We start from the raw sequence: 273162 nt of genomic DNA, 5'->3' as shown, positions 1-273162 counted from the left end.
TGACGTGGTTGAAGCAATGCTGCACGTGTGTCCTGTTGACGGATAAGGCCCTGTGCATACGCTCCGGTCAGATCAATGAAGATAACCTGCACAAGGCAGCAGAAAGGATTCTGTAGCAACATGATGCCGCTGGGTCGGTAGAAACCATTGAAGAGGAACTTGCTGGCCGGTCTTCTAAATCCAGCTCTTACGAGTCAAGTGTCCCAAAGGTGGCGCTGCAGGTGTGACGTCACAAGGCACGTAGTAGGGATGTCCATGTGTCGATGACGTTGTTGAAGCAATGCTGCACGTGCGTGCTGAAGATGGATAAGGTTTGCATACACTCCGGTCAGATCGAGGAAGATAGCCTACACAAGGCAGCAGAAAGGATTCTGTGGCAACATGCTGCCGCTGGGTCCGCCAAGCCCACTGAAGCAGCAACTTGCTGGCATCTTCTTTAAAGGCAACTCTGAAGAATTCACGTGTCCCAAAGGTGGCGCTGCAGATGTGTTCTCAAACTGACAAGATGTGGCGTTGCAGTTGTGTCGGGAAAATTGAAAAGCAAATATCTGGACAGCAGTGTGGGGGCATATCAGCAATTATCGGTGAAGAAAAACTTTAAAGAAACCGAGAGAGCTCTGGGGAAAACAGGGGTGCTGACGAAATCAGCACTGGGAACATACAGGATTTTTAAGCAGGAAATTGCCAAAGAAAATATCTATGATAATTGTAGGGGAAGCTTTTTGTTGTTTGAGGCCAGGACGGGAGTTTTGCGGAATAAAACATATAGAGTCAGGTACCACGAGATTGACACGTCCGTGGCGTGCGGAGAGGAGAAGGAAATGGCTGAACACCTGATACTTCTCTGTAAACGGCATCAGCCTACAGTGGAAAGCAGCGGGGTTGCTTTATCCAAGGCATTGGGGTGTAAAGGCAGTGAAGTGAAAGTAGATTTTAAGCGGGTAGAAATAACCAAGCGAAGGTTATCTGATTGGTGGTGAAAATCAAGAGCAGAGTAAAATTTCATAAATCATTACTAGGTGGCTTTATCCATTGCCCGATTTAAAGGGTTCAGCCATATCCATGCATTCATCCATCCACAGGGTACGTAGTAGGGATGTCCAATTGGCGATGACATGGTTGAAGCAATGCTGCACGTGCGTCCTGTTGACGGATAAGGCTGTGAGTAAGCTCCTGCCAGAAAAAGGAAGATAACCTGCACAAGGTAGCAGGAAGCACTCAGTAGCAGCATGAATGGCGCTGGGTCCTTCGAGCCCACTGAATCAGGAACTTATTGGCCGGTCTTATAAAGACAGCTATGACGAAGTCACGTGTCCCACAGGAGATGCTGCAGATGTGTCGTCACCGGGTACGTAGTAGGGATGTCCATGTGCCGATGACGTGGCTGAAGCGATGCTTCATGTGTGTCCTGTTGACGGATCAGGCTGCACGTACGCTTCTGACAGACCAAGGAAGATAACCTGCACAAAGCAGTAGAAAGGATTCTGACGCTCGGTCCGCCGAGCCCACTGAAGCAGGAACTTGCCGGCCGGTCTTTTAAAGGCAGCTATGACGAAGTCAAGTGACCCAAAGGTGGCGCTGCAGATGTGTCGTCACCGGGTACGTAAAGGGATGTCCGTGTGCCGATAACATGGCTGAAGCAATGCTTCACGTGTGTCCTGTTGACGGATAATGCTGTGCGTATGCTCCTGACACACGAAGGAAGATAACGTGCACAAAGCAGCAGAAACGATTCTGGAGCAATATGCAGACGCTGGGTCCTCTGAGCCCATTGAAACAGGAACTTGCTGGCCGGTCTTTTAAAGACAGCTATGACGATGTCACGTGTCCCTCAGGAGACGCTGCAGATGTGTCCCATAGGAGACGCTGCAGGTGGTTGAAACAATGCTGCATGTGTGCCCTGATGATGGATAAGGCTGTGCATACGCTCCGGTCAGACCAAGGAAGATAACCTGTACAAAGCAAACAAGGCAGCAGAAAGGATACTGTAGCCATATGCTGATGCTTGGTCAGCCGAGCCCACTGAAGCAGGAACTTGCTGGCCCGTCTTTTAAATTCAGCTCTGACGAAGTCACGTGTCCCATAGGAGACGCTGCAGATGTGTCGTCACAGGGTACGTAGTAGATGTGCCAATGACGTGGTTGAAGCAATGCTACATGTGTGCCCTGATGATGGATAAGGCTGTGCATACGCTCCGGTCAGACCAAGGAAGATAACCTGTACAAGTCAAGCAATGTAAACTCTACCGCATGTGAGTGGAATTTTGCACACGGGGCCCGAATCACACTTTGGGAACTTTTTTTTAATGTTTCGTATTCCATTTGAGCCTGGCTCTCTTCTCTGCCAACAGCTAAGGGCAAACGCTGCTCAGCTTTCATTTCATTTCATTTATTTACCCTCAGGGCCGTTAGGAGTTACAGAGGGGAGTGGGAATAACATACAAGTACAAAAACAAAACAGCAGCTAAAAAATTTGAATATAGTTACAGCACACACTGGTTTAATATCAATAACAGCACTAGCACAAGGCAGCATTACACAAAATAAACCACAAAAGAAAACAGCAGCTAATAAAATAAAAAATAGATATAGACAGAGACCTAAATAAAATTAGTAACAGTGTTACGAAATGCAACAGTATCAGTAATTTCAGCAATATCGTGGGGAAGGTGATTCCTGCTGACACAAGTTCTGGGTACGAATGAATCGTGAAAACATCTCGTGCGACAAGGGATGGTCTTTTTAACAACCTCTCTTTAAGGTAAGGATTATGATAAATTTTGTGAAAAGTACATCATGAAGCTATTGACCTGCGATGAGAAAGAAGCTGGAGGGAAAGGTTAGCTTTCATGGCAGTTACACTACTAGTACGATGATAGTTGGAAATTATGAAACGACAACCCCGGTTTTGAACTGATTCTAAGTCAGAAATGAGAGATTTGACCCCAGGGTTCCACACCGATGAAGCATATTCAAATTTAGAGCGGACCAAAGTTTTGTAAAGTAGTAGTTTTAATGAACTTGGTGCACATGAAAAATTTCTGCGAATGTATCCAAGGATGCGGTTAGCGTTATTTATAATGTAGTCAACATGAGGTTTCCAAGACAGGTTAGAAGAGACATGAACACCCAGATATTCATAAGACGACACAGTTTCAAGAGTGGTGCCATTAATGGAGTAGGTAGAGTGTGTAGTAGAAAGACAAGAAATGGGCAAACGCTTGCATTTAGTAATGTTTAGCTTCATATTCCACAGGTTACACCAATCCAGTACCTTGTTAATATCTGACTGAAGAACAGATGTATCATTATCGTCATTAATTTCGCGGTAAATAACAGAGTAATCGGCAAAAAGACAAACGGAACACGATATAGTAGTTGGTAAGCCGTTTATATAAATGAGAAAGAGGAGGGGCCCAAGAATGGACCCCTGAGGCACACCTGAGCCAAGAGGCGAGGAATCTGAATTGACGTTATTTGCTGTTACGAGCTGACATCGGTTTGAAAGAAAACAATACAACCATGCAAGTAATGTGGAATCGATGTTAAGGCTGTTTAGTTTAAGAAAAAGAAGCTCATGTGAAACCTTGTCAAATGCTTTAGAAAAATCCATAAATATACAGTCAACATTGGGAGCTGCGATCGAGAATGCAATGCTAGTCAATTGTGAAGCATATGAGGTGCGTTTCGCATAAAAATTATTTACGGAAGCCGTGTTGGGCATTACTGAAAAAGCAATTGGATTCTAAAAAGGTAGCAAGATGAGAGTAGATGACATGTTCCATGATTTTACATGGAATGCTGGTGAGCGACACAATGCGAAAGTTATCAGGGCAATGTTTATCGCCAGACTTGTGCAGCGGAATCACCCTCCCAACCTTCCAGTCATTGCGAATACAGCCTGTTTCCAGAGACTGGTCAAACAGTTTGGTAAGGATCATTAAACTGTACATCTTTGTATTAACCAGAAAATTCGAATTAATTTTATCGACGCCACAGGAGGAAGAAATTTTAAGGTTTCCAATTATTCTCAGGATGCCAGTTGTGTCAAAAAGAATTGGATCCATGGGAAAAGCATCCAAACAGGACACTCCTGATTGGTAAGGCAAACATTGCCAGAAAAAGCAGCAACAAAAACACTGTTAAGAAAATTAGCGCATTCATTAGGTGAATATGCAACGCCGTCAGAAGATGTAAGTAGTATTGACGAACTATATTTCTGGATCACAGTGTTCCAAAACTGTCTAGGGTTATTAATCAGCACAGCAGGCAAAGTACTGTTAAAGAAGGAGTCGTTAGCATTTCTCAGAGCTAATTTGTACTCAGCGGCCGCAGAAAGGTAACAGTCCCATCGTTGTTGCGAATTCCATGATTTGGCCGAGCGAAACAACCGCTTTTTCTTATTGGATAGCCTTTTTAAAATGTCATTAAACCATTGTGATTGTCTATTACACCGAAAACGTCTTAGTGGCACAAATGTATTAGTGAGACGTTCAACAGTGCCCCCAAACAATTCCCAGTTAGTGTGGACAGAAAGCTGTGAACATTCTGGTAAATAACTGTTTAAAAAAGAGCCAATACTCGATTAATGGCATCATAGTCCGTCCGTTTGTAATCTCTAATCGGAGACGAAAATACCATCCTGACACGGTATCGGTTCGCCACTTTTTTGATGTTGTGGGATACCCGTTGTATGTAAAGCGTCAGCTGCAGTGGCTTTTCTTTTCTTTTTCATTCTTTTTACGGCCTTTCAGCTTCTGTAACCGGCTTTCACACGCTGCTGTGATGAGGTGGGGCGGATAACCAGCTGCGCGAAAACGTTGAACTTGCTGTCTAAAGCTTTGTTCTAATTTGTGGCTGCATGATATGCTGCGAACGTGCTGGCTGGTCTTTTAAAGGCAGCTCTGACGAAGTCAGGTGTACCAAAGGTGGCGCTGCTGATGTGTCGTCACAGGGTACATAGTAGGGATGTCCATGTGCCGATGACGAGGTTGAAGCAATGCTGCACGTGTGTCCTGTTGACGGATAAGGCTGTGAGTATGCTCCTACCAGACCAAGGAAGATAACATGCACAAGGCAGCAGAAAGGATTCTGTAGCCACATGCTGATGCTGGGTCCGCCGAGCCCACTGAAGCAGTAACTTGCTGGCCGGTCTTTTAAAGGCAGCTCTGACGAAGTCACGTGTCCGAAAGATGGCGTTGCAGATGTGACGTCACAGGGTACGTAGTATGGATGTCCATGTGCCGATGACGTGGTTGAAGCAATGCTGAATTTGCGCCCTGACAAAAGATAAGGCTGTGCATACGCTCCGGTAAGATCAAGGAAGATAACTTGTACAGGGCAGCAGAAAGCATGCTGTAGCAACATGCTGCCGCTGGGTCCGCAGAGCCCTCTGAAGCAGGAACTCGCTGGCCGGTTTTTTAAAGCCATCTCTGACAAAGTCACGTGTCCCAAAGGTGGCGCAGCTGATGTGTCGTCACAGGGCACGTAGTAGGGATGTCCATGTGCCGATGGCTTTGTTGAAGCAAAGCTGCACGTGTTTCCTGAAGTTTTATAAGACTGCGCATACGCTCCGGTCAGACCAAGGAAGGTAACCTGCACAAGGCAGCAGAAAGTATTCTGTAGCAACATGCTGCCGCAGGGTCCGCCGAGGCCCCAAAAGCAGGAACGTGCTGGCCGGTCTTTTAAAGGGAGCTTTGACGAGGTCACTTGTCAGAAAGGTGGCGCTGCTGATGTGTCGTCACAGGGTACGTAGTACAGATGTCCATGTGCCGATGACGTGGTTGAAGCAATGCTGCACGTGTGCCCTGTTGGCGGATAAGGCTGTGAGTACGCTCTTCCAAGACCAAGGAAGTTAACCTGCACAAGGCCGCAGAAAGGATTCTGTAGCAACATGCTGACGCTGGGTCCGCCGAGCCCACTGAAGCAGGAACTTGCTGGCCGGTCTTTTAAAGGCAGCTCTGAAGAAGTCAAGTGTCCCAAAGGTGGCGCTGCAGATGTGTCGTCAAATTTACAAGATGTGGCGCTGCAGATGCGTCGTGATATTTGACAAGCACATATATGGACAGCAGTAGGGGGGGGGGAAATCAGCAATTATCGGTCAAGAAAAAGTTTAAAGAAACAGAGAGAGCTCTGTGGAAAACAGGGATGCTGACGAAAACAGCACTGAGAACATACAGGATTTTAAGCAGGAAATTGCCAACGAAAATATCCATGATAATTGTAGGTGAAGCTTTTTGTTGTTTGAGGCCAGGACGGAAGTTTAGCGGACTAAGAGATATAGAGTCAGGTACCACGAGATAGACACGTTGTGCGTTGCGTGCAGAGAGGAGGTAGAAACGGCTGAACACTTGATAATTTTCAGTAAAGGGCTATACCGTACAGTGGATAGCAGCCGGGCTGCTTTATCAAAGACATTGGGGTTTAAGGAAAGTGAAGGGAAAGTAGATTTTAAACGGGTAGAAATAACCAAGCGAAGGTTATCTGATTGGTGGCTAAAATCAAGACAAGAGTAAAATTTCATGTCATAGCTAGGTGGCTTGTTCCACCGCCCGATTTAAAGGGTTCAGCCGTATACATCTATCCATCCACCCGCCCCCCACCCACCCACCCACCCGCCCATCCATCCATCCATCCATCCATCCATCCATCCATCCATCCATCCATCCATCCATCCATCCATCCATCCATCCATCCATCCATCCATCCATCCATCCATCCATCCAACCATCCGTCCGTCCGTCCGTCCGTCCGTCCGTCCGTACGTCCGTCCGTCCATCCATCCATCCATCCATCCATCCATCCATCCATCCATCCATCCATCCATCCATCCATCCATCCATCCATCCATCCATCCATCCATCCATCCATCCATCCATCCATCCATCCATCCATCCATCCATCCATCCATCCATCCATCGATCCATCCATCCATCCATCCATCCATCCCTCCCCAGGGTACGCAGTAGGTATGTATCCATGATTTGGGCCAGCATGAACTTTGGGACACAAACGAAGAGAGACACATGGAACACGGAACACACTGCTGACCGAACAGCTGCCTGACGTCATGTGTCCACAGCTTCTTTATGCTGCGCGATAGCAGTCTTGCCCTGTAGGTCATGTCCGCAATCAAGAGCGTCAAAGTAGAAGGTGGGGCTATAAGAAGAGAGAAGAAAAGAGGGGCGCCCAGCGAACAAGATACTGCAAAATGGCATTTTTCTGGGCCAGTTGGTATGAATCCATGATTTGGGCCAGCATGAACTTTGGGACACAAACGAAGAGAGACACATGGAACACGGAACACACTGCTGACCGAACAGCTGCCTGACGTCCTGTGTCCACAGCTTCTTCTTTATGCTGCGTGATAGCAGACTTGCCCTGCAGGTGATGTCCGCAATCAAGAGCGTCAAAGTTGAAGGTGGGGCTTTAAGAAGAGAGAAGAAAAGAGGGGCGCCCAGCGAACAAGAAAGATACTGCAAAATGGAATTTTTCTGGGCCAGTTGGTATGAATCCATGATTTGGGCCAGCATGAACTTTGGGACACAAACGAAGAGAGACACATGGAACACGGAAAACACTGCTGACCGAACAGCTGCCTGACGTCCTGTGTCCCCAGCTTCTTCTTTATGCTGCGCGATAGCAGTCTTGTCCTGCAGGTGATGTCCGCAATCAAGAGCGTCAAAGTTGAAGGTGGGGCTTTAAGAAGAGAGAAGAAAAGAGGGGCGCCCAGCGAACAAGAAAGATACTGCAAAATGGAATTTTTCTGGGCCAGTTGGTATGAATCCATGATTTGGGCCAGCATGAACTTTGGGACACAAACGAAGAGAGACACATGGAACACGGAAAACACTGCTGACCGAACAGCTGCCTGACGTCCTGTGTCCCCAGCTTCTTCTTTATGCTGCGCGATAGCAGTCTTGTCCTGCAGGTGATGTCCGCAATCAAGAGCGTCAAAGTAGAAGGTGGGGCTTTAAGAAGAGAGAAGAAAAGAGGGGCGCCCAGCGAACAAGAAAGATACTGCAAAATGGCATTTTTCTGGGCTAGTTGGTATGAATCCATGATTTGGACCAGCATGAACTTTGGGACACAAACGAAGAGAGACACATGGAACACGGAACACACTGCTGACCGAACAGCTGCCTGACGTCCTGCGTCCACAGCTTCTTCTTTATGCTGTGGACACAGGACGTCAGGCAGCTGTTCGGTCAGCAGTGTGTTCCATGTTCCATGTGTCTCTCTTCGTTTTTTGTCCCAAAGTTCATGCTGGCCCAAATCATGGATTCATACCAACTGGCCCAGAAAAATGCCATTTTGCAGTATCTTTCTTGTTCGCTGGGCGCCCCTCTTTTCTTCTCTCTTCTTAAAGCCCCACCTTCTACTTTGACGCTCTTGATTGCGGACATCACCTGCAGGGCAAGACTGCTATCGCGCAGCATAAAGAAGAAGCTGTGGACACAGGACGTCAGGCAGCTGTTCGGTCAGCAGTGTGTTCCGTGTTCCATGTGTCTCTCTTCGTTTTTTGTCCCAAAGTTCATGCTGGCCCAAATCATGGATTCTTACCAACTGGCCCAGAAAAATGCCATTTTGAAGTATCTTTCTTGTTCGCTGGGCGCCCCTCTTTTCTTCTCTCTTCTTAAAGCCCCACCTTCTACTTTGACGCTCTTGATTGCGGACATCACCTGCAGGGCAAGACTGCTATCGCGCAGCATAAAGATGCTGTGGACACAGGACGTCAGGCAGCTGTTCGGTCAGCAGTGTGTTCCGTGTTCCATGTGTCTCTCTTCGTTTGTGTCCCAAAGTTCATGCTGGCCCAAATCATGGATTCATACCAACTAGCCCAGAAAAATGCCATTTTGCAGTATCTTTCTTGTTCGCTGGGCGCCCCTCTTTTCTTCTCTCTTCTTAAAGCCCCACCTTCTACTTTGACGCTCTTGATTGCGGACATCACCTGCAGGGCAAGACTGCCATCGCGCAGCATAAAGAAGAAGCTGTGGACACAGGACGTCAGGCAGCTGTTCGGTCAGCAGTGTGTTCCGTGTTCCATGTGTCTCTCTTCGTTTTTTGTCCCAAAGTTCATGCTGGCCCAAATCATGGATTCTTACCAACTGGCCCAGAAAAATGCCATTTTGCAGTATCTTTCTTGTTCGCTGGGCGCCACTCTTTTCTTCTCTCTTCTTAAAGCCCCACCTTCTACTTTGACGCTCTTGATTGCGGACATCACCTGCAGGGCAAGACTGCTATCGCGCAGCATAAAGAAGCTGTGGACACAGGACGTCAGGCAGCTGTTCGGTCAGCAGTGTGTTCCGTGTTCCATGTGTCTCTCTTCGTTTGTGTCCCAAAGTTCATGCTGGCCCAAATCATGGATTCATACCAACTGGCCCAGAAAAATGCCATTTTGCAGTATCTTTCTTGTTCGCTGAGCGCCCTTATTTTCTTCTCTCTTCTTAAAGCCCCACCTTCTACTTTGACGCTCTTGATTGCGGACATCACCTGCAGGGCAAGACTGCCATCGCGCAGCATAAAGAAGAAGCTGGGGGCACAGGACGTCAGGCAGCTGTTCGGTCAGCAGTGTGTTCCGTGTTCCATGTGTCTCTCTTCGTTTGTGTCCCAAAGTTCATACTGGCCCAAATCACGGATTCATACCAAATGGCCCAGAAAAATGCCATTTTGCAGTATCTTTCTTGTTCTCTGGGCGCCCCTCTTTTCTTCTCTCTTCTTAAAGCCCCACCTTCAACTTTGACGCTCTTGATTGCGGACATCACCTGCAGGGCAAGACTGCTATCGCGCAGCATAAAGAAGAAGCTGGGGACACAGGACGTCAGGCAGCTGTTCGGTCAGCAGTGTGTTCCGTGTTCCATGTGTCTCTCTTCGTTTGTGTCCCAAAGTTCATGCTGGCCCAAATCATGGATTCATACCAACTGGCCCAGAAAAATTCCATTTTGCAGTATCTTTCTTGTTCGCTGGGCGCCCCTCTTTTCTTCTCTCTTCTTAAAGCCCCACCTTCAACTTTGACGCTCTTGATTGCGGACATCACCTGCAGGGCAAGTCTGCTATCACGCAGCATAAAGAAGAAGCTGTGGACACAGGACGTCAGGCAGCTGTTCTGTCAGCAGTGTGTTCCGTGTTCCATGTGTCTCTCTTCGTTTGTGTCCCAAAGTTCATGCTGGCCCAAATCATGGATTCATACCAACTGGCCCAGAAAAATGCCATTTTGCAGTATCTTTCTTGTTCGCTGGGCGCCCCTCTTTTCTTCTCTCTTCTTAAAGCCCCACCTTCTACTTTGACGCTCTTGATTGCGGACATCACCTGCAGGGCAAGACTGCTATCGCGCAGCATAAAGAAGAAGCTGTGGACACAGGACGTCAGGCAGCTGTTCGGTCAGCAGTGTGTTCCGTGTTCCATGTGTCTCTCTTCGTTTGTGTCCCAAAGTTCATGCTGGCCCAAATCATGGATTCATACCAACTGGCCCAGAAAAATGCCATTTTGCAGTATCTTTCTTGTTCGCTGAGCGCCCCTCTTTTCTTCTCTCTTCTTAAAGCCCGCCTTCTACTTTGACGCTCTTGATTGCGGACATCACCTGCAGGGCAAGACTGCCATCGCGCAGCATAAAGAAGAAGCTGGGGACACAGGACGTCAGGCAGCTGTTCGGTCAGCAGTGTGTTCCGTGTTCCATGGGTCTCTCTTCGTTTGTGTCCCAAAGTTCATGCTGGCCCAAATCATGGATTCATACCAACTGGCCCAGAAAAAGGCCATTTTGCAGTATCTTTCTTGTTCGCTGGGCGCCCCTCTTTTCTTCTCTCTTCTTAAAGCCCCACCTTCTACTTTGACGCTCTTGATTGCGGACATCACCTGCAGGGCAAGACTGCCATCGCGCAGCATAAAGAAGAAGCTGGGGACACAGGACGTCAGGCAACTGTTCTGTCAGCAGTGTGTTCCGTGTTCCATGTGTCTCTCTTCGTTTGTGTCCCAAAGTTCATGCTGGCCCAAATCATGGATTCATACCAACTGGCCCAGAAAAATGCCATTTTGCAGTATCTTTCTTGTTCGCTGAGCGCCCCTCTTTTCTTCTCTCTTCTTAAAGCCCGCCTTCTACTTTGACGCTCTTGATTGCGGACATCACCTGCAGGGCATGACTGCTATCGCGCAGCATGAAGAAGCTGTGGACACAGGACGTCAGGCAGCTGTTCGGTCAGCAGTGTGTTCCGTGTTCCATGTGTCTCTCTTCGTTTGTGTCCCAAACTTGATGCTGGCCCAAATCATGGATTCATACCAACTGGCCCAGAAAAATGCCATTTTGCAGTAGGTATGTCCATGTGCCGACGACGAGGTTAAAGCAATGATGCACGTGTGTCCTGTTGACGGATAAGGCTGTGCATACGCTCTGGTCAGACCAAGGAAGATAACCTGCACAAGGCAGCAGAAAGCATTTTGCAGCAACATGCTGCCGCTGGGTCCGCCGAGGCCAGTGAAGCAGCAACTTGCCGGTATGCCCTTTAAAGGCAGCTCTGATGAAGTCACGTGTCCCAAAGGTGGCGCTGCAGATGTGTCGTCCAACTGACAAGATGTGGTGCTGCAGGTGTGTCATGAAAATTGACAAGCAAGTATCAGGACAGCAGTAGGGGTGTATATCAGCAAAAATCGCTCAAGAAAAAGGTTACAGAAACAGAGAGGGCTCTGGGGTACACAGGGATGCTGACGAAATCCGAACTGGGAAATAACAGGGTTTTTAAGCAGGAAATTGCCAAAGAAGATGTATATGATAATTGTAGGGGAAGCTTTTTGTTGTTGGAGGCCAGGACGGAAGTTTTGTGGACTAATACATATAGAGTCAGGTACCACGTAGTGCGTTGCGTGCGGAGAGGAGGAGCAAACGGCTGAACACTTGATACTTTTCTGTAAAGGGCATCACCCTACAGTGGACAGCCGCGGGGCTGCTTTATCCAAGGCATTGGGGTTTAAAGACACTGATGGGAAAGTAGATTTTAAGCGGGTAGAAATAACCAAGCGAAGGTTATCTGATTGGTGGCTAAAATAAAGAGCAGAGTAAAATTTCATAAATCATGGCTAGGTGGCTTGAGCAATCGCCCGATTTAAAGGGGTCAGCCGTATCCACGCATCCATCCATCCACAGGGTACGTAGTAGGGATGTCCATGTGCCGATGACGTGGTTGAAGCAATGCTGCACGTGTGTCTTGTTGACGGATAAGGCTGTGCATACGCTCCGGTCAGGTCAAGTAATATAACCTCCACAAGGCAGCAGAAAGGATTCTGTAGAAACATGATGCCGCTGGGTCGGTAGAAACCACTGAAGAGGAACTTGCTGGCCGGTCTTCTAAATCCAGCTCTGATGATGTCAAGTGTCCCAAAGGTGGCGCTGCAGATGTGACTTCACAGGGCACGTAGTAGGGATGTCCATGTGCCGATGACGTGGCTGAAGCAATGCTTCACCTCTGTCCTGTTGACGGATAAGGCTGCGCGTACTCTCCGGTCAGACCAAGAAAGATAACCTGCACAATTCAGCAGAAAGTATTCTGTAGCCGCATGCTGCCGCTGGGTCCGCCGAACCTACTGAAACAAGAGCTTGCTGGCGAGTCTTTTAAACGCAGCTCTGACGAAGTCACGTGTCCCAAAGATGGCGCAGCAGATGTGACGTAACAGGGTACGTAGTAGGGATGTCCATGCGTCGATGACGTGGTGGAAACAATGCTGCATGTGTGTGCTGATGATGGATAAGGCTGTGCATACGCTCCAGTCAGACCAAACATAACCTTCGCGAGGCAGCAGAACGGATTCTGTAGCCGCATGCTGCCGATGGGTCCGCCGAGCCCACTGAAGCAGGAGCTTGCTCGCTGGTCTGTTAAAGTCAGCTCTGAAAAAGTCACGTGTATCAAAGGTGGCGCTGCAGAGGTGACGGCACAGGGTACGTCGTAGGGATGTTCTGGTGCCGATGACGTGGTTGAAGCAATGCTGCACGTGTGTCCTGTTGACGGACAAGGCCCTGTGCATACGCTCCGGTCAGATCAATGAAGATAACCTGCACAAGGCAGCAGAAAGGATTCTGTAGCAACATGATGCCGCTGGGTCGGTAGAAACCATTGAAGAGGAACTTGCTGGCCGGTCTTCTAAATCCAGCTCTTACGAGTCAAGTGTCCCAAAGGTGGCGCTGCAGGTGTGACGTCACAAGGCACGTAGTAGGGATGTCCATGTGTCGATGACGTTGTTGAAGCAATGCTGCACGTGCGTGCTGAAGATGGATAAGGTTTGCATACACTCCGGTCAGATCGAGGAAGATAGCCTACACAAGGCAGCAGAAAGGATTCTGTGGCAACATGCTGCCGCTGGGTCCGCCAAGCCCACTGAAGCAGCAACTTGCTGGCATCTTCTTTAAAGGCAACTCTGAAGAATTCACGTGTCCCAAAGGTGGCGCTGCAGATGTGTCCTCAAACTGACAAGATGTGGCGTTGCAGTTGTGTCGGGAAAATTGAAAAGCAAATATCTGGACAGCAGTGTGGGGGCATATCAGCAATTATCGGTGAAGAAAAACTTTAAAGAAACCGAGAGAGCTCTGGGGAAAACAGGGGTGCTGACGAAATCAGCACTGGGAACATACAGGATTTTTAAGCAGGAAATTGCCAAAGAAAATATCTATGATAATTGTAGGGGAAGCTTTTTGTTGTTTGAGGCCAGGACGGGAGTTTTGCGGAATAAAACATATAGAGTCAGGTACCACGAGATTGACACGTCCGTGGCGTGCGGAGAGGAGAAGGAAATGGCTGAACACCTGATACTTCTCTGTAAACGGCATCAGCCTACAGTGGAAAGCAGCGGGGTTGCTTTATCCAAGGCATTGGGGTGTAAAGGCAGTGAAGTGAAAGTAGATTTTAAGCGGGTAGAAATAACCAAGCGAAGGTTATCTGATTGGTGGTGAAAATCAAGAGCAGAGTAAAATTTCATAAATCATTACTAGGTGGCTTTATCCATTGCCCGATTTAAAGGGTTCAGCCATATCCATGCATTCATCCATCCACAGGGTACGTAGTAGGGATGTCCAATTGGCGATGACATGGTTGAAGCAATGCTGCACGTGCGTCCTGTTGACGGATAAGGCTGTGAGTAAGCTCCTGCCAGAAAAAGGAAGATAACCTGCACAAGGTAGCAGGAAGCATTCAGTAGCAGCATGAATGGCGCTGGGTCCTTCGAGCCCACTGAATCAGGAACTTATTGGCCGGTCTTATAAAGACAGCTATGACGAAGTCACGTGTCCCACAGGAGATGCTGCAGATGTGTCGTCACCGGGTACGTAGTAGGGATGTCCATGTGCCGATGACGTGGCTGAAGCGATGGTTCATGTGTGTCCTGTTGACGGATCAGGCTGCACGTACGCTTCTGACAGACCAAGGAAGATAACCTGCACAAAGCAGTAGAAAGGATTCTGACGCTCGGTCCGCCGAGCCCACTGAAGCAGGAACTTGCCGGCCGGTCTTTTAAAGGCAGCTATGACGAAGTCAAGTGACCCAAAGGTGGCGCTGCAGATGTGTCGTCACCGGGTACGTAAAGGGATGTCCATGTGCCGATAACATGGCTGAAGCAATGCTTCACGTGTGTCCTGTTGACGGATAATGCTGCGCGTATGCTCCTGACACACGAAGGAAGATAACGTGCACAAAGCAGCAGAAACGATTCTGGAGCAATATGCAGACGCTGGGTCCTCTGAGCCCATTGAAACAGGAACTTGCTGGCCGGTCTTTTAAAGACAGCTATGACGATGTCACGTGTCCCTCAGGAGACGCTGCAGATGTGTCCCATAGGAGACGCTGCAGGTGGTTGAAACAATGCTGCATGTGTGCCCTGATGATGGATAAGGCTGTGCATACGCTCCGGTCAGACCAAGGAAGATAACCTGTACAAAGCAAACAAGGCAGCAGAAAGGATACTGTAGCCATATGCTGATGCTTGGTCCGCCGAGCCCACTGAAGCAGGAACTTGCTGGCCGGTCTTTTAAATTCAGCTCTGACGAAGTCACGTGTCCCATAGGAGACGCTGCAGATGTGTCGTCACAGGGTACGTAGTAGATGTGCCAATGACGTGGTTGAAGCAATGCTACATGTGTGCCCTGATGATGGATAACGCTGTGCATACGCTCCGGTCAGACCAAGGAAGATAACCTGTACAAGTCAAGCAATGTAAACTCTACCGCATGTGAGTGGAATTTTGCACACGGGGCCCGAATCACACTTTGGGAACTTTTTTTTAATGTTTCGTATTCCATTTGAGCCTGGCTCTCTTCTCTGCCAACAGCTAAGGGCAAACGCTGCTCAGCTTTCATTTCATTTCATTTATTTACCCTCAGGGCCGTTAGGAGTTACAGAGGGGAGTGGGAATAACATACAAGTACAAAAACAAAACAGCAGCTAAAAAATTTGAATATAGTTACAGCACACACTGGTTTAATATCAATAACAGCACTAGCACAAGGCAGCATTACACAAAATAAACCACAAAAGAAAACAGCTAATAAAATAAAAAATAGATATAGACAGAGACCTAAATAAAATTAGTAACAGTGTTACGAAATGCAACAGTATCAGTAATTTCAGCAATATCGTGGGGAAGGTGATTCCTGCTGACACAAGTTCTGGGTACGAATGAATCGTGAAAACATCTCGTGCGACAAGGGATGGTCTTTTTAACAACCTCTCTTTAAGGTAAGGATTATGATAAATTTTGTGAAAAGTACATAATGAAGCTATTGACCTGCGATGAGAAAGAAGCTGGAGGGAAAGGTTAGCTTTCATGGCAGTTACACTACTAGTACGATGATAGTTGGAAATTATGAAACGACAACCCCGGTTTTGAACTGATTCTAAGTCAGAAATGAGAGATTTGACCCCAGGGTTCCACACCGATGAAGCATATTCAAATTTAGAGCGGACCAAAGTTTTGTAAAGTAGTAGTTTTAATGAACTTGGTGCACATGAAAAATTTCTGCGAATGTATCCAAGGATGCGGTTAGCGTTATTTATAATGTAGTCAACATGAGGTTTCCAAGACAGGTTAGAAGAGACATGAACACCCAGATATTCATAAGACGACACAGTTTCAAGAGTGGTGCCATTAATGGAGTAGGTAGAGTGTGTAGTAGAAAGACAAGAAATGGGCAAACGCTTGCATTTAGTAATGTTTAGCTTCATATTCCACAGGTTACACCAATCCAGTACCTTGTTAATATCTGACTGAAGAACAGATGTATCATTATCGTCATTAATTTCGCGGTAAATAACAGAGTAATCGGCAAAAAGACAAACGGAACACGATATAGTAGTTGGTAAGCCGTTTATATAAATGAGAAAGAGGAGGGGCCCAAGAATGGACCCCTGAGGCACACCTGAGCCAAGAGGCGAGGAATCTGAATTGACGTTATTTGCTGTTACGAGCTGACATCGGTTTGAAAGAAAACAATACAACCATGCAAGTAATGTGGAATCGATGTTAAGGCTGTTTAGTTTAAGAAAAAGAAGCTCATGTGAAACCTTGTCAAATGCTTTAGAAAAATCCACAAATATACAGTCAACATTGGGAGCTGCGGTCGAGAATGCAATGCTAGTCAATTGTGAAGCATATGAGGTGCGTTTCGCATAAAAATTATTTACGGAAGCCGTGTTGGGCATCACTGAAAAAGCAATTGGATTCTAAAAAGGTAGCAAGATGAGAGTAGATGACATGTTCCATGATTTTACATGGAATGCTGGTGAGCGACACAATGCGAAAGTTATCAGGGCAATGTTTATCGCCAGACTTGTGCAGCGGAATCACCCTCCCAACCTTCCAGTCATTGCGAATACAGCCTGTTTCCAGAGACTGGTCAAACAGTTTGGTAAGGATCATTAAACTGTACATCTTTGTATTAACCAGAAAATTCGAATTAATTTTATCGACGCCACAGGAGGAAGAAATTTTAAGGTTTCCAATTATTCTCAGGATGCCAGTTGTGTCAAAAAGAATTGGATCCATGGGAAAAGCATCCAAACAGGACACTCCTGATTGGTAAGGCAAACATTGCCAGAAAAAGCAGCAACAAAAACACTGTTAAGAAAATTAGCGCATTCATTAGGTGAATATGCAACGCCGTCAGAAGATGTAAGTAGTATTGACGAACTATATTTCTGGATCACAGTGTTCCAAAACTGTCTAGGGTTATTAATCAGCACAGCAGGCAAAGTACTGTTAAAGAAGGAGTCGTTAGCATTTTTCAGAGCTAATTTGTACTCAGCGGCCGCAGAAAGGTAACAGTCCCATCGTTGTTGCGAATTCCATGATTTGGCCGAGCGAAACAACCGCTTTTTCTTATTGGATAGCCTTTTTAAAATGTCATTAAACCATTGTGATTGTCTATTACACCGAAAACGTCTTAGTGGCACAAATGTATTAGTGAGACGTTCAACAGTGCCCCCAAACAATTCCCAGTTAGTGTGGACAGAAAGCTGTGAACATTCTGGTAAATAACTGTTTAAAAAAGAGCCAATACTCGATTAATGGCATCATAGTCCGTCCGTTTGTAATCTCTAATCGGAGACGAAAATACCATCCTGACACGGTATCGGTTCGCCACTTTTTTGATGTTGTGGGATACCCGTTGTATGTAAAGCGTCAGCTGCAGTGGCTTTTCTTTTCTTTTTCATTCTTTTTACGGCCTTTCAGCTTCTGTAACCGGCTTTCACACGCTGCTGTGATGAGGTGGGGCGGATAACCAGCTGCGCGAAAACGTTGAACTTGCTGTCTAAAGCTTTGTTCTAATTTGTGGCTGCATGATATGCTGCGAACGTGCTGGCTGGTCTTTTAAAGGCAGCTCTGACGAAGTCAGGTGTACCAAAGGTGGCGCTGCTGATGTGTCGTCACAGGGTACATAGTAGGGATGTCCATGTGCCGATGACGAGGTTGAAGCAATGCTGCACGTGTGTCCTGTTGACGGATAAGGCTGTGAGTATGCTCCTACCAGACCAAGGAAGATAACATGCACAAGGCAGCAGAAAGGATTCTGTAGCCACATGCTGATGCTGGGTCCGCCGAGCCCACTGAAGCAGTAACTTGCTGGGCGGTCTTTTAAAGGCAGCTCTGACGAAGTCACGTGTCCGAAAGATGGCGTTGCAGATGTGACGTCACAGGGTACGTAGTATGGATGTCCATGTGCCGATGACGTGGTTGAAGCAATGCTGAATTTGCGCCCTGACAAAAGATAAGGCTGTGCATACGCTCCGGTAAGATCAAGGAAGATAACTTGTACAGGGCAGCAGAAAGCATGCTGTAGCAACATGCTGCCGCTGGGTCCGCAGAGCCCTCTGAAGCAGGAACTCGCTGGCCGGTTTTTTAAAGCCATCTCTGACAAAGTCACGTGTCCCAAAGGTGGCGCAGCTGATGTGTCGTCACAGGGCACGTAGTAGGGATGTCCATGTGCCGATGGCTTTGTTGAAGCAAAGCTGCACGTGTTTCCTGAAGTTTTATAAGACTGCGCATACGCTCCGGTCAGACCAAGGAAGGTAACCTGCACAAGGCAGCAGAAAGTATTCTGTAGCAACATGCTGCCGCAGGGTCCGCCGAGGCCCCAAAAGCAGGAACGTGCTGGCCGGTCTTTTAAAGGGAGCTTTGACGAGGTCACTTGTCAGAAAGGTGGCGCTGCTGATGTGTCGTCACAGGGTACGTAGTACAGATGTCCATGTGCCGATGACGTGGTTGAAGCAATGCTGCACGTGTGCCCTGTTGGCGGATAAGGCTGTGAGTACGCTCTTCCAAGACCAAGGAAGTTAACCTGCACAAGGCCGCAGAAAGGATTCTGTAGCAACATGCTGACGCTGGGTCCGCCGAGCCCACTGAAGCAGGAACTTGCTGGCCGGTCTTTTAAAGGCAGCTCTGAAGAAGTCAAGTGTCCCAAAGGTGGCGCTGCAGATGTGTCGTCAAATTTACAAGATGTGGCGCTGCAGATGCGTCGTGATATTTGACAAGCACATATATGGACAGCAGTAGGGGGGGGGGGGGGAAATCAGCAATTATCGGTCAAGAAAAAGTTTAAAGAAACAGAGAGAGCTCTGTGGAAAACAGGGATGCTGACGAAAACAGCACTGAGAACATACAGGATTTTAAGCAGGAAATTGCCAACGAAAATATCCATGATAATTGTAGGTGAAGCTTTTTGTTGTTTGAGGCCAGGACGGAAGTTTAGCGGACTAAGAGATATAGAGTCAGGTACCACGAGATAGACACGTTGTGCGTTGCGTGCAGAGAGGAGGTGGAAACGGCTGAACACTTGATAATTTTCAGTAAAGGGCTATACCGTACAGTGGATAGCAGCCGGGCTGCTTTATCAAAGACATTGGGGTTTAAGGAAAGTGAAGGGAAAGTAGATTTTAAACGGGTAGAAATAACCAAGCGAAGGTTATCTGATTGGTGGCTAAAATCAAGACAAGAGTAAAATTTCATGTCATAGCTAGGTGGCTTGTTCCACCGCCCGATTTAAAGGGTTCAGCCGTATACATCTATCCATCCACCCGCCCCCCACCCAACCACCCACCCGCCCATCCATCCATCCATCCATCCATCCATCCATCCATCCATCCATCCATCCATCCATCCATCCATCCATCCATCCATCCATCCAACCATCCGTCCGTCCGTCCGTCCGTCCGTCCGTCCGTCCGTACGTCCGTCCGTCCATCCATCCATCCATCCATCCATCCATCCATCCATCCATCCATCCATCCATCCATCCATCCATCCATCCATCCATCCATCCATCCATCCATCTATCCATCCATCCATCCATCCATCCATCCATCCATCCATCCATCCATCCATCCATCCATCCATCCATCCATCCATCCATCCATCCATCCATCCATCCATCCATCCACATCCATCCATCCATCCATCCATCCATCCATCCATCCATCCATCCATCCATCCATCCATCCCTCCCCAGGGTACGCAGTAGGTATGTATCCATGATTTGGGCCAGCATGAACTTTGGGACACAAACGAAGAGAGACACATGGAACACGGAACACACTGCTGACCGAACAGCTGCCTGACGTCATGTGTCCACAGCTTCTTTATGCTGCGCGATAGCAGTCTTGCCCTGTAGGTCATGTCCGCAATCAAGAGCGTCAAAGTAGAAGGTGGGGCTATAAGAAGAGAGAAGAAAAGAGGGGCGCCCAGCGAACAAGATACTGCAAAATGGCATTTTTCTGGGCCAGTTGGTATGAATCCATGATTTGGGCCAGCATGAACTTTGGGACACAAACGAAGAGAGACACATGGAACACGGAACACACTGCTGACCGAACAGCTGCCTGACGTCCTGTGTCCACAGCTTCTTCTTTATGCTGCGTGATAGCAGACTTGCCCTGCAGGTGATGTCCGCAATCAAGAGCGTCAAAGTTGAAGGTGGGGCTTTAAGAAGAGAGAAGAAAAGAGGGGCGCCCAGCGAACAAGAAAGATACTGCAAAATGGAATTTTTCTGGGCCAGTTGGTATGAATCCATGATTTGGACCAGCATGAACTTTGGGACACAAACGAAGAGAGACACATGGAACACGGAACACACTGCTGACCGAACAGCTGCCTGACGTCCTGCGTCCACAGCTTCTTCTTTATGCTGTGGACACAGGACGTCAGGCAGCTGTTCGGTCAGCAGTGTGTTCCGTGTTCCATGTGTCTCTCTTCGTTTTTTGTCCCAAAGTTCATGCTGGCCCAAATCATGGATTCATACCAACTGGCCCAGAAAAATGCCATTTTGCAGTATCTTTCTTGTTCGCTGGGCGCCCCTCTTTTCTTCTCTCTTCTTAAAGCCCGCCTTCTACTTTGACGCTCTTGATTGCGGACATCACCTGCAGGGCATGACTGCTATCGCGCAGCATGAAGAAGCTGTGGACACAGGACGTCAGGCAGCTGTTCGGTCAGCAGTGTGTTCCGTGTTCCATGTGTCTCTCTTCGTTTGTGTCCCAAACTTGATGCTGGCCCAAATCATGGATTCATACCAACTGGCCCAGAAAAATGCCATTTTGCAGTAGGTATGTCCATGTGCCGACGACGAGGTTAAAGCAATGATGCACGTGTGTCCTGTTGACGGATAAGGCTGTGCATACGCTCTGGTCAGACCAAGGAAGATAACCTGCACAAGGCAGCAGAAAGCATTTTGCAGCAACATGCTGCCGCTGGGTCCGCCGAGGCCAGTGAAGCAGCAACTTGCCGGTATGCCCTTTAAAGGCAGCTCTGATGAAGTCACGTGTCCCAAAGGTGGCGCTGCAGATGTGTCGTCCAACTGACAAGATGTGGTGCTGCAGGTGTGTCATGAAAATTGACAAGCAAGTATCAGGACAGCAGTAGGGGTGTATATCAGCAAAAATCGCTCAAGAAAAAGGTTACAGAAACAGAGAGGGCTCTGGGGTACACAGGGATGCTGACGAAATCCGAACTGGGAAATAACAGGGTTTTTAAGCAGGAAATTGCCAAAGAAGATGTATATGATAATTGTAGGGGAAGCTTTTTGTTGTTGGAGGCCAGGACGGAAGTTTTGTGGACTAATACATATAGAGTCAGGTACCACGTAGTGCGTTGCGTGCGGAGAGGAGGAGCAAACGGCTGAACACTTGATACTTTTCTGTAAAGGGCATCACCCTACAGTGGACAGCCGCGGGGCTGCTTTATCCAAGGCATTGGGGTTTAAAGACACTGATGGGAAAGTAGATTTTAAGCGGGTAGAAATAACCAAGCGAAGGTTATCTGATTGGTGGCTAAAATAAAGAGCAGAGTAAAATTTCATAAATCATGGCTAGGTGGCTTGAGCAATCGCCCGATTTAAAGGGGTCAGCCGTATCCACGCATCCATCCATCCACAGGGTACGTAGTAGGGATGTCCATGTGCCGATGACGTGGTTGAAGCAATGCTGCACGTGTGTCTTGTTGACGGATAAGGCTGTGCATACGCTCCGGTCAGGTCAAGTAATATAACCTCCACAAGGCAGCAGAAAGGATTCTGTAGAAACATGATGCCGCTGGGTCGGTAGAAACCACTGAAGAGGAACTTGCTGGCCGGTCTTCTAAATCCAGCTCTGATGATGTCAAGTGTCCCAAAGGTGGCGCTGCAGATGTGACTTCACAGGGCACGTAGTAGGGATGTCCATGTGCCGATGACGTGGCTGAAGCAATGCTTCACCTCTGTCCTGTTGACGGATAAGGCTGCGCGTACTCTCCGGTCAGACCAAGAAAGATAACCTGCACAATTCAGCAGAAAGTATTCTGTAGCCGCATGCTGCCGCTGGGTCCGCCGAACCTACTGAAACAAGAGCTTGCTGGCGAGTCTTTTAAACGCAGCTCTGACGAAGTCACGTGTCCCAAAGATGGCGCAGCAGATGTGACGTAACAGGGTACGTAGTAGGGATGTCCATGCGTCGATGACGTGGTGGAAACAATGCTGCATGTGTGTGCTGATGATGGATAAGGCTGTGCATACGCTCCAGTCAGACCAAACATAACCTTCGCGAGGCAGCAGAACGGATTCTGTAGCCGCATGCTGCCGATGGGTCCGCCGAGCCCACTGAAGCAGGAGCTTGCTCGCTGGTCTGTTAAAGTCAGCTCTGAAAAAGTCACGTGTATCAAAGGTGGCGCTGCAGAGGTGACGGCACAGGGTACGTCGTAGGGATGTTCTGGTGCCGATGACGTGGTTGAAGCAATGCTGCACGTGTGTCCTGTTGACGGACAAGGCCCTGTGCATACGCTCCGGTCAGATCAATGAAGATAACCTGCACAAGGCAGCAGAAAGGATTCTGTAGCAACATGATGCCGCTGGGTCGGTAGAAACCATTGAAGAGGAACTTGCTGGCCGGTCTTCTAAATCCAGCTCTTACGAGTCAAGTGTCCCAAAGGTGGCGCTGCAGGTGTGACGTCACAAGGCACGTAGTAGGGATGTCCATGTGTCGATGACGTTGTTGAAGCAATGCTGCACGTGCGTGCTGAAGATGGATAAGGTTTGCATACACTCCGGTCAGATCGAGGAAGATAGCCTACACAAGGCAGCAGAAAGGATTCTGTGGCAACATGCTGCCGCTGGGTCCGCCAAGCCCACTGAAGCAGCAACTTGCTGGCATCTTCTTTAAAGGCAACTCTGAAGAATTCACGTGTCCCAAAGGTGGCGCTGCAGATGTGTCCTCAAACTGACAAGATGTGGCGTTGCAGTTGTGTCGGGAAAATTGAAAAGCAAATATCTGGACAGCAGTGTGGGGGCATATCAGCAATTATCGGTGAAGAAAAACTTTAAAGAAACCGAGAGAGCTCTGGGGAAAACAGGGGTGCTGACGAAATCAGCACTGGGAACATACAGGATTTTTAAGCAGGAAATTGCCAAAGAAAATATCTATGATAATTGTAGGGGAAGCTTTTTGTTGTTTGAGGCCAGGACGGGAGTTTTGCGGAATAAAACATATAGAGTCAGGTACCACGAGATTGACACGTCCGTGGCGTGCGGAGAGGAGAAGGAAATGGCTGAACACCTGATACTTCTCTGTAAACGGCATCAGCCTACAGTGGAAAGCAGCGGGGTTGCTTTATCCAAGGCATTGGGGTGTAAAGGCAGTGAAGTGAAAGTAGATTTTAAGCGGGTAGAAATAACCAAGCGAAGGTTATCTGATTGGTGGTGAAAATCAAGAGCAGAGTAAAATTTCATAAATCATTACTAGGTGGCTTTATCCATTGCCCGATTTAAAGGGTTCAGCCATATCCATGCATTCATCCATCCACAGGGTACGTAGTAGGGATGTCCAATTGGCGATGACATGGTTGAAGCAATGCTGCACGTGCGTCCTGTTGACGGATAAGGCTGTGAGTAAGCTCCTGCCAGAAAAAGGAAGATAACCTGCACAAGGTAGCAGGAAGCATTCAGTAGCAGCATGAATGGCGCTGGGTCCTTCGAGCCCACTGAATCAGGAACTTATTGGCCGGTCTTATAAAGACAGCTATGACGAAGTCACGTGTCCCACAGGAGATGCTGCAGATGTGTCGTCACCGGGTACGTAGTAGGGATGTCCATGTGCCGATGACGTGGCTGAAGCGATGGTTCATGTGTGTCCTGTTGACGGATCAGGCTGCACGTACGCTTCTGACAGACCAAGGAAGATAACCTGCACAAAGCAGTAGAAAGGATTCTGACGCTCGGTCCGCCGAGCCCACTGAAGCAGGAACTTGCCGGCCGGTCTTTTAAAGGCAGCTATGACGAAGTCAAGTGACCCAAAGGTGGCGCTGCAGATGTGTCGTCACCGGGTACGTAAAGGGATGTCCATGTGCCGATAACATGGCTGAAGCAATGCTTCACGTGTGTCCTGTTGACGGATAATGCTGCGCGTATGCTCCTGACACACGAAGGAAGATAACGTGCACAAAGCAGCAGAAACGATTCTGGAGCAATATGCAGACGCTGGGTCCTCTGAGCCCATTGAAACAGGAACTTGCTGGCCGGTCTTTTAAAGACAGCTATGACGATGTCACGTGTCCCTCAGGAGACGCTGCAGATGTGTCCCATAGGAGACGCTGCAGGTGGTTGAAACAATGCTGCATGTGTGCCCTGATGATGGATAAGGCTGTGCATACGCTCCGGTCAGACCAAGGAAGATAACCTGTACAAAGCAAACAAGGCAGCAGAAAGGATACTGTAGCCATATGCTGATGCTTGGTCCGCCGAGCCCACTGAAGCAGGAACTTGCTGGCCGGTCTTTTAAATTCAGCTCTGACGAAGTCACGTGTCCCATAGGAGACGCTGCAGATGTGTCGTCACAGGGTACGTAGTAGATGTGCCAATGACGTGGTTGAAGCAATGCTACATGTGTGCCCTGATGATGGATAAGGCTGTGCATACGCTCCGGTCAGACCAAGGAAGATAACCTGTACAAGTCAAGCAATGTAAACTCTACCGCATGTGAGTGGAATTTTGCACACGGGGCCCGAATCACACTTTGGGAACTTTTTTTTAATGTTTCGTATTCCATTTGAGCCTGGCTCTCTTCTCTGCCAACAGCTAAGGGCAAACGCTGCTCAGCTTTCATTTCATTTCATTTATTTACCCTCAGGGCCGTTAGGAGTTACAGAGGGGAGTGGGAATAACATACAAGTACAAAAACAAAACAGCAGCTAAAAAATTTGAATATAGTTACAGCACACACTGGTTTAATATCAATAACAGCACTAGCACAAGGCAGCATTACACAAAATAAACCACAAAAGAAAACAGCTAATAAAATAAAAAATAGATATAGACAGAGACCTAAATAAAATTAGTAACAGTGTTACGAAATGCAACAGTATCAGTAATTTCAGCAATATCGTGGGGAAGGTGATTCCTGCTGACACAAGTTCTGGGTACGAATGAATCGTGAAAACATCTCGTGCGACAAGGGATGGTCTTTTTAACAACCTCTCTTTAAGGTAAGGATTATGATAAATTTTGTGAAAAGTACATAATGAAGCTATTGACCTGCGATGAGAAAGAAGCTGGAGGGAAAGGTTAGCTTTCATGGCAGTTACACTACTAGTACGATGATAGTTGGAAATTATGAAACGACAACCCCGGTTTTGAACTGATTCTAAGTCAGAAATGAGAGATTTGACCCCAGGGTTCCACACCGATGAAGCATATTCAAATTTAGAGCGGACCAAAGTTTTGTAAAGTAGTAGTTTTAATGAACTTGGTGCACATGAAAAATTTCTGCGAATGTATCCAAGGATGCGGTTAGCGTTATTTATAATGTAGTCAACATGAGGTTTCCAAGACAGGTTAGAAGAGACATGAACACCCAGATATTCATAAGACGACACAGTTTCAAGAGTGGTGCCATTAATGGAGTAGGTAGAGTGTGTAGTAGAAAGACAAGAAATGGGCAAACGCTTGCATTTAGTAATGTTTAGCTTCATATTCCACAGGTTACACCAATCCAGTACCTTGTTAATATCTGACTGAAGAACAGATGTATCATTATCGTCATTAATTTCGCGGTAAATAACAGAGTAATCGGCAAAAAGACAAACGGAACACGATATAGTAGTTGGTAAGCCGTTTATATAAATGAGAAAGAGGAGGGGCCCAAGAATGGACCCCTGAGGCACACCTGAGCCAAGAGGCGAGGAATCTGAATTGACGTTATTTGCTGTTACGAGCTGACATCGGTTTGAAAGAAAACAATACAACCATGCAAGTAATGTGGAATCGATGTTAAGGCTGTTTAGTTTAAGAAAAAGAAGCTCATGTGAAACCTTGTCAAATGCTTTAGAAAAATCCACAAATATACAGTCAACATTGGGAGCTGCGGTCGAGAATGCAATGCTAGTCAATTGTGAAGCATATGAGGTGCGTTTCGCATAAAAATTATTTACGGAAGCCGTGTTGGGCATCACTGAAAAAGCAATTGGATTCTAAAAAGGTAGCAAGATGAGAGTAGATGACATGTTCCATGATTTTACATGGAATGCTGGTGAGCGACACAATGCGAAAGTTATCAGGGCAATGTTTATCGCCAGACTTGTGCAGCGGAATCACCCTCCCAACCTTCCAGTCATTGCGAATACAGCCTGTTTCCAGAGACTGGTCAAACAGTTTGGTAAGGATCATTAAACTGTACATCTTTGTATTAACCAGAAAATTCGAATTAATTTTATCGACGCCACAGGAGGAAGAAATTTTAAGGTTTCCAATTATTCTCAGGATGCCAGTTGTGTCAAAAAGAATTGGATCCATGGGAAAAGCATCCAAACAGGACACTCCTGATTGGTAAGGCAAACATTGCCAGAAAAAGCAGCAACAAAAACACTGTTAAGAAAATTAGCGCATTCATTAGGTGAATATGCAACGCCGTCAGAAGATGTAAGTAGTATTGACGAACTATATTTCTGGATCACAGTGTTCCAAAACTGTCTAGGGTTATTAATCAGCACAGCAGGCAAAGTACTGTTAAAGAAGGAGTCGTTAGCATTTTTCAGAGCTAATTTGTACTCAGCGGCCGCAGAAAGGTAACAGTCCCATCGTTGTTGCGAATTCCATGATTTGGCCGAGCGAAACAACCGCTTTTTCTTATTGGATAGCCTTTTTAAAATGTCATTAAACCATTGTGATTGTCTATTACACCGAAAACGTCTTAGTGGCACAAATGTATTAGTGAGACGTTCAACAGTGCCCCCAAACAATTCCCAGTTAGTGTGGACAGAAAGCTGTGAACATTCTGGTAAATAACTGTTTAAAAAAGAGCCAATACTCGATTAATGGCATCATAGTCCGTCCGTTTGTAATCTCTAATCGGAGACGAAAATACCATCCTGACACGGTATCGGTTCGCCACTTTTTTGATGTTGTGGGATACCCGTTGTATGTAAAGCGTCAGCTGCAGTGGCTTTTCTTTTCTTTTTCATTCTTTTTACGGCCTTTCAGCTTCTGTAACCGGCTTTCACACGCTGCTGTGATGAGGTGGGGCGGATAACCAGCTGCGCGAAAACGTTGAACTTGCTGTCTAAAGCTTTGTTCTAATTTGTGGCTGCATGATATGCTGCGAACGTGCTGGCTGGTCTTTTAAAGGCAGCTCTGACGAAGTCAGGTGTACCAAAGGTGGCGCTGCTGATGTGTCGTCACAGGGTACATAGTAGGGATGTCCATGTGCCGATGACGAGGTTGAAGCAATGCTGCACGTGTGTCCTGTTGACGGATAAGGCTGTGAGTATGCTCCTACCAGACCAAGGAAGATAACATGCACAAGGCAGCAGAAAGGATTCTGTAGCCACATGCTGATGCTGGGTCCGCCGAGCCCACTGAAGCAGTAACTTGCTGGGCGGTCTTTTAAAGGCAGCTCTGACGAAGTCACGTGTCCGAAAGATGGCGTTGCAGATGTGACGTCACAGGGTACGTAGTATGGATGTCCATGTGCCGATGACGTGGTTGAAGCAATGCTGAATTTGCGCCCTGACAAAAGATAAGGCTGTGCATACGCTCCGGTAAGATCAAGGAAGATAACTTGTACAGGGCAGCAGAAAGCATGCTGTAGCAACATGCTGCCGCTGGGTCCGCAGAGCCCTCTGAAGCAGGAACTCGCTGGCCGGTTTTTTAAAGCCATCTCTGACAAAGTCACGTGTCCCAAAGGTGGCGCAGCTGATGTGTCGTCACAGGGCACGTAGTAGGGATGTCCATGTGCCGATGGCTTTGTTGAAGCAAAGCTGCACGTGTTTCCTGAAGTTTTATAAGACTGCGCATACGCTCCGGTCAGACCAAGGAAGGTAACCTGCACAAGGCAGCAGAAAGTATTCTGTAGCAACATGCTGCCGCAGGGTCCGCCGAGGCCCCAAAAGCAGGAACGTGCTGGCCGGTCTTTTAAAGGGAGCTTTGACGAGGTCACTTGTCAGAAAGGTGGCGCTGCTGATGTGTCGTCACAGGGTACGTAGTACAGATGTCCATGTGCCGATGACGTGGTTGAAGCAATGCTGCACGTGTGCCCTGTTGGCGGATAAGGCTGTGAGTACGCTCTTCCAAGACCAAGGAAGTTAACCTGCACAAGGCCGCAGAAAGGATTCTGTAGCAACATGCTGACGCTGGGTCCGCCGAGCCCACTGAAGCAGGAACTTGCTGGCCGGTCTTTTAAAGGCAGCTCTGAAGAAGTCAAGTGTCCCAAAGGTGGCGCTGCAGATGTGTCGTCAAATTTACAAGATGTGGCGCTGCAGATGCGTCGTGATATTTGACAAGCACATATATGGACAGCAGTAGGGGGGGGGGAAATCAGCAATTATCGGTCAAGAAAAAGTTTAAAGAAACAGAGAGAGCTCTGTGGAAAACAGGGATGCTGACGAAAACAGCACTGAGAACATACAGGATTTTAAGCAGGAAATTGCCAACGAAAATATCCATGATAATTGTAGGTGAAGCTTTTTGTTGTTTGAGGCCAGGACGGAAGTTTAGCGGACTAAGAGATATAGAGTCAGGTACCACGAGATAGACACGTTGTGCGTTGCGTGCAGAGAGGAGGTGGAAACGGCTGAACACTTGATAATTTTCAGTAAAGGGCTATACCGTACAGTGGATAGCAGCCGGGCTGCTTTATCAAAGACATTGGGGTTTAAGGAAAGTGAAGGGAAAGTAGATTTTAAACGGGTAGAAATAACCAAGCGAAGGTTATCTGATTGGTGGCTAAAATCAAGACAAGAGTAAAATTTCATGTCATAGCTAGGTGGCTTGTTCCACCGCCCGATTTAAAGGGTTCAGCCGTATACATCTATCCATCCACCCGCCCCCCACCCAACCACCCACCCGCCCATCCATCCATCCATCCATCCATCCATCCATCCATCCATCCATCCATCCATCCATCCATCCATCCATCCATCCATCCATCCAACCATCCGTCCGTCCGTCCGTCCGTCCGTCCGTCCGTACGTCCGTCCGTCCATCCATCCATCCATCCATCCATCCACCCATCCATCCATCCATCCATCCATCCATCCATCCATCCATCCATCCATCCATCCATCCATCCATCCATCCATCCATCTATCCATCCATCCATCCATCCATCCATCCATCCATCCATCCACATCCATCCATCCATCCATCCATCCATCCATCCATCCATCCATCCATCCATCCATCCATCCATCCATCCATCCATCCATCCATCCATCCATCCATCCATCCATCCATCCATCCATCCATCCATCCATCCATCCATCCATCCATCCATCCATCCATCCATCCATCCATCCATCCCTCCCCAGGGTACGCAGTAGGTATGTATTCATGATTTGGGCCAGCATGAACTTTGGGACACAAACGAAGAGAGACACATGGAACACGGAACACACTGCTGACCGAACAGCTGCCTGACGTCATGTGTCCACAGCTTCTTTATGCTGCGCGATAGCAGTCTTGCCCTGTAGGTCATGTCCGCAATCAAGAGCGTCAAAGTAGAAGGTGGGGCTATAAGAAGAGAGAAGAAAAGAGGGGCGCCCAGCGAACAAGATACTGCAAAATGGCATTTTTCTGGGCCAGTTGGTATGAATCCATGATTTGGGCCAGCATGAACTTTGGGACACAAACGAAGAGAGACACATGGAACACGGAACACACTGCTGACCGAACAGCTGCCTGACGTCCTGTGTCCACAGCTTCTTCTTTATGCTGCGTGATAGCAGACTTGCCCTGCAGGTGATGTCCGCAATCAAGAGCGTCAAAGTTGAAGGTGGGGCTTTAAGAAGAGAGAAGAAAAGAGGGGCGCCCAGCGAACAAGAAAGATACTGCAAAATGGAATTTTTCTGGGCCAGTTGGTATGAATCCATGATTTGGACCAGCATGAACTTTGGGACACAAACGAAGAGAGACACATGGAACACGGAACACACTGCTGACCGAACAGCTGCCTGACGTCCTGCGTCCACAGCTTCTTCTTTATGCTGTGGACACAGGACGTCAGGCAGCTGTTCGGTCAGCAGTGTGTTCCGTGTTCCATGTGTCTCTCTTCGTTTTTTGTCCCAAAGTTCATGCTGGCCCAAATCATGGATTCATACCAACTGGCCCAGAAAAATGCCATTTTGCAGTATCTTTCTTGTTCGCTGGGCGCCCCTCTTTTCTTCTCTCTTCTTAAAGCCCCACCTTCTACTTTGACGCTCTTGATTGCGGACATCACCTGCAGGGCAAGACTGCTATCGCGCAGCATAAAGAAGAAGCTGTGGACACAGGACGTCAGGCAGCTGTTCGGTCAGCAGTGTGTTCCGTGTTCCATGTGTCTCTCTTCGTTTTTTGTCCCAAAGTTCATGCTGGCCCAAATCATGGATTCTTACCAACTGGCCCAGAAAAATGCCATTTTGAAGTATCTTTCTTGTTCGCTGGGCGCCCCTCTTTTCTTCTCTCTTCTTAAAGCCCCACCTTCTACTTTGACGCTCTTGATTGCGGACATCACCTGCAGGGCAAGACTGCTATCGCGCAGCATAAAGATGCTGTGGACACAGGACGTCAGGCAGCTGTTCGGTCAGCAGTGTGTTCCGTGTTCCATGTGTCTCTCTTCGTTTGTGTCCCAAAGTTCATGCTGGCCCAAATCATGGATTCATACCAACTAGCCCAGAAAAATGCCATTTTGCAGTATCTTTCTTGTTCGCTGGGCGCCCCTCTTTTCTTCTCTCTTCTTAAAGCCCCACCTTCTACTTTGACGCTCTTGATTGCGGACATCACCTGCAGGGCAAGACTGCCATCGCGCAGCATAAAGAAGAAGCTGTGGACACAGGACGTCAGGCAGCTGTTCGGTCAGCAGTGTGTTCCGTGTTCCATGTGTCTCTCTTCGTTTTTTGTCCCAAAGTTCATGCTGGCCCAAATCATGGATTCTTACCAACTGGCCCAGAAAAATGCCATTTTGCAGTATCTTTCTTGTTCGCTGGGCGCCACTCTTTTCTTCTCTCTTCTTAAAGCCCCACCTTCTACTTTGACGCTCTTGATTGCGGACATCACCTGCAGGGCAAGACTGCTATCGCGCAGCATAAAGAAGCTGTGGACACAGGACGTCAGGCAGCTGTTCGGTCAGCAGTGTGTTCCGTGTTCCATGTGTCTCTCTTCGTTTGTGTCCCAAAGTTCATGCTGGCCCAAATCATGGATTCATACCAACTGGCCCAGAAAAATGCCATTTTGCAGTATCTTTCTTGTTCGCTGAGCGCCCCTATTTTCTTCTCTCTTCTTAAAGCCCCACCTTCTACTTTGACGCTCTTGATTGCGGACATCACCTGCAGGGCAAGACTGCCATCGCGCAGCATAAAGAAGAAGCTGGGGGCACAGGACGTCAGGCAGCTGTTCGGTCAGCAGTGTGTTCCGTGTTCCATGTGTCTCTCTTCGTTTGTGTCCCAAAGTTCATGCTGGCCCAAATCATGGATTCATACCAACTGGCCCAGAAAAATGCCATTTTGCAGTATCTTTCTTGTTCGCTGGGCGCCCCTCTTTTCTTCTCTCTTCTTAAAGCCCCACCTTCAACTTTGACGCTCTTGATTGCGGACATCACCTGCAGGGCAAGACTGCTATCGCGCAGCATAAAGAAGAAGCTGTGGACACAGGACGTCAGGCAGCTGTTCTGTCAGCAGTGTGTTCCGTGTTCCATGTGTCTCTCTTCGTTTGTGTCCCAAAGTTCATGCTGGCCCAAATCATGGATTCATACCAACTGGCCCAGAAAAATGCCATTTTGCAGTATCTTTCTTGTTCGCTGGGCGCCCCTCTTTTCTTCTCTCTTCTTAAAGCCCCACCTTCAACTTTGACGCTCTTGATTGCGGACATCACCTGCAGGGCAAGACTGCTATCGCGCAGCATAAAGAAGAAGCTGGGGACACAGGACGTCAGGCAGCTGTTCGGTCAGCAGTGTGTTCCGTGTTCCATGTGTCTCTCTTCGTTTGTGTCCCAAAGTTCATGCTGGCCCAAATCATGGATTCATACCAACTGGCCCAGAAAAATTCCATTTTGCAGTATCTTTCTTGTTCGCTGGGCGCCCCTCTTTTCTTCTCTCTTCTTAAAGCCCCACCTTCTACTTTGACGCTCTTGATTGCGGACATCACCTGCAGGACAAGACTGCTATCGCGCAGCATAAAGAAGAAGCTGTGGACACAGGACGTCAGGCAGCTGTTCGGTCAGCAGTGTGTTCCGTGTTCCATGTGTCTCTCTTCGTTTTTTGTCCCAAAGTTCATGCTGGAGCAAATCATGGATTCATACCAACTGGCCCAGAAAAATGCCATTTTGCAGTGTCTTTCTTGTTCGCTGGGCGCCCCTCTTTTCTTCTCTCTTCTTAAAGCCCCACCTTCTACTTTGACGCTCTTGATTGCGGACATCACCTGCAGGGCAAGACTGCTATCGCGCAGCATAAAGAAGAAGCTGTGGACACAGGACGTCAGGCAGCTGTTCTGTCAGCAGTGTGTTCCGTGTTCCATGTGTCTCTCTTCGTTTGTGTCCCAAAGTTCATGCTGGCCCAAATCATGGATTCATACCAACTGGCCCAGAAAAATGCCATTTTGCAATATCTTTCTTGTTCGCTGGGCGCCCCTCTTTTCTTCTCTCTTCTTAAAGCCCCACCTTCAACTTTGACGCTCTTGATTGCGGACATCACCTGCAGGGCAAGACTGCTATCGCGCAGCATAAAGAAGAAGCTGGGGACACAGGACGTCAGGCAGCTGTTCGGTCAGCAGTGTGTTCCGTGTTCCATGTGTCTCTCTTCGTTTGTGTCCCAAAGTTCATGCTGGCCCAAATCATGGATTCATACCAACTGGCCCAGAAAAATTCCATTTTGCAGTATCTTTCTTGTTCGCTGGGCGCCCCTCTTTTCTTCTCTCTTCTTAAAGCCCCACCTTCAACTTTGACGCTCTTGATTGCGGACATCACCTGCAGGGCAAGTCTGCTATCACGCAGCATAAAGAAGAAGCTGTGGACACAGGACGTCAGGCAGCTGTTCTGTCAGCAGTGTGTTCCGTGTTCCATGTGTCTCTCTTCGTTTGTGTCCCAAAGTTCATGCTGGCCCAAATCATGGATTCATACCAACTGGCCCAGAAAAATGCCATTTTGCAGTATCTTTCTTGTTCGCTGGGCGCCCCTCTTTTCTTCTCTCTTCTTAAAGCCCCACCTTCTACTTTGACGCTCTTGATTGCGGACATCACCTGCAGGGCAAGACTGCTATCGCGCAGCATAAAGAAGAAGCTGTGGACACAGGACGTCAGGCAGCTGTTCGGTCAGCAGTGTGTTCCGTGTTCCATGTGTCTCTCTTCGTTTGTGTCCCAAAGTTCATGCTGGCCCAAATCATGGATTCATACCAACTGGCCCAGAAAAATGCCATTTTGCAGTATCTTTCTTGTTCGCTGAGCGCCCCTCTTTTCTTCTCTCTTCTTAAAGCCCGCCTTCTACTTTGACGCTCTTGATTGCGGACATCACTTGCAGGGCAAGACTGCCATCGCGCAGCATAAAGAAGAAGCTGGGGACACAGGACGTCAGGCAGCTGTTCGGTCAGCAGTGTGTTCCGTGTTCCATGTGTCTCTCTTCGTTTGTGTCCCAAAGTTCATGCTGGCCCAAATCATGGATTCATACCAACTGGCCCAGAAAAAGGCCATTTTGCAGTATCTTTCTTGTTCGCTGGGCGCCCCTCTTTTCTTCTCTCTTCTTAAAGCCCCACCTTCTACTTTGACGCTCTTGATTGCGGACATCACCTGCAGGGCAAGACTGCTATCGCGCAGCATAAAGAAGAAGCTGTGGACACAGGACGTCAGGCAGCTGTTCGGTCAGCAGTGTGTTCCGTGTTCCATGTGTCTCTCTTCGTTTTTTGTCCCAAAGTTCATGCTGGAGCAAATCATGGATGCATACCAACTGGCCTAGAAAAATGCCATTTTGCAGTATCTTTCTTGTTCGCTGGGCGCCCCTCCTTTCTTCTCTCTTCTTAAAGCCCCACCTTCTACTTTGACGCTCTTGATTGCGGACATCACCTGCAGGGCAAGACTGCTATCGCGCAGCATAAAGAAGAAGCTGTGGACACAGGACGTCAGGCAGCTGTTCGGTCAGCAGTGTGTTCAGTGTTCCATGTGTCTCTCTTCGTTTGTGTCCCAAAGTTCATGCTGGCCCAAATCATGGATTCATACCAACTGGCCCAGAAAAATGCCATTTTGCAGTATCTTTCTTGTTCGCTGAGCGCCCCTCTTTTCTTCTCTCTTCTTAAAGCCCGCCTTCTACTTTGACGCTCTTGATTGCGGACATCACCTGCAGGGCAAGACTGCCATCGCGCAGCATAAAGAAGAAGCTGGGGACACAGGACGTCAGGCAGCTGTTCGGTCAGCAGTGTGTTCCGTGTTCCATGTGTCTCTCTTCGTTTGTGTCCCAAAGTTCATGCTGGCCCAAATCATGGATTCATACCAACTGGCCCAGAAAAAGGCCATTTTGCAGTATCTTTCTTGTTCGCTGGGCGCCCCTCTTTTCTTCTCTCTTCTTAAAGCCCCACCTTCTACTTTGACGCTCTTGATTGCGGACATCACCTGCAGGGCAAGACTGCTATCGCGCAGCATAAAGAAGAAGCTGTGGACACAGGACGTCAGGCAGCTGTTCGGTCAGCAGTGTGTTCCTTGTTCCATGTGTCTCTCTTCGTTTGTGTCCCAAAGTTCATGCTGGCCCAAATCATGGATTCATACCAACTGGCCCAGAAAAATGCCATTTTGCAGTATCTTTCTTGTTCGCTGGGCTCCCCTCTTTTCTTCTCTCTTCTTAAAGCCGCACCTTCTACTTTGACGCTCTTGACTGCGGACATCACCTGCAGGGCAAGACTGCTATCGCGCAGCATAAAGAAGAAGCTGGGGACACAGGACGTCAGGCAGCTGTTCTGTCAGCAGTGTGTTCCGTGTTCCATGTGTCTCTCTTCGTTTGTGTCCCAAAGTTCATGCTGGCTCAAATCATGGATTCATATCAACTGGCCCAGAAAAATGCCATTTTGCAGTATCTTTCTTGTTCGCTGGGCGCCCCTCTTTTCTTCTCTCTTCTTAAAGCCCCACCTTCTACTTTGACGCTCTTGATTGCGGACATCACCTGCAGGACAAGACTGCTATCGCGCAGCATAAAGAAGAAGCTGTGGACACAGGACGTCAGGCAGCTGTTCGGTCAGCAGTGTGGTCCGTGTTCCATGTGTCTCTCTTCGTTTTTTGTCCCAAAGTTCATGCTGGAGCAAATCATGGATTCATACCAACTGGCACAGAAAAATGCCATTTTGCAGTGTCTTTCTTGTTCGCTGGGCGCCCCTCTTTTCTTCTCTCTTCTTAAAGCCCCACCTTCTACTTTGACGCTCTTGATTGCGGACATCACCTGCAGGGCAAGACTGCTATCGCGCAGCATAAAGAAGAAGCTGTGGACACAGGACGTCTGGCAGCTGTTCGGTCAGCAGTGTGTTCCGTGTTCCATGTGTCTCTCTTCGTTTGTGTCCCAAAGTTCATGCTGGCCCAAATCATGGATTCATACCAACTGGCCCAGAAAAATGCCATTTTGCAGTATCTTTCTTGTTAGCTGAGCGCCCCTCTTTTCTTCTCTCTTCTTAAAGCCCGCCTTCTACTTTGACGCTCTTGATTGCGGACATCACCTGCAGGGCAAGACTGCCATCGCGCAGCATAAAGAAGAAGCTGGGGACACAGGACGTCAGGCAGCTGTTCGGTCAGCAGTGTGTTCCGTGTTCCATGTGTCTCTCTTCGTTTGTGTCCCAAAGTTCATGCTGGCCCAAATCATGGATTCATACCAACTGGCCCAGAAAAATGCCATTTTGCAGTATCTTTCTTGTTCGCTGGGCTCCCCTCTTTTCTTCTCTCTTCTTAAAGCCCCACCTTCTACTTTGACGCTCTTGATTGCGGACATCACCTGCAGGGCAAGACTGCTATCGCGCAGCATAAAGAAGAAGCTGTGGACACAGGACGTCAGGCAGCTGTTCGGTCAGCAGTGTGTTCCGTGTTCCATGTGTCTCTCTTCGTTTGTGTCCCAAAGTTCATGCTGGCCCAAATCATGGATTCATACCAACTGGCCCAGAAAAATGCCATTTTGCAGTATCTTTCTTGTTCGCTGGGCGCCCCTCTTTTCTTCTCTCTTCTTAAAGCCCCACCTTCTACTTTGACGCTCTTGATTGCGGACATCACCTGCAGGGCAAGACTGCCATCGCGCAGCATAAAGAAGCTGGGGACACAGGACGTCAGGCAGCTGTTCGGTCAGCAGTGTGTTCCGTGTTCCATGTGTCTCTCTTCGTTTGTGTCCCAAAGTTCATGCTGGCCCAAATCATGGATTCATACCAACTGGCCCAGAAAAATGCCATTTTGCAGTATCTTTCTTGTTCGCTGGGCGCCCCTCTTTTCTTCTCTCTTCTTAAAGCCCCACCTTCTACTTTGACGCTCTTGATTGCGGACATCACCTGCAGGGCAAGACTGCTATCGCGCAGCATAAAGAAGATGCTGTGGACACAGGACGTCAGGCTGCTGTTCGGTCAGCAGTGTGTTCCGTGTTCCATGTGTCTCTCTTCGTTTTTTGTCCCAAAGTTCATGCTGACCCAAATCATGGATTCATACCAACTGGCCCAGAAAAATGCCATTTTGCAGTATCTTTCTTGTTCGCTGGGCGCCCCTCTTTTCTTCTCTCTTCTTAAAGCCCCACCTTCTACTTTGACGCTCTTGATTGCGGACATCACCTGCAGGGCAAGACTGCTATCGCGCAGCATGAAAGAAGCTGTGGACACAGGACGTCAGGCAGCTGTTCGGTCAGCAGTGTGTTCCGTGTTCCATGTGTCTCTCTTCGTTTGTGTCCCAAACTTGATGCTGGCCCAAATCATGGATTCATACCAACTGGCCCAGAAAAATGCCATTTTGCAGTAGGTATGTCCATGTGCCGACGACGAGGTTAAAGCAATGATGCACGTGTGTCCTGTTGACGGATAAGGCTGTGCATACGCTCTGGTCAGACCAAGGAAGATAACCTGCACAAGGCAGCAGAAAGCATTTTGCAGCAACATGCTGCCGCTGGGTCCGCCGAGGCCAGTGAAGCAGCAACTTGCCGGTATGCCCTTTAAAGGCAGCTCTGATGAAGTCACGTGTCCCAAAGGTGGCGCTGCAGATGTGTCGTCCAACTGACAAGATGTGGTGCTGCAGGTGTGTCATGAAAATTGACAAGCAAGTATCAGGACAGCAGTAGGGGTGTATATCAGCAATTATCGCTCAAGAAAAAGGTTACAGAAACAGAGAGGGCTCTGGGGTACACAGGGATGCTGACGAAATCCGAACTGGGAAATAACAGGGTTTTTAAGCAGGAAATTGCCAAAGAAGATGTATATGATAATTGTAGGGGAAGCTTTTTGTTGTTGGAGGCCAGGACGGAAGTTTTGTGGACTAATACATATAGAGTCAGGTACCACGTAGTGCGTTGCGTGCGGAGAGGAGGAGCAAACGGCTGAACACTTGATACTTTTCTGTAAAGGGCATCACCCTAGAGTGGACAGCCGCGGGGCTGCTTTATCCAAGGCATTGGGGTTTAAAGACACTGATGGGAAAGTAGATTTTAAGCGGGTAGAAATAACCAAGCGAAGGTTATCTGATTGGTGGCTAAAATAAAGAGCAGAGTAAAATTTCATAAATCATGGCTAGGTGGCTTGAGCAATCGCCCGATTTAAAGGGGTCAGCCGTATCCACGCATCCATCCATCCACAGGGTACGTAGTAGGGATGTCCATGTGCCGATGACGTGGTTGAAGCAATGCTGCACGTGTGTCTTGTTGACGGATAAGGCTGTGCATACGCTCCGGTCAGGTCAAGTAATATAACCTCCACAAGGCAGCAGAAAGGATTCTGTAGAAACATGATGCCGCTGGGTCGGTAGAAACCACTGAAGAGGAACTTGCTGGCCGGTCTTCTAAATCCAGCTCTGATGATGTCAAGTGTCCCAAAGGTGGCGCTGCAGATGTGACTTCACAGGGCACGTAGTAGGGATGTCCATGTGCCGATGACGTGGTTGAAGCAATGCTTCAGCTCTGTCCTGTTGACGGATAAGGCTGCGCGTACTCTCCGGTCAGACCAAGAAAGATAACCTGCACAATTCAGCAGAAAGTATTCTGTAGCCGCATGCTGCCGCTGGGTCCGCCGAACCTACTGAAACAAGAGCTTGCTGGCGAGTCTTTTAATGGCAGCTCTGACGAAGTCACGTGTCCCAAAGATGGCGCAGCAGATGTGACGTAACAGGGTACGTAGTAGGGATGTCCATGCGTCGATGACGTGGTGGAAACAATGCTGCATGTGTGTGCTGATGATGGATAAGGCTGTGCATACGCTCCAGTCAGACCAAACATAACCTTCGCGAGGCAGCAGAACGGATTCTGTAGCCGCATGCTGCCGATGGGTCCGCCGAGCCCACTGAAGCAGGAGCTTGCTCGCTGGTCTGTTAAAGTCAGCTCTGAAAAAGTCACGTGTATCAAAGGTGGCGCTGCAGAGGTGACGGCACAGGGTACGTCGTAGGGATGTTCTGGTGCCGATGACGTGGTTGAAGCAATGCTGCACGTGTGTCCTGTTGACGGACAAGGCCCTGTGCATACGCTCCGGTCAGATCAATGAAGATAACCTGCACAAGGCAGCAGAAAGGATTCTGTAGCAACATGATGCCGCTGGGTCGGTAGAAACCATTGAAGAGGAACTTGCTGGCCGGTCTTCTAAATCCAGCTCTTACGAGTCAAGTGTCCCAAAGGTGGCGCTGCAGGTGTGACGTCACAAGGCACGTAGTAGGGATGTCCATGTGTCGATGACGTTGTTGAAGCAATGCTGCACGTGCGTGCTGAAGATGGATAAGGTTTGCATACACTCCGGTCAGATCGAGGAAGATAGCCTACACAAGGCAGCAGAAAGGATTCTGTGGCAACATGCTGCCGCTGGGTCCGCCAAGCCCACTGAAGCAGCAACTTGCTGGCATCATCTTTAAAGGCAACTCTGAAGAATTCACGTGTCCCAAAGGTGGCGCTGCAGATGTGTCCTCAAACTGACAAGATGTGGCGTTGCAGTTGTGTCGGGAAAATTGAAAAGCAAATATCTGGACAGCAGTGTGGGGGCATATCAGCAATTATCAGTGAAGAAAAAGGTTAAAGAAACAGAGAGAGCTCTGGGGAAAACAGGGATGCTGACGAAATCAGCACTGGGAACATACAAAATTTTTAAGCAGGAAATTGCCAAAGAAAATATCTATCATAATTATAGGGGAAGCTTTTTGTTGTTTGAGGCCAGGACGGGAGTTTTGCGGACTAAAACATATAGAGTCAGGTACCACGAGATTGACACGTCCGTGGCGTGTGGAGAGGAGGAGGAAATGGCTGAAAACCTGATACCTTTCTGTAAAGGGCTTCAACCTACAGTGGAAAGCAGCGGGTTTGCTTTATCCAAGGCATTGGGGTGTAAAGACTGTGAAGGGAAAGTAGATTTTAAGCGGGTAGAAATAACCAAGCGAAGGTTATCTGATTGGTGGCTAAAATCAGGAGCAGAGTAAAATTTCAAAAATCATGGCTAGGTGGCTTGAGCCATCGCCCGATTTAAAGGGGTCAGCCGTATCCACGCATCCATCCATCCACAGGGTACGTAGCAGGGATGTCCATGTGCCGATGACATGGTTGAAGCAATGCTGCACGTGTGTCTTGTTGACGGGTAAGGCTGTGCATACGCTCCGGTCAGGTCAAGTAAGAAAACCTCCACAAGGCAGCAGAAAGGATTCTGTAGAAACATGATGCCGCTGAGTCGATAGAAACCACTGAAGAGGAACTTGCTGGCCGGTCTTCTAAATCCAGCTCTGATGATGTCAAGTGTCCTAAAGGTGGCGCTGTAGATGTGACTTCACAGGGCACGTAGTAGGGATGTCCATGTGCCGATGACGTGGCTGAAGCAATGCTTCACCTCTGTCCTGTTGACAGATAAGGCTGCGCGTACTCTCCGGTCAGACCAAGAAAGATAACCTGCACAATTCAGCAGAAGGTATACTGTAGCCGCATGGTGCCGCTGGGTCCGCCGAACCTACTGAAACCGGAGCTTGCTGGCGAGTCTTTTAAAGGCAGCTCTGACGAAGTCACGTGTCCCAAAGGTGGCGCAGCAGATGTGACGTCACAGGGTACGTAGAAGGGTTGTCCATGTGTCGATGACGTGGTGCAAACAATGCTGCATGTGTGCGCTGATGATGGATAAGGCTGTGCATACGCTCCAGTCAGACCAAACATAACCTGCGCAAGGCAGCAGAAAGGATTCTGTAGCCGCATGCTGCCGATGGGTCCGCCGAGCCTACTGAAGCAGGAGCTTGCTAGCCGGTCTGTTAAAGTCAGCTCTGAAAAAGTCACTTGTAACAAAGGTGGCGCTGCAGAGGTGACGGCACAGGGTACGTCGTTGGGATGTCCATGTGCCGATGACGTGGTTGAAGCAATATGCTGCACGTGTGTCCTGTTGACGGATAAGGCTGTGCATACGCTCCGGTCAGGGCAAGGAAGATAACCTCCACAAGGCAGCAGAAAGGATTCTGTAGCAACATGATGCCGCTGGGTCGGTAGAAACCACTGAAGACGAACTTGCTGGCCGGTCTTCTAAATCCAGCTCTTATGATGTCAAGTGTCCCAAAAGTGGCGCTGCAGATGTGACGTCACAGGGTACGTAGAAGGGATGTCCATGTGCCGATGACGTGGTTGAAGCAATGCTGCATGTGTGCGCTGATGATGGATAATGTCGTGCATACGCTCCATTCAAACCTAAGATAACCTCCACATGGCAGCACAAAGGATTCTAGCCGCATGCTGCCGCTGGGTCCACCGAGCCCACTGAAGCAGGAGCTTGCTGGCCGGCCATTTAAAGGTAGCTCTGACGAAGCCACGTGTCGCAAAGGTGTCGCTGCAAATGTGATGTCACAGGGTACGTATTAGGGATGTCCATGTGCCGATGACGTCGTTGAAACAATGCTGCATGTGTGCGCTGATGATGGATAAGGCTATGCATACGCTCCAGTCAGACCAAAGATAACCAGCACAAGACAGCAGAAAGGGTTCTGTAGCCGCATGCTGCCGCTGGGTCCGCCGGGCACACTGAAGCAGGAGCTTGCTGGCCGGTATGTTAAAGTCAGTTCTGAAAAAGTCACGTGTAACAAAGGTGGCGCTGCAGATGTGACGTCACAGGGTACGTAGAAGGTATCAGCCGCTGTGGCGAGCGGTTCACTAAATCTGCGCATTTTATACACAGGACACCACCGCTTTTCCCGGTGGCTTTGGGTCTGCATCTTCGACGGATCACCGTTGCATGTGCCTTATCTCCTCGACTATCGCAAATTTCGCCGCTCATCTATAAACTGCCGTGGCCTCCAGTGTGACGTCAGCGAGCCGTGGACCAGGATTGGCTGCTTGAAAGAGGCGCCGACTACAAAAGGAACTGTGCCTCACCGCTGATCCTCACTTGGCAGCAGCGGCTGTGGCGACCGGTTCACTAAATCTGCGCATTTTATACACAGGTTTGTGCAATCATTTGTAGCCAATTTTTATTACTTTATTTCTTTCCCCTGACCGCTGCTGCCAAGCTCCCAAGCTGCCAAGCTGCCAAGGAGCGGAACATACCACTCTGACTTTCGCACGAGCTCCGATCTTTTTGAGGTTGTGTGAAACGGCATGAAGATATGGTATCACAGCAACCTTGCTTTTCTTGAGCTTCTCCTTTTTCTTGGCCTTGAGTCGATTCTGAGAAGAATGAGAAGCGCGAGCTGAGAAGACTTGCATCAGCGCGGCATCAATCTGCCTAACGAAAAAAGAATTAACCTTTCTCTCCGAACGAGAGCACTCTGGAGGTGGCAGACCTATTTGAAGGGTTTTGATATTGTTTTCCTTTACTCGCCATACGGGGCCCCGGGGTCGAGTCAGCATGCTTAGTGTGTTTTTGCGTTTTTATACCAGGTTCGTTGTTATTCATTTTCATCGAATTTAGCCGTGTTTTTGTTGGCTTTGTAGTTTTGTTTTATGCGTCTTGTTTTGCACTGAGTCTTTGCGTGTTCTGTTGACGTTTCAGGTTTCATTCTCATGGTTTTAGCCCTTTTAGTCCTCCTTTGTCATTTCCCTGGCTTTGGGACGTGGCCTTCCATCATAATTTTTCTTCAGTGATATGTTCGTGATTAGTTTAGGTTTTTAGCTTGTGTCGTCCCATCTTTTACCTCTTGTTTTTATTTGCCAGTTAGTCATCTGAGACAGGGATGTTCTACGTGCTGCGGTAGAGCTTAGTGCATTCGTCATGTTGTTTGCCTCGTGCGGTATCATGATTTTCCGCTTCGCATATCTCGTCCATGTGCGTCACTGCTTGATTATTGTTCACTGTTAGGGCGTGTTGCTTTGTATAAATGCGGCATATTGGCAGCCAAACAATAAAGTTGTAAGTTGGCGCTTGTGTGTGTTTGTACTCTCCTGCTGTCCTCTCACTTGATCTGCGCCATTATTCCGTTAACCATAGAAGACGTTGCAGATGTGTCGTCACAGGGTACGTAGTAGATGTGCCAATGACGTGCTTGAAGCAATGCTGCATGTGTGCCCTGATGATGGATAGGGCTGTGCATACGCTCCGGTCAGACCAAGGAAGGTAACCTGTACAAGGCAAACGAGGCAACAGAAAGAATACTGTAGCCACATGCTGACGCTGGGTCCTCTGAGCCCACTGAAGCAGGAACTTGCTGGCCGGTCTTATAAAGGGAGCTATGACGAAGTCACGTGTCCCATAGGAGACGCTGCAGATGTGTCGTCACAGGGTACGTAGTAGATGTGCCAGTGACGTGGTTGAAGCAATGCTGCATGTGTGCCCTGATGATGGATAGGGCTGTGCATACGCTCCGGTCAGACCAAGGAAGGTAACCTGTACAAGGCAAACGAGGCAACAGAAAGAATACTGTAGCCACATGCTGACGCTGGGTCCTCTGAGCCCACTGAAGCAGGAACTTGCTGGCCGGTCTTATAAAGGGAGCTATGACGAAGTCACGTGTCCCATAGGAGACGCTGCAGATGTGTCGTCACAGGGTACGTAGTAGATGTGCCAGTGACGTGGTTGAAGCAATGCTGCATGTGTGCCCTGTTGATGGATAAGGTTGTGCATACGCTCCGGTCAGACCAAGGAAGGTAACCTGTACAAGGCAAACGAGGCAGCAGAAAGGATACTGTAGCCACATGCTGACGCTGGGTCCTCTGAGCCCACTGAAGCAGGAACTTACTGGCCGGTCTTATAAAGACAGCTATGACGAAGTCACGTGTACCATAGGAGACGCTGCAGATGTGTCGTAACAGTTTACATAGTAGATGTGCCAATGACGTGGTTGAAGCAATGCTGCATGTGTGCCCTGATGATGGATAAGGCTGTGCATACGCTCCGGTCAGACCAAGGAAGATAGCCTGTACAAGTCAAGAAAATGTAAACTCTACCGCATGTGAGGGCAATTTTGCACACAGGGTCCGAATCACACCTTGTGAGCTTTTTAATGTTTGATATTGCATTGCGGCCTGGCTCTCTTCTCTGTCGACAGCAAAGGGCAGATGCTGCTCAGCTTGATCGGAGCCGAAAATACCATCCTGACACCGTATCGGTTCGCCACTTTTTTGATGTTATGGGATACCCGTTGTATGTAACGCATCAGCTGCAGTGGCTTTTCCTTTTCTTTTTCATTCTTTTTACGGCCTTTCAGCTTCTGTAACAGGATTTCACACGCTGCTGTGATGAGGTGGGGCGGATAACCAGCTGCGCGAAAACATTGAACTTGCTGGCTAAAGCTTTGTTCTAATTTGTGGCTGCATGATATGCTGCGAACGTGCTGTCCGGTCTTTTAAAGCCAGCTCTGACGAAGTCACGTGTCCCAAAGGTGGCGCTGCTGATGTGTAGTCACAGGGTACATAGTAGGGATGTCCACGTGGCGATGACGAGGTTGAAGCAATGCTGCACGTGTGTCCTGTTGACGGATAAGTCTGTCAGTATGCTCCTGCCAGACCAAGGAAGATAACATGCACAAGGCAGCAGAAAGGATTCTGTAGCCACATGCTGACGCTGGGTCCGCCGAGCCCACTGAAGCAGGAACTTGCTGGCCGGTCTTTTAAAGGCAGCTCTGACGAAGTCACGTGTCCGAATGATGGCGCTGCAGATGTGACGTCACAGGGTACGTAGTATGGATGTCCATGTGCCGATGACGTGGTTGAAGCAATGCTGAATTTGCGCCCTGACGATGGATAAGGCTGTGCATACGCTCCGGTAAGATCAAGGAAGATAACCTGTACAAGGCAGCAGAAAGCATTCTGTAGCAACATGCTGCCGCTGGGTCCGCGGAGCCCACTGAAGCAGGAACTCGCTGGCCGGTTATTTAAAGCAATCTCTGACGATGTCGCGTGTAACAAGGGTGCCTTTGCTGATGTGACGTCACTGGGTACGTAGAAGGGATGTCCATGCGCCGATGACGTGTTACAACAATCCTGCATGTGTGCGCTGATGATGGATAAGGCTGTGCATGCGCTCCAGTCAGACAAAAATATTCTGCACAAGGTAGCAGAAAGGATTCCGTAGCCGCATGCTGCCGCTGGGTCCGCCGAGCCCACTTAAGCAGGAGCTTGCTGGCCGGTCTGTTAAAGTCAGCTCTGAAGAAGTCACGTGTAACAAAGGTGGCGCTGCAGATGTGACGTCACAGGGTACACAGAAGGGATGTACATGTGCCGATTATGTGGTTGAAGCAATGCTGCACGTTTGTCCTGTTGACGGATAAGGCTGGGCATATGCTCCGGTCAGATCAAGGAAGATAACCTGCCCAAGGAAGCAGAAAGGATTCTGTAGCAACATGCATCCGCTGAGTCCGCCGAGCACACTGAAGCAGCAACTTGCTGGTATGTCCTTTAAAGGCAGCTCTGATGAAGTCACGTGTCCCAAAGGTGGCGCTGCAGATGTGTCGTCAAACTGACAAGATGTGGTGCTGCAGGTGTGTCATGAAAATTGACAAGCAAATATCTGGACAGCAGTAGGGGGCATATAAGCAATTATGGGCCAAGAAAAAGGTTAAAGAAGAAGAGAGGGCTCTGGGGTAAACAGGGATGCTGATGAAATCAGCACTTAGAACTAACAGGATTTTAAGCAGGAAATTGCCAAAGATGTATATGATAATTGTAGGGGAAGCTTTTTGTTGTTTGAGGCCAGGACGGGAGTTTTGTGGACTAATACATATAGAGTCAATTACCACGTGATAGACACGTTTTGATTTGCAGGCGGAGAGGAGGAGGAAACGGCTGAACACTTGATACTTTTATGTAAAGGGCATCACCCTGCTGTGGAAAGCAGCTGGGCTGCTTTATACAAGGCATTGGGGTCTAAAGACAGTGATGGGAAGTAGATGTTAAGCGGGCAGAAATAACCAAGCGAAGGTTATCTGATTGGTGGCTAAAATAAAGAGCAGAGTGAAATTTCATAAATCATGGCGAGGTGGCTTGAGCCATCGCCCGATTTAAAGGGTTCAGCCGTATCCATGCATTCATCCATCCACAGGGTACGTAGTAGGGATGTGCAACTGCCGATGACATGGTTGAAGCAATGCTGCATGTGTGCCCTGTTGATGAATAAGGCTGTGAGTAAGCTCCTGCCAGAAAAAGGAAGATAACCTGCACAAGGTAGCAGTAAGCATTCAGTAGCAGCATGTTTACGCTGGGTCCTCCGAGCCCACTGAAGCAAGAACTTGCTGGCCGGTCTTTTAAAGGCAGCTCTGACGAAGTCACGTGTCCCATAGGAGACGCTGCAGATGTGTCGTCACAGGGTATATAGTAGATGTGCCAATGACGTGATTGAATCAATGCTGCATGTGTGCCCTGATGATGGATAAGGCTGTGCATACGCTTCGGTCAGACCAAGGAAGATAAGCTGTACTAGGCAGCAGAAAGGATACTGTAGCCACATGCTGACGCTGGATTCTCCGAGCCCACTGAAGCAGGAACTTGCTTCCGGTCTTTTAAAGACAGCTCTGACGAAGTCACGTGTCCCATAGGAGACAAAACCAGTTGTTGGGCGAGTTGGGGCTGACGATGATCCATAACAGCGCGACAGACGGGACAAAGGAGAGGAGACAACACACAGCGCTGACTCACAACTAAAACGTTTATTGGCTGCCAGCCAGTATAAATACTGGCCTGGTGGCCGGGGAAAAAATACAAGCACGCTTGACTTGCGTGATATCAAAACATCGCTAGTTCATCAGGCACGTGTCAACATACAAGAGTCCTCAGTGCAAAATATCACCGCTACAGCAGGCACGAGTTTTCATTCACAATCAAGGTAGCGGGTTTCCTTATCCGACAAGGCTACAGAGGGAGTGCTGATACACTGATCTGAAGTCCTAGCTATCAGGTGGGCTTCTATTATTTCCCTGGTTAGCGAGTCGCGGTTCTTACCTAATACAGAGCATTCCTTGTAAAGGGGAAAACAAGTCTTTGATTCGTCGTTGTCTTTCTCGTCATCGTCATCTTCGTTGTCTGCAGTTTCTGCAATGTTTTGCTACGTGGCCTGTGATAGAGACACGAGAGACATTATATTGGTGCTCCTTTAATCTTTCGTTAGCACATCGGCCAGTTTGGCCGATGTAACATTTGCCACATGACAGAGGTAGAGAGTAGATGACCCCTTCCCGGCAAGGCACGAATTGTTTCGCGTGCCTTATCAAGGAGCTGCGTGGTTCCCTTCCTACTGTGTTTACGTTTTTGACCATGCTAGACAGTCGCTTAGGCGCCGAGAAGACAACTTCGACACCAGCATGTTTCCCAATTCTTTCATTTCACTCCATCTCATGTTTGTTGGGCTTTTGAGCCCCGTGGTGCAAAGCCAATCTTGCCTTTTTCATCAGCTCATTCAAAGCTGGTGAAGAGAGCGATCGCTTTTTCTGTGCTTTACAACGCTGTAATGAAATCTTGTGCGCACAGGTTGGAGCGCAGCTTCTGCAACCAACTTAACCGCCTGTCAGTGGCTGGCTACCATGCAGACGTTTTGGGTTCTGTTGCAGAAAAACTGAAGAAAAAGGTCGGACTGGATAGGATAGGTGAAGCGAGACAGGAGGAAAAGAAAAGAAAGATTGCCGTAGTACCGTATCTGCACCAAGTCTCGCATAACTTGAAAAGAATTGGGAAACATGCTGGGGTAGAAGTTGTCTTCTCGGCGCCTAAGCGACTGTCTAGCATGGTCGAAAAAGTAAATACAGTATGAAGGGAACCACGCAGCTGCTTGATAAGGCACGCGAAACAATTCGTGCTTTGCCGGGAAGGGGTCATCTACTCTCTACCTCTGTCATGTGGCAAATGTTACATCGGCCAAACTGGCCGATGTGTTAACGAAAGATTAAAGGAGCACCAATATAATGTCTCTCGTGTCGCTATCACAGGCCACGTAGCAAAACATTGCAGAAACTGCAAAGACAACGAAGATGACGATGACGAGGAAGACAACGACGACTGAAAGACTTGTTTTCCCCTTTACAAGGAATGCTCTGTATTAGGTAAGAACCGCGACTCGCTAACCAGGGAAATAATAGAAGCCCACCTGATAGCTAGGACTTCAGATCAGTGTATCAGCACTCCCTCTGTAGCCTTGTCGGATAAGGAAACCCGCTACCTTGATTGTGAATGAAAACTCGTGCCTGCTGTAGGGGTGATATTTTGCACTGATGACTCTTGTATGTTGACACGTGCCTGATGAACTAGCGATGTTTTGATATCACGCAAGTCAAGCGTGCTTGTATTTTTTTCCCGGCCACCAGGCCAGTATTTATACTGGCTGGCAGCCAATAAACGTTTTAGTTGTGAGTAAGCGCTGTGTGTTGTGTCTCCTCTTCTTTGTCCCGTCTGTCGCGCTGTTATGGATCACCATAGGAGACGTTGCAGATGTGTCGTCACAGGGTACGTAGTAGATGTGCCAATGACGTGGCTGAAGCAATGCTGCATGTGTGCCCTGATGATGGATAGGGCTGTGTATACGCTCCGGTCAGACCAAGGAAGGTAACCTGTACAAGGCAAACGAGGCAGCAGAAAGGATACTGTAGCCACATGCTGACGCTGGGTCCTCTGAGCCCACTGAAGCAGGAACTTGCTGGCCGGTCTTATAAAGGGAGCTATGACGAAGTCACGTGTCCCATAGGAGACGCTGCAGATGTGTCGTCACAGGGTACGTAGTAGATGTGCCAATGACGTGGTTGAAGCAATGCTGCATGTGTGCCATGATTATGTATAAGGCTGTGCATACGCTCCGGTCAGACCAAGGAAGATAACCTGTACAAGTCAAGCAATGTAAACTCGACCGCATGTGAGGGGAATTTTGCACACAGGGTCCGAATCACACTTTGCGAACTTTTTTTTTAATGTTTGATATTGCATTGCGGCCTGGCTCTCTTCTCTGTCGACAGCAAAGGGCAGACGCTGCTCAGCTTGATCGGAGCCGAAAATACCATCCTGATACCGTATCGGTTCGCCACTTTTTTCATGTTGTGGGATACCCGTTGTATGTAAGGCATCAGCTGCAGTGGCTTTCCTTTTTCGTTTTGATTCTTTTTACGGCCTTTCAGTTTCTGTAACAGGCTTTCACACGCTGCTGTGATGAGGGGGGGATAACCAGCTGCGCGAAAACGTTGAACTTGCTGGCTAAAGCTTTGTTCTAATTTGTGGCTGCATGATATGCTACGAACTTGCTGGCCGGTCTTTTAAAGGCAGCTCTGACGAAGTCACGTGTCCCAAAGGTGGCGCTGCTGATGTGTCGTCACAGAGTACATAGTAGGGATGTCCATGTGCCGATGACGAGGTTGAAGCAATGCTGCACGTGTGTCCAGTTGACGGATAAGGCTTTGAGTATGCTCCTGCCAGACCAAGGAAGATAACATGGACAAGGCAGCAGAAAGGATTCTGTTGCTACATGCTGACGCTGGGTCCGCCGAGCCCACTGAAGCAGGAACTTGCTGGCCGGTCTTTTAAAGGCAGCTCTGACGAAGTGACGTGTCCGAAAGATGGCGCTGCAGATGTGACGTTACAGGGTACGTAGTATGGATGTCCATGTGCCGATGACGTGGTTGAAGCAATGCTGAATTTGCGCCCTGACGATGGATAAGACTGTGCACACGCTCCAGTCAGACCAAGGAAGGTAACCTGCACAGGGCAGCAGTAAGGAATCTGTAGCAACATGGTGCCGCTGGGTCCGCCGAGGCCAATGAAGCAGGAACGTGCTGGCCGGTCTTTTAAAGATAGCTCTGACGAAGTCACTTGTCCCAAAGGTGGCGCTGCTGATGTGTCGTCACAGGGTACGTAGTAGAGATGTCCATGGGCCGACGACGTGGTTGAAGCAATGCTGCACGTGTATCCTGTTGACGGATAAGGCTGTGAGTACGCTCTTCGCAGACCAAGGAAGTTAACCTGCACAAGGCCGCAGAAAGGTTTCTGTAGCAACATGCTGACACTGGGTTCGCCGAGCCCACTGAAGCAGCAACTTGCTGGCCTGCCTTTTAAGGGCAGCTATTACGATGTCACGTGTCCCAAAAGAGGCGCTGCAGATGTGTCGTCACAAGTTACGTAGTAGATGTGCCGATGACGTGGTTGAAGCAAAGCTGCATGTGTGCCCTGATGGCGGATAAGGCTGTGCATACGCTCCGGTCAGACCAAGGAAGATAACCTGCAGAAGGCAGCAGAAAGGATTCTGTAGCAACATGCTGACGCTGGGTCCACCGTGTCCCAATGGTGGTGCTGCAGATGTGACGCCACAGGGTACGTAGTAGGGATGTCTATGTGCCGATTACGTGGTTGAAGCAAAGCTGCAGGTGTATCCTGTTGACGGATGAGGCTGTGCGTACGTTCCCGTCAGATCAAGGAAGATAACCTGCACTAGGCAGCAGAAAGGATTCTGTAGCAACATGCTGCCGCTGTTTCCGCTGAGCCCACTCATGGTCTGGCTCTTTTCCCTTCGCCCTTTTCCATTGTAAAGCCGGCATCATCATATTGTCGTAAATTTTTAGACCTGTGTGCATGATTTCGGAACACTTCATTTCACCGATTAGACAAACAGTATCTTCGGCTAATCCACTAGATTTTATTGAACGACTCATGCGGAACGTTTATGGGCGATTTTAAATCTTCCAGGTTTAAGCAATCATTCATTGTTGCACGTCAAAGTGATTTTTTTTGCGCGCTGCAAAATCATTCGCGAGTGCGGTAAATCAGACTTCAATATTATAAACCAGAAACTAGCCAACTGTTTGCACATGTGTCTACAAGAGTTCTAACTACGAAGCGTACAAGAGAATTGAGAATTATTTATCTAAATTACAGAAACTTACCGAGGCACATGCGCCTGTTCGAAACATCTCATTTGATGCTAACAGTCTGGCTGAGCCAAACACTTAAACGTCGCCTGAACAAAACCAAACCCCTTTTTCGGTCCGAAGGGACCGCTGAAACGCGTATTTCGCAGATTAAGCATTTAAATGAAAGCAGTACATGACACAAAAATTTCCTTTTTCAATACCACCTTGCCTAACATACTATCAAGTAACCCAAAGAAATTCTGGAATATTGTCAACCCTAACAAAAAATAGGCAGTGGTTTAGCTCTGGTTAACCCTAGTTGAATTTCAAACTTTTTTCCTCGACACGTCTTGTACGTGGCGTCTGATTCCGACGCTCTAGAGAACTCAAACCGTTCTCTTCCGCAGTTGAAGAGTCACTCCGAGACGTGGCACTTCTCTTAGCCGCATCTTTGTTACGACGCTCCTCGAGTCGTGCAGCGCGTTCTTCTGGCGTCTCTAGAGCGCGTTGTCTCTTCCTCGCTTCGTTCTGTCGTTTTTGCGGCTCTTTCGAGCTCGCCATGACGACTACAACACACACACACACACACACACACACACACACACACACACACACACACACACACACACACACACACACACACACACACACACACACACACACACACACACACACACACACACACACACACACACACACACACACACACACACACACACACACACACACATATATATATATATATATATATATATATATATATATATATATATATATATATATATATATATATATATATATATATATATATATATATATACCCCCCACGAGGCGGCACCTCCTCTCCCTCTACCCCAGCGCAGCACATCTGGTGGAGAGTGCGGCGACGGCCGGGGCGTCGACTGCGGCGCCATCTGTTGGAGCGCGGCTGCGGCGTTGCTAGGCAACGGCGGCTGAAGATCGTTCGTCGGCCAACGCATACGGCTGCCTACAAACGGTAACGTCATACGGCGCGAAGAGCCGAAATGACTCGCTGGATAGCGTAGTAAAGCTTTCGCTTTTAAATAATGCGATTTGACTTCACGACGAATTTGGTGAACCCCTCCACACGGCTTAGTGTCTTGTAGTGTTGAATAACGTATTTACACTCAGTTTTTTTCCAGCAAATAAAGACACAACATGCACTGTGCCACGGAATAACTGACTTTGTGCTTGCTATTTTAATTGATCCCGGTGGTACTGAAAAAATAATTGATTCATTCAAAATTTCTTCATGGTGTGGCGTTGACAGTATTGTCAGGACTCGGTAGAACCCCGAGGAGAGCTGAAGGTAAAATGGTTGACTGGTTAACCAGAAAAAGTCCCTGCACACTTCAGCTTCTTCTTATTCTTGCCTCGCGCTCGTTGACCAAGTCTTCATCTTTGGCGTCTTCTTGCATGCGGCATTTTCCCCCCTCCTCAGGAAGCATCGTTTCGATAGTAACAAAAGGAAGTAGGAGGTCAAGATCGGTCCGAGTAGTACGGCTTCATACGTACAACATGGACGACGTCGACGTGTTGCTGGCGTCGCTTGGATGTCGATAACCCGTCCGGCACCACCTCATACGTGACGTCGGTTAAACGTCGCAGCACAACATAGGGCCCGAAGTACCGCCGTAATAATTTTTCGGAGAGTTCAGGACGGCAAATAGGCGTCCAGACCCACACTTTGTCGCCAGGTTCATACATGACATGTCTGTGGGGTAGATTGTAGCGTCGTGCGTCAGCCTCCTGCTGAGTTCTGATGCGCACACGCGCTAGTTGGCGAGCTTCCTCTGCGCGCTGTGCGAATTCCTCCGCGTCCTGATCGACATCGTCGCCGTCGGCATTCGGGAGCAGCATGGCATCTAGCATAGTTGTCACTGGTCGGCCATGAAGAAGGCTGAAAGGCGTCATGCGAGTGGTGTCTTGTTGTGCCGTATTCCATTCCATTCCAAAAACCTTTATTTCCACCAGAGAAGAGGCTCCCCTACTCCCCATCTCTGGCACGCAGGCCTAGGGGTGGGGGCCGGGAGCCTCGCATCTAAAGGCAGGCATAGAGTTCTTGGTCTCTTGCGGCCTCCAGTGCCAGGTGAATGACTTTTTTCTGCACGGTGGGGTCCGCGCTTTGCAGAAGGGTTTCCCAGGCTTCCTTGCTATTTATTCCTTCTTTAATCCCTGGGGTGTGTGTACATTCCCAAATGATGTGATCTAGGGTCCCCCTATTCTCTTATTTTTTGCATTTTTCCTCTATTTCCTTTTCCCTAAATACGTGTGATGCCCACACCGGGTTTATAAAGTTCCCAGCTTGTAGTCTACGCCATGTTGTAGCTTCTTTATTCCCTAGTGTTTTGTCCGGCGGAGGGAAAATCCTCCTTTGACTTCTATAGCTCTCTATTATTTCTGCATAGCTGATCAGTCTCTCATCCAGGTCCTTGCAGTCGGGCGGCTCTCCCCTGGCTCGGAAGTAGAGGTCTCGAGCCAGGGTGTTTGCCGCCTCGTTTCCAGGGATGGATGCGTGAGCTGGTACCCACACGATGCGTACGTCCCTCCCAATTTCCTTCTTTTTTAGAATTTGTGCTGCTTCTAAGGCAATCCTCCCTCTGCCATAATTGTAGACTGCAGTTTTGCTGTCACTAGCTATAATTTTGGCCTGCGTTCCTACGCATGCGAGCGCTATTGCGACTTCTTCCGCCGTTTCCGGGTTGCGGCTTCGAATGGATGCTGCTATCTCAGGTTCCCCCTTTCCGTTGACCACTGAGGCCACGGCTGCTCCTAGCTTCCCACTTGCTGCATCTGTGTATGCCACTGCTTTCTTATCTAGACTGTCCAGTCCTCTAGCCATGGCTTCTGCCCTCTTTTCCCTTCTTTCCTTGTTGAATTCTGGGTGCATATTTTTGGGCAATGGGTCTACTCTGATCTTTTCCCTAGCACATTTTGGAATGTCTTGTTTCTTTTGCATCCCCCTGTCGGTTTGCCTGTCGACCGCTTCTAGTATAGCTCTGCCGGTGCTCGTCCTGCTGAGCCTATCTAGCTGCGCTGATCTTACCGCTTCAGCTATCTCACTCCAGTTGTTGTGAAGCCCCATATTTAGTAGCCTTTCGTTTGAGGTGCTTATTGGCAAGCCCAGCGCCTTCTTATAGCTTTTCTTGATTATGGCATCAAGCTGCCTTTTTTCTGTTGCCCCTATCTTGAGGAAGGGGGTCGCGTAGCTGATCCTACTTATTATATATGCCTGTACTAGTTTCATTAGGCTCTTCTCTTTGAGGCCTCTACCTCTAAGCGATATCCTTCTGAAAATTCCCGTGACTTGCGTCGCAAACTTGTCCAATCTTTTGAGGGTTTCATCATTGTAGCCGTTACTTTGTATGAATAGGCCCAGAATCCTGATCATATCTACCTTAGGCACCAGTTTTCCTTCCACAGTGATTTTAAAGTCCTCACCCTGCTTGAGCCTGTTTCTTTTAGGGTTGTATACCAGAAGCTCAGATTTCTCTGGTGAACATGCCAGTCCTCTTTGTGCTGCATACTCTACCACAGTGTCTGCTGCCTTCTGGAGTTTCCTTTCTATTGGCCCGTCATCTCCTTTGTTTATCCAGACATTGATGTCGTCTGCATACATACTGAACTTTAGACCCTCTATTCCTTGAAGTAATTTAGGTAACCCTCTCATTGCTATGTTGAAGAGGAGTGGGGATAGTACCGACCCTTGGGGGGTGCCCCTGCTGCCCAGTTCTATGTTCCCTGATTCTATGTCCTGATATTTGATCCTCGCTGTTCTCCCAGTTAGGAAGTCCTTGACATAGTTATATGTTCTCGGACCTACCTCTAGACTATGTAGTTCCTCTAGTATAGCCTCGTGTTTGACGTTATCGAACGCCTTTTTGAGGTCGAGACCTCATTGTATTGTAGGCGAACGTGACGTAGGGAAGAATTTCATCCCAATTCTTGTGGTCTACGTCCACGTACATACAGAGGATGTCGGCGATTGTCTTATTGAGGCGTTCCGTCAGTCCATAGGTTTGGGGGTGATAGGCCGTCGCTTTACGATGACTGGTACCGTTGAGGCGGAGAACGGTTTCCAAAAGCTCGGCCGTAAAGGCAGTTCCTCGGTCAGTTATAATGAGTGCCGGAGCGCCATGCTTAGGACAATGTTCTCAACGAACAACCGAGCTGCTTCGGCGGCGGTACCACTGGGCAGAGCCTTTGTCTCCGCGTAGCGAGTTAGATAATCGGTGGCGACAATTATCCATTTATTACCGGCAGTAGACGTCGGAAATGGTTCCAGGAGATCCATGCCAATTTGCTTGAAAGGTGTCTTTGGCACTTGAAGAGGGTGGAGTAGACCGGCTGGTTTTTCAGGGGGTGATTTTCGACGTAGGCAGTCTACGCACGTCCATACATAGTGCTTCACTGTCACCGGTAGTTTCGGCCAGTAGTATCCGCGCTGTACTCTAGTCAACGTGCGGGTGTAGCCTAGGTGGCCGGCGGTTGGCTCGTCGTGACACGCTTGCAAGACTTCCGTGCGAAGAGCTGTTGGGACGACGAGTAGATAGATGACTGTTCCCCCCAGGACGGAAGTTCTTGTAAATTACGTCGTTGCGAAGAAAGAATGACGAGAAGCTGCGGGCGAAAATCTTAGGCACATCCGTAGTTCGCTTCTCCAAGAAACCAATAAGAGGGAGCAATTCCTGGTCCTCTCTCTGCTGTTGGGCAAGAGTTGCGTCATCTATGAGTCCTAAAATATCAGTGTCTTCATCGGGCATTGTGGAGGGTCCGACTGGTGCTCGCGAAAGGCAGTCAGCATCCGCATGGTTCTTTCCGGATTTGTAAATAACCGTCATGTCGAACTCTTGTAACCGAAGGCTCCAACGCGCGAGTCTCCCTGAAGGGTCCTTTAAGTTCGTCAGCCAACAGAGAGAGTGATGGTCGCTAACGACTTGAAAGGGGCGAGCGTACAAGTAACGGCGGAATTTCATAACCGCCCATACAACTGCAAGGCATTCCTTTTCTGTTGCCGAGTAGTTCGCTTCAGCTTTACACAGAGTTCTGCTGGCATAAGCAATCACTTTTTCCACACCACCCTGGCGCTGCACCAATACAGCACCTAAACCCACATTGCTTGCATCGGTATGAAGCAGGGTAGGGGCGTCGTCATCAAAATGCGCCAGGACAGGTGGCGTCTGTAGGCGTCTCCGGAGTTCATTAAAAGCTTGGTGCTCTTCTTCACCCCAGCGAAAGACAGCGTTGTCGCGGGTGAGTGAAGTTAATGGCCAGGCAACGCGTGAGAAGCCAGCAATAAATCGACGGTAATAGGCGCAGAGCCCCAGGAAGCGCCTAAGCGTCTTTTTGTCCGTAGGTGTTGGGAACTTGGCGACTGCGGAGAGCTTTTCGGGGTCAGGCCGGACACCTTCTTGGCTAACAACGTGTCCTAAGAATTGCAGCTCCTCGTAACAAAAGTGGCACTTCTTGGGTTTTAGTGTGAGGCCCGCAGATCGTATGGCCTGAAAAACAGCTACCAAACGGCGCATATGCTCCTCGAACGTTGCCGAAAACACGATCACGTCGTCAAGATACACCAGGCATGTTTGCCACTTGAGTCCTGAGAGCACAGTGTCCATCAGCCTCTGAAATGTTGCTGGTGCCGAGCATAAACCGAATGGAAGAACCTTAAACTCATACAATCCGTCAGGAGTGATGAATGCTGCCTTCTCCCGATCCCTCTCATCTACTTAAATTTGCCAATATCCACTTTTCAAATCCATTGAAGAGAAGTAACGTGCATTTCGTAGCCGATCAAGGGAATCATCGATGCGAGGGAGGGGGTACACGTCTTTTTTGGTCACTTGATTGAGCTTGCGGTAGTCAATGCAAAATCGTAAGCTCCGTCCTTTTTTTTAACAAGTACCACGGGGGAAGCCCAGGGACTCTGTGACGGCTGGATAACGTCGTCTCGAAGCATTTCGGCCACCTGACGCTGAATAGCCTCACGCTCTTTTGGAGCCACACGGTAAGGATTTTGTCGAATCGGGCGAATCGCGTCATCCGTGATAATGCGATGTTTGGTGAAAGGTGTTTGGCCGACCCGTGATTCTGAAGCAACACAGTCTCGAAAGTGATCTATGAGATCCAAACGACGTTCCCGTTCTGAAGACGACAGATTTTTGCTCACATCGACTATGGGTGCTGGCGCCTTGCTCACTGATCCTTCCAGTTGCAGCACGAAATAGTCTTGGTCACTTGGGACGCTATCGAAGAAGGCCACAGTTGTGCCTTTCGGAATTTGCCGACGTTCATCGCTGAAGTTTGTCAGCAGCACTTCGGCGTGCCCATTGGCCAAACTGACTAGTCCTCGAGCCATAGAAACACCTCGGCTGAGTATCAGGGTGACGGCCCGTTCGGCGACGCCATCGCCGGTATGCGCCACGTCGCACTTCACTTCAACAAGAGAGCACGATCCCGGAGGTAATGTCCCCCCCTCATTGGCAACTCGTAAGGGCATCAGTGGTACTTGCGCATAACCAAGGTCTCCATGATTTTTGGTGAAGGCAACGACGTTGTATGAAGGCGAAGAAAGTCCATGCCCAATATGAGGTCTTTGCAACAGTCTGAGAGGATAACCAAGCTGCCAACGAACACTGAGTTTCCAATTCCTATGCGGGTAGTGCACTTCCCAGTCGGTGCCAGTAGCTGACCCCCAGCACTTCTTATTACTGGCCCAGTCCATCCGGTTTTTACTTTGCCCAGCTTGTCAGCCAGTTTTTGACTAATGATTTAAAAATCCGGCCCGGTATCCACCAGAGCGTGTACCTCCAGCCCATCAATGCAAACGGCGAGGTCAGCGCTAACAACGTCGTCTGGGTTGCTCGTCTCTCTCGGCATTTGCGGCGGAAGTGCGGTAAGGTCGGCGCTGCTTATCTGGTTCGGCATGTTCGGCGCTAATGTAGGCGGCATTTTCGGTGGTAGTGCGGCAGCGTCAATGTGAACAGAGGCATCACAGTCATGGGTTGCGGTCGGCAGTTGCGGCGGTAGTGAAGGCTTTGAAACTTTTCGACTGGTTGCAACCTCCCCTCGCGAGGTTGCGGCGGTTAGTTTCCCCGGCGAGGGCTCGGGGTCCGCCGTCCGCTATTGTCAGCATCGCTACGACCCGTCGGTGAAGAATAGCGCCGTGGAGATGGGGAGCGGCGGCGGAAGCCAGATGAGTCGGCTTCCCTGCTGAGCGGCGGGTCCTCGAGTTGGGCACGGCCAGCGTCGAAATGGCGTCGAGTAGAACCAGGCGGAAAGGCCTGCCCCTCTTGGCGGTAGCGGCAGCACCGATACACATGGCCAGGTTGTCCGCAGAAGAAGCAGAGTGGTCGGCTGTCATAAGAGTGCCACAGGTCAGTTCGGCGCGGCTGAGGGCGGCCGGGACGTGCCCACTGAGGCTCCTGGAAGAACCGCGTCTGCTGACGGCTCGCTGAGCTCGGTGGGGCGTGGTCTGGCGGTGGACAACGAAGGACTTCCGCATAGCTCGCGGGTTGCGGCTCCGGCTCATAGTAAGGCGCCGTGTTGATGGCCGTGTTGCTGTTGGGTTGGGGCACGTGGTATGGTTCGCAAACGGCTGCCGCGCTGTCAACTGGATGAGACTCGTGGTATGGTGCAGACGGTGACAGAGCATGCCGGAGCTCTTTCCTAACGGCTGCTGCGACGGCCTCTGGTGACTGAACGCTCGTAGCAGTAATTCGCTGCAGCTCCTCAATGACAATTTCTCGAATGAGGTCTCGAAGAGTGTTCCCATCGGTTGCAGTGAGTGCCGCCGCAGTCGGTGGAACACCGGTGAAGGGTCGGTCGTACTGGCGGCACCGTTCTTGGAGGGCTCGCTCTATAGCTGTAGCGTCCTTGACGAACTCACTGACGGTTTGAGGTGGGTTGCGCACCAAGCCAGCAAACACCTGCTCCTTGACGCCATGCATGAGATGTTGTAGCTTCCTTTGCTCAGTCATATCGAGGTCGGCATGGCGCAAAAGTCGAGCCATGTCTTCCGCAAACATAGCTACGCTTTCATTTGGCTTCTGGACGCGCACTTCAAGCAGGCGCAGCGCATTCTCTCGTCGATCAGTAGTGGCAAAAGTGTCCACCAGCTGGCGGCGGAAGTCATTCCATGTGGACAAGCTGGCCTCATGGTTTTCATACCAAGTTCTAGCAGTATCCTGAAGTGCAAAATAAACATTGCAAAGCTTCTGGTCCACGCTCCACTGGTTGAAATTTGCCACTCGTTCAAACTGGTCGATCCTGTCTTCCACATCTTCAAACGCGTTCCCGCGGAAGCACTCCGGTACCTTGGTGTTATGAAGAGTCACCGACGTAGGGGTGGGAGGTGCCATGGCTTGGAAGACCCGGCGAACTTTGAGGTTTGAAGAGTCGCCCGGTAGATGGTTGAACTCCGGGGATAGGCCTAGACGTCGGCGGCTGGCGCGATGGACAGGCGTGTCGATGTCCGGGACTCGCTGTGGACTGCCGGAAGGAGTCCTGTGCATACCGAGCACCTCCACCAGTGTCAGGACTCTGAGGAACCCCGAGGAGAGCTGAAGGTAAAACGGTTTACTGGTTAACCAGAAAAAGTCCCTGCGCACTTCAGCTTCTTCTTCTTCTTCTTGCCTCGCGCTCGTAGACCAAGTCTTCATCTTTGGCGTCTTCTTGCATGCGGCAATATTAACTCAAAGTTCCTGAAGCAAACCAAGACATAGTCATAGTCATTCCTTTATTTAGCAAAAATTTTCCAACAGTCACTACAGAATGAAACGTTACCCTCAGACTGGAAAATTGGGAAGGCGGTTTCATTACATAAATCAGATAACATGTGCTCACCTTCGAACTATAGACCCATCTCATTAATAAGCATTCCTTGCAAACTAATGACACATATTGTATTCTATTTATTTCAGCTTCCTAGCATTAAACTCTTTCTTTACTTTTGCCCAGCATGGTTTTCGGCGAACTTTTTCTTCTGAAACACAGATACTTCTCTTTACACATTCCCTGCACGCTATTCTAAAAAAAATTCACAGGCCTATTGCATATTTCTAGAATTCGCTAAGGCTTTTGATAAGGTAAATCACAAACTGCTTAAGCTTAAACTTTCTGTCCTTAACCTAGATCATAATATTTAGGCCTGGCTGGAATGTTTTCTGACGTACCGTAAGCAACATGTAACGATCAATGACTGCGATTCCCCTTGAAGTGAAGTAACAACAGGAGTCCCGCAAGGTTAGGTGCTAGGCCCTCTTCTGTTTGTAATATACATTAATGATCTGCCTAACTGTGTTTTCTCTAGCATACACTTAAACGTGGCTGAGTGTGTTCTACATCGTGAAATAGACGCCGAAGGCGACAAACACTTTCTGCAATATGAGATATATAGCATCACTCGTTGGTGCAATAAATGGCAAATGCAAGTAAACCCTCGCAAGTGTGCTTTAATGAAGATTTCCAGACAAAATAACATTCCCTCCTTGTACACCATCGGTAATATCCCGATTGAACCCTTAACATCATACCGCTACTTGGGTGTACTTATATCTCCGTCACTAACATAGAAACCGCGCATGGAACCAATTATTAGTACTGCTAACCGCATGTTTGGATATTTACGTCAAAATTTTAGCATAGCTCTGGTCTCTTTAAAAATACAACTTTATAAAACACTTGTGCTTCCTATATTGTAATATGCCACCCTCACCAGGTCACACTTTGCGTTGCACTAGAAATGGTCCAAAATAACGCAGTTCCTTTTAGTATTTCTAATTTTAACCGGACCGCGAGTGTTACAGCTAAGAAATGTAACGTTGTCTCGTGCAGCGTAGAAAAGTTTTACGCCTATGCCTTGTTCATAAAATTTATCATCACCAGTCACTGCACGCGCCCGTCTTATCACTACACCCACCCATCGCTATTTCGTGTCGACCATCAGCACAAAACTGGGTCCATTTTTATCATAGGAACACTTTTTTATTTTCTTTCATTCCTCGCACATCGAAAGAGTGGAAGCACTTTCCCGCAGCCGTGGCTGGCATGCACGACTTTGTTGTTTATCGCCAGTTTCTGGTGAGGCTAATGGCTGACACCAGTAGTTAGTTATTTTTGCTACATCATTTCTTCGCATTTTTTTCCAGTGCTGTTGTTCAGTTTTATGCGTCACTTTTTTTGCTGATGTTGTTTCTGTGCTTTTTTCATGTGCTTTATTTTTCGCGTTCTTGGAATGGGGTAGCATCTTACATTCTACCTACTTAGTTTTGCCGCTTCTCAAATTTTTGTTGTTGTTCCGCCCCTCCATCTTTAATGCCTCGGCGATTAATGGTATTGAGAATAAATAAATAAATAAATAAATAAATTGTAAGACTGGACATGGGCTTTAGAATCCTCAGACGCTGGCGCTCAATGAAGAGAAGCGCCGAATACTGGGAAGCTCGAGCGCCGAGCACTCCAAAGCTCGAGCACCGAACGCTCGGTCGCTCGTGCGTGCTCTGGACTGAACGCGGTCTCTGATCTGTGCCTGGACGGTTCCGCTGGTTGTTCGTGACGCTGTGCTTATTACTGTGCTGTGCTGTGGTGTGCTGTGGTGTGCTGTGTGTGCTGTATTAGTAGTGTGCTGTGTTCTTATTACAAGTGGTGGAGGTGCCAACGATCCCTCGCCCTGGAGCTTCGCACCCGCGCATTGACTACCACCTCAGCAATGTCTGAGACCGTCACCCAAACCGCTTCACCGCTTCCGTCGGCTGTCTCCTGTTCCGGCGCCGCGCGGCAGCGTGACCCGACCATCTTCAGCGGCACAGATGACACGGATGTGGAGGATTGGTTGGCCTCCTATGAACGCGTAAGCGCATACAACAAGTGGGACGATAGCGTCAAGCTCACCAACGTTATCTTTTATCTGAGAGACGTAGCCAATCTCTGGTTTCGAAACCACGAGGCTGACATCTCAAGCTGAGCAGCTCTAAAAACCAGTCTGACAGAAGTCTTTGGCCGTCCCGCAGTGCGAAAGCTTCGCGCCGAGAAACGCTTGCGAAATCGGGCCCAGCAAACAGGTGAAAACTTCACCAGTTATATAGAAGATGTCGTCGACCTCTGCAAGCGTGTCAACCCGAGCGAGGCCGACAAGATCAGACACATTATGAAAGGCATTGAGGATGATGCCTTCCAGATGCTCGTCACCAAAGATCCCCAGACTGTCTCCGGTGTCATCGGTTACTGCCAAAGCTTCGATTAGCTGCGCAAACAGCGCCTTTCTACCCGGCGTGCAGGCTTTCAGGAGGCCGCACTTTGCAGCTTGGCTCTCCCAGGGGACGGTACTCTGGACCACCAGTCGCTCCTTTAGAGCATCCAGCAATTTGTACGTGAGGAAGTCGCACGCCAGCTATCTTTGTCTACCTGCCCGCCTACGCCTGCGCCGTCGCTCACTTCCAACCTACAGCGTGTTATCGAGGATCAGGTCGCTGAAGTCCTGCCACCTCCTTCTCAGCCACCCCTCATCGCGGCTTCTCTGACGTACGCCGATGCCGTGGTGCGGTCGCGGCCCTCACCTGCTGCCCCTGTCTACAGGCCACCTACCCGGCAGTTAGAACCCCAGCGAGAGGTACGGGGATCGAAACCCCGCACCTCCACCACTAGTAATAAGATCACAACACACTACTAATACAGCACACACAGCACACCACAGCGCAGCACAGTAATAAGAGCGCAGCACAGTAATAAGCGCAGCGTCACGAACAACCAGTGGAACCGTCCGGGCACAGATCAGAGACCGCGTTCAGTCCAGAGCACGCACGAGCGACCGAGCGTTCGGCGCTCGAGCTTCGCAGTGTTCGGCGCTTCTCTTCGTTGAGCGCCAGCGTCTGAAGATTCTAAAGCCCATGTCCAGTCTTACAAATAAATAAATAAATAAATAAATAAATAAATAAATAAATAAATAAATAAATAAATAAAGATAACCGCTAATAGAACCAAGGCAACCTTAAACTCAAATCACCCTAGTGATCAGGCCGGTTTTCCTAAAAAATACGCAATAGACCATATTCACACTATCAATCAGGTGGTAGATAAATGCAAATAATATAACCAGCTCTTATATATAGCCTTCATTGATATATGTAGCCTTCATCGGCACCTTTAGAGCAAGAATCCCGGCGACTGTCTTGTGTTCAATGTGGACGTCGAGGACTTATACTACTCGATCGATTCCGCATGAATGTTTTTGCGCTGTGCGGGGAACTGCATTACTGAAGGAAATGACAAGGTGCGCTTCCGCAACGTGTGTGGTGTGTTGGTGGACGCTTTTTTGTTTAAGTACTGTGCATCTGCCTCAGGACGACAATTTGTGCTTCGAATGACGGCCTGTTTGGGCAGCGCTCTGATGTATGTATTGGGCCCCGCGTGGCACCGCTGCTAAGTGATTTGTTCCTTAGCAGGATTGACAGAATGATTGCAGGAGAGTTACCGGCCCACGCACTTAAAATACATAGGTACGTGGACCATTACCTCGTCTTTGTAAAAAACGACAGCTATACGCAGCCGGTACTGGACACCTTTGTCAGGAATGGCCATGGGCTTACGTTTACAACGGACTCCAATGAAGAGGGGAGGATTCAGTTCCTGGATCTAGAACTGAGGCTTGAACCGGGCCTGTTTGCTGGTTGTATTTGCCACGTTCCGTCAAACTCCTACTGAGCTTCCAGTCTGGGCATTCGAAGTTGGCGGAAGGGCAGCGCCATATCATGTATTCGTGCCGCTCTAAGAAAGTCTTGCTTCCATCTGATTGAGGGAAGTGCGAAAGTGCAAATTGCCAGGCTTAGGGCAGCAGGTTTTCCAGACGTCACGATTGGAAGGTTATGTTAAATAACGGTTTCCGAAATGATATCTAACCCTCAGCGTGAAGCAGCCAGGCGCCAAAATATTGCGGTTATTCCATACACCCACTTAGTATCTTGCGCTGTTCAAATATGAATGAGTATGTCATCGTCTGAAGAAAGTGGGGCGCAAATTTCTAGTTGACGTTACGTTTTCTTCTCAAAGGAAATTAAGCAATATTTTCCCAGCGGTACAACAAAGGCGTGATGCCCAACTAGGAAGGAGGGCCGAAGCAGAGTGTAACGTTAACCATGGGGAAAGGAGGATGGACTGCATCAAAGGCGTTGTGTATAGAATTCCTCTCTATTGCGGCGGATGGTATGTTCGGCAGACAGGACGTTATTTAAGCGACTGCCTGAGGGAACACTAATTCTTTGCACCAAGCTGGCGGCTTGAATTTAGCTCTACATCGCTGGCAACGTGAACACACGTGCACCCCATTGATTCATCAGACGTCTGTGATATTCAAACTTACGGATCAGACAGCAAGAGAGTTAGTATCACATTGATAAGGGGATTCCGCGTGCGTCGCAAAGCCGTCGTTGTCACTGGTTAGCCGCGAATTCGCCCTTCTTGATAAGACGTTGTCTGAGGATTAAGATGGTATTCAGTGGGTTCATTGTGTATGTATTTTCGTTCTGCGGGAAAATCTGCAACTGTCGTGTCTAGTAATAAATATTCAGCGGAAAGTCGGCGCTGGTGCTGCTGTACTTGTTCCGTCCTCGTCGTCTTTGCGCTGTTCGATATAGATGATAACCAACATGCCCAACTTTATACTGTCGAACATTTTAAATGTCTTAGGGTGGTATTTTCATTCAATATGTCGTGGGATGGTCATGTCAATCATATATAACAAAATCTAGATCAGTTTATGGGAATTATAGGTCGCATGCGATCCCTACTCCCTGCACAGGTGAAACTGTTATTATACAACGCACTGTTTTGCTCTCATTTTAACTATACTGCCGTTTGGTCTGGGGAACGGCACCACGTTGCACTCTACAGACGATTCACCTGCTGCATAAGAAATACACACGTCATATATATATAACGCCCCTTATGCAGCGCACAGTGCGAACGTTTTCCGTGCTTCAAGAATAAATAAAATCTTCAACCTTTATAAATGACGGTTAAGCTTGAAACCTAAAAAAGAAACAGGAAACAGTATAGACAACTTGCTTAGGATCATGAAAATGCAAAAAAAAGACTGCGCTTATAAAACAAGGAATAAAGAGACCTGGCTCGTGTCCGCTCCTCGCCTAAATTTAAAAGAAGCTACGGCTCTGTTATCTACTTTCGTCTTTACCAAACGGGTATGAATTGAATGGCTTTGCTTTATTTTCGCGCACGTATAAGGAGCTTCGCACTCTCCACGAACACATTGTAGCGTAACTAATATTTTGAGCATTGCTACCGACGTGTGAACTCCTTGAGTGCTGTGACATATCCATGAATACATACAATTTTTTTCCATTTTATTTGTGACACTTGATCGTTTTCCTGTGTGAGCGTGTGTGTCCGTGTTTCTTTCCTTTTTTCCCCTCTTTTGGTTTGTTTGCAATATTATTTAAATATGTTTGCTCTCGCTTGAAGTTTTCAATCATGATTGACCTATTGTAATGATGTACTGTACATGAGTTATCTATCATTTTACATGTCTGGGTGCTGGTAACGGATGCTGCCGCTGTGCCAGGTGGGTGCTGCGGACAAGTCAAGCTGCCAATGGGCAGCTTTTTCTTGCAGCTGCCCGCCATCTGGAAACTTCTAGGTGGCAAAACAACCTCATGTGATTTGATCTGCATCTGTCCAATTTTTAAGCATTGTTATTTTTCATGAACGACCACTTATGTTAGCTTTTTCTCCCCAAGGTCCTAGAAACAGATATTAAACTATTCTTCTGTACACTGAAAAACTGTTAAGAATGCTATTGCTATGCCTCGCATTCGCTCGAGCCTAAAACTCGTGTCATCTTTGTATCCAAAATGGTGCACTGTTACAGCTGCGCAGGCTAAAAACTGCACGTTTTGCGGATTCAGTTATCTAGACAACTTCTGAAAAGTTATTGCGGCTGGTAAGGGCGGATTTCGTGAATTCAAAAAGAGACAAAGCACGCAAAAAATGGCGGTTATTACATACATACACAAAGTAGCACATAATCTGAAAAGTGTGGCGGGAAGGTTTGATGTTAACATCATTTTTCCGGCACCAAATAAACTGAGCGGGCTCTGCCGTGCCATTAGGAACCGCCATGAAAAGGTGATAGAAGTTAGTCCATTTAACTGCCAGATTTCACACAGTTCAAAATTGGTGGACTACGCCTGCTCAGCAGTTTATGGACTTCCACTATCATGCAATGAGGTCAAACCAGTCGCTGCATTAACATTCGCTTGCGTGAGCACTTCAATTCACATTGAGATTCCAGATCTTCTCACCTAAAAGAGCACTTTCGTGATTGCGGGAAAGAAGAAAAGAAAAAGAAAAGATGCTGCCCCTTGGTTACTAAAAACGAAGATTTCGTTTCGCCACCGTGATAAGACGACCAGAGAAATAATGGCAGCTTATTTGATCACAAAAAAGCAGGAACAGTGTGTCAGCCAGCCTTCCCAGTTGTTGGTTGATAAAGAGGTCGCATTTCAAGGTAATCCATGACTTTTTTTGGCTTGGGGTAACCAAGTAGGGTGGGAGGGGGGAAGGGGTAGGTTTTGATCGGACTTCGGCACATGTCAGATGAGTGGAGATAGTTGTACTTTCTTTAATTTGCTTGTCATAGCGCTCGATGCTCTGCCATGTCACGTGATTGTCATCTATAAATGTTTGATCTCAATAAAAAATTTTGTTGTGAGTCTGCGCTCGTCTGTTCTGTCTTCATGCTTATGTCCGTCGTCTAGTGCGCGCTGTACCAACCACAATGATGTAACGTTAAGAGACCGGAGGTGGGCAGAGTGGTTGCGGGAACAAACGCGGATTACTGACATCCTAATCGAAATCAAGCTGATGAAATGGGCTTGGGCAGGGTATGTAATACGGAGGTAAGATAACCGCTGGTCGTTAAGGGTAACGGAGTGAATTTCAAAAGAAAAGAAGCGTAGTAGAGGGCGGCAGAAAGTTAGGTGGACGGATGAGATAAAAGAACAGAGTTAATTGAAAGGTTATAGGAGAGGGATTTGCCCCGCGGTGGGCGTAGTCAGGTGATGATGATGATTATGAGTTTAAGAACTTTGCGGAGATACGGTGGCCGCAGCTGGGAAATGACAGTGTTAATTGGAGAAACATGGGTGAGACCTTTGCCCTGCAGTGGGCGCAGTCAGGCTGATGATGTTGATGACGATGATGATTCAAAAGAGCGATCAAAGATTTGCTGACGGAATTTTTTCCTCTAGTGCGGATCGTGTGGATGGTGAAGGCTTCGGACCACAATTTTCACACTGCTTGTGGTGGGTCGGGGAATTGCTTCCTGTGCTGGTCTTCACTGAATTAGCGTGCTCACGCAGCCGGTAATTAAGGCAACGAACTGTCTGAGTGACATACGTGCGACCACAATGAAATGGTATATCGTAAACTACACCGTTCAGACGAAGAACATAGCAAGATTCATGTTTCACAGTGCATGACGGCCGTTTTTGTTCTTTGCAATTCACTTTTTGGCAAAGACCGCCTAGCTTGCTGGGAAGCGAACAGACAACCCGGATGCCAGCGTGACTTCCAGCCTTCTTCAGGCGTGGGACATTATGGCAGCCTTGTCATTAGATTTCTGTACAATGTCGCGTTTCCTGTTGGCTAGGTACGCTTCCCTCAGGAGCACTTTAGCCGGGTCCTTGAGAAAGACCAGGAGAAAACGTGCCACTTCCAACCTCTTGCGTTAAAAATAAAGGTAATCAAAAGGGAGTACTGCGCACAAAAAGACACGGACGACAAGGGAACACAAACCATGCCTGCTTTTGCTGGCAGATACCAAAGTATTGAGGATGAGCCGCGGTGACCAGGTGGCACGTGAGTTGGCTGAGGCGTTCTGAGGTTGAGGCAAGAAGGGTAAATAATGTGTAAGTGACCCACCAATCAAACTCTATTGCACTGAAGGCAGGTTTATAGGACTACACATAGTCTGCGATATGAGAGTTTGAAGCCGTAAAAGATACGCCGTTTTTTGGATAAAGTCAGTGGCGAGCACTGCGCTTCTTGTGTTCTCTTCTCGTCCCTGGCTATTTGTGCGCAGTGCCCCCTTTTATTTGCCATGATTGACCAACTAGCTGAACAACGCACTCTCTAGAACTTGTAAATAAAAACTGAGGCTAACGTCCCTCATTGCAGCGATGACGTTGCTGCGTTTTACTACCTTTGTGTGCGCAGATTGGAAAAGTAGCGGACATCTTCTTGAGCCAGGGGCGTACTTCGAGCACATATGGTGGAGGTGAAATGTTCAAACTAAATTCAGGAACATTGCTGGTGGGACGTACTTTGGCCGAGGTTAAACAATAGAGGGTCATCTCAAAGATGTTAAAGATCAGGTGAATGCGGCCACTGCAATGTTCCGCTGGCTTGCATTTGAACAGGATGAGGTAGTCGTCAACGTACCGAAAAGTTCGGGTGGTCCTTAAAGTGTTAAGTTTGTCTTCCAAGTTCCTGTTCTGGTGGGCCAACAGCAGGTCACTGAGCACGGGCGCTATGCCAGAACCAATGCATACTCCTTTTTTGTGCGTGTAATTATTGCCTTGAAACTCAACGGAAGACGATTCCAAGTAACATTTTAGAGGGCCAAGATAAGCATTCTGGAAACAAACAACGCTATACTCTCCAAAGCCCACTGTGACTACTTGCGGCCGGGAATACTGTAAATCCTTGAGATATGTAAAAAACGAAACCGCGCACCGACGTAGGACTTCGGTCTCGCAGGTAACTGTAAACCTCGGAAGTCTTCCGTGCAAGTAATGGGTCATCAATCTTCAGCAATGTCAAGAATCTTTGCAGGAACTGCTCCGTGGAACGCTTTATGGTGCTCGTGGTGTCTCAGTCTCTTTCGTCGTGTGTTTGTGTTTTTTGTGCGCTTGTATGTGTTTGCTAAAAGGGATTCCGTCCTTATGAGTCTTCGCAGTAAAGAATACTTCAAAGCGGCCAGGCTCGTCAGGGTGATATTTTCGCACAATGTGACGGCTTCCTTGTCTTTCGCAGGTTTCAGCCGAGATTTCTGGAGGCTCTCGCTGGTGACAGTAGCGGCCTTCTCGTTGCAAATTCTTGTGGGAACCACAACAATGCCGCCCTCTTTTCTGACAAGATAATCTTTAATAATCACAAAGGGAACAAGGGAGGGAACGCCCCAGGGTGCTTGCCAACGTTTCGACAAGAGGACTTGTCTTCGTCTGACAAGATCCTCTGGATATCGGCGTCCGTGAGGCTGGAACTCACTTTTTTAGCACTAATCTGACCTCTTAAGCTCCATAAATTCTTTGTCCGAATCATTTTGTTTTTCAGTTCTTTCGTACACGTCTGTAATGATTTAATTTTCCCATCGGTATAGTTTGCTTAAGCAAACAAACCGCGCTTCTGTTGGTCAGCGCTTGGTTAGTTGGTCAGTTGGCTTCAGTTGGTCAGCGCTTGTTTTTGTCTGTCTTTCACGGCCGTCGTAGATTTGTTTTCGCTGCTTTGGTTGTCCGTGATGAATCAACTAGCCCAAATTGCCACTCTTCGTCAGTGCGACACTCCGCCCCCGCGCATACCAAGCCACTCGCCTTCACCTCAGGTCCGCCGCTCCCGTTCGCCGCAATCTCAGCGCCCGTCCTCTGCACCCTACCCTAGCTCTCACTCGGAAAACTAACCAATGCAGCTGCCCAGAGATGACGCTGCATTGGGGAGCCGGCCCGAAAATCGTCCCCTGACTCGCTTCTGGTCACAACCTATTCGATATCTGCGTGGATGGGCGCAACAGTTTCGGCTCTGATTGACACTGGCACCCAAGCTCCTGCTTTCGCCGCCGTCTGAAGAAGATTGTGACTCCTGCATTTTCCTCAGCCGGTCGTGTCACCGACGGAAGTGCTGGTGCCGTCGTTGGAATGTGCACTGCGCGCGTTTGCACTGCCGGTTATAGTCCTGTCCAGTTCACCGTCATTGACCACTGTCTCCACGATGTGATCCTCGGCACTGACGTTTTAACGACACACGCGGCGCATATTGATTGCTCCAACGGGGCCTTCTTCGCCTGGACCTGCCGCTCTGCTCTGAAAGCGCCGATACCAAGCCGGCCGCTTACGTTCCGCTGAATTTACTCGCCTTCCGCGCGAAGCTGTAGTCTATATTTCCATGTCTCCGTTTCTCCTCGTTCCTGATGGTGTCCACATCTCGTACCCAATAACAAATGTTCCGCTTCAGCGTGACGTCATCCTCCCATACACCATCCTAACCGCCTTCGGCAACTGTACCTACCTTCGGATTCTGATCTTCAGCCTCTCGACCGAAGTTTTACCCCGTGGCATCGCACTCGCTGGCCGAATGCACAGCTTCTGCTCTCTAAGATGAGCCTCAGTCTAGTCTCCATGACCTTCCCCGCTGGGCCTCTTCACGTACGGACAGTACTTCTGAAATGATCGCGGCGGATTTACCACCTGACCACGCCCGCGCCCTCTTCAACCATTCAGTTTCCTACAGTAAAATGAAAAAATGAAAATTGGTTTTTGAGGAAAGGAAATGGCGCAGTAACTGTCTCACATATCTCGGTGCACCAAGGAACCGCGCCGCGTGGACGGGATAAAGGAAGGAGTAAAAGAAGAAAGGAAGAAAGAGGCGCTGTAGTAGAGGTCTCTGGAATAATTTAGACCCCCTGTGGATCTTTAACGTGCACTGACATCGCACAGCACACGGGCGCCTTTTGCGTTTCGCCTGCATGGAAACGCCGCCGCGGCGACATCTTCGATTTCGGGAACCGCCCTCTGGGCCAAACTACTGTTGTGACCCATCGTATCAATATAGGCGATGCCATTTCCATAGACAGAAGACCCGTGTCTCCCTTTCTGATCGGCATGTCATCCAAACAGAGGTAAACGAGATGCTGGCGAGCAACATTCTCTAGTCTTGCATCAGTCTTAAGGTCCCTGTGGTGTTGGTCAAAAACAAAGATGGAAGTCGGCGCTTTTGTGTCGACTGTCGCCATCTTAATCAGATAACAAAGGAAGACGTTTATCCTCTCCCGAGAATTGATGCTGCCCTCTACTGCACGCATAGCACAATCCTTTAAGTTCTTCACTTCTCTTAAGCTATTTTTCTTTCATTGACCTGCGTTCCGTCAACTGGCAAATGGCTGCTGACGAACGGGATCGTGAGATGACTGCCTTTGTCACCCTCGATAGTCTGTGCCAATTCAGTCATGGCTTTCGGCCTCTGCAACGCTCCTGCAACCTTAGAACACGATGCACGCGCTCCTGCGTAGCTTTAAAAGGACGACGTGCTTGTGCTACTCAGATGACGTCATTTTTGCCTCCACGCTCGAAGGCCACCTACACCGTCTTTCTACTACCCATGCCGTCTTCAGCCGCGCCGGTCTCCAACCGAACTCCAAGAAGTGCAGCTTCGGCCAGCGGCAAATTGATGTCCTCGGCCACTTGGCTGATGCTTCTAGTGTCCGCCCCGACCCTGACAAAGTTCATGCCGTTCGCGAGTTCCCCACCCCCCTTTCTTCAAGCGATATGCGCATTTTCCTGGGGCTCTGCTCGCTTTTCATCCTGTTTATCCGAAACTTCGGCGACATGGCCCGTCCCGTTACCACCCTCCTGAAAAAGAATGCCTTTTTCTTGAGGTATTGACCCAGCTACTGCCTTCACAGCACTTGTTGCGGCTCTCACTGCTCCACTTGTGCTGGTCCATTTCAACCCTACGGCGCCTATGAAACTTCGCACAGGTGCTAGTGCTCATAGTACTGGCGCCATCTTTGCGCAGCGCCAGCACAGCACTAGTGTGACATTTCTTGTGTGCTACGAGGTACATTCCTTGTGTGTGCTGCGAGGTTCCGCGTTCCACGGCGCGGCGTGGACGGGGACCCAGATGACAGCGGCGTCATCAATTGCCCAGCCATGCACGTTGAGTGACGACCGGAACGAAGGGGTTTAAGCCCAACCGGACCCAACCGGACCCGCCGCCGCCGCCGCGGGGAAACAGGCTTTATCCTCCCTAATTGGCGTGGCGGTTCCAGGTGCGGCCCTCCCGGGCACATTCCAGGACAAGGGAACTGTCAGCGATCCAGAGCGCGCCGTACCACAGCCGACGCTATGCGCTACCGCGAAGACAACATTCTTTCCCTCGGACTCAACACGTGAGGGGGGCGAGACAATAAGTGCGGTGGTATGTTTGTGCGCCCAAGTGAAAGCCCTAGCCGCCCCTCCTTCCCCTCCGGCGTGGGCGTCCTCCCCCTAGGGAGTGTGGAGAAGAGGATATAAAAATCGAGAAGCAGTACGGAAGAAGCACGCTCAGGACGACATCGTTCGCCAAGAGGGCCTTCAGCGCCGAAGCCCGACGGCGTGCAGCTTCTGCCAGCAACCGCTCGAGCCCAACTCCGGAGCCACTCCATCGCCCCCATGAAGTCGTCGGCACGTAAGCTCGGACGCCCCAGCCTCTGATGTATAATCTTAATCATGTGTAATTATTGAATATACCTGTTTGTTTAAACTGAGCCATACGGTGTCTCTTTGCCTCTCCGTCCCGTGTGGACCTGCGCATTATGGGGGTCATCACACTGGTGTCAGAAGTGGGGTCTCAAAAGCAAATGTCCTCTGAATGCTGCGACATTCATGACTTCAAAATTGTAATCAAAAGGGAATCACGGGACTGATTGTGGGACTTTTACCCCCATTTGAGAGGCTTGAGGCACCGGAGGGCTTGAAAAAAAAAATGTCTTTATCTGAGGGAGCTCCCACTCCACAGCCGTCGCTCGGAGCAAGCATGCTGGCATTAGGAAGCGTCATTCCGACGTTTACGGGAGATAAGACAGGGGTTCCAATCTGCGATTTCTTTTCCATGCTAGAAGAGATTGGGAAAATGGGGGGATGGTCCGATGCTCAAATGCTGGGAATGACGAGGTGTAAGATGGCAGGAGCTGCTCATGATTTTGCATGGCGAGACGAAAAAGTAAAATCCACAAAATCATTTGCGGAATTTAAGAAGCTCGCGTTTGAGCATTTCGACACTGAACCACGTCACGTGCGGGTACAGAGGTTCCGTGACGCCGGACAGATGGTAGGGGAGGACGTGCGAACATTTGCGTCGCGGCTTCAGCGCCTAGCGCACGATACGTTAAGCAGGGAGGAGGAAGGAGACCAGCTTAAGAAGAAATACGCGGAGGATATACTTAAAGAGGAAATGACCGCTTTGTTCGTGGCTGGTCTGCAAGACCCCGTGCGCCGGTTCGTGCTCTCGCGCAAGCCGAGCAATTTCGACCAAGCCGTGGAGGCCGCATTGGATGAGGAACAAAATGAGGCGTTAACGACAGCCGCTGCGAGAGTACGCGTCATAGAGAGAGCGGTGCTCAACCCTGAGGTTGTTCTCTTGACAGAGCGGTCAGATCGCTTAGAACAGCTGCTATCTCAGCAGGTAGAACGCCAGGTTGAAGCGCGCGCTCAACAGCGCCCATTCGCGGGAAACCGGAGACCGCCACAAAGCTACAGGCGCGGTATGCGAGATTTTGAAGAAATCGTATGCTTCGCTTGCCAGGGTCGCGGACACATCGCCAGGTTCTGCCAAAACGTGCGCCGTGGGGAGCCACAAAGAGAAGCAGGCGAGACACGCCCTAAGCAAGCCTACATCGGGGCTCCAGATACCGAGACAAAAAACTAGTTAGTCCTCCCCAGCCTGAGGAGCGTGGGGAGGGAGCAGTAGATGATGAGGTAGTGGTAGTTTGTGTGGCCGACGAGGCATGCCCTGTTGTGCGTTGCAAGTTAAATGGTTGTTGTATGGAATTGTTGATAGATACGGGGTCATAGGTGACATTGCTTAAGGAGAGCAGTTTTAACACGCTTCGAAGGAAGGGGGACCGCGAGGTGTTGGAAGCGTCTGGTGGTATGGCAACCAAATTTGTAGGCATAACGGGGGATCCTCTTGGCATAAGTGGACTCTACCGGTTACACTTCTCTCTCGGCGGAATTGCATTGGAGCACCCCTGCTACGTATGCCCGGACACGGTGTCTCTGCCAAACGGAGTGTCAGGTATATTAGGGCAGGATTTTTTGAGAAAAGGGAAGGTAGTAGTCTCATTCTCTGAGGAAGAGGTTAATGCGGGCGGCTCAAAAGTTCCGTTTTTGAACAGGAGAGGGGCTGAGATTCGCATTACTGATATTGACACCCGTCAAACAGTGGGATCATTGGAGAAGGTATATTCGCGGGTTGCCGTCAGGCTGGTCGAGGAGGCGGTCGTCCTTCCTTGGTCGGAGCACATTCTGTACGCGTTTGTGCCTTCAGATGTAGAGAGCGGCGCCTTGGGAGTGCTTGAGCCGGTCGACTCTCTCAGCAATGGCCTGAAGGTAGCCGCGTGCCTCGTGGCAGTTAATGACGCCCACAGAGTGCCCCTACGGGTGGTTAACTGTAGCCAGCAGCCACTGAGCCTTCCCAAGAACAAAACATTGGCTTTCTTCACCTCTGCGATAGAGAAACGTGAGCCCACCGATACGGTACTCGCAACTGTAGAGCATGCTAGTCCTCCGGCTGCTCCAAAGGTGTCATTCGATCTTTCTCACGTAAAATCCCGGGAGAGGGAGGCTCTGGCTGGTTTGCTGAACGACTACTCGGAGGTATTCGCCGCGTCCAACCTGGATTTGGGCTGCTGTGGCGTTATAAAGCACAGGATAGAAACCGGCACTTCATCGCCCGTTTACTAGCGTGCGTACAGGATTCCTTACTCCCAACGTGAGGAGATGGAGCGGCAGGTGCAGGACCTGATTGATCGCGGCATTGTCGAACACTCAAAGTCACCCTGGGGAGCACCAGCACTATTGGTGGAAAAGCCAGATGGCTCGTATCGATTGGTAGTGGACTACCGCAAACTAAATGCCGTAACTCGCATCGATCCATACCCCATCCCCAATATACAGGAGACGCTTTCTCAGCTGGGCTCTGCCAGGTACTTCACGGTAGTGGACATGGCGGGGGGATTCTGGCAGATAGCAATGGATACGGCAGATGCCGAGAAAACGGCATTCAACACGCCCTCAGGGCACTATGAATGGAAAAGAATGCCGATGGGTCTGGCCAACAGCCCTGCTGTCTGGCAGAGAACCGCTGATGTTATCCTGGCAGGTCTTCTGGGGAGGCTGTGCTTCGTGTATATGGATGACATTATCATATACAGTGACAGTTTTGAGAACCATTTGCGCGATATTGAGCAGGTTTTGGTGCGACTAAGAGGAGCGGGTCTCAAGCTGAAGCCCTCTAAGTGCCAATTCCTCAAAAACGAGGTGAAATACCTCGGGCACGTTGTTTCAGCTGACGGCGTGCGACCGGACCCTGAGAAACTAAGGTGTGTCTCAGATTTTCCATCCCCGACTAGCGTCCGCCAGGTCCGGCAGTTTCTCGGCCTGATCGGTTACTACCGAAGGCACATAGAGGAGTTCGCCAAGCTCGCTAAGCCGCTCACCGCCTTAACAGCCAAAAATGTCGCCTTTCGCTGGGACGAAAACGCGGAGAATGCTTTTGGGGCCCTGAAAAGGAAGCTAATGAGTGCACCGCTGTTGCGCCACCCGGATTTTAATTTGCCCTTCGTTATGGCCACAGATGCGTGAAAGTTCGCAGTTGGTGCCGTGCTCTCTCAGGTTATCGAGGGCAAAGAATATCCCGTTGCTTTTGCTAGCCGACAGCTGAGCCCCACAGAGCAAAAGTACGGAGCTACGGAAAGGGAGTGCCTCGCCGTTGTCTGGGCAGTAAAGCACTTCAGATGCTACCTTTACGGCCGCAAATTCAAGCTAGTCACAGACTGCCATCCTCTGAAATGGGTGATGAGTGTCAGGGACCCTAGCTCGCGACTCGCTAGATGGAATCTACACCTGCAGGAATACAGCTTTGAAGTTGAGCACAAGTCAGAAAAGACGCATCTGAATGCTGATGCACTCAGCCGCACAGCTGCCGTGGCAGCTATAGATGAGTTTGTCCCCGTAGTCGACCCCGCCGAATTACGCACAGAGCAGTGCAAAGATCCTGACCTGAAGCGAATAATCGAAAGCTTAGAGGGCGCACCGTCTCACCCCGAACAGCTAGGTTATTTCATTGGCAAAAACGGCACCCTGTGTCGGCGCACGAGGCCAACCAGGAAAGGGAGACCAGAGAAAACCGCTTGGGAGAGAGTCGTCATACCTCGGTCGTGGACAGAAAGGGTTCTTCGCGCGTTTCACGATGCGCCATGCGCCGGTCATTTTGGCGTAGCGAAGACACGCAGGCGTGTGGAGCGTTTGTACTTTTGGAGTGGCATGCGACAGGATGTTAGAGACTACTGTGCGAAGTGTCATTCCTGTCTCGAAAGAAAAACACCCAAGGGACGAAGGCCAGCTCCAATTCAGCCGTTCCCTGAGGTTTCGGCTCCCTTCGAGCGGACAGGTATGGACATAATGGGCCCATTGCCCACGACCACTTCCGGAAACAAGTACATTTTAGTATTTGTCGATCACCTTTCAAAATACGCGGAAGCGGTAGCACTCCCAGATCAGAAGGCAGACACGGTTGCAAGAGCATTTGTCGAACAGATCGTGCTCCGACATGGACCCCCGAGGCAACTCTTGACAGATCGGGGAACGAACTTCGTGTCGCAGCTAATGAGGAGAGTTTGCGAGCTGCTTAAGATCGCTAAGAAGCCGACAACACCGTACCATTCGGCTTGCAACGGCGCGGTGGAGCGACTGAACCAAACCGTGGCCGGGTTCCTGTCGCATTTTGTTTCGCGCGACCAGCGGGACTGGGACTTGTGGCTCCCGTATGCAATGTTTGCCTACAATTCCGCAGCACACGAGAGCACGGGCGAATCGCCATTCTTTCTTCTCTACGGCCGAGACCCGGACCAGCCTAGTGAAGTGCCAGAGGGCCCCCGTCGTGTCTCATACGCTTCACTGGACGACTATAAGGTTGAGCTAGAATCGCGCTTGCAAGTGGCGAGGGACATCGCAAAGGAGTACTTAAAGAAAGCGGCGAAGCGCAGGAAGGAGGTGCACGATCGCAGTGCTAGAGACGCGCCGTTTGATGTGGGGGACAGCGTGTACATTGAAAACTGCCAAAGGCAGATTGGGCTAGCTCGTAAGTTCCAGACGAAGTGGAGAGGACCGTGCGAGGTTGTCGAGAAGCTTTCTCCGGTAAACTTCAGAGTCCGAGACGTGAACCGGCGTTTGATAAGGATACACGCAAATCGCCTCAAGTCGGCACCGGTTCAGTATTCACGAAATGAGGAAAGGGAAAGCGCGGATTTTGATGGGGACAGAAGTGAAGCGGAGCGCGCAGATAGTTCGCAAGAAACGCCCTCTCCTGCATTTGTTCGGCAGGCGCCCGAGGTGACGGCCGGAATGCCACCGGATTTACTTCATGCATTGCTAGAAGAAGAAGCGCGCGAGGTTGCCGCGCAGATAACGCCAGGAGAGGCTCCTGCCACGAGCCCTCGCGAGTCCCAAAGCAGACAAAGGGGCACAGACTTACTTAGTATGACTCATGAAGGCCGATATCCGCTGCGAAATCGGAATGCTAAGTCGGACTGATGGCATAAACAGAGCGGAGTTGTGAACTGGTTAGAATTGTGTAATGCCGCAGCTCATAACATTGCTATGTGCTTGTGTGTTAAGTTATCGGAGTTGGTAGTTAAACCTTTCTGTCATTAAGTAACACCTTCACAGGAGAGCATGCGGAGCGCATGCAGAACCTGCCCAACTTCCTTTCGTTATCTATATTTTTGTCTGTGCCGTGATCGTGCTAGAAGTGGGAGCTCCTTTGTAACTGTGGTAAATTTATTTCGTCCAGTTTGGACTAGAAAGGAGAGGCTTGGGTGCTGAGTTTCATGTTTATCTGTAAAAGAAGATCAGTGCTGCCCCTGGAGACGCCAGTTATGACAGCGGAGGCATATGGTGTTGTGCAGTGGTGTTGAGTGCAGCGAAAAGTGTTTTGTCGGACGCACTGTGCGAGGCGATTCAGAAAGACAAGGGGAGCTGCGTGGACTCAAATGTTCGGAGAACATTCTTCTGGAGGGTGAGCGAGTGTGACATTCCTTGTGTGCTACGAGGTACATTCCTTGTGTGTGCTGCGAGGTTCCGCGTTCCACGGCGCGGCGTGGACGGGGACCCAGATGACAGCGGCGTCATCAATTGCCCAGCCATGCACTTTGAGTGACGACCGGAACGAAGGGGTTTAAGCCCAACCGGACCCGCCGCCGCCGCCGCGGGGAAACAGGCTTTATCCTCCCTAATTGGCGTGGCGGTTCCAGGTGCGGCCCTCCCGGGCACATTCCAGGACAAGGGAACTGTCAGCGATCCAGAGCGCGCCGTACCACAGCCGACGCTATGCGCTACCGCGAAGACAACATTCTTTCCCTCGGACTCAACACGTGAGGGGGGCGAGACAATAAGTGCGGTGGTATGTTTGTGCGCCCAAGTGAAAGCCCTAGCCCCCCCTCCTTCCCCTCCGGCGTGGGCGTCCTCCCCCTAGGGAGTGTGGAGAAGAGGATATAAAAATCGAGAAGCAGTACGGAAGAAGCACGCTCAGGACGACATCGTTCGCCAAGAGGGCCTTCAGCGCCGAAGCCCGACGGCGTGCAGCTTCTGCCAGCAACCGCTCGAGCCCAACTCCGGAGCCACTCCATCGCCCCCATGAAGTCGTCGGCACGTAAGCTCGGACGCCCCAGCCTCTGATGTATAATCTTAATCATGTGTAATTATTGAATATACCTGTTTGTTTAAACTGAGCCATACGGTGTCTCTTTGCCTCTCCGTCCCGTGTGGACCTGCGCATTATGGGGGTCATCACACTATCGTGCGCTTGCCTACGCCAACCGCCGGCTCTATCATTCCGGACGTAGCTAGTCCATTATGAACCAGGAGTGCCTTGCACGTGCTCTGTCCTGTTGGTTGCTTCCTCGTCCCTTGTCTTTTGTGCGAAGTTTCAAGATGCATTCTACTAGCAGTCACAAACTAGCCCGCCTCTCTCTATTATACTTATTTGGGCGTTGAGGAAATTTCGCCGTTATTTGTTTGGGCGCCGCTTCTGCGTCGTTACAGACCACCATGCATTGTGTTGGCTTTCCTGTCTTAAAGACCCTACAGGCCGTTTGGATCGCTGAGCCTTGCACTTGCAATTATACACATTTACTGTACACATTACGTCCGGCCGACCGCACCAAGACGATGACTGTTTGTTGCGCCATCCCGTTGATCATCCCGATTTCCACAATTGCGATGCCGACGAATAAGTCTTGTCCGTGTCGGACGCTCTGCACATCGTCCATGAGCAGCGCCGTGATCCATCTCAGCGCCCCACAATCGATCGCCTCTGCAACGACCATTCCGATCCTTCTCTCAACCTATTCGTGCTGCATCACGATGGTCCACCGATGAAATATGCACTCGGATGACGCCGACCTCTTGCTCGTCGTTCCGACTCATCCACAGTCCTGGCCCAACGATCCTACTGCAGGGCATCTCGGCGTGCCCCGCACGTACGCCAGCGAGCGCTGGCAGTTCCTCTAGCCTGGCCTTTACCGCTCTGTCTCCGGTTACGTTGCTACTTGCGAGCAATGTCAGTGACGGAAAAAAACCCTCTTCCGCCTAGTGGCCAGCTTCAGCAAATCGACATTACAACTGTTCCATTTTTTCGTCGTAGCCTCCACCTGCTTGGGCCTTTCCGATATAAACCTCAGGGTGCAAGTGGATTGCCGTCGCGACCTATTACACTACCTGGTATGCTATAACATGCGCTGTCCCGACCAGCTGCGCCTCCAATCTCGCCGTCTTTCTTCTTCATGACATCGTCCTGCTTCATGGCGCACCTCGCCACCTGCTTACGGATCGAATGGTTCACGATCTGCTGCGCTCGTGCTCCACCCCTCACAAGTTCACGACGGTTCATCATCCCCAAACAAACGGCCTTACTGAGCGCCTTAACCGCATTGAGAGGACATAGTAGCACTAAACAACAGGGACAAAAGGAGAGAAGAAGACAACACAATCGCTAGACATCAACCGACTTTATTCTCGGAAATGCACGCATTCATAGGCGACCATCAAGTGCCAAAAAAGAACCGAAAATCAAACCGCATGCGCGACAGCACCTCCCAATACAAGAACTTCAGTTCCTTGGCAGCAAGATGACCATTTTCTTTGCTCACGCAGGATTGCCTTGCCACGTGTATAAGAAAGGCATCCAATACCTCTCGCAAGGTCTTGTTCGCATTTACACATATGACACGTGTCTGCACAAAAAATGGAGTACAATTTTTTTCATCTTCTTCACAACGTTCAAAATGTGCCTCCAGATGTCCTGGGCCTGATATAGCCGCTGCAAGGTTCATATGCTCCATGAGGCGAACGTTGATACAACGGCCAGTTTGGCCGATGTAACATTTTCCGCATGAAGGCGGAATTCGATAGACCACTTTGGTACTGCAGACCAAAAATGGCTTTCCATGGCAGGTATGGCAGTTTTCTGATCGAGACATCATAACAACTCTGCAGAGTTTGTCGAGTTTGTTCGCTGCATTAAGGACAGCTCTGAAATTGCCTGTCATCGCCACCTTTGTATAAGCTGGTGAAAATAGGTCAGTGCCATGCATCTAGCCTGTTCATGAGCTTAGTCGTCTGCGTATGGTCCCCAGATTTTTTCTTGTATATCACGCTCTCAGCGACCTATGCCACCAGTTTCATAGGAAAACCCGCTTTGTCATGCGACCAGGCTGCTTTAGTACACCTTCAAGCATCTTGTGCAAGCAGGACTTTTCAAGAGCAGCAAGAAGGGATGCCTTAGCAATGTTACCAATTCTGAGTAGGCCGAATCAAAATATGAATTCTTTTTTTGGGCCTTGACTGGTACATGGGGTAAACGTGTGATTCACCAAAGAAAAGCTAAACATCCAGAAAGTATAGGCTAACGTTATTGTGAAGTTTTGTTATAGCGAGATTAGCTTTTCAATGATTTGTAAAAATACGGGTAAGACTGAAACCGACTGGTAGTTAAGATAATTGCGATCATGTTTTTTGTTGATATGTTTGGTTTTTGACTAATTGCATATCTTTAGGAAATGTACCAGAGGGGACAAAGAAAACTTAAAAAAAAACACGTTGTGAGGCCAGTTGGTGAAGCATGGTTTCTAGAATCTACCGTAAATTTCCCACCTGCATGCGCTTGGGTGCTTCATTGTGTATAAATATAGAATGTGTCTGCTTCATTAAAGATGACTGGAGTGAGCGCCCGTCCCGTGTACTTCTTTCTGTGTCGTTCTCGTTTATATCACGCTGAAAAGCTTCTTAAAAAAAAAGGAGACAAAGAGTAAATCGAATGTAAGTCAGAATCGGCGGTATTTTTACAAGGCGGCGAGCCGAAGAATGAGACATGATGAGATTATTTTACTGCTAGCACGAGTGCTCTGTCTCGAACCACTGCTAGCTGCGTCTTCGTGACACTTCCCGGGGCCACGTTGTCCCGATTGTGAATAGGCGGCACTGACGGGCGAAATAGTGATAGCGTTGAGGCGACAGTAGAAGCGAAAGGACGGAGTAGTGAAGTGCTGAAAGAGAGGGGCAGATGATCACTGATCCACGAAGCTTCCAGGCCACAGGTCGCCAGGGGCCAGTGGTCGAGGTCCCTGGACGCACCGAACGGCACGTGTGATGTCCTCACAAGTGGCCAGCGTCCCGGGTCGGTGGTGCCTGAAGATCGTGTCGTTGCGTCGGCTTGCAAATCGTCGTGTCGGGTGGTCAGGGCGGGCGACAGGGCGGGGGGACGGAGGAGAGCCACGGCAAGGTCGGTTCGAATCTTGCAGGCTGCGGCACAGCCGGGCAGTGCGGACTAGGAGCGCTCGGCCGACGACTACGGCTGACGCTTGATGCCGAAGCTCCGGGACCAGGATGCCGATGATTCCCCAGTACCTCACACCAAATATTACGCGGCGGCCAGGCGAAGAATGAGACGTGATGACCGATTGCAATGAGATGGTTTTGGTGGCTGTCGGCCCAGCGCGAGCGCTCCCTCCCGCGCTACTCTCAGCTGCGTCTTCTTCGTGACAATATGTTGTCGAGAACAACCTTAATAGGTTTTATACAACTTGTTGTATGTATCCCCTGTGGGTCGCTCTTGCCTGAATTTTTGAGTTGCATAAATATGCCGTTTACTGCTAAACTGTTAGATGACTGCACTTTAACTGCATGGTCACCATCATTCAAAATGTTAAACATCGGTAAATCAGTCTGCTAGCTACCATGTCCTAGCTCTTTTCTCATGCACACGACTGCTGACAATGCCATGCCCAAGAGAGCCGTCTTCTAACTCAAGACACCTGAAGTTCAGTTCAGTTAAGTTTCTTACATTAAAGTTACCCGTAGATGACATTATATAAGGGGTGGGTTTTTATACAAAGACAAACATCTCATTACAAGTAATCATTTAACAAAATCGTCATTTAAAAGCTGTAAAAACGAAGTTGGGCACGTGGTAGTAGCAATGGCTGGGGTAAGACCGTTCCAGTCTGTGGCGGTTCGGCAGAAAAAGGAAGCAGTGAATGTAGGGGTTCCAGCTCGTGGGCGCGCAACTTGAAACTGATGGCTGGTAATGCGGCGTCGACTACAGAGCGTTGACAAGCCGGATTCAGATTTTAAAGAAGACACGCTGACGTTATAAGAATATAGGGAGTGAATGAATCTAGCAGCGAGATTTTGAACAGATTCTAATGAGTCGATGAGATATGATTGATGCGGGTTCTAAATGGGCGAGACGTATTCGAGTTTCGGCCTAACAAGTGCCTTGTACGCGAGTAGCTGAACATGTGGCGAGACGTTTTGTAAGTGACCTTTCAAAGAGCCTAAAGTGTTATTAGACGCCGAGATGACATTGGTAACATGTTCGCGCCAAGACATAGTGAAAGAGGGTTACACCTAGGTACTTATAAGATTGGACTAGCTCTAGTGGCGTGTTAGCGATAGTGTGAGGGGAGAGAAAAGGGCTGTGACGGCGAGAGAAGGACATGCATTTACATTTAGTGGCGTTTAGGATCATTATAAAGTTGCTTCACCATTCTAACACGCTGTTAAGATTAGACTGAAGAGCTGCTTGGTCAGAGGCGTTACTGATAGTACGGTAGAGGACGCAGTCGTCTGCAAACATGCGTATATTAGAGGAGACGCTCTGGGGTAAGTCGTTGATACATATTAAGCGGACCAAGGACGGACCCTTGAGAGACGCCAGAACTTACCGGAAGGGGGCCAGACAAGTGATTATTAACAACGACCATTTGCGAACGATTAGTCAAAAATTATTTATTCCATCTAGAATGTTAGGGTCCAGGTTTAACAGTTGAAGTCTTAAAAGCAAGAGAAGGTGAGATACTTTATCGAAAGCTTTAACAAAATCTAAAAATATCGCGTCAGTTTGTATGTTCGAGTCAAGATTGACATGCAAGTCATGAATGAAAAGCGTCAGTTGCGTTTCTCAAGAAAAACCCTTCCTAAAACCATGTTTTGAGGGGTTAAAAAAGTGATTCGCGTCTAGGAAGGTCATGATTTGAGAGAAGACATGTTCCATGAACTTGCAAGGTACGCTTGTTAATGAGATAAGGGTGGTAATTTAGCGAGTTTTCATTACCCGATTTGTAGACTGGAACGACCTTTCCCACTTTCCAATCATCCGGCATGGTTCCTGAAGAAAGTGACTGGGAGAACAGTAAATACAAATAAGTTGAAGTCATGTGCTTTGTGTTTTTTAGCATTTTAGAGTTGATTTTTCAGGTCCAGCTGATGATGACAGCTTAATTTTCTCTATTATGGATGAAATTCTAACTGCAAAAAATGTGATATATGGCATGGTAACTTCAATGTTGGTTACGGCAAAGAAAGAGCCGTGTCAAGTTCTTTTGCTAAAACTGTCGAAAATGCAGAGTTAAACGTGTTGGCACATTCTTTATCAGTGATCGTTTCATATGATTCATTGGTGTGGGTGATAGAGCGCTCTGGGCGAGGGTTTAGCCCCTGCCAAAACTTTAACGGGCTAATGGATAGCAAACTTTGAAGTTTAGAACAATAGAAAGAACTATTTGTGTTGTGGATTGCAGTAAGATACGCCTTTTTAGCTTCGTAATATGTTTTTCAACGGTCTGAGCCTCCGTTATTTTTAGGAGCTCGATAAAGACGCTTTTTATAGTTTTCTATTCTTTTTAGGGTGTCGGTAAACCACGGCTTTTGGCGACTGGCGCGAAGATTGATTGTTGGGATAAATTTATTGCTTAAATCAGTAATCTTTCTTTTTTTTGAACCACGACAAGTCAACATGAATGCAGCGGCTCTGAAATGATGCTTCGAATGTGGGAAAGAAGGTGCTAAGCTCATGGTTTATCGCGTCATATTTGCCTTTATCGTAGAGCTTATTGTTTTCTTGTGTGTTCTATTTGTTTCTAGTGCAAAAGAGAAGGTACCGTGAATGACATTGTGGTCACAGATTCTTCGAAACTGTGTAATTAGTGTCGGAGTATCAGGGTTACTGGACAGGGTTAGGTGTAAAATGTTTGCAGATGCCGGTGTGACGCGCGTACTCTGCTGCCTGCCGGGTGAGGTCCGGAATGTGCGCTTTGAGCTGACTCCAACAGGGTGGACCGCTGCAACACAGAGGCGAGGCAAATAGCGAGTCCCAACATGTGGCGGCTCTTCCGAGCCCTCATCAATCCAACACAGACCCGCACAGAAACGCAGAAGCAACTACACAAAGCCATGCACTCATTCCAAGGAAATACAACGCGGTTGGCACAGGCGCTCCGGGATCGCTACCTGTGCACAAATCAGGACGCCCGCAGATCGACCTACTCCTGCGCAGGCAAGGAAAACTCGGAGTTAGAAAAGCCTTTCCAGCTTCACGATCTGCGGGCCAGTCTCGCCAAAATGAAGAGGGGCACCGCGCCGGGCCGGGACAAGATCACCGTCAAACTTTTGGCGAACCTTTCTGATTCAGCGTATCAGTGCCTTCTAGAATACATCAATGCGAGCTGGACGGGGGAAACCCCCCCTCCCCATTGACTGGAAGACGGCCCTTGTCACCTTCATCCTGAAGATCGCGAAAACGATCGACACGGACAACCTCCGCTCCATCTCTCTCACCTCGTGTGTGGGCAAATTGATGGAGACGATGGTGCGGGATCGGCTGTCCGAATACCTCGAACAACACAACACCTTCGCGGACACCATGTTCGGATTTCGCCCACAAAGATTAGCACAGGATGTCCTGCTCCAACTCGACCGTGAAATCTTGAACCCCATCACACACCTCCAAAACGACATAATTGTCCTCGCGCTCGACAACGTGACTCACGAGGTCATACTCTCACACTTGAGTCAAACTCACTGCGGCACCAATACCTTCAATTACGTGAAGCAATTTCTCACGGACAGACTGTCCTACATCCGAATATAAGATCAAGAGCATGGAACTTTTCTGCTGGACATGGAGACCAGCCTGCAAACGGCCGCCAGCATAGTGGACCGCTATGCCCGAGACTGTGGTCTGCAATGCTCCCCCCCCCCCAGAAATCAGAATTCGTGCATCTGCGCGGTAGCTCAGTGATTAGGGCGCTCGGCTACTGATCCGGAGCTCCCGGGATCAAACCCGACCGCGGCGGTTGCGTTTTTATGGAGGAAAAATGCCAAGGGGCCCGTGTGCTGTGCGATGTCAGTGCACGTTAAAGATACCTAGGTGGTCGAAATTATTCCGAAGCCCTCCATTAAGGCACCTCTTTCTTCCTTTCTTCTTTCACTTCCTCCTTTATCCCTTCCCTTACGGTGCAGTTGAGGTGCCCACGATATATGAGACAGATACTGCGCCATTTCTTTTCCCCTCAAAAAAACAGTTATTATTATTATGCACCTGCGCCCCTCGCGCACATGCTCGACGCAAATCCATCTCTCCTTGCAAAGCGGTCCTATTCACGAATGTAAGGAAATCAGAGTCCTCTGACTCTTCATACACAACCAGCGACGCTGCGACACAACACTCGACAAGCTCCGGCAGGTGGGCGACCAGATGGGCAGCATGATCCGCCGGGTTCCCAACAAGCGCGGTGGGTTACGATGCAGAGACGCCTTGCGGCTGGCGAACGCATTCGTGACCAGTCGAATCTTGTATTCGACTCCCTACCTCCACCCGCGGAAGCAGGAGGATGATGCCCTCGAGGTCGTCCTCCGCAAAATCATAAATCAAAAATAAAAAATCAAAACCTGGACCTCCTGGTCTCTACCTCACCAGCCACCTCATGGCACTGGGGATGGTGAACACTTTCAGGGAGCTTCGGGTGGCCCACCTCAATAACCAATACACTCGTCTCACAAAGACAGGGTCGAGTCGCCGCCTTCTAGCCCGTGTTCACATCCAGCACACCCAATTCACTGAGGAGAGATGCCGCCATCCCGTACACTGGAGACGCGCCCTCCACGTGCGGCCTCTCCCCAACATGTCCAAAGAGGACCATAATGTCAGGCGCCTGGCGTGGGCGGAAGCCTTGCACCGCCATTTTGGGAGCAAACCAGGAGTCCTCTACGTGGACGCCTCCGGCCCGGACCCCAGGGGATGGTACACGGCCGCGGTCGTCCATGAGGGCAAAACAGTAGACGGCCTTACTTTAAAGGCCCAGTCAGCAATTCACGCAGAAGAGGATGCCATCGCCCAGGCAGCCTCCGACTCCTCCTCCAAATACATAATCACCGACTCGCTAGGGGCTTGTCGAAACGTCGAGCAAGGGTGGGCTACTTCCCTGGCTTATCGCATCTACCAAAATTGAAGCCGAAACTCGGATACTGTGCACCGATATCTAGTTTGGGCTCCAGGTCACCAAGGCCTCCGCGAAAACGATGCAGCCGACGCCGCCGCCCGCGCACTCTCTCTCCAGGCATTTCCTACGGGACCCGACGCTGGCCAGGACTCCGATTTCAATCCGGTTTACACTTTTAAGGAAATATGTGATTATTACAAATCCACGCACCAAATTCTTCCCACCCCGTGCAAAGGGCTGGGGAGGCCAACGAGCGGGTACTCCTGCGCCTGCTCACTAACACAATGCTGTGCCCGGCAACTCTAAAGCATTTCAATCCTCAATTCGACGGGCGGTGCTCCCACTGTGGGGAGGTGCCTGACACCTACCACATGGTGTGGGCCTGCCAGCAGAACCCAGCCCTATTCCAAACCCCACCCGAGAGAACTGGGAGGCGACCCTGTCCGGCTTCTGCACCCTCGAGGCCCAAAGGGCCTTAACGCAGCGCGCCCAGGCTGCGGCAACCACCAGTGGGGTGCCTGACTAGGCATCCCACCTAGTGGTTGTAAGGGCGTGACCCTTCAGGTCACGACCCCGAACAACTCTCTCTATGATTAACAAATATTTTACCACCACCACACGCGTTGGTTCTGAGATTAACTAGGTTTAATTAAGGTTCAAGCATATGTCAACGAATTTTCTAGTCTCTGCTGGGCCTGCTATTGCGCTTCTTTCCTCTGTCTCCAAGTTTCCTGCCTACGTCCTGTTAGCGCACGCTATTTATTACAGATGTACTAACTAGCCCGTCAGAAAGTTCTACTACTGCTATTGAAGAAGACGACACGTTACACCAGTCCATGTTGCGAAAGTTAAAATCCCCGAAAAGAAGAACAGCAGCATATGGGTATGTTGTTGTAGGTTGTATTAAATTGTTATTAAGCTCTTAACAGAATTGTGCACTTGCATGTGGGGGCCTGTAACAGACGCCTAGTAGTATTGTTACTGGTGATGCACAACATAATGCGCACAAAATTTTGAGCTTTGATTTAATGTTCAGAAAAGAGCATAAAATCTGTTGATGAACTGCTATAAGAACCCCGACCCCTCTTGAGTGTTTGCGGTCATTTCAGTAAACGCGGAAATTGGGTAAATCTGCCAGAACTTCGGTGCCAGAAACGTCACAATTTAGCCACGTTTCTGTCATAATGAGTATGGTGCTGTCTGTTCACGATATAATGTTAGATACGAGATTGTGCTTTGGAAGAAAAATGGGTATAGTAGTGAAGATTACGGAAAACGAAAGGCCACATCTGGTTGAAGGCCGTGGTTGATGCTTGCTTTGCGGACGATGGGATGTTTGCTACGCGATTTCTTTTACGGAATTTGATGCTTCGTCAAAGGGGTGTCGTTTTGGACCCATGAAAAGGGTTTAACGTAAAGCATATGGGCCTGTTACAAATTTAGCGAAGGTAAGTAAGTCCTTTCGTGCCTTCTGAACTCGGCGAGAGAAATCCTCGCCAATACTGTATTCAGTGCCTTTCAGCTTTCGGCCTTGCGACAGAACGGCTTCCCTCGTCTTCCAATTAGCCAATTTCACAAATACTGGCCGGTTACCGGATTCTGAGTGTCGTCCCAAGAGATGGGGCCGTTCTATTTCAATAGGTTCAATATTTGTAGATGATCGCTGCAGATTTTCAGCAGTAGTTTTTCAGATTCGGCAAAGGTTTTATTATCACTGGGGTCAGGAATTCCATAGAAGATGGAGATTATTACGGCGCGATCGGTTTCCAGCGTCATCGATGCGAGCTTCCAATTCGGAGACGAGCCGAGTTGTTTGAGTTGATGCCGTTCGTCTTGTGTCCAGGTCCTCACGAGGGCTTGATAATGGCTTTCTAAGTCAGGCAAGCGCGTGTTTAGATCATTTAACTTTTTTTTCTGTTATGAGCTGAGCCTTGAGTCCCTGTATTTCTTCAACAAGTCTAGATTGGCCTGCAGTAAGCTTCTGCAACTCGGTCAATACAGTATCCAGGTTGGCAGGACCTGGGTTAGTATCAACGTCGCCAGATAGGATAAGCAGCAAGTCTATGACGAGAATATAGTCAGCGGCAACCGCGACGCAGCACCACGGGCTCGGCAGCTGTACCAGAAATTAATTGTTTGATTTTTTAGCAAAAAGAGAGTAAGTTTGACTGACGTGCATAACGAGAATGAACTGGTTAGTGGACTGTACCGTGGCACAGTGACCGAGCCCACAGAGCTGCGTCGACGACGGTTGTTCTTTTAAAGCTGGCGGATATGTTGCTGTTGATTTCGATGATGGCTTCCAAGATGTCCTCAGGAACGGCAGTTCGCATTCCAAGGGTGATAGTGACAAGAATGACGGTGATTTGTTCTGGTATGGGAAAGGGTGGCACGTGTCCGCCCCATCTTGGTAGAGGGAAACTGGGCCCGGCGATGCATCCGACGACGCACACGCAAGGGCAGGAAGCAGGAGGCTTGCGAAAAAGCTGGAGAGTATCCACAACGAGAGCGAACTGGTTAGCGGACTGTACCGTGGAACAGTCTCCGAGCCCACAGAGCCAGTTGCAAAACTCCTGGCTAATAATAGCCTGGGGTTGGGCTAGTTGGTGAATATTAAACAAGCCGGAAAAGGGACGCGTGTGTCGTCTCTTTCTCGTCCGTCCATGTTATTTAGGCGCCCTCGCAGAGGCAGCACGTCGGCGATGCTGTTGGCGTCACCGCACGCCCATTGCCCTCGTATGCAAAGGTGTGCAAGGGTATGCAAAGGTGTGGAAATGAAAGCACTAGTTAAAGAAGACCTGGCATACCAAAGGAATTTATTTGCTGCTATTGCTTAGCAGGGACACGGGGGAATGTACAGAAAGAAGAGACCTTCTGGCGTGTCCTGCTGGCATATAGGAGCTGCGAGAAACATTTAGCGAAGCAAACTTACGGGTCTGAGCAAACCAGTTACGTTTCTACATCCGCGCAGTAACATGGGAGGAACAGCAGAGGCTTCCAAAGCATCATGTGACAGCGTCTAAAAAGCAGTGCAGTTCGCCCTGTCGAGCAAGGCCCACATTGTGGTCAAGTGCCGTCGTCCGGGAAGCCTGTTGCTGAGGCTGCGTGGAGCGTGCGCGGGGCCCGGCACTCCTGGAAACGCGGACCCTTGTCGGGGCCGGGCAGACTGCGGAACGAGTCGGCCGGGAACAGCTCGGAACGCCGGGAGCGCTGCACCGGCCACGAAACATCGCTGGGCTGCACGGAGGAAGCTCACTGAAAGAGGTGCTTAGTTCTTGGAACTCTTGTCTTATTTTTTAACGCGTGAGAAAGAGTCAAAATAGTGGTTAGCACTAGTTAAAAGGAAGCCGCTGGTGCGTCAAACGCGGCATGCTGGTGGACCGCTAAGTGAGTGTTATGTTTCGAGATTTTGTGGCACGCACACAGCCCGGTGAATGGTGCTGCGATGCGCGCAGTGCTTTACATGTTTTAGCCGCGCTCACCTTCCTGCGTTGCCAAACGGGCGCTGGGCTTGGGCAACTGTCGCTGGCGATGCCGCTGTCCGCCTCGTGCGTCCACCTGCGCCCCAGAGAAAGTTCGGCTGAAGGCCTCCCGCAGCGCTCATGACTTGCGCCAGCATAAATCAGGTTAGGCTCCTAAACAAAAATAAAAGCACCCTGCCTTGACAGCACGCAATGATGAGGAACTTGTATTCATAGGCCAGTAAATGAACTGGAGCCCTCGATCGCACCACTATGACCGCACTGACATTTGCTGAATGAAAGCAAAAGTGGTGCACTATCGGCAACAAATGAAATGCGAACAGCGGGGCGTTTACGCTGTCTGTCTATCGTCGACGTTCGTTCTCTCGCTTTGCCGATGGAATGCCACATTTCTGGCGCAGTACGGCGATAAAGTTTTGGTCACCGCCAGGAGGAAGCGATTCAACAACGGCTATGTTGGACACCGATTGCAATCTGATGGGTCTTCTTCACTGTCAGCCTGGCAACCAGACGCCGATAACTGTGCGATGATAGAAGTGAAATCAAAGCGCTGCAAACCAAGAGAGCTAAGAGTGCTCGTTTCACCCACGCGAGCTACACCCGCTGCCTCCAGCTAATCCGCGCTGCGAAAGTTAAGATTGATAGAAAGTACGAATGTCACAGACGTAAAAATACTCAGTACCGTTAGGCTAATAGTGTAGCGTAGTGAAAGTTCCGGCGGCATCGAAGACGGGGATCAAGTCAGACTCTTGTTTTCGATAGTTGGTTCATGGTGAAAGTAACAGCACGACCGACAGAAAAGACACAAAAACAACAGGACCAGTACCACTGGCAGCTCAGTTTATTTGGCAACGAGTCTGCCTTTTTGTACGCCAAATGAGCCGCATCACAGATACATCAAAACTTCAAACGGAAATCTATCGCCACCTGTTAGAATCACTGCTGACGCGGTACATCAGATTAGGAAACAAATTACCACAGGAAGGCACTGGGAGCAATTTATTGAGAAATTTTCATGTGACCATCGGGGAGCAACAAAAACAATGCATAAAAAGGAGCTAACTATGCTAGACCGGCAGAAAAATCCAACACGCAGGAGCAAGGCGAAAGCACCCTTAATAATCAGTAAGGATAAAAGGCAACCACGTGAAAAGTGCGATGCTGGTTCAGACAAAGGGAAGCAAAGAAACAAGTTTGCAGATCTCGCCTACATACACGCCTTTTCACACAATCTAAAAAATGTGTCGAATTGGTATGACATAGCAGTGGTGTTTTCAGCACGTAAGAAACTTCAAAACGTTTGTGCAATAGTAGGGAAAAAAGGCTGAAAAACCAAAGGAATCCCAAAAGACCTGCGGGATGAAGCATGTAACAAACTTTGTTCCATGGTCCGAAGGGGTTGTGCACGAAATACCTCTCTCCTGCGGACAAGTATACAATGGAGAGACGGGCCGTTGCATTAACACGCGTCTAAAAGAACATGTAAATGGAGTGGACGCAAATAAATCTACTAATCTAGTTGAACACTGCACAGACTGCAGTTATTGCTTCCGACCATTGAACTGTAGTGATGTATTGTTCAGACACCCAACTCGGTTAACACGAGAAATTATGGAAGCATTTCATATGAGGAAAAAGCAAGGTTGTCTGTCAGCAAGTAGTCTGTATTCCTGAATGACAGGGAAGTTATACACCTTGACACCACGTAGCAACACGGGCTTAAGAAAACTTCTTTTGTGCTAGTTGGTAATTGATCATTGTAAATTAAAGGAGCCAAAAACCACACAAACACAAGCACACACGAACGCACACGCACGCACGCACACACACACGCACACGCGCGCACGCACGCACGCACGTACGCACGCGAGAGAGGAGAACGGGACAGAGAGCGTCATCCACAAACCAGTTGCGGGTGGCGCTCTGTCCCGTTCCCTTCTCTCTCGTGTGTGTATGTGTGGTTTTTGGCGCATTAAACTACAATCAGTAACATGTGCGTTTTCTTGTTGTTTTCTTGTTCGAGTGATGGCCGTGCTTTCCTTATAGTCTTGGTTCCCGTGATTAAACCTTCAGTTGTGAGCCAGCGCTTGTCCTGTGCTTCCTGTACCTTCCGTTTACGTCTTCGCGCTGTTTTTTCTTAAGAAATATTTCACCAAGTTACTCGTTTGGCCACAATGAAAAGTGGCTTCCGAAGACCAACGAAAACATGGAAAAAAGTAATTAATGTCTGAAGAACAGCGCCTTGCCTCATAGTGCTTACAAGGCGGAAAAAAGGAAACCACGTGAAAAGTGATTCTGAAAACCTAGAATAAAATCTAGAGGACTGGCTTATAGGGATTTAACGTCCCAATGTGATTCAGGCTATGAGGGATGCACCCATTGTGACGGGCCCGAGAAATTCCGACCACCTGGGGTTCTTTAACATATACTGACATCGCACAATACACAGGGCTCAAGAATTTCGCCTTTCATCGAAATTCGACCACCGCGGCCGGGATCGAACCTGCGTCTTTCAGGTCAGCAGCCAAGCGCCATAACCATTAAGCCACCACGGCGGCTTAAGATCTAGAAGAGTGCGGTGGGGGGCTAGTTGGTACGATATTATAAGAAGAATAATTAACTGCGCAAGCAGGACAGGACAAGAGAGGAGAAGCACACGAGACGAGCGTCGAGCTGTCAGTCTGCGCTCATCCGGTGTGCTTCTTCTCTACTGTCCTCTATTTCTTTCGCAGTTGTTCGTATAATGACCCATAGTAACCTGGACAAGTAAAGAAATGAAGCTTGAAGAGCAGCGCTTAGAGTCAATGGGCATTAAAACACAGAGAAAAAATCTGTGACAACCACCGCCAGAGCGTGTAAAGTTAAAGAAACTGATCCAAAACAACCAAAAGGCACGGACGGAAAAACTAGAAAAAACCAAGTCCTACCGGATCCTAATCATATCAAGAAGGCGGGGAGCAAATCCGCTGCCATGCCATCTATTATGCTTAATGAGGTGGAGAGTGCTCTTTAAGAAGGATTCCTGTAGATCTTGCTTTTGTCTCAATTTTCTGTGTTTTTTTCCTCGTTGCGTTTAAGTGCACGTTGGCAACCATGGCGAATGTCCAGCAGTTATCGTTGCAACGCTGAACGTCTGTGGGCTCCGGTCTAAGCAGAAACACGTCGAGTTGCGTCGATTGCTTTTCGCAGTCGGCTAGACATTGTTGCTATTTAAGATACTAAGATGTAAACTTAATTGGGAAAAGAGGTGGCCCTGCGGCCCTTCTTAACAGATTAAAATGTCTGTGTGCTGCACTCCGTAGGCCGTTTGGCGGATTTTTATCTCTTCTTTTCAAAACGTATCTCTGTTTCTGAATTTATGCATCATGTTGACACAAAAGGGCGCCTGATATGCTGTGACTTGGGCTGCATGACGAATCGTGGAGGTTCATCAACGTGTATACTTCAAATATTCGGGTGCAGCGACCAGTTTTACTTCTTTGTATGGCAAATCTTCTAGACTGCGGCCGTTATGTGGTACTCATGGGGATTTTAACTGCGCGTGAGACCCACGCGACCGCACAGGTCCAAGCGAAAACTCTGATAAGAGCCCTGGTATTATATCAGCTACAACAAAAGACGCAGGCTTAAATGATGCCGGATCGTCATCCGCCTTCACGTTTATTAGAGGAGCCTCGCATTCACGTCTAGATCGGATTTACTTTCTTGAAATTTTCTTAAAAGGTGTACTTCGTGCGATGTCAGGCCTGCTTCTTTCTCTGATCATGTTACGGTCATTTCGCAGATTGGAGGCTGTGCTCGTCCCAAATTTCAGCCCCAGTGGGCACTGGGCAAGCTTAATTGCAAAAGGGTATTAGTCTGGGCTAGTCGGTACATTTCGCAGGAAAACGTATGGCGCAAAAAGACGCGACTAAACGAGCGGACAGGCACAGGCGCTGACTTACGACTGATGATTTTATTGCTGTGATAGCGCAATAAATATGAGAAGCTAAGCACAATCAACATGTGGCATTGCATCGCAGATTGAGTACGTCAACAGAACAGAAGAAAAAGGAGGAAAGAGGTAAAACAAACACGTCACTCAGCCGCTAAGATAATCAATTTTTTTTGAGTGAGTGCAACAGACGGCTTGTTCCCGCACTTTTCTTGGTTTTCATGAATCAAGAACTCTGGTGATTTTTAATAAGGTTGACTACAACGATGCAAATAAAGCCAACAATATTTTCTCCCTCTTCAAGTCCGGTCTGCATCCACTTCGACTGACGATGGAAGTTCCTGATCAAGACGGGATTCGTTTTCTGGATCCACAGATACTAACGAGCAACGAAGAGCTGTGCTTGCGTTACGCACCTCGAGCGCAAAAAGGTTTTTACCCTGCTCATCCTCGCACTCAAAGCTAGTTAAACGAGGCGTCGGGACAGCCGCCTTCAAATATGCTATATCTAGATCATGCTGCCATCAAATGCAAGCCAGCTTCAAAAGCCAGATAATGAGGCTGGGAATGGCTACTTTACCGGAACACATCATGCACGCAGTTGCGGAAAAGATGCTTGCAGACTTCCAACCAAGAAGAAAAAGTGCCTCCCGTAAAGATGTGCACAGCCGTGTTTTTGCGGTAATATCTTATCTACATAAGGTACCGCACAACTTGAAAAGGATAGCCAGGAAAGCCGGCGTGCGAGTTGTCTTTTCCGCTCCTAGCAAATTGCAGCGTCTTTTCAAGAAAGTCAACTGTGAAAGACCGCCACCTGCCTATTGTGAGAACCATGACTTCGGTTATGTGCCGTGCCGAAGAAATGTAGTGTACAAAATTGAGCTATCTTGTGAACTATGCTACATCGGACAAACCGGCAGATGCGCGAATGGACGCTTAAGAGAACATGAACGCTCCTTGGCACCACCCCCCGAAACTAATCTTGCCTTACATTGGCTTGAGTGCAAATGCAACCCAGCTTTCAGTACGACAACAATTTTGTACAGGCATAGAGACCAGCGCACGCCGGAAATAGTTGAAGCGTTCCTGGTTCATGAAAAGCAAGAAAAGTGCGTGAGCAAGCCATCTCTCGAACACACTCAAAATAAATTGATTATCTTAGGGGCTGAGTGACTAGGGTTAGTTTTACCTCTTTCCTCCTTTTCCTTCGGTTTTGTTGACGTACTCAATCAGCGATGCAATGCCACACGTTGATTGTGCTCAAGCCCAGCTTTCAGGGACATGGCCGTTTAGTTCGGCAAACTGCCACCACGGGCCGCTTCACCCTGAACTCCTTCTTTCTCTTTGCTTTTCCCGTTTCCTGCCTCGCATAGCCGCACGCAGGCAGACGGGAGGGCGCCCAGCTGCGGGGTTGGGTTGGGCGGTTAACCATTGTTCGGATTCCACACTGTAGGAGGAGGAAGGATGTTAGATGCGGGCCCCTGGTTCGCCTGTGCCGTCTCTCGCCAAGGTCGGTGTCCCCGGGTTCCGGATCGGGAGACTGCTGTAGTGGGGTTGACGAAGAGATGAGAGGGTCTTCGAGGTGAAGAAGAGACTGAAGGGTTTATTTACATTTATACAAAGATTGAAAGAGTGAATCGGGAGCTGGCGAACACACGCCAGACCGCTGCTTAAATAGGGTCCGCTGTCCCCAGGTCCCTAGTTGGGGAATCTAGTTCATTAAAAATGCGTCGAATCACTGTGATGTAGATCACGTGTCCAGTCTTCCGGGTCCGCCCCCAGCCACACACTCTTGCCACTTCTGGCAGATTAGTGTCCGCGCTGTCCAGGCTTCAGTGATGAATAGCCCGAAGGGGGTCCCATTGAGAGCGTCGAAGGTCATTCACCTGCACTTCACAGCGGGAGCGTGGGGGCGAATGGATCCCACCGCAGTTCGCAGAAGCTTTCACGTATGGGTGTGGGAAAGCACAGTCTAAGTCGAAGTTGTTTTCGAAGCACGAAGATTCCGGAGACGTTGGCTTAGTCAAACCCGGCCGCATTTGTCACGGCTGATTTGCAGTTCCGCCGCTCGCCGGCTCCCCCGTCGTCCCCTCCGGGAGAAAAGTGTCCCGGGTGGGTCCGGCGTTGAGAACAAAAGACAGGTTCACTAAAGCCGTTCTCAGACAGCGGGGAGCCGTTTCACCCCGTAAACAGCAGGGGGGGGGGGGAAGTACCCTTGTAGACGCCACCACCTGCACTCGTAGCGCTGCAACCACATCGACGGCCCTTTGAAGCCTCGGTAGATTGATGATTCCCAGTGGCTTTAATATTCTTGGCATGTTGGCGTCTCCAAACGTAACAAGGAGCAGGTAGGGCTTTGTGGGCGAAAAAAAAAAACTATCAATGCGGCGTGAAGCCTTCGCTGCGCCTGAGGAACGCATGTTCAGTAGCAGGATATTGAGAAAGGCGCCCAGTTAAAAGAAAAAGAGGGGACGGAAAAGGCAAGATGGCTGAAGGGCTTGTTGAGGCCGTTCGATAGGGACGCTGTGTGGAGTGAAAACGCGTGGTTCTTTTTGACGAGTTGTAAGGTAGAGAAGAAATACATCCCAGCAGAAGCAGGTCGCAGTGATACAGTGTGTCATGTCTCACCGGCGCCGTATCTTTTCGCTGCATTACAACTAGCCCAAAGTGCCACCTTAGTGAACTCCTGGATTTAGGGTCGTGATTAGAAGCCAAATTAATATGTATAAAAATATAAAAAAATCAAGGACGCCGAATGCAGGGATGTCAGATGCTTGTAGAAGAATTTCTTGGGCGAACACAATGGAAGCGTCCAAAAGGCCAATCTCAACAATCATTTGGGGAGTTAGTTGCAAGATGCCGTCTTGGTTGTGTAATTGCTGTCGCCTATCTTTGTGGCGGATCAGTGAACCAGCTCTTTTGTCGGCGTAATGCCATGTACAGTTTTCAGAAACACATCGAACTCCTCATCAGCACGACTATAGTTCAGCGCTATATTTCGCGAAAAGTAACGGTTATAAATTTTCTTTCTTTTTTTCCGAAGACGGTTACTGACTGCAATGCTATCCCTGAGTGAGTGATATCCGCTGTTGACTTTCTGAAGGCCTTTGATGATGTATTTTAGCCACTGTATAGAGATATTCTTCAGTTTTATTTGTCGTGCATGCTTTTATTACTGACTTATTGCCCTTGTATGTTATATCATTGTGCCCTTCCTGCTTGCACCCAAGCAAGAGGTCTGCAGTATTGGGTAAATAAGTAAATAAATAAATAAATAAATAAATACAGGACTTCGTGTCCAGAACTTAGCGTATCTAACATCAACTGGTGAAACCACGAATAGCGGCGCACTCCAGGTTTTTTTTTTTTTTTGTGACCGTAGTGAGACACTCCTTTGCAATCTGAGGAGACTGAACGTTCTCTTGGACACCGTCTCTCTCATCGTGTACCCTCAGCGTTCATGAACTGAGCGGCCAACAATGGCTTTGCGGGACAGTGGTAGAAACACATTGTTTAAATTAAGGGGCTCAGATAGAGCAATTGCCGACAGACCACAGTAAGGGTAATCCCGCATGTACATTGAAACCACCACCACTGCTCTCCCAACAAGCTGCACAGAGCATGAGTAGGATTGTTTCTTGGTTCTGTTACGTAGTTATCAAACAAATCCATGTACCATTGTTTGCGCTTGTTTGTTAAATTATCCTAGCCCGAAGAGTCGCCGCGGTGGCTAAGTGGTTATGGCGCTCGGCTGCTGGCCCGAAAGACGCGGGTTCGATCCCGGCCGCGGCGGTCGAATTTCGATGGAGGCGAAATTCTAGAGGCCCGTGTACTGTGCGACGTCAGTGCACGTTCAAGAACCCCAGGTGGTCTAAATTTCCGGAGTCCTTCACTACGGCGTCCCTCATAGCCTGAGTCGCTTTTGGACGTTAATACCCAATAAACCAAACCAGACTAGCCCGAAGCAAAAGAAAAAAATTAACCGTCCTCACCATGTTTTGTGTACTACAGCTCTTGTACATCGTAATCGGGCCGGACAGTTATTCAGAACACTGACTTCAGTGTTGCGACAATATTAGAAGCGCTGCAACGCCATGCGTCGGGTTCCGACTTTATATCCCTCTATAGTTGCCTGTCTCGGTCTCCCACTGCATGCAGTTTGTGCATTTGCAGCATAGTTTCAGAAGGGAATCTGTGGATAAAATTGGGACATGCAGCAACGTAACCTCCCGAAAATGGACACAACGTTGCTATACAGACCACGCGGAGTGTAATACGCTTCTTACCTGCGCAAATGTAACATTTGCATCGCAGTCTCAGGCTGCAAAGAATTATTACGTTAGAACCAGAAAAAAAAAATTCGGGGGGCACTTTGTTGAACTAAAGTGCGGTGAGGCGAAAGCCTTTAGCGCGGTGTTGCTGCTTGTCTCACTGATGTGGGATTAAGATGTTAAGTACACTATTGCTTGAGAATCTTAAAGGCTGGAGACACTGCAGGGCATTTGGGAGGCATCCATCTGATTCGACGCCCTTCTGCAAACACTCTCCAGCGTCCTAGACAAGCATAACTACATATGCGTTGGCAGGAAGTAGCGTAGTCGTTAGTACGCTTGGTTGCGGAACGGAAGGATGGTAGAACTACTCTCTGAGTATTTGCATGCTTGCATTCATACTATTATGCTCCTGCAAAAGTGATGAAACCGTTTGCTGTATTAGTTGCCGGCGGCGACACCATAACAATAAAGACTTCGAACGGTGATTCCTTGTCAATGCACTGCTATAAGTGAGTGTTTGCGACCCGATTTTAGGATAGTGTCTCGCTTGTGAGAAGAATTCGTTCTTAACTCACTTTTGAAATCTTTTAACAAAAAAATAACTAAACAGATAGCTTCACTAGAGAGAATACATGGGTAAGCATTTACCTTTCATCTCGTTATGAGAAGCTGAATTCGCGTTCTTGCTTGTATCATACTCTTTTCAAAATTTTTTGCGTGTATAGTGAATTTTTTTATTTTGTGCCTTGTTATGAACGCTGCCAAGCTGCAGACGTGACGGACGTTCATTAATATCGTGTTGGCTGCAGCAAATAGCGCATGCTTTTTTTTTCTAATGTATACAGATTTTTCTTTTAAAAGCCGTAAAAGATGCATCGTCGTGGTCCGTGCAGGTGGAATGTGCGCCAAGGCGGACATTATGTCCGTGATAAAGTTCATTTAAAAGACTATTAATCAACCATAAATTGAAGGCTGTAAACATCGAAAGTTAACCAAGTCTTCAAAATTCTTTAATAGATAGAAAATCTTTAAAAGGATCCAATTCCCAAAGTCACTCGCGAAACGCGCCGGTAGTAGCACATCTCCACTTTATGCCATGGGGATGAGTTTATCGCCGCAATAACTAAACAGCGATATTTAATCGTCGGGCCGATAGCTGCCTTCTTCTGTGCGCCGCGAGAGATTTGGGGAGGCAAAGCCGCTTGGATAGTGAGAATTACTCGCCCACATTCGACAGTACTAGTATAGGACTGAAGCGCTTGACAGAGTTCCTGACAGATACGCACCAAAATAAAAAAAAAGAGAAAAACAGGGAGCACGGCAATAAAGTAGAAAAAAATGGCGAATAATAAATGGCGTCGGCAACCAGCTGAAGGAACATGGGCTGGGAATGAAGGGGACACATAGGTATTTGGCTTTTCCCGTAGATTCAGCTCATCGGGCCTTTCCCCTTTGACGTCACGCTGCTTACCCCAGGGATAGGTCTCTACTCGCTGTAAAGAAAGTGACAATGCTTTGGTTTACACAACCGGTTTCGTCGAAAGGTAAAGCAAAATTCCAAAAAAAGGAATTCTTTCGCGATGTTTAGTTTCCGGGAGGCGTCTTGGGACAAAAGGGAAAGCACGTGAGCCTTGCACGTGATCCCGAATCCTTGACGCTGTTTTTATGCTACGTTGTTCGCTGGCGTAATTAAATACAGTACCATCGAGATGCTAAACACCATTCGTCCACAACCAGCAACTGCAGCGTCACCTTTCTGCCAGAAGCAACTGATGTACTACTCCGTCTAGAGAGTCATGGCGAAAACGGTAAGTTTTTAACTTTTTTGTTTGAATATTGTAACATTAAAACCTTTTTTTATATTTGTAACGCACTGCTGGGTACATTTAGTCATTACCTGTGGCTTGATTTTGGTATGTGCAGGCATATACTTCATCAGAAAAATAAAGTGCATTTATTCCATCTGCAGCACTAAGTTTGAAACCTAAGTAATGGTCTTTCAGAGATTGTTAAAAAGGTACCCTGGAAAACTCGCTCCGTTTAAAATAACGACAACGCAAGAACAAAAAATAATTACGCATTGAATTATATTATCTGCTTTAAGTGTGGATGATTCATCTATCACCGAACACACAGACTTGTTAAGGACAGTATGCATATGGTAGGAAATAAAACAACATTGAGGGTCACTTATATTTTCTCCGCTCACGCATCATTTAGTCTATTAGTTGTGACTGTTTTCACCCGGTTTAGGAACGAGGTGCAAACTGCATTCCCATATTCAAATGCACTTTCTCCACTTTGCACCGGACTAGTCCCGAGCAAGACAACATCGTATCATTCATAAAAATGTACAAGTTCATGTACAATCGTTTTCTGTAATGTTGTTATAAAAATGTTTGTTGCGCTTCTGTTATGGGTCACAACAATTTCGCGTAGTATTGCGTGCCGGCAAATAGTTGTTCAATTTAGTATTTGATATTAGTAAGTCGCACCGACCTTAGTATACCGAATTTAGTATTATACCCCTGCTCCACGGGCGCTTCGAATGCCTTCCAACCTAATGTCATTCGACTGGACTGCCGAACTTACGCTGCTACATGAAGTTTCTCAACGGCACTCGGTTCGGATGACATTCGAGTCGACGGAGCTTGGCAGAGACATTCCAGATTTTGGAATGCCGTCGTAACGCGAACGCAGCCCGAACCGACCAATAGGCGTTGCCGCTGCCATCGCTTCGCCCCGCCCACAGCCGCGCGAGTGCTTTCGACTCTGTGGTTGCTCATTTTGATACCTGCTGCTCGCTTTTTTCCTGCTCTTTGCTTAGCAAATAGCTCGTGTTCTGTCTACGCAAGGGCTTGAAGGTAAGAGTACACCAAAGAACATTTACCGCGTGAGCATGAAATTTCTCCAGCAGTGTGCCGATGAGGACGCCTGCGCGCATACACTATTGTTTACATCGCTACGTACGAACAGCTAGCGCTCGTTTGCATGACTTAAAACACACTCTGCGCTTTAGTTCTATTAAATAATCTCATCTTTTTTGTACTGGTTGTACCCGCGGCTTGTTAAGGCAGTGCGACAATCTGTGGGAGGAAGCGCCGATACGATCGCTCGCCTGAGAAACACTTGACAGCTGGGCTACTGACATCGTGTACGATCGGCGCTTGTCGCTAATTGTCCCGACTTCGTCCGACGCGATCAGTAGTTTATTTTAAACTGCTTTATTCAGAAGTATGATTGGGGACCGTTCGCGGTAATTGAAAAGGCATAACTTGTTATGCACAAAATAGCAACGTCGACGACTGCTGCTGGTCGTAAAGCAGTGCTCGGCGGTTTGGGTCACACCAGCGCTTCCCGTTCATCGTATGCGCGCCCTGCGATGTGAGCAATAGTTGATTTGAGATCACTGTTGTTGAAACTACACTCGTAAATCATTTGCGTTCGCTCAAACTTGTGAATTCGCTCTTCACAACCGCCGAATTCGAAGACGTAACCCTGCGGACTCGCTAGGCCTAGTCGTCGTGGAAGGGAAGGGAGTCGCCGTCGATTAAAATTAATTTGGCAAGCGCTTATAGCTGGTGAGTGTTCTAGTGTGCACATGTGAAATATACCCGTTCCTCTCGCTTATTAACAATATGGATAAGGTAGAAGGGCGAATATATTCACACCGTCGCCTCATCAGCGTGTTTTCGCTCAGCCGCCGCGGCCTGCCGAGGACATGAAGGCTGACAGTCCGCCGGTCGGATTCGTCGGTGTCGTTGGCCTCAAAAACTTGTCCCACTACTGTCATATATGCTGCTGTTGACCGTGATAGTGTCGTTGTCGCACTAGTGTGACCACCGCCGCCGTCGTCATCGTACACTGAAAACGAGCTGAGGAAATTTGAAATGCGTTTGGAAAGTGTCGTGTAGCGCCGCAGAAGTCCGTCGAGTCCGAATGCCATTCCAAGTTGCGAATGTCATTCGACTCAGGTGTCATTCGAACGTGCCCGTGTAGCACAGGTATTAGCCTTTCTCGCGATTGCCAAGGACGATTTCTATTAGCGTTTGTCGTGATGACGCTCTGCCGCCTTCATATTAGCAGCAACATTTTTTGTTTCATAGAGATCACATGCCAATTTTCCTCGTAATAAGTTGCACGTGCGCTTGCAGATCTTGTAAACCTAATAAGTACCACAACAAATAAAATCCCGAGACTCAGTTTCAGTTTCCCTACTTTTGGTTTCACCCCCCCCCCCCCCCTCCCGCTATCTTCGGATAAATGAAATCGTTTCCTAAAGTATTGACAAAATGTCTCCATTTGTCTTTCATTTAGCGCGAAGGATACCTGATCCATTGGAAAGGGTACTCCAAAAGGCATTATACCCTGGAGCCTAAGAGGAATCACAACGAGGCCTGTTTGCGCGAGTTCACATCCTCAAGGAAACCATCGAATCGACGCCTCCAGTCTGCCTCTGAAGAGACCGTGTCCGAAATTCAAAAAAAGCAGTTCAACTGCCGTCGATCAAGCGGTCTCCTGAAGGTGAAACTTGACCAGGACATTTATCGATGGGCTTTTCACGGGAAAGGCCAACCATTACAAAAAAAAATGGCTACTCTGTGAGGAACAAGACTTCTCCAGGCTCCAACTTCCGCCGGCATGGTCGATACGGGAAACGAAACTTGGGAACACGGTGGCGATTGAGTTTCCAATCAGAATTAAGGGTGGGGTAACACTTCAGAAGTCCAGCAAGGGGTTTCCTTGCGGATTTCCTCGTGAGACCTTGCAGGTTTTTATCGTGACAAAGATCATTGCTGGCGCATCGTAATACAGTGATAAGTGTTTATTCCCATGGAGCTCTACTTTTGTTCTATTTGTTTTGTTTTCGCGTTATTTTGGCTTGTTTTGTACAACGTGTCACCTGTTTAGCTCACTGAGTGTTACTGTCTCTATTCCACTGCTATGACTTCTTGTTCGTCAAATTTTCTAGTTTTTATTTAGTTTGTTGTTTATAGCTCGACGAAATGGCCACGCCAGATAACCATATAATCTTGTCTGCTACCTTTGACAGTTGCAGTGTCACATTCACGCTGACCACTGAGACAGCTATAAAGACAAGACACGAGAAGGACCTTCTTCGAAAGACATACTTTGAAACTGTGCAATCATTTTTGCCCCCGAATGTAAGACTTCCCATTATGGGTAAATATTTTGAAGACCAACTTACGCCACTGTGCAATATTGCGGATAGGCACTACAGGAATTTGGCAGGCCGTGCGAAAGCGTCCTTCTTAAAAAATAAAAGGTTAATAAAGATTCACTTCGAGTCTCAATCTAGCCCACCAGAAACGAATATCGGAGAATTCACAGAGAACATCATAATTTCTGCTATGCAAAAAGAACTCGAAAGAGTAGGAACAGTTTCAGAAAAGGCCATAAATGAGCTCAGAGACACCGTCTCTGCCTATAAGGCTAAGCTTCTTAACCTAGAGCAGGAGAATGAAAAGCTGAAATCCAGAAAAACTACAATGCTACTGAACAAAGGAATAATGGTCGGCGAGGGGTGCAAAAAAACAGACCGAAGGAAGCTTAATGCCGCTGGATATTCCATCGCCCAAGCACTTGACGCTGTACTGGAGAGCTACGGCTTAGATGTATGCCAGCTTCTCGTAACTGACTTAAAAGGCCTGCTGCATAAAGTAACATTCAAGGAAAATGGCGAAATTATTTGTAATTGCGGTGTAAAAAGAGGTTTCTGCAGCAATGGTCAAGTTAACTATAATGCCCTTTCTTCTCCAAACAAACAAAGCTTGCGAGAAGTTGCAGCCCTCTTGGACGTACATTTTGTCAGTAACGTTTTCTTGGAGCACCTCTCCGCGAGCGTCCCTAATCTGCCTACCATAAGGCTAATAAATTCTTACAGAGAGCCCCTAGACAGCAGGACAACTGTCTTCAAGACACAAGGTACCTCACCTGGCGCTCAGGTTTCATTTGAGGAAGACTTGGCGTTAGCTGCGCAAGAGCTAGCTAAAGATGTAGGCATAAGTGTGACAGAGATCTCCACCGAGGCACTCCTTGTAAAAATAGAGGGTGATGGCTGCGTTGTGAGTAGACGCACGACCTGGACAACATTATCATTCGTCATCATTTGCAAAACGCGGCAGCTACAAAGCCATAACCTTCATCGCCTTCTCGGTGTGGCGGAGATCTCGGAGGGTTATTTAGAAATAAGAGAGGCTTTTCGGGATTTGATAAAAGAAATTAATGTTGTCGCACGAAGGGGTAGCATATCTGTAGGGGACCACGAGATTCCGATTCGCATCTGTCTAGGGTCAGATTTGAAATTTTTGCTTGTTGTTCAGTGTCTGCAGTCTGCTGCATCACACTATCCTTGTCCATTTTGTCGAGCAAACCCACAGACAAGGTGCTCAGTTCTGACAAGTAACAGGAGCTTTAATGAGCCTCCTTTGATCCGCACTCTTGAGAACATGAAAGCTGATTGCTGCGCAGAGGCGAATGGGATGAAAAACGTGCCATTGTTTATCTTCGACTCTGATTTAATAATTCCTGATGTATTGCACATGAAGTTAAGAATAGTTAACCGCCTTGTAGATGGATTGCTTTCAGAAGCAGAAGACAGAGTTTACCGTGAAAAAGTCCGCAACCCACGTTGTATGACCATACACGTTCAGGACATCGTTGAGGCCATAAATAACTGCGGGATTAAATTTCACGTCTGGGAAGCCAATGAAGGAAACAAGGGAAAAACATTCACGTCGGTATCGGGGGGCGATTGTGAGCGCCTGCTGAAGGCTTTGCCTGAAAAACTGGCCGGGAAATTGCACCCTCAAACAGAGGAAAAACTTTGCTCCTTTGGAAGCTTATGCGGAAAATTTTGTACCACCTGGAAAATGATGTTGAAGGTCGCAGCATAGAAAGAGAAACCTCAGAATTCTTTCACACGTTCTTAGAATTAGGAGCCCAAGGTTACAAAGGCTATGGTGGCGATAGAGTTACGCCGTACATTCATATTCTCGCGCACCACGCTTCCGCAAAGCACGAAAGGTTCAAGTGCCTTGGTTGGTTTTCAAGCCAAGGGTTAGAGAAAAAAAACGACGTGCTAAAGCATCTACACCATGGGAAGTCTAACAAGTGGAATGCAGCCGCTGACGCTCTCAAGCTCGCGAAAAGGCTTGAAGTGAGTGAGAATATCAGACTAAGCCGTGCATATAAAAAGCGGGAGCAAGAGTATTGGTTTGAGGGACTTATTCAAGAGACACGGGCGAAGAGGCTACGCTGTGCAGAAGAAAAAGTGAGCGAAGGAAACTGTCTGCAAAATGTGGACGCAGGAGATGTGGACGCAGGACGCATAGATGCAGGAGAATTGCGCATGGAGCTTCGGGCTATGGGAATGTCGACGAAAGTCAAATCAATAGAAAAACTTCGCAACCTTGTAAGGAAAGAAAGAGAAAAGCAATGATTGTAGCCATAGGAGGAGATAACAGTTTTGTGGTGAGATGTGCCTTTTAGTTTTGCATGTTTCCTCCTATATTTATAGTGCTGTGTTGTACCCTTAGTTTAGAAAGTGCATCACTGATTGAAGATGAAGAGTACTGTTCCTGATTCCTTATGTAACCTGCCTGTCACGACGCAGCTGGCGTACGTCGTCGTGGTAAGCCTTGAGGAGGGCCGCTGAAGGGGAACAGGGGAACGCGCCGACAAAAGGGAGAGGCCCTCAGGGCGGCGTCGCGCGCGAGTGTCGGGAGCCTCGGCCTAAGCGAGGGGGGAATGGTCCGATCAGACGCATGTGTCGTAAAGGGTTTCTCTCCGCTCGTTGTGGCATGTTTCTAGTTAGCCACGGCAGCTTGCTCGATGGGCCAGCGCCGGAGGCGAGCGGGCATCCGGGCACCCTAGGCCAGAGCGGCTAACAGGACGCATGTGTCGTAAATGGCTTCTCTCCGCTCGTTGTGGCATGTTTCTAGTTAGCCACGGCAGCTTGCTCGATGGGCCAGCGCCGGAGGCGAGCGGGCATCCGGGCACCCTAGGCCAGAGCGGCTAACAGGACGCATGTGTCGTAAATGGCTTCTCTCCGCTCGTTGTGGCATGTTTCTAGTTAGCCACGGCAGCTTGCTCGATGGGCCAGCGCCGGAGGCGAGCGGGCATCCGGGCACCCTAGGCCAGAGCGGCTAACAGGACGCATGTGTCATAAATGGTTTCTCCCCCTTCGTTGTGGCATTTTTCTAGTTAGCCACGGCAGCTTGCAGAGAGCCGTGTGTTCGATATTTTGTGCTTTTCTTTTGTGTTGCAAGGCGTGTGTTTTATATTGTGTGCTTTTCTTTTGTGTTGTGATATGTTGCGTCCGAAATGTGGCGGGAAAGTCACCTATTGGCTGAAGGTGTAATTTTGGCGGGAAGACATGGAGATGGGTGCGCGCTAAGGAGAGCGCGGGAGGTTGGTTGGTGGCAGCCGGACAGATCGGTCGTGCGCGGCCGGTGGTGGTCCCGGGGTCGCAGAGTTAATAATAATAATAATTGGTATTGGGGGGGAAAGGAAAATGGCGCAGTATCTGTCTCATATATCGTTGGACACCTGAACCGCGCCGTAAGGGAAGGGATAAAGGAGGGAGTGAAAGAAGAAAGGAAGAGAGAGGTGCCGTAGTGGAGGGCTCCGGAATAATTTCGACCACCTGGGGATCTTTAACGTGCACTGACATCGCACAGCACACGGGCGCCTTACCGTTTTTCCTCCATAAAAACGCAGCCGCCGCGGTCGGGTTCGAACCCGGGAACTCCGGATCAGTAGGGTCGCAGAGTTGGAGAAGCGAGTTGCTTGAGCGGCGGCCGGGTGGGTTGGCCGTGTGGTGGCCGACGGTGGTCCGGAGTCGCGAGAGTGTTGGAGTTTTGCCTTTTTTTAGTTAAAGTGGAGAGGCCGAAACCTGTCGGCATATGTGAATAAGTTTTGTAACTATTGTAATAAATAATTTTTTGAGGGAAGCCTTTCCAAGTGCCAACGTCAGAAGACCTGCACGCCTGTCTCAAACTCGCCAGTCGCGAAGTACGTCCCCCGGGTCACTCACGAGACCCGCGCTCTACCACTCCACGTTAACATCTGGATGCAACAACATCGCACCACAAGAGAGAGAGAGAGAGAGAGGGAGAAACAATATCGTGACTCTGTCCCTAAAGGAGTGCTCGGTGTGTACTAAAAATAGTGTATTTGTATTATGTGACTGTTTACCTGCCATATATGCCCTGAGCAATTTTTTGGTGTAATATAAATGTGATATGTGTGTTTTGTAAGTATTGCCGTTGTCACATTTAAAATGATCTTTTGGCTTGTCTTTTGCGTAAGAAAATTTTTTTATGTAAACAAACCATGGATTACCGATTTATAACGCAATCAGTACAGCTAGAAAAAGTACTTGGGGGGGGGGGGGGGGTTGCGTTGAAAATGAACATGCACACACGCCTTTAAGTTCTGCGGGGCAGCAGGAAAAAATTTTGCAGCGAATTTAAGAAGACTGATTGGGCGTATCGGGCGTAGATCATATGATACTGGCATCAAGTGCACAATGCGCACAAACAGGCTCGAGAAAAGTGACGACAGCAGTACTACGCACATTCAATGCCATCATTTATGTTCATTTGTATGTCCTTCTTTGCTGACTCATTTTGTTTGGTAACCGATTAAATGTTTGCCTTGTTCTTTATTCTTTTCACAAAGTATTGCTTCTTTTATATGCCATGTTGCTGTGAAGTGTGTTTAGTTATATTCATATTCGTTACGTTTGGAGTGCATCGTTCTGGTTGTACATGTAACATGAACACAAGGTAATGACGCTATGTGATTCTGACTGTACACATATTGTTTCCAAATGTTGTATAAAAAGTGTATAATAAAATATTTTATGTCGGCACTATAGCCCTTGTCCTTGCCTTTTTGCGGGGAAGTTATAACCCCTTCCGCACCAGCTATCAGATAGTGTGACAAGTGCAAGTTTATTGACAGCGACGCCATGAAAATAGACCTATTACATTTGCTCGATTTCCTCCCCAAAAGTGCAAAGGAGAAAAGAAATATAACCTCCAGTGCTTCGAATATTGCTGTAAACGTAACAGATCACTTCCCATGAGTGTTATCGTTACGAAGGCTTCCCCTTCATTCATGGTAATTTGCTGACATTGTGCTTTCCGCTACATGCTATAATGACATCCCCGCCTGCTATAATGACATCCCCGCCTATTTGATATTCTCATTAACTTTGTAACATAGAATGCAATTCGTGACTTATTTTATTGGTATACATTCCTTTTTAGCGTCTGGTTATTTTTGTTGCGCTCTACCTCTCTATTACAATTGTATTTGGTTTGATTTACCAAACGCTGCTGCTTCCAAACTAAGCGATAGTATTGTTCAGTGCAGTATAATTAGTTTTTCACGTGACCACGGAAATCAAAGCTGCTGCAGGCAGAGCAACCTGGGAACTGGGGAAAGGTACAATGAAATAATACAAATTCGTTTCATTACGGGCTATGAGGGACAGCGCACTGGAGGGCTTCGAACTAATTCGACCCCCCGGGGGTAAACAGCCGGAGCGTTGTTGCATTTCGCGTACGCTGAAATGTGGGCATAGCGGCTGGGTCCTGAGCCGGCCTTACATCACCCGGCACCCTGTGCAAGACTTTTACACCGCCCCCCCCCCCCGCCCGCCTCTCTCTCTCTCTTTGAATGTATTTGTGGGGGTGTTTCTCTTGATTTTTATTGGCCGTCCTAACAGGGGGCACTTCTAGTTTTCATTCTTTTAACAGTCTCAATGTAGTATTTGTACTGGCGTGGGCAGGACACTTAGTAGTTTTTTATTTTTCTTCCCCCTCTAATTTATACCCCTTGACATCCTTTGATCTTGCTATTGGCAGTCAATTTTTTACACGTTTTCATAGCATTTTGAAGAAGATGAATCTTAAAAGCAAGGTGCTTGCGATAACGCAACTCATCTATTATACTGGTGAAAAAGAAAAAAATAATTGCTTGAAATGATTACAGCCCAGCCTCAAAGGACAGATGCAAACGTTCTTCAAAGGAGACTCTCAAGACAGTCGCTTCACACGATTGATATGACATCGCGACTAACCCTGTTAATCCGTGGTTAACCCTCTTGCACCTGGCGGCCCCTTGCGATGTCACTCTGGGAGGTGCGGGAGGATTAACTGCGATATCATGACAATCGGCCGACGAAGCAGCGTAGCGCCTGGCAGCGTCGCAAATTGCGACAGCCACCATATTTACCATTTATATATACCGTTATGAACTGCTTACTTGATGACGTCCATGTAAAAGCGCTTTTTCGTAGCACAGAAGTGGACACAATTAAATTCACCAATTTGTTTGCAAAAACGGAAAAAAGTTGGCGGTACCTTGCGGTATCTTTAAAAGCGAAGTTTCGTACCTCAAAAGTGAAGCCTCATTTTTTCAGTTGTGTTATACAGGATGGATCCCGGCAATACATCATGCATGCATATTAGAGAAGTCAGAATGAAAGAACAGCAAAAAGAAGTCGCCAATAGCTGCAGCAATAAAAGTATGAATAGTGATCATGCGCGAAATTTTTCATTCATACATTCATACTAATATATTTTCTATAGAAACGAGCACATTTATTAAAATTAGTTGACCAAAACAATAGGTTCTGAACCCAGGTTAGAACTCTAAGTGCAAACTCGAGTCACCATATTCGGACAACGCTAGAGTCACTAATTTGAAAGCATTACAGGTGAACGTGACAGTAACAACCTGAACGTCTATCTAGACGCTATTTGCTTCTAGACTCCAAATTCTGTGTTCTGCCCGACAACAGCTGAACAGCTTCAGAATGTTTCTGAGTAAAGCTATATCAAATTTTCTGAAATAAGTATTAAAAGAATAAACTTAAACATTTATATCCGCGAATACTTTTTGATGTCGGCCGTTTGAATGCCGCTACGCTCTTTAAAAGTAACAAGAATAGCCAAAATTCAGGCGAGCTAGCTCTCATACCCTAATATATCATGATCACACGCCCCAATAAACTTTTTAGATAATAGGAAAGGGCTGACAATTTGCAAAGTTGCTCCACGACAAGCATATATTAACAGCCGCGAATACTTTATGTAGCTGCGTTAATGCATGGTCATCGTGACAACCTTCTTTATTTAAAGCTCCGGTCGAGACACTGGGTTCGAGTTCTGACATGTGTTCTTGTCTGCAAGGCAAAAGTCACCCGATTAAAAGGTAAGCGTCGAAATGGACGCAACTTCAGCAGTCCGAACCATTTCTGCTGCGTAGCTCGCTACCGGGCGCCATCTTTCATATTTTAGGCAATATCAGGTTTCAATTAAAAGGCCTCAGGAAGGTTCTTGATCAAAGCTATGCCAGAACGTTGCACACCATTTTAAAGACCATATATTTGGGTACCTAAAACCGGGAAGCATTTTTGATATCTATCCGTGTTACGGTGCTATACGGTTTCAAAGTCTGGAAAAATGCCAAAACTTTGGCCCCCTCCCGTAGGCAGCATCGTATAATATTCAAACGCGCTGGGAAGCTCGTGTATTAATAGCACAGGACTGAAACTTCGGCACATTCCTCAGCTAAGTGTGTGTTACACAAATCCCCGAAGCATTTTTTGTAGGTGCTTTTGTTCACGTTTTACGATTTTTTTTGTACCCCTTCCCTTTCAGTTACTCTCCCTGTCGCCGCCACTGCCGGTAGATGGCGCAAGTAGTAGATGTCCTAGAAAGCTGGGCATGTAGCTTCTCGTATATATTGCGCTATCACAGCAATAAAATCATCAGTCGTAAGTCAGCGCCTGTGTCTGCCCGCTCCGTTTGTCCTGTCTTTTTGCGCTGTGCCTTTTCCTGCAAGCTTAATTCTCTGCTGATAAAGGAGGAGGACTTTAAGCATCGAGTGAGGGCTGCTTTGTAGTCTTGCATGACCATGAGTTGAAGATGTAATAAAAACGACGCGACGAACGAGGAGAAAAGTAGGACACACAGCAGCCAGCACCCCTCGTAACAGGTATTATTTTCGCACCAAGCCTGCCTCTTGTAGGGGAACCAAGACGATTACCAAAAGCATCAGAATCAAAATACAACAATCTGTCACCAGCTCAAGGAATCATTGCTGGCGTAGTAAATCAAATCAGCACACAAGATACCACGCACGAACCAAAGTAAGGAATCCAATGAGCGAATTTTTACCGCGCCAACTGGAGCAAGAAATTAATAGCCAAACAAAGTGTCTATCAACGCCACACAGACAAATCAAACACATTAAACTAATCAGACGCTTAAGACTTAGTCAGGGGTACAAAGGACAGTGAGATTATCAGGCCAATGACCAACAAATAACACGGAAAAACACATGAAAAGCAAGAGTGAAGGCCAGCGCCTGCGTCAAAGCGAAACCATTCTGTTCACGTGGTCTCTTTTTCATCTTTGTTTGACTCTAGAGGTTTTCGCTTAGGCGCAGGCGCTGCCCATCAGTCTTGCTTTTCATTTGTTTTTCGGTGTTTTTTGTTGGTCATTCATCTCATCCTTGGAAGTACCGCTGACTGACCCTTATGTTTTTGATTAGCCGTGTGGGATGTCATTGCTGGTGAAGGACGAATCCGAATATAAAAAAATTGATGATGGCCTAGCTCTGTTAGGATTTGAGGGGTTTTGGAAGGAGGGGTCATGCAGCGGTAAGGTGGCCTGGTGTTTAGCGGCCTCAGCGTGCTTAGACTTTTCTTTTCGGCACTATTTTCATGCAATAAATAAAAAAAAAGCCGTCGTGGCGGAGTGGTAGCGTCTCCGCCGCCTCATACGCCAAAGGAACTCGACACAGGGTTTTTTTTTATTCAGTGAGTCTGCCGGAGGTTGACCACGTAACCACGTGGTCGTTCACGTGGTTCGGAGCAGCTGCCGGCGGCGCGGCGCCGTGGCTGGTCACGTGGTTCGTCACGCGGTTGGTCACGTGACCAGTCACTGTTTTCAGAGGATGCGCAAACCGGCGCTGCGGCTCCAGCGCGCCAGCTCTGCGCTGTGTGACGTCACTGCTCCTCGCGCATGCGCAGCACGGCTCTCCAGGAGCCAGGCGAAACTGCTCAACCCTGGCCATTGTGGCTTACGCTACAAAACGTCAATGTTTATTCGATTAGCGATGGCATCGGACGAGCATACCGACGCTACGCTCGTCTCGGTAGCGGAAGGAAGGAAGCCACTCTTCCCAGCCGGGCAGCCTGTTTTTGTAGCCACCGTCGGTGACGCATGCCTCGGGTGACGTAGCAGCGGAGCTGTGCTTTATCGGGAACGCAGTCCAGCGTGTGGCCGTGTTACGCTGGGCCGGATGATCACAACGCGGAGGCTGCGCGGAAATATGCGCAGTGTGTGTCGCCACATGACACCCCACCCCCACCCGCGGAGTGGAGAGCCATGGTAAATGGGGAGCGCAAAAACGGCACAAGGGACAAAGAAAGACGGACAACACAGGCGCTAACTAGAAACGTAATTCACAAGGGTGGAAACTTGGGCGAGTCGGTAACGATGATCCATGGTAAATGGGGAGTGCAAAAACGGCACAAGGGACAAAGAAAGACGGACAACACAGGCGCTAACTAGAAACGTAATTCACAAGGGTGGAAACTTGGGCTAGTCGGTAACGATGATCCATGGTAAATGGGGAGCGCAAAAACGGCACAAGGGACAAAGAAAGACGGGCAACACAGGCGCTAACTAGAAACGTAATTCACAAGCGTGGAAACTTGGGCGAGTCGGTAACGATGATCCATGGTAAATGGGGAGCGCAAAAACGGCACAAGGGACAAAGAAAGACGGACAACACAGGCGCTAACTAGAAACGTAATTCACAAGGGTGGAAAATTGGGCGAGTCGGTAACGATGATCCATGGCAAATGGGGAGCGCAAAAACGGCACAAGGGACAAAGAAAGACGGACAACACAGGCGCTAACTAGAAACGTAATTCACAAGGGTGGAAACTTGGGCGAGTCGGTAACGATGATCCATGGTAAATGGGGAGCGCAAAAACGGCACAAGGGACAAAGAAAGACGGACAACACAGGCGCTAACTAGAAACGTAATTCACAAGGGTGGAAACTTGGGCGAGTCGGTAACGATGATCCATGGTAAATGGGGAGCGCAAAAACGGCACAAGGGACAAAGAAAGACGGACAACACAGGCGCTAACTAGAAACGTAATTCACAAGGGTGGAAAATTGGGCGAGTCGGTAACGATGATCCATGGCAAATGGGGAGCGCAAAAACGGCACAAGGGACAAAGAAAGACGGACAACACAGGCGCTAACTAGAAACGTAATTCACAAGGGTGGAAACTTGGGCGAGTCGGTAACGATGATCCATGGTAAATGGGGAGCGCAAAAACGGCACAAGGGACAAAGAAAGACGGACAACACAGGCGCTGACTAGAAACGTAATTCACAAGGGTGGAAACTTGGGCGAGTCGGTAACGATGATCCATGGTAAATGGGGAGCGCAAAAACGGCACAAGGGACAAAGAAAGACGGACAACACAGGCGCTAACTAGAAACGTAATTCACAAGGGTGGAAACTTGGGCGAGTCGGTAACGATGATCCATGGTAAATGGGGAGCGCAAAAACGGCACAAGGGACCAAGAAAGACGGACAACAGAGGCGCTAACTAGAAACGTAATTCACAAGGGTGGAAACTTGGGCGAGTCGGTAACGATGATCCATGGTAAATGGGGAGCCCTCAGGGCTTGTAAAAGTCTGTGCAGCGTACCCGACGTCCATAGCGCGTAGTGACAGAACGAGGCTGCGATGTCGGGGGTCACGAATGGACGCTTGTGGGTGCACTGGTATTTCCTGATTCGGCGGAAACGACGTAGGCTGGCTTCAGCCGGTCGATAGAGACGCGGACGTCGTTCCCGTTAACGCGCAGGGTGAAGGTTTTGTCGTCGCGACGGAGAACTGGGTAGCGTCCGCTGTAAGGTAGCTGGAAAGGCCTGCGGACGGTGTCGTCGCGGAGAAAAGTGAACGTGCACGTTGCCAGATCCTTGAAGACGAATGGGGCAGTCTCACAGTGGTGAGCTGCAGGTGATGGGCGGAGAGCAGCGATGGTGTGTAGGAGTCGGGCGACGAAATCGGTGGGATCTGACGTCGCAGTGGTGATGGCGGTGCGGCAAGCAATTCGCCTGGGAGACGGAGTGGCTCCCCGTAAACGAGCTCTGCGGGTGTAACCTGAATGTCCAGCTTGAAGGTTGCGCGAAGACATTGGGCGACGGCTGGGATGGCTTCGAGCCAGGTTTAGTCCAGGTGGCCCATGATGGCTGCTTTGAACTGTTGGCGGAAACGCTCGATGATCCCGTTGGAGCAGGGGTGGTAGCTGATGGTCCTCGAGCGCTCGAACCCTAGGGTCAGCCCGAGGAGCCTGAAAAGGTGCAATTTGAATTGCCGTCGGCGAGGGTGCCCGAAGCGAGCAATCCAGCCGGCGAAGAAGGCCGAGGCGACGTCTTCCGCGGTGATTCCCTCGAGTGGTCATTCCTCAGGCAATCGAGTATACCGATCGATGGCAGTGAGGCAGTAGCGATAGGGTACAGCTGAGGGCAAGGGCCCTATGATATCAAGGTGGGCGTGCTTAAACTGACCAAAGGGATGGGTGAATGTTACCGAGCGGTGAAGTGACATGCCTGGTGACTTTATCACGCTTGCATTGAAAGCAGGAGCGCGCCCAGGTGCGGCAATCGCGCTGCATGGAGGGCCAGGCATAGAGGTCGGCCACGAGGCGTGTAGAGGCCCGCATGCCGGGATGGCTGAGATTACGCAGCTGGTTGAAGGGGCCACGGTGATGGGAAAGGAGCACCTAAGACTTGCTTCGCGCTGTTGACGTGTCGCAGCAGATAGTCGTTGACGATCCAGGTATGGGGACTTGTTGTAGCTGTAGTGAGGACCCGCCCTTAAGAAGTTTTTGCAGTGCGACGTCCGTAGTCTGAGCCTCGGCGAGGATGTCAGCTGGTATCTACGAAGAGTTGATAGCTGCCACACGTGAAAGCGCGTCGGCGACCACGTTGTCCTTGCCGCTGACATGTTGGATTTCGGTGGTAAACTGGGCAACGAACGAGAGCTGATTATGCTGGACCGGCGGGAGTTTGTCGCGGCGTTGAGAGAAGGCGTAGGTCAGAGGTTTATGGTCGGTGCAGATAGTGCAGTGCTGTGCTTCGAGGATGTGGCGAAATTAGAACTGCTTCGTGTATCGCCAGAAGTTCTCTGTAGTAAGCTGGCGAACTCGACGGGGCGGGGGTCGTGGTTTCGTTGGTGGGACTGCCCGCAGAAGGGGCCGTTTTCCGAGCTGAGAGTTTCTTGGAGAAGTACGCCAAGGGATGCCAGGTGTTGCCTACACATTGCATAAGGGCGGTGCCGACGGCGAAGTTAGAGGCGTCCGCGAAGAGCCTCAAAGGAGCGTCTGGCACGGGATTAGAGAGAAGTGTGGTGGTGCAGAGAGCAGCTTTACATTCTTCGAAAAGTTGCGTTAAAGCCGGTGTCCACGTGACGGATTGGTTTCCTTGTACACCAGCCAAGGCATCATGGAGGGGGGCCTGGTAGACGGCCGCGTGTGTCAAGAAACGCCTGTAAAAGTGCAGCATGCTGAGGAAACGGCGAAGGTCTTTAGCGGTAGTGGGTTGGGGTAATTTTGCAGGTCTGAGATGCGTTGAGGCAAAAGTCGAGTTCCCTCTGATGAAACTTCATGGCTGAGGAATTTGACGGTTGAAGTGGCGAGCGTGCTCTTTGGGAGATTGACCCGTAGGCCGTGGTCATCGAGGCGTTGGAAAAGTAGACGAAGGTGCGTGTGGTGTTCGTCGGCGTTACGGGAAAAGACCAATATGTCGTCAAGATATTCCATGACTGCAGAGCAAGAAGGACACAGACAGGGTGCTCTTCTTCTACGTCCCGTTCATTGCGCTGTAGTCATGGAATAGTGAAACCAACTCGCCCAGAAACTTACCTTGTCGATCGTCAAGATAGACGAAGCATAAGTCGAGGCCGCAGGCGACTTCGTCGAAGCGTTCAAAGGTTTGTCCAGTGTTCCTCAGCCCAAAGCTCATGAAGGAAAACTAGAACAAGCCGAAGGGGGTAATGATTGCAGTTTTCGGGACGTCGTCTGGATTGACGGGTATTTGCGTGCAGGTCTTCAACAAGCCTAGCACGGAGAAAACGTGGCAGCCATAAATGCGATGGGCGAAGTCCTGTGTGCGGTAATCGGGGTACCTGTCCGGAATGGCACTGACGTTAAGGGCACGGGAGTCCCCACAGGGCCGCCAGCCTTCGGTCTTCTTCGGGACAAGGTGAAGTGACGAGGTCCATGGGCCATCTGAGCTGCGGGTGATTCCCTCACGGAGCATGGCTTCGAGTTCTGGCTATGCACATGTGGTCCGGGGCAAGGCGACGGGCGCGGCAGAAAACCGGGGGCCTGGGGTGGTCCGGATGCAGTGCAAGGTGGTGTGCTGCCAATCATGCACATCAGCAACATGCTCGGGCGCGTCAAACCGGGAAATTAGGCGAGAATGGCGTAGTGCGGTGAATGATTTTCAACACCGAGTACTTTGATGCTTAGCTGATGGGTAGTCGTTCGCTGTCCTGGCGTAGAATGTCCCATTGTCGCGTTGATGAGACGGTCATGCGGCAGTCCGGAAGGAGGTTGCAGTGCGCCAAAAATCTGAGCCGACGATTAGCTTGATGACGTCGGCGATGAAAAAATTCCAATGAAGGCCACGGCGTAGGTTTTTAAACTGGACGTGCAGGCGGAGCGAGCCATACGTCTTGGTTGTGGACCGGTTTGCTGCGCTGAGCTGGAAAAACGTAGGAGGACGGGTACTTTGAAGATGGGCTCGTGGATAGCAGCAGATGTAGGAACCGCTGTCGGCAAGGAACCGTTGCTTTTTATTTTCGTCGGTGACGAAGATGCGACGGCCTCGAAGTTGGCAGCTCGCAACCGTGTCTACGAGCTGCCGTTGGCGTTTCCCTTATGTCCAGCGGAGCAGGGTGGTCGACATTGTCGTGGTCTGTCCCCGAAGCATCGATGGTAGTAGCAACGGTGGTCGTCCCCAGGCTGCTGCGACGGGGTGGTGTTATGGTCAAATGTTTTGCGGGTGGCCCGTCGGCAAGGGTTGATCCAGGCGTCGTTGAAAGAGCTGAGCTGTCGATTGATATCGTCGATACGGCGCGCAAGCTCTGTGGTGTTCAGCGCTGCGGCGACAGTCTGGACGGTGGGCGACAACTGCGGCAAAGAGACCTCGATGATGAGATCAGCGATCCCGGCAAGTTGGTTGGTCGAGAGGTAGCGTAAGCTGAGCCTGCAGAATTGCCTGGACGTGCGGTGGAAGTCGTTGAAGCCAAAGTGCTCGAAGTAAGGAATCCTGGACTTCCATGTTGCCTGCGAGAGCACGCATGTGGCGGAGGAGTTGCGAAGGCTTGCGCTCGGCAAGTTTTGCGGACTGTAGTTGTCGCACCTTCTTCCCAGAGTGACCGGGGGCAGATGAGTTCAGTGACGCGGTATTCGTAAAGGCTGGCGGTTGTTGGGTTGGCAAGGGTATCCCGGAACTCATTGGCGTAGCGGGCATCGAGGTGGGCGACGGAACAATCGTAGCGGGTCCGGTCTTGCGTGATGTGCGCGAGAGAGAACTGGGAAAACGGCGGAAGCTTGACAGCGACACGCCAGACGTCGTGCAGGATGCCGTCTGCCGGGGTTCTGACGTCCTAGGCGGAGCCGGCAGGATGCTGCGGCACGGAAGCATTGAGTTGGCCTTGCATTTCCTGAAGCTGTTGCTGTTGCTCGTCCAAGACTATGCGTTATTGTTCGTTGTCCGGATCGCCAGATGTGGGATGTCGTTGCTGCTGAAAGACGAATGCCAACATAAAAAGTAAAAGAAGAGGAAAATATGCCGCGCAAAAAACGCATGGACGACAGAAGACAAACACAAGCGCTGACGTTTGTGTCAGCGCTTGCCTTTCTTCTGCCGTCCATGCGTTTTTTGCGCGGCATAATTTCCTCTTTTGTGATGAACCAACACCCTTCATCAATTCGCATAAAAACGCAACTGTTAATACCATTAGCGATGGCAGCGGACGAGCATACCAACGCAACGCACGTCTCGGTAGCGGAAGGAAGAAAGCCGCTCTTCCCAGCCGGGCAGCCTGTTTTTGTAGCAACCGTCGGTAACGCATGCCGCGGGCGACGCAGTAGTGGCGCTGTGCTCTATCGGTAACGCAGTCCTGCGTGTGGCCGTGTTAGGCTGGGCAGGATGATAACAAGGCGGAGGCTGTGCGGAAATATGCGCATAGTGCGCCGCCACAGTCTGATGTGTTTGTCGATTTGTCTGTATGGCGCAGATGGCCACTTTTTTTGGTTATGAATTTCTTGCTCCTGTTTAAGTGGTAAATTATTCGCTGCATGAATTGCTCCCTTTGGTTCGTGTGTGGTATCTTGTGGGTTGATTTGATTTACTACGGCAGCAGTGATTCCTTGAGCTCGCGATACATTGTTGTATTTTAATTCTGATGCTTTTGTTAATAGGTTTGGCTGTCGTACAAGAGGCAGCTTTGGTGCGAAAATAAAATCAATTACGAGTGGTGCTGGTCCTGTCCTGTGTGTTCTAATTTTGATGCTGTAGAATCTTGGGCAAGTTGGTGTGACATGGTCACATATTTTGTCCTCATTTTGTCCTCACACATTTTGTCTTCGTTCTTCACGCTTTTTCCATTACATCTTCTAGCATGAACCAACTAGCCCAAGCAAGAATTTTACATGACCATAAGTCTAATTATGTGACGTTTTATAGCTGTTTCAGCAAGAAGTTCGAGGCATATCTTTTGAGATCGGCTCCATGCTGTCCCATTTTAAGCGTGGGGAGGTGAAAGGGTTGTTTCACAAACTTTATAAGTTGCACGAGCTTGAATGCGAGGCTCAATGATTGTACACAGAGAAAATTGGCAACTATAAACTGTCCTCCTCAAAAGTTCGACACAGAACGCTGCCGGGCGGCCTGTGTACGATGCCGCAGCAGTCGTGGTTTGCATCCTGATTAGCCAAATGGACTGGCTTTGCGTGATGGGCGTCGCCACGTGAGTGCCAAGCGGTTATCTTGAGGTCTACTGTAGTGGCGCCCTGGTGACAAGTAGAGATTAAATAGTCACTGAGTTTGCAGATCACTACACCTCCCTATTTCCTGCCACTTCAAGCGTTAGTGATAATGTTCCTTGAGCATGCTGGGTGTCTATGATTACGGAGGTTTCTTAGAATTATTGCGTAGTAATAAGTGGTCCTTTAACCTTACGTGAACTGGAAGATGCAATTAATTTATTGTCCCTTTCGAAAACTCTGGGATCTGCCGGCCTTCTGAGGGAATTTTAGAAGCCATTTGTAGAAATTGCGTGGGCACGGCGTATCCACCACGAGCTTGTTGCCTAACAGGCCGCTGTCATGCCTCGTGCAGGTGGTAATTCTGAGCCTCTGTGGATTACCAAACATCTGCAAAGCGTCTGCTGCCCGCAAACGTTCACGCTGATGGCCCACCGTCATCTGCACAGAAACTTCAGTTAAGGAGCGCCACTTTTCAAACAACGCGTAACCTGAACAGATCCGACTCTTTTTAAAAGACATCCCGCAAAAATTCTGCTTCAGTGGACACGCCATATTGACCAAGAGCATGCTGCTGAACAGGGCGTTCTTATTCCTTGTGCAGGTGCTATTGTCGAGACTCCCCGTACCGTCAAGCATTTGCGATGTGCCTCCTGATGACACGTGTAATTGGAAAAAGTTGTCACTGGTGGCACATCGTCATCTGCACGGCAACTTCACGTCAGGAGATTCATCTTGCAACCAACACGCGCCCTTAGGAGATCCGGCTTGCTTTAAAATACGTCCCGCAAGAATTTTACTTCAGTGGAGACGGCCCATCTACCAAGAGCATGTTGCTTAACAGGCCGCTCTTCCACCTAGTGCAAGAGGGTTTGCTGAATCTCCGGATCGTCAAGCATCTGCGATTCGTCTGCTGCCGACACGTGTCATTGGAAAACGTTGTCGCTGGTGGCACATTGTCATCTGCATGGAAACTTCACGTAAGAAAATTTACCTCCCAACCAAAGCGCGAGCTTAAGAGATATAGCTTTGTTAAAAAGACGTAGCGCAAGAATTTTGCTTCACCATGTGGGCCGGCGCCTTTCAAACTTTCAATCAACATGCGAGCTTAACAGATGCGGCTTTCTTTAAAAGACTTATAGCAAGAAATCACTTCAGTGTAGCATGCGCATCTGCCAAGAGCATGTTGCCTAATAGGCCAGTCTTCTGCCTTGTGCAGGTTGTATTGTTCAGTCTCGCCGGTTTGTCAAGCATCTGCGATGTGTCTGCTGCCGTCACGTGTCAGCAGAAAACGTGCGTATCGGGTGGCACATTGTCATCTGCATGGCAACACCCGTCAGGAGGTTCACCTTTCAACAAACACGCGAGTCTAACAGATGCGGCTCTCTTTAAAAGACGTACCGCAAGAATTCTACTTCAGTGCGGCATGCGCATTGTGACGTTCCTTGTGTGTGCTACGAAGGGCCTCGTTTCGGCGGGCCTGGCCCCGTGACAAGACGGCGGGCATCATCAATTACCGAGCCATACTCGTTGAGAGTGAACGACCAAAACGAAGGGGTTTAAGCACAACCGGACCCCCTTTCCATAGTGTCGGCACGTGTCGAACGCCGCCGCCGCCGCCGCCGCTGGGAGACGGGCGTTATCTTCCCCAATTGCCGTAACCGTGCCGGGGACAAAGGGCCTCGTTTCGGCGGGCTTGGCCCCGTGACAAGACGGCGGGCATCATCAATTACCGAGCCATACTCGTTGAGAGTGAACGACCAAAACGAAGGGGTTTAAGCACAACCGGACCCCCTTTCCATAGTGTCGGCACGTGTCGAACGCCGCCGCCGCCGCCGCCGCGAGGAGACGGGCGTTATCTTCCTCAATTGCCGTAACCGTGCCGGGGACAAAGGGCCTCGTTTCAGCGGGCCTGGCCCCGTGACAAGACGGCGGGCATCATCACCAACACTCCCGTGCACATCCTAGGACAAGGAACCACTTTCCCGGCCTTTTAGTGACCTCGCGTTCCGGCCTTGAGTGTCGAGTGTCATTTGATGGAGAACGGAGGTTGGTGACCCGCGGGAACCGTCAGCGGGCCAGAGACAGTCTACCACAGCCGACGCTACCTCGACGACAACCTTCTTTCCCTCGGACTCAACACGTGATGGGGGCGAGACCATAAGTGCGGTGGTTGTTTGTGCGCCCAAGTGAAAGCCCTAGGCCCCTCCCACTCCGGCGTGGGCGTCCTCACCCTAGGGAATGTGGGGATAAGAGGATATAAAAATCGACAAGGAGTACGGAAGAAGAAACGCTCAGGACGACATCGTTCGCCAAGGGGGCCTTCAGCGCCGAAGTCCGACGGCGTGCAGCTTCTGCCAGCAACCGTTCGAGCCCAACTCCGGAGCCCCCCCCCCCCCCCCCCCATCGTCCCCATGAAGTCGTCGGCACGTAAGCTCGGACACCCCAGCCTCTGATGTATAATCATTGATTATAACTGTTTGTTTAAACTGAGCCATACGGTGTCTCTTTGCCTCTCCGTTCCGTGTGGACCTGCGCATTATGGGGGGTTGTTACACTGGTGTCAGAAGTGGGGTCTCAAAAGCAAATGTCCTCTGAATGCTGCGACATTCATGACTTCAAAATTGTAATCAAAAGGGAATCACGGGACTGATTGTGGGACTTTTACCCCCATTTGAGAGGCTTGAGGCACCGGAGGGCTTGAGCGAAAAAAAAATGTCTGTATCTGAGGGAGCTCCCACTCCACAGCCGTCGCTCGGAGCAAGCATGCTGGCATTAGGAAGCGTCATTCCGACGTTTACGGGAGATAAGACAGGGGTTCCAATCTGCGATTTCTTTTCCATGCTAGAAGAGATTGGGAAAATGGGGGGATGGTCGGATGCTCAAATGCTGGGAATGGCGAGGTGTAAGATGGCAGGAGCTGCTCATGATTTTGCATGGCGAGACGAAAAAGTAAAATCCACAAAATCATTTGCGGAATTTAAGAACCTCGCGTTTGAGCATTTCGACACTGAACCACGTCACGTACGGGTACAGAGGTTCCGTGACGCCGGACAGATGGTAGGGGAGGACGTGCGAACGTTTGCGTCACGGCTTCAGCGCCTAGCACGCGATACGTTAAGCAGGGAGGAGGAAGGAGACCAGCTAAAGAAGAAATACGCGGAGGATCTACTTAAAGAGGAAATTACCGCTTTGTTCGTGGCTGGTCTGCAAGACCCCGTGCGCCGGTTCGTGCTCTCGCGCAAGCCGAGCAATTTCGACCAAGCCGTGGCGGCCGCATTGGATGAGGAACGAAATGAGGCGTTAACGACAGCCGCAGCGAGAGTACGCGTCATAGATAGAGCGGTGCTCAACCCTGAGGTTGCTCTCTTGACAGAGTGGTTAGATCGCTTAGAACAGCTGCTATCTCAGCAGGTGGAACGCCAGGTTGAAGCGCGCTCAACAGCGCCCATTCGCTGGAAACCGGAGACCGCCACAAAGCTACAGGCGCGGTATGTGAGATTTTGAAGAAATCGTATGCTTCGCTTGCCAGGGTCGCGGACACATCGCCAGGTTCTGCCAAAACGTGCGCTGTGGGGAGCCGCAAAGAGAAGCAGGCGAGACACGCCCTAAGCAAGCCTACAGCGGGGCTCCAGATACCGAGACAAAAAACCAGATAGTCCTCCCCACCCTGAGGAGCGTGGGGAGGGAGCAGTGGATGATGAGGTGGTGGTGGTTTATGTGGCCGACGAGGCATGCCCTGTTGTGCGTTGCAAGTTAAATGGTTGTTGCAAGGAATTGTTGATAGATAAGGGGTCAAAGGTGACATTGCTTAAGGAGAGCAGTTTTAACACGCTTCGAAGGAAGGGGGACCGCGAGGTGTTGGAAGCGTCTGGTGGTATGGCAACCAAATTTGTAGGCATAACGGGGGATCCTCTTGGCATAAGTGAACTCTACCGGTTACACTTCTCTCTCGGCGGAATTGCATTGGAGCACCCCTGCTACGTATGCCCGGACACGGTGTCTCTGCCAAACGGAGTGTCAGGTATATTAGGGCAGGATTTTTTTAGAAAAGGGAAGGTAGTAGTCTCATTCTCTGAGGAAGAGGTTAATGCGGGCGGCTCAAAAGTTCCCTTTTTGAACAGGAGAGGGGCTGAGATTCGCATTACCGATATTGACACCCGTCAAACAGTGGGATCATTGGAGAAGGTATATTCGCGGGTTGCCGTCAGGCTGGTCGATGAGGCGGTCGTCCTTCCTTGGTCGGAGCACATTTTGTACGCGTGTGTGCCTTCAGATGTAGAGAGCGGCGCCATGGGAGTGCTTGAGCCGGTCGACTCTCTCAGCAATGGCCTGAAGGCAGCCGCGTGCCTCGCGACAGTTAATGACGCCCACAGAGTGCCCCTACGGGTGGTTAACTGTAGCCAGCAGCCACTGAGCCTTCCCAAGAACAAAACATTGGCTTTCTTCACCTCTGCGATAGAGAAACGTGAGCCCACCGATACGGTACTCAAAACTGTAGAGCATGCTAGTCCTTCGGCTGCTCCAAAGGCGTCGTTCGATCTTTCTCACGTAAATTCCAGGGAGAGGGAGGCTCTGGCTGGTTTTCTGAACGACTACTCGGAGGTATTCGCCGCGTCCAACCTGAATTTGGGCTGCTGTGGCGTTATAAAGCACAGGATAGAAACCGGCACTTCATCGCCCGTTTACCAGCGTGCGTACAGGATTCCTTACTCCCAACGTGAGGAGATGGAGCGGCAGCTGCAGGACCTGATTGATCGCGGCATTGTCGAACACTAAATGTCACCCTGGGGAGCACCAGCACTATTGGTGGAAAATCCAGATGGCTCGTATCGATTGGTAGTGGACTACCGCAAACTAAATGCCGTAACTCGCATCGATCCATACCCCATCCCCAATATACATGAGACGCTTTCTCAGCTGGGCTCTGCCAGGTACTTCACGGTAGTGGAAATGGCACCGGGATTCTGGCAGATAGCAATGGACCCGGCAGATGCCGAGAAAACGGCATTCAACACGCCCTCAGGGCACTATGAATGGAAAAGAATGCCGATGGGTCTGGCCAACAGCCCTGCTGTCTGGCAGAGAACCGCTGATGTTATCCTGGCAGGTCTTCTGGGGAGGCTGTGCTTCGTGTATATGGATGACATTATCATATACAGTGACAGTTTTGAGAACCATTTACGCGATATTGAGCAGGTTTTGGTGCGACTAAGAGGAGCGGGTCTCAAGCTGAAGCCCTCTAAGTGCCAATTCCTCAAAAACGAGGTGAAATACCTCGGGCACGTTGTTTCAGCTGACGACGTGCGACCGGACCCTGAGAAACTAAGGTGTGTCTCAGATTTTCCATCCCCGACTAGCGTCCGCCAGGTCCGGCAGTTTCTCGGCCTGATCGGTTACTACCGAAGGCACATAGAGGAGTTCGCCAAGCTCGCTAAGCCGCTCACCGCCTTAACAGCCAAAAATGTCGCCTTTCGCTGGGACGAAAACGCGGAGAATGCTTTTGGGGCCCTGGAAAGGAAGCTAATGAGTGCACCGCTGTTGCGCCACCCGGATTTTAATTTGCCCTTCGTTATGGCCACAGATGCGTCAAAGTTCGCAGTGGGTGCCGTGCTATCTCAGGTTATCGAGGGCAAAGAACATCCCGTTGCTTTTGCTAGCCGACAGCTGAGCCCCACAGAGCAAAAGTACGGAGCTACGGAAAGGGAGTGCCTCGCCGTTGTCTGGGCAGTAAAGCACTTCAGATGCTACCTTTACGGCCGCAAATTCAAGCTAGTCACAGACTGCTATCCTCTGAAATGGGTGATGAGTGTCAGGGACCCTAGCTCGCGACTCGCTAGATGGAATCTACACCTGCAGGAATACTACTTTGAAGTGGAGCACAAGTCAGGAAAGACACATCTGAATGCTGATGCACTCAGCCGCACAGCTGCCGTGGCAGCTATAGATGAGTTTGTCTCCGTAGTCGACCTCGCCGAATTACGCACAGACAAGTGCAAAGATCCTGACCTGAGGCGAATAATCGAAAGCTTAGAGGGCGCACCGTCTCACCCCGAACAGCTAGGTTATTTCATTGGCAAAGACGGCACCCTGTGTCGGCGCATGAGGCCAACCAGGAAAGGGAGACCAGAGAAAACCGCTTGGGAGAGAGTCGTCATACCTCGGTCGTGGACAGAAAGGGTTCTTCGCGCGTTTCACGATGCGCCATGCGCCGGTCATTTTGGCGTAGCGAAGACACGCAGGCGTGTGGAGCGTTTGTACTTTTGGAGTGGCATGCGACAGGATGTTAGAGACTACTGCGCGAAGTATCATTCCTGTCTCGAAAGAAAAACACCCAAGGGACGAAGACCAGCTCCAATTCAGCCGTTCCCTGAGGTTTCGGCTCCCTTCGAGCGGACAGGTATGGACATAATGGGCCCATTGCCCACGACCACTTCCGGAAACAGGTACATTTTAGTATTTGTCGATCACCTTTCAAAATACGCGGAAGCGGTAGCACTCCCAGATCAGAAGGCAGACACGGTTGCAAGAGCATTTGTCGAACAGATCGTGCTCCGACATATACCCCCGAGGCAACTCTTGACAGATCGGGGAACGAACTTCGTGTCGCAGCTAATGAGGGGAGTTTGCGAGCTGCTTAAGATCGCTAAGAAGCAGACAACACCGTACCATCCGGCTTGCAACGGCGCGGTGGAGCGACTGAACCAAACCGTGGCCGGGTTCCTGTCGCATTTTGTTTCGCGCGACCAGCGGGACTGGGACTTGTGGCTCCCGTATGCAATGTTTGCCTACAATTCCGCAGCACACGAGAGCACGGGCGAATCGCCATTCTTTCTTCTCTACGGCCGAGACCCGGACCAGCCTAGTGAAGTGCCAGAGGGCCCCCGTCGTGTCCCATACGCTTCACTGGACGACTATAAGGTTGAGCTAGAATCGCGCTTGCAAGTAGCGAGGGACATCGCAAAGGAGGCCTTAAAGAAAGCGGCGAAGCGCAGGAAGGAGGTGCACGATCGCAGTGCTAGAGACGCGCCGTTTGATGTGGGGGACAGCGTGTACATTGAAAACTGCCAAAGCAGATTGGGCTAGCTCGTAAGTTCCAGACGAAGTGGAGAAGACCGTGCGAGGTTGTCGAGAAGCTTTCTCCGGTAAACTTCAGAGTCCGAGACGTGAACCGGCGCTTGATAAGGATACACGCAAATCGCCTCAAGTCGGCACCGGTTCAGTATTCACGAAATGAGGAACGGGAAAGCGCGGATTTTGATGGGGACAGAAGTGAAGCGGAGCGCGCAGATAGTTCGCAAGAAACGCCCTCTCCTGCATTTGTTCGGCAGGCGCCAGAGGTGACGGCCTGAATGCACCCGGATTTACTTCATGCATTGCTAGAAGAAGAAGCGCGCGAGGTTGCCGCGCAGACAACGCCAGGAGAGGCTCCTGCCACGAGCCCTCGCGAGTCTCAAAGCAGACAAAGGGTCACAGACTTACTTGGTATGACTCATGAAGGCCGATATCCGCTGCGAAATCGGAAAGCTAAGTCGGACTAATGGAGTAAACAGAGCGGAGTTGTGAACTGGTTAGAATTGAGTAATGCCGCAGCTCATAACATTGCTATGTGCTTATGTGTTAAGATATCGGAGTTGGTAGTTAAACCTTTCTGTCATTAAGTAACACTTTCACAGGAGAGCATGCGGAGCGCATGCAGAACCCGCACTACTTCCTTTCGTTATCTATATTTTTGTCTGTGCCGTGATCGTGCTAGAAGTGGGAGCTCCTTTGTAACTGTGGTAAATATATTTCCTCCAGTTTGGACTAGAAAGGAGAGGCTTGGGTGCTGAGTTTCATGTTTATCTGTAAAAGAAGATCAGTGCTGCCCCTGGAGACGCCAGTTATGACAGCTGAGGCATATGGTGTTGTGCAGTGGTGTTGAGTGCAGCGAAAAGTGTTTTGTCGGACGCACTGTGCGAGGCGATTCAGAAAGCGAAGGGGAGCTGCATGGACTCAAATGTTCGGAGAACATTCTTCTGGAGGGTGAGCGAGTGTGACGTTCCTTGTGTGTGCTACGAAGGGCCTCGTTTCGGCGGGCCTGGCCCCGTGACAAGACGGCGGGCATCATCAATTACCGAGCCATACTCGTTGAGAGTGAACGACCAAAACGAAGGGGTTTAAGCACAACCGGACCCCCTTTCCATAGTGTCGACACGTGTCGAACGGCGCCGCCGCCGCCGCCGCGGGGAGACGGGCGTTATCTTCCCCAATTGCCGTAACCGTGCCGGGGACAAAGGGCCTCGTTTCGGCGGGCCTGGCCCCGTGACAAGACGGCGGGCATCATCACCAACACTCCCGAGCACATCCTAGGACAAGGGACCACTTTCCCGGCGTTTTAGTGACCTCGCGTTCCGGCCTTGAGTGGCGAGTGTCATTTGATGGAGAACGGAGGTCGGTGACCCGCGGGAACCGTCAGCGGGCCAGAGACCGTCTACCACAGCCGACGCTACCTCGACGACAACCTTCTTTCCCTCGGACTCATCACGTGACGAGGGCGAGACCATAAGTGCGGTGGTGTGTTTGTGCGCCCAAGTGAAAGCCCTAGGCCCCTCCCACTCCGGCGTGGGCGTCCTCACCCTAGGGAATGTGGGGATAAGAGGATATAAAAATCGACAAGGAGTACGGAAGAAGAAACGCTCAGGACGACATCGTTCGCCAAGGGGGCCTTCAGCGCCGAAGCCCGACGGCATGGAGCTTCTGCCAGCAACCGTTCGAGCTCAACTCCGGAGCCCCTCCATCGTCCCCATGAAGTCGTCGGCACGTAAGCTCGGACACCCCGGCCTCTGATGTATAATCATTGAATATATCTGTTTGTTTAAACTGAGCCATACGGTGTCTCTTTGCCTCTCCTTCCCGTGTGGACCTGCGCATTATGGGGGGTCGTCACAGCATCTACCAAGAGCATGTTGCTTAGCAGGCCAGAATTCTGCCTTGTGCAGGTTCGATTGTTCAGTCTCCCCGGATCGCCAAGCATCAGCGATGTGTCTGCTGCCGTCACGTGTCATTAAAAAACGTGCGTATCGGATGCAACATTGTCATCTGCACGGCAACTTCAGGTCAGGAAAATCACCTTTCAACCAACACACGATCTTAACAAAGACGGCTTTCTTTAAAAGACGTACAGCAAGAATTGTACTTCAGATTCTACTTCAGTGCGGCATGCGCATTTGCAAAGAGCATGTTGCTTAAAAGGCCAGTCTTCTGCCTTGTGCAGGTTCTATTGTTCAGCCTCTCTGGATCGTCAAGCATCAGCGATGTGTCTGCTGCCGTCACGTGTCATTAGAAAACGTGCGTATCGGATGCAACATTGTCATCTGCACGGCATCTTCAGATCAGGAAATTTAGCTATGAACCAAAACACGATCTTAACAGAGGCGGCTTTGTTTAAAAGACGTTCCAAAAAAATTTTACTTCAGTCGAGACTGCACATCTACCAAGAGCATGTTGCTTAACAGACCATTTTTCTACCTTATTGTCACAAAGTTCATGCCTGCCCTGTCCAGCTTTGACCTTTGTTTCCCAGAAACATGTCGCGGAGCGGCGTTGACGACTTTTTCCCCCTCCGCCGCGAGGGAACGGCATTCTCACCACAGCGCTGGAGGGGTCACTCAAAACTACTCCCCCCTCCCTCCTAGCATTGTTGCCATACAGGTGGCAAGCGCTTGCACGTGTTAGGAACAGCAGAAGCGGATTGAATGCCCCGGCACTGTTCGCGGCCCCCATTGACTCCTCGTGGTATTAAGGCATTGTGCATAATTCTTTCGACATTCCTTCACGTGTTCTTTTTTTTCTTTTTGGGAGCTGCATTCCTCTGTGCGTGGCTCCTGAAGAGTCTTTTTTTCCCCTGTGTTTTTTTTTTCATTCTTTGCCATGCGAAGGTGGCGACGGGAACGCCGCGCGCTGGCAGTTGGTCTGGAGATTTCGGTGCGTGCGGTCGTGAGTGAGGTCAGCCAGGGAAGTGGTCGGCAAGGAGCCCAGGCGAAGATCTGACGCGTAGAGCGCGGCGACGGTGGTCCCGAAGACGCGAGGCCCAAGTTCGCCCGTATCCGCAAGCCCCCATCAGCCCCGCGACGAGCAACCGCTGCCCGACGCTCCCTGCGACCGGACCTTGCCACTCCGCAGCTAAGCCATCGTTTCTCACCACTCATTTCAACTCTTTTATCTTTGTATTTTTGCTTTCTGTGTTTGTCGTTGTAATCCTTTGTACTGTATTTCCGTCTCGTAACATTTTTGTATAGCAATCGCCCTGATGTTTCTTTCTTTGTGTTAATTGTTGTGTTAACGTGTTCAATTGGTGCTTGTGTTATTTGCGTCACGTCAGTGTACGGCGCTACCTTGTCGAGCATATTGTAATACTTGGTTGTTGTTTGCCTAATTAAATTAATTCGCTACGGAACTTGCCTACGCCTCATGCCTCCGGTCAACGACTAATCAATTGTAATACTTGGTTGTTGTTTGCCTAATTAAATTAATTCGCTACGGAACTTGCCTACGCCTCATGCCTCCGGTCAACGACTAATCAGGCGTGGCCCCTATCGCCGGTCAACAGTCGAATCACAATCTCTCGCACGCGGGGTGGAGAAGTTTGTCGCTCCTCCCCTTCCGATCTTACGGAGAGTGCAGTGGTGGGCAGGTTGGCCCGATTAATTGTAACTTCGGCGCCAACCAACACCACAGCCGCCCACGATATCTTGACAAACTGGCGTCTGCGACAGGACTTGCTGACCACGATTGGCCGTGACCGCGAGGCATAGCGTGCAAGTAATATCTCACGTACTGTCAGAACTGAGAACAAGAAACTGTTGGTGCAATGGCAGAGTTAGAAAAAATAATTGCTCTCGGGAAGCAGCTAGGCTTCGAGGGGGTCACCCTCCAGGAATTCCTCAGAGATGAGCGCGCGAAACGCGCATGAAAGAAGTAGAGCAGCGGCTGCTCGAGGAGGAAGAAAGGGACAAGGCGCGCTCCGCTCGTCGAATGCTCGAACTGAACGCTGAACTACAAATTCTCCAAGCGAGGGGCGAGGGTGGCGGGAGCGCTGGTTCAGATTCCGCTTCGATTCAAAGCGAACCGACATCGCGTTTCACGGTCGTCAGTCCACATAAGCTAATGGCGCCGTTTAACGATAAAACGGACGACTTGGACGCCTACCTGACACGGTTCGAACGAGTCGCAGAGGCGCAGAAGTGGCCGCGAGACCAGTGGGCTACTGCCCTTAGCACGTGCCTTGCGGGAGAGGCGTTGAGCGTTTTTGTCCGCATGCCGGGAGCGGATGCGGTAGACTATGACAAGGTCAAGCGAGCTCTTCTGCTTCGTTTCCGCTTGAAGGAGGAGGGATTTCGACAGAAGTTCCGGACAGAAGCCCCCCACGAGCACGAAACCCCGTCCCAGTTCTTCTCCCGATTAGAGAATTACTGGGAGCGGTGGGTACAGCTCTCTTCGTGCGAGCAGACCTACGAGGGTATCAAGAGCCTCCTTTTGAGGGAGCAGTTTCTAGAGAACTGCACGCCGTCGATGGCTACCTTCCTGAAGGAGAAAACGGCGGGCGATCAGAATGAGCTGTTACAAAGGGCAGACAACTATGTCACTGCTAGGGGGTCCACATACTTTGGCCGGCGTGAACTGAAACGTGATGACTGGCCCGTAGACAAGTCCTCCGACGCTGGCCGCAAGGGCCACCAGGGAAAACCGCTACCCGCGGCAGTATCATCCACACCACGCTGCTACACTTGCGCGCGACCGGTGCACGTCGCGGCGCATTTCAAGGAGAGCCGGAGAAATCCTGAACAGGGTAACCGGGCACGCCCTGGAGCAAAGGACGTGTCGGCCTGCATTCAAAACGGCTATCTAGAGCTGAAAGATGGCCAGTTCCTGCCAGTGGTGAACCTCGGCAGGGCCCAAGAGTCCGGGGTCCTTCTCGTCGTTGAAGGCCTCATTGCTGGGCAGAGGATAAAGGTGTTGAGAGACACGGGGTGTAAAATTGTTATTGTCAACCGAGACCTTGTAACAAAGTCCCAACTTACTGGCCGACACCGAGCCGTTTACCTAGTGGACCGCTCGGTCAAAACGCTACCCGAGGAGCGAATTCAAGTTGACACACCTTACTATAGGGGAGAGGTGCTGGCCGGATGTGTGGAATCGCCACTATTCGACCTAATCAGCCTTTTTCACGACGCGACTGCGCATGCGCCCATCCCCTGGCGGCGGTGCCACGAAACATATTGGAAGGGTCGCGCGCTCCACTCGAGACCAGCCGTGGAAGTGGTAACAAACCGGCTTCCTAGGCAGGGTGCGTTGCTGCAGCCGTCGGGCGTTCAGCGCGACGCATTTCGCGATACCTGCGAAATGTGTTGCATACGGCTGCAATGCCCAATACGTAAAGGGAAGCAAACTCAGATTTTTTCGCTTTCCGAGCGCTTCCCGGGACAGCCTTCGACTTTTGTATCTTGGACTGATGTCCTTTTCCTTTTATGGTTTTGTTCCAAATTTTATTGTGGACAAGTATTCATTTGTTGCCAGACTTACTGGTGTTGAATTTCTGGACATTTTTCTTTTGTTTGTGTAGCCTTTTTACTTTGCATTCTTTGTAAAATGCCCCTCCTGCTAGGGCCAAAGCATTGGCCTGCAGTATGGTTAAATAAATAAATAAATAAATAAACAAAGCGTGAATAAAAGCTGTTCGCAGGCTCGACGATCGTGGCCGCCCTTGGGCACCTTCAAGCACGTCAAGACTGTGCGGAAATCACTTTTGTGACTGGTACGGACGAGGTACTGCGGTTAAATGCGTGTGCAGTCTATCACAAAAGGTTTTATTCATGGCCAGGAAGGCCTCGAATGTCACCGCGGCATTTAGACTTCGTTCCGATGCTTTTTGCTTTCTCAAGCAAGAAGGCCGAATGGGCAAGTGCTGTGAGCCGCTTTCAACGCGCGATGGAGCGGGCAATGAAAAAGTAGCTACGAGAGCATTCACGCATGGTGCTAAAATTTTGTCATAATCTCCTACGGAAATTTCCTTGTTTATGCCACTACACCCTGGCCAATCCCCCCGTGTGGGTATGTGCAATCTATTAAGAGGCATAAGAAGAAGAAGGTGCGTTATGCGTGTTTTCGAATCATATCCATGATGAAGACTTCTGCGTGGTATCGCCGGAATGGATCAATGTGCGCCTCTCGCGCTCGTCTTTATGGACGCGCATGCTTGTTTAACATATGCAGCGGTGTGCTGTGGGAAAATACAGTGAAATGCTAGCAGAGCTGCTTTGTTGCGAGTACGCTTGGGTTTTTATAGCTCGTGTAGCTTTTCTGCAGCGCTTGAACACAACGATTGCTTGTGAAAACTGTTGGCCTCAGTCGTTTTCAGTACTACGGCGTGCACGATGTAGTATCCACCTTTCATGAATGGCAGGCATATACAGCGGAAAACGAGAACTTTACTGATCGGGGATATTTCATTGAACATTATGTTCCGAATGTAGCCTTCATCTCTGAAGCGGCGGCCCTTGCTCAGCTGGTGTTCGCATCGCATGCCGGATGATCGGAGATACAGAAGAATTTGCTCTTCGGTGGGCACTGCAGCCTGCCTCGTACTTCGCGCCCAGCCATCAGTCAATCCTTTGACCGCAGCGGTGGCCAAGTGGTTGAGCATCCGCCTCGTATGCGGGAGGTGCGGGGTTCGATCCCAAGTGCCGCCGGGTACCCACCGGTGATACAATGGGTACAAGCTTTCCACTGGTCTGGTGCTCAGCTTATTTAGGGTGAAATGCTTGGGAAATGGGTCTCTGACCCCACCTTGAGAAAAAGAAAAAATACCTTGTGACATGGCGCTCTTTGGCCATAGCTGCCCTTGCGCCATAAAAATCCATAATCATCATCACCTAGAAGTCCTCCAGGTACCACGTGCTGCCCAGGACACGCCGTCGTCGACAGATTCCTACAAAACGTGCTCCGGAGCGGCACTCAGTCCGGCCGGGCTGGGCGCGCAGTACCTTACCAGTGAGCTTCCATCGTTGTACGCGAGGTGGCAGCACAGGAGAATGAAAAAGGCGGATTCTCGGGAATATCGACGGCGCCAGGCATCCGTCCGAGCCCGACGCGGCTTGGAGGGGAATAGCCGTGAGTATCGAAGGGGCCTAAGCGGGTGCATCGGATCCCGTACAGGGACAGCCAAGTACCCCGGACGAGCCCGCGTCCGCGGCGCCCGTGACCACCCGTCAACAGTCCAGGCAGCAATCGTCGGAGTCGGTCCGCAAGTTACGAGTACCAACTGCGATGGCAGAAGTCACCCCGACGCAGATTAGCCGAGACAAACAAGCGGACGAGACCCTCCGGCGTTGTTTTCAGATGCAGAGGGAAGAGGGAAAGGTCCGGTGCAAGGGAGGGGGCTCGTACACCTTTCTGCTAAGAGATGACATGCTCTATCGCCAGTTCCTACCAGAGTCAGGCTCGGGTACCTTACAGCTGGTTGTCCCCTTTTAGCACCGAAACAAGGTTCTCCGCCTCGCGCACTGCGGACTGATGGCAGGTCATTTGGGGCACAAAAAGACTTGTGACCGCATTCTGGCTGATTCTTCTGGCCAGGCTTGCATGGTGACGCTAGTCGGTTTGTAGCGTCGCGCGACAGCTGCCATAAGACAGCCCCACGGGGATCAGTCAGAAAGGTGCCCTTTGAAAAAATCCCTCTGGTTGACACGCCGTTTCGCCGGGTGGCTATCGATATTATTGGGCCCCTCAAGCCCTCAACTCGGAAGGGGAATCGCTACATCATGACGCTAGTCGACTATGCGACCCGGTTCCCAGAGGCCGTAGCCCTGCCCAGCATCGAGACCGAGCGGGTGGCCGAGGCTCTCTTACAAATTTTCGCCCGAGTGGTTGTTCCCGAGGAGATGTTGAGCAACCGAGGGTCGAATTTCACCTCGGAACTCATGGCAGAAGTGGGCCGTCTGCTGTCTCTTCGCCTGCAGACCACCTCGCCCTACCACCTGATGGCCAACGGCCTCGTGGAAAGGCTCAACGGGACGCTCAAGAAGATGCTCCGCCGCATGTGCACAGAACAGCCCAAGGAGTGGGATCGGTTTATCGAGCCGCTTTTGTTCGCCTACAGGGAGGTCCCCCAGGCAAGCACTGGGTTCTCCCCGTTCGAGCTTTTGTACGGGCGGAACGTGCGAGGCCCCCTCACTATACTGAAGGAATTGTGGACGGGGGACAAACTGGAAGAGGAGACCGAGACGGCCTACCAGTATCTGATTGACCTGCGAGAGAGGCTCGAAACGACCTGTCAGATAGCACATGAGGCTCTAGAAGAGGCAGGTGAGCGATACAAGCTGTATTAAGACCGCGGGTCTAAATCGAGGGCATTGCAGGTTGGAGACCAGGTGCTCTTATAGCTCCCCACCGAGCACAATAAGCTCACGATGAAATGGAAGGGCCCCTATGTATTTAAAGGGAAAAAGGGAGAAGTCGACTACGTGGTAGATGTTGAGGGCAACCCAAAAACATTCCATGTCAATATGCTGAAGAAATACTTCAGCCGGTCCCTGATACCGACTCTCACGTGCCGGGGGTTGCGGCGGTAGCCTCCAATATAGACGATGGGGCGCTGGTGTGGATTCTCGGGGAACGAGCCGACCACCGCGATGTCGCGGCGTCCGAGAAACTGACCCCACCACATGCACAGGATCTGCGGTCCCTCATTTCTCAACATAAGGAGCTGTTTTCCGATCGGCCCGGATACACCACGTGGGCCGTGTGCAACTTGACCACTACCACCAACAAGCCCATCCAGGTCAAGCAGTACCCGCTTCCCTTCGCAGTGCGTCAGGAAGTTGAGAGGGAGGTTGCCGCGATGCTGCGGATGGGCGTGATCGAGAAGTCACGCTCACCGTATAATGCCCCAACAGTCCTGATAAAGAAGCCCGACAGTTCGAACCGCTTTTGCGTAGATTTCACGAGATTAAATGAGGTACTGGTCGCCGACGCCGAACCGATCCCCCGCGCCGACTGCCTCATCGCGGAGGTGGGAGGCAAAAAGTTCTCTGAGATGGACCTCGCGAAGGGCTATTGGCAGGTTCCCCTGGACGATCACTCAAGGGAAAAGACGGCGTTTTCGGCTCCCAGTGGCCTTTACCAATTCAGGAACATGCCTCGCGGCATCAAGACCGCCCCAGCCGTCTTTGCTAAACTGAGGAGGAAGCTCCTAGACGGGATAGACAACGTCTATCATTACTACGACGACCTGCTCGTAGCGACCGAGTCGTGGGAGGACCATGTCAAGGCACTGGAGCAGGTTCTCACGCGAATCCGGGAAGCCGGGATGACCATACGCCCGAAGAAATGCGAGCTCGGCGTCGATCAACTGTGTTTTCTCGGTTACACGATTGGAAAGGGGACCCTTGGCCCGATGGAATCAACGCTGGACAGGATCCGCCAAGCCCCACGACCGATAACCAAACGCCAAGTACGAGCCTTTTTGGGCCTAGCGACCTGACCAAAAAACTCGCACCAAACAGCGTTAGGTGGGGGGATAACGAAGAACAAGCCTTTAACAGCCTGAAACAACTGCTCTCAGAGACCCCTATCCTACAGGTTGCGGATTTCAGCAAGCCATTTGTACTCCGTACCGACGCCTCAGATCAAGGGGTTGGGGCAGTACTGTTGCAGGAAACGGACGGACTTCTGCATCCCGTCGCGTACGCCAGTCGCAAGCTACTTCCCAGAGAGAAGGCATACGCAGCAGTTGAGAAGGAGTGCTTGGCCATTGTATGGGCTATCAAGCGCTTCAATTTCTACCTCTACGGCAAACGATTCACCGTCCAGCAGATCATCAGCTACTGAAATATCTGAACGAGGCTCAGTTTATGAATTCACGGCTGCTTCGCTGGGCGCTGCTCCTACAGGAGTACGACTTCGGGGTCGAGAGCATTAAGCGAAAAGATAACGTCGGCGCAGACTACCTCAGCCGGGTGTGAATAGCCATGGGGTGAACTAAACGCGTTGCGACGGCCCAGTTTCACCCTTAGCTAGAAATTTCTTTTTATTGGTATTTTGTGCATTGTTGGTAGTGTTTTGAAATGTTATGCAGCGCAAGATGTTTGCGTGTGGTCGTGTTTCAGTTTTGGACTGTTACGACCGAATGTGCAGTGTCGAACTGTTTTGACTAACTGGGACGTGACTGCGTGAGGTGTGGCAGTGCATGAGGCGTGTGTCGGTGCGCTATCCTGCGAGCCTTCGTGGAAAACTGGTGATACGACGAGGTGGTGCGCGCTGGTGACAGTGATGTGCGCGTCTTTCATCTGAGGTGGCTTGTCCGCCAGGAGCGTGTGTGCATGCACGAAATTTGTGTTTTGTTTGTGAATGTTATTCAGAATATCATTCTTTTCGGAAGGGTTGTGTCACAAATTTCATGCCTGCCCTGTCCAGCTTTGACCTTTGTTCCCCAGAAACATGTCGCGGAGCGGCGTCGACGACTTTTTCCCCCTCCCCCGCGGGGGAACGGCATTCTCACCATAGCGCTGGAGGGGTCACTCAAAACTACTCCCCCCACTCCTAGCATTGTTGCCATACAGGTGGCAAGCGCTTGCACGTGTTGGGAACAGCAGAAGCGGATTGAATGCCCCAGCACTGTTCGCGGCCCCCAATGACTCCTCGTGGGATTAAGGCATTGTGCCGAATTCTTTCGACATTCCTTCACGTGTTCTTTTTTTTCTTTTTGGGAGCTGCATTCCTGTGTGCGTGACTCCTGAAGAGTATTTTTCCCCTGTGTTTTTTTTCATTCTTTGCCATGCGAAGGGGGCGACGAGAACGCCGCGCGCTGGCAGTTGGTCTGGAGATTTCGGTGCGTGCGTCGTGAGTGAGGTCAGCCAGGGAAGTGGTCGGCAAGGAGCCCAGGCGAAGATCTGACGCGTAGAGCGCGGCGACGGTGGTCCCGAAGACGCGAGGCCCAAGTTCGCCCGTATCCGCAAGCCCCCATCAGCCCCGCGACGAGCAACCGCTGCCCGACGCTCCCTGCGACCGGACCTTGCCACTCCGCAGCTAAGCCATCGTTTCTCACCACTCATTTCAACTCTTTTATCTTTGTATTTTTGCTTTCTGTGTTTGTCGTTGTAATCCTTTGTACTGTATTTCCGTCTCGTAACATTTTTGTATAGCAATCGCCCTGATGTTTCTTTCTTTGTGTTAATTGCTGTGTTAACGTGTTCAATTGGTGCTTGTGTTATTTGCGTCACGTCAGTGTACGGCGCTACCTTGTCGGGCATATTGTAATACTTGGTTGTTGTTTGCCTAATTAAATTAATTCGCTACGCAACTTGCCTACGCCTCATGCCTCCGGTCAACGACTAATCAGGTGTGGCCCCTATCGCCGGTCAGCAGTCGAATCACAATCTTTCGCACGCGGGGTGGAGAAGTTTGTCGCTCCTCCCCCTCCGATCTTACGGAGAATGCAGTGGTGGGCAGGTTGGCCCGATTAATTGTAACTTCGGCGCCAACCAACACCACAGCCGCCCACGATATCTTGAATCTTGTGCAGGTTCTATTGTTCAAACTCCCCGTATCGCGAAGCATCTGCGATGTGTCTGCTACGGTAACGTGTGATCAGAAAACGTGCGTATGGGACGGCACATTGTCATCCGCAGGGCAACTTCACGTGAGGAGATTCACCTTTCAACCAACACGCGACATTAACAGATGCGGCTTTCTTTAAAAACGTCCCATAAAAATTCTACTTCAATGCGCCATGCGTATCTACCAAGAGCATGTTGAGGAACAGGCCATTCTTCTACCTTGTGCAGGTTCTATTGTTCAATCTCCTCAATTCGCCATGTATCTGACGCGGTCACGTGTCATTAAAAAGTTGCGTATTAGGTGGCACATTGTCATCTGCATGCCAACTTCACGTCAGCAGAATCACCCTAAAAACCAACACGCGAGCCTAACCTAATCCGTTTTCAAGCTTTCTGAAAACAGTTCACACCCGACCACGCACAAGCGATTACCCACCCATGCCTCCTTTTGTTCTTTGACATGAAGGAATGCTCCAGCTTCTTAATAACATAAACGAGTCCAAGGCTACAGGTCCAGGTGGTATATCGCCAAGGGTTCTAAAGCATTGCTGTATAGTAGTGTCCCAGTATCTTTATGTAATATATGGCAAATCTCTTGCACAGGGAAAGCTTCCAGATGAGTGGAAAGTAGGCAATGTAGTACCGGTGTTTAAAAGCGGGGTAAAATCTGACGTGTCTTACTACCGGCCTATTTCCCTCACACCGATATGTTTTAAAATACTTGAACACGTACTTATAATCGGCATTAATGCAGCACCGCCCTCGCACTGGGTTCCTAAACACTCGCCTACGTGGATACATACGACGATTTTCATGCACTACTCCAGTAAGAGAATTTTTCTATGGTATAGTTTCAGCGATTGATGGCAACGGTCAGTTCAATTGTTCGTTTTAAGATTTTCATAAGGCTTTCAACACAGTCTCGCACTCGGTCCTAATACAGAAACTAGAAAATCTTAACATTGATGACACTGTTACCGCATATACTGCAGTATATTTAACTTCATGGAAACGGAAGGTAGTATTAAATGGCACTAGTTCGAGCCTGGTGTCTGTTACATCTGGCGTCCTCCAGGGATCTGTTCTGGGACCGCTGTTTTTTGTTAATGGTACCTCAAATGAAACCTCTAAAAAGCGGCTGTGTGCCGATGATTGTGTTTTGTATTCTGTTGTGACAAATGAGGCGGGTTCCACACAACTACTGGACGATATCTTCTGTATAGAATAGGGTATAGAGAAAATTCTGTTTTTGAACAACACTAAGTGTCTTCAAGCTAGCTTCATAAAGAAAAGCAACAAAATTTCTAATCTATATATTCATAAAAACAAACTATGAAAAATGAAGCGAGCTACAAGTATCTGGGTGAAACGTTTTCTGAAGATGGAACGTGGGCTCCTCATGTACATAATGTAGTCCGTAAGGCGGGAAGATCTCTGAGCTTTTTGCAACAGAGATTAAAGATCGTTTCTATAGTAAAGCAGGCTGCGTGTCCGGTATATGTATGGCCGATATTGGAGTATGACTGCCCTGTGTGGGACCCCTTCCAGCGTGTACATTTTGTCGCAATTGAGCGTATACTATCTGTTGCTGCTCGATTTGTTACGGAGAAGTTTGATCGATTTCTCAGCGCTACCAATATGAAACGCGAACTCTGCCAGTACCTTTCAAATGAACGCCGCAAAAATTTGAGCCTTAAATTGTTATTTCGCATTTTTCACAATCAAACAGGAATCAATGCTTCAAATTACAGAAACCGCAATACGTTTCTTCTTGAAATGACCATAAATTGAAGATTAATCCATATCAATGCCGCGCTTATTTGTTTAAACAATAATTTTTTTCGGCGTACCATAAACGATTGGAACATATTGCCAGAAGATATAGTTTGCCGAAGTGCCCCCCGCTGTAATGCCCTAGTGGCGCTGCGGGTATTGTACGAATAAAGAAAAAATGTTGGCAATAAAGGTTAAATGAATTGGAATAAATAAAATAAAAGAAAATTAATATATAAATATTTCGGAAAATAAAGCTTCTATTCTATTCTAAATTGAATTGTCTGCGTATTAATCTGCAGAACTATGTGCGAAATTTGGTACCACATTCGTGATGTATACTGTTACGTCTTTTAACTCAGTAGCATGAATGTGATATCGCTCTTTGAGGATGTACATGTTCATTTTTTCTATAATTCTATGAACAAACCAATTCCTTTTATGAACCTTCTATGAACAAACCAATTAACCCTCGGCCCTCAGTCCCCAGCGGCTGCGGAGCAACTGACCACGGCGGCGGTCAGACCTAGCTGTGACGCAGCGGAGGGTGCTAAGAATTTCTGGCTCCGGACCACGGTGTAAGAATACCATACTGAGGTGTTGACACTCTTCCCCCGCCGCGCACGAGAGCGCCGCCCGCTCGCGGCCACAATATGTTCGGGTGGGGGGGCCTTGGAAACCGGTCCGACCGGTCACCAACTTAGAGGGCGCTGCGAAATGGGGTCCCACGCTAGGCGGCTCGGTCCGGCGTGGCCCGGCAGTGCGCACGTGTTTTTGCCTCGTTTTGTAGTATGCGGCTGCTTGCTGTGCTGTTTTAAACAAGTTCCTTTATTTTAGACCAAGACCTTGTGTTTGGCTATCGTCGGCAGAGTAGCCCACAGCTGGTGAGTGCTGCGCTGAGTGCTGCGCAATGGGACGAAAGTGCTTCGTGCCGAACTGCAATTCGGGCTACCGGACTTGTGCGGAGCGTGTGACATTGTTCAAAGCTCCGTCCGACAATGTTCGTTTGGATAAGTGGAGACTGTCTACTGGGACACAATTGATGGTGTTCTTGACACCTACACCATTACTTTTCCATGTGATGAGCACAAGGAAGAAACAGTGGCTCAGTTGCTGCACTGCTATGTTAGCATGCGGATGAGGCAGCACTGCAGGCACGTTAACATGAGCATGAAAAAGGAGACTCAAGAAAAAAAGAAACTGGCAAAGCTTTGTTCCTCTTAGCCGCAATTTTCATCATATGTTCCTCTATGCCAAAGTTTTTGCGACTTTTTCTGCTTACGTTAGACGGAAAACTGCTGTTACCGCGCAGTGACACTGTGTATATCTTGAATATTTCACCCAGTTACTGCATTTTTTGTTTGCACTGTGCATATGGTGTGCAATAAAGTTCTGAAATTTTTCAATTCGTTTTTTTATTGTGGGAGTACATGACAGTGTGACCTTCTGAGATGGTGATTTCCTTATATTTTTTCACCTCGTGAGTTTCGAAAGCGCACTTGGCTGAACGTTGACCCCTGCATACTTGAGTCCTTCAAGAGTCATTTAGCCTCCAGTGGAAAGGAGCTTATTGAAAATTATGTCCGTTCTATGATAATATGCATCGGAATAAAAATGCCGTTTTCTCAAGCTTTCGTGTTGGGTTATGGTCCATGATCCGACGCGCCCTTGCATCCCGTCTGGTACATTTCCGGCGTGAGAAAGTTTTTACCTAATACGCAGCCTCTTCACTACTTCAGTCGTAAATAGCCGCGCTATACTAGTGCGCTGCATCTTGAAAATTAGCGCACTCAGCGAAACAACGTTTGAACGATCTTCATACAGAGTGAAAAAGCAACGATAAGCGTGAAGCAAAAACTTTCTGGTGCCATAATAATCTGCCCTTGTGAACGGAAAAGGGCACGATCACCCCCACTTATATTTATTATGCTTAGATCTATGATTGGATCGAATGATTTATGAATTGAACGAGAAAGCGAAACGTGAATGAGCCATCGCGCAAGATAATCGAGTGCTGCTCGACCGAGTTCATATCATTAACTGCTTTGCACGAAATAATTTCACGCAAACAAAATTTTAAGACTGGCACACTACTAATTTTAATTCCAAGCTACGAACTTCTTTAGCGTTCTCAATTCAATTCACGCCCACAAAGCGAAAGTCGAGCTTTGGCAGCGGAATCTCAAGGCGCCAGCACCGCTCAACTGGATGGATGGATGGATGGATGGATACGGCTGAACCCATCTGTCGGCTTGCAGCCGAACTGCAAGGCGCGCTCCGCCGCGGCCGAGCATAATCGGGACGCTCCAGCGGGCGCAGTGTCAACACCTGAGTATTCTTGCACCGTGCTCCGGACAGGCCGCCATTGGAATCTGAACCTGGCAACGTTTAACGCTAGAACTTTATCTAGTGAGGCTAGCCTAGCAGTGCTGTTCGAGGAACTAGCGGGAATTAAATGGGATGTGATAGGGCTTAGCGAAGTTAGGAGGACAGGTGAGGCGTATACAGTACTAAAGCATGGACACATACTGCGCTATCGCGGATTAGAGGATAGACGAGAACTTGGTGTGGGATTCCTCATTAATCAGTATATAGCTAGCAACGTAGAGCAGTTCTATAGTATTAACGAAAGGGTGGAAGCTATCGTAATTAGTCTGAATAAGAGGTGCAAGCTGAAGGTGGTGCAGGCCTACGCTCCTACATCTAGTCTTGGTGACCAGACTCTTGAAATCTTCTGTGAAGACGTGGAATCGGCAATGAATAAAGTAAAATCGCACTACACTATGCTGATGGGCGACTTCAATGCGAAGGTGGGCAATAAGCAGGCTGACGACCACGCGGTAGGCGACTATGGGATAGGTTCTAAAAATAGCAGGGGAGAGTTATTAGTAGAATTCGCAGATAGAAATAATCTACGGATCATGAAAACCTTCTTGCGCAAACGAGAGAACAGGAAGTGGATCTGGAAGAGCCCCAATGGTGAGACTAAAAATGAAATCGATTTCATACTATGCGCTCAACCTGGCATCGTTCAGGATGTGGTCGTCCTCGGAAAGGTGCGCTGTAGCGACCACAGAATGGTAAGGTCTCGAATTAGCTTAGACTTGAAGAAGGAACGGAAGAAGCTAGTGAAGAAGAAGACCATTAACAAGTTAGCCGTAAGATGGAAAGTACAGGAATTCAGGATATCGCTGCAAAACAGATATTCGGCTTTAACTGAGGAAGACGATCTTGATGTTCATACAATGATCGATAATCTGACAGCCATCATTACGGAGTGCGCAGTAGTAGTAGGCGGTAGGAGAGTTCGAGAGGATACCGGAAAGCTATCTCAGGTAACGAAAGATCTGATTAAGAAACGCCAAAACATGAGGGCGTCTAACCCTAGCGACAGAATAGAACTGACAGAGCTATCGAAGTAAATAAATAAGCACAAGGTAGCAGACATGAAGAAGTTTAATATGGAGAGAATCGAGCATGCTCTAAAGAACGGAGGTAGCCTAAAAGCAGTGAAGAGGAAACTAGGCATAGGTAAAAACGAGATATATGCGCTAAGAGACAAGGAGGGAAATGCCATTAGCAATATGGATAAGATAGTTAAAGTAGCCGAAGAGTTCCACACAAATCTGTACAGTAGCCAATGTAATCAGAGGGTTAATGAGAGAGACAGTAGCGCACAGCAATGCGTCATCCCGCCAGTAACGAAAGATGAAGTAAAGAAACGTTTAGGAGGAATGGAAAGGAGAAAAGCAGCTGGGGAGGATCAGGAAAAAGCAGATCTATTGAAAGATGGTGGGGACATCGTGGACAACTAGCCACCCTGTATGCGCAATGCCCTATGAACTCGACCGTACCAGAAGCTTGGAAGAATGCAAACATTACCTTAATTCATAAGAAGAAAGACACCAAGGACTTGAAAAATTTCAGACCGATCAGCTTACTATCCGTTGCCTACACGGTACTTACTAAGGTAATCGCTAATAGAGTCAGGGCAACCTTATACTTTATTCAACCAAATGATCAGGCAGCCTTTTGTAAAGGATATTCCAGAATAAATCATATTCAGACTATCAATCAGGTGATAGATAAATGCGTAGAATATAACCATCCTCTATATTGCCTTCGCGCGCTCCTCGCGCCTCATCTTCTGCGCAGGGCTCTTGGTCGGATTACGCTGTGCCCCGTGTGTTTATTCCCGTAACAATATATAGCCTTCATTGATTACGAGAAAGCATTCGACTCAGTGGAAACCTCAGCAGTCCTGCAGGCATTGCGTAATTTTTCATTTCATTTCATTTCATTTTATTACCTTAAAGGCTCCAAAAGAGCGGTGTTACATAAGGGGTGGCAACGATTAAAAGCACGGATTCACAATAACAGGAAAGTTTTTACATTTTCAGCGAAAAGACTTGGGCAAGTGATGATGGCAACGTTGTTTGGAGGGCCTTTCCAGACTGCGGCTGCACAGGGAAAGAAGGAATTAGAAAAAATGACGGTACGTGAGCGTGGACGGGCAACTTGTAGGTGATGGCTGGTGCGATGAGATATGCGTGCTAGGGGAAGAATATAAGGTGCGATTTGCATAGGGCTGTGGAAGGATTTGTGAAATAAAGACAGGCTGGCAATGCGACGGCGGAGTGATAAGGGTGATAATCCGGATGCTGTTTTTAAGGAGGAAACACTGATGTCATAAGAGTACGATGAATGAATGAAGCGAGCAGCGCGATTTTGAACAGATTTGAGGGCATTGATGAGGTAAGCTTGATGAGGATTCCAAATGGGCGATGCAAATTATAGTTTGGACCTGACGATTGATTTGTAAGCTAATAACTTTACATGTTGGGGAGCATGGTGAAGATGGCGCTTGAGGAATCCTGGCGTCTTGTTTGCTGACGATATTATGTTAGTAACATGCAAGCTCCAAGAAATATCGCTAGAAATTGTTATGCCTAGGTACTTGTATGACTGAACTAGTTGTACGGGAACTTCTGATATTAGGTAAGAGAAGATTAGAGGATTACTTCGGCGGCTGATGGACAAAAGATTACATTTACGTGGGTTAAGTTCCATTAGACACTTATTACACCACTCCTGAACAGCACTGAGATCATTTTAAAGAGAAGGTTGTTCAGCGGTGGTGAGAATAGCACGATAAAGTACACAGTCGTCAGCGAACATGCGTATGTTAGATGTTACGTTTGAAGGCAGATCATTAATGCACACGAGAAACAGTAGTGGGCCAAGCACAGATCCCTGTGGAACGCCCGACGTTACTAGGAGTGAGTTAGAGTTCGTATTGTTAACGGAGACAAACTGCTAACGATTAGTTAAAAACTCTTCAATCCACTTCAAAATATGGGGGTGCAAATTTAATTGGGAAAGTTTTATCAGAAGGTGTTTATGGGGTACTTCATCAAAGGCTTTTGCAAAATCTAAAAATACGATGTCAGTCTGTAGATTACAATCAAGATTAGCATGCAGATCGTGAATGAACGTAGCAAGTTGGGTCTCGCAGGAATAATCCCGACGAAACCCGTGCTGAGCAGGTTGAAAAAAGTTGTGCGAATCAAGGAATGCCATGATATGGGTATAGATGACGTGTTCAATGATTTTGCAGGGAATACTAGTTAGAGAGATGGGACGGTAATTAAGTGACGAGTTCTTGTTACCTGATTTGTAGACTGGAACGACCTTCCCAATTTTCCAGTCTATGGGCAGTTGACCTGTGAAGAGTGACTGAGCGGATAACAAGCGTTCTGACTAGGAAGCAACTGGGCCGATCGAAAAAAAGACGCTTCTTTTTATTTTCAAGGCGTTTGAGTGTATTTGTGATACATGGGTTTTGAGGGTTAGTTCGTATATTCATGTTCGGAATAAACCTGTCGACCAAATCGTCGATTTTCCTCTTATACAAGGACCAGTTATCATGAATGGATCTTTGATGAAAAATCAGGGTGTAGAAGAGCTTTATGCCAAAATACTGGAAAATATATATAGCAACTGCAGAGCTACCATAGTCCTCCATAAAATGAGCAATAAAATTCCAATAAAGAAGGGCGTCAGGCAAGGAGACACGATCTCGCCAATGCTATTCACCGCCTGTTTACAGGAGGTATTCCGAGGCCTGAATTGGGAACACTTAAGAATAAGAGTAAATAGAGAATACCTAAATAATCCGCGATTCACTGATGACATTGCCTTTCTGAGTCACTCAGGAGGTGAACTGCAAATCATGATCATTGAGTTAGGCAGACAAAGCAGAACGGTGGGTCTAAAAGTTAACATGCAGAGAACCAAAGTAATGTTCATCAGTCTAGCAAGGGAACAGCAGTTCACAATTGGCAGCGAGGGCCTGGAAGTGGTAAAGGAATACGTCTACTTAGGCAGGTAGTGACAGCTGATCCGGGTCATGAGAGGGAAATAACTAGAAGGATACGAATGGGGTGAAGCGCATATGGGAGGTTTTCTCAGATCATGAAAGAAGGTTACCAATATCCCTCAAGAGAAAGGTGTACAACAGTTGTATCTTACCGGAATCCACCTGTGGGGCAGAAACGTTGAGGCTAACGGAAAGAGTTCAGCTTAAGTTAACGACAACGCAGCGAGCCATGGAAAGAAAAATGATAGGTGTAACGTTAAGAGACCGGAAGCGGGCAGAGTGGGTGAGGGAAAAAACGCGGGTTAATGACACCCTAGTCGAAATCAAGAGGAAGAAACGGGCTTGGGCAGGGCATGTACTGCGAAGGCAAGATAACCGTTCGTCCTTAAGGGCAATGGAGTGGATTCCAAGAGAAGGCAAGCATTGCAGTGGACGGCAGAAGGTTCTAGTTGTGGGTGGATGAGATTAAGAAGTTTGCAGGCAAGGTGTGGATGCAGCTGGCAAAAGACAGGGTTAATTTGAGAGACCTGGGAGAGGCCTTTGCTCTGCAGTGGGTGTAATAAGGCTGATGATGATGATGATGATGATGTTCATTTATTTTTTGTCGTTTCTCTCTTTCGTGTTTACTCGATAGCGTTTATTTATGAATCAAAAATGGGTATTTGTAAGCGTTGCGTTGGACGCTGCATGGTATGCACAGCTTCTGCCGGCCCACACACAAGCACCGAGGTGCTTAGTTGCGGCAGCAAAAGAATGTGTAAATATTGCGGACAACAAAGATGCTATTATTATTATTAATTATGATACGAGGCTCTGCCAGACAATGCCAAATGCGCTCACAAACTCCTAGCAGCGCCCAAGTCCGGATACTCGAAAAAACACACATTCCTCGCATAGGCTCCAGAGCAGGTCACACACCCTGAACCCCATAAACGCATTGTCAGACAGCAAACCTTATGCTCAGCATAAACACGCTGCCTTAAACGAACGCCTCCTCCGCAATGTCACCGCATTTCTGCGTAACATGCCATGCGTGCACATGCTGCCACATCGTCTACACATGTCGTAGGACTGAAGAAGCGAATTGTGACCGCCAGATTTTCAAGCGGAATACAGAAAGTATGCTTTCGAAGAATTGCTTGTCTACGATGGCCCGTATTTTTTCAAGCAGGGAAAAGAATATGGCGTCCTTCCTTACCCTGTTTTTAGGCCCCCTGTGGCCGGCGGCGATGTCACTGCGGCGGCGTCCGACCGATCGCCACCCAGGAACCGCAGCTCCTCTTGGTCGTAGCGCCACCTAGTCTGCCTGAGAAGTTAGAGGGAGGAGCACATCACACGAGAGCTGTCGCCAGCAAGCGCTTGGGAAATTGCTGCTTTTCACGGTTTTTGAGGAACCCAAATGGCGCAGTAACTGTCTGACACCTCGGTGGGCACCTAAATCGCACCGTAAGGGAAAGAATAAAAGAAGGAGTGAAATAAGACAAAGATAAAGAGGAGCCGCAGAGAAGAGCTTAAGAATAATTTTGAACGCCTGATGGTCTTTAAAGTGCACTGATATCGTACAGCACATGATCGCCTTTTGCGTTTCGCCTCCATCAAAACACGGCCTTCTTTTGGGAGCGCGCCAACCAAAGGGAAGTGTGGTCTTCAAAAGAAAGGCCTCCAGAATCAATATGCGTAGGCAGAGCGTGGTATACCGAAATGCGAACGCAGAAGGACTGGTGCCGTAGTGGACTGGCACACCATTAACGAAGTTGGCATTGCCTGATGTGAGCAGAGGGCTGCCTCAGTTTAATCATCTTGTTTCGGCCCGCTCACGCTCAACGGCAGGCCACCTATATTTTTCCTGTCTATTCATGCGCTCAAAATCCGCATTTCGGGATGCGAGTGCCTAATGCGTGTGAGCTACGACGGGCTCAGGAGGGGACATTTCACCACGCGCCTATGGAGACGTGGTTCTGCTTTGCGTGCATTTTAAACGCTGTGCCCTGACCTGCGGTGCTATCGCGGAGTAGCGGATAAACGAGAACTAGGTGTGGGATTTATCGTTAATCAGGATATAGCTGACAACGTAAAGGAGTTCTATAGCACGTAAAAAAGTTCTATAGAGAGGGTAGCAGCTATCGTGATCAGGATCAATAGGAGGTACAAGCTCAAAGTGCTACAGGCCTGCGCGCCTATATCCAGCCGTGATGACCAGTCTGTTGAAAGCTTCTATGAAGACGTGGAATCGGCAATAAACAAAGTAAATTCACAGTACACTGTACTGATGGATGACTTCAATGCGAAGGAGGGCACGAAGGAGGCTGGCGACCAGACCGTAGGCGACTATGCAATAGGTTGTAGGAAAAAGAAAAGGAGAGTTATTAGTAGAATTCGCAGATAGAAATAATATACGGATCATGAATACCTTCTTCCACAAACGAGAGAACAGGAAGTGGACCTGGAAGAGCCCCAATGGTGAGAGTAAAAATGAAATCGACTTCATACTATGCGCTCAACCCGGCATCGTTCAGGATGTGGCCGTCCTCAGAAAGGTGCGCTGTGGCGACCACAGAATGGCAAGGTCTCGAATTAGCTTAGATATGAAGAGGGAACAGAATAAGCTAGTGAAAATGAATTCTATTAACGAATTAGCGGTACGAGGGAAAACAGAGGAATGTTTATACTACAATGAACGACAGTCTGACTCCTATCATTACGGAGTGCGCAGTAGAAGCAGGCGGTAGGATGGTTCGACAGGATACCGGCAAGCTATCTCAGGAGACAAAAGATCTGATTAAGAAACGCAAAAGCATGAGGGGGTCTAGCCCTTCAAAGAGAATAGAACTAGCAGAGCCACCGAAGTTATTAAATAAGCGCAAAAGGGGGAGGGTGGTAGTCGAAATAACGAAGTTTAATGTAGAGAGAATCGAGCATTCTTTAAGAAAAGAGCTGGCTTAAAAGCGGCGACAAAGAAACTAGGCATAGGCAAATTTCAGGTGCATGCGCGATGAGACAAGGAGGCCAATGTCATTAGCAATATGGATAAGATAGTTAATGTAGCCGAAGAGTTATACACAAATCTATAAAGTAGTCAGTGTAATCAGAACGCTAATGAGAGATACAGTACTGCACAGCAATCCGTCTTGGCAGCAGTGACGGCACTGTGAACACATCGCATCCTTGCTTACGTCTCACCCTGTCTACTTGCAGCACATCTGTATCTTTGCCTACCACCTCTACCGACGCCCGTGCAGCTGCCTCGAAGCCTAGTTGCCTAGAGCTGACAAAGCAGACTGCACCAGATACCGACTACGCCCCCAATCTGCGCCTGCGCCCTGGTCTCCTTCACCAGCGCCTCTACCGGCTTGGCTTCTTGGCTGTATAAAAAGACCCTCCCCGCTTGGCCCCTCTCCTTAGCAGCAGTGACGGCACTGTGAACGCATCGCATCCTTGCTTACGTCTCACCCTGTCTACTTGCAGCACATCTGTATCTTTGCCTACCACCTCTACCGACGCCCGTGCAGCTGCCTCGAAGCCTAGTTGCCTAGAGCTGACAAAGCAGACTGCACCAGATACCGACTACGCCCCCAATCTGCGCCTGCGCCCTGGTCTCCTTCACCAGCGCCTCTACCGGCTTCTTGGCTGTATAAAAATACCCTCCCCGCTCGGCCCCTCTCCTTGGCAGCAGTGACGGCACTGTGAACGCATCGCATCCTTGCTTACGTCTCACCCTGTCTACTTGCAGCACATCTGTATCTTTGCCTACCACCTCTACCGACGCCCGTGCAGCTGCCTCGAAGCCTAGTTGCCTAGAGCTGACAAAGCAGACTGCACCAGATACCGACTACGCCCCCAATCTGCGCCTGCGCCCTGGTCTCCTTCACCAGCGCCTCTACCGGCTTCTTGGCTGTATAAAAAGACCCTCCCCGCTCGGCCCCTCTCCTTGGCAGCAGTGACGGCACTGTGAACGCATCGCATCCTTGCTTACGTCTCACCCTGTCTACTTGCAGCACATCTGTATCTTTGCCTACCACCTCTACCGACGCCCGTGCAGCTGCCTCGAAGCCTAGTTGCCTAGAGCTGACAAAGCAGACTGCACCAGATACCGACTACGCCCCCAATCTGCGCCTGCGCCCTGGTCTCCTTCACCAGCGCCTCTACCAGCTTCTTGGCTGTATAAAAATACCCTCCCCGCTCGGCCCCTCTCCTTGGCAGCAGTGACGGCACTGTGAACGCATCGCATCCTTGCTTACGTCTCACCCTGTCTACTTGCAGCACATCTGTATCTTTGCCTACCACCTCTACCGACGCCCGTGCAGCTGCCTCGAAGCCTAGTTGCCTAGAGCTGACAAAGCAGACTGCACCAGATACCGACTACGCCCCCAATCTGCGCCTTCGCCCTGGTCTCCTTCACCAGCGCCTCTACCGGCTTCTTGGCTGTGTAAAAAGACCCTCCCCGCTCGGCCCCTCTCCCTGGCAGCAGTGACGGCACTGTGAACGCATCGCATCCTTGCTTACGTCTCACCCTGTCTACTTGCAGGTTAGTTTTATCGCATTCTTGTTACGCATTCTTGTTTTGTTTTTTGCCGTCACTGCTGCCACTTTGACGCCGCACTGTGTTTTTTTTGTGCCACTACTTGTGCCAGTTACCTAGTGCCTTTTTTTTGCCATGCCTACTGAAATTGAAAAACTTCGAGACGAGTTGAGGAAAGAATTTAGGAAAGAGATGACAGCTATGCGGAATTCGCTAGAACGCGACTTGCGCAACGACTCAAGGGAATTAACTAAAAGGGTTGAACACTGCAGCAAAGGGTTTGATGATATGTTCGCTAGCTTTTCATCATTGGAAGAGGAAAATAAGACATTGAAATCTGAAAATGCTGCAATGTCAGCTGAATGTGAGGAACTGAAGAGGCGATGTTCTGACCTAGAGCAACGACTCATTGGTCTGGAACAGTATTCCCGAAATAAAAACCTTTAGATAAAGGGACTTCCAGCACAAGAAAATGAAAGCCTACCAGACATGTTGGAAAAAATTGGCGAAATGATTGAAGAGCCAATACTGGAGAGTGATGTTGATATTTGCCACCGTGTTCAAACAAAGAATAAGGCTAGCTCGAATGTGGTTGTCCTGTTCAAAACGCGAGGAAAGCGCGACAGTGTGCTGGCAAAAGCTAAAAAGACAAAGGTCGTAGCTGAAGACCTCGGTTACAATGGTTCGGATACTGTGTATGTTAATGAGCACTTGTGTCCCCTGCTCAAGAAATTGCTGGGTATGGCAGTAGCGCGGAAGAAGGAGCAGAAGTGGAAATTTGTTTGGACACAGAACGGCCACATTCTTGCTAGGAAAACAGAGTCGTCGACGATTGTGCGTATCGCCCGTGAGCGAAACCTGGATAAGATAGCATAGACACCACGCCTTTTCTGATACCTAACAGTACAACGACCCCCAAGATGTACACATTCGTTCTGCTACTGACCTTTGTGCTAATACTGCACACAAAAAGAATGCTGTGTCCTTCTTTCATATGAATGCGCAATCTTTGCGAAACAAGTGCGATGAATTGGAAGCATTTTTTTGCGCACTGGGCTTCCGTTTCAATGAAATAATGATTACAGAAACTTGGTATGAAAGTAGTAGCGAAGCTTTGCACCTGCCCGGCTACAACACGCATGTGCAAAACCGTACTGGTAAACGAGGCGGTGGTGTCCTGATAGCGACGGAAAAAACTTTCAAATGCACCATTCTTACCGACTATACTATAACCCACGAGGACTACGAAATACTGTCGTTGCAAAGCGGTAGTAGTGTCTTCTCCGTTATATACCGGCCTCCTAAAGGCAGCATATCTAATTTCATCGGCTTTCTTGATGAATATCTGCAATGGATCACCGCAAACAACCTTAATCTAGTTTTAGGCGGTGATATTAACATATACTTTCTATCTCAATCTACAAATAAACGTGAGGTCGACTGCGTATTGCACAGCAACGGATTTACTGTCATAATTAACCCCACAAGGCCGCAGGCAGCGACGGCAATTGACGTCTTCATTAGTAACTATCCAGTTGACTGTCTTCATTCAGGAGTCATTAATGCCCGGATAAGTGACCATCTACCCATATTCATATTTGTAGACTCTTTTACACCCCCAAAACAACGTAAGTTTCCCGCGGTACAATATCGGCGTATAAACCAGGCCACATTAAATTCCTTTCGCGCAGCACTTGCAGGCGTGGACTGGCATCTCGTGCTCAGCAATAATGATCCAGAGGACGCATATGGTGCCTTCATTACTACATTTAAGTCTGTCTATGACCAAAATTTTCCACTTGTGACTTATAAAAAACCCCGCAAGGCCAGCAAGCCCTGGATAACAAAAGAATGCCTTGAAATGGTAAAACAAAAAATGAATCTTTACAACTGCTTTATTAAAAGCCGATCCCTCGATGACCTAGCACGTTTTAAGGCGTATCGAAACCAAGTCACTTCTTTTCTACGCCAAACAAAGCAAGAGTATATGGAAAAACTATTTAATCCAGACGTAATTAAAAGGAGTGACCTTGTATGGAAAACAATAAATCAAGTTTTAAACCCAGGTGGACATACAAGCGGAATGCTTGAGGTCTTGGTTGATAACACACCAGTCAGTGGGAAACCTTTGGCAGAAAAATTTAACGATTTCTTCGCGTCACTGGTAAATGGCAATCACGGACCCCAGGATATCAAATGCCTCGACTCGCGGGTTTCTTCCACTGCATTCTTGATGCCAACGGACGCCAATGAAATCAAAACTTGCCTACTCACTCTCCGTAACAGCAGGTCACGAGACATAGGCGGTCTTAAACTCCAACCAATAAAATATGTAGCTGATGTAATTAGCCCAGTTTTAGAGCACATTTTTAATTGCTGCCTCGAACATGCGGTGTTTCCCCGACGATTGCAGATTGCCAAAGTAACCGTTGTTCAGAAGGGTGGAGACAAAAATGACCTGTCCAATTATCGGCCAATTTCTATCCTCCCCATTTTCTCGAAGTGTTTTGAAAAAATATTATACAAGCGAATGTCCAGTCTCTGCGAGAAATGTAACATATTAACGCCTAGCCAGCATGGCTTCAGGAAGAACTTTTCTACAGAAACTGCGCCTCTAACCCAAAAAGAACTAATTCTAGAGTCCTTTGAACAAAAACTTTTCACTCACGGCATCTTTATTGATTTTTCGAAAGCGTTCGATCGCATCAATCAGCACAATGTTGGCGAAACTCGAACACTATGGTTTTCGCGGAAAATTTCATCAAATAATTACCTCATACCTTAGTTGCCGTGTCCAACAAGTAACAGTAGACAACGAGTCATCAAATTTTATACATCTGTCTTCTGGTGTGCCGCAAGGCAGTATATTGGGACCGCTGCTTTTCCTTCTTTATGTAAACGACATAGTCTGTATAAGTAAACTTCCAACTTTTGTCATATCACATGTGCGAGATCTTGAACAGCAAGTTACAGATTGTTTGCAGAAACTTCACGAATGGTCTGAGTCCAATTCACTAATCATAAACACTGGAAAAAGCAAAGCTGTACTTTGTAGACCTCGTAATAAGGATCCTGCTGTCTCACAAGTTCATTTAAAAATGGGTTCCTCAGTCATTCAAATAGTTCCTACGGTCAAAAGCCTAGGAATGCTTTTTAATGAAAATTTATCATGGGATGAACACGTTGAAAAAGTCAGGGAAAAGTTCTCCAAGGCTGCTGGTATGGTGTCCCGCCTGCGATACCTCTTTCCAAAGCATATTAAGCTGATGCTGTACAACGCACTGTTTTCCTCTGTTGCTAACTATTGTATTTTGGTCTGGGGAACAACATCATTTACGAATATCAAACGGTTGCATTTACTTCAAAAAAAAATTGTTCGAAATATTGTTAACGCTTCACGTTTTGAACATATGGAACCAATCTTTGCATCGCTTCGCATCACCACCCCTTCCCCAAGTCTTTGAATCTATACTACTGAGGCGGTATACAACAAGTATTAGGAAAAATAATCTATTTATGGTGCACCTGTCGAACTTAAAATCTAAAGAACTGATGTATGCCACCCGTACTGGTTTCACATGGTTCGTGCCAAAAACTCGTACGAATTATGGTCGCCAAATGCTTTCACACACTCTTCCGTCCTCATTAAATAAGGCATCTAAATTTGTGTGCACTTAGGTACCGTGAGAGTTGTACTTATTACCAACTGAGAGTTGTACTTATTATTTGTATTTTCTTTCCTGTATGCTTACTTGCAGTTTTATTTTATTTTCATATTCATGTTATGATCCTGTTATTAACATATATGACACCCTGTATACCATCCTGATGCTGCTGTCAAGTCATTGTAGGGTGCGTCGACCCCTGTCAAGCCTTCTCTCTGGCTTTTTGTCGACGCACCCAACATCCTCAAGATGTTGAATAAATTGAATTGAATTGAATCGGGCCGGTAACGAAAGAGGAAGTAAAGGACCCAAGCAGCACAGGTCATCGGCCCAATATTGCAACAGGATGGTCCCATCCTGGTCCTTTGCAGGGCCAGCTTTGCCAATACAGTTTCAATGTTGGGCCAATTACTTGTGCTGCTTGGGAAAGCCTTAGGAGCAACGGAAGGGGAAAAACAGCTTGGGGGGATGAGGTAACAGCAGATCTGTTGACAGAGGAAAGGAATATGCATAAATGACTCCCTGGGTGAGTGAAGGCCTCAATCGCGCATTGTGGTACGTGGCGGTGGTCAGAGAGAGATGTGGCCTGCATGCATTAGAGATGACAACGTTGTGGCAGACACGCGCCACTGCAGCAGTAGGACGCAGCGTTCATTGGGTGACCGACCTCTCGCGATAAACCATTAATTTAACTGCCACCTGCCAGGGTGGCAGGGTGGGCGCACTGCCTCTTCAGTGTGCGGAACGCACTCAACGTTACAGACGCCAGGCGGCGTCTAGTTGCCCGATTCTCCCCAGCTTTTGCTCTCCAGCCAGGTTTAGCAGTAGTTGAACCGCAGCTCATTTTTTAAAAACATTTCTTTTTAGAAGAGCGCCTGTTAAGCGGCCGATAAGCGAGCAAGCCATCGCTTATTTTGGGTAAACTTTATATTTACATGCTTTTCTGCTCCTTTGTTGCAATTTATAGAAATGATATTGAATGTTAAGGCATTCTTGATTGTCGAGGAGCGCATATTTTGCAAGTATATTTTTGGCCAAAAGTTGTGGTTCTGTAGTCGATACCGCACCGGCCCCTGGTGCTTAGAGCGCCCATGATGGCTGAAGTGGTCTTGAGAAAGCTGCATGCACACTCCCATAGACGGGGCGACAGCTTTCCCTCTAGACAATAGTAAGAAACACTGGCCGGTGGAGCAGCTACAGTAGGCCTCTTGATGTCACCGAGCCGTCCACGGTCTTCAGAGCCCAGTTCTCGCAGAGACGACAGTCCCAGAAGCAGCGCCATCAAATCCCAGAAGCAGGACACCAACAACGACGCGCACCAACCAGGTTCTCATGGCACCGAGAGCAGAATGCACCAGCGCGAAAGAACATCGCACGCGGGCGGCAACGCCTGTTGATTGATTGCATGATGCACTGATCTCCACTAGCGGGCTGGTTGGCGCATCGGGCGCCCGAAAGTGAAGCCACCGGAAGTAAGCAGTCTTGTCCCGGAAGTCAGCCTTTGGCAGTGCACGAAATCGGACCTCAGCACGGTTTTCAGTTTCAGTTTTCGTTTTCCACTCAGCATTTCGTCTTTTCGACTTTCTTATCTTCTTCCACAATGCCTACCTGTTGCGCCGTCAACTGTGTGAGGAGGCCAGCAAAGTCTTCGGGAAGAACGTTTCAAAAATAAGAGTCCATTGCATCGCAAGCGACGACACTAGCAGGCGACAGAACGTCGCTACACACAGCAACACGTTCGAAGCATCGCCTGCTTAGCTCTGTGTCGTCCCGCTGCGCTAGTGTCGACAACTCTGCTCTTTGTTTTGATGCGCGTCGTCGCGCTCTAAGCCCAAGTTATAATAACAATGGGAGTTAAATTCAAGAAAGAATAAAATGAAACCTTCGCCAGGCAGCCAATTTTCAGTGAGCATTCTACCGAATTGTGTTTATTAGACCGAAGCTGGAGCGAGGGCGAGGCTGTGCACTCTCTGGTGAGATACCGGCGGTGTTCTGCTGGCTGACATTAGCGCCTCCAAAAGGTGTGGCACTGCTTTTTCGACGGAGTTTATCAGGTACTGTTTCGTACTGTAGAAAATTATGCCTGAATGGGCTTTTGTTCGTGATGCTTGGTGCAGTTGACTTCTAACAGCGCTGGTCACGCGCACTGCAGCATTCGCATTTCTCATCAGTCGTTTCTCTCGCGCTGTGCAGCTGAAACGTGGGTGAACTATAGTTAGGTTAAATGCTCATCTGGAAGGTAAACGACACCCTACAGCGATAAACATCACCTGCCATCGATGAGAAGAGACATCGTCCGCCACCAAGCCGAAACTGAAACTGCGCCAGCTGTATAACGAGCGACTTTTCGAGTGTCAGGAATTCTGCGCCATAGTTCGCCTTTTCTTTCCTACACGAAAATTCGGTTCTAAGATGACCTAGCCTCATCGTTATTTAACTACTTCTCCTAGTTACGCTTGGAAGAAAAGAAACAGATAAGAACATAGTGTTTAAAGCACGCACACATTTGCCGTGCCAGGGTGAGACCTGCATGCCTGTTTTCTTCAGTTTCTTTGAAATTACAGGCTCCCCCAAACGATGCTCACTTTCCTCGCGTTGAGCTTGCTTATTCTTTTGGTATTTCAGTCGACGTTACATGAAGGCAGCGCGAAAAACTGAGGACGGAAGGGCGAAATGCGCGAATTTTTGCATTGAAATACACAGTAGACACAGGACTTCAGCGACATGCCGCCCAGCTTCCGGTGGCTTCCCTGGCGTCCACTTCGGAAACCTGGAATGCGGCACCCAGAAACCTAGTGGAAATGAGTGGTATGATGCTATGCAGCGCCATCTAACAAGTATGACTGGTACAAAACATCTCCACGACGGTTTTGTTTTAGCAAACATATTCGGGATAGCGTTAAAAGCCCCGTTACCCAGAAAATCCGATGTCGGCGCTCTGAACAAAAATCACGAGCATACTCTGGCAGGCGATGCCCAGAGAGCAAGCTAAGAGGTTAGTCGGCCACTTGTGTCACGTGACCTTGTGCTGTCATAACAACCTGCCCACCAGATAGTCAGCAAGCTTCTCACCTGGGCCGCACAAGGCCCAGCTTTGGGAGCACCTGCCATCGCAGCGCTTAACCGCGGCCGCGCTGCGCCAGGAGGCGTATGAGGGCTCCCAGGGACTCCGAATCTAAAGAATGGCAATCTGCATATATGGGATTTTTTTAACGCACAATTGCCCAATAGGGGGCGTGGAGCCGGCCTTGCAGACGCGATGCCATTAACGCTGTTTTTGTTGCTCTTGCAGGCTAGAGGTGTTTCTTGTCTATGGCAATCGTCCATCGCCTGAACGCCACTGCCCCACGATTTTCGACGCTCAGAGGCCCAGAACCTTGATAACAGTGCCGAGGAGAGGATCTCGACATGTCACGCTGCCGAATTTGGAAGATCCAACACATCGGTCTAACAACTTTGGCTTGGGCATGATCTTATCAACGGACTACAAAAGGCGGACGTGCTCAGTGCTACAGCGAGGCGTGGAGCCGGCTTTGCAGAAGCGATGCCATTCACGCTGTTTTTATTGTTTTTGCAGGTAAGAAGTCTGACATATTTCCTGTATTCGCAGTCTAGCCGGTTCGACCCCAAACATTGTTTGCATGCATGACTTCACCTTATCAGTCAAAATTTCGTTCCCGCCATCACTTCTGTTTGTTGCGATGTTTTGCCTTTTACTTTTTTCTGCAGCTGCTCTGTGGAGCTGTTGAACTAAATCCGTGGCCTTCGACAGCAGAAACCCTGCAGCAACTGTTGCAAGGTCAAACTGAGATAAAGACTAAACTTCACGCGATGAAAGCTGCGCAGACTGAAAACAAGAACGTAGTGAAAAAGCTTAGTTCCCGCACTGCGTCTTTAGAATGTAAGCTATTGTCACAAAATTCGGCGCATATTCGAAAAAACCCGGCGGAGTGCGGAAGCAAGCGTGCCCACACGCGTCGTAGAGAAAACGAACAGCGGAGAACGAACCGTGGAGAGCGCGTAACCTTGTGTATGCTACAGCGCTTTCCACTTTGCTCTCCGGCGCGGCGCCAAAGGGAACCTGGCCGCGTGCTCCGTCGATTATTCCAGAAGGTTCGAGTATATTCTACCCATTGTCGACAGAGAGGGCATAGCCTTGACCGCGCTAAGTGACGCCCTCTCCCCTTTTCTCTCGCGTCGACAACGGCACATGGCGAGAAGGACTTGGAAAATTCTCGAAACCGGATTTCGTGCTTGACCAATTGGATCGCGCACCCGGCGCGAGAAGGAGAATGAAATTGTTGCGTTTGTACTGTATGTGCGCGCGTGCCTTGGCACGAAGAACGAGCAGACGCAGAGCGCGCATATAAAACAAGGGCATTGACCGCTGTCTAGCAGCCCGAGCCGCTGTTCAAGGTTCAGACAAGCGTGTCCGCTTGACTCCCTGCAGAACACCATTCGCCCAACCACGGATCAACGAGGCAAAGTGCGCCAACCTGCGGGGCGTCTCGATCGTGTTCCTCTGGTCGTCGGACGGTCGCAGTGCCCGGTGAACAAACCGTGTTGTGTTTCTTAGCCTCTCTTCTGTATTAGTGCAGGTGCAAGCTTTTGTTGTAATGTAATCGCTCTTGAGTGTTACTCTCCAGGAGTTGCATTGTGTTGTCAATCACTTTGTATGTCCGCATACGAGGGATTGTGAACATCTCTCTATCGTCTCTAGGCTGTATAAAGTTTCTTTTGTCTGTGAACCTTTGGCTCCAACCCATTCTCTGGCTTGCGACCAGCGAACGCTAGGCACCAAACGACCACCCCCTTGTCAGTTGGTAGCTGATCTCCGGCTTAACTTGCCACGCTGAGTCGAGGGCATCACCTTCGTGACTGAGGCCGCTACCCCCGCCCGCTCTGGGGTGTCCAGGAGTTCACGCTTAAGTGCGCGAAAAGGTGACATATTCTGGCGTCCGCGACAGGCACTTGGTGCTTTGCAAGGGAAGAGAACGGAGAAAGAGCCGGAAGGAGTTTACGAAGAGGTCGTAAACAAGTGTTCAGCACCAGAGCGATATTGTGAGGTGCCGCGCTGAAGCGGCTAGAGAGGTTAACCGAAAGTAGGTATTCGTTGCCTTGAATGTAAAGATCGATATCCAAATATGAGCTTGAAGGAGCTTGTTGAGGTGGGCATCCAGATAGGGATGACCGAAGCCGAACTGCGGAAATGGGTGGACCAGGAGAGTGGGAGGGCTGAAAAAGAAAGAGAGAGGGCTCCAGAAGACAAATATAGCGCGCTAGAGAAGCCGCTGGGAAAGAAAGGCAGCACGCTAGAGAAGTCGTTGAGGAAGAGAGACAAAGGGAACGAGAAAAAAAGAGAATGGCAGAGTAGGGGCCAGAATATGCAGCGATGCTCACCTTGGAGCGAGAAAGAGATTTTGAAAGAGAGTATGCAATCCTTGCGAGGCGGCTTGCTGAAGGCCGGTGTTTGAATAACGTCAGGGAGCCAGTGGAGCTTTACCCCCGGAGAGGCAGGGAGGAAGGGTAACCAGTCTGATTCTTTGGCAACCACAGAAGAGGTTGTAACTTGCTCCACAGGTCAGAGTGTGGTTGTGCAAAAACTCGTTGCTACAAATGAGATAACAGAGATAAGACCAGGCCAGCATGTCGCGTTCTCAGGAAAGTCAAAGTGCAGCTGCCATCAAATCAGTAGGCACTGAGGAGAAGGCCAACCTGCCGCATCAATCAGAGAGGACCTTAAGGAAGTCATCTGAAGACGAGGAAGGCAGTTGACCTCCACCGAGAGGTCGGAGTGCTACACGCCTAAGAGTTGCAGTAGTGACAGTGAGTAAGAGAGGTCAAATGATAAAGAGCGCGAAAGCTCCGACGTCACTGTATCTGAGGAAAGCACACTCAGTGCAAATCCGGAAACTGTTCCCAGACAACCCTCGAGCAGCGAGGAGGCCTTTCTCTATGAAGAAAATTTTGACTGTGAGCAAAGCGAAGATGCAGCAAAAGAATGGAGCACCACTGTACTGAAACTAACGAGTCCAAGAAAGAATAAAGGAAGCTGAATTGAAAACGGAGAAGAATGAATCTCCAATGACTCCAGAGCCCTGCTGAGAGCACTGCGCGCGTGCAAGGGTGAGCACGAAGAAAAAAAGAAAATATCGGAAGGAAGAGGAAGTTCGCTCCACGAAAAACGACAAGGGACTAAACGAGTAGCTTCATCGTGAGAAACCATCTCGGATGATGCAAGGGATTCATTGTGGGTGGTAAAGCGCGAACTTGACGGCAAACAAAGGCAAGACAACACAGACAAGCGCAGACTTGCAACAAAATTTTTTATTGAGAATATCAAATATTTATACATGAAAATAACGTGACATGACAGGGCATCGAGCACTTCGAGAAGCAAAATCAAGAAGATACAGCTATCAACCCTCATCTGCCGTATGCAAAATCCAATCGAAAGCTTACCCTTCCCCCTCCCACCCAACCTGATTTCCCCAAGCAAAAAAAAGTCATGTATAATAAGGAACGTCTGGCAAAGCACTGTGTAGCGAACAACCAGCGGTACAGTCCTGGTACAGACCAGAGGCAGCGGTTAGTCCAGAGCACGCACGAGGGACGGAGCGTTCGGCGCTTGTCGTCTTCTTCTTCGTTAAGCGCCAACCTCTGAAGATTCCAAAGCCGAAGGCCTGTCTTACAACTCCCGCAGGGCGAAATGGCACCATCCTGGCGGCCTAGGGCGATGTGACGACAGTGGGTTCGTAGTATGGTTTGAGGCCGGTCGTGTGGACAATGGCGCAGCCTCGGCGACAATGATCAGGGGATGGCGTAATAGGTTCGATGAGGTAATTGACGGGGAAAGTCTGCTTAAGAATACGGTAGGGTTCCTGGTACTAGCTAATAAGTTTGGAGGAAAGGCCGGGACCCGAGGAGGGTATCCAGAGCCAGAGCAAAGAGCCAGGACGGTAAGCGGGATGAAGTGCAGGGGGATCACCGGTGCTTTTCTGCTGCTGCTGGGCGTGCGAAGTGAAGGACCGGGCAAGCTGTCGGCATTCTTCAGCATAAGTTGAGGCTTGTAAATTCGGATGCATCAGGGTGGTAAGGTAGAATGGTGTCCATTGTGCAAAAAAGCTCACGGCCGTACAGGTGAAAGTACGGAGAGAATCCGGTGGTGGCTTGAGCAGCGGAGTTCTAAGCGATGTGACAAAAGGGAGAACGCACCCAGTTACAGTGGTCGGAAGCAACATACATGGCCAGCATGCCGCCGAGGCTGCGGTTAAAACGCTCAACTATGCCATTTGTCTGCGGATGGTAGGCGGAGGTGGCGCGGTGAACGATGTTGCATTCCTGAAGGAGAGCTTGTAAAACTTCAGAGAGGAAGCCGGACCTCTATCACTGAGCAGCTCTTTGGGCGATGAATGATGCGATGGAGAATGAAGGATGCAATGTCGTGGGCTGTAGCAGATGTTAAAGGCGACGTTTCAGCGTAGCGTGTAAGGTGGTCGATGGCAACGATGATCCAGCGGTTGCCGGTTGATGTGCTGGGAAGAGGGCCGTAGAGGTCAATGCCAACACGCTCGAATGGCAGCGCTGGGCAAGGCAGTGGCTGCATAGGAGCGGCGGGTCGGCGAGGTGGATTTTTTCGGTGCTGGCATGCGGTGCAGGACTGAACAAACTGGCGAACATAATAGACCATCCCACGCCAGTAGTACCGCTGTCGTAGACGGATGAAGGTCTTCAAGAATCCGGAATGGGTACACTGGGAATCATCGTAGTAGGAAGAGTAAATTAATGAGCGCAGATGGGACGGAATAACAAGAAGCCACTTGCGATTATCCGGAAGGCAGTTGAGGAGGTAAAAAAGCTCGTCTCTGATGGCGAAATGGTGGAACTAAAGGCGGGGAGCACGGGAAGGAGGTCGAGATGATTGGCCAGATAAGAGATCTAAGAGGCAAGCGAGCCATTGGTCTTTGCGTTGCTCGGAAGCCATATCAGCGGACTCAAACGTCAAAGAAGGCAGGGCGGCACAGGGGAACGTGAGAGGGCATCAGCATCGGCATGGTTACGGCCGGAGCGATAGGCAACGCGAATGTCTTACTCTTGGAGTCGCCGAGCCCAGCGCGCCAGTCGACCAGAGGGATCTTTCAAAAAGGGCAACCAGCAGAGGGCGTGGTGATTGGTGGCAACGTCTAAAGGGTGCCCGTACAAATAGGGACGAAATTTGACGATCGCCCAAAGGGTGGCTTAACACTCCACCTCGGTGACAGAATAGTTGGGTTCAGCTTTTGTGAGTGTCCGGCTAGCGTAATCGACAACGTATTCGGCAAAGTCTTGCTTGCGCTGAGCAAGTGCTGCACTGAGGCGACGCCGCTGGCATCGGTGTGGAGGGTCGAAAAGAACGAGGGTCGAAATGACGCAGATTTGGCGCAGTGGTCAGGAGGCGACGGAGTGTCGTAAACGCTTCATCACAGGCTGGCGACCAGGCCGAAAGGTCTTGGCCGGAAAGGAGCTTGGTCAGGGGTCGATGATGGTGGCGAAATTGCGGACAAAGCGGTGGAAGTAGGAGCAGAGGCTGACGAAGCTGCGGAAGTGTTTTACAGAAGTGTGCTTCGGAAATTCTGCCACAGCTCGCAACTTGGCCAGGTCCTGGAGAACGCCATCCTTCGACACGACATGTCCGAGAATGGTGAGCAGCCGAGCTCCGAAGCGGCACTTTTTTAAATTGAGTTAGAAGTGAGCGTTGACCAGGCAGCGAATAACAGTCTCAAGGCGTTGGAGGTGAGACGAAAAGTCCGGGGAAAAGATCACAACGTCGTCTAGGTAACAAGGGCACGTGTGCTACTTGAGCCCTCGGAGGAGGTTGTCCATCATGAGCTCGAATGTGGCGGGTGCATTGCAGAGGCCTAAGGGCATGACATTCAATTCACAGAGCCCGTCGGATGTGACGAATGCAGTTTTTGGGCGATCGGCCTCTGCCATCGGCACCTGCCAGTAACCGGAGCGCAAGTCCAATGAAGAAAAGAACTCAGCGCCTTGCAGGCTGTCGAGGGCGTCGTCGATACGGGGGAGAGGGTAAACGTCCTTGCGTCTAATGTGGTTCAGACGACGGTAGTTGGCGCAGAACCGGATGGAACCGTCTTTTTTCTTGATCAGGACCACCGGCGATGCCCACGGACTGTGCGACGGCTTTATCATGTGACGCTTGAGCATGTTGGTCATCTGCTCGTCAATGATGAGGCGCCCAGCGACTCACACGCTGTACGGACGTTTGCGCAAAAGGGCATGGGTGCATGTGTCAATGCAGTGGGTAACGGTGGTAGTACGGCCCAAGGAAGGTTGCTGGTAGTCAAACGAAGCTTGCAAACGATGCAGAACGGCGACAAGCTGGTCCCGTTGGGAAGAGGAATCCGGAGGTGGTGCATTTGGCGCAGGCGAGGCCGGCGGGGGAAGGTCGTACGTCGGCTCAAGCCTATAATCGTAGAAACGCTGGTCACGACTGCGACATAAACAAGACACGTGGGCAGCGACGCCACAGGCGTAGCAAATAGGGCGGTTGTCTTGAGTGCGCCAGGGGTCGTGTGGCTGCGGCTGTGATCGGGGACGGGCAACCGGACGATAAGGAGGGGTCGCGGGTCGCTGGGGTTCTAACAGGCGGTTAGCGGTCTGTAGACAGGGGCCGAAGGTGAGGACGGCGAGCGCACCACGGCATCGGCGTACGTCAGAGGAGCCGCGATCAGGGGTGGCTGAGGAGGAGGTGGCAGGACTTTAGCGACCTGCTCCTCGATTACACGCTGTAGGTTGGGAGTGAGCGACGGCGCTGGCGGAGGCGGGCAGGTAAACAAGCACAGCTGGCGTGCGACTTCCTCACGTACAAACTGCTGGATGCGCTGGAGGAGCGGCTGTTGGACCAGAGCACCGTCCCCTTGGAGACCCAAGCTGGAAAGTGTGGCCTCTTGAAAACCTGCACGCCGGGTAGAAATGCGCTGTTTGCGCAGCTCATCAAAGCTTTGCAGTAGCCGATGACACCGGAAACAGTCTGGGGATCCTTGGGGACTCGCCGCGGTGGCTCAGTGGTTAGGGCGCTCGACTACTGATCCGGAGTTCCCGGTTTCGAACCCGACCGCGGCGGCTGCGTTTTTATGGGGGAAAAACGCTAAGGCGCCCGTGTGCTGTGCGATGTCAGTGCACGTTAAAGATCCCCAGGTGGTCGAAATTATTCCGGAGCCCTCCACTACGGCACCTCTCACTTCCTTTCTTCTTTCACTCCCTCTCTTATCCTTTCCCTTACGGCGCGGTTCAGGTGTCCAACGATATATGAGACAGATACTGCGCCATTTCCTTTCCCCAAAAAACCAATTATTATTATCCTTGGGAATCATGCTCAATGCCTTTCATAATATGTCTGATGTTGACGACCTCGCTCATAGAAGGGTTGATGCGCTTGCAGATGTCGACTACATCTTCTATATAACTTGTGAAGTTTTCAGCAGTTTGCTGGGCGCGACTTCGCAAGCGTTGCTCGGCGCGAATTTTACACACTGCGGGACGGCCAAGGACTTCTGTCAGGCTGGTTTTGAGAGCGGCCCAGCTGGAGATGCCAGCCGCGTGGTTTCGAAACCAGAGATTGGCTACGCTAAAAAAAATATAACTTTTGTCAGCTTGACGCTGTCGTCCCACTTATTGCATTCACTTACGCGCCCATAGAAGGCCAGCCAATCCTCCACATCCGTGTCATCTGTGCCGCTGAAGATGGCCGGAACAGAAGACAGCCGACGGCAGCGGTGATGCAGTTTTGGTTATGGTCTCAGGCATTGCAGAGGTGGTAGGCAACGCGCGGTTGCGAAGCTCCAGGGCGAGGGGATCGTTGGCACCTCCACCACTTGTAATAAGAAACGTCTGACAAAGCACTGCGTCGCGAATAACCAGCGGTACAGTCCTGGTACAGACCACAGGCAGCGGTCAGTCCAGAGCACACACTAGGGACGGAGCGTTCGGCGCTTGTAGTCTTTTTCGTTAAGCGCCAGCCTCTGAAGATTCCGGGGCCGAAGGCCAGCCTTACACATGAATTATCTAGAAATGAGACCTCTTTATCAACCAACAACAAGGAAGGCTGGCTGGCACATTGTGACTGCTTTTTTTGTGACCAAATAAGCTTCCATTATTTCCCCGGTCGTCTTATACCGGAGGCCAAACAAAATCTTCGTTTTTGTAACCAATGGGTGGCACTTTTTCTTTTACTCTTCTTATTTTTCGCAATCGCGGCAGTGACCGTTCAGGTGAGATTATCAGGAATCTGAGAATGAATTGAGGTGTTCAAGCAAGCAGAGGTTTATGCATCGACTGGTTGGACCAATGTAGACCTTATTGCATGATTGTGGAAGTTTTATTTATTTATTTGTGCATACTGCAGCCCCTACAGGGGCTTATAAGGATTCCACGCAGGAATGGACAGATACATTCAATAAAGATATGGTAGTAAAATTAAAACGTCAAAGTTGATACATAGGGAACAATACACATATTGGGAGCATGGGTACAGCAAATAAGGAGATTACGAATCAATTATCGCCTGTATAAATCCGTCTGTTGGGAGGAAACGCACTGGACAGGGCAATATATTCCAGTGTTCAATGGTGCGCGGAAAGAAGCTTTATCTAAACACATTAGTGCGAGCAGAGTAAGGTGGAAAATTAAGATTATAACTTCTTTTTGACGATGGTCGGGCACTTGTGATGTACCTGTCGCTGGAGTGCCGGTAATGCGAATGAACGACACAGTGCAAAAATTTTAACGATTCTAGTTGCCTGAGAATGGCGAGGGTAGTTATTTGTAATGATCTGAGGGCAGAAGAGGGTGAAAAATCACTGCGAAATTTATTACATATGAAGTTAACAGATTTCCTTTGGATGGCCTTAATTTTCTTAATGCCTGTTATCTTATAAGGATTCCACACAAAACAAGGATAGTCAAGAATTAGTCGGATTAGGGATTTATAGATTAGTAACCTGGCTTCCTTCGGAGCCTGAGCTAATGTTCGTCTAAGATATCCATTTTTTTTTTTTGGGGGGGGGGGCTCTATTACAAATGAAGTAGATATGCTTGGACCATGATAAGTTGGAGGTAAAAATTATTCCTACGTACTTGTACTCTGACAACATTTGAAGGGGTATATCATGAAAAGAGTAATAAAAAATCGGTGAAGAGGAACTATTACTGAATGCCATGACAACAGTTTTACGAAAGTTAATATTCATCTGCCAACTTTAACACCACCTACAGAAGCTAGAAAATGATTCATTAATGCGAGAATGATCATCTTAAGAGTCAATGATGTCAGATAAAACGCAATCACCAGCGCACATGCGAATGTTCGAGGCGATGTTACAAGGCAGGTCATTTAAATACAGTAGAAACATTAAAGGTCCTAAGCCTCTCTATCGTATCGAGCTTTGCGGCACACCAGATGTTACGGGGCTGACGAAAGACTGCGCTGAACTGTAGTTGACAATCTGTAAGCGCTGAGAGAGGAAATTAGAGATCCAGGTTAATAAGGTTGAACTCTTCAATATAAGATTTAATTTCAACATTAGGCTGGAATGAATGACAGTGTCAACAGCTTTTGGAAAATGAATGAAAACTGCTTCAATTTGGCAACCAGGGTCTAAATTATGAGCAATGTCGTGCCCTAATTTCGATAATTGGGTAGATGTGCTAAAACCTCGTCTTAAGACATGCTGAACATTAGATAAAATGCTATTCGATTCGAGAAATTGTGCGATGTCTATATTGATGATATGCTCAAGCATTTTACACGATGACGACGTAAGCGAGATAGGCCTGCAGTTTTCAAGATGTTGCTTAATGCCTGATTGAAAGAGCGACAGAACATCTGCCAATTTCCAGGACTTAGGTACAATACCAGAACTAAGAGATTTATTAAACATAATGTGTAGATAATGAGATGTCCATAATGAATATCTAACCAGGAAAGCATTGGGGATTCCATCAGGCCTGCTTGATTTCTTGACATCTAAATTCAGTATCATATTGAGAACACCCTCCAAGGAAACTGTCACATCATCAATTGTGATCATTCTGCGCAGAGGAATGATGGATTGTTTATTTGTCACATTAAAAAACAGACTGAAGAAATGAGCTAAAAGCATCTGAAATGGTCTTGTGATTCTGAAATAATTGGTCGTCAACATTTTTTTATTTATTTATTTGCATACCTACAGCGCCCTTGCGGGCATTAGTGTAGAGGGAAAAGAAAAAAATATGAGTGCACAGATGATATATAATACAAATTCAGCTTCAAATTTAAAGGCAGGAAACAAGCAGTGAAAAATAAAACGATACGTTTACACGTAGTTGCCTTGATATTTGCGTCACTTAATCACACAGTATCATGGTAACTGGAAAAACAGGCATGAGAAGTTAAAAAAGCAATGCTAAAACATATTAAAAAAGAATATTTTTCAGATCCTGGATAAAAGACGAAGGAGTCCCGGAAGCAATTTCTCCAGGCAAACCATTCCACTCATGTATTGTCTTAGGGAAGAAGCTGTTCTTAAATAAGTTTATCCGGCAAGCATATTCACGCACTCTTCGGAAATGGTCCGTTCGTGCAGATACATATGTTGTTTTCTTTTGGATACCTGCCTTTGTCGATGCCTGTTCTAGAGTAAAAGATATTATAGAATAGCGACAAGCGCAGGTATTTTCGTCTGGTTTCAAGCAGCGGCCACCCCAGGTTTTTGGAAATATCGCGAGATCTTTTTGAAAAGTAGTAATTACCTGACACAAAGCGAGCAGCACGTGCCTGCACGCGTTCAAGTTTTCCAATGTTGCACTGGGTTGACGGATCCCAAGTACAGCAAGCCTACTCAAGAATGGGACGTACATTTGACAGAAACAATGTTTCCTTTAGCTTAGTTGGTGCCTGATTAAAGTTTCGTTTGAGGAAATTTAACATTCGACTAGCCTTCAGAGTTATGTTATGTATATGAGCATTCCATGACAAATTGGCAGAGAATACAACCCCCAAATATTTGTATTCGCTTGCAACCGACAGGAAAGTTCCATTCATGAGATAATTGGTAAGCATTGGTTGTTTTTTTTAGTTGTAAACCTTACGAGATTGCATTTGGATAAATTATGGGATATCTTCCAGGACTGGCACCACAAGAAAACGGAGTCCAGGTCATTCTGTAAATGCTGACAGTCTGCAGCACTGCTGATTTCGCGGTCCATACAGCAATCATCCGCGTACAATCGAACACGACTGGTGGTACGGTCAGTAAGGTCATCGATATAAATCAAGAAAAGTAGAGGGCCCAAAACTGACCCCTGTGGGACACCAGATAACACAGACACACTCGATGAGCACTCACCGTCTAGAACCACGCACTGTTTTCTTTCAGATAGGTATGCTTGAATCCATGCTAAGAGATTGGCCGCTATATAGAGAAGGGATATTTTGTGTAACAGGAGTACATGGCAAACGGAATCAAATGCCTTCCCAAAATATAAAAATAAACAGTCCACCTGCGTACCTAAGTTAATTGAGGCTGCAATATCAAGAGTAAATTCAATCAATTTCGTATCACAAGAAAATCCAGCCCTAAAACCATGCTGCGTTGGTGAAAAGAAGTTATTACTCTGCAGGTGATTGATTAGGTTAGTCTAAATGACGTGCTCTAGTGTTTTACACACTACGCTTGTTAAGGAAATTGGTCTGTAGTTGCATGTTACGTTCGTGTCACCGCTCTTATGGATCGGAATTATGCTTGCATTTTTCCAGTCAGGGGGTAAAACTTCTTGCTCAAGAGAGGTTTCAAAGAGTAGTACTAAACACGGAGCAGTAGCTAACGCGTACTTCTTGAGGAGAAAGTTTGATATGCCATCTGGACCAGGGGCAGAAAAGTACATTAATCTTCTGCAGTAAAGGCACGATACCACATTCGGAAGATGATACCTCATTCATTTTTGTTCAGCTGGAAACGCATTGCGAAGCGGCGACTGCGGTGGCGGGTTGTGAGAAAGCAGATTGAAAAATGCATTAAAACTTTCAGCTTTTGCTTTTTTATCGGCAGTGTAGTTTGTACCGTCAATAACATCTGGAATAGCCTGCCTGGTATTTTTCTTCTTTTTGACGTATTTCCACAATTCCTTTGGGTTGGACTTAAGTTTATCGCCTAGATTGGAAAGGTATAAATGAATTCGATGGCACATCCTTAGGAATGATCGTGGACCAAATTTTTTTTGGGTTGCTGATCAGTAAATGTTGCAGTTGAACACGAAAATAAAAAATCTTTTTCAGAAGCTATCAAAACACGGAGCTTCTTTCGCTTTGTTAAACTGGGCAATGCTTTAAGTTTTATAACATGATCTCGATGATAGTAACCTTTTTATTCGACGTGACAGATGCAATATATCCCTGTTAATCCAGGGATCGTTAAAATTTTCTTCTTAGTTTTAACAGGGACAAAACGATTAATGCAGGTTTTTATAGCGCTCTCAAAGAAAGCAAGTAAAGTGTCAACGTCACTTGTTTTACTAAGGGCTGAAAATTCATCGAAACGATCACCAAGACAGTCAGTTACAGAAACATAATCGGCACGATTGAAATCTGGAAAGGACGTGAAGACATATCGCGGCTTATGATTACGGCAAGTAATCGAAACTAGGACTGCTTTATAATCCGAGGTACCGCCTATTATTTCACATTTGTAACCTTACGCTGCGAGATCAGAACTTAGGAAAATAATGTCCAGCAATGCGTCATTTCGAGTTGTACTATCGACAATTTGTGAAAGACCGAAAATTGTAGAAATATTCAAAAGCTCACTACAAATGGAAATGTCCTTACCAGTAGCACCTAGGGATGACCAATGAATCAGGAGCATCAAAATCGCCCTTACACACGCGGCTGGATGCAGCTAAGTTGTTTTCAGACATGAACTGATACAGATCAAGCAAGTTGTTGATAGGAGAGGCAGGCGGGCGATAGAATTTCCAAATAACGATGGAGGAATTTAGGAAAATGATTCTGCACCAAGCGGATTCCGCATCCGGGGGACTAGGCAAAAGACTAACCTTAAGGTCTGATCGGACAAGCAGAGCAACGCCCCTTCCTCTGCCTGTTTGCCTATCTGCCCCAAATTCAGTATAACCAGGTGAAGTGAAGTCACAGCCGCAGACGCCATCAGGCAGCCAAGTTTCAGTCATGGAAACAATATGAATTGAATATACAGAAATGAGCAAGAGTAGACTGACAGATTTATTGATGACGCTTCGTGCATTAACATTCAAGAGGGTCAGACTTTCCGCTGAATTACAAGTAAGTCAATCAGAAGGTCTAGTGGGCAGGAAAGACTGCGATGAAGTTGGCAGACCAGCTTTTGGCAAAGACGATGGAGACACAGCTTGCACGCAAGGATTATCTAGATTATCTGGGGTACAAGAAAGCTTAACCAAGGAATCTGAAGCGTGATCTCAACGTACCGAATGTTATAAATAAACAAATGGTCTAATGCAGCCGCACCCGAGAACCGTTACTGCGAAAAGAAGCCGAAGCGTCCTAAAGTTTTTGTTGAGGCGTTCCACAGTTCATAAACTACTGAACAGGCACAGTCCACCAACCTTCACCTGTGTGAAATCTTGCATTTAAACGGACTAACTTGTATCACCTTTTCATTGCGGTTCCTAATGACACCGCAGAGCCCACTCAACTTAATTGGCGCCGAAAAAGTGTCGTCAACGTTAAACCTTCCCGCCACATCTTTCAGGCTTAGTGCTACTTCGTTTATTTATAGGATAACCGCCATTCTCTTACGTGCGTTGTCCCTTTTTGAATTCACGAATTCCCCCCTACCATCTGCAATAACTTTCCGGAAGTTGTTGCGGTAACTGAATCCGGAAAAGTTGTAGTTTTTAGCCTGCCAGCGTGTAACTGTACACTATCTTGGATACAATGGTGACATGAGCAATCGGTAGTGATTGAGCGCGCTCATCGATTAGGAACAACGCACGATATTCAAAGAACTCATCATGAACGGCTACACAAAAGACTTTATTCAAAAAACCATTCGACGTCAAAAACACAACATTCGTCAAGAAATCAACGCACAAAGACCAACGCCACCACCAAAATACCTCACTTTACCTTATGTCGGAGGTGTCAGCGAAACCATAGCCTGAATCCTGAAAAAATCGGGTCTCCAGGCTGCGCACAAGCCCACAAACACTGTTGTGCTTTGCTTACCTGTTCCCAAAGACCGGCCGCCGAGAGAAAGAGCCCAAGGCATTGTCTACCAAATTCCATGCGCCGACTGCGACGCAAGCTACATCGGCGAAACCAAAAATTTCAAAGAATTCGGCAACATACGAACGACGTCCGCAAATTCGCAAGAGAGCGCAATCCAGTAGCCGAACATTCCGAGGACTTCGACCATAGAATCAACTTTGAAGAAACTCGCATCCTCGGAACCGAAACAAATTACCACAAGAGGCTCCTTCTGGAATCCTGGCATATCCAAACCACACCGAACAATGTCAACAGCACAAAAGGAAACCTGCCCCCAGTATATGCCCAGAGACTTCGCTCTTCAACGCAACGAAAAAAAGTCGCCATTCAGCACCTCCCTGCAGTGCGCCAGCGTGACTAACAGCCTAAACGCCCCTCCCCCTCCCCCGCACCTTTCGCGACACAGCTGTCGTTCTTTTCACCACCCACCCCCTCCCCTCCATACTTAAAAGACGCTAGCTACTGCCCTCAGTCACCCCTGATGAAGGAGCCGAGTCGGCTTCGAAACGTTGGGTTAAAGTTAAAATTTTGGTTGTAGATGTGCAGTTTATTATGTCTTCAAACCCAACCAGACAGGTAAATCTGTCAAAATGTTTAGTTTTCATGATGGAGGAGTATTTATTTTAGTATATAGCTCTATATCATCCAGTCAAGTTAATTTTGATGATGGCCGCCACGGTGACTCAGTGGTTATGGCGCTCGGCTGCTGACCCGAAAGACGCGCGTTCGATCCCGACCGCGCCAGTCGAATTTCGATGGAGGCGAAATTCTAGTGGTCCCTGTACTGTGCGATGTGAGTGCACGTTAAAGAACCCCAGGTGGTCGAAATTTCCGGAGGCCTGCACTACGTCGTCTCTCATAGCCTGTGTCGCCTTGGGACGATAAACCTCCATAAGCCATATTGTTGATTTTGGTCTATGTGAGGTTGTCTTTTGTCAGTTGATGCCTCCGAAGAGGAAAGTTTTGACAGCGTGTAGTTTTCATCATCCACCAGATATTTCAGTGGAAGTGTTGTCCCAGTTTTCAAGCCTGTTGGAATTATTACAAACAAACTGGTGAAGGCCGGCGACTAGGGCTTGTTGGATCATCACAGAAGAGAAAAAATTGCAGCGCAAAAAAAAAAAAAAACGCATGGACGACAGATGAACAACCGCGACTCGATCGTCTGCGCCTGCGCAAGCTGCTTCCGGCACACAAGCGCTCACACTTCCAGTTGAAAACGGTTTTATTTGCACGTGCCATAAATGTCGTCGAAGGAAGGAAAGATAAAACACCAAGTGATCGAGCAGGATGGAAAGCAAAAAGGAAACCAAAAAAGGTCGGTATAATAAACTGCACGTCTCCAATCAAACAGTTTTTTGGTTGAACATGAGCAGTTAATTATAAGTTATGATCCATAGCGCAGCAACAAAACGGGGGACAATAAGTCTTCAAACCCAACCAGACAGGCAAATCTGTCGAAATGTTTAGTTTTCAAAAAAGGCTGGACCCTAATCTGGGAAAGCGACCTCCAGGTTTTAGATATGACAGTTCTTTCTTGAGGAGGATCGATGGTGAGCTGACTCAAGTCTCTCCCCTTTTGTCGATGACGAATGCCTCGAAGCTTTCTCTCGCTCCTTTCTCTTAATACCTTCGTAAAGCGCGCGTTTCGTGCAGCTTTGGTATTCAGCTCTTGCAATCCTTGCAGTGCAATGGCAAATTGCTACCTGTTCCAGTCCCCATGGAATTTGAGCGTTCACGCAGCCGGTTACTGAAGCAACGGCCTGTCAGACCGGCGTACGTGCGGCCAAAGGTTAGCGGAATTTCATAAACGACTTCGTTCTTGCAGTCAACAAAACGGGTTTCTTGTTTTTTGACGCACATCTTTTTCCTTTCACTTTTCTGCAAAGGCCACCCAGCTTGTTTGGTGCTGAAAACACAACTCGGAAGCCAACGCGGTTTACAGCCTTATTTAGCCGATGTGATACGGAATGCACGTATGAAACTGTGACAGTTTTCTTTTTGTCATCCTGTCAACGGTCGCGGTTCAATTTTCCTTTCCGGAATTCTCCCAGGGGCAACTGTGCCCAATCCATGAGTAAGTTCACGGGAAAGCCTGCCGATTGCAACCTCTTGATTTGAGATGCAAAGCTGCACCCAACTTCATGCGGACATGATATTCTGAGTGCTTCCCTCATTGCTGTGATGGCGATACTGCGTGTAACTAGCTTAGTGTGCTCAGACTCGAAATGTAGAGGACATTTTTTAGAGCGGGGTGTGTACTTCCAGCCTAGATGGTGTGGGCCAAAAGTCAAAACAAGATTCAGGAATCTCAACTGTTTGTCTGTGGGAAGTTACTTTGTCAAGGTGAAGCCAGAGATGGTTGTTTCAAAGCAGTCTGAGATGAAGTTCGCATGGTCAGTGGTATAGTCCCCTGGCTGACCGTCGAGCAGGATGAGGTAATCGTCAACATACCGGAAGACCCGGGTGGTCCTCAAAGTTCTAAGCTGTCTCTCTAGGTTCCTCTCGTGGTATGCCTAAACGAGGTCGCTGAGCACAGGGACTAAGCAGGAACTAATGCACACTCCCTTTTTCTGGGTGTAAATGCCACTTTCAAAGGCGACCAAGGACGACCGCGGGTAACAGTTCAGAAGCTCCAGAAATGTGTCCACGTTAGTGCCGCACGCATTCTGGAAACGAACGGTGCCGCATTCATCGATGCCTTGTATGACTTCTGATGCCTTCTAAAAGTAGTCGGGCGTAATCCGCGAGTTTATTTTTGCACTGCAAATTTTCCTCTTCTATTACAAACAGATTTGATTATCATAGGAGGATATTTTAATCTGCCAGACTGGCACTGTCAACCCCACTTTCAACCTACAGTCGGTCGTACTAACGAGGAGGTGATAAATATAGTAAACTCACTTTCACTCCAGCAGATGGTACTACAACCAAGACGTGAAAACAATATTCTATATTTACTATTAACAAATATACCCGAATTAGTGAGTTCAGTAGTTCTAACTTTAGGAATATGTGAGCATAATGCCGTGTGTTGTGAACTGAACATGAAATATTCCAAGGCAACTGGAACGAAAAGCAGGAAAATATACAATTACGATAAAGCAGTCGCCGACGGTATGAACCGAGAACTGGAATCATTTTTTCGATTATTTTAATCAAGAACACAAAATGAAGGTATTCCAGAATTTTGGTGCCTTTTAAAGCAGAAAATGTACGAAGTGAGGCATACACGAAGAATTTTTCATTTAAAGCAGTAAAACGCTCTACAAAAATAAGAAAGCCATGGATTACCCATGCACACTTATACATGATAAAGAATAAAAACCGACCCTACCATTTATTTTTGCGCACGCGCTCAGAATAAATACTAAAATGCTTTAAACAACTGAAAAACGAACTAAACTCGGAACTCCGTAGGGCTAAAACTGCATATTACGAACAAGAGTTACTCAATGTTACCCGTCAGCAACCTAATATCGTTTGGAGACCGATAAATGAGGTCTTGGGCCGTCATAAGGGCAACACAGTGCCCAAAATAATAAACATCAATGGCCTTGAAATGAAAGGTAAAGCTCTTGCAGATTAAATAACCACTTTGTGAACACCATTCCTTCTTGTTTCAACGCAGCTGGTACAAATAATATTGACAGCAGTCTAACCCAAGGGAATAATGTGTTTCTACAGCCGACTGGTGAAACAGAAGTTAACAGTATGAGTAAGCCTTTGGATATAAGAAACTTGCAAATAAAACCTGTAAAGCACGTAATTGACTTGCTTTCTGCTGTGTATACGCACATTTTTAATTTGGTAATCGAGTCTGGAACTTTTTCCCTAGCCACGAAAACTTCCAGGGTATCTCTCATACATAATTGGAGGTGACCCCAACGTAGCTTCAAAAAGCGGCCCATTTCTGTGCTTTCCGTTTTTTTTAAAAGGGTTAGAAAAAGTAATTTACCCGCGAATGTTGAAGTTTTTTGATAGAAGCAATGTTCTAACAGATTCGCAATTTGGCTTTAGAACTAGCAGGTCAACTGCGACTGCATTGTTGACACTGAAAGAAAATATATTGCAGAATATAGAAAAAAATATTCTTACGCTTGCCATAAGAAAAAGTATCAATCTAGTCTCGCTTAAACAGACCTCAATTAAATGGAACTGAAACCAAAACAATCACATTTCGTGCAAAGAATAAGTTTCTGCAACAAAATTATGTGTTGAAATTTGAAGAACAGGTTATTGATATTGTTAGCCTGCATTAAACTTAAGCAGTGTATTTTTTATCTAAATTGTCGTGCGATGACCACATTAGGAGTTTCTTTTGTTACGTCACTGAAGACGTCAGTTCGAAGCTCTGCGTGACGTAGCGCCAGCAAAGGAAACTAGAAGCACTTGTCCCATTAACCACCTTTGTAAAAAACTTTCTTCAGTGGCAGGTGCACTGTCACGATGCCGTGACACTTTGCCTCTGAAGTGTAAACTCTAAATTTATTATGCCTTGTTCCAGTCACATTTCAATTATTGCAGTCTCGTATGGGCGACAACTACAAAAACCGACATAAATAAATCTCTCATATTACAAAAAAAAATTCTTCGTTGTGTTGCAAATCTTGAAAGATCGAGTTCAGTAGAAACCACCTTCCAAGAATATTCCATAATCCGCGTAAATAACCTATATGACTTTCTACTTGTGCAACAAATGTATTTCTCGCCCCCTATCTGAAAAATCATTTATCAGCATTGGCATCTTTAGAATTACGCCAGGCTGTGACGTACACACGAAATCAGGATGTGTGGGCCGTACCATTTTTTCACAGTAACTATAAATTGCAGTCTTTAGCTCAAAACCTTCACCGTACATTAAATTCATTTCAAAACACTACTGGGTATAAAAGAAGGGAACTACGGAGCTACTTCGTAAAACAATGAATGTTTATGAACCATTAATATTACTCTTTGCTTTGCTGTTTACCTCGGCGTCCTTAGTAAAATTTGTTTTCTTCGATCTCTTAACGCAGTGTCATGTTGTTAGTTGCATGTTTACTTGTTCTGTACAATTCTTTGTAATTACTTATAATTGTTCACCTCCTGTTCTATATAATTACTTTACTTGTTCTGTAAATCTGTATAATTACTGATTTTTTTACTTTCGTATTTTGTAATTTCCTCTCTTTTGCTTTTTATTTTATCGTTTTTAATTATATTTTCTAGGCACTGATGCATTGTAAATAGTTGTTTCCTGTTCTATGCTATGCCTTGTATTTGGTTTCCTGGACCTCGTCAAGCTGCGTTCGCAGCTGTTATTTAGGAAACTATCCAGAATATATCTTGTGAATAAAATGCAATGAACTTGAATTTCGCTCTCCAAAAATATTAACCGGTAGACAAAGCAGAATAAAGCTCGGTTTACAAAATAGTTGCGTTTCTCACTAGTAAGAGACAGAGATGTTACTGTATTTTTTTTAAAAGGCACCGGTCACTGAAAACTGGAATAAACTGCAGGGAATAACACGGTAAGTAAAAGTTACTACACGGGCAGCTAAAGATTCGTTTCCCAATTCATTTCAGACACCGCTGCAAGAAAACCCTAAGGAATTTTGTAAGCATGTCAATAGAAATGGAAAAGATAATCTTTCTATACCGCCCCTTGTGACTGGCAATAAGTGTGAGCACGAGGACGTTGCTAAGGAAGAATCTTCAGTCAGTACTTCAGTTCCATTGTTCCATTTTTACGCCGGTGACGGAGCAGGATGACGAAAGCGAACAGATTGCCAACAGACAGATAACTGATATGGAATACATTCTGATCGAAACACCCGGGATTGAGGACTTTTTGCACCAATTGAGTACTTCAAAGGGGGGGGGGGGGGGGGTGATGGATTGAAAAATAGTTTTTAGAAGCTGTGCGCGCGTTCGCTTGCACCGTTCTCAATAACAGTTTTCGATAAGTCGCTGCAGGAGGCGTCCATGCCAAGTTACTGCAGAAGTGCGATCGTTGTGCCGGTGCATAATGCAGGTCCCAGAAACTGTGTTCTAAACTACCGCTCTACATCAATGACACGTGTCGCGCGTAAACTATTAGAGCCCATTTTGTACACCAGTGTCATAGCGCATTTGAATGTAAACTCATAACTTAACACTCATCAACATGGTTTTCGGAAAGGGTCCTGTGTCACGCAACTCGTTGAATTTACATTTGACTTAGCAGATGCCTTAGACAAGCGGCTCTCACTGGACTGTATATATCTTGACTTTCAAGAAGTGTTCGATACTGTACCCCATTATTTGCTTATTCAAAAAATGTATGCTTACAACATTAATCGTCAATTAATATGTTGAGTCAGAGAGTGCTTGCGATTAAGAACACAGTTTGTTGTTGTGAACCACGCACAATCTCAGGCGTCGGAAGTCACATCTGACGTCACACAAGGGTCCGTTTTGGTGCACTACCATAATTGCTTTATGTGAATGACATCACCGATAGAACTGAATTACATATGAGGCTGTTTGCCGACGATTGTGTGCTGTACAGGACAATCACTTCAGAAATTGACACATGCAAGATTCAACAGGATCTCGACAAAATATCATCGTGATGCGCAAAATGGCGTGTGAAACCTGATTTGAACAAAACAGTATATGGTATATATAAAAAAGGAACCTTCAAATTTAAGCCTACACCTCAAAATAAGTCTTTGTTAAGCCGTGTATTTGAGTGCAAGTATCTTGGTGTGTATTTACCCCAGAGTTAAATTGGCATCGCCATGTCGAATATGCCGTAGGCAAGAAGCGTCGTGCATTAAGCTTTTTTTCGCTGCAACACACGAAACTTTCCAACAGCCTGTCGGAATCTGCTTGAGGAAGCCAATGTAAGATCGATCCTAGAATATGCCTGCATAGTTTGGTATCCGCCAACTCTGCAAGATAAACAAAAATTGGAGCGTATACAGAACATGGCTGCACGCTTTGTCACTGGGAATTACGAAAGGCAGTTCAGCGCTACAAGAAGAAAACACGAATTACATAGAGAGCCGCTGGATGGTCGACGACGAAAATTAAAACTAAATTTATTTCATACTGTATACAGTTCATTGGTAAAGATAGATATAAATATATTAAGCGCCATTACTATGTCTCTGAACGTACGGACCGTCACTTAACAGTGCGCGAAATTTCTTGCCGTACAAACTTATTTAAGACGTCATTTTTCCCCGAAACAATTCTAGAGTGGAACCAGTTGCCTCGCGATTTTGTCAGCGTTGTATCGCATGACGTATTGTTTTCGATGTTAACTTTAGTTTTGACAGTGGTTAAGAGAATTCCTTTTCTCAATGCTCATTGCTTTTGACTGTTTTGTGTATAATGAGCATTTAACTGCCGTGTGACACGAGCTCAAGTTACTTTGGTCTGCTTTGCTTTGTGACTTCGTATCCCCCCCCCCCCCCCCTCTAATGCCTGCGCTCTCTCTGGGTACTGAACAAATGAATGAAATGAAATACGCATTTCGGCATAAGAGGTACATAGGTACATGTGCAGGCAGGCCGGTGTCGGCTATGAATGCCAACCGCGCACGTTATTGGGGGCCACAGGCCCAGATTCGTGTGTCCGGCGGTCGGCTGGAACGGTAACTATGAATGCCAAGGTGTCGAGGGAATTAACCCAACACGCTGTCGTGTCATACCCTTAAGGCGGAGCTTATTTGTTTTTTTTCTTTCCAAATACTGCAGGCAGCAGTGCTGTCCAAGCGGAAGAGGGTTGCACGAAATGAGTTCGCTAAGAACGCTCAAAACTATTAACGTCAGTGCATTCAACAATGAAAGCACGCAGGCGGTTTCATTATTCGGCTGTCTAAGGAAAAAAAAGATTTCTGGAATTTTTATTGCAACTTTTGTGTGGTTCAGTCTTGATGATGTCTGATATACAGAAAACATTAACGATTCACGTAGAAATCCTTTTTTTACAGTGCTACAGCAAGTAGAAATAATTTAACCTGGCGGTATGTGTGCGCAACTGGAGCGGCTACAACTTATGCTGCCTCAATACTTTCATAACTTATAAACGTTTGCAATCATTCAATGAAATTAACCTGGCTGAATGGCGTTGGATGCGCTCCACTTGCTCAATGTGTTTGGTATGGTACGGATCCCACACCACATCATCAAGTGATGTGCTTCAAGTTTAACGCTTGACGGAGAATCTATTAGTTTCTTTCGCAGGTAGCCCAATTTCCAGTATGATTTCGAGCATATATAATTAAGATGGATATTCCACCTAAAATCCGAAGTGATTGCTAGACCCAAGCAATTAATGGAATTGACGAGTTATGCACTGATCTGCAATTTTTAACCGTAGATTAGGGGATTTTTTTGCTGCAATTGTCATTGATGCTGCTCTTTGAAAAGTTAATTTTCACCGCCCATCGTTCGCACCAGTCCGCGAGTTGATGCAGATTGGCATTCTGCAGTTGCTTGCCTGTAGAATTCTTAAAGACAGAGTAAATGACACAATAATCGGCAAAATATTTCACAGTGACACCTTCATCGACATGTAGAGCGATGTCACTGACGTATATGAGATACAATAGCGGTCCCAGCATGGATTCTTGTAATACACCGGACAGAACCTGCAAGCTCTCGGCCTTAATTCCACCACATTCTACAAACTGTCTTCAATTCTCCACGTAAGCTTGTAACCAGATGAGGGACTTGTCTGGCATCCGCATTTCTTTTAGCCTTTCAATGATAAAACCAGAAAAATTGCATCTCTTTGTTCCCGGTTGTCAATGGCCAGGGAAAAGTGAATTACGGTTAATAACTCTATAATAATAGTTTATTTCCATCACCATGCAGTGTTGGAGGGGATGGGGATAAAAGCGGTTAACGCTTGACAAGGTCCCCACCCCGGTACAGCAAGTGGGCAGTGGCATGCGACGGCACTTCACTGAAAAAAAAATACGCAATCACCAATGTGTGTAGAAAATCAATAAGGGTTAAAGCAATAACAATAAAAGCAACAAAAAAAGAAACAAAGAGCGCTGTTTTAGAGATTGTAAGAAGAGCGAAAAAAAATGTTCAAAGTATGCATACTAGGAAAATGTGGCTTCAAAAAAAAAGTAGTCGAGGAGGTCAGAGCAGCTAATGTTTTCTATATCAATATTTGCAGAGATTAATCTATTCAGAAGAGAGGGAAGTTGAAATGTTACCATTTGGCGTCCATAGTTTGTTCTCACTACAGGTACTACACAGTGTGGTTTGCGACGGCGTGGGTATGTGCACTGAAATAACTGAATCGGGGCTAACTCAGATATATTTGTTATGCATCTTCTTTGTTCTATTTTATACGTGCGCAATAGTTTATAAGCATACAGGTTGAAAACATTAATAATCCTGTGCCTGGAAAATAAGTTTTTTAGTTGAGCATCTATGTGGCAGGTTATGAACAATTCTGAGGGCCCTGTTTTCAAGAACAGCAAGTTTTTTCAGACTCGTTCGTGTATCAGTACCCCATACTAATGAACAGTAGTTTAGATGCGAGCGGAATAATGCACGATACAATAAATGTTTTCCCTTTTGTGGGAGACAACATTTAAAACGCGTTATAAATCCTTTGGTTCGAGATGTCGTTAATGCTATATGATTTATGTGATCGTCCCATAGCATATCTTAAGTGAATATTACGCCAAGCGATTTAAATGACTTTACTAACTCAATCTGGTCTCGGTTGTAACGTAGTTCACCGAATTCACTGCACTTTTTGTTTTTTGGATGAAAAAGTATTGCCTTAGATTTTGTTGCATTAGCTGAAAGAAGATTGTTATCGGACCATGTCTTTATTTTTTCCAGGAGTATGTTTGCATTTTCAAGTAACTTACTACCAGAACCATCGAATAAAAATAAACTGGTGTCATCAGCATAAATTATAAAGCGAGCGTTGTCATCCACACAAATGGTGTCGTTAATATACAGGTTGAAAAGCAATGGTCCAAGAATACTTCCTTGGGGCACTCCGCAGGTGACTGTTCGAAGAGTTGACTTGTATTCGTTTATTTGGACACACTGTTTTCTATTGGACAAGTAAGATTTAAGTAAGAGTAACGCTGCACCTCTAATTCTATAACATTCAAGTTTTTCCAACAAGATGCTATGGTTTATGCAGTCAAATGCTTTGCTGTAATCTAAGAAAACTCCCAAGACCAGGTTCCTATTTTCAAAATTCCTCAATATATATTCCTTCTGGTGCAAAAGAGCAAGTTCGGTTGACCGGTTTTTTCTGAAGCCATACTGGCAGTCAGTAATTATGGCGTGTTTATTTAAAAAGCTTTCAACTCGTTTAAGAATCAATTTCTCGAACGCTTTAGAGAAGACGGGCAAAATACTAATTGGTCGATAGTTTCTAAAACTGTTTTTGTTTCCTTTTTTGTATATGACTGCTACTCTAGCAATCTGCATTCTTGCAGGGAAGGTGGAAGTTTCTAAGCATAGGTTGTATATGTACTCCAATGGCGCAGCGATGATGTCGATGACATATTTAACTGGACGAATCTGGATATTATCCGCATCACACGAGGTACTGTTCTTTAGGTCACTAAAAGTTGACAAAATATCTCTGGTAGAGACGGGTTCAAGGAACAAGGAAGGTGGGCGCCTGTCAATGGATATGTGAGATATATCAGCAGAGGGGTTCAACGCAGGAGTAAAATACTTATTAAACTCTTCTGCGAGACGGTTACCTGTGTATTCTATGCCGTTGTTAGTAATTTATCGGGATTACCAGCCTGTGAAACGTCAGAGTCAAGTGAGCGGATTTTACGCCAGAGTTTATCAGGGCGATTAGCTGTATCTGCGAAGTAGTTCTCGTAATACTTCAATTTTGCCACTCGTATGTCAGAGTTTAATTTATTTCTATACTTCTTGAAGCGGTCAAGAATAATGAGATCGTTGATGTGAATAAATAGCTGATATAGTTTGTGCTTTTCTTTAATACGCGTATACAGTTCGCGTGATATCCGTGGCTTTCTTATTGTTTTTGGTCGCCTCATTAATCTTGAAACAAAGTATATGTTGTAAGCATGAATAAAGTTGTCTAGAAATAAGTCATAAGCGCTCTCCGCACTAGCCTCTTTGTATATAACGGACCAGTCCACGCCTATAATATGCGCTCGAAATCTATCTAAAGCTCCTTCTGTTATATACTGACACACAACTTTCTCACGAGGGTCACGCTTCGGAACCTCCTTCTGGCAAAACAAATATATGCCCATATGATCACTTATGTCACAGCATGTAACTCCTGAGGGAATAAGTGGAGAATCAATATTTGTTAAGAATAGATCTATGCATGTTTGGGAATTCGGAGTTAGTTATACGGGTTGCTTTGGTTATCATATTTGTAAAGCTATAACATCTAAGTAAGACATCAAAATCCACACTGCTGCTCGTTGAACATGACATATCTATGTTAAACATGAACATGACATATCATGACGTTGAACATGACATATCTCTGCTTTACTCGATATACTTTTGCAGAAACCATGCTTAAATTTGACGACGAAGTTGATTGATTCAAGATAGTTGGATACATGGTGGGCTATTATGTGCTCAAGAAACTTACAAGACGTGCATATAAGTGGGATAGGTCGGTAGTTTCCAGCATTTGACTTTTCTCCAGACTAAAAACTGGCACTATTCTGGCAGCTAACCAATCACTAGGTGGGCAACTCCGATCAAGTGAGGCACTGAAAATCACGTAAAGGTAGTAATAAATGATCTAAGAGTATCGATGAAGAAACGGGTTAGGAATACTGCCATCTCCATTTTACTTCTTTGTTTTCATATTTAATAAGCCCGTGAGCATGCCCTCGACGATATAACCAAATTGGGCTTGTTAGAACAAGAAGGAAATGCATTAACATTGGGGTGATATGCGCTTAGAAAAATAATGTAGAGTTCACTAGCAATGTCTTTAAAATTTGTATTAACATTACCATTAATACTTAGCTGATCGAGAGCCTCCTTACTACCAGAAAGAACCAAAACTTGCCAGGCGAATCTTTCATGAAACAGGCAAAGGTTAGTTCGTAAAATTTTTGCCGGCATTTTGTAGATTGAAAACCATTTCTTCTGGGAGCGCAAGTGATCAGCATTGCGACACTTTAGTTTTCGTTTCCGTGAATACACTTTGTTAAGTGTATGATATCACGGTTCATCCACGGATTGTGACGCCTCACTGTTTTACACCAGACAGGGACAAATCTGGTCATACATTTTTAAACCTTGGTCTTGAACCTGCTCCAAGAGTACGACACGTCTCCTCCGTGTTCGAACTCGTGAAAATTAAAATGCAACATGTCACGAACCCATTCGTCATCTGCAGCCGGACTATAAAGAAACGTTTTCACTGACGGCGGCCCTTTGCCGCCATGCGCGTTAAAAGTTATGTGGACGGACTTGTGATCAGCAGTACCATCTGTAATAGACGCGTTACAACCGTCAGAAAACTTTTTAAAAAATATGAGGTCAAAGTTCGTCACGGTTATTTCCGCGATACGAGTAGGAGCTGTAAGGAGCTGTGTTAGATTGTGAAAAAATGCTGCATCACAAAGGAGGCGTTCACTTTCGGTATCATGCGATTCTGTGATATCTAAAGAGCTCCAGTTAACTAAAGTGCAACATTTCGGTTCTGTAGAGGGGTTATTTACAATGTTGTATTTTTGTTGTTTAGCCGTTTTTTCCGCATATATATTTCGCTTCTGGCGGAATGAAAACGACTTCATAGTCAGCTCTATGTGCCGTCCTGCCCTTTCTTCGTTCTGTGTCTCCACCCTGTTTGTACTTCTTTAAAGCTGTACCTAGTCGCCCAAGTATCCGCCTTAATCCTGCTAATACTGGGCAATTTTAAATCGCCAGCCAGAGGTAATTTTTGATCGAAAATGAAGTGTCTGTTCCAATTTTACGGCCAGTCGTGTTCAAGTCAAGCGATGTTCGCGCTGGAGAGGGCTTGGTGCGCTCGCGCGAATACAAGCCGAATGACCTGCTTCACGCCGTTTTAAAGTCCTGAAGGCTGTACGTCCATTTCAAGAAATATGCGTTTATTGCTTCCCACTGTTTGAACGGAAACGGAACGGCAGTTTCGGTAGCCGACGTTTCTTTGTGCCAACCTAAGAAGTGTAGCGTGATGGTCCAGTCGGTAAATGGTTATGAAAAAAAAGCAGCAGAAAATACGCGTTCACTAGAGGAAAGAGTAGAAGTGCGACGCTGGTAGCACAACTGAAGTTTACTATGTGAAACTTGTCTCAACAGAGCCGGGTGCACATGCGCGTAAGCAACAGTGCCGACACACAAAACAAAAAAAACAATTTCTTTCTACAGGCCTGTAATCTTACACGTGACACATTATGTCCTGTAATCCGGACCAAGCTGTCGCTGACGTATTCATTGTCTAAGTTCTTGATTTTACATGCTTCCAGGATTCCTCGCTCTATCTGTGTTATTCCGCGGCCGACGATTCTGACATCACTGAGTAGTCAGATTGACTGTGTTATCCGGTCGCAGCGAGGTGCGGTGCTACCTGTTCAGTGAGGTGCGGTGCCAATCGTTTCACGTCATTATATGCGTCCCCAAAAGTCATTGTTTCCTGCAATAAATTTTGGTCGAAAATTACCGCTTGGAGCTTTTCATGCCGTTACGTGTGTGCCTGCGCAATACAAACCTCACGGACTAACCGAGCGTCTGCAGCCTGATTGCTTTCACATGAAGATGATCTCTAGAAATCGAGTATGGCGCCTCCCACAGCAAAGTCTTGTCTTTCTGTACTCGCCTTTTCTTCCCCTTAGAGAATCGGTTTAAGAATGTTCTTCTGGTCGTCACTTCCCTCCCGATCAGCTCTCACTACTGGACACTCGTCTCCTGTGGTGAATTTTTCCTTCCTTCCGAGATGCTCGAGCATAATAGTTGAACATTATCCTTGTTCACTGTGCAGCCTATACTATTGCACACAGTCTGCAGTGGTCCTCAGGCATGCTGCACAATCCCCTGGGTAAGGGTAAGGGCAATGTTTTGAGCGTGAATTCGTTTACTTCGTCCTTCCCAGCGCCCTTCCGAATCTCATCATTTGAATATTTTTTTTTCCAAGCGTACTACGAGCGGTCAGCTCGCGCTCCATCTGCTCACCTTACAGGGGTAAAACAAATAGCCCGCCAACCTTTCGCGAGTGGTGGGCCTTCGCTGCTGGAAGCGAGGACCCCTGGCCAGCATCTTCATCAGGTCCACAATCTCGAGCAGCAGCACCTGTGTCGACGGCTCCAGCTGCGGTGCTGCCTCGGTCTGCGTGGACTTGCAGCAGCGCGGCTCGTCCTCGTCCTCCCTGAGCAGCAGCAGGCACTCGTCGAGCGTGACCGAGTCCAGCGAGAGCTCGGCCGGCTCCAGGCTGTCGTGCGACACGACTGGCCACCTCCGCCCCAGGGCGCCGCACGAGCTGCACAGGGACAGTTGCTGCCGCGAGGTGTGCTTCCGAGCCGCCACTAACGAGGGCACAGTATCTCCTCGGCCGTGCGGAGTGCACAGTGCCTCTGCTCGCTCCTCATACGCCCTGCTCTTTTTCAATACGCACAAGATGGACGAAATTTGTTCAACAATAGTAGCTCTCCTTGCAGTCAGTCGTCTAAGTTTAATTAATATCAGCTTAGACTCAACTTAATAGTTAATATGATTCTCGTGTTTTATGATGTCCGCCAACGATGCCATTGGAATGCTGCAGAACCATATTTACACCTCTTCTTAAACATTCATGGCAAGCTTGCTCTCACATACACGCACACAGGCACACAGGCACACACGCACACACGCGCATGCACACACACACACACACACGCGCACACACGCACGCACACACACACACACACATACACACAAAATATTCACATTTTTATGGTCACTAAAGAAAGAAGCAGGGTTTAGGCTAGTTGGTTAGCCATGATTAGGTTCTACAAAAATCTATACAGCAGCCAATGTAATCAGAACCTTAATAATCGAGACAGTAGCGTACAGCAATGCGTCATCCCGCCAGCAACGAAAGAGGAAGTAAAGAAAGCCTTCGGAGCAATGGAAAGGGAAAAGCAGCTGGTTAGGATCAGGTAACAGTAGATCTGTGGAGGGACGGAAGGGAGATTGTGCTAGTAAAACTAGCCCCCCTGTATGAGCAATGCCTCGTGACCTCGACCGTACCAGAAGCTTGGAAGGAAGCAAACACAATCTTAATTCATAAGAAAGGGGACGCCAAGGTCATGAAAAATTACAGACCGATCAGCTTACTGCCTGTTGCCTACAAGATATTTACTAAGTTAATCGCTAATAGAGCCAGGCAAACCTTAGGCTCCCATCAACCAAATGATCAGGCAGGCTTTCGTAAAGGATATTCCAAAATAGATCATATTCACACTATCAGTCAGCTAGGTGATAGAGAAATGCGCAGAATATAACCAACCCCTACATATAGCCTTGATTGCGAGAAAGCATTTGACGCAGTGGAAAACTAAGCAGGCATACAGGCTTTGCGGAATACGTGTAGATAAGCCTTATGTCAAAGTACCCAATGTACACTGCTACTATCCCGTGTGTTTGCAATGGTTACCTGTAGAGATGAGCCTTATGTAAAAATACTGGAAGATATATATAGGAACTGCCCAGCTACCATATTCGTTTTAAGCAGCGAAGGGAACAAACGACGAGACAAGTGCACAGACGCGGCGCTGATGTCCTTTGTCCACTGCGCTTCTGAAAAACAATGCCGCACCAACTTGCCCAAGCTTATACAGTAACAGCTACCATAGTTCTCCATAAAGTCAGCAATAAAATTCCAATAAGGAAGGGCGCCAGGCAAGGAGACACCATCTCGCCAAAGCTATTCACCGCCAGTTTACAGGAGGTATTCCAAGGCCTCAATTGGTAACAGTTGGGGATAAAAGTTAATAGAGAATGTCGAAATAATAAGCGATTCGCTGATGACATTGCTTTGCTAAGACACTCAGGATATGAGCAGCAAAGCTTGATCAATTAGACAGGCAAAGCAGAACGATGGGTCTAGAAGTTAACATGCAGAAAACCAAAGTAATGTTCAACAGTCTAGCAAGGAAACAGCAGTTCACAATTGGCAGCGAGAGCCTGGAAGTTGTAAAGGAATACGTCTGCTTTGGGCAGGTAGTGACAGCAGATCCAGATCATGAGAGGGAAATAACTATAAGGATAAGAATGGGGTGGATCGCAAATGGCAGGTTCCCTCAGACCATGAAAGGCAGGTTACCAATATCCCTCAAGAGAATAGTGTACAACAGCTGTATCTTACCGGCACTCACCCACGGAAGCAGACACGTGGAGGTTAACAAAAAGGGTTCAGCTTAAGTTAAGGACAATGCCGCGAGCCATGGCAAGGAAAATGATACGTGTATTGTTAAGAGACCGGAAGCGGACAGAGTGGGTGAGGGAAGAAACTTCGTCTACATCCTAGTCGAAATCAAGAGGAAGAAATGGGCTTGGGCAGGGCATACACTGCGAAAGCAAGATAACCGCTGATCTTTAAGGGTAACGGAGTGTATTTTAAGAGAAGGGAAGCGTAGCAGGGGGCGGCAGAAGGTTAGGTGGGCGGATGAGATTAGGAAGTTTGCAGGCATAGGGTGGCCGCAGCTGGCAAATAACATGGTTAATTGGAGAGACATGGGAGAGGCCTTTTCTCTGCATTTGGTGTAGTCGGGCTGATGATTATGATGACTAGATCCTGAAAGCGTCAAGAAGACAGCGATGCAGAAAGGGGCGGACACCTATTGGGCTTACTTCCAACTGATTTTATTTCGTGTGAGAAACGGCTCTTCGCTGTTTAGCTACGCATGCTTGCTAGGCTTCAACCCAATTCCCTAATGTGTAAACGATATTGTTCAATCCAGTTCAGATGCTTGGAGGAAGAAGAAGAAGCGCTCGAGCTGAGACAAGTTTGTTCTGAGCTCTGTGTTTTAATCTTGTTTATTCTGTTGACAGTCATCTTGTGAAGGCTACGACCTGCCTTCTGTGCGAACGGAGGCCAACGACACCCCTCTCGACAAATTTCGAGCAAAGTGGGCGAAGAAACCCTAACTGAACACCCTAGGCGCAAGCTAGGCTTGGTTCGGCGCTGCCGAGCGAGGCAGCGCCACGCTCCTGTGGCATGGATTCGTCTTCATCGGTGGAAGCCACGCGGCTGTCTGCTGCATCCACGTCGATGCAAGCTTCTGCGGCTACGGACTTACCCGCTGGAGCGTCTTCCGATTGTGCGACTTGTGACGTGGACTGCTTCACTGCCCGCGTGCCTCTCGCACTGCCTCAAGGAACTGGGCCCGTTTCGACCCCCGTTCCAAGGCCAACAGTACCGGCTGAGCCCCTGACACCTCATCGGATGTCTTAAGGAACAGCGCCTGTGGAACCAGTTGTGTCTTTCCTACCGAGGCCACCCGTGCCGACTGAACCGACTACCACATCAACAGAAACCCCCACTGAGTAGCGCCTCAAGTGCACTTCTACCGACTCCAAAACTATTCCGCGTCACTATTAAGACTACATTGGGCTTGGACATAACTGTCATCATTCCCCGTTATGTTCAAGTCACTACTCATCCTTTCTGGGCTCGTCCAACTACTATGGATTCGTCGTTCATCGCCCTTCCAGCACTACCACGGTGAACCTACTATTCTTAGAGGGTGCTGAGAAGTTGTGCATTGTTACGCAGATTCCCCTGGGCTCGAGTAAACATGTCCCCGTACAAATATATTACGCATCCAGGCCTGACACCCTCCGAGTCATCGTCTACCACGTGGACAGCACTAGCCCTCCTGAGTAAGTGAGAGCAAATCTCCGCTGTTCAACACACGCAGTACTCCAAGCCCGGCCTATGGGGCACCGACGCACGTACCTCCTCATTCTTCCAGGCCCTACCAATCTACCAGACTACATGATCTATACTACGGCGCGATTGTCAAGCCAGAGCCCTTTCGTCCACGCCGTATCTTCTGTTATCATTGTCATAAAGAAGGTCATATGCAAAATACCTTCCCCAATCGTGCCGCAGTGGCGGATATGGACGAGACAGCAGGCCTTTGTGCCCTTTGCAAATTGCCAGGTCACGACATTCGTTCTACCGCTTGGCCGAAGAAGAAGGCAAAGAAGTTGAATGTGCCGTCTGGGAACACTGGTATACCACCATAAGCAATCGCTTCGCTGCTCTAGCGTGTGTTGAAGACGAACTTCCTACAACTGACTCCCCAACTCTGAACGTGCCTGCTCAGCCACTTTCTTACGCACAAGCTGCTCACCATCGGGGAAGGAGGACCGCATCAACACGTAAGGTCAAGGACAACACAGATGAAGTAGCTGCTTTTGAGAATGCCATCGCAGAGGCTCGTAGCCATTTAGAGGAACTCGCTAAGCGCCGAGAACAGCGGCGCTCACAGCCATCTCGGAGAAACATAACAAACGAGCTACCTCCTCACGAAGCATCTCCAAACAGCACTGAGCCACATACCGGCGCAGACGTCCAATTAAATGCGCATTCCTCGGCATTCGACAAAATAATGGCGCTCATGAAGCAATTGACCACCCTGATCGTTGAAGCTCTTCGACCTCGCCATGGATAGTGCATCATCACTGGTGGTGCAATGGAACTGCCGAGGCTTTGCTAATAAGTCATCTAAAGTGAACATCTGACTGCGCGACGGCGAACTCAAGGCCCGGGCCTTCCTTCTTCAAGAGCACAATTCCCTCCCTCGCCTCTCTGGTTTCTACGCGTACCATTCTCCTTCCATTCCTGATCGCCGTTGCATTGCTTCCTTCCTCATTCCACGTAAATCTGCCATTTATGTTCATCGTTCTTTTCCCCATACACCGATCGATCTTTCGCGGTGGTGCAACACTCGCCAAGAGGTCGCTGGCCTTCTCGTAAAACCTGCACATACACCGCTGATACACCGCTGATACACGGTCGTCCGGGAACAGCATCTCCCAACCAAGGTTGGATTCGTTTCCTGCGAAATAACTACTCGGGCGTTCCTGTTTTAGTTGGCGGATACTTCCACGGCGCTCACACTTCATGGGGATATCCGAGTGCGCTTGTCCTTAATTTTCTCAACTAAAAACACTTGTCGAGTAACGGCTTGCCTTTTACACATGTGTTAGTCGGCAAGTGTTTTTTAGGTGGGAAAAGTAAGGACAACGGCACTCGTGAGAATATTGAAGCAGAAAAGATAGCCAGATTGGGAAGTGCTTGTGTAAGCACTCCTTCTGTCAGACTGTCGAAAAAAGAAATTGCCTACCTATGTTCGCACTGATGTTGTGCATGCTATGAGATGACACGGCAATAATTGCATGTATAAATTGTTGTGCATTTGTTTCCAATTAAGTTGTTGGAAGTTAGCGCTTTGTGTGTCTACTCATTCTTGGTACCTTGTGCTGTTGCGCTATTGCTCCAAAGTATGAACCAACAAGCCCGAATTGCAACGTTTGTGCCTTTCCCCTATATTTTTCCCATCACGCATAATTGCCGTACACATCATATAACTTCTTGTGAATAACGGTATCTTTTTTTGTCTAAGCTTACTTATTTATTTCGGTCTGTTTTGCTGCACTTTTATAATGTTTTTCTTTTTTAACTTTTCCTTACACAAACTTTTGTATTTGACCACCATTACACAATGCCTACCTTGAGGCCTGTAAGGTGTCTGTTAATAAATAAATAAATGTCCGCTTCTCGCACGAAATATAAAATGAGTTGGAAGCAAGCGCACTGTGCGTCCGCCTCTTTCTGTGTCTCTGTCTTGTTGAGCGCTTTCATGACGTCAGCACAGAGGTTGCTATAGCTCTTCCCGTTGCTCTGTCCTGGTTCTTCAATGTCCACTAAATCTGGGACGTTGAAAGAGCGGGGGCGCACCGAGAGTGTGCCACTGGGTTGTGTCGTCGCACGGGGGTTGTGACCACACCGGGCACCGAGTCCATCGAGCGGTAGCGCTCGAGCCGGCTGCCGTACTCGTGGTCCCAGAGTGATCCCAGCGAAGAGCTGCTGCGCAGGCTGCCTCTGCCGTCGCCGCCTCCACACGGCTCCCTAGCCCGGGCCAGGGAAGCCCAGTCGCGCAGCATGGCCTAGCCTGCGTTCCAAGAGCCACTTAGCTTCTGAAATGTAGACAGTTTCGTTTCTCAAGAATCGCACTCGAACATCCCGTGCGCGGAAATAGTCCTGAAAACTCTATTATTCCTACAAAGGAAATAAAAACTGCTTTTATTCAGGCAGCTGAGCCTATACCACGCGGACATCAACCGGAGCAGCACAAGCAGTTTATGTGATTGTGTTCGTGTTACAGAGAGGGCGAGACAATAATAACAAACGCCGTCACTTTACGAAAGCTGGTATACAGAGCAACACCGATCGGCTGCTCTCACCGGAGGCGTAAAAGTTCAGTGTGCGGCACATATTTATTTCATTTATTTTCAAATACTGAAAGACGTAGCGCTTCCCAAGCAGGAGAGGATTACAAAAAATGAATTTGCAGAGAATGCTCAAAAGTTAGTACAATCCGGAAGTACTTCTTGTAGGGCTAGTTGCTTCGTCATAAATTTGAATGGCGCACAGGAACAAATACAGGCGCTCCTTCTATCGCCGTGTCTTGCTGTGCTTGTTCCTTTGCGCCATTCAAATTTATGTTATTACATTCAACAATCAAAGCAGGCAGGTGGTTCTATTGTTCGACTGTGTAAGGAAAAAAAAGGATTTCTGAAATTGTTTAGTCCTGCGCAATATGGTCGTAAACTTTTGCGCGGTTGAGTCTTGATGATCCCTGATATTCAGAAAAAAATGTATTATTCACCTAGCAATGCTCTCTTGTTGTGATAATCAGGTACAAAAATTTTACCTTGTGGTCTGTCTGAGCAAACGGAGCGGCTCTAAGCTTATGCTTCCTTAACATTTACGTAACTGATGAACGTTTGCAATAATTTGAAATGATCCTGGCAGCATACCGTTCGATGCGCTCCACTTGCTCAGTGGTTTTGGAAGGATACAGTTGCGATTTAAAAAAAAATGTTAGCACAATGATCCTACCAAGCAGCAAAAATCGCACTTCGTGGCGCCATGCTTTGCGGACACACCTGACACTTGCTATCGGCGTGCTCGTTAACACCCAACGCCAGAAGAACAAGGAGCGAATGTGCATGCGACGACTGAACATGTCACCAGATGTGAAAGCAAGGGAGGTAGAACGGAAACGCCAACAGCGACTAATTAGATCGCCGAGTACCGAAGGTAGGGAAGCAGAACGAAAGCGGCAGCAGCGACAGGCGATATCGCTGAACACCAAATCGAATGAATTGGAGCGCAGACGGCAGCAGCGACTGGCCATGTCACCGAGCAGCGAAGCCAGGGAGGCGGAACGAAAGCGGCTGCAGTGGTTGTTGCAACCCGGTCGCGATGTGCGGTGAAATTACCTTTGGGTAATTCAAAGTGATATCGGCGAACACTGTGGCTATTCCACTGGGGCGAAATGTACAACGTGGTATATGGAGTGGGTTGACCACAAGGCTTTCGACAAGCACACCTTAGAATTTGCAAAGTGTCTTCAGTCATTTTTTTTAAGCGCGGCTGTAGGGATACCATACCACAAAGGCGTACTCTAAGACCGCTCTAATGCTTCAAGTTTCACGATTGACAGGCAACTTTTTAGTTTCTTGCGCAGGTAGCACAATTTCCTGTATGATTTCGAGCATATATCATTAAGATGCATATTCCAACTAAGATCGGAAGTAATTTTTAGACGCAGGTATTTAATGGAAGTGACGTGATTTATGCACTGATCTCCAATTTTGTAACCGTATTGTAAGGAATGCTTCTTTGTTGCAATTTTCATTGATGCTGTTTTGAAAAGTTGTATTTTTGTCCTCGTCTGTTCGCACCAGTGCGCGAGTTTGCATAAATTAGTATTCTATTGATGCTGGCTGGAAGAATTGTTCATGACAGAGTACAAACAGGAATACGTGAGAACAGAAGTTTTCAAGGTAGCGTCCTGATTTCACAGGATATGTCGTTAGGTTACCAAAGCCCAGGACAATCTATTCGCTAAGTAACCAATCCATGCGACGCAGGCAAGAAACGGAGAGTGGAGTTCCAATAGCAGACGTCCCTCGCCAGCCTAATTGAAACACGTTAGCATAACGCTGATAGGGCCGCAAAAACAAAAAAAAAGCGAACAGGAAACCAAATCTGCATCGTTCCACAATCCGTGTCAACGCATTGGCAAATCATTTCATAAATCATGTTCGTGCTGAAACAATCGGCGCCGGAGGGTTGGCCGTATTCAGATTCTCTGGAGATCTGGAAAAAGTCACACCGACAGTACTATTTTCAGGATATCACTGCACTAGTCTTTAACTGACAATCTTTAATCTGACAACAATCATTACGGAGTGGGCAGTGGAAGCACGCGATAAAATCGTTTGACGGGACCCCGGCAAGCCATCTCAGGAGCCTAAAATCTGATTCAGAAACGCGAACGCATGAAAGCTACAGACAGAGTAGAACTGGCAGAGTTATCGAAGTTAATAGGTAAGCGCAAGTTAGCTGACATAAGAAAGTGTAGTATGGAAAGAATCGAGCCTGCTCTAAAGAACGGATGTAGCCTAAAAGCGGTGAAGAGGAAACTAAGCATTGGTAAAAACCAGCTGTATGCGTTAATAGACCAAGACAGCGATGTCATTAGCAATATGGATAGGATAGTTAAAATAGCCGGACAGTTCTACGCAAATCTATACATCAGTGAATGTAATCTGGACGTTTACGAAGGAGCCAGTAGCACACAGCAATGGGACATCCCTGCAGTAACAAAAGAGGAATTAAAAAAAAGCCTTCGGCGATGCAAAGGAGAAAAGCAGCTGGTGAGGATCAGGTAACAGCAGATCTATTGAAGGACGGAGGGGAATTGTGCTAGAAAAACTAGCCACCTTGTAGACACAATGCCTTATGACATCAACTATACCAGAAGCATCTCGCCACGATCTCGACACGATCTCTCCAATGCTATTCTCCACCTGTTTACGGGAGGTATTCCGAGGCCTGAACTGGGAACAGTTGGGGATAAGAGTCAAAAGGAGAATACCTAAGTAATCTGCGATCAGGTTCACGACACTGTTGCTATCCATCCGTACTAACGAATGCAGTTTGTACAGGTGCTCCTGCTGCTTATCCTGGGCCAGCTACCGAGTCGACCCAACTGCCTGAATAGGCACAAAATGAACATCTGGGAGAGCGGTGCTGCAGGCTACTTCACAAAGCAGTTGGATACTTACTGCCTCCCAACGGATTGGCCGCATTACCCTTCACCAATAACTTTGGAAGCCACTTCACAGTTCGTCGAGCAACATGGGGCCACATCACCTGCTTGGATAGGCTGCTTGAAAAGGGCGTCATTATGGGCCACGACACTGCTGCTACGCATCCGTACTCACGAATGCTGCTTGTACAGGTTAGTTATCTTGAAACTCAGTGTTATCATGACAATAATGTTTGATTCTTTGCATTGTCGTGGCCACCTGGTGTAGTGGATTATGTGAAGTATGTCCATGCTGCTGCGTCGTACATTTGGCGCCTTTTGGTTCTTGGCGGTGACGCGGAGGTAAACCCAGGCCCTATGACTAAATTGCAAGACGCTGTAGCTTGACGCTGTAGCTTCAGCTGTTCATCTTGAGGCGAGCAACACAAGCCTCCTTGAATCGATAAACCAAGTCTTGAACCTCCACGTCAGCCTTAAGAAAGACCTGGAATAGTTAACTAAAAGAGTTGATGAATTGGAATGTAATATAGAAACACTCCCCTCCGGTCAACCTGTGTGAAATGCTGATATCTCTTAAAAAATTCAGGACAAAGTGACGATCTGGAAAATCACTCAAGGTGGTCGAACGTGTTGTTTTTGGCATCGATGATGCTGAATCATCTGAGTCTTGGGAACACTCGAACCGCTATATAAGAGAATTTTGCACAGAGAAACTTGGCATTACTGTCACTTCCATTCTCAGAGCTCACCGCGTAGGGCGTGTTTTGACTTACAAGAAACGTCCCATTATTGCCAAATTTTATAATGAGAAAGAAGTCGAATCCGTCATTAGTCCCGCATCACCGCAGTGGTGGCCGAGTGGTTGAGCATCCGCCTCGCATGCGGGAGGTGCGGGGTTCGATCCCCAGTGCCGCCGGGTACCCACCGGTGATACAATGGGTGCAAGCTTTCCCCTGGTGTGGTGCTCGGCTTATTTAGGGTGAAGTGCTTGGAAAATGAATCTTTGACCCCACCTTGAGAAGTAAAAAAACTAAAGAACACAAGTTTTAGCATATCACGCGACTAGTCTGAGGCTGTTCGTGATAAGCGCCGTAAACTGTGGCAGTTTTCTAGGAGGATAAAGGAGGGGGACCGCATTCGTCTCTATTTTACTAAACTTCATGTAAACGACGATATTTATCTCTGGGACACTACTGGAAACCGGGCTGTGCGTCGAACTCAGCCTTCTACCGATTACAACATTCAAGTCATCATGGTGCTACGATAGTTCACCGCCAATGTTGCCGGGACCGATGTGCTTAGAAAACATTTCCTTCCAAGGTACTAACATCAGAAGAGTAACAGGGAAAAGTGATACTATCTCCTCCCTTATTCACTCGGGAACCTCGTTAATAGCATTAACTGAAATGTGGCTAACCGATTTTATGTTCACGTAGTGGTGACTGCAATCCGGAGAGCAGAAAGACAGAGAAAATGGCGCCTAAACTTAACTCTTTATTTGGTAGACTTGCGCCCACAATGGACTGAATCACTCGGCGGCGGCGTAGCGCAACAAGCGCGCTTGGCGGCCGCCGAAGAGAATGCCCGCCGCTCTCGGCCGTGCTCAATTTCAAGCTGATAACGAACTTTCTAGATAAAACGTGCAAAGTTACTAGAACATTTTGGAGCGACGTAGAATCAGCTCTGCCTGGATGCGATCAATCGAGATAAATCTGGTCGCGTGTTGCATCGCAAACAAAGCGATAAAGTGGCGTGCCGGCAGATCCGAAGAACGAACAAACACTGCAAAGAATCTCGGCAATACTCCTCTCTCAAAGAATCATTGACCAGAGGATTTAAGACATAAGGCTGGAATCAAAACGAATTGTGAAAAATAAACACCGAGTGCGGAAACAAAGCGTCCTCAATTTTTAGCGCCCATAATAGGGCTTTAGACGGACGACATGGACAACTTCTGGTCGTACGCGGCGTTCCTGGGATGCAGTCATTGCGTCAGGTATGACTTCATATGCCAGTACACCTAGGCGACGAAGAACCTTGTGCGGGCCGAGACCGCGGCGCAAAAGCTTTTCATTCAATCCGCGGCGGCGAATTGGAGTCTAAACCCAGACTCTGTCTCCTATCTTGTATTTCGCGTTGCCTCTTTGTAGGTTGTATCGCCTGGCGTCGGTGCGCTGCTGGTTTGGATACGTAATCCGGCGAATCTTTGGCCTTCTTCTGCGCGTTTCAGACAGGCGGCGACATTATCTTCTGCGGTAAATAAGAACAGAAAGTTGGGCTAGTTGGTGTGGATTCATACTTGGCAGCGCAAAAAAACGAGGACAAAAGCGAACGAGGAGACACAACACAAGCGCAGACTATCAACTGAACTTTTATTCACTGAAAGAAAGCTTTATAGGCGTGATAAAACACAAAAACAACAAAAGGAACAGCCACAACCGATGTACAAAGAAATCAATGAAATTTCTTTGCTGTGTGAGAAGGAACACAACAGCAACAGGAAAACCAAATTCAATCTCATCAGGCCAACTCCCCGTACTGTCTACTTGCCCCCAGGAAACTGCGCAGAAAAGGAACTTCCTTATCCTGCAGGCTCACCGACGTTGATGCGGCACACGCTTCTCTCTCTTTCTTAAACAAGTAAGCTTCTATCAGCTCCCGGCACACCTTATCCCTGTGCCTGAACAGGATACTTGTCCTGTCAAGGTGAGGAAAGCAATCTTTGCAATCCCTGCAGTGCAAAGCGAGGTTGGAGGACACAGCACCTTTTAGAGATCTGCGGTGTTCCGCTAGACGCTCATTGATACATCGACCAGTCTGGCCGATGTAATTCTTACCACATGAAAGTGGAACGCGATACACAAAACATGTGTCGCAATCTGTGAGCCTCTTTCTGTGGGCTATCGTGCAATCATTCACTGCGCGGTTACCACCATGCTCAATCTTTTTGCGCACAGCACTGCACACACCACCGAGTTTGTTCTTCGCGGTGAAAACAACTTTCGCCCCGTACCTCGCCCCCACTTTTCTTAGGCGATGTGAAATGCCGTGCACGTAGGTGATTCCTACCAATCGTTTTTCCGCACCATTCTCTTTCGCGATGACCGGGGGCCTGCCTGACCTGGCTAAGATCCTTTTAGTGACCCTAGCCAGAGTCTGATCAGGAAAACCTGCTTCCTTTAACCTGCGCATTTGTCCCAGGAAGCTTGTTCAAACCTTGTGGGAGCAGGATATTGAGAGAGAAGCTTTTAGGCAAGAAGTAGCAATGCCGGCCTTTACCAATTTCGAATGACCAGAGCTGTGATTGAGGAGGGGCTTTTCCGTTCGTGAGCGATACTCCCAGCACACACCACTCGCGTGGCAATCAATCCTCAGGTCTAGGAACTTGATGGAGCCTGACTGTGGTAATTCAAATGTGAACTTCAGACCGTCGCTTGTGTTGTGTCTCCTCGTTCGCTTTTGTCCTCATTTTTTTGCGCTGCCAAGTATGTTCTCCGGTAACGTTGGGCAGCATGGCGTCTAGCTTGGCCGTTGCCTCCCTGCCATGGACGAGCCTAAAAGGCGTCATCTGGGTAGTCTCCGGCAGTAGGGTCTTGTAAGCGAAGACGGCGTATGGCAGGATGACGTGCCAAGTCTTGTGTTGTGCATCGATATACATGGCGAGCATATCGGCGATGGTTTTAAGGCGGAAGCCTTTAATGAGGCGAGTTGCGGCCAAGGTCACGTCCGGTGTAACGCTGTCTTCCATGAATAACACGGCAATTGACCAGGATAGGAGAAAACGAATGACAGCATCAGATAGAGGGGACAAAATGTAACCTCGGCGCCAAGTTTGATGACTGTAGATTGATTAATTAATTTAATTATAGCCAATTATAGCGAAAAACAAAGAAAACAAAAAGCGCCGATATAGCGCCGACGTCGATATAGCGACGGAAGAGGGTGGCGTCACACCCGAGGTCTTCGTGGTGACGGCGCGCGCGCTGGTGGCGCCACCTGCGCGCGCTGGCACCTCCCTTGTGTGAGACGCCTCGCAGCTGCCGAGCGAGTCGGTTGTGCGCGACGACAACCGGCACGCGAATGGGTCCAAAGCGCTCCCATAATTTTTGTTCAGGCGCGCGGTCAGTCCGTTGCTCTGCGGATGGTATGCAGTTGTTCTCCTGTGGTTGGTTTGGCTGTAACGCAGGATGGCTTGAGTCAGTTCCGCTGTGAATGCTGTTCCTCTGTACGTGATGAGCCCATCAGCGACGCCGTGTCGCAGAAGAAGGCACTCCACGAAAAATTTGGTGACTTCTGCTGCTGGTCCGTTCTGTAGGACTTTTTTCTCGGCCTAGCGGGTCAGGAAGTCGGTAGGTATGATGCTCCACTTATTTCCAGACGTTAACTTCGGGAAAGGGCCACGCAAGAACATGCTGATCTGCTGAAAGGGCATTGAGGGGTGTTCAATGGAGTTCAGAAATCCTGCTAGTCGGGTGGGAGTGGTATTTCGTCGCTCACGATATTGGCAGGTTTTAGTTTAATGTGCCACATCGGCAGACAGCCGGAGCCAGCAATACTTTTATAGAATGCAGCGGAGGGTGCGAGAAAAACCGAGATATGTGAAGCGTGTAGAACTTCGCGGAGACTTGCAGGTACAACAAGTAGGTAGGCTGTTCTGTTCGCTGCGATGTTCTTCTTCACAAGGACATCATTATGTACACAGAAGGAAGACAGTCCTCGCTTGAAAGCGGCGGGGGGTGAAGAAACCTTGCCTTCCAAGTACTCGATGAGGCGTTTTAGGTGGGGATCCGAGCGTTGCTGCTGTGCAAGAGAGCTGGGGCTGATGGGTCTCACTCAGCAAGGCGTCCTCATCGTCGTCCGGGGGCGATCCAACTACAGGGGCTCGTGGCAGGCAAACGGCGCCAGAGTGCTGGCGTTTAGACTTGTAAACGACGGTGACGTCTAACTCCTGGAGGCGGAGACTCCATTGACAGAGGCGGCCCGAGGGGTCCTGCAAACTGGCAAGCCACCACGGTGCGTGGTGGTCGCTGACCACCTTGAACGGTCGTCCGTACAGGTAGGGGCGGAATTTCGACGTAGCTCAGATGATGGTTAGACTCTTTTCAATTGTCGAATAGTTAGCCTCGGCCTTGGAACGGAAACGGCTAGCATATGTGATTACTTTCTCCAGCCCGCCGCTTTTCTGAACGCTCACGGCACCTAGGCCCACTCTTCTTGCGTCGATATGAACTTAGTATTGGCGTCTTCACCAAAATGCCTGATGATTAGTGGGTACCTTAAACAAAGCTGAAGTTCTCTGAAGGCTTCTGCTTGCGGCGCTTCCCATTTAAACGGCACGTCTGCCTTCGTCAGTTGGGGGGCTCGGCGTTGCGCGAACAGCTCCTGAGAAATCGTTGGTAGTATGCGCACACTCTGAGAAATATGCGCACAACTTTATTAAAGGACGGTCTTGGAAACAGTGCGATAGCCACTGTTTTCTGCAGGTCTCAGAGCAGTCCCTCCTTGCTAACGATGTGGCCTAGAAATAGCAGCTCTTCATAGGCAAAGTGGCACTTCTCTGCTTTCAAGGTTAGGCCGGTTCACTTGAATGCCTCGATAGTAATGTTCGAATCCTTTTAAAATGGTCTTCAAAGTTTAAAACGAATACAACGAGGTCATCTAAATATACTAGACAAATCTGCCGCTTGAGGTCTGCCAACACCGTATTTATTACTCGCTGAAACGTCGCTGGTGCGGAGCAGAGACCAAATGGCGTCACCTTGAACTCAGAGCCCATCCGGAGCGATGAATGCTGTCTTCTCGTGATCTCTTTCATCGACCTCAACTTGGCGGTAGCCGCTCTTGAGATCCGTCGATGAGAAATACTTGGCGTTGCAGAGCAGGGCCAGTCTGTCGTCGATGTGGAGGAGAGTGTACACGTCATTGTTAGTTACGTTGTTTAAGCAGTGGTAATGAACCCAGAGTCAAAGTGCGCCGTCTTTATTTCTCACAAGAACAACGGGTGTCGCCCTTGGGCTGTTTGAAGGCTGGATGACGTCGCGAAGCATTCCTTCTCGCGGCGACACACGGCAGGGGCTTTGACCGAGATGTCGGGCGTACTGGTCGGTTATAATGCGATGCTTGGCAATTGGCGTATGTCGGACCTTCGGTGATGACGAAGAACACTCGCTGTAGCTTAGAAGCAGATTGCGGATGTGATCTTGTGTGTTATGGGGAAGGTCTGGGTTGATGTCGAAAGTGGGCGAGTTCTCTTAATCAGGTGAATCTTCTGCGGATGGATCGGAGAGGGCGAATGAGTCTGGTACGTCGGATATTTCTTCGAAGAAAGCAATCGTTCGTCGTTTCTCTTTTAATGTGCCGGTATTCTTCAATGAAGTTAGTCAGCAGTACTTCAGCTTGTCCAGTGCGGAAATGTGCAATGCTTCTTGCGATGCCGATTTTTTGGTCTAGAAGCAACGTGGTGTTTCCCTCGATGAGAGCTTCCATGTTCTTGGCATCCGTGACACCTACGGTGACCACGACGCTTGATCGGGGTGGGATGCTCACTTGTTTATCCAAGATCATCAAGGCAACATGCTGCTCATTGAAGTGATGACTTCGTGCGCCGAAAGCGTGATGAGCTTGGAACGCAGGTCGATGATTTCCTGGTGCTCATTAAAGAAATCGATGCCGAGCATCACGCCGCGAGGAAATTGCTGTAGTACTACGAAGGTCGCAGGATAGGTATGTCCCTTGACGGTCACGCGCGCCGTGTATCGCCACGTTGGCGTAATAAGGTGGCCTCCGGCGGTGCGAATTCGTGGGCCATCCCAGGCGGTCGTGCATTTCCTGAATTGCGCGCCGAATTTTCCATTCATCACAGAATAATCGGCCCCTGTCTTCGACTAGAGCGGTAACTTTCCTTCCGTCGATAGTCACTTCTATGTCGGATGTCCTGGCTCTTGCGTTGCACGTCGTCCTCCGTGTCGGGTCACGGCTTCGTCGCGTATGAGAACCCTGGGTAGGGCGTGTTGTTGAATCTTTTCTGGTGGCGGCGTAGTTTTGAAGGCAGTTCACGTCGTGGTCGAGGTTGTCATTGTGTGCGGCGTCAGTGAAGCGGGTGCCGCGTCTTCATGCGGCGTAGCAGGTGCAGCGTCTTCATATGGCGTGGTCGGTGTTGCTGTCTGTTGTTTCCGCTACGTTGTCGGGGAGGTACCACGTATGCGTAGCTGCGGTGTGGCGACGCAAAGCGCGAGGCTGTCGGCGATGGTGAGCGCGAAAGGCGGTTCGGCACGTACTCCTCTCTACGCAGGTACTCGTAGATTTCTTGCGGACGTTGGCCGAAGCGTCATCGTGGTGCGTCAACGGCAAATCCACGAAGACCGGTACGTCGGTACGGGCAGTGATGAAGAACATGACGGCCTCACCGCAATGGAAGCACAACGCCGGTTGTCGGAAGTCCTCCAGGCGTCGCGTTTTCTGAGGCTTAAGCGTCGCCCGTAGGCTGGTCGGGTGGGGGAGGGGAGGCGGCGTTCTGGGGCAAGTGGTTCATCTCGAAGAGGACGTAACGGGTGTCGTTGGGGCTGAAGAGTGTGTACTGCAGCGGCTTAGGTCATCACTTGGTGTTCTGCGGCCACCTGGGTGACAAGCGCCTGTTGCGCTTCTTCCCGCACCACATCCATGAGAGTCGCTGCTTGGGGCTGTGCGGAGGATGGCAGCAGCCGTCGTAGCTCCTCGCGGACGATTTGTGGTTAACTTCCCGCAAGCTGTCGCTGGAGGTGGTCATCGTGACCGGACGAATTGCAGAGAAACAAGCAGAGCAGTTGTTTTGCCGAGTCAGGATGTCGAGGGTATTCTCGAGTGTGCAGGCTTGCATGAATTCCTTTACGGTTTTTGGCGGCTGGCGGACGAGGCTGGCAGAGAGTTGTTGTTGTTGTTACCCTCACACAATGGTACATGCCCGCATAGGGGGATTGGCCCGCACAGGGAGTTTTTCTGGTAACAATTTCCTGGACGAAAGGAAGGAAGTAAACGAGAATGAACAGCGAAATGAAATTTGAAATGCATATCGCACGCAGGAGATCGACACTGAGGTTTATAGCCGAGTAGTTTTATGATAATGATAATTGTTAGAATAAAACTATTATTGAAAAAAGTTATCATGGTAGCCGATTTGATTCCATTAAAAAATTTTGGACGGTGGTAAAAACAGACTTGTGGCTTTACACAAGTATGGTGGATCGAAACGACAATATGACTAGGCTGCTTAAACAAAGGCCAAGCTGTTGTAATGTCTTCTCTATAAACCGTCTCCTCCTCATGGTGTGGCGACGGCAAAACAACAAGAAATTATCTATGGTTTCGTGCTCACCACAGAATACGCAGACGGGATAAAGCGCCAATCCAGTCCTGTGCAAATAAAAATTTAAGGGTGGAATCCGGCAGCGGAGCCTTGATAGATATACCTCAAGCTGCCGTGAATGGCATGATTTCCTGCTCCACGAACACCTCAGGCGCAGGTAATAACAAGATATTAAAAGAGATCCAGTTGTTATTCTTAACAAATTCCGTCTTCGAAACCTCGCTGCTGTGATGTACGCTGTAGCAGGAACAATGGGTAGCACGGGGCCATTGAGGGACGCCTTTGCCAGGCAGTCCGCTACTTCATTGGCTGTCACACCGCTATGACCTGGCACCCATATCATGTGAACAAGGCTCAAATGCGGAGGAGTAATGAATGGAAGTTGTTCTTTGATGCAGCGCATTGAAGATTGACCTTTCTCTTCTTCAGTCATATTGGGATCAGGGAGGCGAAAGAGGCTCTTCACTTCTTCCACGTAACCGCGTACGGGCTCTTTCCGAAGCTGGATCCTAGACTCGAGGAGTCGTTGGGTTCTTTTGTAGAGCGAGCTACACTGGCCGAGGTTGAGCACTTTCGTGTGGCTCTTGGATAGCCGTGCTGCGCATGCGCGAGGTGCAGTGACGCCACACGGCGCACAGCTGGCGCGCCGGAGCCGCTGCCACCGCGCGCGCCCTGCCGGTCTGCCCATTCCAGAGGAGTGCCGTCATAGCCACGGCAGACGCACTGACGCCGGCGCGTGCCAAGCTGTGCGCCTCCGTTGCCTAGTAGCCAAGTCTGACGCTGCGCCGGAGCCGCTGGATAGCGCGTCTCATTTTGTGCGCATGCGCGGAGGTAGCAGTGGGGGTATACACATAGCGGGGCGTTTGCCTCTGTGGTATAGCCATGGAGAAGGAGAGCGAAATTGCTGCTCAGTGGCAGTTGATGCTCAGCGTCTCACCGTAGCTCACACTACGTATATCCTGGCATAGCCAAGCTAACCCACTGCTAATTTTCTTTCCCTACGACACTGGAGAATGAGTGTAAAAGTTCACTCCTGAACAACCAGACTCGTGGTTTTTATACCAGGTGCGTGCTGAGCGCTGCAGTGAGAAAAAGACGTGCGCTATCTCAGTCACATCATCCCAACTGCTGAACGATGCAAGGCGCTCAGATTGGTCCAACCATTCCTCGGGGTCTTCGCCTGAGGAGCAGCTGAATTTTGGCGGTACTCGCGGCTGCTGCACGACGATCGGGGTCGACGTCTGTAATGAGGGCATGGTTGACTTTGCGGCATCTCTTTGTTGTCGGGTGAGCTCCGGAAGGGTTCCAAACTCAGGCTCCTCTCCCTGGAGAGGGTGGCGCTGCGTTCGCCGAGGTGAGCAGACGTGTTCACATCGGCTCTGTCGTTGCTAACCAATTACGCAGAGCTAATTACCTCGAAACAAAGTTTTCCTTGCACCAATGTGTCCGTGAAGGCGTGCGGCATCGACCGATACCAGCTGACCCTAGAGGTGCGTTTTTCTTTGCCAAATTTTGTGACTTTTTCTACCACCGCCGTGTGAAGGAGTGCTAGGCCTAGGCTTGTCCCGCGGACGCTAGGCCCAACACCGTCGCACCGGCCGCCGCCTGCCGTACTCCTCGGCGGCGGCCGCTCGTCAGCTCCGAGATGGAGGCGTCCGCTACGACAACAATGATTGTGGACAACCAGATGTGCGTTCAAGTTCAAGGAAAAGAGATATCACCAGAGGAATACCACAACGACGCCGGGTGGACGCTCGCGGGGGAACGCATGTCGAGGCTGCGCCAGCGGACCCCCGACAGCGGCAAGCCCGACGGACCCGGCGGGAGTCAAACAAGCCCGAAATCGAAATTCAACAAGAACGTCAGAGCCTCGGCCATCAAGGCAGCACGCATGCCAGCCATGCCACTGGAAGAAAGCAAGATAGTCGTCAGACCCAGAGGGATGGACATCGTCAAGACCGACACCACCACCGTCGCTGCAGCCATACTCGCCGCGGCCAAGATCACGAGCGAGGAAAGCGCCGCGGACACCATCTGCCCCAACACGCAACAGAACATCATGGTCGTCAGTACACCGAACGAAGACAACGCGGCAAGGTACGCTAAAATCCAGGAAATCTATATTCAAGGCAAACCCTACGAGGTCAGCGCATATCGCACGGCTCCTCACGACACCGTAAAGGGCGTCATCAGAGGCATCCCCATCGAAGCGAGCACCGCCGAGCTAGATAGTAACATCGTGAACGAGAGAAACCCGCTAGCAGTGGGAGCAAAGATTATCGGCAGCACGACCACCGCGATCGTGGTGTTCCAGGGACTCAAGGTACCGAACTGCGTCCGATACGGAGTCACCCTGATATTGTGCCGCCTCTACAGAAAACAGATCGACGTTTGCCAGCAGTGCGGCCGAGTGGGACACCGAAAGGACGTGTGCCCGACCCCCACAATCAAGGCGTGCCTGGCCTGCGGACTCGCCAACCCCAAAGAAGACCATCGCTGTACCCCAAAATGTAAGTTGTGCGGGGACGAACACCGGACCGGAGACCGAACCTGCAAGGCGAAATACAATATCCCCTACGTAGAACGCAAGCGACAATGGGAGCGCCGACAGGCCGAATGCCAGCTGCTGTCGGAGAGCGATTCCCGCCACTCGACAAGCCGCCAGCTGCGGGAAAGTCAAGGACTCCATCAGAGAACCGCGCGCCAAAATCCAGAGACAGCAGCTGCTGCAAGAGAAGCCTCAGTAGGAAAAGGTCACCGTCACGTGAGCGAGTCAGCTGGGTCGACGCAGCTAAAGGGAACAATATAAGGAACGCGCAGAAAATCACCTAAGCCACTAAGAAAGACGATATAAACAAAGTGCGCGAAGCCAACGAGACCTTAAGACAAGAGAACGCGGCGTTGCGAACGACCATCAACAGCCTCACGAGAGAGATCGCCGAGATCCGTAAGTTGCTGCTATGCAACAACGAGCCTCTACAGAGACCCACGCCAAGCACAAGCAAGACCGACGAAACAACCATGAACACCCAGAAGACAGCCGTAGAGGAACCGGCACCGTGAAGCGAGCCGTCGAGGCCACGCGCAAGCAAACAGAAAACGATCGAATCGACAACCCCGAGGCCAAATTCGAAGCGAGATTCACCAAACTCGAACAATTAATCACGGCGAACATCGCAGCAGTGACAGCAATGAAACAAACAATGGAGACCTACCAAGCCGAGAACACGAACAGATTCGCCTACATCGAAAGGACCCTACAGCCGATAGTGAGCCACCCGACGTTTGCGCCCCTCTTCGCGCAACATCCACCCAACCAGGGAACCACGTACACACCAACGCAATCATGGCTGCCAACGCAACAACAGCAGCAGGCTTAACAGCGTGGCAGTGGAACTGTTGCGGCCTCGGAAGGAAGAAGGCAGTCATCCAAAAGTACATCGCACATGCCGCGCGCAAGCCGGACGTGATCCTATTACAAGAAACACTCACCGACGCACCGTCCCTCCCCGGCTACAGAGTGCACAAGGGCCAGCCCGACGGGAGAGGCCTGTGTACCCTGGTCAGGAAGGGACTCACGTTCGTTGAGCACGAGCTTCAAAGCAATATCAAGATCGAGCACACACTCACCGAAATCATCCCGGGCAAGAAGAGAAAAGGAAGCATATTTCTGCTCAACATCTACAGCAACCCATCGTAGAGAAAACAGAGATTCAAAACAATACTGCCCAGAGCCAGCACCGCAGCAGGCCGCAACACGCTGATCGTCTGCGGCGACTTCAACGCGATGAACCCAGCCTGGGGCTACAACAAGTACACAGCAAAGGGCCGCGACCTACACCAAGACGCCATGGAACTCGACTTCACGCTCATTACGGACCCGATGCATCCGACGAGAATCGGTAATTCTGTGTCCCGGGGCACCACTCCGGATCTCACGTTCGTCAAGAATGACGTCCGGGGCGCGATCACCTGGAAAAACACGGGTACCGACCTCGGCAGCGACCACACCATCGTGGAAATCAGCATACCGGAACACAACGAAATCAGCATCAAAACACACAGATGTATAGACTGGGATGCCTTCCGAGACGCCAGAAGACAGACGCTGACGACGAGATCGAAGAAATAGAGTCGTAGACGGCCGAAATCACCAAGAGCGTACGCGACGCGACCAAAAAAAGTTGAAACTGACGTGGCGATTGATATAGTAGACAGCCGGCTAGCGCATCTCATCGAAACCAAGCAGTCGATACTCAGTCGCTGGAAGAAACAACGGCTCAACCGCAGACTCAGAAAGAAGGTGGCGGAGGTCAACCGAGCGATTAAGGAGCACTGCCGCGCGCTATGCACGCAACAGTGGATCGAGATCTGCAACGCGGCAGACGGGCAGATGCATAGCGGGAAGACGTGGAACCTGCTGCGGCACCTGCTCGACGAAACCAAGACCAAGTCGCACCAAAGGGACAGACTCGCCAAGCTCATACATCGGGCGGTCTCGGTACACGACGCCGACGAAGTCACCAGGCGCATGAATGACAAATACCTGCCCACTACACCCACCGAACAACACGCGACGTACGGCGGCCTACCCAACGCGAAGCTCGATCGCGACATCGACGTCGAGGAAATCCGCGCGGCCCTGCACGACCTCAACAGCCGGTCGGCAGCTGGCCCGGACCTCGTCACGAACAAGGCGCTCAAGAACCTCGACGACGTCTCGATTGAGAACCTCGCAAAATACTTCAACAAGTGCTGGAGAGCGGCCGCGCTACCAAAGCAGTGGAAGACAGCCAAGACTATCCTGATACCCAAGCCGGGGAAGCCACCGGACACGGACAACCTCCGCCCCATTGCGCTCACGTCCTGCGTGGGCAAGGTGCTGGAGCACGTCCTGCTCAAAAGGAGGCAAGACTACCTGGAACGAGAAGGGCTGTACCCGGCCCCGGTGATCGGCTTCAGGCAGCACCTAAGCACGCAGGACGCGATACTGCAGCTCAAATACCAAATCATAGACGATGGCGGCAGCGCCCGCGACAAGGCAATCCTGGGGCTCGACCTAAAGAGCGTCTTCGATAATGTGAAACACTCGGCGATTCTGTCCCAAGTCTCTAAGCTCAACATGGGAGAAAGATCCTACAACTACATCAAGGACTTCCTCATGGACAGGACCGCCGAGCTACGAGCAGGCGACCTACAAACGCAAGAGAAGAAGCTCGGGAGCACCGGCACACCGCAGGGATCGGTCATTTCGCCGATGCTGTCCAACCTGGTAATGATCGGAGTGGTCGAGAAGCTCACGGACATCGAAGACGTCCGGTACACCATCTACGCGGACGATATCACACTGTGGGTGACCGGCGGCAGCGACGCCCACATCGAGGGCGCGCTGCAAGCCACCGTCGACGCAATAGAAGACCAGCTGGAACGCACCGGACTGAGATGTCCGCCGAGCAAATCGGAGCTCCTCATACTCCCACCTACCAACAATGGCAGAGGCAAGACCAGACAACGCGAATGCGAAAAAATCAGAATCGTAACCAAATCCGGCAACGTGATCCCCAAGGTCAGCAAAATCAGGATCCTAGGCATGGTCATCGAAAAGCATGGAAGAAATGGCAAAACCATCGCCCGTCTCACGGCAAAAGCGGCCAACGCTATGCGACTCCTCAAAAGAGTGACTTTCCGGAAGGCTGGCATGAGAGAGCACAGCCTAATCAGGCTCGTCCAATCCATCATCAGCCACGTCGCGTACGTTGCAGCCTACCACAGATGGCTGCAACACGAACGCAACAAAATCAATGTAATCATCAGAAGAGCGTACTAGACGGCGCTGGGGCCTGTTCGAGTCCACGAGCACGACCCGGCTCTTACAACTCGGGATGCACAACACGCTCGAAGAAATAGCCGAAGCGCAACATACATCTCAACTGTAGCGGCTGTCCACGACCAAAGCCGGGAGGAAGATACTGGACGACCTGGGAACAGGACACTCGAACGAGGCGGAGATGAAGCTCCCCGTCCCCGAAGAGGTCCGACGCCAGATTAGAATCGACCCCATACCCAAGAACATGAACCCCGAGCTTAACAAGGGAAGAAGAGCGGCGAGGGCCAAGGCTCTCATCGACCTGCACGCCAACGACGAGCACGCGCGGTACGTGGACGCGGCCGAATACCAACGGAACGCCTTCGCAGCTGTCGTCATAGAGGCACTATCAGAGTCTCCACGTCATAAGGATGCGCACACTTTCCTACAGACCTGTCTAGATTTTCACCCAACTCAGCTCATTGCAAAGCCCACGAGATCCTCAGGTACCACTGCAAACATTCTCGACGTGATTCTAACCAATAATTTATATGCTTCTTCTAAAATATTTCACTTAATGGTCTTTCTGACCGTGGCATCATTACTGTGTGCATCAATTGCAGAATTATGAAAAGAAAAACTTCCACCAAGCTGATCAGGTGTTATAGCGGAGCTAATTTTGACCGATTGAATAATGAATTAAAGTCTCTTTTTGGGCTGTTCTTGGCTGAATCTTCAATCCGTTCCATTGAACAGACCTGGACGCTGTTCAAAACTACCCTAATTAACCTCGTTGTAAAATACATATCTGTTATCACAACTAAGTGCAGCAAAAGTGTGCCATGGTTCAATGGGCGGCTGCGAAGAGCTAATAATAAGAAAAAATGTTTGTATAGACAGGCGGTTGTAACAGCTTATTAAACACATGGGGCAAATGCAAAAAACGATAAAAATTAACAAAAATTGTTAAAGCTATCCGTCGCCAGTTTTATAGTGACGTCTTGGCCACCATGCTATCTAAAAACCCCCGAAGATTTTGGAGTGTAATAACCCTCATTCGCATCCTGATTATTTCTCGACAAGTTCGAATGGTGACCAGCTGGACGATGCCCATTCTGCTCAACTCTTTAACAACGCTTTCTCTTCTGTTTTCACTCAAGAAGTCATCACTACCTCTCCAGTGCTCAACCAATTTCATGACTATTCATGCCCCCAATAGTCATTAGTGAATATGGTATTCTTTGTTTTTCAGCTAATTTTAAATTACACAAGCGCGGATTCGCTGGTCTTTAACATCAAACTACTAAAAACATATCTCAGGGTATTTTTGAAGTCTTGTCCGCACTTTTTTCTCAGTCTTTATCATCTGACTCTATCCCTCACAACTGGAGTGTAGCAAAAGTAATACCTAATTTCAAATCTGGCATCCGCTCTGGTCCTCTAAACTATAGACCCATTTCATTGACTTGCTCCTTCTCCAAGCTCCTTGAAAACGTCATACGAAATTGGATGATTCAGTGTTTTGAAGATCATAACATCATATTTAAATATCAGCACGGTTTTCGCAGGGGATTTTATTGCGACACTGAGCTCGCCGGATTTACTAACGACTTTACTTCTTTGGATGCCGGAATTCAAGTACATGCTATGTTTTTAGATTTTTCTAAGGCCTATGATCGGGCTCCCCGCCATAGAATACTTCTCAAGCTATCGCATCTTAATATTCACCCTCAGGTACTAACATGGATTAAAGACTTCCTTTCATCTCGCGTTCAGTGCACTTCTGTTAATGGTTCCAACTCTACAATGGCCCATGTCACATCTGGTGTATTCCAGGGGAGTGTGCTTGGTCCTCTGCTCTTTCTTATATTTTAATGAATTACCAAATTGTATTTCTTCCCAAATTAGATTATTTGCTGACGACTGTGTTGTGTGCCGAACCATTACAAATTACTCTGACCAACAATCTCTACAAACTGACCTCAATTCTATTAACACTTTTTAATTTTATTTATTTCAACCTCAAAGGCCCCAATAAAGGACTATTACATGAGGAAGTGGAGTTCAGGGCACATAGTTGATTCGATGGATGATCTTAATGGTGATTGGTCGGAATGAAGATACGACGGCGTTGTGCAAGCCCTTTTGCAGTCCTTTGCAACTTGGTGCCAGTTGTGGCTTATGACCCTGAATCCCTCTAAGACAAAGCTCGTCTCCTTTACTCGAAATTTTCATCGCGTCAGTAGAGGTAGATGAGTCAGCACGAGGGGCGTGGGACGATGGGATGAAATGCAGCGTTTCTTCGCGGTATTTGCCTATGAAGGAAGGGTGGCCAGTGACAGGCATCACAGTGTGGCTGGTTGTCAACGGTTCGTCAGAAGGCCAAGGCAATTGACTTTAGCAGCACATCGAAGAGATTCTGTAGACCGGCCGCTTTCCCTTCAATGAAACCGCTGGCAGCAGCGAGGCGCAACAAAGAACCCCCCTCTATTCCCTTACAAGGGGGGACTACATGACAGTACCTGTCGGACTCTCTGCAATATCGTGAGCGTGGGAACCGCACGAGGGGTCATAACTCCGGTTGTTCTAGGAAGGCGCCGGACGGACCCCTGTGGAAAGGGACTCCGCAGTCCGTTTGTTCGTTTGTATGTTTTTACCTAGAGAGAAGGTTCGGCGTTATTATGATCGGAGGCCCCGACAGCGGGAACAGACGAGCCCGGCAGGCGCCATCGAACTATGTTTGACCAAAGGTGCTATCGTCCTGAGAAGAGGATTAGGAACGGCTCCTGGAGACGGTGAGCTGTGACGAAAATCCTCTCATCCCCTCGTCCGGAGTATGGAATGCGGCATTTTCTCCCGATCTGCGCCCTCACGTGGACCGGCAGGAAGACCCGAACAAAGGTGCCGGACCCGCCTCGCTCGCTTGCACTTGCGCGGCCAGACAAAGCTGGGGCGGACACGGCTGATTCATCTTACTATCGGAATGCCCGGGGCCGTCAGGACGCCTCTTTCCCACGGAGGGGAGCACCGCCTCCTAAGCCAACGACCTTATGCACCTGCTCAACCGGTCGGAAACAGCATTCCAGGACCTCAAGGCGCCAGGATTCCTTATCGCCTGTGCACGTGTTGTGGGGGCGGAGCCGTCACGGGGTTAGGGAAGAGACTATGAAGAGTGTGTCTGCCCATTGAACGCTTGATCAGCCACCGGTTTCCCTAGCTATGTGCCTAGGGAATATCCACTGTATTTAAGCCGCGATTTGGCTGGTTTCACGGCACTTCATCTCTGACGTTTGGTCTCCCTGCTTCTCTTGCAAATATGTAAATAAACCTTCAAGTTTACCAACCCTCCTGAAGGCTTCCCTCCGTCGTTTGCAGAGTTCATCGTCATGCGGTGAAGACCTCGGTCCCGATACTCAAGCATATCAACTGGTGGCAGCGGTGGGATGGTCTGCGCCTGGTCCTGACTCTGGTATGGTAAGTGCGCGGTCTTTCTCTTGGAGCATTGCCAGGTTTTACAACTTTGGAAAATTGTTAGCCTAGGTAATCGAAGGTTGGTATAAGAGGCAGCCGGGGCTCCTCTGACCACGTGAGAAGAGACTTGCCGTTGCTTAAATAGTCATGGACTGGAAGAAGCTGCGCAAACCAGACCTAGTTCTCGTATGCGGGGAATTGGGCATTGATTGTGGGTCGATCCGTAGAAAACCTGAATTGATTAGGGCAATTGAGGATTCCGGTGCGGACGAGGAGGAGATAGTAGAATGTTGGGAGCTAATTAAGGAGGAGTTGGAGAAGGAAAGGGAACAAAAGAAGCGAGAGGATGAAGAAAAAAGGAAGCGCGAAGAGCAGGAAAAGGAGCACGAAAGGAAGCGCGAAGAGCAGGAAAGGGAGCACGAAAGGAAGCGCGAAGAGCACGAGAGGAAGCGCGAAGAGCATGAAAGAGAGATCGAGAAAAAACGGCTCGATCTACAGATAGCCCAGGCTGCACAAGCAGAATGCACTAGGCTAGAGGTGCCGAACACAGTGGCAAGCCAGGCAGCATCAAAAATAAAAATAAAGGACCTCTTGCAACCGTACAAACTTGGGGAGGACATAGGGCTCTTTCTCGTGAACTTTGAGCGGGCATGTGAAAGTTGCGAGTTCCCGACCGAGTCTTGGCCGCAGAAACTTCTGACCATTCTTCCATGTGAGGTGGCCCAAGTACTCGCTCGTCTGGCAGAAGAAGAGGCGGCAGACTATACTAAACTACAGGCAGCACTCCTAAAAAAATATCGCCTGTCCGCAGAGGCCTTTCCGCGCCGCTTCAGGGAAGCCAGAAAACAGCCTAATCAGTCATTTCCGGATTTTGCGTATAACCTTATGGCAGACCTGAAGGAATGGCTAAAGGGAGAACAGGCTTACAGAACTCACGATAAAGTAATAGAGGTGATCTGCCAGGAGCAGTTTTTTTGGCTCTTTGAGGGAAGAAATGCGCGTGTGGGTGCAGGACAGGCCGGGAAATAAAACCCTAGAAAGTGCAGCAGAGCTGGCCGAAGAGTTCCATGCCAAGCGCGTAGCAGAGGGTGCGCGTGCCCCCGTAAGCCCCAAAGTAAAAAAAAAAATTCCACGGATCCAGACAGGAGGGGCAGCAAGCCGCAACTGGGAGCGGAACGAGGGCCACAAAGCAGAATCAAGCAACCCCACAAAGGGGGCGACCAAAGAAGAGAGGGATAAGGCTTTTGAAGCCAGAAAGAAACCAGTGTGTTTCCGTTGTCACGAGCCCGGTCACTTCGCCCGCGCTTGCAGGAAGCAGGAAATCGTTCTCTCCTTGGTGGAGGCGGGCGATGAGAACATGCGCCTGCTAGAGCCATACCTGAAAGACATGCAGGTTAATGGAAAACCATGCCGGGTTCTGAGGGACTCCGCGGCCACCATGGACGTAATCCACCCCACGTACGTGAACGCAGCTGATTTTACTGGGGAATGTGCAGGGATTAGGCAGGTGGCCGAAGAGAACTGCGCGTGCTTGCCGATCGCACGAGTTAGAATAGAGGGCCCGTTTGGCGTTCTGGGAACGGAGGCAGCGGTATCACCGAATCTGCCGGAAAAATTTCCGTACCTCTTTTCAAATCGGTCGGAGCAGATGCTCCAAGAAGAGGGTCGTAGTTTCGGCGATCGAACCGTCCAGGCGCTCACTCGTGCGAAGGCTCGCGAAATTTCAGCTGAAGTAAATCGTAGGAAGAACGAAGGCTCTCCCACGACGGGTCAGGCAGGGGCAAACCCAGGAGGCGATGCTTCTGAGACGAGCGGAGAGGCTCGCGGCAGGAACAGATGCAACGCCGAGTACAAGGACTCAAAGGGGGTCCAGTTCGATCAGCTCGTGGTGCCGCAGAAATAACGCGCAGGCATCCTTAAATTGTGCCATGGTGAGGGTTGGTCTTGCCACCTTGGAGTGAAGAAAACTAAAGCTAGGCTTCTACAGGAGTTTTATTGGCCTGGCTGCGTCAGGGATGTCAAGCAGTTTGTAAAGTCCTGCGACACCTGTCAGCGTGTCGGATCGGAAAGTCAGGAGATTTAAAGAAGGCTCCGATGAAGCTAGTGCCCGTGATTAGCGAACCCTTCCGCCGTTTGGTGGGGGACGTAGTCGGTCCTCTACCAGTAACTCAGTCGGGCTACCGCTACCGAAAAGGGCGGGAAAACGGGAATGCCGACGGTCTCAGTCGTAGCTTTCCTGCATAATCTGGCGTAAAATGCCCTAATGCTCGAGAAAAGCTACCGTATCATTTTTGGTTTTTGTTTTGTTTTTTTTTCTTGCTTCTCCGTACCTACCTCATTGCCAAAAAAAAAGTTTCTTACCAAATTTCAGACGCATGTCTTTTGTGAAAAAGGGAAAACAAAGAGGAACTAGTTTTGGTTCAGCAGACTTCCGGGCGTGAGCTGTTGGCGAGGGTTAAGTCGTCCAAAATTTGCAGCCATATTGCTCTGTATTAAAGACCTGGCAATGTTCTGAGGCTGGCCGCGTGCTGCCTAGCCGGAGGTAGGGGCTGAGCTCAGATCTGATCGCTAATGCTCCGTTGAGGACCCTTGCCAGCTGTGCAGGTCACGTGGACTGACTACTACGAGGCCGACTGGGACTCTGACGCCCATTCGTGGTGCGCCGACCAGCTGCAACCACTTCATGGCGTCTTCTTGGCGGCGGACGGATTGTTATGATCGGAGGCCCCGACAGCGGGAACAGACGAGCCCGGCAGGCGCCATCGAACTATGTTTGACCAAAGATGCTGTCGTCCTGAGAAGGGGATTAAGAACGGCTCCTGGCGACGGAGAGCTGTGACGAAAAGCCTCTCATCCCTTCGTCCGGAGAATGGAATGCGGCATTTTCTCCCGATCTGCGCCCTCACGTGGACCGGCAGGAAGACCCGAACAAAGGCGCCGGACCCGCCTCGCTCGCTTGCACTTGCGCGGCCAGACAAAGCTGGGGTGGACACGGCTGATTCATCTGATTCATCACTAACCTACAAACACTTGAGCAGCAATCAAATGTCTGGCTGAAAGAGTTAATGATCTGGCTCTCTGTTAATCAACTTGAATTGAATGTTAACAAAACGAAATTCATGCTTTTCCACCCAAAAAATAAGCCAGTAGATCACCACATCTCACTTCACTTTAATAACCTAAGAATTGAAGAAGTGCATAGCATTCGGTTTCTTGGTGTGTATTTCCGCAGTGATCTAGGGTGGAGTGATCACGTGAACAACATCCGATTGAAAATGGCGAGATCGTTATGTGTGATTTACCGATTAAGACACCTTTTACCAATGCAGGCTAGAAAACAATTATATTTTGCTTTGGTGCACTCTCATCTAGTATATTGCAATCTAGTATGGGGTACCTGCAATAAAACTGATTCACATAAATTATTTGCCCTCCAGAAAAGAGCCTTACGTGCCTTATGTATAAATCCAACTGATGAAACAAACCCCTTCAAAACTTTTCATGCATGCAGTTTCCTTGACTGTTACAACTTTAGCTTAGCGATTCACATGTTTTATAAAATTAAGGAGGATTTCACTTCTTTCCAGAATATGTACTTTTCTAGAAACATTAAATATGAATTGCGCGTGGTTTCCCTATCTGCTACAAGATCCAGAACGAATTATGGAACACAAAGTGTAACTAACCAAATTGCAGCCTTATGTAATGCGCGCCCATCCTTAGTGACAATGGCTCAAGAAGCTACGAGCTCTATTGCCTTTAAGAAAAAATTGAAGTTGCTCTTTCCTGTTTTGTAATTTTGCGATTACTTGAGTCTAGTTGGTACTGATTCTTTTTTGTTGTCTGTATATTTATACTCCAGTGCCTGTTATCAAATTTTCTAATTATTTTCGTTTTTTTTAGTTATTATCTGTGTTGCATTTATGATTAGACAGTTCGGGCGTAACGAGGTCGTTTTTATTTTTTTAACATTATAGTAATGTCCTTCTCTCTTGTTTCGTGATCAGGTTGGATACCCTTAAGTGTGCTGTTCTTTTCTTGAAAATGATTGTTTTTTTGTAAACATGATTTGCCGTCTAGTCACCAGTGTCCAGATGTGTAAGCCGGGGTGTAGGCCTCGTCAGGAGGCACGCTCTGTCTGCCTCCTTTTGCCTCTCCCCGGGGGCATATTGTAATATGGCCGAATAAACTTTCAATTCAATTCAATTCAATTCAAAATTCAAAAATTCAATACCCTCTGGAATGCCCGGGGCCGTCAGAACGCCTCTTTCCCACGGAGGGGATCACCGCCTGCTAAGCCAACGACCTTATGCACCTGCTCAACCGGTCGGAAACAGCATTCCAGGACCTCAAGGCGCCAGGATTCCTTATCGCCTGTGCACGTGTTGTGGGGGCGGAGCCGTCACGGGGTTAGGAAAGAGACTATGAAGAGTGTGTCTGCCCATTGGACGCTTGATCAGCCACCGGTTTCCCTAGCTAGGTGCCTAGGGAATATCCACTGTATTTAAGCCGCGATTTGGCTGGTTTCACGGCATTTCATCTCTGACTTTTGGTCTCCGTGCCTCTCTTGTAAATATGTAAATAAACCTTGAAGTTTACCAACCCTCCTGAAGGCTTCCCTCCGTCGTCTGCAGAGTTCATCGTCATGCGGTGAAGACCTCGGTCCCGAAACCCAAGCATATCAGCGTGCAGTACCAAATTCGCAGGGCGGGACGCGCGATTCGAAGAGCCAATCGCTTTTGTGGAGATCGCTCGGTGCATCGTATTTTGGAAATAATTTGATTACTCTTTTCGGATTCTGTGTTTTGGGGAAGAGTTGTTATGGTCAAAAGTGAAGGGGGTAGCACGCAGCAAGCCACCGATCGTGATGAGTTTTTGCTGCTATTGGATGCTTCCTAAGTGCGAGAGGCACTCCCGAGGGTTTAAAACCAAGCCCGGGAGCCCAATCCGTTGTTATGGGCTTGGTTTAGATCCTCTGCATCTTCGGATATGCCGAGGTGTGAAGAGTTTCCTGTTAGCCAGTTCCATCCTAATTGCAACTCTTTGTAAATATGCTATTTTTTGTAAATCCCATATATTAAACTTAAGTTAATTTTCTCGTTAACTCCCGCTGTCGCAAATCACGAAACCGTCTCTGACGGTGCACCCCTGTAGCAAGAAAAAGGACCAAGAAGAAACATTACTGCATCCCAATAACATACTCACCTAATGACATAACAGTTGAGACATCTTCCACTTACAAGTATCTAGTTCACCTTCAGTCAGACTAAAACTGTAACTATAACATTAACTTTATTCTAGCAGCTGCTAACCATTCTCGTGGCATCTTGAAACGTAACCATCGGCATTTTCCGGTGCACGCGCATAAAGTTGCCTATATTACATTCATGCGACCTCAAATTGAGTACGTTTCAGCCATATGGGACCCTGATCAAGTGTACATCAAAGCTTATATCGTATCCCTGCAAAACCCTGCTGCTCGTTTCATTTATTCTGACTGCTCACGTTTTACTAGCGTCACAGCCTTAAAAGCTCGTGCTGGACTCGACAACCTTTCCCATCGTCGCAAACTCGCTCGCTTAACTCTTTCCACAAAATTTACCATCATGCGTTGCTTCACGACGATTTCTTTCACTCACCCTCAGCAGTGCTTCCACGCCTTGACCATCCTTTCAAGATCGAACGCATCACATGTGACACTTCAGATTTTGCCAAATCGTTCATAACCAGAACGATTATTGATTGCTGCCAGCTGCCTTCCACAATCGCAACTGAAACGAATACGACATCATTTCATGAACCTTGAAGAAATGAAAGCGAGGTATAGTTTTCTTCTAGCTCTGTTCTGCTCACTGTAATGTGTTCAAGTTTTGTTTTTCTTTCTGTTCATTACGCAGTTTTTTCATTATGTTGAATTTGCGTTTTGTTGTTCTGCCAGGTTTCGATACTTTCTCACTATCAGTTATTGCGCTTTTCATGTTTTGTTTTGTTTTTGTTCAGTTCCTAATGTTACATGTCCCCTCTTGTATCTTCATTTTCGAGTTTTTTTTTTAGCGTGAGCTAGACTGGCCGAGGTTGAATAGTTTCGCGTGGCTCCTGCAGAGCCGTGACGCGCATGCGCGAGGAGCAGTGACGTCACACAGCGCAGAGCTGGCGCGCCGGAGCCGCTGCCGCGCGCGCGCCTCGCCGGTCTGCGCATTCCAGAGGAGTGGCTTCATAGCCGCGGCAGACGCACTGGCGCCGGCGCGTGCCCAGCTGTGCGCCTCCGTGGCGCAGTAGCCAAGTCTGACGCTGCGCCGGAGCCGCTTGATAGCGCCCGTCATTTTGTGCGCATGCGCAGAGGTATCAGTGGGGTATACATATAGCAGGGCGTTTCCCAGTGTGGTATAGCCATGGAGAAGGCGAGCGAAATTGCTGCTCAGCGGCTCAGCGTAGCTCACGCTACGTATATCCTGGCATAGCCGGGCTAAGCCAGTGCTAATTTTTTATCACCCCCATATCTAATACCCTTGTGGCGACACACTCTGCGCATATTTCCGCGCAACCTCCCCCTTAATTGTTAGCATCCGGCCCAGCCTAACACGGCCACGCACTGGACTGCGTTGCCGATAAGACACAGCGCCATCGCTGCGTCACCCGAGGCATGCGTCACCGACGGTGGCTACAAAAACAGGCTGCCCGGCTGGGAAGAGCGGCTTTCTTACTTCCGCTACTCAGACGACCGTGGCGTTGGCATGCTCGTCTGCTGCCATCGCTAATCGAATAAACAGTTGTTACGTTTTTATGTTGGGATTCGTCCTTCACCAGAAACGACATCCCGCACCCTTGTGACAAGGGCCTAAGACGTTTCTTGAAATAAAACATAAATAAATAAATTCGCTGAAGTCAAGTCAAATTCGCCTTGCTAAGTCACTCAGGAGATGAACTCGAAAAAATGATCAATGAGTTAAACAGGCAGACCAGAACGGTTGGTCTATAAATAAACATGCAGAAAACCAAACTAATGCTCAGCAGTCACGAAAGGGAACAGCAGTTTTCAGCTGGTAGCGAGGTGCTGGAAGTATAAACGGAATACGTCTACTTAGCGCAGGTAGTGACCGCTGATCCGGATCATGAGAGGGAAATCGCTAGAATAAGATTGGGGTGGAGCGCATATGTCAGGTTCTCGCAGATAATGAATGGCGGTTTAGCAATAAGCCACAGGAGAAAGGTGTACAACTGCTGTATCTTACCGGCACGCAGCTACGGAGCATAAACGTGGAGGCTAACGAAAATGGTTCGGCTTAAGTTGAGGGCAGCGCAGCGAGCCATGGGAAGAAAAAAGAATAGGTGTAACGTTAACAGACCGGAAGCAAGCAGAGTGGGTGAGGGAACAAACGCGTGTTAATGACATGCTAGTCGAAATGAAAAGGAAGAAATGGGCTTGGACAGGGCATGTAATGCGAAGGCAAGATAACCGCTTGTCCTTAAGGGTAACGGAGTGGATTCTAAGAGAAGGCAAGCATAGCAGGGGGCTGCATAAACATAGAGGGGTGGATGAGATTAAGGAGTTTGTGGGGATACGGTGGCCGCCATTGGCAAAGAACAGGTTTAATTGGAGAGACGTGAGAGAGGCCTTTGCACTCCAGTGGGCGTATAGTCAGGCTGCTGCTGCTACTGCGGCTGCTACTGCAAGTGCTGCTGCTGCTGCACTGGTTGAAAGTAAATGAGATTGAGCAGCTCAGTTGTCTTCATGCAGTACTGCAATAAACTTTTTCATATAGACAGGAGTGGCACCTGAAGGCACCGAAAAGTATTTGTTATGAATACTCAAAGGTCGCGGTCTAGCATGAAGTCCCAAGTGAAAAAAAACCGCAATTTTTAGATCTAAGCTTAACGTTCCGGGAGGACCATTTATGCTGGGGTTACTATCCCCGTACTAGCAAGGAACTCCTGCCCTTCAATACGGCGCATTCAAAAATTGCGAAGCGCGCCATCGCCTCTCTCTGCATTGAGTCCTCGCTTTCAAAGTCATGTCCGCACCAAATGCACGATAGCTTAAAAAATCAGATTGGCCGCCTGTTGGCTGCTGGCTTCCCCTCGGTGGTGTTGACTGCCGTCGCTGAAACCCTCCTCCAAAAAACAAAACGCTGTACCAGGCCAAAGAATCCGGAAGAAAAGAGCCCTGCGAAAAAAACCTGAAGTTATACCTTATGTGCTCAAAGTGTGACATAATCTGAAGAAGGTGGCTAACAGACACGAAGAACCGCTAGTATTTTCAGCACCAAACAAGCTGAACAAATTTATACCCCGGATTTGTGGCACTGAGCGCCCTGGATGCAATATAAAACATCAGCGTGTCTTCACCCGTTGTATGGAAGGAGTGGTGTACGAGATACCTCTGACCTGTGGAAAGTCCTATATAGGGCAAACGGGGAGGTGCATCAACAAACGCCTTGGGGAACATTGCAAAAAGGTTGAAAACAATAAAGATAAATATGCCAACTTGGTCAACCATGTTAATATGTGCAAGTGCGAACCTCGACTGGAAAAGGCGAGGATTCTTGGCAGGAGCAAGATTAAACAGGCGAGGCTTTTATTGGAAGCGTTTCACATAAAGAAAAAGGCGGCTTTGTGTGTGAGTGACACGTCAGTGAATTTGTATGCGGCGGAGTACAATTTTCTGTGCAAAAACTGATAATGCAGGGTGATAGGTTATGGCTGTGATAGGCATATGGAGTGAAAAAAAAAGTGGGCGTATCCTGAGACTATCTGTGTGGTTTTCTTGAGTAATAAACAGTTGGAAGTTGGCGACTGTCCGTTGTCTCCTTGTCTTTCCTTTGTGTGTGTGGTTTTACTTGCGCCAAGGTGGATTCTTTCCAAGTTTCAAAGTGTTGAAAGAAGCACACGGAGATTGTGCAGGCTCCGAAGTGGGGAGGACGTTCTAGAGGCAGGTGTAAACTGGGACGGCAGAATCGCGCGATGTGCATCAATAGTGTTTGTAAACGATGTGCGCAGCCTGGTAACAGGAAGACTGGCAAGATGGTTAGAAGGAACCCCCGGGAGGGGCGTCGAAAATGTGCTCTCAGCTCGTCAACTGTTAGGTAGGTAGGGATATGATGCTCCTGGGAAAGGAGTACAGATGCGGCTGCGGGGACACATTTCGGCAATCGTTTTAGGCTTCGTATGTTGGTTTTTCTAATGTTTCCAAGTGCAGAAAAGCTGTAGTGAAGAAATCCCATAAATAAAGCATTGTACAGCTGCTTCATCGACCGAACTGACTCTCTCCACGACTTTCCCCCAAGAAATCCGAGAACGTGAGCAATCGCTGACAGTCTCTTTTTCATGTATGAAATATGGGGGGTCCATGACAGATTTCGGTCGATGATTACTCCCAGAAACTGACGGCTCTTTCTTTTCGTAGGGTATTGATGTGCCGTTTATGCATACGGGATAATGAGACATGTTCTTGCGTGTAAAGACAACAAGCGAGCACTGTTTGGGTTGAAATCTGTAGGACTTGCACATGGAGGTAGGCCGAAAGAATAATTGACGCCTTTTGAAGCCTCGCTCGAACTTGTTGGTGAGTAACTCCGGATGGTCCGACACAGATGTCCGCAAATGTTGAGGGTTGCGCCGGCTGTGGTAGTAAGTCGACAAGCCCCCAAGCAGCACAGGTAATGGGCCCAACATTGAATATGCTAGAAAATGCTGGCAAAGGCTGGTGCTACAAAGGACCAGTGTGAAAGCATCTGTTTCCAATATTGATCCAATTGCCTGTGCTGACAAGTGTAAGGTTGAGCAGCGATGGGCTAAGCGGTCCTCCCTGCGGGACTTCGCGAGAAGTGAAATGACATCCTCAGTCTGCACAAAGAGAGATCTGTTGGATAAATAACTGCGTGTCCAGCAGAATACGCGACTACCAAGTTCGGCAGCTTCCAGACCGTCCAAAATAGCCTGGTGAGTTAGATTGTCGCTTACGCTCTTTATATCAAAGAAGAATGCCGCGGTAAAGCGCTTCAAATGTTTTTGGCGCTAGACGGATGACACCAGACCGAACACCGAACACCAAAGTCAAAGTCAGAGTTTATTCAGACAACGTGTGGTACAGTTGGCTAGGGCGCATACCAAAAGGCAAATGGATGCCTGACAGAGAGTCTGCGCTCTTGTTGCTCCCATTCGAGAGCATAAGACATTCAGCGCATAAAATAAACACTAAATAAGGAAATACAGAGTGGCTGGTAAACATTGAAACTGGAGTTATTTCATACTGAGCATTTATGTGCAATTGGGCAAATACTGTGAGGAACAACAGAATAAAGACGAAAAGTGTGGTTATGCCTGGAGCGACCACAGATACATAGTGATGCTATTTTTGAGAGCTTTGAATGACATACTTTCCTGATAACGTTTACAGCATGACGGTGATCGTTGAAAAGACTGGAAATTCTGTAGCTAAGTTTGTGGGTGCCGCAGCTTGTACGTATTTTTTCCTTATTATAACATATGTGCCGGGTGTTGTAGGTGTGTGTTTTCGTTAGATACTGATGACAAAAAGCGGTAGGATCGGAATGCATTTGTACATAAGTGGCTAACGCTATCTTTTTGTTTATAACATTCCACAGTGTAAGTAATTGGTGTTTTCTAAACATTGGGGCCGTGTGGCTAAGGTACGGTGCGTTATCTATTAGTTGCAAAAATTTCTTTTGTAATAAATATATGTTTTCTATGCTTGTTTTAGGTGTTGTGCACCAGACAAGAAGACAATAGTGGAAACGCGAATGTACCAGTGTGTAGTATAGTTGTTTCTTTAGCCAGATAGGCAAAAGGTGCTTTATTTTATACATGATACGAATGGACCTAGACATACCAATGCGAACTTTTTCAATATGAGGGTACCAGTCTAAATTTTCGTGAAATATGACACCAAGAAATTTATGTGATATTGCACGTTCGATAGAGTCATCGCGAAATTGGATAAGGATTTCTTGTTTTATACACTTGTTACGAGCGCGGAATATAATGTACTTAGTTTTTTTAGTGTTTAACTCTAGTTCATTACTGTGGAGCCACGTCGACAACTTTTCCGGCCATACATTCGTTTCTACTTGGAGGACTTCTAGATCTTGTCCGTAGATGAATACATTGGTATCATCAGCGTACAGTATTACTTCTGGTGTGGACGGCACGGTAATGATATCATTTATATAAAGCAGAAATAACAGGGGCCCAAGAATTTATCCTTGCGGAACTCCGTACTGTATCTGACCTAAGCTGGACTTTGCATTCGTAATATTCGTGTACTGGTGACGATTTGAGAGGTAATTCTTTAATAATGTGAGAGCCGTTCCTCTAATCCCATATATAAATAACTTGTACAGTGAAATAGGGTGCTTAATGGAGGCGAATGCCTTTTTAAAGTCTAGAAAAAGACCTATTGTATATATTTTTGCTCAAAATTGTCTATTATCTTGTCCTTAACTTTGATTAGCGCCATTTCAGTAGATTTCCCTTTCTGGAATCCATATTGCTGCTCGGCGATCATATCGTTTCGCTTGCAGAAGTTTAGTAGCCTGATCTTTATAACTTGTTCAACTACTTTCGAGAGGACTGGTAGGGCCGAAATTGGCCTACAATTATTTATATCATTTCTATCACCTCCCTTGGGTATTACGAAGACTAGAAATTTTTAATTTATCTGGAAATATCCCGGTGTTCAAAATCAGGTTGCATATACGCGTAAGTGCTTGACTAATCATGTGACTGATGGACTTTATAGGTTGAACGGTTATGTCATCAGCACCACATGCACAGCTATTTTTTAAGTTTTTGATTACTGTGCAGATTTTTAATTCTGTAGTTTGAAACATGAACATTGAGCTTTGGATGTTGGACGTGATATACGTTGTAAAATCACAGTTACTGTTATTTGCCTGAGATTTACATGAAGCCCCTGATATGAGAAGGTGCTCATTAAGTTTGTCAGCAAACGACGCCCCTGTGTAAGGCACGCCATTTATGACGAGTTCAGAGATGCCGTCTCTTTTGATGTTGGACATTATCTTTTTTACTGTATTCCATACTTGTTTAGGGTTGTTGCAGGTATCAGTAAACTAATGTTCGTAATAACTAGTCCTGGCTTTTTTAATATCTGAGCTTAACTTATTACAAATTCGTTTGTATTCAGTCAAACAGTCCATATTTTTCGTTCTGATAAAAGAGGCAAGTAGTCTGTCACGCTCTCTAATTCTTTTTAGAAGGTCGGCATTTATCCATGGCTTTCTGGATTTTTTTACACTTTTTGAATTCTACTGTAGGGAAGGCTTGATTTTAGAGCTCGGTAACTGTTTTAATAAAGACGCAATGTGGTGCGACGGGGTCAGACAGTTGAAGAACATCTGCCCAGCTTGTTTCTGCTACTAAGTTTCTAAATATTGTGGTCTTAGCTTGGGTGCACATGATTTGGAAAGACTGTGTAGTGTACAGTAGGGTTTAAAGTACATCAAAATAGGTAAATGGCCACTAATATCAGCTATTAGTACACCTGCTTGCACATCATCCTTTTTGTAGCTTGTAAAACACACATCTAGTAAAGTATGGCTCATGTGTGTCACCCTAGTTGGCATATGTACTATATTTTCACAACCAAAGGAGAGAAAAATATCAAGCATTCTTTGCTGATTAGAATCTAGCAATAAAATATCGATATTGAAATCACCACAAATAATTACAGGCAACTTAAGCTGCATGCACTGTTCTAACATATTTTCAAGAAATGCTAAAAAAATGGCCTTTGATCCAGAAGGCGGTCTGTATACAACGGCAAATATGGCACCAACACACTTTAACATGAGACACTCAAAGTGTGGATTTATTACACAAAACACTTGTATGGTGACATAATTTAGGTAGTTCATTATAATATTAGCCACACCTCCCCCTCTCTTATCACTCCGTGAAATTGATACGCATTTGTATCCTGGAAACTATATAGCATCATAATCGTTGATGAGCCAAGTTTCAGTGAAAGCTAAAAATTCAAATTTATGGTCTAATGCATTCAGGAAGATTTCCACATAATCCTGTTTATTCCGAAGGCTTTGAGCATTGAGATGAAATAAAGAATTTTTTTTTCTCGTAGGTGCTTTGAATGTTTGAACGAATCAGCATCATGATAAGGATTATGTGAACGGGACTGTCATTTTCAAGGGTGTCAGTGCTATCAGTTACCGCGATGTGCGTACAGCCCGTTACTCACATATCTTATCCAGATCTTTTGTCGTCCTAATCCTGAGAACTCGGCTGCGGGGGCCGCGACGAACAAACATTTGTCCTATATTTAGCCAGGCAAACTCATACTCTTTTTCTTTCGCCGTTTTCTTCATTTTCCAAAAGAGCGCCTTGTTCTGTGCTGTCAGGTTTTCATTGGATAATATTTTAGATTTCGTTTCCGATAGCTGTCCTTTTTTTGCAAGCCATGCGTCTCTGGTTGAACGGGATACGAAGCGTACAAGAACAGGTGCAACATGCTTAGCACTCTCCCCGACCTCATTACCATTGTCATTGATAGATCGTGAGGGCAGTCGATGAACAGCCTCAACATCTGCCCCAGACAGGAGCGGACGTTCGAGGTCAGTGGCAAGACATTAAACTTTCCCAGTAGGTTTTCATTATCATTGTGGGGCAGCCCAAGTATTTCTAAATTTTGACGTCTGCCGTACTGCTCTAGTTCGTTAACTTGTTGCCTTAATTCCTGGCTTTCTTGTTGTGTTACCTGATCCTCGAGCTTTTCAACTCGCTTTCCGAGGGCAGATATATCTGCATCCTGCTGTTTCATTTTTTACAAAACTTCGTCGTATTTTGCGGACATTTCCTGCCCAGACATAATAGCCGGATATATACGGTAGCGCTCCACGTACCACTTAATACGTGTAAGTACCATCATTTCCAGTACTTTGCCAGCGCAGCTATCCAGCGCAATTGGACGGTATGATGTCAAGTCAAGACATCATACCGTCCGGAGACATCATACCGGCTTCAGGAGCGGAACTAGACGTGGACTTCAACTCGTCTGGAACTGTGCCCTCATTCCATGAGTTGTTGCAATACTCCAAAAGGACACGCCCAGGTTCTTGTCCAACGTTTCCAAGTGCAGAGTATGGAACACCGTCGGGTCCCGGCGATGATGACCGTCTACAACAAGCCAGCGCGGCGTCAAGTTCCTCCGTGGAGAAGGGAAGGACCATCCGAGAATCCCGAGAAGCGGAAACATCACTACAATGCGGCGTTGCGGATGGGGTGGATGGTCCTGCTACCCTAGCGCAGAAGTCCTCAGCTACCTCGACCTCGCCACGTCGTTGGTAGAGTGCGAGAGACTTGAAAGGGTGCAGCTGGTGTGGGGACGTTCGAAGGCCACGAACGACACTCGAGATGCGTGATAAACGCTTCCGTGGATCGAGCGTTGCACATAATTACCTCGAACGCTGTGCCTGGAGGGCTTGTATTCCATGCTGAATTTTCTTTTGCATACGCCTCACACCTCTGACGTCAAGGCTTGACTTTGTGCATCGGTATCTACGCTCTGCCCTCCATCGCAGTGATCGCAGACGCTCCAATTGCATATCGAATTCCGAGAACTTTGTAATTGAGGTGAATAACCATGTCCTTTTTTTTTCAATGGCCTCCTTAATTTTCTCTTCCAAACCTTCTCTGCAAGCACCTTCCATAAGTGCTTGAAACGCTGACAAATCGATGCTTCGCATACGTATGGCAGACGTGCATATAGAAAGGCCAGTAATGATGAGGTATGAATGGATATGGTCATTGCCGCGAATTTAAATATTCGAAAACCACTGGACGTTGCTGGCAAGGCATCGAGAAACAAAAGCCAAATCAAGGCTGCTGTTGTAAGTTGTCCCTCAATTATATGTTGGGGAGCCGTCATTTATTTATTTTTTCAAATACTTTATTTCTTCCTAACAAAGAAAGAGGAAGCTGAGGCAAAAGGCCTGTAGCGCCTGACGAGGCCTCAGGTTCCTTGTACAGTCTGCAGTACAGTGCAGCGGTAAAAAAAAAATGAACATGTTACAAATCAAAGAAACATTAAACATTTTACAGAACAAATCAAAGAGAAGGAGGCTCGCACTTTGCATGAAACGTGATCACAGCGGAGCAACAAAAATTACATAAAACCAGACTTCGCTTGCGCAAACAAAATAAATAGGTGAAATACACAAGCCTTTTAAATGCTAATATTAATGTTAAAACACAAAAAGGCGCATTATTTATTAGGTAAGCTAAGATTGTTCCAGATGGTCGGTGCACAAAAGTTTAAGGATTTAACATGTCATGTTGCATTAAGTAGCCCTAGGTTATTGCATTAAAATATTTTGGAGAAGCTCTAAAATCATGATCACCCGAAAAACTATTTAGGGCGGTAGGTGCTTGATAGATCATTTTCTGCTTCCCGTAGTTGGTACGCGTCCTAGGGATTAGTTTTCTGTGTGCTCGGAGGCTATACTGTGATGAGGAATTCTCTGGAATGATATTGTACAGCCGGTTTTTGTGGATGTGTTGGAACAAACGATAAAAATAAACCTGATCTGCTTTAAGCAAACTGTATTGGGAGAAAAAGAGGTGCTGTAGCCAAACATTGAGGATGACCGTGATACCCCTCGACTGCTCGTAATGCCTTTTTTTGAACAAGTATCAATTTACTGTAATTGCTTTTAGTCGTAGTGCCCCAGACGAGACAACAATAAGACAATTTGGAGTAAAAAAGTGCATAGTACATAGATAACTTCAACCAATTAGGTAGGAGATGGGAGATCCTATAAGACAACCAACTGTTTTGCATAGACCAGATATATGATTGGTGACGTGAATTTTCCAAGGAGAAGTTTCCGAAAACCAGACACCGAGGAAGTTGAGACTGCTGACTCTGTCAATTGCTGTGTTCCCGTAATGAATACTGACTGTGTCGCGTTCAAGAACGTTGATGGGCCTAAATATAATGTAGGTAGCTTTCTTCAGATTTAGGGTCAGACTATTTGCCTGAAACCACATATGTAATCTATTTAGGTAAATATTGGTCACACTTTCCAGAGCAGGCAGTGAAGGGGCAGTGAAAAAAAGGTTCGTGTCGTCTGCGTACATTACAAGATCAGCTGAATTTAATATTCGGGATATATCATTAATATAAGCTAAAATAATAAAGGTCCTAATATAGAACCTTATGGAACACCTTGAGTTATGGCTAGCATGTCGGAACAATTCTCATTTATTCGAACATACTGTGAGCGGTTTTCTAAATAGCTAGTGAGGAAATCCAGTGTTATTCCGCGCACACCGTAACCACGTAACTCATTGAGGAGAATAGCATGCTGTACGCAGTTAAATGCCTTGCGGAAACCAAGAAACACACCCAAGGTGTATCTTTGCTCCTCAATATTATCGATAATTTTGTCTTTAACTTTGAGCAGTGCTTGCTTGTTCGGTGGTTCCGTTCTTAAAGAAGCCGTACTGTGTAGAAGCTTGCTATGTTTGTCGAAAAAGGTCTGCAATATGCTGTTAATCGCACCCTCAAATACTTTTGATAATACAGGTAATACTCAAATAGGCCTATAGTTAGACATCTCATTCCTGTCACCGCCTTTATAGATTGGACACACGCGAGCAATCTTTAAGTCGTCTGGGAACACGAAACATAAGATTTGTAACGCCAGCCAACACGCCAGATATAGATGAAGAGACGTACTTTAACGGCACAGCTGCTACGTGGTCATACCCACTAAACACGGAAGACACTGGAAGTCATGGCAGAGGCGAAGGACACACGCTTTCGTCCCTGAATGTTCATTCTAACGCCTCCCCACATGGTGTGGTGAGCGTTAAAGTCGCTCATGGCGATCCAATGGCCTGGCGTAACCGCCATCAAATCAGTCAATCGTGCGGCGTCAAATCTACTTGATGGCGACATATACGCACCCACAAGCGTAAACGTGAGACTATGCCTCTTCACCGTTAGGCAAACGTCCTGGTTGTCGTTATTGGGGAACGGGATGGAGCACATACGCAAGTTCACGCCGAATGTAGACGACGACTATACTGTTCCAGAAAAACGGTTAGTACTGCGCGAATTAGACACGACAGGAGAAGAGAAACAAACACGACAACACAGGCGCTGTCGTCTTTGTTCCTCTTCTCCTGTCGTGTGTGATTCGCGCAGTACTAGCCTTTTTTTCTGCAATGAACAACTAGCCCACAAGAACGTTCTACTTCTATACTGTTCCCTCAGTGCGCGGGAGATGCAAACGCCTCGTAGCTTGTCAGTCGCAATATGTCTGGTACATTCGGTTCACAAATGACAAGGATGGGGAAATTATTTACGTGAACACATTGCCGAATACCTGAAATTCGGCACTGGAGTCCGCGATTATTCATTGAAAAATAGAGGCTTCCTTCAGCTGCATTTCAAATCTCAATGCTGGGGGAGCCATTGTTCTTGCAACTGTAGAGCCGCTAGAACTGGAGTTAGCGCGTCCAATACTTGTAGCGCATTCTGTGCTGCTGGCGTGCGCAGGCTTGCCAGCACAGCGCGGATGGAACTCAGAACTGACTTGAGCATTGCAATAACCTGCAGTTCTTGGCCATGGCCGAGATCTTGGCCTTTCTCAGTATCAACAGCAGGTGTAGAACTGTGAGATGTCATTGACTTTCCTGGCCTATTGGACGTGCAAGGTCTCGCGAGTGGCGGCCAGCTAACGTGCAAAGCAGCAAGTCGGGCTGCACCAACAGTTGGGCTCCCATGATTTAGTTCCCGGATTTAGTTCGGAGGAGGACAAGATGCAACAGTGCTAGAGGCCTCCCTACCAAAAGTATCGGCTTTCTTAGAGGACCTTCGACGACGCGATCGACGTCGTCGCGCCTTAAAGGGACACTGAGGAGAAACCTATAAAATTTTTTTCGTTAGCAAAATCTGATAGTTCGCCATTTTGTGGCTTTGTTGCCGCTTGTCCGGCAGCGAAAGATGCATTTATTTCAAAGAAATTTGGATTCGAAGTTGCAAACGTTTTTGCCGCCGCTCCGATTCAAACTCGAGAACTCTTATGACGACACGGAGAACTCTTATGACGTCACAGGACGGAGTGATGAGAAACGTGACGTAAATGGAGACTCCGTGATTTCTGGCGGCTAGCGGTGCGGTCTAGCAGCTGCCGAAATGAAAGCTACCGCCGCCGCACGTTGAAGGCATCTATCGGGGGTCGCTTCCGTCGCTCTGTTTACGTTTGCACCGGCGTCTTGCCGGCGTTGCGATGGATCCCGTTCCCGAACCCGACGACGTAGTTCTCGCAAAATCTCCGGCCTGCATTTCAGCGACCTCAGCCCCACAGAGCGTGCGATGCTTTTGAGGAAGCACGGCTAGGTTAGGCGCCGGCGGGTCGTTTCCCCCTTCCTCAATGAGCAGCCGTTGCAAACTAAATATCATAATCCCAGTGCGGGGAGTCGCGTTGCGCCCATGGGAGGCTGGCCGGGGCTTTGGGGTCAACGGATTGGGATTCCTTGAACGGCGCGGTTGCACGGGGCAGCAGGCGGCGTCGAGGCCCACGGTTGCAAGGGCCAAGTTATTTATTTATTTTATTGCCACAAAAAACGGATAGGTGCTCATGGGCGGTCGCGTTTAAAGTGGGCGCCTTGAAACTAAAGCCGACGCACGACGATTCAACGGCTTCCGCTAGATCCAACGGGTCCACTGGATCGGCCTCTCTCGCCCACTTGCATGTGCCTTCAGATGTGTACCGTGAATGGATCAAATTAGCCGAGAGCTCGAAAAGAACAGTTCCGCCCAACTGCCGAAGTTATTGAATTACGTCACAACGCGCACCTCGCCGCGGAGCCGAATCAGTCTGGCCGGGCCGGCGGCGGCTGGCGCACTCGGCGCGAAATATAGACATGCTCCAAGTATCTCCGCCAGTGCGGTCAGAGTGCGCAGAAGCCGCCGAACGCGTCCGCGGTCAAGCGCAGTGTAGGGTCGCGCTTTGGCCGACGTGACGGCGCCGTGCAGCGCGCTCGCGCGCGCGTGTTACACCGGAGAATAAACGCGCCTTAACAGAGCCTGCGCTTAACCGCTAACCAACGTATTCGGTGGCGGCATCTATGGGAGCCACTGAAACCCCCCGCCCACACACTGAATAAAAAAAAAAACGGCCGTGGCTTAGCTTGGTTAAGCCTGGTGATTGCGAAGCAATAGTGTGTTATTCTCTCTTCTGCACGCTCTTTTCTTCGCTTTTCGTTTTCCTTCTCTCGAAACGCACTTTCCTTCTCGAGCCGCTGCTGCCGCTGTTCCGGGGTTTCTTGGACACGCCTCTGCGTTTAGTCGCGTTCCAGCGTACTAGTAGAAGGAGACTCACTGTCGGGCAAATTCATAATTTCTTCCTTTGCTTCTGCTGTTTCCACAGAGGAGGTTGCACGTTGTCGCCGAGCTGCATACTGGGCACGCCGCTTAGGAAGTCGTTCTTCTTCCGTCTCCGTAGCTCGCTGATGCTTCCTCTTTGCATTCTGCCGAGCTGCCTTGTCCGTAGGCACCATCGTAACATCTGGCTGTATGACTGCCTTGGCGAGAGGAGCGGAGCTGTTTTATACAGCTGGTGTGACGTCACTTTGACCGTAGCGCCCCTGGTGAGAGGAGCGGGAGTTAGGCCGCCGTTGGTGGCTACCGCCTAGCCTCGCGACGGCGTGAGATGGGGCCCCGGTTTTACACAGCTGGTGTGACGTCACTCTAGGTCACGTGGTGTGACTTCACGCAGCGAGGTCACGCTAAAGGTCAATGGTGCCTACCACCGCCTCGCCACGGTACGGGCTGAAGTGCGACCTAAAGTAGTATTGCTTCGCAATAAAAAAATCCTATGCCGAAATTCGGAAACGAACCAGGGCCTGTGATGTTTGAGGCGGATACGCTACCACTCCGCCACAACGGCTCAAGCAGAAATTATCAATAAAGGCGCATCTAGTGAATGCACTCTTATGCAGAAATCTCCGTGCTTTCGCTACGTATATCCTGGCCTAACAGAGCTAGGCCATCAGCAATTTTTCTGAACTGCCTTGTACCTTGTCTCCCGTCCCTAATAAACGATTTCCGTTAAATAGTTTGAAGTTGACCGGCACAGCCGGGAATGTTTCGCCGGGTGAGCGTGCGAAGACACAAGTGCTGCCTTGTACGATTACCGACCATCGTGCCATCATAGTTTTTCATCGACCGTGGCGATCATCTGACAAGCCTTAACAGGCTCCTTCAAAGGTTAACTAGCACTTGAAGCGGCACTTGGAGTTCCTCTTGCTGTTCGGCGCTTGTAAATCGAGGAGCGTCAAAAACAAAACCACGGGGCCCGCAAGGCTCATATACGCGAAGCGCCTTAACAAAACGAAACTCTACTGGCCGCCTGTGGTGCCGCCAAGCATCGGTTTTCTTTGCTTCCAACATTCAGGTTGCCTTTTGTCTGCCTTCTTTATGTGATAAAAGTGCACTATCGGTTTTAAAACAAAATTTACTTCAATATTGAACCGCGCAATCTTCCTTTGTCAGCCTCAGAGATTCCCGCAACATGTAGGAGGGAAAATTCCTCCAAGGTGGCGTCTCTTGTCCTACGACGTCACCACGCTTGTACTTGCGAGTTTGGCCTGTGGCGGCGATACCTGTATTTTGGTTCTTGCTATTTTCTACCTTACAAGAGCTTTCTTTTCAATAAGAGCGGCGTTTTTGTGATCAGGAGCTGGTATTCTATCGATACCAGCCAACTTCAATTTCTCCTCAGTGTCCCTTTAAAGATCAGCGGTTATCTTGCCTTCGCAGTACATGCCCTGCCCAAGCCCATTTATTCCTCTTTATTTCGACTAGGATGTCATTTACACGCCTTTGTTCCCTCACCCACTCTGCCCGCTTCCGGTCACTTAACGTTACACCTATCATTTTCCCTTCCATGGCTCGCGTACTGAGATGTATGTTGGATTTGGAAAGAGGCCGTGCCATGGTATTTACTGTACATAGATTTTTGGCCTTTTCGGTACCTGTTTCTTTCTGTCCGAATTGGTGACCCCTTTAACCATTTTTTTTTGCTCCTGTGGTTTCGAGATTACCTTATGTACTATTCGTGTCTAAATATTGTCTCGTGTACGAATAAATTCTGTTTGTGGGTATGCTCGTCCGCTGCCGTCGCTAATAAACGGTTGTTAAGTTTTATGTTGGGATTCGTCCTTCGACAGAATGGCATCCCACATCTGGTGACCCGGACGCCGGCATCCCCCCACATATAGTGACCTGTCGAGCCGAACCTTTTCCCTCAGCTGCGTTCCTTGATGGCTTACTGGCAGGACCCAGCCCACGACCCGCCGCTTCCGGCAATCCGGCGTCAAGGCATAGGCGGGCGGTTCGAGGCTGCGATGTACCTGAACGGCGTCACCATCCAGCCGTTCAAACACGCAGTCCTCTGTGATATCCTCCCGCCCGACCTGCTGCGCCGGATCGCTGGGCAGCCGGCCGTACGACGCGCTGCGCGCTGCCATTCTGGCGGACTTCGGCGTCTCCTACTGCCCGCTGCCGCTCTACGACGCTGCAGACCCGCTGTCGCCGCCGCCAGCAGCTGTCCCAGCCTCGCTCTCGCCCACGCACCCTTCGTCGGAACCCTTCCCACCTCGGCAACTTCTGGCCGCCTCCTCGCCACTCCTGCCTAACCAAGCCGCTGGACCGGGGCCTGTGCCTGACCTCCCGCCGCCCCTTGGCATCTCGACGGCCCCGGCTCTCCCGGCGCCGCCAGCCCTGCCGGCGTCTCATGCCCTCCCGGCAGCCTCGGCACACCCAGCGCCCCCAGTCATCCTCGCGGTCGCGGCCCTCTCGGCGGCGTCGGCTCTCCCGGTGCCCACGGCTCTCTCGGCTGCCTAGGCTATCACGGTGCCCACGGCCCTCTCGGCGGCGTCGGCTCTCCCGACAGCCCCGGCCCTCCCGACAGCCCCGGCGCCCTCGGCCTTACCGGCGCTCTCGGCACTCCAAGCGCCCCATACCCTCCCGGCAGCTCCGCCATTGCAGGCGCCTCCGATTGCCGCTAGCATACAGGCGTCCTCCTACGTGCACGGCTCGGCGCCAGTGGCAAGGGCGCCACTCATGCGGCCGCCCGTCACGTTCAGACCAATCGCTCCAACCAATCGCAGGCTGACTCATCTTCACCTGCCACTCCACGTCCCTTGCTGCACCCCGAAGCCTCGGCCGCAGCGCCACAGCCAGAGTCGCCCGCCTGAGCTGCGTCTTCGGACCCCGGGCGTCCTGCATGGCTCTTGACACATCTTTTCACGAGCCCTGAGGGCTCTTCACTCCGCAGTGAGATGATAGAGGCAAGATGATAGAGGCGGTATAGTTAGCCTTTTTCAACTCAATACGAGTGCGAAGTGCCACGTTTTCCAAGGAACACCTTCTCTACTTTCACCCAGCACGCCTTCAATGACTCATCGTCTCTTTGCTCTGATTATAACATTTCGTTGGTGAACCTCATGGGACGAACGCTTAAAGCAGTACTTTCCCTCCTTCGCCCGGAAACTTCCTCTGCAGCCAACACAACTTTTGGGACCCCGCCCTCACCGTTTTCTCTGGTGAGCTCGTCACTGACTATGTCACGACATAATTTAGCAACGCCCTCCGATTTCATCCAATTGATATCTAGATTTGACGGCTCACGGGCCTCTGGTATATTTCCAATTATGACATCGTACAATGGTGTCTCCATGCACTTTACCAGGGCCATGCCAGTGCAATAAGGGGAAGCGATATAGACCAAGAGCACAGACCTCTGTGCTAGTTGGTGCATTGCAGTCATATACAAGCACAGAACAAACAGGGACAAAGAAGGATGGGACACCACAAGCGCTTACTTCCAACTAAAGATTTACTGACAAACAAGTACACTTCATACAACCTTGCTGCATGATGTCTGTCAGTTTGACGTCATGCAGCAAGGTTGTATGAAGTGTGCTTGTTTGTCAGTAAATCTTTAGTTGGAAGTAAGCGCTTGTGGTGTCCCATCCTTCTTTGTCCCTGTTTGTTCTGCGCTTGTACATGACTGCGACATAGACTTCTGCCTCGGGAACTTCCAGACTACTACCATCAACAAGTAACACCGTAGATCTCGAGCCGGTGAGAGCTGAGTCAGGAACTAGGGCTCTCCGCACCACCACTGTATTGCTCCCCGTGTACCGTAAAACACGTACGAGTAGGCCTCGGAACTCGCCTTCTAGTACAGGTATGTGTTGGGCGTCTGCAGGCTTTTTGCGGACAAGTCCGACCACCACCTTATCCTCAGCTGGTTCAAGCGTATCTGCTGTTGTGGACGCAGTTTCAGGCGCAACACTCTCTGGCTGAACACAACAGGACGATTGCTTTTGGATTTCGTGCTTCCTTGAGCAGGAACTTACATCATGCCTTGTTTTCCGACAATAAACACAATAAAGCTGTTTTGGCTTAGAGCGACAGTCAGCAGCCTTATGTCCCGGTCGGTTACAAATGAGGCACCTTCCTGACTGTCTACTCGATGGTACATCCTTCTCTCTTTCTTTGCCGCTGGGCCTCCAGAAAGTTGTTTGCCGGCTCAGCCATTTTGTCCAGCGTCTTGCACTCTCTTTCTCGAAGGAAAATCGCCAGATGACTATGACAGTTCCTCATGAACTGTTCGGCCACCTCCAACTCACGTAAATCATTGTACGTTGTGGCCGTTTCCGACATCTCCACCAATCGATCGAAAGGACTGAGCAACGTGCTGCGTATTGCTTGCCTGTTTCCTGATCAAGCGGCTTACTTTCACGAAACCTTTTGCGATAACCTTCTGCTGTTAACCGAGAATGTTGGAGAAGGGCTACATGTTTAACTGCGCAAAAAAAAAACGACGACTGAGAACCAGAAGGCACGACCAGAGCGCAGTTTTGCCTTATCGCAATCCATTGAATCAGCTAGAGACAGTCGACCGAACACACGGAGAACCTCCCCGGTCAGACATACTGAGTGCTGTAGCCGATTTTTCCTTGGGCCAGCTGTGCCCTTTTGCGATACGTTCAAAACGTTTCAGGCATGCAGTTAATTTTGCTTGATGTTGGTGACCGACAGATCGATGGTGTTGATCTTGAAGTCTTCTGATGGTTCGGTGATCCGGCGACACGTTGCGGAACAGACTGGACAACTTCTTCGGGACACCAGCTCTTTATTGTACGGGCGCTCACAGGCGACCTGCCCTCCGATCTCCAATCCCCCCCGTTCGCGCCAAAAACTCGCCCTTAAATCCCTTCGCCCAGCATTCTGGGGACCCTTTTTGTAACCAATAGGAAATGCGCTTCTCGGAGCCAATCAGGAGAATTTCGTTCAAACTGAAGAAGCCAATAGCACGCCGATGCTCACGTTGTTGTTGTCGCGCGGGCACCGCGCGAATTCCACGAAGACGTTGCGCATTTCCGCTTGGCTACAGCACAGAGACACAAAATCACTAAAAACGCCAGCGGAAGCTCCGGGAAACCGAACACCCAGTCCGAACCACGCACACTGCCCTGGTCGCGCTCCCCAATTCTGCTGCCTGCTCCGAGGCGTCCGGCCCGTCCCGCGGCCGGTTCGCCGTTGAGAGCAATAAATTTACACGCGACCCCCTCTCGAAACCCCAGGGGTCCGCGTGTCGGCCGCGTCTTGCGGCCCGAGTGCCACTTTGCAAGGACGGGCCTCCTTACTGCCGGTTAACCGTCGTTGCCGCCATCTGCCGCGTTTGTCTCAAAACAAACCCATTTTGGCGGCGCCTGGATGGCGAATTCTCGAGGAGCCCCAAAAACAGCTAACACACATCAACCAAGGGGGCCAAGCCACCGGCTTCGGGGTGCGCGCGCGATCGGTCCCTGAGCAACAGCTCGACAACTTAACTCCTCCTTACCGAGAATGTGCGTACACTCGCTGTACGCACAGCACAAAGCGCGTTACAACAATGAAAAAGTGCGAAGGGACGTACGAACCAAAATATACGAAAAAGCACATCGATAATACACACAACTACCACATCTAACAACAGCAACTTAAATCTTAACTATGGTCCCGATAGTTTTCATACCCACATACACGCAAATTACAACACACACTTTCGAGGCATTCGTACAGTGCGATGAAGAAATATATCAGGGCATTGAATCGCGGTCCCAACTTAACACCGTTTAACTTGAAGCATACCAATGCAGCGAATTACACCGACATGTCACACCAAACGAGGAATAATGAATCAGAGTCAATCACGCGCACACACACATCAAGGCAGGGCCCTGTCCTGCAAGCACTCAGTCCGCCATGTCGATCGCTACCACACGAGTTAGCTCTTGCACTTGAGTACCATGCTGCAACAGGGACACTCCTTTCTCTTTCTTTCAGCTTCCAATGTCGCTATCCAGCCTCGAAAGAGCATCTGAACTGGAGGACATAGCTGTCCAGCCGCTTTCTCTTTCTAACCTTAGCTGGGCCCATCCATTTGGGTTGCGTCTTACTGTGCTGGCCTGTATCCAGGACTACTTCCCCATTGGTGAGCTCTCGTACGGACGCGGCATTTTCGCTGTCCTCGTGAAGCGCGCTTTCACTCTCTGCCCTTATCGTTCTACCAGCCGACTCAAAAGCGTCCTTCTGTACTGTGCTCAGCCCCTCGAAAACATCGGGGGTCAGTAACGCGTCTACTCCCTCAGCCAGCTCATCAGTAACGGCACAGAGTTTGAAAGTTTGCGGGTTCGAGCTGCCGTCTCTCGTGACTAAACTCAGGGGAACATACATGAGATCAGCCGGGACCGTGTGGCCGAACGCGCCGCGCAGTCGCACCTTTCCCGCGCCTTGCGCTTTGACGTTATCGGAGACAACCTCCTTCCTCAGTACCGTTATGTCTGCACCTGAGTCCAGGCAAGCCTTGAACGGGCGCACACCAGAGATCAACTCCACCCAAGTCAGTCTGGAGTCCTGCGCTGGCTCACTTGCCCCGATCTCTGTCTCCGCCTCCAGCTCACATGCGGCCCTCGCTGTCAATCTCGACGACAGCTGGGGCTCCCCGCCTGACTCCTGACCAGCCACTCCCCTTGATCTAGTCTGCGGACAGTTCCGCTGCATATGACCGAAGTGCCCGCAGCCAAAGCATTTCACTGCAAGTCGGCGTTCGTTTCTTTGCTCGCCGCCCCATGTCCGGCTGCCTACCTCTCGTGGCTGGCCATAAACTTCGTTCGGCGCGTCCATCGTTCTCGGGCAGTGCACGACTCGGCTCTCCTCAAACTTTTCCGCAAGCTGAGCAATCTTCGTGGGCTTAAACCACTCTCCTGTTTCGTGTTGCAGAACATATGCGCGCAGCTCGTCTGACATCATCTGTTTGGCGCGGTCCGCGACCAACAACTGGCTCAAATCCTCTAGTGTCGCGACATTCCGGCTACGCAGGTAATAATCCAAGAAAATTTCCAGCTTAGTCACGAAATGACCCCAGCTTTCCTTGCCCTTGCGGTGTGCATAGAGCCTGCGCCTGTATTCCTCGGGGGTGAGTTTCAGCTCGGTGAGCACCAGCTCTCTGATCTCTGTATAAGGGAGCACCCGATCGTCCGACTTGTTGGCGACCAGAGTGCGGCTCTTCTCATTTAGAAAAGGAAGTATGACCTGGCCAGAAATGCTATCAGGGATTGAACAGCTCCGGAGCATACTTTCCGCTGTCTTAAACCATGCAGGCACCAGTTCATCAGATTCGGGCATCGGTGCGAGGACTGCCCTCAGATCATCCGCGTACTGCCCTAATTTTGTCCTTCCGCCTCGACCTGCACCCTCGATGGTTCTAGCTTCAATTTCGAGTCGCTTCAACTCGACCTCCAGTCTCAGCTTCATCTCCAGCTCTCGTTCCCTGACTCGCATAGCAGCGTCACTGCTGCCCGTGGCTGCTCTGCCCTGCCCCTCCTCCGGAGCGCGCTGCTCTTCCGAGTTAGATACGTTCTGCGGGCTTCCAGCCCCTGATTCCAATCCCCCAGATTCATCTGCCCGTTGAGATTGCGACCGTGTGGTGACCGACATGATTGACCCGTAGCAAGCAGGAAGAGGGCCCACCTGAATTCCTCCGTCGCTGTCGTCCCGCGTCGACCCTGAAGGATGGTGCCCCGCTTGGACCGCACAGGGCGCCGGTACGAACCGGCTCAGGAGTCACCTTGCGCTGTCCCCTGGAAGTGTTCTTATAGACGCGTCTCTTACTGTCTCGGACGCCTGCACCGAAGGGGTGTTGTCTCGCCGCAGCCGCAGACGCCGCCTCGTCCTTTCCAACGGCTGCAGCGCTCTCTTGCTCGGAGACCTCTCGTTGCCTCCTCGTTGCTTCGCAGATTTGCAGCAGTCTTCGTCCAAGACTCTCCTCAGCTGCCGTCCCCTCTTCGACTCCAACAGCTCCAGAGGCTTCGTACCAGGATGTCGCCTCTCTTCGCTCCCACCAGCCTCCGAAGCCCGTCACCAAGAGCTCGCTTGCTTCCTCCGCAACGGCGCCCACTTCTCGCGATGATCAGCCGCGGTGGCGGGACCTCTCACCAGGGTGTCGCCCTCCGCTGGTGTCCCATTGTGCCCATGTCCGTGTCAGCTCCGCAGAAAGCCGCCGGAATCATCCTGTCGACTGCGCCAGTTAATTTTGCTTGATGTTGGTGACCGACAGATCGATGGTGTTGATCTTGAAGTCTTCTGATGGTTCGGTGATCCGGCGACACGTTGCGGAACAGACTGGACAACTTCTTCGGGACACCAGCTCTTTATTGTACGGGCGCTCACAGGCGACCTGCCCTCCGATCTCCAATCCCCCCCGTTCGCGCCAAAAACTCGCCCTTAAATCCCTTCGCCCAGCATTCTGGGACCCTTTTTGTAACCAATAGGAAATGCGCTTCTCGGAGCCAATCAGAATTTCGTTCAAACTGAAGAAGCCAATAGCACGCCGATGCTCACGTTGTTGTTGTCGCGCGGGCACCGCGCGAATTCCACGAAGACGTTGCGCATTTCCGCTTGGCTACAGCACAGAGACACAAAATCACTAAAAACGCCAGCGGAAGCTCAGGGAAACCGAACACCCAGTCCGAACCACGCACACTGCCCTGGTCGCGCTCCCCAATTCTGCTGCCTGCTCCGAAGCGTCCGGCCCGTCCCGCGGCCGGTTCGCCGTTGAAAGCAATAAATTTACACGCGACCCCCTCTCGAAACCCCAGGGGTCCGCGTGTCGGCCGCGTCTTGCGGCCCGAGTGCGACTTTGCAAGGACGGGCCTCCTTACTGCCGGTTAACCGTCGTTGCCGCCATCTGCCGCGTTTGTCTCAAAACAAACCCATTTCGGCGGCGCCTGGATGGCGGCTTCTCGAGGAGCCCCAAAAACAGCTAACACACATCAACCAAGGGGGCCAAGCCACCGGCTTCGGGGTGCGCGCGCGATCGGTCCCTGAGCAACAGCTCGACAACTTAACTCATGCATCTAAGTCGTATCTGCGATCGTCGAAAACCCGCCGCGGTGGCTCAGTGGTTAGGGCGCTCGACTACTGATCCGGAGTTCCCGGGTTCGAACCCGACCGCGGCGGCTGCGTTTTTATGGAGGAAAAACGCTAAGGCGCCCGTGTGCTGTGCGATGTCAGTGTGACATTCCTTGTGTGCTACGAGGTACATTGTTCGACGGCGCGGCGTAGACGGAAACCCAGGTATTTCTTTGTGTGTGCTACGAGGATCCACGTTCGACGGCGCGGCGTAGACGAAGGGACCCGCCGCCGTGACAGCGGCATCATCAATTACCCAGCCATGCTCTTTGAGTGACGACCAGAACAACCGGACCCGCCGCCGCCGCCGCGGGGAAACAGGCTTTATCCTCCCCAATTTCCGGGCACATTCCAGGACAAGGGAGCTGTCAGCGGGCCAGAGCGCGCCGTACCACAGCCGACGCTATGCGCTACCGCGAAGACAACATTCTTTCCCTCCTTCCCCTTTCGACGTGGGCTATCGCCGGGAAGGCACCCACAGCTTCCCGCCGTGCCTCGTGAACAAAAGCGCATTCCCAGAAGGGCCGTGACGGACACCTGTCATGGCGGACAGGCAGTACTCGCCAAGAATGTGGAAAGACAGGCGCTAGTGAATTAGCTCCGAAGAGAGAGCCTGTGTATACTCTCACTTGAGAGAGAGTGGTGGCGTTTTTGTTGTTTATTTAGTTTGTATTGTTAACAGACTCTGGGTTCGAGGCTAAGCCCAACCCAAGGGGTGGTCCCCATCTCGCATGTTATTTTGGATTGGAGAATTGATGCTTTGGGCGGGCCACTGGAAATGACCGCCCTTAGTCCTCTGTTAATCAAGTGCTTAAAAGCACATGTAAACGGATGCAGTCGAGTCTGAGCTGGGGCTCCATGCTTATCATGTAATGTGATGCTACTTAGGCACTAACCTGCCCGGTCGATGAGTAAAGTAGTGCAAAGTTTGTTCTTTTGTAAATTCAGTTCTGCTTTTTTTTCCAGTTTAACTCTCTGTATATGTATGTTGTAAAATTATGCTCTGCTGTCATCATCTACAAGCTCGCCTCCTGTTCATCTTCCAAGCCGAACGACACTAGCGGAAGGGTTTGTGAACCATCCTCGAAGAAACGGACGACTATTGAAATTCTACTGCATACACGCTCAGGACGACATCGTTAGCGAAGAGGGCCTTCAGCGCCGAAGCCCGACGGCGTGCAGCTTCTGCCAGCAACCGCTCGAGCCCAACTCCGGAGCCACTCCATCGCCCCCATGAAGTCGTCGGCACGTAAGCTCGGACGCCCCAGCCTCTGATATATAATCTTAATCATGTGTAATTATTGAATATACCTGTTTGTTTAAACTGAGCCATACGGTGTCTCTTTGCCTCTCCGTCCCGTGTGGACCTGCGCATCATGGGGGTCATCACACTGGTGTCAGAAGTGGGGTGTCAAAAGCAAATGTCCTCTGAATGCTGTGACATTAATGACTTCAAAATTGTAATCAAAAGGGAATAACGGGACTGATTTGTGGGACTTTTACCCCCATTTGAGAGGCTTGAGGCACTGGAGGGCTTGAAAAAAAAAATGACTGTATCTGAGGGAGCTCCCACTCCACAGCCGTCGCTCGGAGCAAGCATGCTGGCATTAGGAAGCGTCATTCCGACGTTTACGGGAGATAAGACAGGGGTTCCAATCTGCGATTTCTTTTCCATGCTAGAAGAGATTGGGAAAATGGGGGGATGGTCCGATGCTCAAATGCTGGGAATGGCGAGGTGTAAGATGGCAGGAGCTGCTCATGATTTTGCCTGGCGAGACGAAAAAGTAAAATCCACAAAATCATTTGCGGAATTTAAGAAGCTCGCGTTTGAGCATTTCGACACTGAACCACGTCACGTGCGGGTACAGAGGTTCCGTGACGCCGGACAGATGGTAGGGGAGGACGTGCGAACATTTGCGTCGCGGCTTCAGCGCCTAGCACGCGATACGTTAAGCAGGGAGGAGGAAGGAGACCAGCTAAGGAAGAAATACGCGGAGGATATACTTAAAGAGGAAATGACCGCTTTGTTCGTGGCTGGTCTGCAAGACCCCGTGCGCCGGTTCGTGCTCTCGCGCAAGCCGAGCAATTTCGACCAAGCCGTGGAGGCCGCATTGGATGAGGAACGAAATGAGGCGTTAACGACAGCCGCAGCGAGAGTACGCGTCATAGAGAGAGCGGTGCTCAACCCTGAGGTTGCTTTCTTGACAGAGCGGTTAGATCGCTTAGAACAGCTGCTATCTCAGCAGGTAGAATGCCAGGTTGAAGCGCGCGCTCAACAGCGCCCATTCGCTGGAAACCGGAGACCGCCACAAAGCTACAGGCGCGGTATGCGAGATTTTGAAGAAATCGTATGCTTCGCTTGCCAGGGTCGCGGACACATCGCCAGGTTCTGCCAAAACGTGCGCCGTGGGAAGCCACAAAGAGAAGCAGGCGAGACACGCCCTAAGCAAGCCTACAGCGGGGCTCCAGATACCGAGACAAAAAACTAGTTAGTCCTCCCCAGCCTGAGGGGAGCGTGGGGAGGGAGCAGTAGATGATGAGGTGGTGGTAGTTTGTGTGGCCGACGAGGCATGCCCTGTTGTGCGTTGCAAGTTAAATGGTTGTTGTATGGAATTGTTGATAGATACGGGGTCAAAGGTGACATTGCTTAAGGAGAGCAGTTTTAACACGCTTCGAAGGAAGGGGGACCGCGAGGTGTTGAAAGCGTCTGGTGGTATGGCAACCAAATTTGTAGGCATAACGGGGGATCCTCTTGGCATAAGTGGACTCTACCGGTTACACTTCTCTCTCGGCGGAATTGCATTGGAGCACCCCTGCTACGTATGCCCGGACACGGTGTCTCTGCCAAACGGAGTGTCAGGTATATTAGGGCAGGATTTTTTGAGAAAAGGGAAGGTAGTAGTCTCATTCCCTGAGGAAGAGGTTAATGCGGGCGGCTCAAAAGTTCCGTTTTTGAACAGGAGAGGGGCTGAGATTCGCATTACCGATATTGACACCGTCAAACAGTGGGATCATTGGAAAAGGTATATTCGCGGGTTGCCGTCCGGCTGGTCGAGGAGGCGGTCGTCCTTCCTTGGTCGGAGCACATTTTGTACGCGTTTGTGCCTTCAGATGTAGAGAGCGGCGCCGTGGGAGTGCTTGAGCCGGTCGACTCTCTCAGCAATGGCCTGAAGGCAGCCGCGTGCCTCGTGACAGTTAATGACGCCCACAGAGTGCCCCTACGGGTGGTTAACTGTAGCCAGCAGCCACTGAGCCTTCCCAAGAACAAAACATTGGCTTTCTTCACCTCTGCGATAGAGCAACGTGAGCCCACCGATACGGTACTCGCAACTGTAGAGCATGCTAGTCCTTCGGCTGCTCCAAAGGTGTCGTTCGATCTTTCTCACGTAAAATCCAGGGACAGGGAGGCTCTGGCTGGTTTGCTGAACGACTACTCGGAGGTATTCGCCGCGTCCAACCTGGATTTGGGCTGCTGTGGCGTTATAAAGCACAGGATAGAAACCGGCACTTCATCACCCGTTTACCAGCGTGCGTACAGGATTCCTTACTCCCAACGTGAGGAGATGGAGCGGCAGGTGCAGGACCTGATTGATCGCGGCATTGTCGAACACTCAAAGTCACCCTGGGGAGCACCAGCACTATTGGTGGAAAAGCCAGATGGCTCGTATCGATTGGTAGTGGACTACCGCAAACTAAATGCCGTAACTCGCATCGATCCATACCCCATCCCCAATATACAGGAGACGCTTTCTCAGCTGGGCTCTGCCAGGTACTTCACGGTAGTGGACATGGCGGCGGGATTCTGGCAGATAGCAATGGATCCGGCAGATGCCGAGAAAACGGCATTCAACACGCCCTCAGGGCACTATGAATGGAAAAGAATGCCGATGGGTCTGGCCAACAGCCCTGCTGTCTGGCAGAGAACCGCTGATGTTATCCTGGCAGGTCTTCTGGGGAGGCTGTGCTTCGTGTATATGGATGACATTATCATATACAGTGACAGTTTTGAGAACCATTTGCGCGATATTGAGCAGGTTTTGGTGCGACTAAGAGGAGCGGGTCTCAAGCTGAAGCCCTCTAAGTGCCAATTCCTCAAAAACGAGGTGAAATACCTCGGGCACGTTGTTTCAGCTGACGGCGTGCGACCGGACCCTGAGAAACTAAGGTGTGTCTCAGATTTTCCATCCCCGACTAGCGTCCGCCAGGTCCGGCAGTTTCTTGGCCTGATCGGTTACTACCGAAGGCACATAGAGGAGTTCGCCATGCTCGCTAAGCCGCTCACCGCCTTAACAGCCAAAAATGTCGCCTTTCGCTGGGACGAAAACGCGGAGAATGCTTTTGGGGCCCTGAAAAGGAAGCTAATGAGTGCACCGCTGTTGCGCCACCCGGATTTTAATTTGCCCTTCGTTATGGCCACAGATGCGTCAAAGTTCGCAGTTGGTGCCGTGCTCTCTCAGGTTATCGAGGGCAAAGAACATCCCGTTGCTTTTGCTAGCCGACAGCTGAGCCCCACAGAGCAAAGGTACGGAGCTACGGAAAGGGAGTGCCTCGCCGTTGTCTGGGCAGTAAAGCACTTCAGATGCTACCTTTACGGCCGCAAATTCAAGCTAGTCACAGACTGCCATCCTCTGAAATGGGTGATGAGTGTCAGGGACCCTAGCTCGCGACTCGCTAGATGGAACCTACACCTGCAGGAATACTGCTTGGAAGTTGAGCACAAGTCAGGAAAGACGCATCTGAATGCTGATGCACTCAGCCGCACAGCTGCCGTGGCAGCTATAGATGAGTTTGTCCCCGTAGTCGACCCCGCCGAATTACGCACAGAGCAGTGCAAAGATCCTGACCTGAAGCGAATAATCGAAAGCTTAGAGGGCGCACCGTCTCACCCCGAACAGCTAGGTTATTTCATTGGCAAAGACGGCGCCCTGTGTCGGCGCACGAGGCCAACCAGGAAAGGGAGACCAGAGAAAACCGCTTGGGAGAGAGTCGTCATACCTCGGTCGTGGACAGAAAGGGTTCTTCGCGCGTTTCACGATGCGCCATGCGCCGGTCATTTTGGCGTAGCGAAGACACGCAGGCGTGTGGAGCGTTTGTACTTTTGGAGTGGCATGCGACAGGATGTTAGAGACTACTGTGCGAAGTGTCATTCCTGTCTCGAAAGAAAAACACCCAAGGGACGAAGACCAGCTCCAATTCAGCCGTTCCCTGAGGTTTCGGCTCCCTTCGAGCGGACAGGTATGGACATAATGGGCCCATTGCCCACGACCACTTCCGGAAACAAGTACATTTTAGTATTTGTCGATCACCTTTCAAAATACGCGGAAGCGGTAGCACTCCCAGATCAGAAGGCAGACACGGTTGCAAGAGCATTTGTCGAACAGATCGTGCTCTGACATGGACCCCCGAGGCAACTCTTGACAGATCGGGGAACGAACTTCGTGTCGCAGCTAATGAGGAGAGTTTGCGAGCTGCTTAAGATCGCTAAGAAGCAGACAACACCGTACCATCCGGCTTGCAACGGCGCGGTGGAGCGACTGAACCAAACCGTGGCCGGGTTCCTGTCGCATTTTGTTTCGCGCGACCAGCGGGACTGGGACTTGTGGCTCCCGTATGCAATGTTTGCCTACAATTCCGCAGCACACGAGAGCACGGGCGAATCGCCATTCTTTCTTCTCTACGGCCGAGACCCGGACCAGCCTAGTGAAGTGCCAGAGGGCCCCCGTCGTGTCCCATACGCTTCACTGGACGACTATAAGTTTGAGCTAGAATCGCGCTTGCAAGTGGCGAGGGACATCGCAAATGAGTCCTTAAAGAAAGCGGCGAAGCGCAGGAAGGAGGTGCACGATCGCAGTGCTAGAGACGCGCCGTTTGATGTGGGGGACAGCGTGTACATTGAAAACTGCCAAAGGCAGATTGGGCTAGCTCGTAAGTTCCAGACGAAGTGGAGAGGACCGTGCGAGGTTGTCGAGAAGCTTTCTCCGGTAAACTTCAGAGTCCGAGACGTGAACCGGCGTTTGATAAGGATACACGCAAATCGCCTCAAGTCGGCACCGGTTCAGTATTCACGAAATGAGGAAAGGGAAAGCGCGGATTTTGATGGGGACAGAAGTGAAGCGGAGCACGCAGATAGTTCGCAAGAAACGCCCTCTCCTGCATTTGTTCGGCAGGCGCCCGAGGTGACGGCCGGAATGCCACCGGATTTACTTCATGCATTGCTAGAAGAAGAAGCGCGCGAGGTTGCCGCGCAGATAACGCCAGGAGAGGCTCCTGCCACGAGCCCTCGCGAGTCCCAAAGCAGACAAAGGGGCACAGTCTTACTTAGTATGACTCATGAAGGCCGATATCCGCTGCGAAATCGGAAAGCTAAGTCGGACTAATGGCGTAAACAGAGCGGAGTTGTGAACTGGTTAGAATTGTGTAATGCCGCAGCTCATAACATTGCTATATGCGTATGTGTTAAGTTATCGGAGTTAATAGTTAAACCTTTCTGTCATTAAGTAACACCTTCACAGGAGAGCATGCGGAGCGCATGCAGAACCTGCCCTACTTCCTTTCGTTATCTATATTTTTTGTCTGTGCCGTGATCGTGCTAGAAGTGGGAGCTCCTTTGTAACTGTGGTAAATTTATTTCGTCCAGTTTGGACTAGAAAGGAGAGGCTTGGGTGCTGAGCTTCATGTTTATCTGTAAAAGAAGATCAGTGCTGCCCCTGGAGACGCCAGTTATGACAGCGGAGGCATTGGTGTTGTGCAGTGGTGTTGAGTGCAGCGAAAAGTGTTTTGTCGGACGCACTGTGCGAGGCGATTCTGAAAGACAAGGGGAGCTGCAGGGACTCAAATGTTCGGAGAACATTCTTCTGGAGGGTGAGCGAGTGTGACATTCCTTGTGTGCTACGAGGTACATTGTTCGACGGAGCGGCGTAGACGGAAACCCAGGTATTTCTTTGTGTGTGCTACGAGGATCCACGTTCGACGGCGCGGCGTAGACGAAGGGACCCGCCGCCGTGACAGCGGCATCATCAATTACCCAGCCATGCTCTTTGAGTGACGACCACAACAACCGGACCCGCCGCCGCCGCCGCGGGGAAACAGGCTTTATCCTCCCCAATTTCCGGGCACATTCCAGGACAAGGGAGCTGTCAGCGGGCCAGAGCGCGCCGTACCACAGCCGACGCTATGCGCTACCGCGAAGACAACATTCTTTCCCTCCTTCCCCTTTCGACGTGGGCTATCGCCGGGAAGGCACCCACAGCTTCCCGCCGTGCCTCGTGAACAAAAGCGCATTCCCAGAAGGGCCGTGACGGACACCTGTCATGGCGGACAGGCAGTACTCGCCAAGAATGTGGAAAGACAGGCGCTAGTGAATTAGCTCCGAAGAGAGAGCCTGTGTATACTCTCACTTGAGAGAGAGTGGTGGCGTTTTTGTTGTTTATTTAGTTTGTATTGTTAACAGACTCTGGGTTCGAGGCTAAGCCCAACCCAAGGGGTGGTCCCCATCTCGCATGTTATTTTGGATTGGAGAATTGATGCTTTGGGCGGGCCACTGGAAATGACCGCCCTTAGTCCTCTGTTAATCAAGTGCTTAAAAGCACATGTAAACGGATGCAGTCGAGTCTGAGCTGGGGCTCCATGCTTAGCATGTAATGTGATGCTACTTAGGCACTAACCTGCCCGGTCGATGAGTAAAGTAGTGCAAAGTTTGTTCTTTTGTAAATTCAGTTCTGCTTTTTTTTCCAGTTTAACTCTCTGTATATGTATGTTGTAAAATTATGCTCTGCTGTCATCATCTACAAGCTCGCCTCCTGTTCATCTTCCAAGCCGAACGACACTAGAGGAAGGGTTTGTGAACCATCCTCGAAGAAACGGACGACTATTGAAATTCTACTGCATACACGCTCAGGACGACATCGTTAGCGAAGAGGGCCTTCAGCGCCGAAGCCCGACGGCGTGCAGCTTCTGCCAGCAACCGCTCGAGCCCAACTCCGGAGCCACTCCATCGCCCCCATGAAGTCGTCGGCACGTAAGCTCGGACGCCCCAGCCTCTGATGTATAATCTTAATCATGTGTAATTATTGAATATACCTGTTTGTTTAAACTGAGCCATACGGTGTCTCTTTGCCTCTCCGTCCCGTGTGGACCTGCGCATTATGGGGGTCATCACATCAGTGCACGTTAAAGATCCCCAGGTGGTCGAAATTATTCCGGAGCCCTCCACTACGGCACCTCATTCTTACTTTCTTCTTTCACTCCCTCCCTTATCCCTTCCCTTACGGCGCGGTTCAGGTGTCCAACGATATATGAGACAGATACTGCGCCATTTCCTTTCGCCAAAAAACAATTATTATTATTATTATTATTATTATTATTATTATTATTATTATTATTATTATTATTATTATTATTATTGATCGTCGAAAGGCGGAATCAACTTGTGTGGGCTAGCCGCTGCTGAGGGCCCCGGTGCGGGTTCTCGATTACCCCCACCAGCTTCTGCGAGCCTTAAATGGAGCTGCAATCTACGCTCTTCATCTTCTGCTAGCCGCTTTGTTTGCTCGCGTTTGGTTTCTGCTAACAACTTTGCATGCTCGCGTTCGGCTTGTGCATTGCGCTCCTCAGCCTCTGCCTGCGCCTTGGCGTGCTCGCGTTCGGCTTCTACTAGCGCCTTTTCATGCTCGCGTTGAGCCTCGCGTTCGGCTGCACGTGCTGCGCGTTGCTTCTCTTGCTCAGCACCCACCCACATGCGCAGCTCGGCGTCTTTCAACCCCAACTCTTTCCCTAACTCAATTAACTCCTTTAGCGTGCTCAGCGTTTCCTTATTCTTAAAGAAGAAATTTTCTGTATAAGTTAAACGCCTTCGTCCTGTCGTGCACGGACGCCAATTGTCGCGAATTGGTAGCGCGTCCCCGACTTTCCAAGGGGAACGCAATCGCGTGCAGATTCGAACAAGAGTAGAAGAGAACAAAGAGACCAAACAAAACAAAACGAAGCCGTATATATAATTTAAAGCAAAAGAGCCGATACGAAATGAAAACACGAAAAACACATACTCAACACACGTACAACACTACAGAAATAAAGGAAAGTACCAGGGGCGGTACTACGGATCGCTCTCAATCGAAACTGTCTCCAAAAGTGTCTCATTTGCCCCTCTCCTATTGGTCGCCCGTGGGCGGCGGCCATTTTGCTTTTTTGCGTCACTGACTGACGTCGTAGATGGCCCAGAAGTGTTGACGTTGGGCACCTAATTATGCGGGCAGATTGAGGCGATTTTTTAAGACAAGGAAATGTAGTCTCAAAGCGTATGAGACGCAAAATGGCGGCTGTTTACATCGTCGTATACGCGGGTGACCACGCGAGCAACAGTGTCGGAGGGTGCATGAAGACGACTTTGACGCGCGGGACGAGTTATTTCGACGCTTCGGCTTAAGAAGGAGACTGCGCAGCGGCTGTGCGACGAACTCGGCGCTGAACTGGGAGGTGCGCGGGTGAGTGCGCTGTCAGTGGAGCGGCAGGTGCTGTGCGCGCTGCGCTTCTTCGCCTCCGGTGGGTTTCAAGGCGCCGTTTGAAATGAAGAAAAAAACTTCGGCGCAGCCCAACCGACTGCGAACAAGTATTTGCGGCGGGTAGCGCAGACCAATGTCAACGTCGGGTCACAGAAGGGGTGTGTGTGCTCGCTTTCCTAGGAGACCCCAGGAGAAGGCGGCGGCGAAGGAGAGCTTTGCCTAAACGTTCGCCGCGGCAGCATCTCCGGCGTCGTCGGGTGTGGGCACTCATCACTATCAAAGAGCCTGGGAGCAGTGTTGCGAACGATCCGCAAGCGGTTATACGCTGCGAACATGATAGTGAGTATACCTCGGCCACTGTTTTTGACTGCATGAGTTCAGCTACCAGTGCGGGCCTCGGCAGCGAGAGTACGTTTGTGCTGTGCGTGTTTTTTTCTCAGATCTGTGGCGCGAACATGCGCAGTTTGGCCGTGGACACGCCCTGACCAGCATCCTTCGGCGACGCGTTCGTCTGGCGGCATTCCGAGGCGGAGGAAGGCCTGCTGGACAGCGGTGATTTTTTTTCTGGGTAAGCAGTAAAATAGCCGTGTCACCCGTCGGGCGAACTCAGTCACATATATTGAGCTCCAGCACTATGCATTTGCCCGGATCTGCTAAAGCTACAAGAATCAGTCTGGCCAGTTACACCAATGCAGACACGTTACAGTATGATGCAGTGTATTGCCACCCTTTTGTTAAATATAATTGCAGCAGAAGCACAGGACACATATTACATTGTTGAAATGCATAGCGTTTTCTGTTGAAGAAATCAAAGCAAAATGCACCTGACAGCGCTTGTGTTTTGTAGCAATCATAGCGCATCATTTATATGAATATGGTGGTAAAAGACTGACCTTACAGCAGTGCTCACTTATACATCTCAATCCTGCGTGTCTGTATGCTCTTGAATGTCATATTCAGCAAAGCCTGGATGTGGGCTACTGGGCATGAGTCTTCTACTGTATAGCAGAGTGTCCTGTAAGCCTGTTGAGATCACTGAGAAATGACATGCTTAGCTGCATTGTTTTTTGTTATGCAGGAGACTATGTCAACCCACTGGAGCCATGGCTGCCTGAACCAGTTGCGTGGCATCACAGACCTGACTCAGCAGAAGGCCTGTACAACACGCCACATGCTTTCACACAATTTGTGGCTGAGCGCTGTATTGGTGTAGCGAAGAGCTGCTTCCGTTGCTTTCAAGGGCACCGGATGCACCACTGCCAGTGGAAGTGGACAGTGCGCATCATCACCGCACGTGCTGCACTTCACAGCCTCTGTTTGGATGTGCCCATATCAGCAGAAGGTGCAGGCGACATTGCCTCTGACCCAGATAACAACGGGCCACCTCTGAATGGTGGCTACCTCGTACAGATAGGATGCTGTTCTTTTGGCCTCTCTAGGACGACCCGTCTCCAGAGGAAGGCGTATCGAAGGATGGTGCAGCGGCAGTTGCGATGGAAAATCTAGCGTCCAGAGACGACTCACCATGCTGGCGTAGAGAGTCATATCAGCCACTCTTCCCCTGTTGCCACTGTCATTTCCTTGTGTCAGTGCACAACACACATCTGCAAGTGTGTGAGCAACTGTGTGATGTGGTTGTGCCCTTGGCCAACCTGTGTGCAGCCAGAAGCCAGCAGTGACAAACAAAGTGCCCCCCACCGGCTGCCACTTGATTTTCAGTGTGTTTGCTAGTATATCTTCCAGTCCCTCAGCAGCGTGTTGCAGTCTCTTCCTGAAGACGGAAAAGGTGTTGAAGCAGCTCGCCCGATTTCTGAAAAGCATCATTTTGAACTGTCTTTTGTCAATGCTTATGTCAGCCCACCTGCCCCTTCTCTGCTGCCTCCTTCCAGCATGGTGAAGTGCGTGTGGTGATTACCTGTGTGACGAACATGCATGAACCAAACGTGTAGTGCTGGAATAAGGCATGAAATATTTGTGATGCTTGTTGCAATCAAAAAGCTGTCTTTTATTGCATCATACATTCAGTAAGCGCGTTTATTTTTTTAGGCACAGCATTTGACACGAGTGTTTCTATTGCAGAAAAGGCAGTGTACATACAAGCATACTTTACCTTTATGTACAATTACCATATGGCATTTCTGAGTGCAGTTAAGAAAAAAAATTTGAGAAAATTGAGTTCAAAGTGCATGTTTTCTTTTATACAGAGGCTACCTGTACAATAAATATGGCATAGTACAGTGTACATACTGCATTTTCAGGACTAGAAAACATTTTGACACATATAAGATGTGTAAATACCAAAGCTAAGCTTTTAGCTTAATGGTATGTGGCTAGGGGTTTCACTCTGTGCTAAAAGCTGTACCTACTGCAAGGAGACCGCTGTACAACAATGCATAATAAATATTGTAAGGTGCAGTGGCTACAATGACTGCTGAATGACTAGAACATCTTCACTGATAAAGATGTGTAAACATCACAGACACATCACCAAGGAGATGGTGTGTGAGTTGAGGTTAGTTTACAATCACAAATCATGCAACACCATTACTGGAAATGCTCTACAGCTCTACGAATACACAGGCAGCTCCATTATGGGAAATTTTGAGCACTCGGTTATTGCCCCTTAACTGACACCTAGCTTGATTTGCATAACACAGGGTTATGAAGTCTTGTCCATGATGACACGAGATGGTGACAATGCCGAATGGCTGGACAAGCTCCTTATGCTATCGCATAATATGTGTGATAAGTGCAACTGCTTTCAAGCTGCTTTTCGTCTAGGTATTTATTATCCTAGTCATTTTCAACTGGCTGCTCTCTTTCTAACTGAAGCGGCCTGTATACAGGGTGCCTCAGATATGATGGACCATAATTTAAAAGAAAAAAACCCAAGTGGTCTTCTGACCAGAAAGGAAGTGTATGTTAGAAGCTATGCAAAGTATTTAAAGCCCTTCAAACACTGCCCTCACCAAACCCAGTTATACCAACATCACTCCACCTGCTGAGCAAAATACAATAACATATTACACATCACTGCCCTGTCCTACCTACCTAACTGCCCTGGATCATATGCAATTCAAGCGCTGTGTACCAGCAAACATAAACAAACTTGCTCAACTTTCTGCCCAGTTGCAATTAGCCTCTACACAAGCCATACAAGCAAACTACTTCTTTTTCTGGTTGGCCCAGGATCTACTACAATATCAGCAAATAGCGTTAATAGAACAAGCTCGTTCCCTCCTCGGTGACAACCGCAAAGTCATCAAATCAAGTGCTTCCTTTCTCTCTAAACAAACTAAGTGGAACATAAACATCACAATTTCTGCATCTTGAACAGGAAAAAAAAAGAAACACCGCAACAGCCGAACATAAACCGAACGGAGCTACAAAAATACACACGGAACATCAGGTGCTTATCGCGATGTGGGCGGCATCACTTGGTTACGAGGCAGAAGAGCGATTGCTGCCACAGAGGCGGGCCGTGTCGGCTATCATTTCCCGCACCGAGATTGCAAGCCATCAGCAGCTGCACCTGCCTGGTCCAGTCTGTCTGCAGTTGCTTCTATGTGATGATTCATGGTTTTCTGGTATTTTATAAAGAAAATAAACAGAACCACACGTCACTCGGTCATCGATAGGTGCCGATCGAGAACACAGACTAAAGTTGTCTTCGTCGATTTTCGAGCCAAGCGCTGCTTGTAAGTTGATGTCGGCAGGCCCGTAGCATTCACTGCCTTCAATCAGATTTTTCTGCGCACTTAAAACATCCGCAAAGTACCTTGATTTTAGACGACACGTGAAAAAAGAGGAACTAGCCATGGAATCAGCTGTTTTCTTGCGGGCCGCCATGTTCACGTTATGCCACTGCCAGCGCGCACTCATGGCAAGAGAAGTTACTCTACAGCAAATTTAATTGCAAAACTGAGAATGCTTCTAATTTTCCTTCGTGTTGTTGAGATTCCAACACAGTTTGTTACCAAAATAAAACATTATTTGTTTCCTTCATAGCGTTTCTGTTTATTTTTAGACGAACATGTTCACGCTGTACCGCTGACAGCACAACTTCGCGGCAACAAAAGTGACTGAACAGGAAACTTAATTGCAAATTGCAAAACTGGAAACACTGCTTGTTTAGCTTGGTGTTGTTGAGTTCGAAATAGTTTCCTAGCAAAATAAAACATTACTCGATTTTATTCACTGCGTCTTTACAGCAAAACATTAGTCTACGGTCCCTTGTCGTGCGAATAGTGGTTTCGGGGCGAGCCCTGCTACTAGCCACCGCAACCTTGCTCGGCACTGGCCGAATCCGCGGTCGGCATCTCTCGGTGTCGTCATTTTGACGTCACGATCTCAAAATTGAGACAGTTTTTGAGAGCGATCCGTGATCGCGGCCCAGGTACTGATCGTCCCAGGTGAAGCGGGGATGCCTTGCAGACAGGGCAAACGCGTGTGGTTGTAGTGCGATGCGTCGCTGGCGTTGCATCGAAGAAAGCGGCGCAAGGGAGCCAGGTGGTGGTTCGATCGGAGAACACGGGAGACGCCGGTGGTCTCCCGTCAAGAGATCGAAGAATTTGGCAGCAGGGGCGCGATTACGGATCGCTCTCAAAAACTCTCAATTTTGAGATCGTGACGTCAAAATGACGACACCGAGTGATGCCGACCGCGGAATCGGCCAATGCGGAGCAAGGTTGCGGTGGCTAGTACCAGGGCTCGCCCCGAAACCACTATTCGCACGACAAGGGACCGTAGACTAATGTTTTGCTGTAAAGACGCAGTGAATAAAATCGAGTAATGTTTTATTTTGCTAAGAAACTGTATTTCAAACTCAACAGCACCAAGTAAAAGAAGCAGTGTTTTCATTTTTGCAATTAAGATTGCTGTTCAGTCACTTTTTTTGCCGCGAAGGTGTGCTGTCAGCGGTATAGCGTGAACATGTTAGTCTGAAAATGAACAAGAACGAAATGAAGAAAACAAGTAATGTTTTATTTTGGTAGTAAACTGTGTTGCAATCTCAACAACACGAGGGAAAATTAGAAGCTTTCTCAGTTTTGCAATTAAATTTGCTGCATGTTTACTTCTCTTGCCATGAGTGCGCGCTGGCAGTGGCATAACGTGAACATGGCGGCCCGCAAGAAAACAGCTGATTCCATGGCTAGTTCCTCTTTTTTCACGTGTCGTCTAAAATCAAGGTACTTTGCGGATGTTTTAAGTGCGCAGAAAAATCTGATTGAAGGCAGTGAATGCTACGGGCCTGCCGACATCAACTTACAAGCAGCGCTTGGCTCGAAAATCGACGAAGACAACTTTCGTCTGTGTTCTCGGTCGACGCCTATCGATCACCGAGTGACGTGTGGTTCTGTTTATTTTCTTTAGAAAGTACCAGAAAACCATGAATCATCACATAGAAGCAACTGCCGACAGACGGGAGCAGACAGGTGCAGCTGCTGATAGCTTGCAATCTCGGTGCGGGAAATGAGAGCCGACACGGCCTGCCTCTGTGGCAGCAATCACTCTTCTGCCTTGTAACCAAGTGTTGCCGCCCACATCGGGCTAAGCACTTGATGTTCCGTTTGTATTTTTGTAGCTCCGTTCGGTTTATGTTCAGTTGCCATAGTTTTTTTTTTCCTGTGCAAGATGTAGAAATTGTGATGTTTATGCTCCACATTGTTTAGAGAGAAAGGAAGCACTTGACTTCATAACTTTGCTATTGTCACCGAGGAGAGAACGAGCTTGTTTCATTAACGTTATTTACTGATCATGTAGTAGATCCAGGGTCAACCAGGAAAGAAGTAGTTTGCTTGTATAGAGGCTAATTGCAACTGGGCAGAAAGTTGAGCAAGTTTGTTCATGTCTGCTGGTACACAGCGCTTGAATTGCATATGATCCAGGGCAGTGAGGTAGGTAGGACAGGGCAGGGATGTGTAATATGTTATTGTATTTTGCTCAGCAGGCGGAGTGATGTTGCTATAACTGGGTTTGGTGAGGGCAGTGTTTGGAGGGCTTTAAATACTTTGCGTAGCTTCTACCATGCACTTCCTTTCAGGACGGAAGACCACCTGGTTTTTTTTTTAAATTATGGTCCATCATATCTGAGGCACCCTGTATACAGGCCACTCCAGTTTGAAAGCGAACAGCCAGTTGAAAATGACTAAGATATTAAATACCTAGGTGAAAAGCAGCTTGAAAGCAGTTGCACTTATCACACATATTATGCGATAGCATAAGGAGCTTGTCCAGCCATTCGGCATTGTCACCGTCTCGTGTCATCATGGACAAGACTTCATAACCCTGTTCCGCAAACCAAGCTAGGTGTCAGTTATTGGGCAATAACCGAGTGCTCAAAATTTCCCATAATGGAGCTGCCTGTATATTCTTAGAGCTGTAGAGCATTTCCAGTAATGGTGTTGCAGATTTGCGATTGTAAACTAACCTCTACTCACACACCATCTCCTTGATGATGTGTCTGTGATGTTTACACATCTTTGTGTATCAGTGAAGATGTTCTAGTAATTCAGCAGTCATTGTAGCCACTGCACCCTACAATCTTTATTATGCATTGTTATACAGCGGTCTCCTTGCAGTAGGTACAGCTTTTAGCACAGTGAAACTTCTAGCCACACACCATTAAGGTAAAGCTTAGCTTTGGAATTTACACTACTTATATGTGCCAAAATGTTTTGTAGTCCGGAAAATGCATTGTGTACACTGTACTATGCCATATTTATTCTACAGGTAGCCTCTGTATGAAAGAAAACATGCACTTTGATCTCAAGTTTTTAGAATTTTTTTTTCTTAACTGCACTCAGAAATGCCAAATGGTAATTGTACATCAAGGTAAAGTATGCTTGTATGTACACGGCCTTTTCTGCAATACAAACACTCGTGTCAAATGCTGTGCCTAAAAAAATAAATGCGCTTTTTGATTGCAACAAGCATCACAAATATTTCATGCCTTTTTCCAGCACTACACGTTTGGTTCATGCATGTTCGTCACACAGGTAATCACCACAGGCACTTCACCATGCTGGAAGGAGGCAGCAGAGAAGGGGCAGGTGGGCTGACATAAGCATTGACAAAAGACAGTTCAAAATGATGCTTTTCAGAAATCGGGCGAGCTGCTTCAACACCTTTTCCGTCTTCAGGAAGAGACTGCAACACGCTGCTGAGGGACTGGAAGATATACTAGCAAACACACTGAAAATCAAGTGGCAGCCGGTGGGGGGCACTTTGTTTGTCACTGCTGGCTTCTGGCTGCACACAGGTTGGCCAAGGGCACAACCACATCACACAGTTGCTCACACATTTGCAGATGTGTGTTGTGCACTGACACAAGGAAATGACAGTGGCAACAGGGGAAGAGTGGCTGATATGACTCTCTACGCCAGCATGGTGAGTCGTCTCTGGACGCTAGATTTTCCATCGCAACTGCCGCTGCACCATCCCTTGGTACGCCTTCCTCTGGAGACGGGTCGTCCTAGAGAGGCCAAAAGAACAGCATCCTGTCTGTACGAGGTAGCCACCATTTAGAGGTTGCCCGTTGTTATCTGGGTCAGAGGAAGTGTCGTCTGCACCCTCTGCTGATATAGGTACATCCAAACAGAGGCTGTGAAGTGCAGCATGTGCGGTGATGATACGCACTGTCCACTTCCACTGGCAGTGGCGCATCCGGTGCCCTTGAAAGCAAATGGAAGCAGCTCTTTGGTACACCAATACAGCGCTCAGCCACAAATTGTGTGAAAGCATGTGGCGTGTTGTACAGGCCTTCTGCTGAGTCAGGTCTGTGATGCCACGCAACTGGTTCAGGCAGCCATGGCTCCAGTGGGTTGACATAGTCTCCTGCATAACAAAAAAATGACGCAGCTGAGCATGTCATTTCTCAGTGATCTCAACAGGCTTACAGGACACTCTGCTATACAGTAGAAGACTCATGCCCAGTAGCCCACATCCAGGCTTTCCTGAATATGACATTCAAGAGCATACATACATGCAGGATTTAGATGTATAAGTGAGCACTGCTGGAAGGTCAGTCTTTTACCACCATATTCATACAAATGATGCGCTATGATTTCCTACAAAACACAAGCGCTGTCAGGTGCATTTTGCTTCGGTTTCTTCAACAGGAAAGGCTATGCATTTCAACAATGTAATATGTGTCCTGTGTTTCTGCTGCAATTATATTTACCAAAAGGAAAGGGTGGCAATACACTGTATCATACTGTAATGTGTCTGCATTTGTGTAACTGTCCAGACTGATTCTTGTAGCTTTAGCAGATCCGGGCAAATGCATAGTGCTGGAGCTCAATAGATGTGACTGAGTTCGCCCGACGGGTGACACGGCTTTTTTACTGCTTACCCAGAAAAAAAAAATCACCGTCGTCCAGCAGGCCTTCCTCCGCCTCGGAATGCCGCCAGACAAACGCGTCGCGGAAGGATCCGGGTCAGCGCGAGTCCACGACCAGGATGCACATGTTCGCGCCACAGATCTGAGAAAAAACAAGCACAGCCCGTACTCACTCTCGCTTCCGAGGCCCGCACTTGTAGCTCATGCACTTATAGCTTGTAGCACTTGAACTCATGCGGTCAAAAACAGTGGCCGAGGTATACTCACTATCACGTCCGCAGCGTAGAACCGCTTGCGGCTCGTTCGCAGCACTGCCCCCAGACTCCTTGATAGTGATGAGTGCCCAATCGACACACCCGACGACGCCGGAGATGCTGCCGCGGCGAACGTTTAGGCAAAGGACGCCCTCCTTCGCCGTCGCCTTCTCCTCAGGTATCCTCGGAAAGCGAACACCCCCCTTCTGTGACCCAACGTTGACATTGGTCTCCGCTGCCCGCCGCAAAGGCTTGTTCACAGTCGGTTGGGCTGCGCCGACGTTTTCTTCATTTCCAACGGCGCCTTGAAACCCACCGGAGGCGAAGAAGCGCAGCGCGCACAGCACCTGCCGCTCCACTGACAGCGCACTCACCCGCACGCCTCCCAGAACGGCGAGTTCGTCGCACAGCCACTGCGCAGTCTTCTTCTTAAGTCGAAGCGTCGAAATAACTTGTCCCGCGCGTCAAAGTCGTCTTCATGCACCCTCCGACACCGTTGCTCGCGCGGTCACCCGCGTATACGACGATGTAAACAGCCGCCATTTTCTGTCTCAAACGTGTTGAGACTACCTTTTCCAGTCTCAAAAAATCGTCTCAATCTGCCCGCATGATTAGATGGCCAACGTCAACACTTCTGCGCCATTTACGACGTTAGTCAGTGACGAAAAAAATCAAAATGGCCGCCGCCCACGGCCGACCATTATGAGAGAGGCAAATGAGACACTTTTGGAGACAGTTTCGATTGAGAGCGATCCGTAATCGCGCCCCGGGAGAAGCGCAGCCAGATCACGTCAACGGCGGCCCGAAACGCCAGATGTTTAAAGCAGGCTACCCAAGTGTTCTTTTAAGCAGTACGGAGCCTCAGTCCATCGGCTGCCACCTCCAAGCTTGAAAGGGACCCAGGAGGCTTACGTCGGTAATCGAAGGGAGGTCACGGCAGCACGGACCCAACGTCCGACGGCTGCCACCTCCACGCTTGAATGACCCGATCTCCGCAGCGGTGTCTTACTCCACACCTCGGTTTTCTGACACGTCAGCTCTCCGCTCCTCGTGCTCGCCAGACTTTTTCGCCGTCGCCTAGCACACACCCTCCGCACGCGCAACTCTGGGCTGGCACGCGCAGCGCTGCGCTGTCCGACGCACCACTGTCGACGCACCGCGTATGTAAGTTGTCACAGTATCGAATGCGGGGCGGGTCCCTCAGTTTAATGATATCCTGCGTTTGTATACATAATGTTGAGTCATCTGTGCTGCCCCTACAAACCGGAGTACCGCAAGGTAGTGTTTTAGGCCCGCTATTATTTAATCTATGTATTAATGATATAGTTCATATTAATCAGTCAGCTAAATGGTTTATATATGCTAATGACAGTAGCATTATTTTTAAATGTGAAGATCCAAACGATTTAGCTCTGCAGTGCAACCGAACGCTTGAACCACTGTCAGTGTGGTCCCAGTCTAGCTGCATAATATTCAATCCCACTAAGACTAAGTTTTACTGTTTAGACCAAGAAATAAAGTTTTCACACTGCAGAATAAGATCAATTATAGGAATAAAGATACAACAAAAGTAGATAAGCATAAGGTTCTTGGAGTTATTTAATTCTCACTTAAACTGGGGTCACCATATTAATCAGGTCTGCAAGAAGCTGTCTACTGTTGCAGGCAGTCTGTCCTGCTGCAGAAACCTCATTCCCGAAAGAGTTAAACTCCAGCTGTACCAAGAGTTTTTTGCACCCCACATAAATTATTGCAGTCTCATCTGGAGCTCAACAACAAAAAGAAATACGGATAAAATTAATGCGCTCCTGAAGAAAGTCTTCCGCTATGTGGCAAATGTTGGAATGCACGCATCTACAAACAACCTATTTCCGAAGTATGGGTTATCCGTTTCATGCACAGTTATGAATATCAACTCCTAAATCACCTTTATTTCTCCTCCGTTGAATCTGCAAATTTTCTTAAAACTTGCAACATTACAACACCCACAAAAACAGATGCATTCACTAGAACCTCCCCCTCCCCCCACTGCCTAGTTCCCTATTTCTGCTCCCAAAACAAGTTTCAGTCATTAAAACATAATGTTCCATCACTTCTAAACAAATATAGAAATGAGTTTTTTCATCTAAGAAAGAATTCAAAATTATTTCTGTCACCTAAAGTGAACTCTTATACATGTTATCCTGAGTGTATGTATCTTGCCCTAGTTTTTAACTGACTAATTGTCCTTTGATCGTGCGCTTGCATATAATCAAATTATTTTTTCCTTTTTTTTTATTGTATCACTGTTTGCTTCATGTGTATGTACGATTTTGAGACCTGCTTTATTGCCCATTCCTTTCAATGTGATTTTTGATGAGTGAAGTTTCTTTTGTTGATAATTTGCGTCGACTGCTGTCTTGTAACGTGGTCCTTGGGCCGTCGTCAAGTTGCTTAGTGCAATATTTAGTCCAGGGGACCATTCAGAGTTTGTGTTTGTACCGCTCTGGAAAATAAACGAATTAAATTGAATTGTAAGTTACAGGCAAATACCTCACAGATGAGGAAATCAAAGCTCTTTTGGAGCAGAGTGATGCGGATTTGTTCGATTGCGATGACCAAGAGTTGTTAAACAACTGCACGCAACCGGCGCACGAATCTGACACTAAAACCAGCAGCTCCGAGTAAAGTGAGTGAGTAAGCATTTTTTATCCCCAGTTAATTCATACAAAGTAATATATTTTATTCATTGTGTAAAAAAATTATAAAATTTTGTTCAAAAATCTTTTATCTTAATTTGACCAGGTTCACCAGAATGACCGTCAATGGCATCGCTGAAGATTTTGTGCGGGAACCGAAATCACCTCATGCCTATTTTTCTGCTTACTTCCCGGAAGAATCTGCTGTTCAAACAAATCTGTATTCAGTGTAAGAAAGGTGAGGCAGATGAGTAGAGGCGAATGCGAATGAGCTCCGGACATTTGCAAGGATCCATATTTTAATGGGTGTCCTGAATGTACCACGAGTACGGATGTACTGATCACACCTGCTGAGTGTGGAGGCGATCGCAACCTCAATCTCAAGACCCACCCAGTTTGGCCACTATAAATTTTTCCCCAGGACAATGGGATGAAATAGACCACACCCACTGCACATGTAGTGGACGTCGTCTGGTGGTTACTTTTGCAAGCGCCAGTTTCCCACTAGCCACCAGAAATCTGGGCGCACAAACCGGAGAGTTCACGGGAGGCAGAAAACTACAATGTGACAGGAAATTTTTGAGTCACTTTTTTCAACCCATACGAAGTCTTGCGGAAGTGGGACACCACTTCAATTTTCTTCCTATACACTGAGCTAGCATATTTTGCCGAAAGCTTTTTGATATTTTCCCCAATGGATTCACCCACCGCTGCAACACCGAAGGGGGAAACACAGAAGCCTTCAACCGGTCAACCAGCTCCGCCAGACTTTGCTGCATCAGATGATGTCGCATGCGAAGCTCCTATTCTGGTCCTGCATACATTTCCGCTGGTTCCACCTTCTGTGCATTATTAACCCAAACTAGCCCAGCAATTTACGCTCTAGAAAGCTTGATAAGCGGGGTTATTCGCTGATAAGACGCAGTGGAGATGGATTTGAAAGAACTTGCTTAGTTCTACAGCACTGTTGTTAAGAGATTAGATTAGAACTCTTTTCTTGAAAGCCAAGAACTTACACGCGGAACGGTTTAATGACGTTAACCAGTACAACACCATGTACTTATCGAGTGTAGCACAGATTGTAATGAGTAAACATTATTGTTACATGTTTATGGTTTATGGGGGTTTAACGTCCCAAAGCGACTCAGGCTATGAGAGACGCCGTAGTGAAGGGCTCCGGAAATTTCGACCACCTGGGGTTCTTTAACGTGCACTGACATCGCACAGTACACGGGCCTCTAGAATTTCGCCTCCATCGAAATTCAACCGTCGTGGCCGGGATCGAACCCGCGTCTTACGGGCCAGCAGCCGAGCGCCATAACTACTCAGCCACCGCGGCTGCTTTTATTGTTACATGTGATACAACAATAAATTACTCAGTCATATGCAAATTACTTTATTCTAGGGATGATATCGCTTGGGAAGTCATTAAATACCTGTGCGATCAAAATTAATCTTCTCAGATTTCTCAGAAATTGACGCTGGGAGATGTGAAATCAACCTATGCACATGAATTATGCGACCAAGGGGACAAAAGTGAGATAATAATTGCTACTGCCAGACACCTAGTACGCTAAAATCAAACAATTTACTTTTTTATTGACCCGCCGTGGTGGCTCAGTGGTTAAGGCGCTCGTCTAGTGAGTCGGACGAGTACCCGGGTTCGAACCCGACCGCGGCGGCCGCGTTTCGATGGAGGCGAAACGCGAAAGGCGCCCGTGTGCTGTACAATGTCAGGGGACAGATCCCCAGGTGGTCGAAATTTTTCGGAGACCTCTGCTACGGCACTTCTTTCTTCCTTTCTTCTTTCGCTCCCTCCTTTATCTCTTCCCTTACGGGGTGGTTCGGGTGTCCACCGAGATATGTGAAACCAATTTATTTTTATTGACAGCAGCAAGCGGGCACGGTTATATTGGAAACCAACAGATAGTCGTATTCCTACCCAATTCCATTAGGGTATAATTCTCCTAGAACGCATGCACTCTGAAATATTCGTATCCAGCAGCCCGCTGACGATCGGCAACACACTACTGCCGGCGTGGTGCGGCGTTTTGTTTGCCGACGGCGTAGAACGAAGCTGTTTTCCGTCCACTTTATTTCTCAATGAAGAATACGGGAAAACGGAATGGGAAATAGAGACCGCGGGCTAGTGACATCCTAGTCGAGATCAAGAGGAAGAAATGGGCTTGGGCAGGGCATACGTAATGCGAAGGCAAGGTAGCCGATAGTCCTTAAAAGTAACGAGTGAATTCAAAGAGAAGGGAGGAGTAGCAGGGGGTGGGCGGAGGAGATTAAGAGGTTTGCGGGGATACGGTGGATGCAGTTTGCACAGAATAGGGCTGATTGGAGAGGCGACATGGAAGACGCCTTTGTCCTGCAGTGAGCCTAGTCAGGCTCAATCTCACCGCCTGTCTTTTAAAGACTGGTTCAGCCACGGACTGATTGACTTGGTTGAATTTTTTTGTGTTGCATCAACTCTTTTGCAGCGGACACGTGGAAGACATATATTTTCATTTCCCAAATAAACCTAAATTCGCCCGCTCTACTCAGGTGCTACCCGGAAAGTGATCACAGTGCTGCACTTTGGGAAATTAATGCTCTACTCTTAAGAAACATCGCAACGGTGAAAAGACGTGTATAGTAAAAAGAAAAAGCACGTGTAATTGAGATAACAAAGAGTTGAACGAGTACCGAAAGGGTCCTTGAAACAAAGGCAGAGTGCACTGGAGTGATTGAAGTATGGTCCACAATTAACAAACAGATATTTGAGCGCCAGCAACGGTTTGTTCCACAATACAAGATTAAAAGGGCATTGTGACAAAGTCGTACGTGTTGCCACTTTGGCCACGTAGCCAAACATTACAGGAACTGTAAAGCAGAAGATGACAGCGCACTTTGTGAACCCATGTACACAGACTGCAGCGTCATGGGAAAAAAGACCATGCTGCACTAACAAGAGATATACTGGAGGCACATATTATTGTAAACTTGCAGGGCGATTGTATGAGCGCGCCCTCACTTGCATTGTCCCAAAAAGAAATCAAGTACATCGGATGTGAAATAAGACCCGTGCCAGTATCCGCCGGCACTGGTTCTTTTCTTGCATGTTTTTGTGCGATTTTTCCTTTCTGGTTGCCAGTGGGTATAAAAAGCCTGCTAGACATAACTTCAGTTGTCAGTCAGTGTTCTTTGTGTTGTGTGCCTTATTCTGTGCCGTCAAATGCGTTGTAGTTAAGGGCGCTACGTTCCGTCGTCGATATACCGAAAAGAAGTAACTAAAACGTTGCTTTACTCAGGAGTCCCGCTGCCTTTCACACAAAAGAAGCAAGTTTACAGCTCATTTAAACGAAAAGCGATTCGTTAAAACTGAAGATTCTAATACTCGAAGATTTTGTTTACTGGTGAAATGTTGTGTACAGTAAATAAGGGTTGTGTACGTGCTACGTAATCTGCAGAGGAAATAATACGGATGGCTTTATTTTACATTAGGAAAATGTGGTTAATATGCGTGCGGGCTGCGGCTCCCCAAGAAGAAACGGCAATAGTTAATCTTGGAGTGAAATAATGCGTGGTGTATCATTTTCTTGATTTCTACATGCAGTATATAGCGACATCGACATATCATACCTACAGTTTTTGAAAAATTACGAGTAAGGTATTGAATATGGTCAGACCACTTGAAATGTTCGTCAAAGATGATACACAGAATTTTGAGTTTTTGGCGACTTCAATTCTGTTGTACTCAGGGTTAGCGACTTAGGTGCAGATACTCTGCGGTTTACTGCACGGAAAATTATTGCTTTAGATTTGCGGTCTTAACATTTCTTCATCATCATCAGCGTCACTACGCCCACTGCAGGGCAAAGGCCTCTCCCATGTCTCTCAAATTAACCCTATCTTTGGCCAATCAGCTACCGTGTCCCCGCAAACTTCTTAATCTCAACCGCCGACCTAACCTTCTGCCGCCCCCTGCTACACTTACCTTCTCTTGGAATCCACTCCGTTACCCTTAAGGACCAGCGGTTATCTTGCCTTCGCATTACATGCCCTGCCCAAGCCCATTTCTTCCTCTTGGTTTCGTCTAGGATGTCATTAACCCGCGTTTGTTCCCTCACCCACTCTGCCCGCTTCCGGTCTCTTAACGTTACACCTATCATTTTCCTTTCCATTGCTCGCTGCGTTGTCCTTAACTTAAGCTGAACCCTTTTCGTTAGCCTCTGCGTTTGTGCCCCATAGGTGAGTACCGGTAAGATACAGCTGTTGTATACTTTTCTCTTGAGGGATATAAGTGAACTGCCATCCATGATCTTAGAGAACCTGCCATATGCGTTTACTCCATTCTTATTCTTCTAGTTATCTCCCTCTCATAATCTGGATCAGCTGTCACTACCTGCCGTAAGTAGACGTATTCCTTTACCACTTGCACCACCTCGCTACCAAGTGTAAACTGCTGTTCCTTTGCAAGACTGTTGAACGTTACTCTGGTTTTCTGCAGGTTAATTTTTTTACTCACTGTTCTGCTCTGCCTGTCTAACACATTGGTCATGCTTTCCAGTTCGTCTCCTGTGTGACTTAGCAAGGCATTCCCATCACCGAATTATATTGAAATTCACACTGGAGCTGTACAGCACTTTTTCTAGAACGGCATTTCTTTTTACAAGGCATTTGTTTTGATAAGACCAATAACCAGTTGTAATAACTAAATACTTGCGTTAATCTAGGCTGCCAGTCTAACTGAGCTCCAAGGCTTTGAAATATCTTGCGTGCAGAATTTGCGTCCCTTTGCGGCAACTTTCTTGTTCACAAAGGCTGAGTTGGAAACTTTTTAGGTGCTTATAAGAAGCAAATCTGGTCAACCTTGAAGACAATTGTAGTGTACAAGTTGTTGGTCATATAACATAAATATCAAGTAAGTATAATCGCTCGTTTCAAAGTTAGGGGCCGTTAAATAACAAAATATCGTCATTTGAACCCCTCTTTCTTATAGGTCAACTGCTGACAATATTGTGCTACTCCACTGGTTGTTTTCCAATTACACTAACTCACGGCGTAGCGCCAAGTGAATTGCATATAGAAGCGAGGAAAGAAAGCGAAATGCCCCGTTCGGATATGCGCAGAGCGACTTAAGCGTTTCATTTTCAGTTATCTGTTAGGCGTCCAGCGAGAGCTAGAAGTCTGAAACAAAGTAGCAACACTCCAATCAGTCAGTCAGTTGCCGCGGAATGACGTTCGGCAAAACGCGTGGACCAGCCGCGGTGGCTCAGTGGTTAAGGCGCTCGTCTACTGGGCCGCAGTAGCCGGGTTCGAACCTGACCGGGGCGGCCGCGTTTCGATGGAGGCGAAACGCAAAAGGCGCCCCTGTGCTGTGCGATGTCAGTGCACGTTAAAGATTCCCAGGTGGTCGAAATAATTCCGGAGACCTCCGCTGTGGCACCTCTTTCTTCCTTTTTACTTTCATTCCGTCCTTTGTCCCCTCCCTTACGGCGAGGTTTCGGGGCCCGCCGAGATAAGTGAGACAGCTACTGTGTCGTTTCCATTCCTCAAAAACCAATTTTCATTTCAAACGGTTGGTTCCACTTAACTTTGATGCCACTTCCGGATGTTTTCGGAACATGTGTTGTCAGGGATTGGCTATCGCGTGGGCACATGCTGATGTTCATTTGTGTACAAAAAAGGAACAGCTTAGTTTAGCGTGAAAATGTCTGGCGCGCAACCCAACGAGGCCGACAACAGTAGCAGCAGCAAAACAGTGAGCACGTGGAAAAGAGAAAAGCGTCGTTTCGCTTGCACGAGTCCTCGGCTGATTTCGCGGGCAGCAGCAGCGTGGCACCGAATGCGCAGCGGGGAGCGGTTTGGGCGCGACACTCACCGCAAGGTCAGGCTGCTGATGGGCCGCAGACGAGGGTCTGGCGCTATTCCCGCGGGGGAAAGCCCGGCTGCGTGCCAGCGCCGCGGCCCGCGCCCTCCGGCGGCGACCCGCGTCGGGGCCTCCGTCGGGGAGCGCCGAGACGCGGCGGGTGTGTCCTCTGAGGACAACTTCCGTCGCCCTCCCTTCGTGTACAAAGAGGCGCCGCACAGGACTCGCGTGGAAGCGTGTAATTCGTGGCAGCAAAAAAAGACGACAGAAAACATGAAAAGTTATTTACGTTAAACGTTGCACTGTTATGAATAGAACTACGCAGCTTCAGCTAAGCTGCAGCCCCGAACGGTTATAAAGTGCTCCGCAAGAGCCGCACCAGAGGGAGGGGTGGAGGAGTGGCTGCGTTTTCCGGACCTAGAATCTCTACTTTAGCAGTGTTCATGGAGTCATCAAATATACAGAATTTGCGACCCTTCTCGTCATCATTTATTAACCCACTTAAGGGCTGCTGTCTAAGGGGCCAGGCGAATACAACCAAAACACAGAACTTAAGGTCAATACAAAAGTATATAAATATAAAACGAATTAAATATTATGCCTGGAACAGATGGATACAGAACAAAAAGGTAATATAAAAAACCAACATAGATATAAACCGAAGCAAAGAATGCATAATTGAAAAAGATTTAAGAGAAAGTTGGTGAGGGCTAGTTGGTTCATGGTCGAAGAAAGGAAAAAACTACGCAATTAGGCCAGGACGGCAGGCAAACGGATGAACACAACATCATGGGCGCTGACTGCGAACTGTTTATTCATAGAAGCGGAAGCATAGTTTATAAAGGCGGGAACCAAGGCACGTGACAGCCTTTCTAACTCGCGCAGGCAAAGACAAAAAAAGGTTAAAAAAACAAGAAACTCCATATAAAAATCATGTATTGATACTGAAGGCCAGGTGTGACCTGGTAACATGATGAAGCACCTCAGTGCGCTACATGTGAAAAACAAACATGTGAAACAGATCAAGGAAGTAAACAACGGCAAGATGCCCCGTAACAAAAACCAGGAGTAAAGGCGAAGGGTGAGGCAAAAAGAACGTGTTGGAATCGATATAGTCAGAATACAAAACAACAGTCAACAAAATCAAAGGCGAAGTTGGTGGAATGTGGACAACAATCAACTGGAGAAGAAGCAAATGTGAAGGCAATAAACTTCAAAGTCATGACAATGGATATCAACAATGGCGAGATAACAGTGAGCGCATAGCGACAAAAATGTACAACGAAGCAATTATTGAAACTGAAGCTCGACAAAACCACCTGGAGAAGTTAAAAACTGCATGTGAAAGAGTTGGGCTGCGGCTTAGCTAAAGTGTTAGGCCTGGATATCTCGAAGCGAAAAGCGTTTAGCAAGGCGTGCCTCTCATGATTCTGGCGTTTCAGCCGCTTGTCGAGCCTTGCACTTTTCATATCTTCGCTGCTTTTGAGCCAGCTCCCACGCTACCACTTCTGGGTCTTCTCCTCCTTCCATGGCGAAAGGTCAGACGACGGAGACAGCGCGCGGCGGCGACGACGGCTGCGGCAGCAGCGGCCACCTGCGCTCCGCTTGACGTCACTTGGTTTCACGGTCAGACGACGGAGTCAGCGCAGAAGCGTTTGCGGGTCGGTAGGCTGGAAACGCCGATTGGTCGGTGGGATGCGTGTCTGCGTGACGTTTTTTTCGCTTCACCCTCGTTCTCAACCGGATGTGGGGTCGCCGCGCCTCTCTCGGCCTGTCCCTAGAGTGCCTAGGGAATCGCCAGGTACGGCCGTCCGCCGTGCGTGCGTGTCCGCGGGCATTCCCTTCGTGAGCCTAGGCGGCGGCGAGCGCGTTTCGGGAGGTGTCCAGGTATCGCTTTTTTGCGTGGTGCGCTCGTCGGCAACAGCCAGCCGAAATTTCTGCACAGTTCTCGCTTCCACGACATTACGACGACCCGCATAAAGGTACGCATTTTATCTCAAATTTCGCTTCATGTAGTGCTGCACCGTTTACCTACATGCCTTGCGCATTCCAGGACCTCGTTTTACTGCTGCAGAAGCACGTGGGTAGTGTCGTGCTGGTGTTCAAAGTTTTGCCACGCCATTACGACGACCCACATAAGGCGCAGTTTGAGGACCGCCGGCGCCGCCAGCTGAACCGCCGTCTGCCAGTGCAGTGCAGCTTTGCTTAATTCCTTAGAGACTTCTCGCGTTTTTTCGAAATCAATGGCAGCCGTGAAAATTTACATATTAGACCTCGCTACAGCATTATCCCAGCGTAGCGCGCCTTTGTTTCTTTGCGTTGGCAAGCGTTAGAAGCGCGCGCCGTCTCGCACTTTGTCCAAGTCGGCTCTAAAACTCGCGCTAGGCCTCGTTGCCGGGTTGACAAAGTGCATGGCTTTGTTCCTTTCAATGGCAAGCCTCTGCCACTACAGTTGGCGCCCTTAATTTTATATCGCTGTCAGCTCCAACAGCAAGTCCAAGAAAAGTTATGACGATCGCGCGGTGTGGAAATCGGCGGTAGAGACAAAAAACTCGTGCTTGTAGCTAGAGACTTACCCAGCTCCAGTGCGCCTTTGTTTATTTCCGTACCGACTACTCGCGCTTTGTAGAAATCGACGCCAGCCGTGAAAGTTTACATATTAGACCTCGCTAGAGCATTAGCCCAGCGCAGCGCGCCTTCGTTTCTTTGCGTTCTAACTTGTATGCAGCACACCTTTGTTTGCTCGTTACTTCTGTTCTTTTCAGTCGTTTCCTGAATCCGTCCAAAGAGCCGGGCTAAGTGGATGATTGTTCGCCGTCAATGGAACCACATGGCGATCGCACTGCATACAGCACGACTTTGGTCCATGTGTTTTTTGAATAAAAACATCAGATGTCGAAGGTCATGGTCGTGTCCGAGGATTGCTTCGACAGCTGGGGCAAAACCATGGTGACCGCACACGCTTTGTCGCCGCTGCCAAGTGAAGAGGCACAAAACGGCTGTCAACCTTAATAAACGCCTTTTCGGGGCCGCCTCAACAGTGTTTCCTGGCAGATCACACGCTTTCCACCCTGCGCACGTGTTCTCCTCATTGCCAATTAAATAGGTACTTCAAACCCTGCAGAAGGCTTGAATTAGGAACTGCTAATATTAAGATGGTGTATGGTACTTGAGAAACAATAGCGGCTACAATAACAAAGATGGAGAAGGGGTGGAGTTACAGGCAAATAAAAAAAGGTTGGAGGTACTCAGATAACAAGCTGAAATAGTTTTGGACGGGACTTCTAGTTATTGGATATAAAAGACTCAAATAATGCATATTCAAGAGTTTATTAAGGTTTTTGTAGAAATATACTCTAAGCACTTTCCCTTCAGGAACAGTAAGCAGTCTAAACGAATAAGAAAACCACGGATCACGCCAGAGCTCGAAAGAATGATAAAGCAAAAACAAGTTGTACCATGCCTTTTTGAATAATCCCTCTCTAGAATCTAATCTTATTTAAAAAAAAACAAGAAATTAACTAAATGCTGAGCTTAGGCGTGCTAAGATTGTGTATCATCAAAAACTGTTCTCTGATGTTAGAATGAAATATTCAGACGCTGTCTGGAAAGTTGTAAATAACTTGTTACGTCGCAATACGAAAAATGCGCCAACTCAACGAATAATCTATAAGGGCTCTGAATTATCCGGTCAGGCTCTTGCTGACCATTTCAACAGCAATATTTAACTATCCATTTATCTATGATGCATCTACCTGAAGTTCCTTCATATTGTAGCCCTTTCGAAAGCCTTTTCCTTGAGCCCACCAGTGAGACTGAAGTATGTACAACCTTTATGAATTTAAGTAATAGCAAAGCCTTAGATGTTGGCAATATTCAGATAAAACCAGTCAAATATGTACTATCTTTTATTATAACTGCTTGCATACATCTTCAATTTGTTAATTGAAACGGGAGTTTAGCCGGAAGAAATGAAGAAAGCAAGAGTGACAGTTGTGTTTAAAGGGGGAGATAAAAATGTAGTGACCAATTATAGACCAATATCTTTGATTCCAATGTTTTCAAAGGGCTTGGAAAAAGTAATCTTTTCCCGTGTAGTGAACTTTCTTAATGCAAAACAAATCCTGTCTGATGCTCAATTTGGCTTCCGAAGGGGCAAGTCGACGGAAACGGCTTTGTTATCACTTAAGGAATGTATCCTGCAAAACATTGAAGCAGGTATTCTCACTGTCGGACTCTTCATTGATTTTAGTAAGGCTTTCGATTCCCTAAACCATCAAATATTAACTCATAAACTTTCTCAAAATGGAGTTCGTGGAACACCTTTAGACCTCATGAAATCATACCTGCAAAATCGAAACAATCTGTCTATATCCACAACCATCAGTCTTCTTTTCTGGCGGTACGAAATGGCGTGCCTCAAGGCAGCATTCTGGGCCCGATGCTTTTTAACATCTATATAAATGGCATTGTGCATATTTATGACAAAGCGAAATTTATTATATACGCCGATGATAGCAGTATACTAATCTCTGGTCACGACATAAACAAGTTAATTGAAGAGTGCAACGTAATTCTTACGAAACTAGAGAACTGGTCCTCTTCTAATTGCCTCCAAATAAACCCTACAAAGACTAAGGTAATAATTTTCCGTGCAAGGAACAAGCCAGTCGAACTACAATGCGCTCATAAATACGCAGGTTAAGAAATTCAAATTGTAGACAGCCACAAAATCCTTGAAGTTATTTTCTCGTCGCATCTCAGGTGGGATCGGCATGTGGAAAATATTTGCAAAAAGCTCTCTTCAGTAGCAGGTGTTCTAACACGATGTCGATGGCTCCTTTCCACTCACGTGAAAATTCAAATTTATCATGCTCTTCTCGGTTCCGTAACTTTGTTTGGGCAACCACCACAAAAACAAATGATAAAAATACAGGTTCTGCAGAAGAAAATGATCCGCTACATTGCAAACGTTCCTTATCTGTCTCTCCAACGCAAACTGCTTTTAGAAATTATAACATAATTCGTTTTGAACATATATATGTTTTTCGCATTTTGAGGTTCTTTTACCATTCTTCTCCTGCTTATAGAGATTTCTTAATACGTACTAATCATTTAAGGACCGCTTCGAATCGACTCTACACCTGAAACACCGATCTCTGGCATATTCCATATTTTCATATTATTTATAAACTACAAACGCTTGAACACAATTTACCGACCACCCTTAATAAGTACAAAGCTTTCGCTAGTGTTAAACCAAGCGAGTTAAAAATGTATTTTGTTAATATATAGCCAGGTTGCATTTTATGTGCCTCTGTTGTCTG

At 48.6% G+C, this 273162-nt stretch overlaps 1 protein-coding gene, 1 long non-coding RNA gene and 1 pseudogene across 4 annotated transcripts; 2 read left to right on the top strand and 1 right to left on the bottom strand.

Moving 5' to 3' along the window:
• Positions 1-89462: 89462 nt before the first annotated feature.
• LOC144122166 (uncharacterized) lies at positions 89463-267963 on the bottom strand. 3 transcript variants are annotated; one of them, XM_077655741.1, is made up of 6 exons: positions 267848-267963; positions 191669-191882; positions 185927-186199; positions 147437-147544; positions 90153-90228; positions 89463-89907 (listed from the first exon to the last, which is right to left on the bottom strand). In XM_077655741.1, the coding sequence occupies exons 2-6, from the start codon at positions 191872-191874 to the stop codon at positions 89737-89739; spliced, it is 834 nt and encodes a 277-aa protein (XP_077511867.1). In that variant the 5' UTR covers positions 191875-191882; positions 267848-267963; the 3' UTR covers positions 89463-89736. The 3 variants fall into 3 exon arrangements, with proteins under 3 accessions (XP_077511867.1, XP_077511868.1, XP_077511869.1); XM_077655742.1 differs by lacking the exon at positions 267848-267963 and adding an exon at positions 218311-218414; XM_077655743.1 differs by lacking the exon at positions 147437-147544.
• On the top strand, positions 204975-206457 carry LOC144120371 (uncharacterized; annotated as a pseudogene).
• A 1673-nt stretch (positions 267964-269636) lies between the features above and the next one.
• LOC144119468 (uncharacterized) lies at positions 269637-270740 on the top strand. Its single transcript, XR_013312378.1, has 2 exons — positions 269637-269817; positions 270601-270740. It is a non-coding gene; the product is annotated as an uncharacterized LOC144119468 (long non-coding RNA).
• The last annotated feature ends 2422 nt before the right edge of the window (positions 270741-273162 follow it).

The sequence above is a fragment of the Amblyomma americanum genome, chromosome 2, assembly GCF_052857255.1.
Source record: "Amblyomma americanum isolate KBUSLIRL-KWMA chromosome 2, ASM5285725v1, whole genome shotgun sequence".
NCBI lineage: Eukaryota > Metazoa > Arthropoda > Arachnida > Ixodida > Ixodidae > Amblyomma > Amblyomma americanum.
Note: the sequence above shows the minus strand (reverse complement) of the source record. Positions and strands in the feature narration are given on the sequence as shown.

What these genes read in the sequence shown, in the direction of transcription:
- LOC144122166 (XM_077655741.1), bottom strand. Translation starts at nt 191,874, where the DNA reads ATGCTGCGCGACTGGGCTTCCCTGGCCCGGGCTAGGGAGCCGTGTGGA. An exon ending in AACCCAGTGGCACACTCTCG is followed by an intron (nt 186,200 to 191,668) that starts GTGCGCCCCCGC and finishes GTCCCTGTGCAG; the next exon opens with CTCGTGCGGCGCCCTGGGGC. An exon ending in CCGTTTGGCAACGCAGGAAG is followed by an intron (nt 89,908 to 90,152) that starts GTGAGCGCGGCT and finishes TCCTCCGTGCAG; the next exon opens with CCCAGCGATGTTTCGTGGCC.